This window comes from Glandiceps talaboti, chromosome 8, assembly GCF_964340395.1.
Source record: "Glandiceps talaboti chromosome 8, keGlaTala1.1, whole genome shotgun sequence".
Classification (NCBI taxonomy): domain Eukaryota; kingdom Metazoa; phylum Hemichordata; class Enteropneusta; family Spengelidae; genus Glandiceps; species Glandiceps talaboti.
This window is the reverse complement of record NC_135556.1, coordinates 8849291-9130000: the sequence shown is the minus strand read 5'-3', so window position 1 is coordinate 9130000 and position 280710 is coordinate 8849291. Positions and strand designations below refer to the sequence as shown.

General features: G+C 35.9%; 7 protein-coding genes across 11 annotated transcripts in view; 4 read left to right on the top strand and 3 right to left on the bottom strand.

Annotated features, from left to right (window-relative positions):
- Nucleotides 1–21544, top strand: part of LOC144438626 (uncharacterized) — a 32443-nt gene extending 10899 nt beyond the window's left edge. For 2 of the 3 annotated variants that reach the window (XM_078127734.1, XM_078127735.1), the window contains exons 3-22: nucleotides 2041–2165; nucleotides 6535–6591; nucleotides 7494–7564; nucleotides 8149–8272; nucleotides 8609–8677; nucleotides 9729–9891; nucleotides 10815–10897; nucleotides 11598–11681; nucleotides 11932–11984; nucleotides 12195–12272; nucleotides 12696–12756; nucleotides 13016–13133; nucleotides 13824–13888; nucleotides 15103–15177; nucleotides 15823–15904; nucleotides 16885–16967; nucleotides 17758–18012; nucleotides 18129–18182; nucleotides 18326–18415; nucleotides 18972–21544. In XM_078127734.1, coding sequence (XP_077983860.1) covers nucleotides 2041–2165; nucleotides 6535–6591; nucleotides 7494–7564; nucleotides 8149–8272; nucleotides 8609–8677; nucleotides 9729–9891; nucleotides 10815–10897; nucleotides 11598–11681; nucleotides 11932–11984; nucleotides 12195–12272; nucleotides 12696–12756; nucleotides 13016–13133; nucleotides 13824–13888; nucleotides 15103–15177; nucleotides 15823–15904; nucleotides 16885–16967; nucleotides 17758–18012; nucleotides 18129–18182; nucleotides 18326–18415; nucleotides 18972–19115 — 1934 coding nt within the window. In that variant the 3' untranslated portion in view covers nucleotides 19116–21544. The remainder of the gene's footprint in view (nucleotides 1–2040; nucleotides 2166–6534; nucleotides 6592–7493; nucleotides 7565–8148; nucleotides 8273–8608; nucleotides 8678–9728; nucleotides 9892–10814; nucleotides 10898–11597; nucleotides 11682–11931; nucleotides 11985–12194; nucleotides 12273–12695; nucleotides 12757–13015; nucleotides 13134–13823; nucleotides 13889–15102; nucleotides 15178–15822; nucleotides 15905–16884; nucleotides 16968–17757; nucleotides 18013–18128; nucleotides 18183–18325; nucleotides 18416–18971) is intronic. The other variant, XM_078127736.1, reaches the window with a different exon arrangement.
- Nucleotides 21545–34022: 12478 nt separating this feature from the next.
- LOC144439121 (uncharacterized) lies at nucleotides 34023–49929 on the top strand. 2 transcript variants are annotated; one of them, XM_078128385.1, is made up of 17 exons: nucleotides 34023–34140; nucleotides 38599–38669; nucleotides 39170–39287; nucleotides 40339–40413; nucleotides 41946–42034; nucleotides 42810–42972; nucleotides 43235–43318; nucleotides 43692–43834; nucleotides 44184–44244; nucleotides 44744–44876; nucleotides 45449–45597; nucleotides 45895–45963; nucleotides 47008–47137; nucleotides 47947–48029; nucleotides 48175–48258; nucleotides 48969–49094; nucleotides 49568–49929. In XM_078128385.1, exons 1-17 carry the CDS (start codon nucleotides 34042–34044, stop codon nucleotides 49691–49693), a joined length of 1803 nt encoding a protein of 600 aa, XP_077984511.1. In that variant the 5' UTR covers nucleotides 34023–34041; the 3' UTR covers nucleotides 49694–49929. The 2 variants fall into 2 exon arrangements, with proteins under 2 accessions (XP_077984511.1, XP_077984512.1); XM_078128386.1 differs by lacking the exon at nucleotides 45895–45963.
- A 1017-nt stretch (nucleotides 49930–50946) lies between these two features.
- LOC144438411 (SWI/SNF-related matrix-associated actin-dependent regulator of chromatin subfamily A member 5-like) lies at nucleotides 50947–74757 on the bottom strand. Of its 2 annotated transcripts, none has more exons than XM_078127427.1 (20): nucleotides 74591–74757; nucleotides 72982–73074; nucleotides 71832–72001; nucleotides 70927–71152; nucleotides 69768–69947; nucleotides 68881–69036; nucleotides 66016–66216; nucleotides 64925–65261; nucleotides 63354–63475; nucleotides 62681–62833; nucleotides 61736–61868; nucleotides 60867–61012; nucleotides 60435–60668; nucleotides 57233–57346; nucleotides 56793–56915; nucleotides 56169–56285; nucleotides 55397–55531; nucleotides 54170–54382; nucleotides 53481–53600; nucleotides 50947–52650 (listed from the first exon to the last, which is right to left on the bottom strand). In XM_078127427.1, exons 1-20 carry the CDS (start codon nucleotides 74639–74641, stop codon nucleotides 52573–52575), a joined length of 3102 nt encoding a protein of 1033 aa, XP_077983553.1. In that variant the 5' UTR covers nucleotides 74642–74757; the 3' UTR covers nucleotides 50947–52572. The 2 variants fall into 2 exon arrangements, with proteins under 2 accessions (XP_077983553.1, XP_077983554.1); XM_078127428.1 differs by having other exon boundaries at nucleotides 70927–71128.
- A 1265-nt stretch (nucleotides 74758–76022) lies between these two features.
- On the top strand, nucleotides 76023–79632 carry LOC144439138 (GPN-loop GTPase 2-like). The gene is made up of 5 exons (XM_078128407.1): nucleotides 76023–76427; nucleotides 77045–77201; nucleotides 77600–77760; nucleotides 78096–78245; nucleotides 79486–79632. Exons 1-5 carry the CDS (start codon nucleotides 76035–76037, stop codon nucleotides 79630–79632), a joined length of 1008 nt encoding a protein of 335 aa, XP_077984533.1. The 5' UTR covers nucleotides 76023–76034.
- A 1694-nt stretch (nucleotides 79633–81326) lies between these two features.
- Nucleotides 81327–88880, bottom strand: LOC144439492 (tetratricopeptide repeat protein 19, mitochondrial-like). The gene is made up of 7 exons (XM_078128788.1): nucleotides 88612–88880; nucleotides 86817–86908; nucleotides 85525–85635; nucleotides 84347–84504; nucleotides 83110–83350; nucleotides 82568–82730; nucleotides 81327–81565 (listed from the first exon to the last, which is right to left on the bottom strand). Exons 1-7 carry the CDS (start codon nucleotides 88871–88873, stop codon nucleotides 81423–81425), a joined length of 1170 nt encoding a protein of 389 aa, XP_077984914.1. The 5' UTR covers nucleotides 88874–88880; the 3' UTR covers nucleotides 81327–81422.
- Nucleotides 88881–89929: 1049 nt separating this feature from the next.
- On the top strand, nucleotides 89930–102424 carry LOC144439137 (lysosome membrane protein 2-like). Its single transcript, XM_078128406.1, has 12 exons — nucleotides 89930–90046; nucleotides 92158–92315; nucleotides 93130–93271; nucleotides 93620–93826; nucleotides 94915–95056; nucleotides 95604–95673; nucleotides 96395–96576; nucleotides 96931–97046; nucleotides 97879–97952; nucleotides 98805–98856; nucleotides 101756–101917; nucleotides 102192–102424. Exons 1-12 carry the CDS (start codon nucleotides 89930–89932, stop codon nucleotides 102339–102341), a joined length of 1572 nt encoding a protein of 523 aa, XP_077984532.1. The 3' UTR covers nucleotides 102342–102424.
- A 7662-nt stretch (nucleotides 102425–110086) lies between these two features.
- On the bottom strand, nucleotides 110087–187932 carry LOC144439136 (teneurin-3-like). The gene is made up of 26 exons (XM_078128405.1): nucleotides 187689–187932; nucleotides 184590–184765; nucleotides 181833–181950; nucleotides 160570–160990; nucleotides 156306–156526; nucleotides 139298–139417; nucleotides 135713–136276; nucleotides 133624–133740; nucleotides 130795–130989; nucleotides 129327–129629; nucleotides 128648–128842; nucleotides 127893–128241; nucleotides 127477–127602; nucleotides 126357–126609; nucleotides 125807–126074; nucleotides 125411–125551; nucleotides 124775–125027; nucleotides 119707–119939; nucleotides 119076–119233; nucleotides 117154–118085; nucleotides 116471–116646; nucleotides 115518–115762; nucleotides 115035–115346; nucleotides 112490–114086; nucleotides 111814–111944; nucleotides 110087–110887 (listed from the first exon to the last, which is right to left on the bottom strand). Exons 1-26 carry the CDS (start codon nucleotides 187930–187932, stop codon nucleotides 110087–110089), a joined length of 8649 nt encoding a protein of 2882 aa, XP_077984531.1.
- Nucleotides 187933–280710: the final 92778 nt, after the last annotated feature.

The following is a 280710-nucleotide window of genomic DNA, read 5'->3' as shown; positions in this document are numbered from 1 at the left end:
TTTTGACCTTAAACACTCGTATCAAAAGCTGATTCATTTTAATCACTCCCGTACAAATGATAATCATTGCCATATCTCAGTTGATTTAAAGATAAGGTTTAATTATCACAATTCTAAAACCCGCAGAAAGAGTTTTATGAAAGGGCAGTCTTCAAGAATATCACCCACTACTCACCTCCTTGTAGTGGGTTTAGCTGTCACAAGACCCTGGCCTGGGGAGAGATTTAAGACAAACCCTAACCCCACCCCAACCCCGTATAAAAAATAAGGAACTGTATTCTTACTAGTTTTCAATTATCGCGAGTTTTAAAAACTTATATCTGAATTTTACTTTGCTGTATATAGACAACAAATGTATGTCCCGAGCACTTGTCGAGACCAGACATTCCATTGGGGGCGTTTGTTATCGCAGCGACGCTGTTTAACTCTTTGGGCGGTTTTGCATTTAACCCCCTGACCCAGAAACAATAAATCAGTCCAAATTGTGGGGTACATTGTAACGCGATCGATAAATCTCAGACCTGACCCCGATTTTTATTCTATGGAATTTAATGCGTTGTTCGGTGCTACTTAGCTATTAGTTATTACGTTGAGCTCGGCCATTTGCCAAACAGGTGCCGAAATGAAAAAAATCTCAATCTGATATTTCCACTGCGACTGGTGGACGCCGCTTTGCAACGACATTTATCGGTTTCCATGCGTGTATGTTTGGTGACTAGATACGTTGTGTGGATGTTATATCTCGTCTATTGTTTTATTAAGGGTGGCACATATATATTCCGCGATATATATAATACTACCCTATCACCCGTGCACGAGTTTGTCTTGGTTACGACCTGTGTCATACATGTGTACACTGACAAGTTCTAAAGGTGACTAGAAGCGGATCACTCGCGATCGAATACGTCGAGTTATCACGTTTCAGGTGACTTTTGTTCGTTTAGCAGAGACCGTCAGAACGGATCGATAGATGTGTGATAAAATGTAGGATCGATTGACTCGCACCAGCTCAAACCAACGACACAATACCATTCACCTGCAGTTGGTGGCATCACGGTTCAGTGCCTGTCTATGCCACGCTCGGTCGGTGTTTGCTGACTACGTATCAACAGCGATTTTCAAGATTCTAGACGAACATTCTTTGGAGACTATGATTTCCACTGACCAAAATAATAACTAATTATGTAGTTTGGTGGATAAGTACTCTCACGTGTCAACAAAAGTATATTTGCTGTGTTTTCACCGCGTTTTGATTTCAACATTGTTCCGAGTCGCTGATAACCATACACCAGGTACGAAGTATGCAACAGGATTCGGAAGATCCGGTTGCGGTGAGTCGATCTGAGGACACAGAAGGACGATTTTCCAAGGAAACTTGGTATCCCTCTGACGACACACCGTCCCATCGTCAAAGTCGAGAGAATAGCGCAATTGTCGAGTCCAAACCTACTTCAGAACCCCCAGATACATGGAAAGGTGTGCCCGTGACAGAGAGACATGTAGAGGCGGTTGTGACAGAGACTACCCCGAACTCGGTTGGGTCAGAAAACACTGATCAAGATAAAGTTGCAGCTTCAGAAACAAACCAAGAAATCCAGACTGCTGATAATGAGGAGGAAAGTCCAGACACTGATCGACTGTCACAACAGGAAACAGAAGATACCACTGACAGCAAGGAAATTAGTGCCGAGGAAGAAAGTGAAGATGTTCCCGTAGATGTGAGCGACAACCTCGACGATGAAAATAAAAGTAGCAAGAGTGGGGACTCCGTAGGCAGTGATGAGAACGAAGACGAGGAGGAAAACTCTGAGAATGACTATGAATCTGACAAACAAGACGAACAACCTGAATTGAGCGAGTCTAAAGTCGACCCTGAACAAGGCAAAAAACAGTGTGAAGACTCGGAGCAAGTATTTGACCCTGATAAAGTACAAAAATACGAGCCTCCGTCACATATTAAACGAATTGTTTCCGAAACTGACGATTTCATGAATCAACAGTTCACAGCTCGAAGACATAATCTTTCTATTCCTATTCCAGAGGAAGATGCCATGACAACCATCCAACGACGACTGGATGAAATCAGTGACATGGTGACACCGAGACAGGAGAAAGGTGCAACTCTAATAGATGAACTTGACGAACCTCTCAGAACATACGTCTTGGTAGGTGTTTCTTTTTTTTATTCCGGCATTACAAAGTCGTTCTCACATGACCATTACAAATTCGATGATTGGTTCAACCATAGACGATGCAGTCATGGTCATAAGAGATATTATAGAAACCAGTTGATTAGCACCAACTTGTCGTCTGGCCCAACAAAAATCTTACTAACATTGCTACATTTTTTCGTCTGGCTCAAACATTTTACTAACATTGCTACATTTATGGGCTAGCTTAACAAAATCTTTACTAAAATTGCTACATATTTTGGTCTGGCTCAACAATAGCCTTACTAACATTGCTACAGTTTATCGTCTTGCTTAACAAAAACCTTACTGACATTGCTACATTTTATCGACATGACAAAAAATCTAACTAAGTAACATAGCTATATATACAACTAATGATCAGCAAATATGTGTAGTAGAAAATAAAGTGAAGGGACGATGTTTGGAATAAAACTGGAGCGTAGACTTTCTTCGTGTAGAGCCCTGAGTTCAACTTCACTGCCTCACTCAAAGCCGGAGCCAGGTGAGTCAGATGCTCACAGCTCTGAGGTCCAAAACCGAGTGCCAAATTCTCGTTTGATACTGTAACAACATTACATTATGCATAGTAAATCAGCATCCTAAGATAACAAAAGGGCATGCATAATTATAAGCGTCCTGGAACATGACACGAAGGACTTGACAACTTGAATAATGTCTCTAAACAGATGAGATTTTGTTTACACCCATGTGGACTATTGAAATAAAAGATATTAATTTCTTTAATTATTTGTCTGTTGACATGTATAAACATAACCCAAACACAATAATTAGAAGACACTGTTATTTCTCCTCCAAGGCTTGTCCCACGCCGTATGAATCAATACACGGACAGCTCTAGCTACATCTTATCGTCTGGCACAACAAACATGTGTACAATTGTTACATTTTAATCCATCCAAGAGTTTATAGGTTGTTACAATGTATATAATTTAATGACGATCTGATAGGACCACTCAAAGAAAATGTAGCAACGTTTGTAAGATTTTTGTTACTCCAGGTGATTCAGAAGAAAATAAGCAGTGCTAACTAGTAAGATTGTTGTCGAGCCATACGTTACAGTGTAGCAATGACATGTTGTATCTAAGATTCTTGTTAATCCAGACGACGACTTGTTTATATTTAATTAATATCAATTGTTACAGTAGTGGTTATATGAGAAATTCTCCGAACTCCATGGTCCAACCATTCCTGGACCAAGTGTAATGGTCTCGTGAAAAACGGCTGTATTCTGGTTTGGTTGGCGTTTGTCTCCATTTTACAAGCTGTAGTGGTAATGAACTCACCGTCCTTCAGATATCATGATATTAACCTCTAACACAATTAATATTCAAAGTGAAATTACTATAATTTTTAGGGAAAATTATATATATATATATATATATATATATATATATATATATATATATATATATATATATATATATATATATATATATATATATATATATATATATATATATATATATAAAATTTAAATTTTGAAAATGGGTGTATATTTAAGATTTACATATACATAGTCACCGTTTTTACTTAATTAATATTAATTAATTTATAGCAATACCCAATTTCAAACATCCATTGTTTAAAGATATTTCGTTGTAAGTTCATACCGGAAATACTGTAACTGCATTTCTCTGAAAAGCCATACCATTCTAAAATAAATAGTAAGCCGCGGGTAACTGATCATGGTTGAGGAAACGTACAGAAATGTTACACAATTCTAGTATATAGTGATGTTGTTATTTTCATTATATTATATATCAAAATGATTTCTTTTAAAGCCTTAATAGTTGGAAAGCTGTTAGTGACCATGTATACATAGATATATGTCTGGGTATGTTATTTGTTTGTCCAACCCGAATCAGCAGCCGTGGAAACGTCACGTTGACACCGAGAGTACGCCGTATATAATCCACAAATTTATGCACGTATTGCCACTCCTCGCTTCCACACAATCCATGCATTGTAACTAAAAGTGACTCGAAAAATAACACCAATACCGTAGGGACATTGACATGGCTGAGTTTTCTGTACACAGTACTGGCTGTATAATGTGTTGGTCTTCAACAGGGTGGATGCAATCAATGCCAGACATCATGGGTATATCTTTACATACCCTATACTTTCTCCTCTCCTTATTTTCCATAAATCGAATGATGGTACTAAATAATCACTTATCAGACAGCAAAATATACTTACAACGGAAGCCAGTTGACTTGAAACAAAACGTCGCAAGAATCTTACTAACATTCGTTTTATTTGTCGAGCTAAACGACGATAGCTTCAACTGTCTTCCGTTGTATTGCATTGAAATGTTATAGAACTAACATAAGGTTTTATATGTTACCCACATCTCATCAGTTTTTTGTCTGTCTGTCTGTCTGTCTGTCTGTCTGTCTGTCTGTCTGTCTGTCTGTCTGTATGTATGTGTGTGTATGTATGTATGTATGTATGTATGTATGTATGTATGAAAGTATGTATGTATGTATGTATGTATGTATGTATGTATGTATGTATGTATGTATGTATGTATGTGTGTGTGTATGTATGTATGTTTGTATGTATGTATGTATGTATGTATGTATGTATGTATGTATGTATGTATGTATGTATGTGTGTGTGTGTATGCATCTATGAATGTATGTATATCTGTCTGTCTGTTTGTTTGTTTGTCTATATCTCTGCCTGTTTGTTAGTCTGTTTTACTGTCGGTCGGTCTGTCCGTCTGTCTTCTGGCCTTTCTGATTTGTTTGCCCATCACATGTTTTGAGGACCCGTTCGACGGTGCTTTTTTTCATCAAGGATTCAATGTATATAGTGATTAGTGTTGTTATATTGATAGTTCTATCTATCAGCCGGTAACTTTGTACTCAGAGATTCTACAAAAGTTCTACTACCCCAACCTGATATCTGACAACACAACAGTGTTGTACCAGTACTATCAGTGATCAACTGTAGCTTTAGATATGTTATCGGGTTCCGTAACGTAAATAGGTTTCTGGGGCTAACCTTTTCACGTCGTCAAATCCAAGTTATCTGTGTTCAAGTTATCCATAGTAGTTGTATTATAGTGACATGTGGTAATTATAAACTTCCTCCCCCCAGCTCATCGGGTTAACTTGTCGTCTCCCTTCAACATAAATCGATACGGGTTGGTAGTATAGAGAGAAAAATATATAATAAAGCAAATGTAAATTTAGTAGAGAGAAAATACAAAAGATTGACTTCAATACACATTTTTCTTTTAGTCGCCTTACATTTGTAAAAACGCTACCTCAACGAATTCCGTTGTTGTACTTCTAAGCAGACCCTCACTATTTACAAAAATGCATGACTTTCTGTTAAGAGGTGAACATTTTCCCCCAAGATTAGTTTGCTGCAATACTGTGTATGTAAACAGAATTCGGCCAACACGAAGGTTCAAATTCTGCTCTTTAAGAAAACGATACAGAGCTATGCAAAGTCTGCTATTCTGTGGGATCTGTTCCTTGGTGTTCGTGTCCTTTTTTGTGGTACGTACACATGACTTTCATTGTTTCACCAAACAAAGTACAAACTCGATCTAACAACAAACATTAACCCTACACTGTTGTCCGTTGCTATGACAACATGGTGTGCGCAAACGCATTGAACGTTTTGCGTCTTTACTTGGGAAAAGGGTTAATCAACCGGTCAACCTTCGCACAATAGCAATTGTTGTACAACATACTAGGGAGTCAACATGAATGAATACTTTTTGCCAAGGGCGATACATTTAATGACGATTTACCAGCAGGAAATCACCCAAGGCAGTAACACCGAACTTTAACACCCGCCTCTAAAGAAACTTTGTAAGCGTCTTTCTGTGACTGGTCTTTACCTACTTGAAAGTAATAGACTCGCTAAAAGAAGAACTCCCCTACTTTGCATGATGACTAGAAAATAGCCCCATTTCAGTTAAAGACGGGGCGTGATCGGAATTGTTAAATGTAGTAAATAGATGTACTCATTACTGTACCAAGGTATATCTGTCACCTGCGACATTCTTTTCAAAGTCAGAAAAGCCCTCTTGTCAATCATTATCATACTTTCACACTGGTGATAATTCTTTCTAAACAATAGAGAGGATCATTTGGCAAGAAAATGGGAAGATTCGAGGCCAACTTCCTTTTATTGGCTCATGTAGTGGCATTGCGCTTTCTCTTTTAATTAATTTAATGTTTGTTTTCGGTCTGGTCAATTCCTTGAAGCCAAGAACACGAAAAAGGAATTAAGGAATACTTTCCGACCGGTATTTGTAACACTTTACTAAATTTCACGTAATAACTTTTATTTTCTCCAGGAACTGACTGCACAATCTCCGTCAACTTTTACCAAAACTCGTCGGAAAGGATGGAAGGTGAGTCCATGTGTTCAAATTCTACATGTAGTCTTCAAGTCTGCTTTGTGTGTGTGATTCTATACTGATTTTTTTGAGAAGACATTTGCTGTAGCCGACTACAAATGCTGGTTTTAATCCCAGACTCTACCTATATCTTATTACACCTGCTGTTTTTCTTTCTCTTTCTCTTTCTTTCTCATGACCTGATATACCCAAATGTTGGCCCCGACACAATTCAAACACACCATTAGAATATTATAAATTATATAGTTTGTGCCCTACTTACTATGTTGTTCTAACTCATACGAACACTAAGTAAACGCAATCCAGTGCTGTAAAAATGAAGTTGGTGAATTCAAACAATTAAACTGTCAAAAAGGACATTGTTACATTTTGTGGCGACAGAAATCGTACTGACATTGCTACATTTTACCTAGTCTGTAAAATACAACATTTATGCCATGAATGATGATGATGATGATGATGATGATGATGATGATGATGATGATGATGATGATGATACAGACTATCACTCGGTGGTTTACAATTCTGATAGGGCTGAACAACACAATATCTTTATGTAGTCTACATTTTGTCGTCAGACGCGACAAATATTTGAAGTGCAATTGTTACAATTGAATCTTTTTAAGCACGTGGACCACCCAAAGGTATGTCATACAAACAAAAATGTAGCAATGTTATGTCGCGCCAAAAGATGTGGTGTTTTTAAAAGTCAGGCGATCTTCTATTTCGGATTAACCGGTTTGAATTGTAACAACGCTGACAGAAAAAGATTTACAGAACAACAACATGATTCACACCGACGTGTACTTTATTACACAAGACTTGATTTATCAAGGTTGTATAATCTTTAATTGCCCTTTTACTCTATTCAATTTTTATTCCGTCCTTTACACCAGACGCGACAAAAATTCAAGTACGCAATTCGAATGTCGTTATTTGCCGTAAGATTTATGGATGCCGCAAAAAGGTGAGCAATAATTAAGTTACATGATACGTTAACCGTGCAAAGAGTCTATAAATAACTCAAGATCCTGTCCAATATCATAAATATAACATAATGTCATGTAAATTAAAATGTCCCTTGAGAAACATTCTTGTGATAGTGCATCTAACAAGAGATTCATAAAGTTGACAAACTCGCACGTTTATACAAATCACGTGACTGAATAGATGCACGTACAGGGGTCAGTGCCCCCTTGTTGTCGCAGACATAAAGGTTGTACACTGATATTTAACGCTTTTTATCAACACTGTTGTCATGTACATGATAATGTGATCATGTCTACACATACGTTATTGTAATTCACTCTGTATGCCCCATTGTGTGTTCGGAGAGCAACTTGTTATTTACAGGTATCGTATACAGACATGCGCATTGTCAAAGCTATTCTAGAGTAGAGGTTCTCTCAAATTTACATTCGCATATCTGGGCGTTTATGTGTTGGTTACTTGTGTTTTGTTTTGTTTGTTTGTTCGTTCGTTTGTTTGCTTGCTTGCTTATTTGTTTGTTTGTTTTATTTGTTTGTCAAGAAGTCTTTTTCTAACCCACAGGTATATTCAGACAAAGAAAAAACCAGGAAAGAATGATGCCCCGATTAAATCGGACGAAATTGAAGACGAAACCGGTATGGGAATCAATGCCGCCCTCAACAAAAACAACACCAGCAAAAGTAGTGTGAGTTACATTAAAGTAATTGGATTTGTATTTGTCCTATACAGAGGTCACAGTTATAACCCCACCCCACCCCACCCTACCCACCCCTTCCCCATTCAACAATGCAAAACATGGCCAGATATATCACCAATATTACAAGCTATGATTGAAATTTGGAAAATATATACTTTTTTCAATGTTTTGCAGTAAATGTGTGGCGGCAATACAAACTTCAAAACTTCATTTCGATTAAACATAATTTAGAAAAAATCTGCCTTGAAACACAATTTACATAATTTTGCATAATTTTACATAATTTAAAATAATGATTACATTAAATGTATTATTTTTCTTCAGATTAATGTAGATCTACAGATCTATCTAACAACACGACCTGAATTTAGAGAACCGGAAGTCCTGAAAAGGGTAAGTCAAAGTCCGACAATGACATTCGGTTATGATTATCAGGTTTCAAAAAGTCTCCTAAACAGGAGTAATTGTGCAAACTGATTTTGCTGCCCCCCCCCCCCCCCCACACACACACATCTTTTTCGTTACAATAGTTGTGGAAAAACTCTAGAGGAGCATATAAAGCTGCGTGTGTGTTTTTAGCTTTTTATTAAAATGGACTTCCTGTATTCTACTTACTGAACATACTGGAACATCACTTGTTAATGGCAGAACTCAAAACTCGTATTCAGGCATAGTCTGTCATCCATGTAGCTTCCAGTGATTGGCTTAGGTCATGTCACGTGGTATTGACTAATACCCGATGATGACCTGAATTTACAAAGAGCGAGACACTAGTCGTGTTCTATTTTTCTATGCCAATAGTCATCTCTTCAGTAATTAGCTTTGGCTATGGCTATGGAAAGAATACGTGTAAGGTAGCTCGGATTTCAGCCCCGAGGAAATAGTTGCTACATAACAGCAGACGTCTACTAGTAAGTACCCTCATAGCCAGACAATGAGTGTCTGATAGGCCCTCCGATGACGTAATGTAGTATCGTACACTAAAATGTTAATAAACCCCCTATTATGCCACAGACTGTGCTAACCATGCCAACGAATGATAGTTGATGTCGGTAAAGACATACATATCATAATAACCCAATCATATTAAGTATTGTTTCGTAATCCATACAAGTAAAACAGTTTGTAAACTCAGCTTGTGCCACTCTAATGTCACCGAAGGCCTGCATCGACATTCCAGAGTGGTTTAGTTTAAATTCTTGTTTTTATAAACCATCCAAGTAAACAAAGTTGTAAATTCAGCTTGTGTTCACTCATCATAGACCCTCCACCCACATGCACAGGTGGAGGGTCTCTGGTTTACTGTATTGTGTTTGTGACTAATGACGACAGTGATAACGACGACATGCCTCCATTTGTCGCAATGGTCAATACATTCTCTAATGACAATCTGTATTATTCCATCCATCTGTCTGTCTGTCTGTCTGTCTGTTTGTCTGTTTAGATCATTTGGGTTTTACGAACCACCAAAGCGTTCACTATGTTCTCAACGGAAATGGAAGAGGAAATGGCGAGACGTGTTGGATATGAACGTTACGACGGTGGTCGAGTGATCGCATATCAGGGGAAAACAGCCGATAGGTTTTATTACATTCTATCCGGACGAGGTTAGTGGAGTATTTTGCGACTAAAATATAATCGATGCTATTAGGCAAGCTCTGTCTAACATACAGAAGCACAGACAATTTGAGATAAACATTCGAGAAGTAAATAATTTATTACTTGTGTCTCGTTTACGATTCTTAATTGACGGTTACTTTGAATGATTCGGTATAAAACATTGCACTACCATTGCATTGATATTTTTTTATCGTCTCGACAAAATCGATTTACAGATGAATACCCTCACGTGCTACTGTGATACCTATACTAAGTTATCCATACACTCCTGAGATTACCTGTGCATGTGTCTACATACTGACCATTTCACGTTACCGTTCACGGGCCCAGTTTGATATAACCACTCATAAATCAATAAGAAACTGTACATGTTACACTTAAATATAGCAAGATTGAAGGAATGCAGTTTCTTGCGACATATTGTCTACATCAAGTGAACTAAGTGTGCCTCTATGCAGACATCAAATGCAGACATTAAAACATTGACGCCTGCATGTCTGCATCTAGTTGAAGCACCCTTAAATTGTTTCATTCAGACTACATTTAGCAAAACGTTGTCACCTTGCTTTTGAAGTGCAGAATGTGTAGTAGTGGTTTCTGTCTGGTCGTATCATACGGTGACATGAAACTGGCAGTAGTAGTACGATACGGCTAGCCCAGAGACTTGGCTATCTGGAACGGCATTATCAAGTCAGATAGCCGTGTCTCTGGACTATGGCTTGGTGTGTATTTTGATGTCTTCTGATTAAATATACATGCAATTTGGTTTTAAGTTCCAATCCATATATAAAAATTAATGTATTTCGCGAGGGTCTGTGAGTTATATCAAGAAGCCATATTATACTGCAAACCTGTCTTTCTTGCAAGACTCGCTGTCACAAAAGTATCCATCATTGATGTTCTTTTGCAGTGAATATGTTGCGACAGTACAAACTTCAAACTGGAGAAGTTACGAAATCAATGGGTGTGCTGTCAAAAGGAAAGATAAGTGACGTAAGAGAGATATTGTATTTGTCTGTGAATACTATATGAAGATGTAAATATTTAGTGTTGTTTTTCTGGAGTAATCATTTACTATTTTCCGATTTTGAATGATGTGAGATGAGACAGTCGTACAAGAAACTTAATGACAATACCACGTTGCAATCAGTCGATATTTTATTTAGTCTAATTTGTTGGCAAAAATAATGTGTCACACAATTACTTGTAAGGGATAAGCTCCTACTCTAGGCTCTCTCAGAGTCATCGGAGCATCGCATCGCTAAAAGGACTGTTTTACATGTACCGATATCTACTGCATAATTTTACTCGAAAATCCTTGTACTGTGGGCGCGCCTTCAGGTTCCGACATTCACGTTGGATTTTGATTTTATTTGCATGATGTCTGATTTGACCTTTCATAAATCATGTACATTTCTGCTCAGGGCGAGTTTTGTTTGAACGCCCATATTCATAGTTACCGGTTATGTTTTCGCAGGCAGCGTGGAAGAGATATGGCGTATGTGAATCGATGACTGCTAATTAGTGTAACAAAAGCAAACTAGTACATGTATAACACAAAACGTTATGCCGTCACGGTATCCCTAGGCCCTGGGGCCTGTAACTGATGAATTTGTGTTGTTGACTATTCATGACGTCATGAAATGTTTGATGACTATTTTACATAAAAATCGAATTTGATTTTCGTACACAGACAGAAGAAATGGAGAAACAATGGAAGCGAGAATCAAATTTGGTCTGTAAAGGACCTGTTGAAGTTTTACTTATCGACAAAAAGGTGAATATCCTAACACTGTGGATTTAAAACTATCTTTTCTCCTTCCATGATAATACGCACTTTTTTTTAAACTTTCCGTTCCCCTTTTCCCCTTACTTATTATTCTTATTTTGTCGTCACCTTTGTAATTTAAAACGTGATACAACATCATTTGGTGTTTTGTACAATGTTCGAAACGTCTGTTAACGTTATGACTGCATTATTTCTTAAGATAGGCTAAGTGTAATACGTATGTATGGTTCTCTTGTAGGACTATTTTTTCCTTCAAAACACTGATGCTGGCCCTCCAATCGAGTTTTTACGGTAAGTATAATCTGTCCTTATTCTCTACATCTGATATTGAAATTTTCCATCCAAGTTTAACAAACATTTTCATTTGGGTTTACACTTGATGGTTTATTTCTGTGCCTCAAGGTCAAAGCCAGGGGTCAAAGTTAAGGATTCGTCTTAATTCCATCCGTTGACTCTATCAGACGTGAGTAACTGACTCGAATGGTGTACTTCTTATTTCAGAACGATAGATCTATTTCGAGAATTTCCATGTGAAGAGTTCCTCAATCACCCGGAAGCAATAGAATTCAAGTACTATGGGTAAGTGGGATGTCAAGTTTAATGTCAATGAATACTTAAGTCTGTTATTTCAAGCCGTAGTTACTTGGTTACGCAGTAGCTCTCTATCTTGCGTCCACCGTTGTCGATGTAGTGCGATCTTGGTGGCATAAGGCAGGTGAGAGAACTACGCCCTCAACGACCAGTCATACCACTGCCCGATCAAATTTCGGGTTGATTTCATAACATGAAAGTCATGTTTTACTTTTAGCACCAGTATTTCAATGTATCAGATTGCATAGCCTGTCTACTTCAACGTCGTAAACTACACACCTTTTTGCGGCAACGGTACGCCGTTGCATCATGAGAATGAATGATCTATTTTGGACCCTTGCCTATATTGTTCGAATGGAGACAACTTTTAAAAAAATCTTTAAGTTATTGTTTTGTTGTTATATTTTTCAGACCTAATAAACAGGTGGTAAAGGATACAAACACAAGAAACTGGATATATATCGTCAAGTCGGTAAGTTGTCAGTGAAAAAATCTGCTAAAATTGTATTTAATTACAATTCAACCCAACATTTTTGTTTCTTTGATCATGAGGTATACAAGCTTTCGCTTTATCCATCATTGATTCAATTGGTGGTGGTGGTGGTGGTGGTGGTGGTGGTGGTGTCCAAGTTGTTGTTGTTGTTGTTGTTGTTGTTGTTGTTGTTGTCGTTGTTGTTGTTGTTGTTGTTGTTGTTGTTGTTTTCATTCATCTGTTGTCGCTACCCCTCTAGGGTCGTTGTAAATGTGTCAGGAGGCAAGACGTCGTTGACGTCACGCAAGATAAAAGACTAAGTAGTAAACAGCGTTTGGAGAAGTTAGGCTGTGCTAAGGGGTACAGTCATGCAGATGGTGAGTACCCTTAACTTAACATGGAAAAAGTCTAGGCATGCAATTAGTTTCCACACCCTCATGACAACTGATTAGCTATAAGGTATTTTTAGACTTGAGATATCGAGCTAGACAGAGTGTGATATTTGTATTATTGTCAATGTCCTACATGGTGGCATTCTCATCTTACTGACCCCAACAAGATTGATTTTAATAAATGGTCATATGGATGACAAAATGGGTATTTATTTTGGATTTTTTTTTAAATTCATAAAACAACTTTATCATGTTTTCCTACTTGAAAAAAAAATATGAAAAAGCTTCAACAATATCCATGTTTGTAATTCAATAGATTGCAAAAGACTAAAATAGTGTGGAAAAATGTTGATATTGTACGTACAATAACAAATATTTTATACGCTATTTAATTGTTTACAATTTATTTAGTTATAAACAAGAGCTTGGTACATATTGTTTCACATAGTTTTTTTTCAAGTAGAAAAACATATTAAAGTAAGTGTTTTTTTTATAAATTAAAACTCCAAAATAAATACCAAATTTTCATCCACACTAGTGAAATATACAAACCGAAGAAGAAAAACTCACGAATTTTAGGTAGAATGCGCCTTGGTGTTTCTGAGGGGAGTCGTTGAGGGCGTACAAGTTGAACGTTAGAAGTATAAATTCTACGTTGATTTCATTTAATTTCAGCCATGTTAGAAACCAAGATGAAGAGAATCATCGAAAGAGGGAAGAAGAATTTTACATTACCAGAGGTTTGTACACAACGTCACAGGACTATTTTATTACGCGGAGCAATCGCAGATGTTACTTAATGACATTAGCAAACAGTGATAGCGACCTAAAGAAACGGTGAACTTTAGACAATAGAGTTTTGAAATAAGATTCGGGTTTATGACATAGAAGGTTATTTAATATCAAATGCTTATCTTGAACTGAAAGTGTAAATTCATCAGCACAGTCTGAATCAGGTAAAACAAAGTATCCGACCTGTGAAGCATTATTTTTTTTTCAACAATGGATACTACTTTAAATTGTCCAATTTGCCTGCTAATCAAAGTAAAGTAAAACTATCCAAACTTTGACATTAAAAAGCTTGCTCCAGGTCCTGTTGATAATAAAGGAAATTCTCGGGGTATATCGACAATAGATTATTTTCCCATAGAGTTAACACAGTATTCGGCGGCCATATTGGATTCTAAAATAGCTTCATTTTTTATATATAAAGTATTTTGACCTTTATTTCAAACATTTGTACGGTAACCATGAAAAGGGAGACGTCCATAATGTTCTGTTATATATACCCCTTAGATGTTTGTCATGACTCCGATGACTTGTTTCATTATATATAGTATATTCATTTGTTCAATAAATCATAAAACATGTTAAAATATAGAAAGAAACAATGCCATGTTTAAAAGGTAGTTTTTGAAGGAACTGTCAACATGCGGGATAGCGTTAGTTTTTATTTGACCGTAACACGGTATGATCACACTCACCATCATCAGTACAGTGCACATTATTTTGATCGATTGAACTCGCACTAGTTTTTCCCACATGTATTAATCACAGTTCACAGTTTCCACTAAATCAGATCATTACACATCACACCGAGACAATTTAAGCAGCCAAATACGTACTTGGTTGATCGTCGTAAATTTAAAACTACTGTCCCCTTTACGGCAATGCTACGTGCGTCCGTACGCTCCTATATAGTTACTTTTCTTTGCGTCAATGGAAATGACTTGCGGAAATTAACTTAAATGAAAAACATGTCTACATTTCTCCACTTCTATAAATCATGTTTTTGTCGTCGTATTCTTACTCTCAGTAGACTGAAAAATTCGTCGTTGTGGACATTCCTGTGGAGCGCCACCAACGACGGATCTAACAGTCTATACTCTTTGCTGAATTAATAACAACTTCATAATTATCATTATTAAACCGTGTGTGTGTCTCATTTTTGCAGATTGACAAGGTACCTGAACATCTTTGTATAAGCAATCCTCACTCACAATCGTTAGGCATACATGATAGTGGGATGGTAAGTGGTGGCGCACTCGCTAATATTACAAAATTAATGTCCTTCAGGTGTAAATCTTGGATGTGTTTTCTTGGGTTCAGGTTTCTTCATCGGCAAATTTCACATTTTCTGAATCATGTTTCATGCAATGTAGTCATTTTTTTCTGTGCTTTACACCTCTGCTACAACAGACCTGTGGTTTTATTCCTGCTCAATAGTTTTTCTTTTCGAATAATTATATAGTAGTTTTATCTCCGAGCAATTAAGAAATCAGTACTCTGTAGCCTCTCAATAAGTTTATCTCCGAAAAATTGCGAAACCCGTACCCTGTATAGCTGCTGAATGGTTTATGTATTTCCGAAGAATTACGAAGCCAGTATGCTGTAGCCGGGTCTTACCTTTCATCCTGCAAATATGATGTAAAATTACCTAGCCCAATCAGAATAATGTTCGTAGAGTTTCAGTACTCTACACAGTAACAGTCAATGCCACCACCACCACAGGCTTTGAGTAGCGGGGTGTATACAGCCCAAATTAGGCTCATGGACAAAATAATTAAAAACTTGTCGACTGTCATAAACATATCAGATTATTTTCTTCTCTATAATTCGCATAAACAGCTAGTATGTATCTGTATGCTGTCTTATAAAATATAATTTCTGACAGGTTCAATCATCTAGTCGAAGAACAAGTATGGTATCGCAGAGTCAAGAAGCATCGTCTACCATCATGAACTCAATGACATCAGGTATGCATACTTCCTCAGTTGTCATCCACCATGTTTCATGTTCCAGTTCACTGGCTGTTTGATACAACCACGCATAAACCAATAACTGCACATGCTACACTCGAGATTGAATGAATACATTTTGTTGCGACATTTTGTTTAAAAATGAAATGAACCAACTATTGACATGCAGACATCAAATGCAGACATTAAAACATTGGCGCCTGTATGTCTGTGTCCAGTTACAATACGTTCACATGGTTTATTTCATTTTGTCAAAATGTAGCAAGAAATTGCAACCATGCTATCTTAAAGGATGGATGGAATGAGTAATTTCTTATTGATTTCGGCGTGGTAGTATCAAACAGAACCAATGGGTTGTATTTTTACACACTACAAATTCTGCTATTATCATTTTATGCAACTAAGCTTAACTATCCAACGTTAGCATAAATAAAGTGTCGAGGAAACGCTGTATAACTAAACTTTCGATATAGTCATGGTTATTTAATAGCAAGCGGATTAAAATCTGACGTCGGAACACGGCTCTATTTCTTTATTTACCTCTATTTCATTCGTCAATTGTCGTTTCTTAACGATTTTGTTGTTTCGGGAATGAGCGCCTTTCACACTCACTCCCGGAACAACAAAAATCGAAAACAAATGACAATATAGAAGGAATAGTGGTAAATAAAACTATCGAGTCTTATTCCGACGTCAGATTTTAATATCGACAAGTCGGCATGCCCTGGTCCCTATACCCGAGTCAGATTTTACATATATTCATAATTATTGTTTTATCATATGGCTTCCTAAGGCCTTATAGCATGTAGAAATCATATTGATGCCTCCTTCAGAGCCCATGTCTCTTTCTCCAACTTAACATCGAACACATAACAAGTAAGAAACTGGAACTTTCAAAATCTCATGACATTTAAAATACAAATGTAAATGGATACTATGAATAAATCCATGACTTTGCGCTGTCATTTGAATTTCAGAAACTTCCAGCATTCACGAAAGTACACATAAAGACAGTGAACTAGGAGAAGAAGAAGAAATTGACCAGGTGGATGCAATGAAAGTAAGTTATTATTGATTGATTGGCTGGCTACCATGAATACAGAACTCCCAGAATATTCATGGAAACTACTGAACGAATCTGATGTTTAGTACACGGTGTGTGGTGTCAATGATTCGATTTTGAAAAGGATGCGATGAACGGGTGTGTACATCTGAATACAAGTAAATTCACGAAACCTAAAACAAAAGGTCGTATGGCGCCATAAAAATCTTACCGAAATGCTACATTTATTGTTATGTCTAGCTCAACCAAATGTTTACTCACATTGCTACATTTCATCGTCTGGCTCATCAAATTCTTTCCAACAGTGGCTACATTTTGTCGTCTGGTTCAACAAAAATCTTACCAACAGTGCTACCTTTTATCGTCTGGCTCAGCAAATCTCTTACCAACAGTGCTATGTTTTATTTTCTTGCTCTACGAAAATCTTACCAACAGTAATTTGACGATACAGACAATAAAATACAGCATTGTCTTATTGGGTCAGAAGATAAAATATAACAATGTTAGTAAAGGTTTTTGTTGCACCAGACAGTTTGGTGATTTTCATTGTAAAATCTGATTCAGTGCGGGTTAGTTCATTTGTATTGCTCTTATTCCATGCCTACTGAGTTAATTACGTTCTCGTCTGCATATATACCAGATATTGAGCAGGAGGTGTCAGATTAATCACATACGAGTAATTTAGACACCTACGTAGACAACTGCGTTGAAGTAAAAAAAATTCTGAAAATGATATACACAAATTTCCCCAAGTGAACCTTAACGAATGAACACTGTTGTTTTACAGGGTCCCAACACAAAGAAATATCAGAGGACATCAATCTCGATCGAACTTCCTCCCCTAGCAGCGGCTGGATCTAAAGAGAGGCACATGCTCGTAGCTGCTGCTAGGCAACGACGAGGTATGTTCATGACACAGAGAGCAAGAACCGAACCACACATCATGAGAAGACGACGACCCCTATTGGATGATGACGACGAGGAAACCCCACTACGTAGAGCTTATCTGCAATTGGACCTACTCAAGTCAGGTGACATGATTGTAAGTACATTTACATTTACATATTTGACGGACGACATTGTACTTCACACGGACCTACTTCATTTCCTTTCGTGCTTTCCCGTTCCTAATCGTATCACAATTTCTTGTTTTTACAGGGTTTGAATGATTTGTCTGGTTTAACGAGAGCAAGACGATCCGGAGTCAGTGTGGTAAGTTCTTTTCTTCATCTTCGTTCAACCCAAAGAATGCACACATTTAATAATTCTTTTCTGTTTCTGAAATTTAACCGTATATCAGTCAATAGGGTGTACCGTTCTATAACCGACCATTGTCTGGTTGTTTGTGTTTACAGTGGAGTGATGGAGCTGAGATCATCAAAGTCAATAAACGTTTCTTTAGACAACATGCTGGAACTGTAACGATGCTGAAGTTAGAAACAATGGTGAGTCTCATAGATCCATAGTTCACTTTAGTATTAAACCCCTTTCAAAGAAATATGAACGCTTTGGGGTTCAACATTCTTCTGTCTTTCTGGCTCTAGGTCTATCTATCTCACTTTTTCCTTATTTTTTTCAATCAACATCTCTTATTGTCTCTGAGACCTCCCCCCTCTCTCTCTCTCTCTCTCTCTCTCTCTCTCTCTCTCTCTCTCTCTCTCTCTCTCTCTCTCTCTCTCTCTCTCTCTCTCTCTCTCTCTCTCTCTCTCTCTCTCTCTCTCTCTCTCTGTGTCTGTCTGGCTCTGTCTCTGCCTGTCTCTCTCTCTCTGGCTCTCTCTCTCTCTCTCTCTCTTTCTTTCTTTGCGTGTCTCTCTCTCCCTACGTCTCTCTCTCATACAGATTAAATTATAATACAGATATGAAAATGTGCTATTCAAGATTTTACATTCATTGAATCACTACCATATAGACAGCCGATAGCCATACTTAAAGACTGTAGGAATCTAAATGGTACACTTAAACAAATCTGTTTAATGTAATGCATCTGTTTATGAACCACAGAACAAGGAATACGTTACGGAAGAAGACGCAATGCAAAATTTAGAAGAACAAGAAACGTGGGACCAATATAAGACAATACTTATGAAGAAACTTTCACAGTACAGTCGTCTTGGAAAGAACCACAAGGCTGCAGTGTCAATATAATCTCAAACTGACAATATTGACCACGTGTCCACAAATGACAGTACTTTTATAAGTATCATGAGAAGCACTCATACAGCCGTCCAGAAAATTTTCAAATTTGGAACACTGAAATATCACCAGGACTACAGTAAAAGACAGAGGAACGGAGGTATATAAATCCACTCAACAAGAGACAGACACATGCAACAATTGTATTACAATGTATATAAATCCACTCAACAAGAGACAGACACATACAACAATTGTATGTATATAAATCCACTCAACAATTGTATTACAATGTATATTTATTAAATCCACACTTCAAAGTGACAGACAAATGCAACAATTGTATTGCAATTTATTAAATCCACTCTGCAAGAGACAGTAACATGTAACAATTATATGTATGTATGGTAGTTCCATGGTTCAGCTGTACCCAGTTCCTAGAACAGCATTATTTGTATGCAGCACTTGCTGCATTGCTTTAAATTTCCATCCATTCCATTTCCAATTATTGATTTAAGAACAGTGTTTTGTTTAACGAGATATAATTATTAGCGGTCACTAGCATCGTTGAAGACATTTACAATGTATTTCATTTCTTTAAGATGCACAAGCCTTATGGTAGAAAACACAGCATTATTTTCCGAAAGGGAATACGGTAAAATTTTAACGCCATTTTTGGGGGTTGCGAGAAATATTTGCTTTATATACAATATGTCTATGTAAGAAACCCATAGACATATTTTTAAGGGGTGGACATTATAAATCAAGTTTGGGTTATTAAAAAAGTGTCCTCCTTTCACTAGAATGGTCCAAGACATGCTGTGTCATGTCTAAGGCGTCATGTGCATGGATTCACAAGTTTTCTTCTTTGATACGTTTGCAATCAGCATTTTCCCATAGGGATGCAAATTGAAGACTTGTTGACAAGCATTGAACGGCAATAGAGTGTATTAGTCTAAGAGTACATGAAGACTACCAATCACCCGAATACAGCATATAACACTTTAGACACGTTAGCTGGCAGGAGGGCGAGGCATAGGGTATACACAGGATCATAGACACTGGCAGCTTGAAGGTGATTGGCTGGCTTGGTCTGAAAGTAGTAAATATGCAACAAGTTATTTATTTGACGTTGGTATGTTCAAAGGAATGAATCATGGCTCGATTTTTTTCACTTTCCGTCCATGTCATTTTCTTTACTGTTATAAAGATTTTTTCTTTTTCACATTGTTATGGTAGGCCTATGTTTTTGATATTCATAGTTGTATGGCATCATCGGGTGCTAACAATTAGCTAGCAGCACTTAACTCCGTCCAGTAAATAAAACTGTCCCGTTCTCTCAGCTGCAATGAATCTCGTCGCTACGATAGATTTACAAAAAAATAATGTGTTTGTGATTTACATAATAATGTTCAATATGCAGAAAAAATTTCCCATAACATAGAGACTCGACAGAAATACGTTTTATTTTAGAATTTATAGTACAAGGCAACGATATTGCAGTAAGTCTCAAACTTATCTGACTTATTCCAATTTAGGACAATCCGTCAATATTTTTCAGTTGTTGCAAAAGCGTTGTAAGTTTTTTTAAATAATGAGACATTTCTTTTATTTTGTTTGGTATTACAATCACCGTCCCCAGTATCATAAAATTATGAAAGCAGTCAATTTCTGAGTGTTCGCCTGCAATTTCAAAGACACAACAATATTTTTGATGAACAAAACTTTTGAATGGAGAAAATATTGTACTGTAAGAAAAAATATTGAAGAATCTGCAAAACTCCTCTATGTATCCATTGGTTCTTCCAGAGATGTTTGTTGAGTATAGTTCACAATTTATCTGGTCAGTAAAAGCAATGCAATCACATTTCCTTAATGCTTCTACTTGTAGGATTTCTTTTAGGTATGACCGTGTTTGTTCTAGACATGAAATATAGTGTTTACAATATGTGGAAGCAAGTAGGCTTGAAAAGAAGACGTTTTCTGGTTCAACAAAAACCTTACATTCCTATACATTTTATAGTCTGGTTCAACAAATAAAATTACATTGCTACATTTTATCATCTGGTTCAACAAAAATTTTACATTGCTACATTTTATCGTCTGGTTCAAGAAAAATCTTACATTGCTACATTTAATTGTCTGGCTCCACAACAATCTTACTAACATTGCTACATTTTATCCACCATTTGCTACATTTCGTTTGACATGTGAGCTAGTAAGACATTTGTGGAGCTGGACAATAAAATGTAGCAATGTAATAGTGAGAGTTTTGTGGCGACAGACGATGATTTCTTTCAACTTACTTGGTTTCCATCGTAAATCGAATATTAGGTTGTACCTTGTAATGTAACCATTTGAAAAGACATACTCCCAATTCCAAGAAAATAATCTCAAATATTTGCAAAGTTTACGTCATTTTATTTTGTATTTTTCGTACACAGTGCTGTTGAATTGCTATGGCAACTCGATGTTCAGATTGTTCGAGTAAAATATTTTCATTAAACATTTGTCTTTCGATTTCACTGAATTTTTGTTTTGAATATTTATGTAATTATTTGTCATGACAACGGACCACGCCTTGTTTGATTGTATTTGACTGCGTGTATATTAATGCAAATGATACGATGGATGACTGTGTGTGTGTGTATCCTACGTGTCACGTGTATAGGAGTGTGAAATAAAAGTGTTGAGTCTGTGGAGCCCCTTAGCTTTCTCTTATTTTGTATGGTATGCAGTCCCAACCATAGGTGAATCTTAGCCTGTTGTGTACTCGATCGTTGGATCTCTAATGCCGCTAAACCATGACAGATATAGAATGAGTGTAGCAGAGTTATAGATGTAGCGACTAAACGAGCTAACCCAATCTAGATATAAAAAAGAATGAAAAAGAGACGTCTAGCATAAATGTGATTAAAATGTGATGTGGTGAATGTGGCAATATTTCTTTATTTACCTCTATTCCCTTCGCGCGTATAGTGTTGTTTGTTTTCGATTTTGTTATTCTGGGTTGAAAAGAAGGCGTTCAATGCGGGAACAACACAACAACAAGCTTTGGCTAGCGAGAATGTCGAAAATTGCACACCAATTTACATATAAAGGACGTCCCGGGGGGCAACTCCCATAGACGGCAATACGGGGAGGGTCCGCGCGAAAGGGGTTGGTTTTTTATGCTGATTGGTATCAGAAAGGGTATACTTTTCATGAGATGGTGGTATGAGAAAGGGTTGGGTGAATCAAAACTGGCGTTAATTAACAGAGACTATGCAGTCAACACTAGGAGCGTTTCAACCTGGTGTATCTACCTTCAAATCTTCCGCACTCTCGTCACTCATGCCACCCTAGATCTAGGGCTAGTTTCCCCTGGGAGCCCTGTTTTTTACTAATAAAATGAAACTTGGTATCAGAAAGGGTATACTTTTTGCATAAATTTTGGTATCATAACATGTCGGGTTTCAATGTTTATGAGGAGCCTCTCCGTAATGTTACCCATGGAGTTATCCCCCGGGAAGGACGTCTACCCCTAACTAATGGCAGAGGTCACAAATTCTGTCTATGAGAACCGTCAATCGTTTAGCATCCAAATTTTCCTCAAAAGTATCACCCGAGGATACTGACCGATCGAAACTCTAATTAAAACATCAACTTAGTCAACCCTAAAGCAAATAATATATCCATTGCCTCGTGTAGAGACATGTTTTGTGTCAAATGTCATCTAAATGCCATCGGCTAGAAACCAGACTGTTGTTCTTTACGGACATCTGGTCTACAAAGGCGGAGATAAACCAATGGTAATATTAACCTCTAGTCCTTTCACGTTAGTATCCTTGCCTCTAGGTGGTCTACCGATAAGGTGATTACAAGAGAAAATGGCGAGATTTTGGCTCCTGGATATAGTAATTTTAACTAAACAACGCAGACGATAAACGCCGACGGGACTCAACAAAGACATCACACAATGAGAAAATAACTAATATTAAACAACAATGTTCTGGGATTACTTCAAATTTTAAACTACATGTATACTATTCTCACTTTTGAGGGTTTTTTTATTTGTCCAATCTAATGAGCCTGAGTGTGGATAATACATTTTAGGTCTATACCATAAAACTCATTGTTCAACTTATTTATAAGATAAAGATAAGATAAAGTAAAAATTTCTATAGCGCTAATATCCAACAAAAAGCAAAAGTGAATAAATATGAGTGAGAAAGGTATACCATTTAACGTTCTCTTTTCAAATTATTAAGTATGAACAACAACGCTACAATCTTATATCACCTGTCCGTATAGCTTCTTATAGCATAGGAAACCGTCGGTTCAGGAAGTGCGTCAGTTGTCCGATTCACACGCGCGCCTAGGCTATAGCTAAGGTCCCATACTACGAAAACTTAAGGCCGCTCAAAATGGAAATGGAAATGGAAAATTAATTTATATGATTTAAGAAAGATTTTTCCTCAGGTGAACTCAGACGTCGTACAAATAAGGCAAGTTCAACATGGTGGCTTGAACGTGGAGTGGATAAGCGCTTACAAAGGGATGATCGCCAGGAGAATGAATCTTTTTTGTCAAAACCAATTCATACATCTGGACATGTGCACCAGACAACCACAGAACTTAAAACTACTAACTGTAATTGTGTCAATAAGTTCTAATAGTCCACATGCATGAAAAAAATCCATAATCCATAGTAATTTTGCACGTGTAGCTTCTGTTGTGGCTTTTCAATAAAAAAAAAACATTATCGTGGGACATGGTCGTAAAAGGGTGTCTAGTTTGGAAACTGAACACCATCTTTATACGGTATAACTAAATGAAGTAAATAATATTGTAGCAAGAATTGTTGTCAACCTTGGTTTTTTCGCCGTGCCCATTTTATGTCTTCCTTTTACCTTTACTAGTTGGTCTTTCATCGTTCCGCTGTGAGTGTCATCCCGGAAACACCGTGACTATATTATCCTGTTTATTTAAAACACGGCCTTGTACGGTGTAACACCGCTGATAATGTTATCCAAAAAAGTACAATGAACGGTTAAAGGCCCATGTTGGATTAGATAAAAAAAATAAATTAGGGTGAGAAAAACCGCTGTGTGACAGAGATATAGAACAAATTGGATATAAACAAAGAAATCAGTCTGTCTTACTGTAGTCCTTAGTATGACTCCACTGATATTAAAGTTAGCACGAATTTGCTGACCCCGGGATTGAAGCATAGGTCTTTATTGCTAAAGTTCGAATCTCACTCGGTGGTCAATTTTTACTCAGTTGTGTCAATGACCAAGTTGATAGAACATGGCAATAATTGTTAGTGTGGAAGTTAACAATTGATCGGTTCTATCTCATTTACGATGGACAAGATATTGTACTTTTTTAGTTGGCATAATAAAATGTGGGGGTCAGTGGCGGTTTTTAGGACACCGTTGATTTTACGACAGGTTGTGTCATCTTTTATCACTCACTCACTCTCTATATTAAATTACCTCTTCTGTATAGTGGGCTGAAATATCACCGACGAGTAATTTTTCACTGTCTTAACTTTGTTGTTAAAACGGAATTGACTTACTATATCCGTAGGTCCAATAATGCCTGTGGGTATTTTGTTGGTAAGTCAGACAATTTGTATAGGAATCATTTATTTGCACGTAAAGTATTACTGAACGACCGCGTATACACAACACAAAGGTATTTACGAACTAATACAATGTAAATCGCTGGAAGATTGACTCACGCCCACAAATCGACGTATCCTGCGTTCATGCATTCAGTCATTACTTCGTTAGGCGTGATTGATTTGTAGGTAGGTGCTCTTTACGCACAGTGTGGTATCAGGTACATTGACGGTTGAGATGTCTGTCCGCAGTAATCTTCACCATGAACACAGCAAGCGATTTCTCAATGTTGTTGGAGATGGGGCACGTCCTGATAGTGTTAACAGGAGATACTCTCCGGGGCTGTTATCACGGCAACGGTCAAGTCCATCCATACCTGTATCTCCACGCATCGCTTTTCGATCACCCAGGTTATCTAACGTCGGAACTGTGGACGCATCGGAAATACATCCGAAGAGACACCGACATTTGAGCAGACATAAACGTGGCTTGTCCAACTATATACAAGTAAGTTTTGATGTTTAATAATAACAAAATTTGTGTTTCAAGAGGTTTGTAGTCAAACCTGTCGCAGTTGAGTTATGTAGTGATTCCCAAGGTCTTAAATTATTAACCCTCTTGACACAAAATTGTAATTAGAGTGGATTTTGAGTCTATAAATTAAAACCATAAAACTATAAAATAAAAAAGTTCAAAGTGTACATTTAGGAAATCATACTCCCTTACTTGTTGCCACCATCAGTCAGCAACCACTGATGATCTTAAGTTTCAAACGAAGTACATGTATATTTGTCCGAGTCAGAAATTGACTCGGTGTTTATGGTTTGACGCGAGTAAACATCTATACAAGGGCAAATACCGGCAGTATCAGTCAACGCAAAATATATATCTCATACTCTGTTATCGTTACACCAACATTGTAATCAGCGTCGTATAAAAGTATGTGTAATTCGGGAAGATTACGACATCACCTCGCTATTGTAGAGCAGAATAGCCACAAAGTCAAAGGTGGTCCGTGTGTCCATACGCACTCACACAGCAGGGATAGCAAGAGTAGTTGAAACTCGCACAATGTTCGTGAACAGGGCTTGGCACGAATCTCTATATCTGCATACGTTAACTGGTGTGAGATACAGTGATGGTGGCTGGAAAGGACGAGTAAGTTCCTCTGTATATGTACTGACCTCGCAAATCATGTGTAATATTTACATTTAGCAGAAAATGAATGTGACCAAGCGTGGAAGACATGTCGATCAAATGGCGCACTGCCAGAACAGAGTCAAGAAGTTCACCGTAATTGTTTTTGTTACTTAACGGCCGGGATAATGGACTCTATTCTTTGAAAAGCAGATGACAAAATATCCTAATAATGTATACTTGATTGTGAAAAAAACTTATAAATCAAGAATTTCTTGTCGAGATTGTAAATTTTTACAGGTGTTTCAAATGTTTTACAGCTTGGCAACGCAGGGCTATGCTTAGCTTAAGCTCTACCCCAGTATCAACAACTTAGACGTTGATGCTGCAATTAGTCGTACTATTGAGATTTAGATTATAATGAGGTGCCACTATATTATTAGGGCACACCGCTAGCCATGGATACTAGCCTTTCAGCAGTTGGTTTTTTTTGTTTTTTTTACTCAAACACATATTTTACATCAACAATAGAGGTTTCGATCACCTGAACAAGTCTATGCGGTAACATAGATTTTCCACAAGATCGACTTTTTAAAAAAAAATTCCCTTTCATTCTATTGCTGACGCTTGTGTATTTAGCATTCTTTTATTTCCCCTACATCTCTTTCAGAGTACAGAAACACCGAAGCGGAAAGAAGAACGCGTAAGTTTACCTTCAATATTTATATGAATTTTTGTTCGATCGTAATACATGTACTATGATTTCGGTTAATGGACAAGGGGTATTCATTTAGTGTATTTTACACGCATTGATCGGAGCAGTCCAAAAATTTCCCTTCAACAAATGCTGGATTACGCAGACGCATTTTTCCTTCATTTGAATAAATATTCGACTTGTTTCGATTACCAGAACTTTGATAAAATAGTGATGCTGGGTTTCAGGCGTTTGTACCGCTTTTATTCCAAATACATTTCGAGAGAACTAAATTCACGACTCATTCTCTTCCTTTCCACCCTTTGTTTAAGAACAGTGTAATCATTAGTCTTAAATACAATGTAGTTTGGTATCCTATTTGGGAAGACTACAGACAAAAGAAAGAAAGAGATTTCTCTCCTTCTATTGTCTCTGAAAAAGACGTTTCCCACTTGAATTATTCAATATGCGGAATGCTATTTAGAGACTTTCAAGTTGTTATTCCGGAATTCATTCGTCCTGTGCCTGTATATCGCATTGTCGTTAAACAACCAGTCTTCTTTTCGGCAAATGCCGTAAAAGTATCACGCTTTTTTTTGCGTCAACTTTTGTCGTAAAACTGCAAGACCTCTACGCAAAGCAAAACTCATCGTCAAACTACCAGGCCTCTTTACGGCAACACTAGCATACTAATTCTCGAAAGCAAAGAAATTACTCTTGCTCGTTGCGTGAGAATAGTATACTCAGACACCTGTTGATGTTGCACAGAGGATTGTGACGTCACTGCATATTCTGATATGATCCATAGTCTATCTGGTACAATAGTTGTTTTCCCACACTGCTGCCTCTCACTGTTCAAGACTTGCGTACATACACGTAAAAAAAACAGCAGTGCCCGGGGATAGAGTAAATTCAATACGAGACAACCTGTTGCAACATGTCAATATGATCACATTTGACCTAACCTCTTCGAGATAATGTACGCTTTACAAGATCACCTTACTGAATAAAATCGTTATGGTCTGTGTATTTGGGTTTTATTCGTCGTTGCTGGTGGCAAAATTCTCCCGTGGTGTATGTTTTAAACACTCTCTAGTGGAATGTTGTTGCTTTTTTATACATTCCCCTGGGACAAATAACCTATGTTAAGTCGAACGAAAGCATATTTAACAAAAGCATAGCAATCCGCAAATACTTTTTTTTTCTTCAAAAACATCAAATATTTTCAGCAGGTTGTTGTATGCTTGTTGTATATATGCTGGCTATGTAGTTGAGTTGTTCATAAGTTTGTTCATCTGGTAAAATTGTTTACACAAGTCGTGTCAAGTTGTTTGATTTGATAGATGTTGAGAGATATACGAACTTGTTTGCACAGAATGTCTGTTCAACCCCCACATACAATATTCTTCTCCGTTCAATTTAACAATCACGCAGGTATTTCAGTCGTCTATATTCCATTAATGATGTTTTTGCAACAATTCTTTGCTTGTTGTGATTTTCAGTCTTTTAAACTAAGAAGTGGTTCATATTGCACGTCTAAGTTCTATCGATTAGACTAGCTTGAAGTGTTTGTTATCTAAATATGTATATTTCCTATCTCTAGACTGGTATAGCAACCTCTGGTTGTTTCTATTCACCTTCTTGATTCAACAGTCCAGGGAAGTTAGATGCTTTCGACTGGATATGTTCATATTTCGGAACGCAATAGTTGAAACACATGAAATTCAAGATTGTTATAATCCTGCACACCCCCCACTCCCCCCCCCCCGCCTTACTCACATCCCGACAATCTCCATACAAATTAAATCGCTTTGGGGGGGGGGGGTCGATTGCATGTTTCTTATGGAGTAGCTGCCTCTGCATAAGCAAAGTCTTTCGTTTTAATCACTGCCCTTTTCAACTAAAGAGATCTCCCACAGTACCTCTCGACCTCCGACGACATGGACATAACTGAGTTACATATCTACCTAGTAGGTGGAATTTGTTTTTGCTACTCCAATGTAAGACATGGTCAGATCTGAACTTTTTTTGTGTGTGTTATATTTGTACCATATCAAGAATAACATATTGTCGTATTAATTTAATGATCACTAGCAATTTGAGTTCAGTAGCATCACACTTAAGACAAATCGTTTCGATAATGTAATGTTTGAATGCACCCAAATATTGCAGATTTGATCTGGCCAAGAGGACGAGCGAAAAAAGGTCAAAAATGGCAGTTAGGATACTATCAGCTAAAATTGTGTGTAGTAGTCCTTCAGAACTACGGATAGACTAGGTTCGATCGAATTTATAGGGAAAATACACATGCATTCAACCTTGTGGACACAACTTACAATGTACGTAGATTGTATACTCATTTCCAGACACAAATAAATGACTATGATAACAGATAAGTTATTAAGTATGTGCAAACTATGTATTTCGATAAACACACGCTGACACCTGGTTCCTATAACCTTGAATTATTGTTTTCACCGCTGCATACTTGAATAGGATGGGCATCTACTCATCAGATGTACGGGGTGACGTGCCTGAGTGCATGTATGTGCGCGTGTACCACATGTTCAATAATTTGCATGAGTTTGTCCTTAATATATAGGTTATCTGAAAAGGGCAATTGTTTTATTTTTGACTTCGTGTGTGGCTTAAAAAAAATACATTTTCGCTTTTGATAATTCTTGTCACGTTCCGGTGAGTACATTCTGCATCAAAAGTTGTCATGTATCCGAACGTAGACGAAGGCAATTAATGAAGAAATTGTCATGGCATGCTCACAGAGGGCGGGCTTGCATATTACTTATACTATACATACAGCGCCGAATAAAAGCCATTGATGTTGTTCATCACGTCGTTGTCATAATGTATAACGGATTTGTGTGAACAACTAAATTGACTCACTTAGCACTTCGCACATCTAAGAAACACAAAGAAAATCCGTAGACAATGGACGTAAAACAAACGTGTATGCATTGTAATCCGTAGCACAAGTATGAGTGCTTTTAAATTTACATTCAGGACAGGTATTACCATGATAAGCAGTCTATACAGAGTTTAATACGAGAACATATCAGCTTATCTGAAGACACTTCGTCATCTAGCTGAAAACTACGAACAAAATAACAAGCTGTAACCTAGACTGTCATACTAGTATTACGCAACCCGGTTGTCGATGAACTAAAATAGACTACCGCCATACTCCAGGTTATAATAATGTATTTTTCCGTCGACAACTTGATGAACACGGGGGAAATTTCATGACAATATAATTACTCGGTGAAGTGGCACTTTGAGTGCTCCTGGCGTCCTTCGCTAACCTACTGCGAAAAAATGCGACAGACGTAAATCACTTTTCCAAACTAATAATTTATGTTATAACTGTTACTAATCACTATACTGCAATACCCCGCTGCGAATTCCATCAATCATATTGTATTGGTGAAGTGTGAAGCGTTTTCCATTCAATGGCTATACACCATATTTCCTCATGAATATTTATGCTATCAATTAACCGCACATATAGAATTATTGACATAGTTACTAGCTGTATAAATATAATCGTACATCAAAAAACTCTAATGCATGACCTTTCATCAACATGTGACTTGCAGTAGCGCTCGTTACCGTAGCAACTGGACGCCATGTTAACGCTATCGGCAAATATTAACATCTACTGTTATACGTTACTAGTTACATCGCGGAGCACACAAAATCGATGAAGTCTTCGATGTAGGAAGCTGTCGGAGTTGCTGATATTTTTTTCTCCCTGAATTCAGCTTGCCTCATGTCTTCCTTTCAAAGCCATCGTCCATTTTACTCGCAACGTCCCACCTTACTACCCCAAGCGGCCAGGACTCCTTCCCAGTCGGAATATTTAGCATGGCGAAAACGAAAGTGTGGGGTTCAGGAGAGCAGGGAGAAGGTAAGACAAGAACTGTCAGAAGTGAACGAAAGGTGTCGAAATCATCTATCAATGACATCCATACAGATACTGAGGAGATAGATACGGGAAAAGATATGACATAGCTACAAGTGTTTCTAGCATGTTATACAAATAACACATATAATTATCAAAACGTTATTATAATAGTGGCAACAAGTATAAGTAAATTCTATATATCATATGTTTTTGCTTTTTCAAGCATTTCACATAGCTGTTGTTTCAAGGTTTTTCGCGAAACTATGTAATACATCATGTGCAATAGACATACAGTATGCTGTTTATGTATAGGTAGCTAGGTAGATGGGTAGACAGTTATAGGTCTATGTATGTATGTATGTATGTATATATGTATGTATGTATGTATGTATGTATGTATGTATGTATGTATGTATGTATGTATATATGTATGTATGTATGTATGTATGTATGTATGTATGTGTGTATGTATGTATGTATGTGTGTGTGTATGTATGTATGTATGTATGTATGTATGTATGTATGTATGTATGTATGTATGTATGTGTTTGTATGTATGTATGTATGTATGTGTGTATGTATGTATGTATGTATGTATGTATGTATGTATGTATGATGTGTGTGTGTGTGTATGTATGTATGTATGTATGTATGTATGTATGTATGTATGTATGCATGTATGTATGTATGTATGTATGTATGATGTGGGTATGTATGATGTGTGTATGTATGTATGTATGTATGTATGTATGTATGTATGTATGTATGTATGTATGTATGTATGCATGTATGCTTGCATGCATGCATGCATGTATGGTAGGGTGGTAGGTAGGGAGGTATGTTTGCTAAGTTGTGTTTTCGTATGTTCTTCTATTTATTTTTTAACAAAATCCACAGCCCCGTAGTTCTAGCCAAGAAGCAAGATAATGAAAGCTGCGATGCACATCTGAGTTACCAACAACAGATTATACCGATATCTCTATGTTTATCGTTTATCTTTTACATTAAAATACCAACTATTGTACTGAGGTATAGACGTCTAGACTATTGTATACCTTTACTCTTAAAAAAACTATGGCCGTGGTCGTGCTCCACTGGTACAGCAAACAACATATGATGAAGTCAATATATTATTTATTGAGTATATTAAAATATGTTACGGCCATGAAAATCGAGTGGCAAATTCGTTATTGTAATCTTTATTTCATGATGTAGAAACAATCTGTTTTTAAAACAGATTCCCTCTGGTTGTGGCAGCAATTTCTCGTCATTAAACATTTATCATTCACTCGCAAAACCATGATTTTACAATAAATATTCACATATACCCTCAGACCACCACGATAATATGTAAATGAAGCTGAGGTAGGGGATTTTGTTTTTAATTTACTTTTTCGGTTGTATTGTAATTCGAAACCAATTATAATGTATTCTTCGATTTTCCATGAATGTAATAAATCGTTAGGCGTTGCTTAGTAACACAGATGTTTATTTCAATGAAATGGATTACTATGTAAATTATACAATACAGGGAAATCGAAGTGTTGAAATGTACGCTACTTTAAGGCAATTGAATCAAAGCAAAGTGGCTGTTGTATACGTAAAGCTTGAGTAAGCATTCAATTTTCTCCTTGAAAATAATGAAATGGGCTGTATTAGGATTTTAACAAAAATATTTATTTTTTTCAGATTTAAAATATTTTCAGTTTATATCGATTGAACGAGGCAAAATATTGTTTGTGTTTTTGTCAAAATATTTTAAATTTAGAACATGGCAGTATGCCACTGTTCATACGTAGAATGAGTTGAGTTATAAAACATGCAACGAAACTAACTGTATGTACTGTTGTGTTGTATTTTTGACATTTGTTGGCTTAGCAGAGTAATTGATGTGAATCAAGAAAAGTAATAAGGAGAAAATTTCCTACCTGTCAAAGGTATGAATTGCATCAGGCGTGATAGGTAGTTGACGATTGTCCTTTAATGTACGACAGGTATAGAACTTCTGTAGTAAATCACTCAATCTCTCTCCCTCTCTCTCTCTCTCTCTCTCTCTCTCTCTCTCTCTCTCTCTCTCTCTCTCTCTCTCTCTCTCTCTCTCTCTCTCTCTCTCTCTCTCTCTCTCTCTCAACATTGTGCTATGACTCCTCATTATTTCACTATATGTATTATTCCCACTCCCACCCTCTATAACACACACACATACACATATATATATCTATGTATGTATGTGTATGTATGTATGTATGTATGTAATGTATACTTTTCCTTGTCTTGCATCTGTGTAATTTAATACACGGAATGCAAGTATACTCCGTAGATTCTGACGTAGTTACCTCGTTTACGTAGAAATTACTTCTATTTTTGAAATAATAGCTGGATGAAAGGAAGTAGTTCCGTGTAAATATGCAAATTTCTGAGCACGAAAACATCTTATGAGAATCGGGACGGCGTAAGGGCGAATTTTATATGAATCATGATTTATCCTAATAACCGAAAACAGTGACGTTGACATTATTCTGCCTTGTTGCCATGGTACCGATCGTAATCTAAAATGTCATGTCTCAGTTTCTGCTTAGTGAATTTATACCGATGTTAAACCAACTCAAGGCTTCTCGTTCGTTTCAATACGCGAACATCCAATCAGTATAAGCCACGACTATGATAACAATTTATATGTACCATAAACCACAAACCTATAAAAACAAACTCTCTACGTTGTTTGTTAATGATGTCTAGGATAAATAAATTTCTGGCACAATGGGCTAAATTAATCACGATTACTTGATCATATATGACATCTTTTTTGTGAGTCTTACGTTGGCATCAATACATTATTTTTAATACTTTTTTTTAATTCTAGAGGTGCCACAGACTCACCTTCAGCCGACTATATTCTTATTTCTAAACTAACCTAATCTAATCTAATCTAATTTTCTTATAAAGCGCATTCCATGAAATTATCACAATGCGCTTTACAAAGCACAGAAACACGAGTAAAAAAACAGAATCAAGCAAAAGTCTTGTTGAAGAAATAGGTCTTAAGACCTGATTTAAATGCCCGGAATGTAGTGACACTCTGCAGATATGATGGCAGAGCATTTCACAAGTGTGGGGCACAAATTGAGAATGCTCTGTCACCATAATAAGCAGTATTACTGAGTGGTTTTGGTGTGAGTAAATTTCGTTCCGTGAGTTACTGCGTAAAGCACGGCTGAAGCTACGTCGGGTTATACAACTGATTAAGTTGCTAACCCGATCTATATCAACTTTAATCAGTTAGCTGTATAGCTATTAGTTCTTCAGATGTATCTCTTATGCATCTTTTGTGTGGGGTTTTTTGAAAAATTAATCATAAGCCTTATAAACTAGTTCATCTTTGTATGTTACTTTGCTCCTTTACTCTTGCATCTACTCATTTATCTTGTTAATTGGCTGTCAATTGTTAATCTACAATGTTATTGATTTCGAGCACGAGTAACATGACGTATTACCCAGAGTTCTTTGTAATATTTGTAGTTTCGTCTACAGAACGTTCGCTTTGCCCAGATATCACAAAATCGCACGTTTTGTTCCTTAATGTTGTCCAGTTTAATGTCAATGAACGACTGTGTCTCGACCGGGGTAAATCTACAGCATAAGCCGAGGCTAATTAGTGTCGAGTTATGTAAATTAAATGTAAGTATATTCTAGTATGCAAATTGTAATGGTTACCACCTTTTGTCGTCACAGAATATCAATAGTCTTTAATACTCTGTATACATCACTAGATATTGTCAGGTATATATTGTACTCATAGACAGTCTATTGCCTATGATATACACTCTGTACCGAGAGTTGAAACAAATACACTTTACAACTCGCGAAAAAAACACCGGTGTGTTTACTGGAATGAAGTGAGCTAAGGAAAGACTTCAGGCAATGACAATATAGGAGAAAAGTCTTATCTTGATTACCAAGCGCAAGCAAACGCACCGATGTTTTTTCGCTGGTTGTCTTTTCATTTACCGCTATTTTGCTGTTGTCTGTATTTCTGTTATGGTGTCTAGCATAACATTTTTTTTTCAATTTCAGCATTTGAATACTATATGCACTATATATTAACGTAGGTCTTGATGACCTCAAGACCCTTGGCCTTGTCAAAATATTTTCGTCAATTTTTTTAACATATATAATAGTACTTTCAGTGGGATGTTTCAATTTCGGTATTCAATACTATTAACTATCAGCTAAGAATTTGATACGCAATAGATATCAACAGAGACTTTAAAGTGTTTCACGAAGTGACAGCTATAATTAGTAGTAGGGAAGGCCCATAAGCCCATTATAATAATGGTCTTTCCCATGAAAGCTCTTCTTTCCATGACTTTCTATGTGTCTTTTCTAAAATTCAGTACATTGGGGGAAGTGAAATCCATACACGTTTTCTAGTAAAAATGTGATCCTGACAGTAATTTTCAGTAGGCAGTAAAATTTTGTATTTGTTGATTCGGTCTAAGATGTACGTCCTGCAGACGAAAGTCGTCAATCTCCGAGTTCACCTCAGGTGCTGCGTGGCGTGGCAGTATGATTCTAAAAAGCGGCCTTCGGAGGGGAAAAACAAAAACAAATAAAAAACACGCGGCAAACTTTTAGTTCACGATACAATTGCCCTTGCAGTTGCTGGTCATTTAACGTGAAAAGGGCGGTAAATAGTTCTAAACGGTGTGTGACTGCATCTATAGTCTGCAGTACATCACGTAATAAAACTGTACATAAAAAATACAAAGGTTAGTATCACGGAGTTAGGACACTCGACGTTCTAAACAATACCCTAACAAACAAAGACACGGTATTATTAGCTACCATTCAGAGTCGATCGATACGTTTGATGTAGAATGTATGAGACTTGTGACACGGCAAAGTAGCTGCAGGGTTAAAGATTGCACTCTTATGCTATAGTTAGAGCACAGTCAGAAATTCAAGCAGACCACTGACGAGGAGGAAGAACTGGTCAGTTGAAATGGCCAGACCTCGGATTGTACCGCGGGATTACCGAAAAAGATTAAACAGAGATGATGTATTAAGGGATTATCTGGATTATCTGATGAAGAGACCACGATATCTTGAGGTAGGAATTGTAATTCGGTTTAGGTTTACAATGATACGAAATGGCTTCGGTAGTTACAGCTTTGTGTTTTAGGCAATTAGTGCATGTTTTGGAGTCTGAATTCGTCGTGCTTTTACAATGAACAGTCTAACTCATTATACGCGTATCTATCAATCTAATCTCTGGACTACCACGATGAGCTTTTAATGCTCACAAACATAAAAACTATGATAGAATACATCGCCGCTAAATTGGCAAACCAAAAATGCGGAAAACTTTACATATTGTTTCCGTCAACTGTTCCTCCTTTTGGTTCGTTTACGTCATTTCTGTATATATATGACAGTGATTTACCATGCAAACGCCGAGTTGTTAGGTGCTGATTGTCAGTAGTGAGAATGTGGCGTGTTGTTGCACCGCAATTATCGGACATGATTTTTATAGTGTTGACCAAAGTCTAGGGAAACAGACAGAACTACTATGTAAAAAAAAGATAGTTACACCCACTGTATGAAATACTGAGCTGTAACATTACGCTCTATGTACACATAGTTTTAGAAGGCCCTTCGTTTCCATAGCACGCCGCGTCCAAATTCTGTCGTACAATATATGTATTTATATTTTTTTATTCGTGACGTGGCTGGTGATTTGTTATCTATATCTCAAATCTCCGGCTATGAGTCAATACATTGAGTATACAATGGAAGCCAGTTGACTTGAAAAATAATATCGTCTGGCTCGACAAAATTCCTACTCACATTGCTACATTTTGTCGCCTGACGCCACAAAAATATTAATCTGCTACATTTTGTCGTCTGATTCGACAAAAATCTTAATCTGCTACATTTTATCGTCTGACTCGACAAAAATATAGTCTTAGTAACACATACATTTTATCGCCTTGTTCGACAAAAATCTGACTAAACACTGCTTCTTTTCATCATGATGTAACTTGATAAAACTAGTACTTATATTTTGTTTGGGAGAGCTGCTGTTGCCTCTACAGGTCATTGCTGAATCAAAAGTATTGTTATAGAATCTATGTATACTTTTTGTTCAAGCATGCCAATATATAAAATGTAACAATTGTACTTACATTTTTATCACGCCATACATTAAGATGTAACAGTTTTATCAGATTTTAGACAATAGGATGTAGCAAAGTTATTAGTAAGATGTTTGTGAGCCAGGCAATAAAATGTAGCAATGTCAGTTTTATCAAGTCAGATAACGATTTTTTCAACACAATTTGGTTTCCATGGTAATATACTAGTACGACTAGCCGCTAGAAAATATGAAGATACATTATGTCAACACAGTAAGTTTAACATATCACTAGAGTAGTCCTAGAAAATACAAACGTATATGAGTGCAATGGTCATCAATTCAACACAAGGGGACTTATTAGGATAAATGAAACGAACCTAGATTGCCTATGATAGAACAAGGCAAGGAATACTCAAATTAGTTCAGAAATTTACAGGTTACGTGAGAAGCATATGAAGTTCTTATGGCTGAGGAAGAGTTGTTGAAGAAACATTTTATTGTGTGTGTTTTACTAGCGTCTTTCCTAACCAGAATACATTTAGTGACATGATCCGGCTTAACCCAACACACTATTTTTTTTATCAAAGTAAATATTTAAATGGAACTCGCTAGTATCGTATAAATGTCGATTTATGCTTTGAAGTGTGCAAAATCATAGCGTTGACAGTTTTACACACCTGCAGCTTCTCTACGCATGGTCCTGATTTCTGGGTACGTCCAAAAATTATGTCAGTTTGTTCATAATTTGCATAAAGTATAACGCTACAGTACAGATGAACTGGTTACAAACGATGAGGTACCAGTAACTAGAATACTGTGTGGGCAGTCATATGAAACTGACATAAACCAGATGAACGGACTGTGGCCCTTTAACCCTTAATGAGTTGACGTAAACATGGAAAAATGGCGTCCGTATTTTTAAGTTTATGCAAATAGAATCACTTCAAGAACTCATTTTTAGTTGAATTGATAAATCTGGATGGTTTTCTATTATTCGTGTCTAAAAATAAGTTGAAAATCTGTCAAAAATATCGAAAAACAAATATTTTGTCCGTCTATTTTTGGTGGGAAAAGTACTCGCTATTGAAGCTGAAGACATTTAATGTTTTTATTACAAGTATTGTCACCAACAACTTTTGACCGACATGTAATCAATCTCCTGTTTGACAGACATTATTGCCTTTATTGACCAAGACGGTTTTTCCTTCAATTGTGTGATAGAAAACGGTTTGAAATGTTGAATGGAGTGGAACACAGGTTTTTAATTTGTGATGCCACCGTCACATCGTCATGCAAGACTAACCTCATTTTAGATTGCCATGGCGTGACGGAAACGTGAGCGCTCTGATGAATCGATCCGTTTTAAAGCTCAAATGTAGTGTTTAATGTTTGACAAGCTCGTTACAACACGTAAAATGTGGACGTGTTTTTCTACGATCATCATAAAGAAACGAGAAAGGACTAAAAATAACCACCACTTATCCATCCTTTTAAAAAAATCTCCTAACCGTATCTTTCCACTCACAATCTGAATATGGTACACACATGTCGTTTTAGGCTTTTATGTGTACTTTTTCTTCGATTATTGGTTGTTTCTTTGGCAAGGAGAACCGAAATTCCGACTTCGATGTATGGGAGCCATTGATGCTCTATACGATTATTTGAAACTAGACTCAACTCAACATGTTGTTATCGTCGTATCATTGTTTTTGTTGGCGGCACACCGTCGTTATGTCGTCGTCGCTGTCGTCGTCGTCGTCGTCGTCGTCATCGTTATTGTTGTTGTTGCTGCTGCTGCTGCTGTTGTTGTTGTTGTTGTTGTTGTTGTTGTTGTTGTTGTTAACTTAATGCACGAGTTTGGAAAGCAGCCAAACGATTGAACAACACGTAACCCTGGTAACACATGTAATGTAGAAAACAGCAGTACTTGTATCGCTGTCTCGAAGCGTTATAACACTGCGATTTTGACTTAGTGCTTATTTTGTTTTTTTCTCTTTCAGCCGATTGAAAAGTTGCAGAGGGTATCACGAACTGTTCGTGTTGTGGCGGGAATATGTTTGGCGCTAAAAAGGTAAACTATATTTTAGATTGACCTACGACCTTTTGGTCACCTTTAATTGTAATTTCTTCAGGATTACTAAAAAAATTGTTCATATTTTTATTTCCCAATTAGTTGGTATAATTGATAAAATTTGCTCTGATTAAAATAATTTTTATGGATGTAACTGACATCTTGATCTACCTGTAACAACTGAAGGAAAACACTACTATATTTTGAAGAATCTCAAATTCCATGTGACTGATGGCGTCATCATAATCTTGACGTCCCCTGCATTTGGCCCTCTAAAGGAGGAAATTTCACTGTGGGCATAATATGACCAATATACACATTTTTTTACAGACCTTAAATTTTTTTAGTGACGTCATTGTCTAATCTGAGATTTACCAAATTCACAAGATAGCATTAATGCGAAAACTCGGTCTTTACAGACTTGTTGGCTGTTATCGGTGCGCAGTTTTATATAACGAGTTATTTATTGATACTTTATAAAATATCATTTATGTTTGTAGCTATGTGAAAGAGGGAGAGACGAAGCAATGGTCGTTGGTGGAAATGCAACTCAACCTGCAAGCAGACCTGAAAGACAGCCTCGCTTTCGACATCAATCTATTCAAGAAATTTAGAGTGGTAGGTTTTGAAGGACTAATACCTTTTGTGATTGTGAGCATGTCATATTAACACGTCTGTTGATTAATGTGGCTATCGATACAAAATTACCTACTCTATCACCACATGTGGCTCATAGATTCAACAAAGATGGCTTTATTTCGTTTCTGCATATCATTATATTCGTGCAGATAGCCATCCTCATAAGCCGGAGTACAGTTTTTCTGCTGACGCAACGAAAAACGATACACGTACGGCGTACCAAATTCACACGATAGCATTAATGCTAAATGCTAAGCTAAAAACGATACACGTACGGTGCCGTAAAAGAGGCTGTGGTTTACGACGATAGGCACTGATAGTGGTTGTGTGTTTAAAAGTCTTTCATTTTTTGCTTAATAGTTAGTCATTTTGCTTTTGTAATTAATTTCATGTCTTACTTATAGCCGATACCTGAGCAATGAAGCCACGTGACTAATGGATGAGCATACTAATATTGAAATACTTTATTTCCCAGAAACAAAACATAACCATCAGTTACAAAATATATCATATGCAAATTATGTTATAAATATCAAAATAATATGTAAATTATATTATAAATGATATGCAAATTGTGTTATAAATAATATGCAAATTATGTTATAAGCAATATGCAAATGTTACAAATGATAGAAAATGGAGAGAAACGGGAAACAGTTGTTGAAACAGTCCGTTCCCGCTTGTTTACAAGTGTCTAATAAAAATTGGAAAATATCTCTGGCCAAACAGTTCGCTCTCAGAAATAACTGTACGATAAATTGCTTTCTAGTCTGTAGTGCAATGTTTGCAAGCCTTCTTTCAATAACTCCACAAAATGCAAACATTAATCCACTAAACTACTAGAAAATTGCACTAAATCAGCATGAGGCAGTGTAAATGAAGGAAATTAATGTGTTAGTTGTCAAAAAAAATGGATTGGTTCAACTGATCCTGCATGACGGTACGTGGTGATGAAGGAAAAATTATGGCAAAATTATTGATTTTAGCATAATTTGTACATTCTTTTTGTATTTCCCACCTTTAATTGTAGACACGTGGAAGTGAAAAGCTTAAGAATATATTGTTAACGAAACCGGCTGATAGAACGAATGAAGAAATCCAGGTTGTAAGTATTCAACACTTGTCATCTTTGTAAGAATTGTTCAAAAGGATGACCCTACATGTGTACGGTCTACGAACACGGGGCTGAACCACTTCTGAACTGCGTCGATGGGGGGGGGGGGGGTGAGGAATTACAGTCGTGGAGTTTTGATATAGTATACGCCTTACAAACTTAAAAAACTTAAACTTTTGCGGTTACTTTGGTCAAGAAAACCCGGCCAGTGCTGTGTTAAAATCAAGAAATAAGTCGGGGGGGGGGGGGGGAGGTTCATCTAGACTGTCAGCAGTCGTCTTGACTTTGTCGTATTTTATCTGTAATACTATGTTTGTTGATAAAATGGAATTTAAAACATGGTGTGCGATGTATGTTCGATGAAGTCAAGACGACGTCGGATTATATTAATGTTCGAATGCCCAGTGAGTAGCATGTGTTCTGTATAGAATGTGCACTGTACATGCTGATTATTATATCGCATGTTATAGGTAATTATATATTATGTGCACACAATTACTATTTCCATTAAAAAAATATTTCAGAAGTTTTTTTTAGAAATACGACAAAATGTGATCCTCGTCTGAATACAGGTCATCGTAAAATTTGATTAGAGAGAGGTCAAAATTATATTGAAATCAACCCATTCTTTACTAGAATCCAATATGGTTCCCTATTGTGTTAACTGTATGGTAATAAAGTGAAATTGAAATTGAAATTTATTCCACCAGAAAAGAAAAAATATAGACACGAACTTTGAAAGCAAGTACAGGCAGAACATTTCTGGTGAGGGCCATGGAAATAGTTCGTAGGAACTAATCAATGTCCACGGACCGTACATACAGATGATAAACACAAATTTGGGCTGGTACGAGTTTCACAATAACAACAAAAATACATTTCTTAGTAAATAAAGAGATATGTTGGTGGCAAAAGTAAACGATTATCGTTTCCTTGAAAACAAGTCTCAGAATTCTTATATTATTTCAAAATCGAACAAAAACAAGCTTTCATTTGGCAAAGTTTGAAGAGATCTTAAATAATTTGAATTTTAACGGAAATTGGTCCCCGAGGTACATTCTATATTCAGTGTATACGCACTCCACCCGACTCATTTCCCATGTGTCAGGAAATAAATAAATATATATACACATTCCCACCCGTCCCATTTCAACTGTGTCTGTATGCAATGGATTTTATTCTCCCCAGGAAGATGAGTTGAGGAAGTATAAAAGAGTCATTGTGCCTTAATAGGTCCGTACTGTGGGTACCAAACGTAAAGCGCTTTGAGTATAGTGTGGAAAAGCGCTATGTATAAAAAAAATAGCAAAATTCCCTTAAATTGTTTGGCCTTGGATAAGTCTAAAATTCATTCCGATGTCTTTGTTTTAAAAAAAAAAAATTTTGTTGAAGTATAAATTTTGAAATTGGAACTGAACTGATATGAACTGATCTGATTGTCATATCAACTGTATGTTGTATAGGTGTACACACTATGCTGTTAAGCTCGTATGGTACAAAACGTGTCAATATTAAACTTACAGGTCATGGCACTTTTACGAAAAAACAAAACTTTCCAAGAATATCCCACTGACGTTCAACTAGAATTGATTAAAGGTATGGTGTATCAGAGGTGAGTATGTATCGTCTACCTGTTTGTTAGACTGTAAATACGTCGCTGGGGGTGTCCTTATCACCCCTTCCCCTAACATTGTATTGCAGAACAGCAATCACGCAGTCCGCCTTCAATCGTTTGTGGAAAGGGATGTGAAGAGCGCCCACAACGGTTGATCTTTCAGTCTATCTGTTTGTATGAACATTTGATCATTGTATATTACTCAGATCGGCCATTTTGTCAGGTTGTCGAGACAAGTATGTTACAGTGTTATAAACACTTTTAATCATAGTAAGGTGACACTTTTATATACAGACAAATATTGTTAAAGTGACGCAAGCGCAGGTTATAAGATTTTTTCTCATGTGAGAATCTTTACATACAACAATTGATTAAATTATTCTTGATGTTTATGAATTACCTTCTATGACATTACAATTGTCTTCTGGCAGCGTTAGAAAAGTAGATTGCTTTGTAGAAATTTCCTTTACATTTTTATACGTATGATAAATTACGTCGTCGGATCGTTGATGGGTTATATCTCAATACCAGGTTTGAGTTCAGTTAATTGCAAGTGGTGCATATGTATGTTTCAGCAAGTAGAACATTGTGAGTACGATTTGAACATGCAGCAAAATGTCGCCCAAAGAATGTTTAAACTCAGCTTGTGCCCCTTTAAAGTGTAAGTTTTGTACGATTCCATTTTCAATAAAAATGAACACGGAGTGCATATTTTACCTAAGCACTAACCACCAACTGTTTGTAATCCATGGCACATATGCATTCATTTCAGATACGAAGCCAGAAGAATCATCTTAAAGCAAGGCCACCGTCCATTTGCATTTTACATTATATTATCAGGGACTTGTTTGATCAATGTACAAGAAATAGATTCAGAAACAAGGAAGAAAATGGTTCGCACCGTTCGTGAAATAACAACTGGGGATCATTTTGGAGTAAGTGTATTGCTTTGATGTAGATTAAACCCTTTTGGGGAGTACAAGACATAGTTCTACTACACTTGACCTTGATAAATGATTGTTGAAGTGTTTTTGAAGGTTTGCATCGTGTTCCTGGTCGACCTGCAATTATGTAGATTGACCGTTGGGGGCGCTCTTCTCATTACTTTCAATGGGGGCGGATGATAAGTTAAGAACGCCCAATGCAATGCATTTTACTGTAATTGATACAATTAATTTTTCCATTGCGCCTCTACAGGAAGTAGCCTTTATGAATAAATGTGATAGGACGGCATCTGTCGTTTGTAAAGATGACGTCGAACTTCTTGTTATACTCGCCGAGGTAAGTGTATTAACGTTACTTTGGTAGCAAAATTATATAATATTTGTACGCATACTTAGGAATTTAGATGACTAACTTAGTGTAAATTGAGCAAAAGGGGATTGTCATCGAACGGTAATATACGAAATGAAACTGTTTCGAAACCCGAATATAGACAAGCAAATGCACTCACTTATATGTGGTTTGAGAATCCTTCTATGGTGACTGTCTACTAACTACACCATCACTGAAAATATCATCCAAAACTGTTAAATGAAGTAAATATAGTAAAGTCGGATGTTAAAGTCTACAACAGATTTTGGGTTGGATGACACGCTGTGATAAATTGTTCCAGAGAGTAACAGCTATGCATACGTCTTTCCTAAAATGACAGGATTTCAACAGAATAATCAGAGAACCCTTGGAGAAGAAACGTGAAGATCACATAGAATTCTGCAAAACGTTAGACATATTCCGAAGCTGGCCTGTTGATAAACTCAGAGAGAACAGCCAAGCATTTACATATCAGTATTTTATGTAAGTAGTAAATTTGCACATCATTTGCATACAGGTATTCAATAGCGTTTTCATCCAGCAGCGCATATGCCACTAATATGCGTGAGCACTTGTGCAAACATCCACGTACACTGCAGGTGCATATGTATTACCAAAATAAATTGACAGTAGTTGATAAATCATATACGCAGTAATCTTTGCAGTTTTCTGGGATTTCATTTAACAATAATTAGTGCTATGCTGAAAAAAGTAACATGTAAGCTTAAAGTTGTGTGTTATTTACGAAACCGTTGCCAATGGTATCCAGATGTAGTATCGGCAGATTTCCCGAACAACAACGTAATGTGAAAATGTTATATTTTATTACTAGTAAAGACGCAGTGATGGTGAAGAATGCCAAGGAATCCAATAATATTATCATCATTAAATCGGTGAGTAGTGAATGAAATTTAGGTACTAGCAATTTGAGAGTAACAGGAGCCATGCATGATGATAGTTGAATAGTCAGAGTGGCCGGGGCTCAAAATCTGCAAGTTGCCGGTTCAAGCCTCGCCGCTGTCATTTGTTTCTGAATGATTTAAGTCTCTTGGCAAGATGTGAACCACAATTGGGCTTCACTCAACCCAGGTTGCAATGTGAATACTTTAACCATATACGCTTACCGAGGTTGTAATATATTGTATATTCCCCAGGAAGCTGAGGAAGTATAAAGGGCCATAATGTCGTTATAGGCTTGTACCATGGACAATAATGAATTGTAAACTACCCTTGAGCAGAGTGTTGGACAGTGCTACTGTAATATGTTTTTTTCCTTGTGTACCTGTGTCTATTATCCCTGTGTGCGTCTGCTTTTACTAGTCTGTCGCCCTCATAAGTTGATGTCACTTACTTAATATGCGTACTTCTTTTTTGTATATCACGTGGCATTAGGGTTCCTGTAAAGTTGTTGCACAGATTCATGAACTGAAGTCAAGAAGAAGACCCCGGTCTGGTGGACACACCCAGTCACAATTTCCACTCATTGAAATACAGAAACGAAGAGAAGCCATGATGCCAAGAAGTTGTAAGTACAGTCACGTTTTATTTCTAATAAAGGTTAAACTTCCTTAAGTATATTACTGTTAAAGGTTTTTCAACTTGCCGAGAAACGTGATAAAAGTCATAATCTGTCTTTTATGACGACCGATATTTGTGGTAGATAAATATAACTTAATCATGGAACTTGAAGTTATTTGTACATTGAGTGTATACATAACTCCATTAACGCTGAGGGCGCCCAGGCAGGCAGGCAGGCAGTCAGGCAGGCAGGCGGGCAGGCAGGCAGACAGACAGACAGACAGACAGACAGACAGACAGACAGACAGACAGACAGACAGACAGACAGACAGACAGACAGACAGACTGACTGGAGTGAAAACAACCTCGAGCTCCTTCCTACCTCGAAGAATGAAACTCATCACGCCGTTATGAAAACTATAGTTGCCCCCAACAAGACGTTATAACAAACATGATTTCTTCAATTAAAATGATTTTCATAGAATGGTAAGTCAGAATATATATGTGTGTATATTGTCCGTTTGCAAAGGTGTTCTCTGCTTGGTCTTTACTCTGTTGTTGATTTTCTCTGTTCAACAGTATCTGTAGTAGCTCCGCGTGAACTAAATCATTATGCAGCGAGTGACTACAAGGCGGCACGTTCAACAACACCACAACAGTCGAAGTCTAAACCTATCAGAAGTCGGCTTTATGATTCCAGGCCCTTACAAAGACCAACAGTACCTAAGGTAGGATGATTTAGGAAATTTAACATAAATACGATAGTCTACATTTATCAATTCTTGGACCAAAACAGTGAGACCGTTTACATTATCTGGGAGTTTTCATACATCGAAAAAGTCGAAAAGAAACTTATGAAATTACATTGTACACGAGAATAGTGGGCTGACACCTACACTATTAGAGCGCCACCAACGACGATGTTTTATAGTTTAACTCAACTCTTGTTTTTAATGATTTGAGGTATATTGGACACATGATACTAACTGTCTGTTACTTCTTTTTCAAAACCACACGCTGCTCAGGAGGAAAAATCATCATTTGTAAATCCACTATTGAATGAGTTTGAACTGCGACGGCGAAGGACAATTCTTGTATGCATATACACATAAATCTATCATGAGTGGTGACGTCATAATTGTATCCCCTGTTTGGGGAATTTGTGAGGGCGTCACTACTCGTTCGACGATTTCTTCATTCACATCTTTTTTTCGTTACTGTTTTAACATAATTTTATAGCCGTAGGCGAAATGTTAAATTCACTAGTATTTCGCATTTTCCAAAGTCACGTGATCAGTAGGCATAATAATAAATTTTCAGATTTTTTTTAGCTTGCCTTATACTATTTTCGAGTCTAAATCTTATTTTCGTTTATTGTATGAATCCGTGTTTTCTTAATTTTTATTCGAGTGTCGTACTTAAACTGTTTGCTTCTGCTGCTCCTTCGTCTAGCCAATATTCCATGGATGATATTTTGGAGGGGGTGAGATGGGGAGGGGGGGGGGAAATAAATTTATCTTTACTCCTCTCCAAATTTCGCTTATTTAGACAGCTCTTATACTTTTGGTTATGTGTCATGTCAATGGGACGTTAAAGGTACATCACGTATTTGTCTCGTCAAAATTTCCAAAGTTCACAAATAAACAAATGATAAGTAAATAAGTCTATTATACTTTGAAAGTTACTGGACATAGAAACTGTGCAAACTTCCATAACTTCGATGTAGGTAGACTGTGATATACGTCGCCGAGGGCGTCCTTATCATCTCTTCCGAAAGGGATGAAAAGAGCGCCCGCAACGGCCGGTGTTTTGGTTTACAAAGTAGGTTTTTGTTAATATTTGTCAGATTCTCTTGGAATGAGATTATAGACTATCCATGTAAGTTTCTTCTTCGATCCGTTTACTCGGATATTTCAAAGGATTTTGAAAATCCCTTCAATTTGTTTTGTTTCCGCTCCTTAATTTGAATATATGACGTCACACCATAGCGTAGTGAACACGTGCACATCACTTCTTCTTTTTTTCGTATTCAGCACATGGCCTTGAATTATTAATGTATATGACTGTACTTTTCCAAGTTTGGGTTTACTCTTCTCTCCAAAAAACTAACGACTTCAACTTTGGGTTGTCTTTTTCAGAGTACTTTGGAAGTGATGACTGGAAAGAAATTGACCCAGTCAGTTCCAAGTTTATCAATTCCAAAGTCTGACAAATCAGATCAAGAGTCTTCTTCAACTGAAGAATCAGGTCCCTCCGCAGAAAAGAAAGGTATTTTTTACTGATCTTACGCTATATTTCGTTTAGACTGTCACTTAGGCCTAATAAAAAAAATTGTGTGGTTCTGATTACGCTCAATTTTAGAATAGGTGAGGTAGGTAGATTTTTTATTTAATTTTATTTTTTTCTGTGTGAGTATCTAGTTCAGGTTTTCCATTGTTTTCCAAATGGTCTCTGTGTTGTTTATTTCTTCCTATCAGATGTACAGCCATTACAGATTGGAAGAACAATTTTATTTTGTCTTTTTAAGTTGATGTCAGTTTCGTGTCCATTATTTTATCTTGAAAGTTCAAAATTTTTGCGATCTAATTATTTTTTTTCCACGAATACGTGAAAAAACATTTAGGGTCGGCAGTGAAAAGCTACGTGGGGTCGGGTAACCGGAACCAAACAATTATTTTTTAGGCCTAACTTAAGGTTTCATCGTGTTGTTCCGTTCCCAACGGCCTGCTCTTTCCGTCAAAAGGGCAAGGGTAGATCGATGTATAAGAGCGCCCCTGCAAAAGTGAATTACATGTTGAAAAATAACTCTATCATCGTACGTCAACAAATTTAAACTGCAAAAGAACAATTTCAGAGACTACATTTACTATGAAAACTTGGTAAGATAAACTATGGCCTGGGTACAAAGAAGTTAGTAAATAGTTAACATTTCGGGATAACCCTTCATTCAGCCTGGATTTACATTTTTCTGAATATTAAGAGTATCAAAATGTTTATTTTCAAACTAGACTTTCTCATAATGACATCACTTCGCCTTGACATTATGATTAAAATGAAATGATTAATTTTCATTTCAGTCAAGTTCCCGCATGAGGGCGTCAAACGTACGTGGAAACGATTACAGATAGCTACGAAAACCTTACAGCTGAGAGATGGGCAGGTACGTAGGCTGACGTCACAATTTGGTTCTATAACAATAATATTGACAGGTTGGACGGGATTGATGCATGTACTAATTTTAAGTATATGAGACGTGGTGATATAATGATTTTTTATGTCATGCAATCTTTGATTTTTTTTCTCAGAAACAAAAGCCGTTACTGGTGCACCCCAGTCGAGTCCGTATAATTTATGCACAGATAGCTACTATGTCACGTGGTGCAGTCTTCGTAAGTTAACCATGTTCACCATAGACATTATTTTGATATTTTACACTGACAACGATTATATATAAAGAAGCATGCCCACTATAGTGTCGTTTTGAAAAATACATTTGAATGATCATACAAGTTGTTTCCCATAGAAGACAAAATTGATCAGCAATTATTTTACACTTGTTTTAGACTTCTATATCAAAGTTTGTTCATGATAATATAAATGTTGTGACATGTGAATAAAACCGAAAGCATGACCTTGTACTTTTATAAGGGGAAATTTTACTCCCACAAAGAAAAAGTTGACTTGTATTGATTGATAAGATGCTTGACTATTCATTTGTATACCTTTAACTAAATTATATATATGTACTGCCATATTGCCCAGTTTGACCCGCCTTCTAGTGGTCACTCAGAATACGTGACGTCATACCCTCCTCTCCGTAGCGTCATGACTTAATCGTTTTAGTACAAAGCTTGTGTGTGTGTGTGTGTGTGGAGAGAGAGAGAGAGATAGAGAGAGAGAGATAGAGAGAGAGAGAGAGAGAGAGAGAGAGAGAGAGAGAGAGAGAGAGAGAGAGAGAGAGAGAGAGAGAGAGAGAGAGAGAGGGGGGGGGAGAGGGAGAGGGAGAGGTAGAGGTAGAGGTGCCAGGTCGATCATCCAGCCTACGACGGACGCTATAATGCATACAGGTTTGTGAAATGTGTTTTTCTATGAATTACAGGGTCTTGAACAGAGTAACTGTACCAACCTGAGCCTCATCAGTGAAGGATGTGAATGTCTTTTACTTTCTAAAAAACTCTTCATCACAGAAGCCAATTCCCAAGTCATGCAATCCCTCAGTATATTGGTCAGTAATTTCTTTTAGTGTCTTTGTTTGCGTTCTTGCTTGGTTCATGTCACATTTTTTTCATCAAGTGGCATTGAAAGACAGACTGTTATAAATATACACAGAAAACCAATTGTACATTGGAACCTAAGATATAGAAAAAGGAGATAGATAAGAGCGCCCACTACGGCTGATCTAGTCTGTTAAAGTTCTACTATTAAAAGTTAGAGAAGTGCTTGTAGCCATGGTAATGTTATGTAAGCTACAGGGCTTATATGTAAACGTGAATAAATCTTGTGTATAACTCTTTAATTATTAGTATTGCGATCGTGTGATTGATTGATTGATTGATTGATTGATTGATTGATTGATTGATTGATTGATTGATTGATTGACTGACTGATGTCAGGTTAAATGACAGTAAATTCAATGATTGGTCATTCACTTGTTTGATTGATTGATTGATAAATCTTTCTCGTTTTGCATATTTACAGACAAATGTCTTTCCAACACCAGAAGATACTTTACAAGAAATCAAACGAGCAAGAGAATGGAAAAAATACAAGGGTAGTGTGGTCAAAGACGTGGTCTCTCGGACACCAAGGAACTTCACATATTGAGAACATGGTTTTCTTTAGTTCAGAACCCTTCACTGTGGTTATGATAATTTTGGTGTCATTTCACCTCATGTACTGTTATTAGAGTCAAGATCATCTAACAACCATTTAGATTCAAAGCTAGGTGTCCTGGGTATTAGCCTCCGTAGAAGGGTAGATAGTCGACCTGGCAAGTGGTCTGCCACATATGACACTTGCCAGATCCACTGTACATTCCTCTACTGAGATTTACTTGGGCACCAATGAACTTGGCACATTGCGAATGCCTCATCAAAATAGGGTCTCCCCCCCCCCCCCCCCCCAAGTACAAAATTGACATTGACAGCGCCAGTAAAACATGATCCTTCAGACATCATAGAAATATACTTTCCTGTACAGCTCGGTTAATATGTACTTTGATACACCATGATGGTCAAAGATGTACAAGGTGCAGTATCACCCAACAAAAACACACATGTTCTCAGAGATACCACGGAATTGAACTTGGCACATTTTTCAGGACACTATAAAGACTTGCAGGCTCATGTCTTGTTCTCCCATTTACCAAATAGTTCCATATAGATCTGTGTGACCTTATAATATTATGACCTAGAAAATACTGTAGAAAACCAATAGGTTGAACACACAGAGCATGAATGCTGTCGACATTGTGAGGACATTTTATAGCTTTTTTTTAAGACAGGGAAATACATGTATCAGTTACTTTGCAGGCGTAAGGTACTGTATTATTTTACATTAATGACAGGATCTTTTGTAAATTTTATGAAAGCTGATTTTGCAATTATATGTACTTATATTAAAGTAATGTCAAATATTTTCTAAAAGATGTCTTATTTTGCAAATCATTCTAAAAGAGTTGTATTTCTATTTATATTTGTAAAATTTAGCATTTTCTACTGAAGCAAATAAATGAACTTTGAAACAGATTTGTAAGACAGGAAAGTTATTTGCACGCACAAGCATACATACATACACACACACACACATACATACATAAATACACAGACATACATACATATGTACCTATGTACGTATGCACGTAGGTACGTACGTACGTACGTACGTACATACATACGTACGTATATACATGTGTGCATGCATACAGCATTCATTACATACATACACACATACATATACACACATCTAACTACCTACCTACTTCCCTACCTACATACATACATACACACACACACACACATACGCATGCACGCACACATACATCCATACATACATATAGAAACAATCCCCACCAATCATAAAATACAAAACATTTATTGACAAAGCAAGAAAATATTTACTTTTTTAGGTCTACATGAATGTTATATAACTCTAATCGTACAATAAATATGACATGATGAGGGGGAAATATGAAATATTGACGGGACAGGTGTAACAGCTGAAGAGTTATGATTGAAACACAGGCAGGAAAACATCAGGATTTGTGGATGGCATTTCTTAAAACATGTCAATTTTTGTCATGAGCACATTCCTATGTATTGTGAGGCAGCAAAAATTAGATAGATATATGTATTTGGAATACAGCAAAGCATCATGGTCAAAATATATAATCTCTTAATATCCCATTCTTTGTTTCCAGATTCAATGAAAGCCTATCTGTGAAATATTACGAGCCCACATATATAGATTTATTAAAATCAAAAAGCTAATCGGTGCTGAAGCAGAATTTCTCCTCATAACTTTTGTCAGTCTGTATGGTATGCTGTGATGGGGTGCCCTCACGCAACGGTAATCTGAAAGGTACACTGTGATGGGGTGCCCTCATGCAACAGTAGTCTGAAAGGTAAGCTGTTATGAGGCACCAACAGGCAACGGTAGTCTGTAAGGTACACTGTGATGGGGGACCCTCACACAACATTAGTCTGTAAGGTACGCTGTGATGGGGTGCCCTCATGCAACGATAGTCTGTAAGGTACGCTGTGATGGGGTGCCCTCATGCAAAGGTCAACCCCTTTGTGAGTGCTAGCTGATAAGCATGGCATGACAGGTTTTATCTTGCATATTAAACCTTTGTACCACTAGCCAGAAATCATCATTGTTGAGTCTCAATGTCACAAGTATCTCTAACTATATTCAAAATTTACCATTCAAGGGTCAAGACATTTTCTACCACCTTGGACAGAGATGTTGATGTGATATGAGAAACATGACTTGACAACACTGAAACTGATTTGCTGTTGCCATGGTTGCATCACTGATGGTACATTCTACAGGGATGTGTACTATGACAATTTCCATAGATAAACCAATGCAATTGATGTAATATAGCTGCTTCATAAATCAGCCAATGAGAACAGGTGTAATATAACTGATTCACAAATCAGCACAACAGGTGTAGTATAACCACTCCACAAATCAGCCAATTAGACATGGTGTAATAAGACCACTCCACAAATCAGCCAATTGGAATGCGTGTGTTATAACAACCTAGCCAATTAAGTGCAAGATATCATTTTTACAGCTGATTAGAAGAATCTAGTCTTACCAATACTCCATATGAATGATTAAACCTGGTGGACAAAAAAAAAAAATCTCCGAACACTTCCATAAAGAAACAAAAGTACATTTTCTGACAAAACCAGATTCTGAATGCCTTTCAACTTGATTCTGCCCTTACAACTTGTGGACCTTAATACAACAAGTGTCTGTGTGATAATGCAGTAAGTGTTGTTGACAGTAATTTGGTCAGGTTTGGATGTAGAATTTACAAAACAGAGAGAGAGAGAGACCTATATAGTACTAGCTACACAGACAAACCATATACAAAATGTTTGTGTATTTAAAAACATCCAGTCATACATTAACAATGAATGACAGTGCAGACAGACAGACAGACGAGATGACTTTATTCTCCGTCAGTCAATTCATGTCTTCTTTTTCTTTGGTCTTCCTCTTCCGTCTGGTGTACCATCAGCTTTTCTTTTATCTGCTTTCTTTTCAGTCTGCAAAAAATAAATACAATAAACATGTGAAATTATGACCTTGGAGATAAAAATTGCCAAATTGACAACTTTCGAGTATGTCATTCATTCTTCCTACATGACAGGATTTCACCATCAAGGCCTGTTAATTTATGAAAACACGATTCATTCAATATTGAGGTCAAAACCACTACACATGTACATGTATTTCTATAGAGACACATGAGATGTTCAGTTTCCATTTTGACCACTCTAACTATTACGTATAACACAACCGCAGGTACCAAGAATTCACAAATATACCTATACATCATCCATCCACAACATCTGACACATGACAAAGCTAGAACATATGACCTAACTGGAGAACTATTTAAGACTGACGGGACTGGAAATTTTTCAAGCAAAACTATCGGTAGACATCAATGTTGTTGTTAAAGGGGAACAGACATGAATATTTATTAGATGCACATTGAATATTCATGAGTTTATCTATAGGTAATAATATTTAGCATGCATCTAAATAAAATATTTATGTCTGCTAAGACAGTTTGAATTTCATGTTTCTTGGCAACCTAGTTATAAATCGAAGATACATGAAATCATACAATAATGCTCCATAACCCAAATTTGATGAAATTAGTTTTATTTCCTGGCATGGTATTCCTCCTTAAGCAAGTAAATATACTATAAGTTCAACAGATATTTCACCAGGGTTCTCTATTAACCCAAAATCTTTTGGTACAAGGCATGAAAATCTATGCACTCTGTAAGTATTACCAGATCACCTCTCTGTTACCAGGGTTCCTATACTTTGCTGGACAGTGTAGGTAACTATTGACAATACTAACCTTGACTTTGGGCGTTCCTCTTCCTCCCCTCTTCTTCTTATCAGCCTTCTCTCTTTCTTCCAGTTCTTGGTTTTCTCTCTCAATCAAGGTGATCAGAGTGTTGCAACGACGTTGTAATTCCTACAAAAAGATAAGAGATACTTAGAGCATGGTATGAATGCTTTCAACTCTAAAAACCTGCCTTACAGTGAAAATCACTCCACTCAGGGCATGAAAGCAGTTATCTTGTAAGTGACGTGATAAACAAAACCTTCAGTGATATTTAGACGAAAGACCAAGTTTTGAACCAACAATGTTCAAGCAGACTACAGTGAAAGAATTACAAATAAATTGGTCTAAATTTTCCTATCTTGGATATGTTTTAGTGTACGACATACTTATGTTAGCAAATTAACAAAATATGAACCTAGTACTTATGTATTTTCACCTTCATTCAATTTTTGGGTTTTATTTTGCAATTCTCTGAATATACAGTCTGCAACGATGAATATATTTATTCCTGCTGACTCCCATGATGCAATAGCCGACATGATGTTCCTATGAAATCGCAAGTAATTCTAGATGATGTGAAATCATGAAATGACTCTCCAGCACCCATAGTTTATGAAAATACCTCTATTTCCTGGAGTGGCTTTCCCCTTTAAAACAGAACTACCACTATGCACACTTCAGTGAGGTTATACACTTACCATGGCAGTCCTTGATTTCAGAAACCAATCAAATCTGAACTGTGGTGCTTGTCTGCAGGCAGTACGTAGCTCATCGTAAACATTCTCCTTGTCAAAACCCAGTTTATGCAGCATACAAACCAGGAATCGGTCTTCTTCTTCTGTCCAGTTCTTACCTTTATTAGTTCCATAGGCTATACGTAGTTGATGGAATGGGGCACGATAACGAGCCATCTGAAAATAAAAACAGTAACACCTCAATACTGTTGTTCCTGTAAATCTGTATCCTAGTTTCACTTTATAAGCCTGTCTATCACATGATGGCATCATTTTGCTGTATACATAATAAGTATCAAAGCCTTGTGAGAAAATGCCTCTTACCATCAATTATTTACCTGTGATAAATTTGTCTGTGACTGGTGTGACCACACTGGTGGGTATCAAATGTGTAACATGGTCAGTACATGTATACAAAGATTGATAACAAGAATGTCACATGAACAGTCAAGGGGGTGGGGAGGGGAAGGGGAGGGTGGTACTGTTATCCTCAATACTAATTTTGAGCACTTCCTAAATTTGTACTATTATTCTGAAAAAACTATCACTTGGAGGTCACCTGACCAAACAGTATAACACCATGATGCTGATGACATCTGAGTAATTCAGATGAAAGCTAGGTAGTTACTTCAAAACTAGATTCTGAAAAAGGTAACTTTATCACAATTATGACAAGACAAGTTCATCAATATCAATCTTTGAGCAACTGTTACTCTTGTAGTTGAGCCTTCAGTTTTCCAAGACAGCCGCAAAACTATTGTCGCAACATGTTGATACAAGTGATAAGCTATTGAATGGATGCTGGTTTAATTATAGTCTCAGAAGGGAGGTGTCTCTGCAAACTAGTTTATTTAGAGTTACAATGTACTGTTTTGGGACTTCCAATGTTTAATACCATGTTGATCACAGGGTGATTAGAATCATGGAACAGAGGACCCACTATCAACCACTTGAGTACTCTACCACACTGAACAATATATTTAATTTGCGTCTATCTTAGTAAACCAAAGGCTGGGTTACCAGTGTCGGATCAACTGGACACTGCATTTTTTATTCATATTTTGATTGCCTCATTCCAGGTTTTTGTAACTACACTACACCATATGCTGTGTCTTCTTACTGTGACTTTTCCAAGTCTAGCTGCAATAACTTAATACTGCTGTGAAGTTTTCAGAAGTCATAAAAGCATACCTTAGCATCCAAAGCCTTCTTGATACTGATCTTACGTTGAATCTTAGCTTCTCCTCTCTCAATCTGAGCCATGATACGTTCTATGTCCTGCAGTTCATTGCAGCGTTCCCAGAACACTGTTGAGTACTCTATGACCTGAACAGAATAAACACAACAAAACATCAGCATTTGTATCAAATTCTCTATTCTAGATTCCTTCCCACATCATCATCATCATCATCATCATCATTCTTACATGTACAAATAATGTGTGACAATATTTTAACAGATTTCTACATGATTTTTAAAACCTTGGCAGACACATTGGTCATATGGTTAACCTCAAATTATACATGTTAAGGTGGCCATATGGATGAGGATTGGGTATTTATTTTGGATTTTTAATTCATAAAACAACTTTATCATGTCTTTCTACTTGACAAATCAATGTGAAACAACATTGACCAAGTCTGTGTTTGTAACTCAATACACTGCAAAAAGCGTAAAAAAGTGTAAAAAAAGTTTGTTATTGTATGTATAATAACAAACATATTACACAAACATTACGCTTTTACAACTTGAGTTACAAAAAAAGGACTTGGAATATGTTGTTTCACATTAACTTTTCAAGTAGGAAGCCATAATAAAGTTGTTTTAAAAAATTAAAAATCCAAAATAAATACCCAATCCCCATCCATATGGCCACTTTAATGAAGTTATTGTATATATTAGCTATGATCAAAGGGAGTATTTTGTGGACGCATGTAATTAAAACTCATGTTTGTGTACTTACTTCATCAGGACATTTCCCTTCCACTTCTCTGGCAATACTTTCTATATCATCACGACCATATTTTTCATTTGCTTTCACAAACTGGTTAAAGTCACGCTTGCTCCAGTTGGTGAATCCCTGGAATGAATTACAAAGTGACATTAGATTAACGCTTCATAAATTCTTGACTTTTCCTAAACTGAACTAAATGTTGACATTGTGTAATTCATACTCAACAGTTAATTCTTGTGTAAAAATAGCGTAAATGACGCGAGCAGCATACTTTTTCAAAGGACGCCTCCAGGTCTTCACGTCCATGTTATTGAATGGCACCCCTAGTGTCCATATTGTATGATCTTTTGTTTTTTCATAACCACACTATGGCATACTGCAGTCTGGTATGCGATGAGAGAAGCATATAAATTTATCAAAGGAGGCAATACAGTACTCTACTTTTGTGGTCCTCACTTCCTTGCTACTAAATGGCAACCCTAGTGTCAAAACTGTTTAATCTTTTGTTTTTTTTCATAACCAGAATATTGCATATTGTGGTTCTGATTGTTTTAGTTCCACTGATAAGTACTTGATAGCCTGTAGATTATCAACATAGATATCATAAAATCAACAGTTGTAAAGTAAACAAACCTGTTGTAGCAATTTCTCCTTTTCTTCAATTTCTTCTTCTGGCAATGCTTCAGCTTCATCTATCCTCTTCTGTTCTTCTTTCCTTGCTTGTTGTGCATTGGGCAGTTCAGGATTCATTGGTGCCTGAAAAAAAAACATGAAACATATCAATCACAGTATAACACTACGCTAAGTCTGCATGACGGTGACCAAGTGTCAACCCAGCTGTATGTATACTGCTCCCTGGGTCTCAGTGCCAATTTAGGACTCTACCCTACAGATTGTTTGGTTCAAGTCAAATAAATGTTATAACACTGAAGAACTGCGACAACAAAATCTCCCAACTGGAAGGAAGCAGCAACAGATATATGCCAATTACTGTGTAAACTACCTAAATACACAATTGTAAACCTATGTAACACTGAGTTAGATATTTTCAGTATATCAATCATACACCATACCTTATAGCCAATACTCTTCCTGTAGTACAGAATCTCTTTGTCCAAAAGTTCAAACAGCCTTGGAGGAAAGAACTGGAAGTCTTGAACATTGGGTTGCTTTGGAGGTCTTGGAGCCTGTAAGTGAATAGTACAGGATTAAGGAAATGATTCAGAACAGGTAGTATGGTTTCATGGAAAAGTTTGGGAATAGGTAGCATGTTTTCATGGAAATGCTTGGGAATAGGTAGGGAATTTCATGGAAAAGCTTGGGAATAGAGTAGCATGTTTTTTATGGAAATGATTGGGATTAGGTAGCATGTCTTCATGGTAATATTTGGGAATAGGTAGCATGTCTTCATGGAAATGTTTTGGAATAGGTAGCATGTTTTGCCCTGGAAAAGTTTGGAAATAAGTAACATGTCTTCATGGAAATGTTTGAGAATAGCTAGCATGTCTTCATGGAAATGTTTGGGAATAGCTAGCATGTTTTCATGGAAATGTTTGGGAATAGGTAGTAAATTTTCATGGAAATGTTTGGGAATAGATAACATATTTTCATGGAAATGTTTGGGAATAGATAACATATTTTCATGGAAATGTTTGGGAATAGCTAGCATATTTTCATGGAAATGTTTGGGAATAGATAACATATTTTCATGGAAATGTTTGGGAATAGGTAGCATATTTTCATGGAAATGTTTGGGAATAGATAACATATTTTCATGGAAATGTTTGGGAATAGATAACATATTTTCATGGAAATGTTTGGGAATAGATAACATATTTTCATGGAAATGTTTGGGAATAGATAACATATTTTCATGGAAATGTTTGGGAATAGCTAGCATATTTTCATGGAAATGTTTGGGAATAGGTAGCATATTTTCATGGAAATGTTTGGGAATAGATAACATATTTTCATGGAAATGTTTGGGAATAGATAACATATTTTCATGGAAATGTTTGGGAATAGCTAGCATATTTTCATGGAAATGTTTGGGAATAGATAACATATTTTCATGGAAATGTTTGGGAATAGCTAGCATGTTTTCATGGAAATGTTTGGGAATAGCTAGCATGTTTTCATGGAAATGCTTGGGAATAGGTAGCATGTTTTCATGGAAATGTTTGGGAATAGGTAGCATGTTTTCATGGAAATGTTTGGGAATAGGTAGCATGTTTTCATGGAAATGTTTGGGAATAGGTGGCATGTTTTCATGGAAATGCTTGGGAATAGGTAGCATGTTTTCATGGAAGTGTTTGGGAATAGGTAGCATGTTTTCATGGAAATGTTTGGGAATAGGTGGCATGTTTACATGGAAATGCTTGGGAATAGGTAGCATGTTTTCATGGAAGTGTTTGGGAATAGGTAGCATGTTTTCATGGAAATGTTTGGGAATAGGTAGCATATTTTCATGGAAATGCTTGGGAATAGGTAGGGTATTTCATGGAAAAGTTTGGGAAAAAGTTTGGGAATAGGTAGCATGTTTTGTCCTGGAAAAGTTTGGAATAATTAGCATGTCTTCATGGAAAGAAAGTGTTTGTACATTGTTAAGGTCACTCCATTATATCAATATGTCATTAAAAGGATCAAAAACATCACATATCAATTGTTTTAACCCATACCAGGAGTCATCGAAGGCAAGCATCAACATTAACATTACATGAAATAGTTTGATCAAGGTTTCATGTAAGTACATTTGACCTGAGTAATGTTTATAAACTCAGGGTGTCACTTGACTAAATCACAGACTTACATAACTCTACCATGTCTAAAACTCAGAGTGTGTCACTTGACTAAACAAGTCATTGAGAATGACATAGTCCCCGCTATAATTGGGTTTTAAGGAATTATTACTACTCTGATCACGCAACAACATTTTTGAACCTAACACAAACAGACTTAGATGTGTTGTGTGTGCTTGTTGGACATGGAATATGCCTCCAACAATAAAGGATTGGTTGGGTATGGGGGATCATATCACGATGAAAATGGAGTCTGAGTTATGGCTTTGGACATGCAAAATTCACAAAACAAAATGGCTGCCAGGCAGCCATATTGGATCGTATCACGACGAAAATGGATATGCACATGTATGTCATAGAACACTGTCCTAATACCAACTTTGAATGAGATCTGTTCAAGCATGTCTGAGTTATGGCTTTGGACATGGAAAATTCACAAACAAAATGGCTGCCAGGCAGCCATATTGGATCGTATCACAATGAAAATGGATATGCACATGTATGTCATAGAACACTGTCCTAATACCAACTTTGAATGAGATCTGTTAAAGCATGTCTGAGTTATGGCTTTAGACAGGGAAAATTCGCAAACAAAATGGTTGCTAGGCGGCCATATTGGATCGTATCATAAAACAAATTGACGTGCATATGTATGCCATAGCATGTTGCCCCTGTACCAAGTTTGAAAAAAATCGGTCCAGGCATCTCCAAGAAACGGCTGCGGACGGACGGACGGACGGACAGACGGAACCCAATCCATAAGTCCCCGTTCCGGACTTCGTCCGCGGGGACTAATCACAGACTTACATAACTTTATCACGTCTTAAACTCAGGGTGTGTCACTTGACTAAATCACAGATCTACATAACTCTATCATGTCTTAAACTCAGAGTGTGTCACTTGACTAAATCATAGACTTACATAACTCTATCATGTCTTAAACTCAGAGTGTGTCACTTGACTAAATCACAGACCTACATAATTCTATCATGTCTTAAACTCAGAGTGTGTCACTTGACTAAATCATAGACTTACATAACTCTATCATGTCTTAAACTCAGGGTGTGTCACTTGACTAAATCACAGACCTACATAACTTTATCACGTCTTAAACTCAGGGTGTGTCACTTGACTAAATCACAGACTTACATAACTCTATCATGTCTTAAACTCAGGGTGTGTCACTTGACTAAATCACAGACCTACATAACTCTATCATGTCTGAAACTCAGAGTGTGTCACTTGACTAAATCACAGACCTACATAACTCTATCATGTCTTAAAGTCAGGGTGTGTCACTTGACTAAATCACAGACCTACATAATTCTATCATGTCTTAAACTCAGGGTGTGTCACTTGACTAAATCACAGACCTACATAACTCTATCATGTCTAAAACTCAGGGTGTGTCACTTGACTAAATCGCAGACCTACATAACTCTACCATGTCTATGTCCATCAAATACATGACACTTACCTTTGGTGCCTTGGGTTCACTGACACGGAGAGCTTCACGGAAATAAGCATCTACAGCATAGTTAGCTTTCCGTTCTCTCTTTGGGGGTTCAATCCAATGTCCAATACCACCTGTCTTCTGTTTCTCTTTGTAATCTTCTCCTTCAAAGTGGAATATACTCTCTGGCTGCTCAATACTGAAATTTCTCAGCTGACTTTCACCGAGTTCTTCGTACTTCTTTTCAATTTCCTTTGTCTGTAAAAAATAAACAATTTACTCCTGATTATACCTTGCACGAGCCATTTAGAACGAAGAATATGAAATATACACGTCGCGACAACACGCATCTATGTCATGACAATGCATGTCTACATCACAGGTAGAAATATAATACTCTGTTCAAAATTGAAAGTGAAAATTAAAAATTATAATGATCTGGTAATGATCAATTACCTTCCTCTCTGAATTCTGCAAAATGGCATCAATATCTTCCTCTGTGATTGAACTATCCTTGGACGCAAATACGTAATCAGCTCCATGACGAATCATATTCAACATTTCATCTTTGCTCACTTTGGCATTAGAATCAACCAGACGACCTAGCGGGGCAATGATATTTAGATATTTAATTCATGTCATCCCAATAATTACTGTGGAGCATTTTATGGTTTCCCAGTTTGTTTCAAAGGTTACTTCACTTTTTATGTGTACAGAAAATGAGATGAACTTTTTACAATCTTTCTCAGTGAGATACTGATATTAATCTAACTGTGACCAACCATTCATTTCCCTGCAGGAAGAGAGAGCGAGTTTTTTTTCTTTGCTTTTCCTTGACTTGGTTGCTTTTCCAAGACACATGCATATCTATTATGCGTTTTGAACATATTCGTATAAATATCTGCATTCGTATAAATATCTTTCAAATAATTTGACAGAGTAAACATCTGTTGAAAGAAGAATTTTCACACAACTGTTGCAGCCATATGATTCCAGACAACAGCTACTACGTGTGTGCACCCTGGTGTTTATTCCTGATATTATCTCTATGTTTTAGCTTCAACAATGTCTGTCACTGTTATATAGTAAATATGGTGACAACCTTGGAAACCACACATACGCAGTCACACTGAGTCAGACACCCTAATATACACAGAACATATACATGTAACAATAATTGTTTTCCATAAATCATCATTTCAGTACAATAGAGTCCTATATACAATTGTATAGCAGATACGACCTTAATGCACCGACACAACAAAATATCATTTAGCAATCTATCAAATGACAGAAAGCAGGAGACAACACTCCACACCACTTACCTTGTTGAATGACAATGTTGTCTAGCCTTAGTTTCAACTCAGCTCTCTCAACTATACGTTCTTCTACAGTGTTTTCAGTAATGAAACGGAACACTTGAACTTGTTTCTTCTGACCAATACGATGAGCTCGATCCTGAGATAAACAACAAACTTTTCTTAGTGATCAAAGAAATTCATGTCAATGTTGTAGGCCGTATTCTTTGGCATTCCTCGCCACTTGATGTACGTGACGACTCACTAACGGTGGCGGTGCTGGTAAATTTAAAACAGCTTATGGCCATCATTGGAAGCACTTGTAACTGTACACTACTATGTACTTGTATATATTTTTATGTAATTTTACTATCGCTTGCTTAGTGGTGTAACTTTTTTTACATCTTCATTACATCTCTCCTACATTTCTGGCATGATTTTTGATGTTGTACATTTTATTTTCAAATAACTGGAAGATTGGCCATCTTGGCTAAAACTGTTTTCGAATCAAATAAAGTGATTAAACAAATTAATAAATCAATTTGCTCTCCATATGTAGATCTTTTATATTTCAATTTTTGTTTGCTTGTTTTTCAACAAGCCTGTTCTAACTGACATGTAAACTAAAGCAATTTCACCATTTTATTTTTGGTCACAATTTTGTTTTAATAAACCATGTATTACCATTATCTTGACTAATCAATATCAAATTATACCTTGTACAATATAGTATTGAAAAATCAAAGCGAGAAATATACATATTCAAAGTTTGATTTCGGAATATGTATTACAACAAAAAAAACAAAAAAATTCTTCGTAAAAAAAAAAGCTCAGATGTGAGGCTATGGCTAGACAGCCCCTCTGAATGAGTTGAAGCTTGATTTGAATAGACTTTTAATTAACAGCTGTAACTACATACCACCAGAACAAATCAAATGTCTTTGAGACAACACAGAGAGATGATAAACTCACCATAGCTTGTAGATCTACTTGTGGATTCCAGTCACTATCATACAGTATAACAATATCAGCTGTAGCCAAGTTGATACCCAAACCACCAGCACGGGTACTCAACATAAATATAAACTTTTCACTGTTAGGGGCATTGTAGGCATCTATGCTAGACTGTATAGAGAAAGAAGCAACAACAACAAAAACATACAACTGTCAATAAGGTTAAGACTTCAACAGGCCTGTCTTGCTCTCAAAATGTAAATGGTATACAGTCACTGCAGGGTGATATAAGTGGTACCCTGTAAGGAATGTATATCGGCAAATCAGGTTGACAGTTGAAAACCAGGATTGAGGAACATCGCAAAGCTGTGGGGTGGGGGTGGAGGTCCTGACACAATTATGACAGTAGTCATGTCTCTAACCTGTCTGTCACCATGGGGGTCTTCCTGACATAAATATGACACTATTTGTCACATTAACATGTCTGTCTTTATAAGGGGTGGAGTGGGGGGGGGGGGGGGGGGGGGGGGGGTTCTGACATAAATATGACAGTAGTCATGTCACTAACCTGTCTGTCACCATGGGGGTCTTCCTGACATAATGACACTATTTGTCACATTAACATGTCTGTCTTTATAAGGGGTGGAGTGGGGGGTTCTGACATAAATATGACAATAGTCATGTTACTTACCTGTCTGTCTTCATGGGGCGTCTGACCATCAATACGACAGTAATTGAAACCACGCCACATACAATAATCTTCCAATATATCCAACACCCTTGTCATCTGACTGAAGACCAATACTCGAGAATCTACACAAAAAATATACATATAAGCATCAGTCAAAACACACATCGTGTGTTCATTTAATGTTAAGTGAAGAGATGGTAGAACAAAGTCTGGAGGGAGTCACAGGTGTACAACTGTGAAAAAGTAGCAGAAAAAGTAGATACAGGACCAAAAGAGGCCATAAAACTTATCAAATGATGAAAGTACCATAATACACTGTCGCTGTACTTCCAATATGCTGTGTCCAATGTCATTTGTTTACTGTAGAATCATCTTCATCTGATCTTCACTCATGTAACATGACATTTACAGCTAAAATGATGTCGGCTTGGTGTTTCACTTATGTGACATGACATTTACAGCTAAAATGATGTAGGCTTGGTGTTTCACTCATGTAACATGACATTTACTGCTAAGATGATGTAGGCTTGGTGTTTCACTCATGTGACATACATTTACAGCTAAAATGATGTAGGCTTGGTGTTTCACTCATGCGACATGACATTTACAGCTAAAATGATGGAGGCTTGGTGTTTCACTCATGTGACATGACATTTACAGCTAAAATGATGTAGGCTTACTGGTTCACTCATGTGACATGACATTTACAGCTAAAATGATGTAGGCTTGGTGTTTCACTCATGTGACATGACATTTACAGCTAAAATGATGTAGGCTTGGTGTTTCACTCATGCGACATGACATTTACAGCTAAAATGATGCAGGCTTGCTTGGTGTTTCACTCATGTGTCATGATACTTGCAGCTAAAATGATGTAGGCTTGGTGTTTCACTCATGTGACATGACATTTACAGCTAAAATGATGTAGGCTTGGTGTTTCACTCATGTGACATGACATTTACAGCTAAAATGATGTAGGCTTACTGGTTCACTCGTGACATGACATTTACAGCTAAAATGATGTAGGCTTGGTGTTTCACTCATGTGACATGACATTTACAGCTAAAATGATGTAGGCTTGGTGTTTCACTCATGTGATATGACATTTACAGCTAAAATGATGTAGGCTTGGTGTTTCACTCATTTGACATGACATTCAATACACACCCACAGACAACTTCTAATCCAAAAGAAACAATTACATAGGTGCCGTAGTCAAGTTGAAATATTGATTATCAGTTAGAAAATAAACAATTGCAGCCATTAAAAACATCAAGTACATGTGTAATGTTTTAATTACAAGCCTGTTTTTACTGCAGTGTGAAAGAATAGCAATGCTTATCACTGTTCAATGTGATTGGGCAAAGGATCCTGCTGTGTTTATTGTGTCTCTGTCATTGTTAGTCTAGAGTTGAAATATGTCTAGCTCTGTGTCAAAAACGGTAAAGTCCCATGAGTGAAACACCAAACCTACATCGTTTTAGCTGTATCACATACATATTTGTTAAAGTAGTGAAGACAGAACATGAACCGTTTAGATTTTGTCACCATGTGATGTCAACACATCGTACCTTGTTCTTTCAGTCTGGGTAAGAGACGGTCCAAAACCAGCAATTTTCCACTATTCTCTGCTAAATGAAAATCTGTAGTGTACGGAGGTCCTGGCTCGGCTCCATCAAATAAGTATGGATGATTGGTACACTTTCTAAGCTGCATCAGGATGTTCAATAATCTCATTTTGTCTGTTTTACCAGCTCCATTCACTACATCTATGTCTTTCATTAAAATCTTGGTGTACCATTCTCTCTGCATCTTACTCAGTCCTAGATAGATCTTGGTCTCTTTCTTCGGTAGAAGTTTTTTCTCCACATCAGCTTTCAGACGACGAAGCAAGAATGGTCGTAAGACCTGTGTTTACAAAACAAACATTTACGTTACAAAGCAAGCCACCAGCAAGACTGTGATACAATCACAGACAGGCTAGCATGAATGTGTGGAACTTGTTACAAACAGGGAAAGTATTACTTTCCCTGTTTGTAATAAGTTTTTATATGCATCGGATTCTCTCTCTGTGTGTGTATGTCGGCAAAGGTTTTGACTGTCACTTTTTCAAGACAAGAAAAACAGCATTGCCTCGTTTGATTCCATTTTAGTAAGAATTAAAAATCCTTGTAGCAATTTTGACACAGGCAAAACGAAATGAACTCTTACCCCTCCCCCCTAAAGGAAGGAATTATGCTTGTCATGCGTCAGTTTTAAAATGAAACAGCCCCTAAACTGAACTGGATTTAACAGCACTTGACACAACATGTTGGCAGTAAAGAGATGTGTGTTACATTCCATTGTTTGATTAGAACACTTTTAAGTATGTCAACTTTTCACAAGTTCAGAGTTCCCCTTGGCATTTCATGTACACATAAAGAGATTATTAAACAGTCCTCATCAAACCAAGAAATGTCATGATGTAATGTCCTGTCTCTCAGTTCCAACATGTTGTGCCAATGGTTATATAACCCAATTCATTTGTTTACTTTCCCTGTTTTTAACAAAGTTCTGCTTGGTCATGCTAGGTCACTGCTTGTACCATGCAATAACATCTTGCTATACAGAATTCATTTTACCATTCAGGAATAAATGGTGCTCACTGTAAATCACTACTTACCCTATGTAATCGTTGTACCAGATCTTGATTGTCAAGACAGTTGTTAGTATCAAACCAGGCATCGAAGTCAGATGATGAGTTGAAGACATCAGGCAAGAGAAAGTTCAACAAAGCCCATAACTCGTGGAGATTATTTTGAAGAGGGGTACCAGTCAGTAACAATCGATTCGTGGATCGGAATTCCCTTACAATCTCTGATAACTGCAAAATATTGGTGAGAGGTGTCAAATTGGATGAACCAAAAAACAGCACCTATGGCACTGTAGCACAATTATTCACTTTGTGTTCATTCTTCAGAATGTTTACCCACATACCTAGCAATTCCTGTTGTTATCTCTACCATATACACCATCACTGGGCTGCTCAGTGTTTTTGTTACGGGCACTAAGTAGGTAAAATCTAACCGAGTTCCCTTGTAATTATACCGATGTTCTCCACCAAAATTATGGTATCGATACAATGTATGGGAAACTATGTCAGTTTTACCAAATATCCCCCTTCCTGTTACCCAGGTTCCAAGCCCTTTCCAAAGACACTGGATGCTGCTATGGGCATGGTCTTGTTGCTAGGCATACATATATACGCTTAGACTGTCGACAGTCGCTCGCGCCTTTTTCCCTACGTTTTATCTAAACTCCGGTTCGGCGCAACACTAGTAATAGTATAATCGCAAACTGATATCGAGGGCCGTATTGCGAAGGCCCAAGCGACTGTTGTCCCTTGCCGCGCCCTCATGCGATAACAATAGGAACATTCAGTTTGTAGACTATTGACATTTAGGTCATAGTTCACAAAGCTTGTCAATCAAAATGAACATGGCATAGTCACCAAGCGAGTCAACACATCGAGACGCATTGGAAAAACTTTGATACTCGCACTTGAAAGACTTTCAGAGAAGAATTATAGATACCTATGTCTCTGGGAAAGATGTTTTCATTAGTGTACTGACAGGAAGTGACAAGTCCATAGCCTATGAAGCCCGGGCTATGAAGTCGCAGGCCTGTGGGTTATACTTCCATGCTCCGATCGTTCTCGCGATACAGCTAACAACATCTAGTCTGCAATTGTCCCAGTAGTATCCTCATTGATACAATGATAGCTCTAATATAATCCCGTATATAAACGGCGAAGGCCCTTTTATTTGTGGTAATTTTGCTAAACAATAGGGAAGTGGTAACAACCTAGCGGCCGATCCAAAGGTTCACCCCCCCCCCCCCACATCAACAACAAAAATCACATAAAAAGAAAACATCAAGGAAAAGACACAACAAACTGTCATATCATATAGCATCGTCATATAGATTACGTAAATTGACTCCTCAATCGGTATCTGAAATAATGGGGTACAATAGCGTTAGGTATATATAGACTCAGTACTCTGTGGAGGCACTAGTTGAAGACGTGTCGGATCGGAGCACGATCTCCGTGCCGTGGTAAATATGGAGGCACTTTTCTGTTTCAGGTAGAACGTCTACCATTTGCACATTATCTGCGCCTCACTATCAAACATTTTATACATGAATATTATTACTATATAATATGCTAGCTGCAGTCGAGGGAAGGTAAAAAAGGTGTCCAAAACATCTGTTGCTTGACTGGAGTGTCGGTCGGAGTTGGTACAATAAGTCGACTTCCGTAGCACTCTCTCGCTCCAGTACCACTGTAACAGCTAGCTGCATGCTAAACAAGGCAATAGACTAGTGAGCATGACAATGTATCGGGCGTCGAGTTTGTCAACGACGTCATTTACGAATGTTATAAAAACGCGCGGTTTCAAGCTTTAACAAAGAAAGATAGGAAAGGAAAAAGTACTTGATTATGACCATCAAAATGCATTTACGAGGTCAAATTTGCGCTGCAGTTTACGTGTGTTGCACGTTAAGTAACCTTACATTGAACTGTATGCAAATTATACGATAGAGTACCGCCCCATTAAATGACGTCACATCATGAATAAGTAATAGCAAGGGAGATGCGGCAAGGGACAACAGTCGCTCGGGCCTTCGGCCCTCAACCTCGGGCCTTCGGCCCTCAATTTGCGATTAGACTAGTGTTGCACGGGATCGGAGTTTAGATAAAACTTTGGCCAAAAAAGGCGCGAGCGACTGTCGACAGTCTAATATACGCTCACTTTTTGGATGGTTCTCCACTTGCCTAACCACCCCTGTATTTATATTTGCAATATATACCACCATTTGGCTGTCACTATGGACATGGTCCTGTTGCTAAGCATGCCTTCATTTTAAGAATGTTTATCTATTTGTATAAAATACTGCCAATGGCAATATGCTTAACTGAAATCCAATATCTGACATGCACATGCAGTGAGAGAAACAAACTTTAAACAGGAAAACACCCGTACAGAGTAATGGAACGTCCCATGAACTTTGGTCAAGTGACTATGTAACATTATATAACCACACCTCATGGACTTCCACTGTCTAAAGGACCCACTGTTTTGATGGAAAATCATTTTTGGACGTAACTTCAAATCCACTGATTGGATCGCTTTCATTTGAACAATTTTTCATCTAGACACTCGAAGTCATGTCTTCACCAAATCTAAAGGCAATCGGTCAGCCAGATTTTGACAAAGTTGTTTACACACACACACAAATACACTTTGTGAAGCCTATAGCCCTACCGAACTACTTAGTTTTTAGTTGTGCTAGCAACGTATACAGTTCATACCATCATACACCGTTGCAAATGAAGCAATGACCTGATCTTATATACCTACAACATTTAGGGCAGCAGGAAAATGTGCAAATTCACAGAACAGTTACAATACCTGAGTGCCGTTACCTTTGACCAGCCCAACATCATGGATGGGTTGTTGCTATAACAACGACATGGCATACTTACTTTAGATTTCTCATTTTTGATTCTGTGAGCTTCATCTATGGTAAGGTATCTCCAATTGAACTTTTTAAATACCGGTTTCTCTCGAATTGCCATTTCATATGATGTGACACAAACATCCCATTCTCCTGGTAACATGACATCTCGGATAAAAGCAGCCTACAAAATATGGTAACATAAATTTTAGAACACACTTCAGCAAATTGTCTATACAACAGACATCATGTCCTAAATGAGGTAAATACACCATTTCCCTGTCTTGTATCCTAAATGTTTGTTTTGCAGTGTTCTCCTAGACAGGTGGGGCTTAGCCCCCTGTTGTCAATAATTTGCAACGGCTTTGATATTTTACACAATGCTATCTATTGGTTATGCACCCTGCTTTATTTTCACTGTTCCCATTGAGTTCTCTTTATTCATGTTCCTTTCCTCTCACAGCTTATTTACCTCAGTGCTTATTCTGTTTACCTCGCAATAACTAATAGTACAGTAGTTCATATGCATCTTGTTTCATTATTGTTTCCCTTGGCTTTGACTAAGGTGGCTACTTACTACACTTGCTTTGTCATCACGTTTTCACCCCTCCTGTAATGTTTTGTGCGATGTTTCAGAGCACCACTTTATGACATACATACATGTCATCTAAATTATATAGTTTTCATGTGTTTTACCCTCATAAAAGCATGGTGTCATATGCAAAGTTAAGCCATATTTTGACATTTGACCTTAACAGTTTTTGACTTTAACCTATGAAGTCAAGGTCAATTGCTTATGAAAAACATGTTTTACCCATCTGTAATGTATCTTGTATCTTTTCATAATGACAACAGTATGAATATATATAATTAAGATGTATATCTCTGAGCAGATCCAACATTTGGTATACATACTCTGGTTTCTTGGTCTCCAATAAGACACACGGCTCTCATACAAGGACACCATTTTTTGAATTCAGCCATCCAGTTGGCCAGTGTTGACTTGGGAACAATCACAAGATGAGGACTTGGGATGTTTCTGTACACTTTCATGTATCCCATCAGAGCTATGGTTTGAAGTGTCTTGCCTAAACCCTACAAAGGCAAACATAGAAGGTCACAAGATAATACACCTTTTTGGTATAACATGTCAAAGAAGTTTACTGACGCTTTTTTACATTATTACTATCATTATGTGTAAAGATCAAGATCAAGGGCTACCTTTCACACAGAATGAAAACCCCTACAACATATTTAGTAAATAAATTACACTTTTAACCCATCACCCCTGCATGTTACACACTTCTACATACAAGTATCAACTTTCCAAAGAGTACACATATAATGTGAAATAAAGACATTTTGTAAACTTTGGGTTCTGGAGAGTCATTTCATGAATTCACATCACATGCAACATATGTGATTGCTGAGTAAAGGCAATTTGAAACTTGTTCCTCATTTGTTGTTCATGAGTTACATGAGTCACAAATTGCCTTATGGGAGTCAGTAGACATGCATATCCAATAGCTGAAGTTGAACATATAATATTCATGATTCTAAATTTTTTGTGTTTATTACCTTAAATTAAGAGTCCCGTTAATGTTTATGTTATTAGATATGGTGTTCCTCTTTAAATAAGAATCACTCTGGTAATCGTGGGTTCAGTTTATTAAGATAGACACAAACTAAAACTATTGTAGCTGGATGTGGTAGATTACACATGTGGGAGTGATAGCAGTTCCTCTGTTGTGCAAATTTAATCACCCTGTGATCAAGACAGTATAAACATTGGAAGTCCCAAAACAGTACAGTGCAAATTTATGCAACTAGCTTACAGAGAGCTTCCCTACTGAGACTATAATTAAACCAACATCCATTCAATAGCTTATCACTGTTATATCAACATGTTGCGACAATGGTTAGTTTGTGTCTATCTTAGTAAACAAAAAGCCTTGAGTTGTATAAATTTGATGATAGATAAAACTCAGAGACACTAGTTTTAGTTTGTGTCTATCTTAGTAAAACCAAAGCCTCAAGCTGAACGAAACTGTTTCTAGATGAAACTCAGACATACCATTTCATCAGCCAGAATACCGTTGATACCATGTTCGTACAGTGATATCATCCAATTGAGGCCACGTACTTGGTAATCTCTCATCTCACCGTTCTTGATGTATGATGGCGACTCTTCAAATCTGGTCACGACCTGGGTAGATTTCCGTTGCTCTGACAACAACTCCTCGTCCTCTTCTTGTTCTGTCATTCGATGTCGATGGCTATTGTTGACAGACAAATTTTTACTGTGAAATATTTTTTATCAAATGATTTAATTTTCATTGAATATGATGCAGTTTTCACACAGGCGTTCTCTTTAACTACAGATAAATTACATGATTGCATGCAAGTTATAATAACACACGTGACTGTCTCTTTCTTGATACACATTTATCAACACAAAGACATGTGTCCAGTTTTGTTGTTTTTAATCAAACTGTTGTGATTTTACGATGTGATGTGCTTAACAATTCCCCCCCCCCCCCCCATATTTTGCTTTTTTCTCTGAATCATATTTTAACGCTTACATTACACTTTGTGAAGCACAGACTGTTGAGACATGTATTGTGTAATGGTCTTTAAACAATCACATGAAGTTATTCCATACACCCTTGAAGGAAACAATGGCTTGAACACATGAGCTTCTTTACAAGATTTCAAAGTTGAGTAGGCAGCCATGGGTGATATTTTCATACTTTTACCATCCAACATAATTTTTAAGTCAATAGCAGTAATCAATACAAGTGTACTAATGACATAAATAAGCCTGACTTGACTTTTCCTTTCACCAAAATTAATCATTTCTTTCCCTGAATCCAATCACCGATCATATCTTTATTTACTCCCCTTAATTCCTTATACCACATCATTTTGTCGACCACGATGTAAACCCAAATCATGGAATCTTTAAATCTATATACTTACTCTCCTACTGCTGATAGCTTTGCTCTTTCATCTTTTTTGATCTTAGGTCTGCCTGGTTTCATCTTCAGAGGACTGGTTGGTGTTTTACCACTACTTGTACTACTCACAAAATGGGTAAAAATCTCTGTCTGTTGCAACAGGTAATCAAACCTGTTGGCACGATCCCGACTCTGTTATGAGTTGAAAAGTGAGATCAAGTAAGTCTTTTATAGCAAGGGTGAAACGCATACAATATTTACTCAATCACACCTTTACATAAACTATATTCAAATTACCATGTTATTCTCAATAATGATGATACAGTGTGCCCTCTAAGCCAATTTGATGTGCCACTGACGCACAAAATTTCTAGTGACGCACCAATATTTGGTGTTCCCCCATCTCTTACTATGTGGTGACTCACAAGAAATGCTAGTTTTTTATCATACTGACCCACAACAACAAAATTTGGCTATCATTTGACTTAGAGGACACACTGAATGTGATGTTGCATACATGTAAGTGACATATGTCTATAATCAATTATGTACACATATATTCTAAATTTACATTTTTACAAAGCAAGGTTACATGTACATGATAGTGGAATGACAGAAGAAATTATTGAAGAGAGAGAGAGAGAACGCTAAACCTGCCCCAACCAGTACCTTCTACATGAACTTGACCTGTAGAAAAGGAGTGTTTGTTTTAACATAATAACATAACTTGTAACAAACGAACCAGGGTTACTATGTTATAATGTAGCCAAAACATAAGTGTTCCTCCATATACTTTGTACCAGGATTTCAATCAAAAACACTGGAAAATGCTTGGGTAATACATAAAGTATATATCTAAAATTGTGTAATTTTTGTTTTCATTTTCAATACCAATGTTACATATTACCCTAAAGGACAGCTCCACTGCATAGCGTAATCAAACTGTGACAACAAAGATAAAGCTCACCAAGGAGTTGACAAAGTAATAAAGGGTAATTGTGTCGTTATAAGTCCTTACATCATTGCCAAAAATTTTGAACACATTCTGGGAAGCACTATATAAAAATTGACATCATTACATTCAACCTCCAAGATCTATATCTATTTCAGGATTCACACAAATATTCTTTTTATATTCAATATAATAATAAATATCTATGTGAAATGCTCACCAGCCTTTGTTCATAGTCTTCACCATCCTGGGCTTGGTTGCCTTTTGGAGGATTCTTCAGTCTTATTGGTGCTGGTCCTGGTAACTGCATAACCTGAATACAACATACACAGACATACAATGCATGTAGTTCCACAATATAATATCTAATGTCTATACTAGCAATGATGATTGTCACGCCACACTTTGACCTTTGTGCACCATCATTGACAATGACTAATAATAACATTATAATTTATAGGTTACTACTAGTTTTTGAAAAAGTTTGAAAGTTCAAGTTTATGTCAAAATTTAGAAAGAACTGTCAAATTAAATTCACCTTTGTTTGGAACATTCATTGTCATACATAAGCCTCATTATCATGAGATACAAAACAAAATGTCGATCAACAAAACATCAAGCCAAGGCCAAAGTAAAATATTCAAAGTCCGGCATCATGTGTTTACTTTTTTGGACATTTTCTTCATTTAATTTCTTTATCAAAATTTGTAAATGTGAGGAATTCCATGAATACATGGGTGTAGTCATCGTGATGCTTCAAGTATATGGAGGCAGTCATGATTACATGTAGCTGCAATAATTGTAGCTTCTCTTTTATTTGTAATACTTTTTTTCATTTCTTTTCGCATATTTTAACATTCCCTTTTCTCTTCTTGTTATCTGTCACTGGTTTGCAAACAAAAAATCTAGCGTAGGATCGACAAAGAACGAAAAATCACTAAAAATTATTGGTTATTCACATATGAAAGGGCAGCTAAGTGAGCCTATATAAGATGATCTAGCATCTATTGCAGGAACAATACTTGTCAAATGTTCATGGATGCGCATATACAGCACATATCTACAAAAAGTATAACTCATATATGAGTGTACTACTAATAGGTACAGCTCTAAGCAACCACATTATTGTAAAGTTTTCAGAAGATTCCAAAGACTACATTTCCATAGAATTGAAAATTAGATGCGAAGGGCAAAATATTCAATTGGTTTACAAGCCGTAGTCTACACTGATATTCTTAATATGAATGGCACTGCACTTTTTTGTAGTATCAATCATTGATATGGTATGTCTTCCAATATTATTAGTAATTAATAATATAATAAACGTCTCTCTTTGCTTAAAATGTTGACTTAGAAACCATGGTATTAGAAACAGTACTTTATTAATACTTCACCAAACTCGATAACCACTGCGAAGGGCACCGTGTGACCACCACGTACATGTATCTTCAGCCTTGTCAAAATTGCAGTGTAAGGTTTTTTATTTGCTGTCTACACATTCACTGCTTATTATATATGCGACACACGGACCGGAAGTAGAATTGCTAGTCATAACATTTCCGTTATTTCGTGGTGTACACTATATTAATTTTGACGAACACTGAAGAAGGTATTTTGCATTGATAAAATTTACGATTCCGTCAGAAATGACGACATTTTAGACCTCGATCCTTTAGTTGAGACCATGTTGTAGAGCATGGGCTCCCATTCATTGACTACTACCTTTACTTTATGGCGTGTGGCTGACACATGAAATCGTGAATGTTATGATGAACGAAAGGGTAACTGACGAGTTACCAAAATCAAAATAAATAATAAGGTGTGCTTACCAGTGGTTTAGGGGGCTCAAAGGAGCTGTCACTACTCCCAGGACTTGACATTTTTGTCGTTTTTTTCTCTGAGTAAGACACTTCTTAGCACGAAACTTCCCTTTGTCCGTTTCGAGAAAATGCCGGTCCACTGAACGCGCGCTCAGATGTGGTACACGGAAATTACCGAACTCTGCCGAGTGTCGTCAATGTTCGTACAGATTTCGATAGGGCGCCCTCTACACCACTCATCAATGAATAAATGGCAGACGAATACGAGCTCGAGCTTCCATTTCCACATGCATGTACATCATGAGCCCGGGATCAGGAGATCACTTACGTATCCCAATGTCTGCACAGTTGTGTTAGTGTATATCCCGATTTAATTGGTAGGTTCACAATCAGAAGCATTTTATTCTGCAGTGACGTTCTGCATATTAATAAAATTATGTGTAAGGGGACAGACCCCAGAATAGCTGTACACTGTACTGTACAGTGTAACTGTAACTAGTGTAAGCAATTTCCTGACACCCGATTAGCCACTGCTAATATTTAGTGTTATTCAACTTAATGTTACATGTAATAGTTTTAATAATCTGACTGATTATTATATGTGAAAATTAAACAGATGTCTATAGTTTGATAGCAGTGGAAAAGTAATAACGAAAAACTTGAACATATGACAGAAAAGACATTTAATGATTTCATACTGATAGCTTCTCAAGTCGAGTCACATCAGATGTCTTATTTCAAATGAATGGCTTGCACCCCACTCCCTCTTTAGTAATTCTTCTAGGAATTTTAATACCGTGTTCAAATAAATACATAATATTATATCCACACAGATGATGAATTTGAAGAAATTACACATGTCAAGTTTGAGTTTATAGCTGGGTCATGTGAATGTCTAAATTATGTGAATGTAAACACATTTATAAAACACTTTCCACAATAGATGTCATGATTACCCTCAGTGACACAGACATATATTGCTACAATCGCCCAATATATATTTTTACTTCCTCAATTCTCTGAGGAGCATACACTCCATTGCAGTCTCTGTAAGCCCATAGCACACACATAGCAACTGCACCGTCCTGCCAGGTCTCAATTGTTTACAGTTGGATTGATTGAACCGCAATCATGGTTCAAATCTTGCTCAATGATTTCCGCCATTCAGAAACAGCTTGGCTCAAACCTGCAACCTCCAGAGTCAAAGCCTGAGGCAGCCAATCAATGCCATTCAGCCACAATGACCCCATATCATCACACTCATAATTTGCATATTGTAATTTTGAATTTGACCTTCTGATCAGTCACACAGCATATTGCAGTAAATTATTCTGATTGTTTTTCAGAAGTTTCATAATGATCTAAAATAGAGGATCACAAAAGCAAACACCAAAGACAACAACAGTCAATTGAATGTCAGACACAAAGTAACTACAATAACCCGCTGTCAATCATGCCATTCGGACAGTTTGTTATTGGTCCACCCGGTGCTGGTAAGACGACATACTGTGCTGCTATGAAACAGTTCATGGAGGGACTCGGTCGGAAGGTAGCCATCATAAACCTTGATCCAGCCAATGATAATATACCATATGAGGTTGCCATAGACTTGTCATCACTTGTGACTCTTAGTGATGTAATGGATACACTCAAACTAGGACCCAATGGTGGTCTTATATACTGTATGGAATACCTGGAGAAAAACTCTGACTGGTTGAACAAACAACTTCAAGAGCACACAAAAGATAAATATTTGTTGTTTGACTGTCCTGGTCAGGTTGAACTATATACCCACCATTCCTCAATGAAAGTGATTGCAGGTTTACTACAGAAGTGGAATTACAGGGTAGGTTGACAGTATTTACCCCTTGTTGTACTGTTAGTCTCTTTGGCATTAAATGATAGGATACCACTAGATCAAGGTAAAGTAATGTCACAGTACATCAAAGTTGACAGCATGACCCTTCAGGTATGATTTTGGTGTAAAAAAAGTTACATCATAACTCTTAGTCTTATGGTATGATTGTGTGGGTTGTTGGTGGCCAAGTGGTTAGCTTGTACGCCTCTTACCACTGTAGTCTGGGTTCAAACTCATCCAATGTCGACTGGGTTTGATTAAAAATTAACCAGGTAAGAAGGGTGATGCTCAGATTGACCCAGCCAAACAACACAGGTTTTCCCCGGATACTCAGTCCAATTTCCTCCTGCTTTTGGACACTAAAGCACTAGGTTGCTGCAAAGTGGCAACCATTCCACAAATTTCTGAATTTATTTGATAAGTAAAGATTATTATTTAATATTATGTCAGTATTTTCAGAGTAAGTTCGAGATTCTCACTTTGTCATTGGTTGTTTTCTAGTTGACAGCAGTACACCTGGTAGATTCTCACTTTGTCATTGGTTGTTTTCTATTTGACAGCAGTACACCTGGTAGATTCTCACTTTGTCATTGGTTGTTTTCTAGTTGACAGCAGTACACCTGGTAGATTCTCACTACTGTAGTGATGCTGCTAAATTCATATCTGTTCTACTAACATCATTGTCCACAATGTTACAAATGGAAATGCCTCACATCAATGTACTTTCTAAAATGGACTTGGTGGAGAAGTTTGGAAAGCTAGGTAAGTACAGTACTTAGTTACCCTGACAGGGAACATGTTAGTTAGTTACCTTCTCTGAATATCATCTGTTTGAACACCTGGGCAGTGATCCATTTACCAAGAAGTTTCACATCATTGAATATCTGTAACTTTATTCTCCATTGTAGCTTTCAATCTAGATTACTGCACAGATGTGTTACATTTGCATATTAATCTGTAAGAACACCTGGACAGTAATCCAATCACCAAGAAGTGTAACATCAATGAATCTTTGCATCTTTATTCTTTGTTACATCTTTCAACCTAGATTACTCCACTGATGTGTTAGATTTGCATAATAATTTTTGAGAACACCTTGACAATGATCCATGAAATATCAGATATCACATGAATATTTCTATCTATGTTCTTCATTTCAGCCTTCAACTTAGACTACTACACAGATGTGTTAGATTTACATTATCTGTTAGAACACCTGGACAGTGATCCATTCACCAAGAAGTATTGCAAGTTAAATAAAACTCTGGTTGATGTTATTCAAGATTACAGCCTGGTTTCATTTACAACTCTCAATGTTCAGGTCAGTTAGTTTGCATTTATTAGATGAACGTTATGCATATTCATGACTATTTATCTGAAGGAAATAAGCACTTAGGATTCATGAATATTCATTGTTCATCTAATACATATCCATGTATGGTAATCTCCATGCTGCAATAGTGTAAGACTGAAAAAACGATATAGGTAAAATAAGAGTTTCAATTTGGTGTTCTTCAGCAATAAAGCGAAATTTATGTGATGTGAAATCATGAAATGACTCTCCAGAACTCAAAGTTTATGAATTACCTTTATTTCCTGACATTTCCCTTTAAAATATCATGACTCATTCACTTAATTTTTTTTTGTGCATTACAGGATAAAGAGAGAATGTTACAAGTATTAAGACTGGCAGATAAAGCCAATGGCTATGTCTTTGGTGATCTAGAGGAAAGGAACCTACAAGCTCTCATGTCATCAGCTATTGGCACTGATTTTCAATATTTCCAATATCCTTTTAAAATCATGGTGATAAGTGTTGAATATCATTGATCTTTTCTCATTATCTGAAATAGAATTTTACCTCCTAGTAGATGTGTCATAAAAATAACAATCATTTCTTGGTCAACACAGTGACTTTCGCTCTGTGCTTTACTATTAGAGAGTTGCGACAGACGCATGTGAGAATAAGTTAACCTTCTTGTTCTATTTTGACCCCCTAGCAGGAGGTAAAATGTTAATGCAGGTACCGAGAATTAATTAAGAAGCCAATTTTATTTTCACATGTCTTTTTGCCATCCTCTGAAATCATGTCTCTGCTTTCATATTGAATTGAATTGAATTAAATTGAATTAAATTGAATTGAATTGAATTGATTATGATGCTAAACAGAAGAAATTTTTTTTTTATGTTGTAGTGAAGTTTACCAAGGCAAACACATGAATGAGCAAAGTTGAATATTGTCCACAAAGAATACAAAGTCATCATAGAAAATGGTTATTTGAAAAGATTTTCAGTCTATCACTATTTGCCACAATATAGCAGTATTGAAGGTTTTAAAACACAAGTGACAGGGAAGTGAATTTTATATTGATGCCTATACACATAGCAGGGATGTAGATAAGCATGAAGAGGGCCAGTAGCTGGGAAACACAAGCCACTGTATGTGAATTGTTGAACACGTTCACGGGTCTTCCACATAGATATTACTGCCTACTTCTCCAATTTTACATGCTACTTTTAAAATTATTTACATCCCCATCATATACATAAATATTAAATAATAATAAACTTTATTTAGACTCGTAAAAAACTTTCGTGAGGGTTGAGCACATTTATGGCAGACATAAAAATGAACAATAACAATAAAATTATAGCAGAAAATGAAACTAGTACAAATGATTATAAGCACATGGTTTGGTCTGAAAATCACTAAAATGATTGTGAAACTTGAGTAGACTTGAACTAGTTTCCACTTTCACGATAGCAATATGGGTTGTGATTTGATATTAGAGGTGTCAGCCATCTTTCCACAAACAGCAATGTTCTCCTTAACCACCAAGCACAGCGCCCTCAGTGCAAGAGAAGTACATGAAAGATGATGATATGGCAGATGATGATCTAGATAAACCTATCACTCAACTATTCTGATGTCCCTGGACACTTTTTGTGGATGATCATTATTTTCAGAGCTATGCAATACAGTTGACTGAAAGAGGTCTCAGCAATATTAGAGATTTCTGTCAGAAATTGTGCCATGTGTGTACAGCTGAGAAGTAGAAAATGGGACATCTATGGGCAGGCTTCAAATGCAGAAGTAGAAAATGGAACATGGGCAGGCTTCTGTACCTCTGAGAAGTTGGAAATAGGACATCTGCCAGCATCAAGAAGAGAATTTGCTGTTCCTGTCATATAAAGATTCTCAAAGGCCCATGAGTCAATCCCAGATTTTCAGTGTTACTATCACAACAATATTCATGAATTATGTTAAAAGTTGTTGTCCTGTGCTTACATCTGAGAAGTCAAAAATGGGATATCGGTGGATTTCAAGTGGAGAATTTTTTGCTCCGCTGTCATATAAGGAGGGTTTCTTTATACCAACCTTGATGTCCTACTACTAATGAATGTGGTCTGTACACATATGTAAAATATGTATGCTAAAACCACAAAATTTATGGGATGGTTTTTTGAAATCCAGTTTGTATGTATATGCATATTGTCAGTAGTTGTCCAACTATTGAAATAATGACGCCATCTTATATATCATACATATGTCATATATAACAAAAACAGTCCATGTAGGGTTTTTATTCAGTTACTACATCTGATAATTAAACTCCATAGTGCAAACAGACCTGTATCATTTAGACACATACCTGTAAATGCACATCTATACAGTGTCTTGCCCTAGAGTGAAAGACTCATTGTGGACACTTCTGATCACTCACCAACACACCAACACATGTGTAAGCAAGTAATACACACCCACAACAACAAATCCCTTAGTCTAACTCTGCCCCCCCCCCCCACCCTCCCTAAAACTGGTAAAAGTCCTCAAATTATTCATTCTGTACATATACAGTAACTATGTACATGTATCAGTTCAAAAATTAAAGTCAGAAGATAGACATCTTGTCAGTCACAATTGCTTGTTAGATTGGTAGGATACAGAAGTGGTTTTATGTAGTTCATACAGACAATCTCAGATTGCAGCAGAAGCTGAGAAAGTTAAATACTTTATATTTCTATCTGAAATATACAACATTTGTGCCACACTATCAGCTACCACTCACGTCTATACTACACCATGGATCAGCACCACCTACTAGATCAAAAGATTTAGGCCCATCTTTAAGTTGTGATTAGAAGTTCAAGCAGAGGTCATTATGTAGATTGAAATGGCAGAATAGTTTCTGCTTCTGGTGATAAGAACGATTGTTGTAATGTTGCTTGTCCAATTGCTGTACTTTTTTTGACTCGGCGAGTTGAAATTTTTGTTAGTAACATTTGAAGAATTGTTATGATAGTAATGGTCTTACCTAATTCTAAGGTAGGAAAGCGTATAATGAATGACACTTGTAAACTCTTAAGTTGGAAAGAAGAGTTGTAAACCTTTTATTTTTGTATTCCTTTCCACTGATGTATCTTCTCCATGGAAATAAAATGTCATTAAAAATATCTTAATATCAATTAATCACGACTTCAGTGTGTTTCACATTTCTTAGAATTAGCAAGATGTAAAAGTCCTTTATTTATCTGTTACCATAGAAATTTGCAGCACAAGTGTCTTGCTTTGACATCAGAGGTCGAGGAAGTCTCGCCCAAAGTGGATCTTGCTATGATGCCAGGGGAAGCCACACCTAATATAATGCCAGCCTTTTTTTTATAAGTTACCAAATTGAATGCATACATAGCAAACTTGCAGCTCAGATATGATGTCGGGGGAGCCACACCTAAAATGATGCCAGCTTTTTTTAAAAGTTACCATCCATAACAAACTTGCAGCTCAGATGTCTTGATATGATGTCAGGGGGAGCCACACCTGACTGGATCCAACTTTTCATGCATAAATGTTTCTGAGTACCTTAGTCCTGACAGGCCACATCTGTGATAGTCTGTTCCTTTGATTTTGAGACCTTGGCAAGTTTGATGAAACCAATATTGTTGCAGCAATTGTATTCAATCAGCAAGGAAACTAAGTGTCTCTCATTTCTGTGCTGCTACTTTAAGTTTTTCTGAATTCATCAGCACTAAACTGTCCTTAATATAGTTCATAGTTTCCTTATCTTGTTTCTTCTCAGCTATCTTCTGAGCTTTAGTGAAATACACCTCTGCATCAGAGTAGTTTTCTGAAAACAGGAATAACATAATTCTGTTAGGCAACGAGACTCTTATGGACATACACATATACAACATGTAGTATATTGATAAAATCAAGCATCGTGTGTTTATGAATGGTTCAAGTCACCAGGCTAAATTTGAACCACTGGCAAATGCATTGGGAGTCTGGTAGCATAGACATTACTATGTGATGAATTGACTCCTATGTGCTAACTAAGGCTGCATTGACTTCTTTACTCCCAAAGCATTTGAGTAAGTTATGTGTATTTCTATATAAGCATATATCTGTTCCAGGGGTAATAATTATACACTGCTATGATCATGACATTCATTCTGGTGCTTTAGATCATCAGTATATATACCCAGGTACAACCAGTGACAGGCAAGCCTTTACAAGTGGAACTAATTACAACCAGTGACAGGCAAGCATTTACTAGTGGAACTAATTACAACCAGTGACAGGCAAGCATTTACAAGTGGAACTAATTACAACCAGTGACAGGCAAGCATTTACAAGTGGGACTAATTACAACCAGTGACAGGCAAGCATATACAAGTGGAACTAATTACAACCAGTGACAGGCAAGCATTTACAAGTGGAACTAATTACAACCAGTGACAGGCAAGCATTTACAAATGGAACTAATTACAACCAGTGACAGGCAAGCATTTACAAGTGGAACTAATTACAACCAGGGAAAACAAAGACATGAATTGGATTAATAATAATGTGCATTATGTTTGATAACAGTTTTATGGCCTCTATACATTCCCAAATAAATTTCAAGTTCTGCTGACATTTCATGTAACGTAAAGAGGCCATAAAACTATTCTTATCAAACCACGAAATGTATAGCTATGGATATCTCTCTAGTTCCAATATGCTGTGCCAAGGGTTATTAATCCAATTCATTTATTTATTTTCTCTGTTTGTAACAAGTTCCACTGTCAGTCACTGGCAGTAATATTCACTAATCATAGCCAATAGTAAAAATCAACTGTAGACTAACTTCTATTCATTTCTATTGACCCAACATTGCAAAGTAATCTAGGAATATCCGTCTTAGAGACTTGTTGGGCTAGGTCCAATGCTTTCTTGACATACTCGTAGGCATCATCAAATCGGTTCTGTTGGTCATACACTGTGCCTAGGTCATTCAGTATCGTCACTGTCTGTAGAGAAGACAAAATGAAATATATATAACAAGCTACAATTTGAAAGAAAGGGCAAGCTGTGAGATAGGTCAAAGGTCAAACCGTAGTCAAAGAAAAATTTGCCAATGAGTAGTTCTAATATTACCCTCCTGGCTTCTGTACTAAAGAGAAAATAGTTGCACTTTGGGGACTGCATTCATGAAAATGTTGACTTGATATATATTGGAAATGTGGCGATACTAACCCGGGATTGAAAATTAGTCCTTTAAAGGTTAGCTTTAGTAAGTGTGTAGAAATGTTACCATGTACTAATGTGAGCTGTAAGTACAGGGTGAGGTTTAAGGAATGCTCTTGGAATATCTGCCAAAAATGACTTCTTGATTGAGCAATACAATACCTGTGGATGTTTCATTCCATCAACTGTCAACTGTTTTTCACACAGATAGAGTGCTTTGAGGAAGGCCTTCTCTGATTCCACTAGTCTTTTCTGTGATAGTAGATAACTTGCATAGGCATTCCAGCATAGTCCTAACAGTGACAAAGTATTCATGTCTGCCTCTTCATTCTCTATTGCTGCAGCTATCTTGTTATCTGTTGTTTCAATACACCAGACGAAGCCAGCACTAGCCTCAACATGTCTGAAACGTGGACAGACTTGTTAAGTTTTTTTGTTCCATGAAATGATCAAGATTAGATATCTATTGAATAATATGACACTAGATTTGTGTTTTGTTGAAAATAGGCATCAGCCGTGTTCATTGATTTCTAGAAAGTCCTTAGAAGTCTTGTCTGGATACCAACGTGGGGAACTGAATCATCTTGAGATTCCATGAAGGATAGCAATAGCTGGACTATTGGAAGTCATGATATTTAAAACCACTCCTGGAAAGTCTAGGATGAATGTCAGTCACTCCTGTAGCTGCAATAATTGTAGCGTTTGATGTGATTTTGAGGGCTTTTTCGTCTGTTTTTGTGCCTTTTTTCGTTCCGACGTTTAACCCAAATCAAACGCTACAATTCATCTAATGCAAATGCAAATAGACGGAAGCGATTCAGATCTGAATCGCAAAGTTGGGCGGACTTTTCTGCTAAATAACGCCTCACATGGCAAAATATCGGACATTTACTAACGCCAACATTAATTACGGAGCCTTCAAGACCAAAGAAGTGTTCAGAGGTACCCCAATTCCGTCAAAATCGGCAAATGTAGCAAGGCATGCAGCAGTTTGAAATGGGTAGTACGCTGACCCCTCGCTCACGTTTTTAATGTGGTCTCGTCTATTTGCATTTGCATTAGAGGAATTGTAGCATTTGATTCGGGTTAAACGTCGGAACGAAAAGAGGCACAAAAACAGACGAAAAAGCCCTCAAAATCACATCAAATGCTACAATTATTGCAGCTATCACTCCTGGAGTTCAAATATACAAAATGGCCACTTCTAACATGTTGAAAATCTACATAGCTGTACAAACATTTTCATTCAATCTAGTGCTGTAGTGATATACAAAGGACAATATGGACTATAGATAGAGAAACCGAGAGACAAACAAACAAACACAGCAACTCAATAATGGATCATTCAAAGTCAGACAATTACTGATAATCCTATAACTGAATCTCAGGTGAAACTCACCGATGTCTTTTTGCATAGATTTCTGCCAGTTTTAAAGACATCTCAATAACAGCGTTATCATCTTTAGAAAAGCCAGCACCTAACAATCCTCGTAGAGATTCTTTGAATAATTCTTCAGCTTTGTGGTAATGTCCTCTCTTCATTGCTAAGTTGGCCATCTGATATGAAATCAAAATAGATTCATATCAAATTGATTGTTAAATGAAAATTCATCATCTGTGTTGGTAATCCAATGTATACGTTTTCCTTGGGCCACAAACCCAGCTAGTTTGAACAAACTATTTTTGTGGTCCAGCCTGGAGTTTAAAGTTATTTTTTTTTACTCTTCATTGCCGATGTATTTATTTAATTAAGTCCTTTTCCTCATTTGATATGCCAATTTTATTTTGTTTTTGATTTCTGGCAAATAAATATGTACTAATGTATTTACATTAAACTTTTGTTCCAAACACAACCTTGGAAATTGTTATATTTCAGGCTTTGGACATGTCACATGTGAGCTTAATAAGGAGTCATCAGTGCCTGGAAGTTGTATCGCACTCCATCTCTGTTTAGTGATGTTTGGCATGGCCAGATATAAATGGCTTCCTTCACTCCTCATTCAAAATGTTTGGTTTCTCTATCAAGGATTTAAACACAAAGTCCTGGCGATTCTATGTTTCTACCCATAAGGTCACATGTTCTGAATAATGGGTCAATCTGTTGACAAAGACTGAAGTGTGCAGTCAAAAAATTTCAGGTAACAATTTTCAACTTTGAAACGAAACAAAAGTTTAATTAAGTAATTACAAAGGAAACTTTGAACCAAGGGTTTCATTAGAGTTCCCAAATTTCAGCAATAAATAATGAGTTTTGCTAAAATACATACTTGTGGAGGTCATCATAGTACAATCAGTGATCTGATACTTCTAATCCAGTCATGTCAATTTTGTTTATGATTTCACCAGATCGAAGAAGTATAGGGTTGGTCGGGTCATGAGAAACATAGCCGCCCTTTACAGGAAAACTACCATCGAATTCATTGCAGAGGTACTATAGAGGCAATAGTCAAATACTGAGACAAACTAGAAATCGAGTAAGGAAAACTCTCAAACCTGACAGGAACTTTCTCAGAGTCACTGTGTGAGGGAGGGGTGTAGTAGCAAAAGAATTACATAAGTTCTGGACATGATACTCACCTGATCATAGATGTAAATAATACCTTCTGTAAAGTCATTTTGTTGTGCCTTTACTAAAGCTCTGTGATAAATACGTTCTGCATCAACAGGTCTTCCTTCCTTATCAGCTATCTGTGTCAAAAAAAAAAATCACAATTATATGTAAAATGCTTCGAGAATCCTTCATTACTAAGCATGCTTGAAGGGATTTTTTTAACGAGAGGGTCCAAGGACCTGCTGTGTGATGACAGACTGGTGAGTAACTGTACAGCTGGAATAGTATACATATGTGCTCTATGTTACAAACCCTCAGTAATGTCTCATCATGCAGATCCATACCTTGGCATTTACACAAAAGACTAATTTTCAGCACAGAGGTTTCTTCTATCCTAAAGCCTTGTTGTTTCTGCTTATGTAAGCTGCTCCAATGCCATGGGGTAGCAAGTGGTTATGTAAGCAGATCAACGATTGGATCTTTGAGACTAAGGTTTGTTCATTCACACAGAATATGACTAGACACAAACAGTAAATAAGGAGATGGGCATTCTATTTTCATTAAAGGGGAACAAGCTGAGTTCATGTTTTTTTGGGATGAATTTTTTTTGCATATTAAAAGGTCCTCACAGTATTCTACTTACTGATGTATACTTAACTATCACTTGCAACTGACTGAATTCAAACCTGGTATTGGGATATAACTTATAAACGATCCAATGACGTAATTTATCATATGTATAAAAAAATGTACAGGAACCACCCTACTATGCAATCAACTGTTCCAACAATACCAGAACACAAATTGTAATGTCATAGAAAGCAAGCATCAACATTAACATTATAGTTATACTAGAATAGTTTAAATTAAGTTTTTTGTTAGTTATTTTCAGATAAGGCCTAAAAAAAATAATTGTTTGGTTCCGGTTACCTGACCCCACCTAGCTTTTCACTGCCGACCCTAAACTTTTTTTAAGCAATCGAGGAAAAAAAATAAAATCGCAAAAATCATGAAGTTTCACGAGAAATAGTGGACTTAAAAAGAAATTACAAAACTGTTCCAATCTGTAATGGCTGTACATCTGATAGGAAGAAATACACAACACAGACACCATATGGAAAACAATGGAAAACCTGAACTAGACACTCACACATGAAAAAAAAAATATAATAAAATAAAATAAAAACTATTCTAAAATTGAACGTACTCGGAACCAGACAGTTTTTTTTATTAGGTCTAAGTAACGAGTTTATAAATGTAGCTTGCACCACTTTAAAATCTTCAAATCTGATCATTATATATCTTGTTGAATACTTACCATTGCCTGTACAACAATACTTTCTACTGTGTCAACATTTGGTTGTTTGAGAACATATTCATAGATAAGATATGCCAGAAAAAAAACAAAACCTGAAAACAAACATCAAGAAGATATTATTACATATATCTATATATTTGACTACATAATCATATTATTACATGAGATTCATTTGAACCACAAAGTTATGAGTATTACATATTGTAGTGGCCATATTGAATCATGAGGATTGGGTGTTGGTGTTGGATTTTTAATTTACACAAAACATTTTCATTATGGCTTCCTAGTTGAAAAATCATTGTGAAACAACATTTACAATTTTAAGTCTGTGTTTGTAACTCAATACATTGCAAAAAGCTAGAGAATGTGTAAAAAGTTTGTTATTATACATACACACTTATACCATCTAGTCAAGCCCTAGACTCTCACACAGAATTCTGTGATTCCACCTACAGCGTTCATATAAACATGATGACGTCATCAAGTCCCCCACATGATTTTAGTTTGAAGAAACTGGAGGTGGAGTCCTGGGTGGACATTGGACATAGTCAAAACAGCTGTATCAAATGAATATAGCGATCACGACAGCCTGTCAAAACAATGGATTACTACTGACCAACATGTGCTGTTCGCACTTCGCTCACCATCAAGTGGTTGATCCACAATTAACGCCTTGAGTCACAGGCTTGACTAGACAGTATAAATGTATATGGTCTGTCAGACACTAGACTAATTCATGACATGATGAGCAACCTCCTTCATGTGTGGTAATGACATTTATATGAAGGGACAAATTGGATATAGACATTGGGACAAGTTGATGAGTTAATATAGTGGGATGAGTTAATTGTTCATAGTATTGGGACGAGTTGGTGTTGGAACATACAGTGACTGCATCCTACAAGAATCACACTGTTTATCAGCACAATCCAGGGCCTTTAGTTGAATGTGATAAGAAATTTGTGTTTACCTATGGTTTACCATACTTTAGTATATCCATGTAAAATTACCAGGATCTGTCTTGAGTGAATTAGAACAAGAGACTGATACAGTTACAATTGTAACAAGTATTCTGGCTAGCTAGTGAGGTAACGGTTTAGGTTAGAGCCAGGTTTTTTCCTTGTCTGTGGTTAGATATTAGGAAAAGGGTAGAGCCCCCCCAAAAACAAAAAAAACAACAACAACAAAACAAACCAACAACAACAACAACAACAACAACAACAACAAACGCAGACCTGACTAAAGTTGTTCATATATAAAATTATATTGCCTATTAAAGTTAATGTCAATCACCCGGATCGATATGTAGTAAATACTACAATACAACAAGTAACACTGAAGTAAAGCACTTTCTGTATGTGCTACACTCATTTATACTAGCATTCATACCAAGTGTTAGTCCTGCTTCCATGACGGTGCACGAGTCTGTATTACTGACTTGAGGGGGAGGGACAATTGTCAGAATCGAGTCCCGAATTCCTCCGTATGCAAGCAGGACTAACCAAGTGTAAAAGTATATACTGTTTCAATTGGTTTATTTACAAGTCTAGCATGTAGCCTTTCTAATGTGATCAATTAGCAAATGAAAAAGTATACTTTTACACCTGGTATGGATGCTTTAAGCGATTGTGGTACATACAGAAAACGCTTTACTTTGGTGTTATGGGTTGTAAGGAGACAGCTGATTTTATTTTGTTTGTTTGTTTGTCTTCTTCACACATGGAGGTATAAGGGGAGGTACCCCCATGCAGATATCAAGTGTGTTTGTTGGTGACATGTCAAATTAGAAGCCTACCTGTAGTGCCTATAAGTAGTGCCCTCTGCGCACCTCTTTCACGCTGTTTATATTGCTCAAGTATCCGTCTCGTACTTTCTTCGTCTGTCTGTCGACTGCTCTTTGAACGAACGAAGTGTCTTCGAGTACAGAGATTTTGATAGTGATGAATTGCGTTGACAATGACAGGGTAGCTTTGGCGATCGATTAAGTTCTTAAAGTGAAAGCATCTGCTGGACACCAATACATGTCGACATGACAGAGAAGCATTGCATCTCAGCATATTTAATACTAAATATTGAGTAGACCATGTCTTTCTAATGGACGCCGCCATCTTTTTTTTTTCATAAACACTCTGATATGATGTGCGCCCTCAAACAATGATCAGATGCTCGATTCGGTTTTTTGTTTTCACTAGCTGTCGTCATAGCTAAAACGTACAGTGGAGACTTGGAGCTGCAAACGGTGGGTAGTGTAACCACGTATCATATCAATACAAAACTGAAGTGGCATAAATACTTCAATTATCGACGCAACGTCCAATCGGATCAGCAAACTATGGGTTATTCGTACACTTTAGAAATGTGAAGTAGAAGGACGTTGATATTCCAATCTGATTAAAATCCGATGTAGATGTCGGCTAATCGCTCATTGCTATTTTACCTTCGTTATTTTGCCTGAATTGACATTCGTAGTACGTGTTTACGTGTTTATCCTGATCGCCTCCTCTAGAGGAAGGTAAAATAGCAATGAACGATTAGCCGACATCTCCATCGGATTTTAATCAGATTGCTGATATTCTTGTTTTTGTGGATATGAAGCTGTCAGTAGCTGTACTAACTGACAGTGGTCTCGTTACCTAGGTAACGTTCATCCCCAAGCGTTCTTCTCATCTTTTCCGAAGATAGTTTTCCAATTTTCTTTTCCTCCCAACAGACAATTTAGTTCTAATTAGCCATTGAATCTTGGTCAATTGCATCATTTTGCAAATGAAAGCTTTAGCAGACCATGACGTATATTAAGGAATCATCACTGTTGGGCTTGCTAATAAGGCTTAGATAGGAAGTAAGGGTTGTGAAATCCAGTCATATGAGTCAGGGTACTCAGGTAACATAGAAGTAGCTACTAAGTTACGTATTAAAAAGACTTTATGACCTCGATAGTACCGTGACAGGATCAGGACCGCCGAGGCGTAACCGGTCCACCATTAAAACTTTGTACTTTCAACAATTGCAAGACAAAGCACGATGGTACAGGTTGTAGCACCGTAGCCGACTGTACATGTAGCCGTCACGGAAGTGTTTTTTTTTCTTCTGGGACACGCACTCTTTCGGTCAAAATGGTATCATATGCAGTGAAATTTGGCATTGCGACGTTTATTGGCATACTTCTGTGTTTACTTGGAATTGCGTTGTTTCCAACATTTACCAAAATTATACACGACAGTGTCAGTAAGGTCAGTTTTCGTTTAAAAGTTGATTGGATTTCTAATTCGTTTTGGGTGTCTATATTATTTATTGGGAGAGTGAATCTCCAAGCAATGCATAAGACACTGTTTGTATTAATATAGATATATCTATATACTCAATCACTCGAGGTCGAGGAGTCTACAAACAAACAAATTGGGTTTGTTGCAACAATTATTTTAAGTTTATAGTATATTTTTCATTTTGAGCGTTTTCAAGAGGTTCGTCGAATGCCGATGTACAGAGGGTGTGTTAATAGTTCAGTGTATGGTACAGAGGTCAAAAACAGGACTTTGACATAAATGTTTAAAAATTACTTCACCGACGACCCATTATACAAATTTGCTGTTTGTTTATTGGTGTGTGTGTGTGTGTGTGTGTGTGTGTGTGTGTGTGTGTGTGTGTGTGTGTGTGTGTGTGCGTGCGTGTGTGTGTGTGTTTGCTTGTTTGTTTGTTTGCTTGTCAGACAAGACATAACTCTAAATCTTGAGACAATTTGAGACAATCTCATAAAGTTCTACTTCACATATAGCAAAAGTAAGTTGATCCATAGACAGTGTCTATGGTTTAACCTATACGGAAACAAATTGTGATAAATTGTGAAATCAGTCATCGTCACCACTTTATAGCTTTAAAATTTGTGATTAGTGTGCGGGTATCTTGATCACAATATACCAAAATATTGAAACGAAATCAAGTGACCATATATGATATATTTGTATGATAAGGAACTGATACAAAAAAATATGAATATAAGCTTGTAGGTTGTAGACATGAAGAATTTTATACGCACAGGAAATGACAGTTGCAGATTATGTCATACTGTATTTGTACTAAAAGTTACAACTAGTCACAATATACTAGTATTTTGGTTTTATCCCCTATACCGTAGATTGTGAAGTTTTGGGAAGGGTCGAAGTTCATACATACTGCGCACGCACCCACTCCTTCACATTCTATATTCTGCTCTGAATATATTACACCATAAATGATACTACAATATGTGTATGATAAATCAAGGTTGCCTAGCCACTCTACTGCATTTATCGATCAAAAAGCTTTAAGAGTTGTTTGTTTTTGCTGTATTTACTCAATTTATAAGGAGCGAGATCAATAGTTCAATGTAGGTTTTAAAAAAAAATCTTTTTACGGGGAGGGGGGGGGGGGGTGAGCCATGCCAGTTCAAATCCTACAAAAACGATTTTTACTTTTTAAGAATCTGTTTGTACAAAAGACAAGTCGTCAAATTGAGAAATAGAAAAATTGTCACTATAGTAAATGCATGACACTAAAATAAAGTAGCACTACATATGACTAAATAGTGACTTGAAATTGATTGTGTTGTCTGAAACATTTCCAATTTTGGCCAATTTAGTTAGAAGGGGGGGGGGTCTGAGGCTTAAGTAAGTGACTTTAGTGGGGTTTTTTTAAATCCTACATCAAACTATTGATCTCGCCCCTAAGATGATGTATGTTTGATGAATACTCGTTAAAAGAATATCAGATTCTGTAATTGAGACTAATTCAATGTAACCTGGAGACTTGACTATCTGGTAGGAAAATGTCGATCGTATGTACTGTGTCAAACCGATATGTCGAGTCAGATAGCAAAGACTCTGTTCCATCCATCCATCCAGTCAGTCAGTCAGTCAGTCAGTCAGTTAGTTAGTCAACCAACCAACCAACCAACCAACCATCCATCCATCCATCCACCCAACCAACCAACCAACCAACCATCCATCCAACCAACGCAACCAACCAACCAACCAACTAATCAATCAATCGGCAAACAAGTCCATCTACTGAATGCGAACAAACATAAACAGGATTAGACAAATTCTTTCAATCAAAAATGCACATGACTGTATACTAGAAATGTGCCTAAATATCTAACCAGGTTTCACGTATACTTGCAGTGATGAACTTATGACTAGCTCATCTGTCTTCTCAGTGATTTTTCAACTGTACAGTATATGTTTGTTACGTAACAATTGCTTTCCGTATATCCTTTAATTTTTGCAAGTTTGAAAGGCCGTCAACCCATAAATCTTCACCCCTTCCTTGCAACGAAATTTTTTGTAACTATAAATTACTTTTACAGGAGCTTGTATTAGAGAAGTCGTCGTATATCTATGATACCTGGCAACATCCCACCGACCCCGTCCACATGCAGTTCTGGTTTTGGGATCTACGCAATCAGCATGAGGTATTGAATGGCGAACAACCGATAGTTGTACAGAAAGGACCTTATACATACAGGTATATTCTGCAGAATGATATCCAGTATAGACATTCAATTTCAATGATAAACAAAAGATATCCTATGTGAGTGTTATTGACACTGGTCGTCGCAAACCACAGCCTCTTTTTACGCACGTCACGTTCGCAATGTCTCGAAAGAATTATCAGCTCTGATTTGCGAGAATGACACTGGTTGTCACGATGTTTACAAAACTTTCCCGTTTCGTATCACCAACCCGTACTGTATTCGCGACACTTCTTTTTTAAAAATCTTTTATACATTTTTGTTATTGTGATGAAAACTGAACATTGAAAAAAATTAATATACATACAATTTCTCATAAATCCTACTTATTAACCTCGAAGTGGTTTACTACTTGATAAAATTATAGTTTCATTTAAGTGGTACTGACACTCCTGGAAATAAATGTGTTTTCGAAAACGTTGGGTTCTGGAAAGTCATTTGATAATTTTATTCACAGAACTTTCGTTCGGCGATTGGCAAGAAACACCTCTATTGTCACAGTTCTTTCAATGAATGGGTCTCAGCAGGCATTAATATGGATTAGATGAACAATGAATATTCATGACCCCCAGGTGCTCATAAACAGTCGTGAGTATGCGTTGCTCATCTAATGAACATGAACGTCTGCTAAGATCCGTGATGCAACAGTGTGCACTGAAAGAACAATAATGGAGGTGAAATAACAGTTTCAAATTTCGACTGGTGTTTCTTGGGAGCCGAGCGAAATTTACGTGATGTTATAAAACCTGAAATGACTCTCCGGAACTCAAAATTCGCCATCTTGACATAATTCATTTTTTTCGGTAGAGAACATTTAGAGAAAGTTGATATTAAATGGAATGGCAACGATACAGTCTCATTCCGACAAATCTATAGCTATGTATTCCAACCCAATATGTCGAGTGGACCAGAAAGTGACGTCATAACTACCATGAATATACCCCTGGTGGTAAGTGCTATTATGTAGATAGGTATCAAGGTGGTATTGGTATTATTCTGACTGTGATAGGATTGGTATCTTTAGCCTGTCTATATTCGTTGGATCTGAGACTCCGCTACACTCGTGTGTACGTATACATACATACATACATACATACATACATACATACATACATACATACATACATACATACATACATACATACATACATACACACACACACACACACACACACACATACACACACACACACACACACACATACATACATACATACATACATACATACATACATACATACATACATACATACATACATACATACTCAATGATATACATAATTTGCTTTCCTTGTAGACAATCGTTAACATGTTGAAATCACAGATTGGCCCTATTCAAGACATTGCTGACATTCTGGTTGAAATCCTCGGAGATGCAAAGCTTTTCAAGCCACTGTCAGTGAAAGACATTGTATGGGGATATCGAGATCCAATATTTAACCTTATCTACAATTTAACTGGAACATCAATCGTGCCAAGCCCGGATTTTGGACTCTTCCTCGGGGTAAGTCATAAGTGCCAAAAGACTCTGAAATGAATGATACAAACAAACGTTTAGAGACGTCTTGTACTGTCGATACTAGACTTAGAATAGAATCTAGTCGGCATTCAAAGCTAGCGATCATTAAAAGAAATACTACCCAACCAGAGTGACTATAGAGTTTTAATTAGGCAGCAAAATCCGTGACAAATTGCGTCCACCCCCTTCTGAAACCCCGAGCACTACATGAGACGTAATTGCTTTTCAACAGTCGATATGAAATAAGAGGGGCGCCCTCTCTGGTGAAGTATGAAAAACAAGCGTTTTCAAAAGGGGGTGGACGCAAGTTGTCACGGATTCAGCAAGATGTGTTTATGCCTCACACAATGTTTTTTTTGTTATAAATTCCAGAAAAAAATACCACAGACACTAAATAGCACGCAAACACAGAAAATGATACAACACTCTACATTTTATCTCACTAGTACTGTGAACACAAATCAACATCACTATCGGATAAGACAAGTAAGATTCAAACACAAAACTGTCTATTTTTGTGTTCACAATTCGATAAAATGAAAACATTTCAGGTGTGTGCGAGCTATCACAGCCTGTGATTTGTTTAATCGTTGTGTTATATGTAAAAACAAAACAAAACCAATTGAAACTGTACAGTCTTTCTAGTTTGGTAGTACTATAGTGTTCAAAGTCAACAGATAGCCTCAAGATTGTCAGTCTTCTACCACATCCCCTTATATGGTATCTTATGGTAATGAGGAAAATAGTCGATATCAATATTCATGAGCAATGCCTTATTAGGGGATGTGGTGGACTGATTGTGTAGAGAGTCGCTCATGAAAAGAAAGAAAGTTACGATCTCACTACGTTTTTCTCCTAGGAGGTTCAATTTACAAAAAAAAACCCGAATACATAGCTGCATCATCTTATGAGTATATAGTATGGAACACCAAGTCTTCAATTTATACAGAGTAGACATTAAATTCTAAATCCCAATGCTCTTACAAGGTCTTGGAGTTGCTGTATCATAGAGATCTATGCGTGTGAGTCCATAAGGCTGAATGTACGTTTTGTTTAAATTTCATTCTGTTCAGAAAAACAACAGCGATGATGGAGAATACACTGTATTTACTGGTAAGAAAGATATCAATAAACTGAATATCATAGATCGTTGGAACGGCGATATGAATTTACATTGGTGGTCCGATATATATGCAAATATGATCAACGGTACAGGTTAGTCACGTATATCATTGTATGTTATATTGATATTTATTTGCAACACACAAAATGGTGTCTCGATTATAGTGGTACTTTTTTCACTTTTTTAAAGAGAGAGGTAGAATAGATCCAGTCATCTATACTACATGTGTATGTGGAATGTAACAAGTAATACAGTCTTTTATCAATAATTATAATCCTCGAGGTTTCGAATAACTGTTACAATTCTTTGTCAAAAGGCACAGGCAATATTAATTGTGGGCTCTCTACCCGACGAATGTAATATCGAATGATTCACTGTAAAAGTTCAAATAAACGGTAAAGTACACATTAATATATGTGTGTGTGTGTGTGTGTGTGTGTATGTATGTGTGTGTGTGTGTGTGTGTGTGTGTGTGTGTGTGAGTTAGGGTAAAGTTACACTTTATTTATTTATTTATTTATTTATTTATTTATTTATTTATTTATTTATTTATTTATTTATTTATTTATTTATTTATTTATTTATTTATGTATTTATTCATTCATTCATTTATGCATAATTTATTTGATATTTCACCAGATGCATCTCTTAACCCTCCATTTACTAGTCCTCATGATCTACACTACGTGTTTCCTTCCATTGCCTGCAGGTAAGTAAGTACAACTAGGAATTACTGTAACATTAGTGTATATATATATATATATATATATATATATATATATATATATATATATATATATATATATATATATATATATATATATATATATATATATATATATATATATCAATTAATACAAGTTTTCACAACCAGCATAACGTGGGGGGGGGTATTGAAATCAGACTTAAATAAATAAAACCCCAGAATTCTTTAAGGGGTCTGAGATAAAACATTGCAATCTTCAATAAATTATTCTGAAAAAAAATACGCAACTAATATGTCTTGTGGTGTATAATATACATATATGTACGGAATTGCACACGTTTCTGATGATATTCATGTACTTTCCGTATTTATCGTTATGGGTATTTTAAAAAATAATTGAATGGTACCTACCATTGGTCTGTCCCGATCGCGATAAATAGATGAAATTATTTCAGATACCTGGACAACCCATGTCCGGACCCCCCCCCCCCCCATTTTTTCAGGTCTTTGAGTAGAAAGCATACATAATTATATGTTTTAACATACGCCATGTTTAATATTGTATGTGCGTCAAAGCATTCAAAGTCATTTGTCCTGTTTTGGGATACAAACACTTTATCACGATTTGGAAAATTACTCCGATTGGAGGATATTCCTATATTAGTAACTCACTGAAAGAAACTCTGAACCTATTTCAAATTTTGATATGTATTTTATATCGTAGGTCGTTACCAGGAGAATTTCTTGAGACAACATCAGTCAGGGGTATTGCCGTGGATCGCTTTGCAGGACCAAGTTATGTGTTTGATAATGCGACAGATTATCCTCCAAATTCTGGATTCTGCATTCCTGATGTAAACCACTGTCTGCCTTCAGGTTTTCTTGATGTTAGCAAATGTCAACAAGGTAGGAGTTCAATAAATCACGGTACTAGTATCTCGGTATTCTCAAAGTCTACTGAGGGTTCTAATAGTATGCTCAACGTACACATTGCAGTGCACCATTTATTTTGTTTGCAATGGTAGACCGAAAAAAAGACACCAAGTATCTTGACAATGATTTTCACCTACAGGATAAAATGTTGAACCGAAGTTTATGAACCCGAATACAAGCATGGAAGAGGATCTTTTTCGGAAAATAAATCACAATGACCTCAGTACGTTGTAAAGCTTTACACTAAGATGTATGGTTCTTCCAGACAACATCCTCATTTATGATCATATATTTAGCTTATAAATAACTGTACATATCTCCAAACAGGTGCACCTATTGTCCTATCCTTGCCACACTATTTATTCGTCAAAGACCAATCACACGTGTTGCCTTTCATGAATCCATCGATGGAAGAACATCAGACGTATGTCGAAGCTCACCGGGTAGGTCTGCTGACACTTGTAATCCGAGAGATGATTCAAAATGTAACAAATTATTGACAATGTTATATGGAAAGCCACAGCTGACTTAAGTGTGCAATTACTATTATTGTATGTGCAAATACTATGTTATTATGTGCATTCAATAGTTTATTATGTGCTTACCTTAAGTTATTATGTGCATACTGTATTATTCTATGTACAGTTACTATTATTGTATGTGCAAACACTATGTTATTATGTGCATTAAATAGTTTATTATGTACAGTTACTATTATTGTATGTGCAAACACTATGTTAGTATGTGCATTTAATAGTTTATTATGTACAGTTATTATTATTGTATGTGCAAACACTATGTTATTATGTGCATTCATATCAACTTGAAGTATTTTTTTTTATATATATATATATATTCAGGGAATTCGAGGGAAATTTTCTCACCCTGTATTTTATCATACACGAGCCAAGTTGAACAAAAACATTGGAATATATACTCTGGTCGTTCTACATCACGACAACGCCTGTCTACGTCACTGGTTCTGCTGTTTTAGAAATATGAGTCAAAACGTTCAAAATTGTCGTCACTTTCACCGGCCCCGATTTTCTTTGCTATTACTGGCACTGGTATAAATATGTTATTCTCCAATATTTTTCTTCATTAATTCAGCTGGATGATACTCGTGACCTAAGGTCACTCGTCTAGCGACTCGTAGTGACAAAGGCCCCTTAGGTCACTCGTATTTTCCTTGACAGAGCAAAGAAAAATATTGGAGGATACCATCTAATTAATACTAATTATTCTGGGTATACCTGGGTGATTCCTTTTTTCCAGCTAACTGGTGTTACATTAAGAGCAGCTAAACGCATGCAGATCAATGTCCATTTACAGTCCAATCCACACTACGAGTAAGTTAACTATATATTTGCTACTGAGTTAGACATGGTTGAATTTACTGTATACCATGCACAAGCCGCGTTCTTGTCTTTGCACAGAAAACACGGGTTATATACCCTGGTCATTTTACGTCATGGCAACCCGTGTCTATGTCACTGAATTTGTGGTTTCGATTTTTTAAAATTATGGTTGAGGATGTAGAATTATAATTATTCACTAATATTTGTTTCTTCATTCAGCCGGAAAATACTCATGACCTAAGGATTTGTCACTACGAGTCTCGCGATTCGTAGTGACAAGGCCCCTTCGGTCGCTTGTGTTTTCCTTGGCTGACTGAAGAAAATATTTTGGAATACTATCTAATTAGTATTCATATATACATCTTTCATCATCATTTCCTTTTTTTTTGAATTCACAATTTCAGACAAATTTAAGCATATGTTTATTGTATGTCTACGGGCACTTACATGTAATCGGCTATACCTTGCAGGCTTATATCTATCGCCCAGATTCATCGGCTAAATACGTTAAAGAACGAATGATTAAGACAAATTGCAAACTACTGACCGAATTATTTACAAAGAATTTGCGTACACGATGAAAGGATTGACGATTGCAAGAATGAGTGAGTGAATGAATGAATGAATGAATGAATGAATGAATGAATGAATGAATGAACGAACGAACGAACGAATGAATATCAATGTGAATATGAATATGAATATGAATATAGATATGAATATGACAACAATACATAGTTGGTGAGATCATTATTCTGTTACTTGGTTTTCGTCATTCTCATACACAAGTTGAGATTCTTCTTAATTCTACACGGATACTGATCATATTTGCTTCCATTGCAGAGAATTCGTTAAAGTGAGGGAAGTGTTCTACCCCATACTTTGGTTGAATGAGGTAAAGTATGTATGTATGTATACAAGTAATAAATGCCGTCCGGGTAAATACACGCCGACGTAGGAGGCGTGTATTGCCAGGATGGCATTTATCTTGTACCCCGGCTAATAATTCAATGGTGTCATATTCTTACCAGGAAAAAGTTCATACACCCATTGTTTATGTTTTGATTTTCGATGAGACACCCTGACGCCAACGTGACTTCCAATCGAAGCTGACACGTGTCAACAAACTGGATACACGCCTGTGTCAACATTCAATGTCACACACGTATATCGCTATGTTGCACGACGAAAATAGCAATTTACATCCCGATGTACAGTTTATTTCATACCACTATGTATTTGCTCGATATTATTATGTAGGACATTCATACTACAAACTACTCAATACAATCACATCCATCATGTGTATGCAACTAGTGATATGAAATTTAATCGCCACTGATAAAACGTAAACCTGGCTACTGACATCAAAAATACAACTTTCAGCGAAATTGTTTATCTGTGTCTAGTGTAAAGAAACAGCATATTAATTACATGCAAATGAAATACATCATTCAAACTTTTGAAATGCAGTCGTGTATTACGAAGCAATAGTAGTACCGTCTACCTCTCGCAAGTTGTAGTAAAATACACCATTCAAACTACAATGCAATACCGTCCACAATTATTGTGACTTTTTGTCCATTCCGTCTTCATCCCTATCTTCGGCCCAACTATTCCAAACTTGCATGATGAGCTAGTATTTTTTCAGTGTATTTCTGTGTGTTTTTCAGTACACTTCCCTTCAGTTTCTGATCTATGTCCTCAGCTGTCATAACAGCAAACCGTCGCTTTCCCCCTGCCATTATACCGTCTACCTTGTAGTATGTGTATTTTATTCACCTTCTAAATACACTCTGAGGTAATGTTTATTATTACGAAAATAGTGTTCAACATGTGAACGGAAGTCTTATCTGTTCAGTCACAGTCTGGGGTCATGTTTTTGTTATGATTGTCTGCGTCTAATCACTCTTCCCTGGATGCCATTAATTGGATCTCATACACAGAAAATACACTCCCGCCACTAACATTTGATAAATTTGCTACTCTGCTCATACACCTGTCTTCACGCTTTTCCCTGATTGGTTAATAGCCCTCATTTGTAACTGTCAGTCGAAATTTAACGCCCAGCCGGAGTACATGTATGTATGTATGTATGTATGTATGTATGTATGTATGTATGTATGTATGTATGTATGTATGTGTGTGTGTGTGTGTGTGTGTGTGTGTGTGTGTGTGTGTGTGTGTGTGTGTGTGTGTGTGTGTATGTATGTATGTATGTATGTATGTATGTAATAAATGCCGTCCGGGTAAATACACGCCGACGTAGGAGGCGTGTATTGCCAGGATGGCATTTATCTTGTACCCCGGCTAATAATTCAATGGTGTCATATTCTTACCAGGAAAAAGTTCATACACCCATTGTTTATGTTTTGATTTTCGATGAGACACCCTGACGCCAACGTGACTTCCAATCGAAGCTGACACGTGTCAACAAACTGGATACACGCCTGTGTCAACATTCAATGTCACACACGTATATCGCTATGTTGCACGACGAAAATAGCAATTACATCCCAATGGACAGAGTATTTCATACCACTATGTATTTGCTCGATATTATTATGTAGGACATTCATACTACAAACTACTCAATACAATCACATCCATCATGTGTATGCAACTAGTGATATGAAATTTAATCGCCACTGATAAAACGTAAACCTGGCTACTGACATCAAAAATACAACTTTCAGCGAAATTGTTTATCTGTGTCTAGTGTAAAGAAACAGCATATTAATTACATGCAAATGAAATACATCATTCAAACTTTTGAAATGTCGTGTATTACGAAGCAATAGTAGTACCGTCTACCTCTCGCAAGTTGTAGTAAAATACACCATTCAAACTACAATGCAATACCGTCCACAATTATTGTGACTTTTTGTCCATTCCGTCTTCATCCCTATCTTCGGCCCAACTATTCCAAACTTGCATGATGAACTAGTATTTTTTTCAGTGTATTTCTGTGTGTTTTTCAGTACACTTGCCTTCAGTTTCTGATCTATATCCTCAGCTGTCATAACAGCAAACCGTCGCTTTCCCCCTGCCATTATACCGTCTACCTTGTAGTATGTGTATTTTATTCACCTTCTAAATACACTCTGAGGTAATGTTTATTATTACGAAAATAGTGTTCAACGTGTGAACGAAAGTCTTATCTGTTCAGTCACAGTCTGGGGTCATGTTTTTGTTATGATTGTCTGCGTCTAATCACTCTTCCCTGGATGCCATTAATTGGATCTTATACACAGAAAATACACTCCCGCCACTAACATTTGATAAATTTGCTACTCTGCTCATACACCTGTCTTCACGCTTTTCCCTGATTGGTCAATAGCCCTCATTTGTAACTGTCAGTCGAAATGTAACGCCCAGCCGGAGTACATGTATGTATGTATGTAACATATGGAATATATTCTCTGGTCGCTCTACGTCACGACAACGCGTGTATACGTCACTTGTTCCGCTGTTTACGATATATGAGTCAAACATTCAATTGTCATTACTTTCCGCGATTTTTCTTTTTCTTCATTCAGTCGGAAATTCAGCCGGAAAATACTCTTGACAACTCTAGCGACTCGTAATGACAAAGTTCCCTTAGGTCACTCATATTTTCCTCAGCTGAAGGAAGAAAATATTGGGGAATAACATCTGAGCGCCCCCAAATGACTCCATACACCAGTATTCAACTACAGACACAGTATTGTCTGGTGTACCCCCACCCCCGGCCCCATCCATTGGACACACCTTTACCAACTTGGGACCTGAGTAACAGTTACATATTTTTTCAGAGTTACATGATGGGTGAATCAAATGCCGAAGAATTTAAGACCAAAGTAGTACTTCCTGTGACCGTGACATTTATCGTACAGTGGGCTGTCCTTGCCCTTGGCCTCTTCATCCTTATTGTTGCATTTATAACTCTGCTTCATAGGATACGAAGAGGACGTATGGTGAGTCAGTTTGCTTACATTTGGCAATTACATGTAAATACCAATCAGGTACTAGGTAAGTTTTATGCAAATCAGGAATTAGATGAAATTTATGCAATTCATACAAATGTGTCGTAAGACCAATCAGACGCAAGGTAAATCTTATGCAAATCATCTGCTGTCCACGTGGACATTCACCTCTGCATGGTCCTTTGGGAGAATATGAGAAAATAGGCGTAACACTAGTATCAAATGCTTCATTATTTATGCATTTACGACTTTATTATTTCCTCAGAAGAATTATGGAAAGATGAATGACGATGCACCATCCGATAATGATAGCGGCGAAGAAAGCGAACCAGATTCACAGAATGAAGAACACAACGACGAACTGAATCGATCTGAGGAAAGAGACGAAGAACAAACAGATGGAAAAATAAATTGATAATCCATGATGGAGCTGTTTACGTCACATAATTCTGATGACGTCACAGATTCTCGTGTATGTCAATCTTAATATCGAACACATGCACCTCGTTGTCTATCCTTTGCATGGCCCAATGCATCCACGATCATGACTCCAATGCAAATTTTCATTTTGAGCAGTTTCTTTCTATTTTGATCCTTAGCATGACATACTCATGCTTTCATTCTACGGTTACTCAGAGTTTGTATTATAAGTATACCTGCTTTATTCCATCCTTTGAAAACTGAAATGTAAATGTTTTATAAAGGAAACTAAAAAAGGTGTTAAAAAATAGCCCCAATGGCATTGCAGCGCAACTGTACAGTTTTTAAAAAATGTTTACCCACATGCTGACCCATGCTAGTTATAGGTGTTCATTTGCTGCATGATTATCCAGTTTCCTATCCAACCCTGTTGTTATCTTTGCAATATGCACGATCACTTGGCTATTGCTATGGGCGTGGTCATGTTGCTATACATATTTGCATACATTTTGTGAATGTTTGTTCACTTATCTATAAATCCCTGATGTTATCTTTGCAATATCAAGATCATATGACTGTTGCTATGGGCGTGGTCTTGTTGCCGGGCACATGTGCATACATTATTTGAATGTTTATTCATTTGTCTGTTAATCTGTTATCTTTGTAATATACATGATCATTTGGCTGTTGCTATGGGTGTGGTCTTGTTGCTAGGCAGTTACATACATTTCTTGAATGTTTATTCAATTGTCTATTAATCCCTGTTATCTTTGCAATATCTGATCATTTGGCTTTTGCCATGGGCGTGGTCTTGTTGCTAGACATATTTGCATACACTTTTTGAATGTTGGTTCACTTGTCTACGGATCCCGGATTGTTATCTTAGTGAAATACAACACCGTTTGACTGTTGCTATGGGCGTGGTCATGGTTGCTAGGGATATTTGCATACATTGTTTGAATGTTTACTCACTTGCCTATTAGATGATTTCATTTAATCAAAATATACTGCCATTTGGTTGTTACTAAGGGTGTGGTCATGGTTGCTAGGGCCAATTGTGTCATTGTTGTGATGAAAATCTGCAGAATAACACTTCAAGAAACATCTTACCAAGTTTTAGTCTCATTGACAAAGTACTTTTTGAGATACAAGTTTTTGACCAAAATTCACATTTTACACCTAATTTGCATGTCACTGATGAGACCATAATATGCTTAATATTTCTTCATCTATACACCTCCAGATGCATCAACATTAAATTTCAGCCCAATCTGCTTGGTAGTTTTGGAATTAAAGATTTTAGACCAAAAAGACATATTTTTAGCCCTAATTTGCATATCACTGATGGGATCATCATGTCATGAACAATTCTTAATCTAAACACCCTTAAGAATGTTCCCACCATATTTCAGACCGATCTGCCCAGTAGTTTTTGAGTTTAAGGTTTTTGACCAAAAATCACATTTTTTACCCAAATCACACATCGGTGGTAAGATCATTTTGATTTGAACAATTTCCCAACTAGACACCCAAGGTAATACACCCACCAAATATCATTTTGTATGTATTTTGACTTTAAGTTGTTTACACACACACACACACACACACACAGACAGACAGACAGACAGACAGACAGATAGACAGACACACTTTGCCATGCCTATAGCACTACTGAACCTTATCAGTTCAGTGCTAAAAAATGAATAGGCGACTGTATATTGTGAAGTTTTATATATCACGTTTTTTCTAGCTGGGTATGTGAACTCATGTCTTATGTGTTCGTCTGCATATTCATTTAAATGTATTCATAATCTGCATATACTTCATGTGCATATGTGTCATCTACATAATCACCTCATTTGAATGGCCCATGGTGATGAACAAGCTGATTGGGTGGATATTTTCAAATTGTATTAACAGCTTTTTGCAATTCTAGTTACAAGCGTAAGGTATGAGAGATTGAATGGAATATATCATATGCACTGCACTGTAAACATGCTATAATTATCAACAACCAAGAATATAATACATTTGTGGTAGACATTTTTTTTTGGGGGGGAGGTTAAGTGATATTGGCAGTAGATTCAAAATGGAGAAAGGAAATGCCTCAGTTATCACATTTTTGAAAAGGGTTATCAGAATTTTTCAGATCTGGTGCTGAAACTGATGCTAGCATCAGAATCAGTTCACAGGGTGATTTTAATCTGATTCTGATACCAACAATTAAATGTACTTTCTAATAAAGAGACAAAATGAATTATAGTTGTATAGTAAAACTTGTTTATTATTACTGGTTCTTGTCTGATTATGAACAAATACAATATACATAATAGGATACACACAACAAGAGTTGTTGGATGAATAAATGTGTAGAAAGCTGACTAAAAGTCACATGAACTGTCCCTATGCAAAGCTAACTTGTCAAGCCACATGTACTGTCCACATGAAAGCCACATGTACTGTTCACATGGAAGCCACATGGACTCTCTTTTTGCAAAGCTAACTTGAGTCAAGCCACATGAAATGTCCCTATGCATTTACCACAGAAAGCTTACAAAGTCAAGCCACATGAACTGCCCCTATACGATATGCATATCACCAAAAGCTAACTCGAAGTTGAGCTACATGAACTGTCTATATGCATTTACCATAGAAAGTTAAACTTGAAGTCAAGTCACATGAACTATCCCTTATGCAAAGCTAACTTGAAGTCATGCCACAGGAAACGTTTACATGTTTTACCATAGAAAGCTAACTGTCCCTATGCATTTACTCAAGAAAGAACTAGTTGTCTTCACATGAACTGTCCCTAGATATTCATAGAAAGCTAACTAGACGTCAAATCAGATAAAATCTTTTTGATGCATTTACCATCAGACTTTGGGAAAAAAGTCCTTTAATTTCCACAGCAATGCAGTTTGTGAACTCTATCTCACAAACAGTAAAAATATCAAACTCTATCAAAAATAATCACAACAGAAGCATCGGCCAATCAATCTGAAAATACAAAAACGGACAAAAGCTGGCCAAAGCTATCTATTAAAATCACAAACAGTAAATAACTTGTGTTATTGACACGAGTAGATGAACCCCCCCAGAGGAGTGTTTCTATATAGTTTGTATTCTTTCACAGTGGCAGTGTTACATAAACGGGTTAACACTAAATCCTCTGCAGGGAAATATATTCATTGCACAATAAAGAACTCCCAAATCTGAAAAGTTACAAAAGATATATATACTTGAAAAATGTTTGTTTTGCCTAGTTTCTATAAAATCATTGTTGAAATAAACAGCTCTGCAGGTTCAATATTGATTTATTATCACAGGAGTTCACATTATTTTTTACCACACATTTTATCAAAGTTTTTTTTATTAATGGTAGTAATGTCAAGGTGGGAAACGGAAATACTTTTCAATGAATCTTATCTAAATCTTCACTTTTTTGAACAAGTCGGCAGACCATATTTTTTGACCAGTTTTGTAGCACTTTTATAAGTTATGCAAATATGACATTGGCACAACTAAACTGGATCCTAATATTGGAATAAAAATGGTGTCCATTACTAATGTTGATATTTGAATAATCGAAGTATGACACAGGGAAGTACAGAATTTCTCATCTCAGTGACAATCGACTAATAGATGTGCTGATGATGAAAATACCAAGGTGCAGGAAGTAGAATGACTTATATTTGTATGGATTACATTTTAAAATATAAATGTATTCTTATGCAACTGGAACCAATCATCACTTGTCTTCTATGTTCAAGGATTCTATCTATGCACTCCAAGTTACCATCAATTAAAATTTTTGCAAGTTTTCCAATGGGAAAAACACATTATACTGATACTGTTACTCGCAGTGTTGTACATTTGCTCTACAATTAGCAGTAACTTCAACACACGATGTGACATTATCTAACAAACTGTAGACTATTTTCATGCAATGTGTTTCAAACTGTACTACTTATCACCTTCAATTTTATATGTATATCTGCCAAAAAATTTATATTAAAATACGTAAATATTAAAACATCTTGGAGAAATCTTAAAACGATTGTCTTGATGGTCTGGGAAATGACACATCTATTAAACTAAAAGCTAAACTATGCCTTACAAATATTTTCAGTTTTCTGTGGTTTTGATAGTGAGCATCTAAAAATACATAATTTTTCATCAAACTGGTTGCCGTGGTGAATACACATTAGGTGCTGATTTGAAAGTTAGTGAAGTAATCTGCAGTAATATGATACATATTAATGAGTCAATTTTCAAACCAAAGTGATTGTCTGGAAATTTTTAATATAAAGTGAATATTTCCCACTCTTCATTTACAATTATATGGCATTTGTATCTAAATTTTGTATCATTTTTGGATAACACTTAAGTTAAACAACTCATTAGCTAACTGTTAAAGCAACCAATTTGTAGTTAAAATGTTCAAATGAACACTCATTTTTACTCATATACAGAATGATTGTTACTTAGCTTGCTTGCATTAAAGATAACTGGTCCTGACATAGAACACTGTTACACATTATGACGAATCCACAGAAACCTTGGGGTTACTAATAGAATTACAACTTAAATGACACAGTAATAAATGATATACAGTAATTAGAATTTGGAAGGCCTGCTTCAGATTTTTAAAAACTTTCTTTATGAAGGAACAGTCACACAGTGAAACCTGGATGACATATTTAACATATACCATGGTACTGATGCAAAATATAGTGAAGTAGCCACAGTCTCTTTGATCCATATTTCTTAATTATTATCATTTTGTTCAGTTTCAGCATTAATATTTGAATATTAAAATAATCCACTATTCAAGAAAAAATATCAAATTTAAATTCTGGAGACAAATTCATAATCTTTGCTCTAGTCTGCTGGACAGGATGTCTCCATACACCTATGTCCTACACTAGTTGCAGAACTGTCAGCTGGACAGGATGTTGTCATACACCTATGTCCTACACTAGTTGCAGAACTGTCAGCTGGACAGGATGTTGCCATACACCTATGTCCTACACTAGTTGCAGAACTGTCAGCTGGACAGGATGTTGCCATACACCTATGTACTACACTAGTTGCAGAACTGTCAGCTGGACAGGATGTTGCCATACACCTATGTACTACACTAGTTGCAGAACTTTCAGCTGGACAGGATGTTGCCATACACCTATGTCCTATACTAGTTGCAGAACTGTCAGCTGGACAGGATGTCGCCATACACCAATAGTGAATGTACACATGAAATTTCTCAGGGCAAGAACAGAAATTTTGTTTGCCTATAACTAATTTTTTCAAAACAGCTAGAGATATTATGCAAAAGTTACAGTGGAAGCCACATTAGTTGAAAGCTGCTAGAGATAGTTTTACTAGGTTATGGAAGATTATTTTACACATTTTTGTTGTTGTCGGCAGCTAGTTTACATCTCATGCACATGAATTTTGACACCACATTAAAGTTCTAAAACAAGAGTTTTACCCATCAAAATCACTGATTACAAACTAATATACCAGATACATACTATCTGTAGAGATATAGCTTTTACATGTAATAGATATAATATATATATATATGTATATGGACTTCTTCTTGTACTTCGGTTTTGAAAGGCAGCTAAAGTCCATGTGACTTAATATTTTACAATTTTCTAAAATTTTGTTTTGTAATAATTGAGCACATCTTGCCTAAACTCATGTGAATGAAAGCTATGAAAAACACATGCTTTAAGAGGAACACTTCATGAAATTTTCTTAAACTGTGGGTTCTGGAAAGTCATATCATGTTTCCACAAATTTTACATGATTGTCAAGAAATGCTGAATCTACTTCACATCTCTTGTTCTCACATTAGTCAACCATTACATCATGGGACTTAGCAGACATCCATATATATTAGCTGCACATTGAATATTCATGACTCCTGAGTGCTTACTGCCTTTGGATAAAGTCATGAATGTTAAGTGTTCATCTAATACATATGTATGTCTGCTAACTCCCATGAGGCAACAGTTGACTATTATTAGACCAATGAATGTGAAACATTTCAATTTTGGTACTCGGGCAAGATTTATATTATGCGAAATTGTGAAATGACTCCAGAACCCAAAGTTTATGAAAACATACATATTTCCTGGAGTCTTGTTTCCCTTTACGAAAAATAGTTTGCTTGACACATGTGAATAAACCTAAAATCTATCATTTATACATAATTCAAAAGTGAGAATTAAAAGCATGTAAAGGGATTCTACAAATTACCCAAATCTGCAATACAAAAGTTTGGCACGACAGGAATACTTGGTTCACCTACTTTATACAATTCTTTTCTACAATAAAAGTTGCAAAGGAAGGAAAAAATGCCTCCAAAAATACAATCAAAAACTGACTGAACATGAATTTGAGCTAGGCTCGTTGTACGGAAATACCCAAATTGATAAGTAAAGTTACATTTACGAAATAGAAATTGGAAATTATTTAAAAGGAAGGTAATTATTCGCCTTCAAGACAAACAACGAATAGCTTTATTTTTTTATAGCACCACACTCAAAAAATAAAATTCAGCCTCTAACTAGTGACAAATCAGCCTGCATAGTAGAATTAGTAGTGTATATTAGATGTACTTTGTGAAACGTGAAATATGTCAGCTATATACGTATTATCTTGAAGTACACATGCATAGAAAATCTTTTTACAAACGTTGGATTAGAAGTCATTACATTTCACTTTCAAATCCGTGCCGATTATCCAAACAAAAATTTTGACAACTCCTGCCTTGATATCGTTCAAAACATCAGGTGTTTTTTGTTCAAATCCCCTTCACAGAACTACTTGACCAACCATGTTATTTCTATAAAAGTGCACAGTTCATCAGTTCTAAAAATCATGCATTTATTTTCAAGTTGCTTGAAACCAGTATATATATATATTGGATTAATTGGTCTAAAACAGTAAACATCCAGTTGGTTCAAATTGGAATGATGTCAAATGGAATGACTTTCATTGTGAAAGTGTCATGATGTCACTTATGATTTGAACAGCCAGAAGCTTACACCTAGTTACCATGGCAACGAGCAGAACTGAAAGCGAATAACTGGTAATATGCATTTATTTATTTATATGTCCTATAATTCTATGAACTGACAGTTTGCCATAAGATAGCTTGTAGTTAGTTGTAACAGCACATTTAATATAGCTATACCATGGAGAGATAATGTTCCAAAAACTTTCGAAAGATTGATAATGACTATACAACTTGATGATTTGATAACTAAAGAATGAAAATCTTATAACTGTATATATTTGTACCACTGTTTGCACCAAAGCGCTCTTTTTTTTTTTATCTATATTAAATAGTCTTTACAATAGTGTCCACAATTGTGGCTCTGTATTGTATAATAGTTGCTCACAGAGCACAGCTAGTGACAGCTGTCTTGTGACCATTTACGACAAGTCAACATAGCGTTTTGAAAGTACATATGACACTGTCATTGTCACTGGTCGGACAGCTAAAAGTTTTGAAAAATAAGTAGTCTTTCTATGACAACACAAATGTCTCAGTTTAATAGCACAACCAGTCTTCTAGTTCTTCAGTTTTTAGACGATGCGGGTTTTCAAAATGTATGTGTAAAACTAAAGAATGCATTTGTTGTCACGGTTACTTTGATGTATGATACAGTAGTGTTGAAATGTTTCACAACGTATACAATATGTTCACGTTGCATCACTTTTATTTTACTTTTGGCCCATCATTTGCTGTGAAGCAAGCTGGGCACCTTCATCATACGTCAATAACTGAATACAGTTACTGTCATCGGCTAATTCTGGATAGCTGTCCACATCGTGAAAGAAATATCCATCATATTCATTGACATGCGTATTTTCTATCAAAGATGCTCTCTCCTCATCTGTCCATTGCCGCGATCCCGGTCTTCCATCCAAAATCACACTCCTTTCGTCATTCCAGGCTTGCGTTATAGCCGTCAGTTTTTTATGCCGTATCACACGCATTCTTTCATCCAACACGCTCGATCCGTATCGGATATTGAGTACACTGTATTTGCTATGTATTTTGATATCAATGGTGGCAAGCTGATTCATATGTCCAGGATAAATCGTATGAATAGTAACACTCAGCTCCTCATTCAGAACTATCTCTTCTTTTAGTTGTAAACCCCCCGACGAGCCAACCAGACTCAGATCACCGCTCATTGCCTTGCGTTCTTTCACAAAATAATGAGTGTCTTTTCCGTTATGTGTATAGTGTAATCTGTCAAGGATTTCTGATCCATTCAAGACTTTGGCAATTTTGGCAACTTGATTATTATATGGGTTGAGTAACTGAGTGACAACTTGTTTATTTATCACGTACAAGACGGCGCTGTCTCCAAAGATGGTAGAGCCAATGTTGGTGGGTAGAAGCGAAGACTGACTCATCAACGAGCTCTTTAATATTTGCTTCGTCGGCAACGTGAAGAATTGGCTGTTAAAGGAGTCTGCTAAGTTGGTAACCTCACTTTGTACAGTACTTAGCACCTGTAATGCAAGCAAATATTAAAATAATATAAAACATTTGTATGAGGATGTCATTCGGAAGTTGTACTAGCTGCTGCTGGAACGTTTGCGGAAACTATTTTGTGCAATATAATGACTATACTCAAATTATTCTAAACCTGAACAGTACTGAATCACCTGTGGGTAAACATGTTTGTGTAGCAGTACATGCAGTATGGTACAATAAATCCAATCAAAATTGATATTTGTATTCACACCCTAAAATCAGTGACTCCAAAGTGATCACAATTTCGGCTTGTTACACTGTAGTACTTTTGGCTGATCAACATGTACAATGTCTAATTATTGGTACTAACATTTTTAGTCAATAATATTGTTGGTCATCTACTTGAAAACATTATTCTCCAGTTTCAGATAGTGCAGCTTTACAAGCAACAACAACATGAAAAACATGTATTGATGTATAAATCACTGTTATGCAACTACAGTGCCAGGCTGAACAGCGCTGAACAGCACAGCACAGCACAGCACAGCACAGCACAGTACAGCACAGCATATAATTTGACATAATACCCAAATATTTTTCTTTGTTTATCTGAGGAAAATAAGAGTGACATAAGGGCCTTGTCACTATGAGTCAAAGACTAGGCTGTGATGAAACCCTTATGTCATGAGTATTTTCCCGCTAAATGAAGAAAAATACTGGCGAATTATACTATACCTACCACCCAAGGTTGGGCAGGGGGAGTAACGATGAATTCTTAACATTTGGACTAATATTTAAAGAACTGAAGAAATAATGAAGTAGACACAATGGATTGTTGAGATCCATGTTGTAGGAAAAACGGGGCTACAAATTCTATATTTTCTGTTCTTATGCATATATCTTGGCTTGTGCATGGAAAATCGGTTTCACTATCAATATCATGATCATTTCTTAGGCTTACCTCATTACTCAGACAATTATCAGAATATCTGTACGATTTCAAGTCTTCACGTACAATTCCTCCATCACAGTTGAGATTTGGAACCATTGTCTTGATGTCGTATCTTAACACAGGTAACCAGTCAGTCACTTCTACATGTCAAAGTTCACATTGGGAGAGAAAGCAAGGAAACGAGTGAGTGTAATTTGTAATCATGGGAAATACATGATAGTCATCTCCCATCAAAGGGGAACACCAGTCCAGGAAAATAAAAGGTATTTTCGTAAACTTTCGGTTCTGAAGAGTCAGTTCATGATTTCAAGATTACAAGGAAACACCAAATTAATTGAAACGCCATTTCACCTTCATTGTTCTACAGTCATCCTCGTGGAACCTAGCAGACATGCATATGTGTTAGATGAGCAATGGATACTCATGACTACCAACTCCTTACTATTAGTGCATTCAGTTAACTAGTCATGAATATTTTATTGTTCATCTGATACATATACACAACAGATAAGTCCCACAAGGCAAAGTAAACCACTGGCAGAACAATAGAATGTTTGAAAGGAACATGACTAACATCAAATTATTGTCTTTTGCTTATCAAGCAAAACCAACTGTTTTATAGGACACTGCTGACAAATAACAGATTAATGAGCATGCACTGATATATATCTAGAGAAAAACTTACCCATCATATAATTGAACTGTCCAATTTGTTCGTTGACAGGATTGTTTCCATTGAAAGCATACATATTTAAGATAGGATGTCTATTTGTCTGTGCAGCAAACACCCACATATCAAGTTGAGGTGTTATCCATTGTCCGATGGCTGGATCGTAGTCGCCTTGCTTGAAGTGGACCAATTTTGTTAAATGGTCATAAATACCCCCTCTGAATCCAATATGGAGTTTGAAATTTGGTTCCCCATCATGAACAATGTCGCCGTGTGGACTGTAGACGATTTGTTTGACAAGCGCCCTTCTTGAGTTAAAGACGGCGACGGGACTTCCGACCTGGTCTGTTGTGATGTAGAACTGCCTACTACCAATGGTAATGGCCATGAGAAAGCCTTCCAGGTCGTACGTAAGGGACCAAATTTCTTGACTTTCTTTATCATAGATGTGAGTAACCCGCCATGGGTGTTCTGTATGTCCATAGAAGTACTGTATTTGACTGCCTTCACTGTTGCCTTGAACAATACGTCTTCCTTTTCCGTCATAATGGTACCATGTCTCGTAGCTCCCTCTTTTGACGACACGAGTCAGCTGTCCATTAGAACCATAGTCGAAGATTTCCATTCCTCTTTGCAGTAAAAATCCATCATCCCCTATTTTATAGACATGCTGATCGTATTGTTTGATACGATCGCCACCATCGTGTCTCACAATATAGTCTTTCCCGTTGTACTTTACTGTTGCTAGGTTACCATTATTGTCATAGTAATATTTCCATGACAACCAATTGACTGCTACAGCTTCTATAATCTGTCCATTGCTGTCATAGTCAAACTTGATGGTGACTTCGTTATCTAGTGTCCTCATTTCTCGCTCTGATACCAGACTGACATTATTGTACTTGAGATTCATCTTGAAAACAACGATGTTATCGATGTCTAACTGGTAGATGATAAGTCGCCCGTACGGATCAAACTGCTTGGTCAGTTTCAGATCACCTTTAGTCATGACAACGGCATACCATTCCATCTGGATGACTGTGTAGTTGCAATATTGTAGTGGGTACAACATCTCTTCGTGGTAAGTATAGTTACAAAGTGGCAAACTATGACCGTCAAAGTCTGCCTGTATTGACGCCACATGAAAATTGTTGTTATGCGTGTACCGATACTCAACTCCTATGTAGCCATCCTCATTGATTCTCATGGTCTGTTCTTTCACTAACGGTCCGTGGTACTTATATCGCAACGCACTCTTCAGACTACCGTCTTTCACTTCGATACTTTTCAACTGTCCTTCAATTCTATAGAAATCGTACTTGATACTTGTCTTATCAAAGAAAACTTCGGACAGTCGCCCTTGGTTGTCGGCAATGCGTGTTACCCGTTTCCTGCTGGCCGGATAAAACGTTGACAATGCTACACCGTTGCTTAGGTAATCCTGAATCAGCCACTGTGTACCGTTGATGAAGTATATGTTTCTATAGTAACCAATGGAGCCAAGTCTTTCCATATTGTATGTTGTTTTGGTTGGTGTTGTGATCGTTGATAAATGGCCAGATTCGTAACCAAGGTGATATTCTTGACCCGCTGGAAAAATGACTGTCGTAGGCTGTAAGGGTAAACAAACAAACAGGTATGTTATAAAACAATTACAAAAACGAGCAGTTCAACAGACAATTAAATACTCACGAAATAATCTGAAACTTTGAAATGTATTTCAAAGTGAAAGCATGATTTAATTATGAAAATGATGCTATAATGATTTAAGGGGAAAGCCATTCCAGGAAATAATGATATTATGTTCATCCACAACAGCAAATTTTGTAAAGCAATATACCACCAAGTTACTAATGAAAATTTCTACTCCAGCAGTCAAAATATTAATTGGAAGCAAATCCCTAATGTTTGCTGATCGTGTCTCGTCATCATCTCGTCATCATCAGCACCAGGAATTTGCTACTTTGGGCTGTTGTCACATGTCTAGGCTACTACTCTGTGATAGTGATTTTGTGTGCGTGAACTCATTACTCATTGTGCATTCGTTTAATTTACATACAGGTATGCAATCATGTTTTTGTATTGGAGTCATGATGGGTGAATGGTTAGCGTGACCGGCTTGGAATCTACAGGTTGCAGGTTCGAGTCCTGTCGCTGCCTGCTGTTTGTTTCTGAGTGGCTTAAGTCCTCGGGAAAGATTTGAACCATGACTGTGCCTCAGTCAACCCAACTGTATAATTGGGGACCTGGTAGGATGTAGGTTGCAATGTGAAGGCTTTGCGCTGAAATGGCTGCAATGGATTGTATGCTCCCCGGGGAGTTGAGGAAGACTAAAGGGCCATTGTGCCATTCTGATCCGAGCCAGGGGTAATAATCGTAAAACGCTTTGAGCACGGCGTGGGAAAGCGCTATATAAGAAACCAACATTATTATTATTATTGCACCGCATTGCAAATAACCACTTGTATTATTAAGCAATAACTGGTACATATGTCAATCATGCTTAATGTGTGACATTTCACTTTATTTCAAATTAAAATATTTCGAAATCATATTTTACCTGTCTGTGATTAGTATATGAAAACCTCCATACACTGCCATCGCTAAAGTGTTTACTGACGACTCTACCCTGGTTATCATACTCAGTGTTCTCAAATAGGCTGCCTCGTTTCCATGACAACACTCTGCCTTCATAATTATAGTCAACGTGTACAGATTTCATCAGTTGGTTTTCGTGTAACGGTACCCACTCTGTGGGCAATCCATTACTGTTGTGCTCTATAAACAGTTGTGGAGAGTTGTCTGCATTCTGAAAAGTCTCTAGTCTTGTGAAGCGGTTGTATTCCAGTGTTAACACGTTCACACCATTGATCTGTTGAAAAAATAGAGATATGAAGTTATCCAACAACTGCTTTCTTCCATGTACTAATTCTGTCGTTCATGAAGACATACCGCAAGGAGCAGAAGTCTTGGTGACATGATATCTTTTTTGAAAGTACACAATGAACATAGGATCTCAGCTCAAACTTTCATTTTTACTCACCCTCAGTCTTCTTCCAACCACCTGTATTGTCCTCTGCTGTTTTGTACCCCCTCTCCTGACATAAAATCTCCATTCATATCGGTGTACATTTCCTGACGGTAGGCTAATCTTTCTCTTTGTTAACACTTTGCTACTTTCCTTCATGGTAGGGAAAACGCCTGACTCCAATTCCAATTCTACTGCGTTGGCAAACTTAATCAGTACAGTGTTGTCTTTGGCTACTGTGATGTTCATTCTCTTCTCCGCTATAGATAAAGACAATCAAATGCAGTACACTTATTACTGGTAACAATTGGAAATCATGGAATACACTGTGTGACGGTGTGTTAATCTGTGTATGAATGTGTGCAGGTGAATATGTGCATGAATGTGTCCATTTGAATAAATTTATGTGTGTAAATGTATATATGTGCATGTGAATGTATGTGCATGAGTGTGTGCATGAATGTGTATGTACGTATGTACATACATACGTACGTACGTATGTATGTATGTATGTATGTATGTATGTATGTATGTATGTATGTATGTATGTATGTATGTATGTATGTATGTATGTATGTATGTATGTATGTATGTATGTATGTATGTATGTATGTATGTCTGTCTATATGTATGTATGTATATATGTATACATGTATATATACATGTGCATGTGAATGTATGTGTATGAGTGTGTGCATATGAGTGTGTTGTAAATACTGTGTGTGTGTATGTGTGTGTGTCAATTATTGGACAACATCCATGAGTGAGACACCAACTGGCCTTACAACTTTATGCATAATTCACAGTGTGTGCATATTTAAGGAGATCAATTGTATGTTCATTTATGACGCTAAGTTCTCGTCTACAATTCTAAGTCTCACAGATATATGTGCTCAGCATGAAAAGGATCAATATCCATACTTTGCATCCATGAAACTCTTAAAAAGTTTCTTTTTCTGGTAACTTACCCAATATTTCTTGCATCTGTGTAATTTCTGAGTTGACCTCTGACACAACTAAGACTTTAGCTTGATTATTGGGCAATAGTTTGGTAGTTGCAGCGAAGATATCCACTTTAGATTTAAGAGTCAACTGATCGGCGTTTGGTTTGGCGATGGAAATGACACGTCCATATGCATCATACCTACAAGTATATAAAATACATTTAAAAATGTTGATCATATACCCAGTATCACTTCTTATGTAATTCAAGGGAGATAACATACATCAAACCCATACAATAATTTTCTGTATCAAGCTCTGGCACACTTTCTTTAAAGATGTCAAGTGGCGATATCATTAATATCAGTTTGCTCAGTGATCTGGCTTTGGTTTTTCTCTCACTATCTTTGCGGGGTTTTTTTTGCGAGTAAAATAATATAATTGCACTATCAATTTATAGTGAAATTTATCCTAGGTCTAAAAAAATAGTTGCTTAGCAGAGCTAATAAAATGTTGGTACACGATAAAAGAACAACCCCATTTAATTCTTATAAAGATAACACTAATGTGATGACCCAGGATTGAAACATGGGCCTTTAAACTTGTGCATTCATTCAACATACTTTAATGGAGTAAAAATTATAGAGAAAGCTTTAAATTTGTGGTTTTAAGTTGAACTGGCAATACAGATGAACCATAAGACACTTACCAGTACACTGCTGTAAGAATGCCCTCATCTGCCCTGGTTGCTAGGAGAGCACTGTTACCATGGTAAGTGAAGCTGGCAATGATATTTCCACTGGCAGACCTAACAGACTGGAGTAGACCATTAGAGTTGATGATGACATCATATTCTTCGTTGTTTGGAGTCATGATCGTTGTTCGATAACCGTCAGCATCTCTGTTTATTTTCAAAATGCGGCTGCTACTGTCAATGACTTGCTTCACTTCATTGTCATCAGTGTAAATAAAGCTAAAGACAGTTTCGTTGGTGACTGCCTCATTCGTCATAATATGTTTGCCTCTGTAGTTGAAGACATAGACCTCATGCTGTACGGCAGACTCAATGAAGTATTGCTTGCCGTGATTCCTTGATTCTGGTGTGCTAGCTTTGATAGCGCGTATCCGGATATTGCCTTGATCGGCTACATACACTGTGTCGTCAGGTCCAACTGTGACTGATATAGGTAGTGACAACATGGCATCCTCGGCCAGCATATCATCTCCGTTATAACAACTACAGTCATCTTCGTTACAGTCACAGTCGGATGTCTGTCCAGCAACATGCACTAATCTACCATCCACGGTTACTTTTCTTACTTGATGTATCCCATCGCTGGTTTTCGATTCAGTTATGTACAGTTCACCGCTAGACGAGAAGGCTATGGACCGTGCATTGATCAAGTTGGTGTCTCTGGCGGGAAAGTCAGTGGATTCACGGAAAATAGACTTAGCCTCGGCAGAGTCGTCAGTGCTCACTGTTGATTCCTTAGAAGGTGTTGATATACAGTGAACAGGTTGACCTGCTACTATGGTAACGTGTTTGTCAGGCGTCAATTTCAGAACTATGTTGTTGTCCAATACATAGAGAGACTGGTCAATAGGATTGATAGCAATATCTACAGGCCATTCCAGTTTCACCTGAGTAAATCAAGAACACATATTTCCATACATATAAACAAATTGAGTAGTTTTGTGTTTGATGATAAACATGTCCCATGTTCCATTTTTCTTGGAAGTTAGGTAATTTCTGTTACCACGATCTAAGGTTAGTAACCGTAAAATAGTGGATCAACCTTCAAAGCATTTAATAGGGAATACCACTCCAGGAAATAAAGGTATGTAATTTCCATAAACTTTACGTTCTGGATAGTCATTTATTTTATGTTATTTCAGAGAAACATCAAGTTGAAGTTGTGCTCTGTTTAGGAAATTTTTGCTGAATATTCGTGGTGTTTTCACTGAAGGTAATAAGCACTTAGGAGTCATGAATATTCATTGTTCACCTATTACATAGGTATTTGTGTGGCCTCCCATGAGCCAATGTTGCCCACATCAAAAATCTGCAAATGGAGCACATGACTTCAACTTGTTGTCAACATCCTTAACCTTGTAGAAAATGTCATTAACTGAACTGTAGAAGAAACAAGCCTTCATTGAATACATAGCCCCCCCCCCCCCCTACATTTCAACTTATTGCATTTTAACTTACTAATTCATAATCTGAATTTAATGACAAACATGGCGGCCATTCAGTTAAGCTATCACGAAAGTCATGCAATTAAAAGTGGTGTATCAATCAATCAATCAATCAAATTTTTATAGTGTCGCTATCCAGAGCAATGTTCTGTATGTGTACATACTGAACTACAGTTCCTGACATTTGTACCATGTTTGGTTAATATTGGCTCATGCATCTCAGAGATACAGGGCCATGGGCACGGACGCACAGAGGATGGACAGACCCCAACCATAGTACTCCCCCTCAGGTTTCACCCATTGGGGACTAACTAAATGTAAGTGAATCATGCATGTTGGGAAAGAAATAATATTACATGTTTTTTATTTGCTGGACACATTAATTGTATATTCATACATGAGAACATAACAGAGTTGCTGGGTAATACTTACGTCATCGAAAGTCATTGTTTCATCACACTTTAATGGTATCTGTCTATCAATTATACCATGATCCCCTAGATATGTAGAGATAATGCCATCAACAGTAATTTGTCTGATGACAAATCCATCAACAAAATAGATTGTGCCATCTTGGCTCACCGTCAGCCCTGATAAACAAACAAAAAAAAGTATGTGATATTAGGTCAGGTGATGTGAATGTTATCTTTGGTCAGGTGGCATGCATGTGGTCTCAGGTCAGGTGATGTGCATGTGATTTTTAAAAGACATTACAGAATTGAATGCGAAAGTGATGTTGCATCTTCCACAAGCAGGTGAATATGGAACAAAGCTGAGATTGATTTTATCTTAGCGATATTTCTGCTTTAATAAGGGACTAAGAAAAATTGCTTTCAAGAATCCTACTTCCCACGTTCTCTTTCAAAAGAGTTTTAAAAGTGTCAAATCTGGTTTTGAAGAAGTGTGCTGTACATTAGGTGAAGCATGATGGGAAACAAACATAAGTTAGAAGCTTCATATTGCTTAAAACAATAGCCTCAATATAAACTCTATGATGGAAATGAATATAAACATGAAAAAAGAAAATATTCTCCACTATTTATTTAACCACTTGATGGCTTACCTTTAGGACCTAATAATTTGGCTTCTCTGGCTTGACCGCCATCACCACAGTTGTTGCTGTCTAGTGGTAAACACTGACTTCCTGTACCCGCTACCAGTTGTTTGTTGTTGGTGATGTCAGAGGGTGACAACGTATAGGGTAGCTTAAGGATCTGACGAGTCTGACTATCTGACATGTATACAGAGCCATCCAGGGGACTAACTGCTAAGTAGTATTTCACATTTGGCAGATAACTGAAAATGAAAGAACAAAATGTAGAAAATGATAACATATTGTACAGTGTTACAGTTTGCCTGGACAGCTGTGACATTAGATTGTGAGATATGTCATTTTGTTCAGCCATATCAGGCTTCTTAAGCGAGTGCTGCCTGATAGCGTGTCACGAATGTCTGCATCTTACAGACTACTGTGACATAAATTATTTGACTGTAACAGTATGCAGTCTGTATTGTTTAGAAGCCGGATAGCGCTGGCCAACACAACATATCTTGCAATCTAAACCAGTACAGTGACATGGTTCTCATTACTCTGTAAGATACGAAGTGTCGTGCCACTGTATCAGTCAACACACTCACCTGTTGAGTGTTGACTGGTACAGAAACAGGACACATGGTATCTTGCAGGCTAGATTCTAGCCTACAATGCTAGTTTCTAGTTATAGCAACCTAGCTATCAATAAGAATTTGAGTATATACTGATAACAGTGGTACAAATAAATATATGCCGACACACTGTACTGACACATAATTAAATACAGCAGCTGCAAGACATATGTTATAATTTGGTGATTAATTATGATTTCAGAGACCCATACTTGGCAGATTTGACAAAACCAAAAGTACATATCACCAGTCTGTGTTGCTGAATCCAAACATAATTTGATGATCCACAGGTCAGTTTGGATTTCACACCCTGTCTCAGTGTTTTAATGTATTGCTTTGATTGTCCCCACCTATTTGGAGGTTTGTAATATAAGTAGTAATAATTGAACAAACATTTTTCGTCATCAGTTATTTTTGTGTGTAAATTTTTCTTTTATTTTCATGAATATCAAATGGAAATGCATTTCTTGCAATTGCTGTATCAGTTCATACATTTTACTGGTCACTGGATATAAAACGGACACATTTCTTTCCACTGCTGTACCAGGATACATACAATTTACTAGCCACCAGACATAAAACGGACACATTTCTTTCCACTGCTGTGCCAGGATACATACAATTTACTAGCAACTCAACATAAAACAGACACATTTCTTTCCAACGCTGTACCAGGATACATACAATTTACTAGCAACTCGACATAAAACAGACACATTTCTTTCCACTGCTGTACCAGTATACATACAATTTACTAGCAACTGGACAGCAAATGGAAACTCAATTCTTGAAATTGCTGTACTGGACACACGATTTATGGGCAACTGAACAGGACATCCACGAGACATATTACATACACTATTGTAATTATTCATAGATATACAATATTCATGCCACTGACAATCGCATAGCCCCTATCAGTACCAGACATAATATCTTCACTATCAAGCATTGATGTTTTGATGGACAGTAATAGGTAACACACTGGGAATGAACTGGACATTAAAGGTAAACACTGAGAACTTCATAATGTTTGGCACTGAGGGGCTCTCCATACAGTTGATATCATGAACTCCAAATAAATGATCCAGATTACAAGATATTGTGACATTACAGACAATAACCATCACTTGATCATTCAACTCTACTTGTTCTTGTTACGAGAAAGACAATAAATACATCTAATAAGACTTGTGTGATTCAGACAACAGGCATTGTAAAACAATAGTAGGTAGGTGGGCAGGATATATTTTCACTTCTTGATTTTGACATAGACGTCTCCAAAGTCTATGTGCAGACAGCACAATATTTATTTGTTATTTTGCATTTCATCTCAAATATTTTTATCAAAAATGAGGATCAGGGAAATCAGGCCAGCACATGTTATCTGAAGCACACATTTTTTCTTCCTTTTACATCTAGTACAATAAAATCACAAAACTAAACTTTTCTAAAATTCTAAGATTCTAAATAAACATTTTGTGACTTTATTATAGATTAGAACTCAGTCATCAGGTACAATGGTAGTGCCTTTTCATTTGACCCTTTCTACATGTGTATATACTTTGTGACTACAGTGCAGTGTTGTGATACACACACATTTACTAGTCATATTTGTACGGTGTTTTAAGACACAGCTAGAAACCACCAAAGTAGTTTGAAATATGTGTGTGTGGTACATTATAGTTGTGGGCAGGGACTGACTTGGTGAGTTATTAATTAACTAGCCAGGCAGGTAGTGAGTGAGTGAGTGAGTGAGTGAGTGAGTGAGTGAGTGAGTGAGTGAGTGTGTAAGTGAACTGAGAGATGGCAAAGCCAGTGGGTTATCAGGCACAAATCCGATGGGTTTAAGGCAATTCAACCAATCTGATCAATATTACGATGGAGGAAGTTCAATTTCCTGTCTTTGTCTGTTATGTATTTGCCTCTCTTTCAATCTTCAGCAGTGTCTGTTATATTTTGAGAAATGACCAGTAAGACGCAATTAGGGATCGGTGTTCTCGCTAAGGCTTATTTGCACAAAGTTTCCATCTGCTCTAGCAGTCAAATTTCATGTTTTGCGCAACTGTACATCCCAATAGGGATACTACAAATGGCTTTTGAATAAATAAAAGAAATCACCCCCTTTAATTGCATGCGTAATACTTCATACTATGCTGTAAGGTCTGATACTTGCTGACTTTAATGAAATCTGTGTTTTCCTCTAAGATTCTCCAAATTGCTTCTATTGTTGGCTATGGCCAGAACGTGAATGTCATAGACTAGAGAGAGAGAGGTAGTCACAGCAAGATTTGTGTAGGCAATTACAAACAGACAAAAACAGTATTGGGAGCACGAAATAAATCAAACCTCTTCCATCAATACATTATTATCAGATTCTAAGTGGCAGGTAGAGTTATTCATAGGCTAGAAGAAGACACACCATCAGTGCGTTGTCAGTGAATCATATATACATGCATTACATAGCTTTCTATAAGTTCTATGTATACTCTTACCAGGTTTTCATCTTTTGTTTTACATCTAAACAGATACAAATAATATCTACCATGCAATGATGCTGTTAACGCATAATAACATCCATGCAAACCTGTTCCCGTCAATATGTAGATGTCCTCTACCGCATGCTGTTATTCCGACTGAAAGTTTCGTCATTGTGGGGGTGCTTATGACAGCAGATATCTTGTGGAGAGCCCACAATGACGAATCGTTCATTCTGATGCTGTTATTCGTTCCCAACATTTACAATTTTGCAGTTTTTCAGCTAAAGTGTTATTAACATGCATCAAGCTATCGATATGAATAGATGCTATTATTCTTATTTTTTTTGGTTTACTGACATCAGAACGACGACACAAAACAAAAAAAAAGTTCCATATAAGAAATCCTGGTACAGGGTATCGAGAGAACCTTTGTGTTCGGTGAGTAATCACAGCACATTTACATATTAAGAGTATTTAGCACCTGGCAATGGATTGATATTGGTCAATGATTGACTCACCTCAATCTGTGGAATGGAGGCAGCGAAGGTCAAAGGTCAAAAGGGGAAAGCAAACAATTGAAAAAATGTAGTGTCATATTGATTGCAGTCTATAATCAAGAGTTGTGGATAGACCTAGACCTATACTGTGATATAACATTAACACCAAACACGCATACAATGTGGCAGTTTTCTGTCAGAATTTCAAACACATGGTGAAGGGAAATTTTTGCATTCTATACACATACATGAAATCTCATATTTTGTTCATAAGACTGTCTGCTTCATCAACCAGCCACCTTCGCCATAGTTAACATTACTCATTTTCCAACGGTACATTGTACTTAGTGGTATAAGAAATGATTTTAGTATGGTTAAAAAGTTCACAGTTCAGTTGTTTTTTTAAACCAGATTTGAATTTGAAAAGATATGTTCGTCAAGTAATGAAATGTAGGATATAAATATGTGACATGTGCGGGGTTTTAATTTTAGATCGAAGAACTGACACAAAGAATTGAAACTAAACCAGAACGTTACTCATGTCTGAAATGATGAATTCTGTGACTTTCTGTGTTAAGAAGAAGAACAATGTGTTTGTTTGTCATTAAAGTTTTTGCGACATCATGACAAATATCTCTGTAACTCCAGCACCACAACAAACCTCTTTCATCGCTAACAAATCTATCCTTTATTCAAAGGAGATTTATACCTTCTACAATATAGTCACACTAATGTCTGCAATACTTAAATTGCCACACAGTCCTACACAGTGCACTCTGTTAATTAATGGTATCACCTGTGTCATACATCTTTATGCATGCTGCCCATGCTACAGGCTTCATTGTCATGACAAGGTGGAATAATATGCAAATGATATGCAAATGACAGCCAATTTGTGTAACCAAATTATTGTGCTGTTGTTGTGATTAATATTAGTATTCATAAACAATTTGAATAACTGAATCCCAATTTACTGTTTCATTTGCTGTAATAAAGATATTTCATTAAAAAAAAGTCTAAACTTCATATGCAGAATTCTTGTTAATTTGACAACTCAAATGCTGAATATTTCTTCTTGTATAAACCTTGAGACTAACTGTTACCTTTGCTTCTTTTACTCTTACACACGTAATCATATTTAAGATCAAAATGATGAGCCATACATCGAAGTCATACCTTGGTCTCGATTGTGACCTTCTCCCATTCTTTCAGACACATGTACACATACAACTATACCCTACAGCAGGACTGATGTAAAAATATGAACACACTGCATAAAAAACCTTATCAAAATGAAAAAAAGTACATCTAAGTCCGATCTTGGCAATTTTCCCAAATATGTGGCGATTTTGACCCTTTCCATTATACCTACTACATAACCGACATAAAATATGAACACACTAGAAAAACCTACTCAAAATGTCGAACATTACATTTGCCATAACCCTGGTCTCCAATTTTGGCTTCCCACTCCACACACAATACTTACTGTAGATGTAAAATACTGCTAACATTGCCGTCGGGTTGTATTTTCCTGATAAAGTTGTAATCACCTACAAAGACACTACCATCTGGTGAACTAGCCACAGCTACAGGTGCTAGTAGTTTACTACTTCTAGCTTTGCCATCACACTGTGGACAGTCCATATTTCTTCTTTTACCATTACCTAATACAGTATTGATGATCGGTGGTATCTCTTCGGGAACTCTGATATCGGTGCCATCACCTTTGTGCACTGTGCCTGAGGGTACATGGAATAGAAATATGGGCCGTTACTTGTGTTACATGCCTCAATAAAAACATCAGAGAAACTTGCTGGGAAAGTGAAGTTTATATTACATATATAAACATTCACATCTGCCCGATAGATGTCTGCTGATTTGGATCACAGACACCATATGGAGCGAGGGTTTGGATGTACAGGATGTAACTGTCAGTAAAAGGAAATGAAGTGATCTGATTGGATGCAACAACACTTTGTTGCACAACAGCAATCACACAGATCCAGACATGAGAAGAGTGCCCTCAATGGCTGACACCTTTCAGTCTGTTCAGTATTTGAAGGTGATGATTTTATTTCACCAATGACGGGTAAAGGTCAAAAATACAAACAGTTGCACTTACCTTGTTTAACATTGTAGCCATGATGTACGTTGATTCTCCAACCAGCTAAGTCTGTAGTGGTCATATCATGTCCCCTTAACTTGGCGGTTTTTCTATCCCATACAATAGTGTTACAGTCTTTGTATTCATACCCAACAGACACTGAACAAGAAGTTGATAAAGAGAGAAAACATGTCAGACTGATTGGGTGTTGTGTTCATGTTGAAGAGTATAGCCACTCGTCGCACTTTGTAAATTCTTGAATAGTCACAAGAGTATAGCAGTGCAACAGAAATAACAACAACTTTAAGTTATTATCAATGTATAACCCTGAAGAACATATAATTTTCCAGAAATATACTTTTAAACTTTTGAATCTGAAAGCTAGTGCTACCGTCCACATGTAATATAACTAACCTGTTGCTAGAGCAGTACCGTACACTTTTTCTCCATACGCATTCAGTTTATCCCATGCATAGATGTACTGTAGGTCTGGTCCTGCTTCCAAACTCTCTGTGAATATTTGTCCTTTCACTGTTACTTTTATGTGAACTTTTTTCAAGTTCTCTATCTGTTGTGGTGGTGTAAGTTGAAGATGAAGCAGAGATTTGTACCCGGCAACCTTGTTGCTATAGTAGACAAAACTGATGCTGGTTCCTGGGATGGGCACCTCTTCGTGGACAGCCTTGCAAAGAAAGATATAATTGTTTAAACACAGAAGAAGAGGGTATACAAGAAATTCACGAGTTCGTAAAATTTAAGCAATTGAGAACAGAAGAAATTGAACTATTTCAATTAACCAAGAACATTATCAAAATGTACCTTGAAACATTTCAAAAGGTGGTTTTCATAGTACATGACAGAACGGAATGATTTTGGTCCATAATGTCAGCTGTCAAATAGCGCCCCCAGTGGCCAAACTACAAGATCTTTTGTCTTTATAACTGGATTTATGATGATGAATTACCTGTGTATCAGCCAGTATACAGTCGCCACAAGAACCCTTATCTCCAGATGGCATAGTTAGGAATACCACAGCAGGTCTTGGGAAGAGTTGCACATCACAGTACGACTCTCTAACTTCATGTGTTACCATGGTTATATCATCCATGACGACAAATTCATTCCAAGGTACAAAAATACTCTTTGTGACAGGTTGAAATGGACCTCTGCTGAACTGAAGACTAACGGAACCTCCACCCTTTACCAGTATATCGAACCTAGTAAAACAAATTATTTGTAGTTGATTTGCATGTGACTTTGTATACAGTATCTAATTTGTAACATGTTGTGTACTTTGGTTGCTTATGTATAAGTTAGTGTTTTTTTGTGTAGTTATTATGTTTTGAAACACACTTGAAAGATTAAAATATTGACACTTTCTGTTCTCACCAAGTCATATCTGGTATGAATTCATGGTCATTATACTTTGTACCAAATAAATGTCATCAATCAATCAATTGATGCACTGGTGTAATTAGATGTTAATCCCCAATATTCATTTGGCCAAGGAAAATATGAGTGACCTAAGGGGCCTTTGTCACTGCGATTTGCTAGACGAGTAGTGTCACCCCTTAGGTCACAAGTATTTTACAGCTAAATGAAGAAAATTATTGGGGAATAACATAATTATACCAGTGCCAGTAATATCAGAGAAAAATCAGAGAAAATAATGGCAATTTTGAATGTTTTGACTGATATTTTGAATACAGTAGACCCAGTGATGTAGACACGCATTGTCGTGACATAGAAGTACCAGAGGATATATTACATATTTTTTGGTCAACTTGGCTCGTGCATGGTATAATATGTCATGAAATGTCATTTTTATGTTTAATATATAGTTTCTTGGTGACATTGCTATCAGTTGCTGGACTTGTTTTACCATGTTTTGGTAGATGGAAAAAATATACATGTCAAATGTTTCACATTGTGTGTCATTTTTGAGAAAATGATGACACAGACAGACAGACAGACAGACAATATAACCATAACTACCCCCACCTAATGGGAGATAAATGAAACAAAACTTAACAAACTAAAACATAAAGTTACAGACAATCTATTTAAACTAGTAGTTTACTTACATGCCGTCTCTCCTGGTCAGCGTAGATCCAAACAATGGAAGGTATTGTATTCTGACTGCAACTCCAATGAGTGGACTTCCATCATGTGTCATTACTTTACCCCTAACCACAGATATCTTATGTAGACTGTAGATATAATAACAAAAATTAATATCAAACCATCCTTTTTTTAACTACCTTGTTTTTCTACAAAATTATTCTAGTTTTACTTTTTGGGAAATCTATAGTTAAACGTGACACTCACTGCATAACATAACAACACACTGTATATTTGGTGAAAGAAGTTACATGAATGTGTATACATACTATCAAACTACCTCAGTCTATTATTAAAATTCTATAAATCTCAAAAAAAGAGCTAAATTTTTCATAATACTTTAAGCACATCATAGCACTTTTATTACGACAACACTTACCCATCGGCAAAGACTATAGGCATTGGATTCAGTTGTACTTCGTCAGTCAGGAATCTGACGTGTTCAAAGAACGGTGCCATAGGAGACACTGCTCCACGCTGCTGAATAAGGTAAACTGGAGAAGTAACACTTCTACACAAACCACCTGATATACATTGTATTGAGGTACAACAATCGGGATCCTCGCAATCGGTCAGTCCGTCTTGGTCATTGTCTCGGCGGTCATTACAGCGGTCCTCCACTCCAACTTGGCAGCCCTCTCCTCTCCACAAGTGCCGACAGAAACATCCCCATTTATTGTCAATCCAACTACACTCACCATGGCCATTGCAGGCATTGGGACAAGCCTCTGTAATACACAAATTCACATTGCAGGCAGACAGGAAATGACAGATAAATGTGATTTAATTTCCTGCCAGATTTTACCACCATCCCCCCCTTGCTGGATATCCCAAAATGCAAGGTTTTCCCACCATCCCTTGCAGGAAATCCAAAAAATGTAAAAATGCAAGGTTTTCCTACCATCCCTTGCAGGAAATCCTCAAAAATGTAAAGTTTTCCCACAAACCCTTGCAGGAAATCCAAAAAAATGGCAGAAAATATGTTAAGTAGGGTTCTTCACAAGCTTTCAAAGTTGAATATGTTACCAAGGTGCTATTTCATATTTAAGTTGATCAATACAAGTATACTGCAGGCACAAATAAGCCTGACTGGACATTTCCTTTGAAACACTTATCAACTCTACAAATACTTACCAATAGTACACTGTTTTCCGTTCCATCCAGGCTGACATTTACATTCACCTTCGACACATGCTCCATGGTCTGGATCACATGATGGTTGACAATACGGTGTCATACAGTCGTCTCCTGTCCAGCCTTCCTGACAGACACAGCGATTCATCCTGCATTCCTCATGATGTACACAGTCACTGTCACTGTAACACACAGCTGATGGAATAATACAACACAATACTTATGTACACATTCAGGTAGTCATGAATATTAAGTGTGCATCTAATACATATGTATGTCTGCCAAGTCCAATGATGCAATGGTGGACCACTATGAGAACAATGGAGGTGAAGAAGGGATTAAATTACTGTTTCTTGGTACCATGTGATATTTATGTGATGTGAAATCATGAAATGACTCCCTGGGCCCAATGTTTATGAAAATACCTTCGTTTCCTGGAGTGACATTCCCCCTTAATTAACATTCACTTGCCTGTAGTCTGTGTCACCCCGGTTGCCATGCCAACAGTGACACTATTTACATATAGTGAGTTAAGACTCACTTTGATTAGTCTTTCCCACCCCAGTCACCATTGCAACATTATGTAAATGTAGCAAGCTATAAAGACTCACATTGACTGCAGTCTTTAATACCGTCACCATGGCAACTATATGAAGTAAACACAGTGAATAAGCCTCACCTTGGCTGCAGTCTTTGCCACCCCAGTCTCCATGGCAAACACACACAGCAGCAATAGTGTCATAGTAACCATGGCCACTACATCTTTGAACTGTTGGTTGTTCAGGTCTCTCTTCTCCATCTTCCCTTCCATCAGTCTCTTCAGCGGTTGGCATGGCAACAGAAGGGCAGATGATGCCGTTGTTTTCTGGTGATGGTGCAGGTATATCTTGACTACAGGTCTCCCCTCGCCATCCTTGGTTGCAATGGCAGACTCCGTCTACACAGATACCATGGCTACTACATGATGGTTCCATGCAGTCAACTGGAATTAGGGCAATGTAAGAAGGAATGATGGTTAGAATGGCAAGGAATCTACAAATTACTGGTTCAAGCCTCACTGTTGTTGTTTGTTTCTGAATGGTTCAAGTTCTTGGGGCAAGATTTGAACCACACTTGTGCCCTAGTCAACCCAGCTGTATTAAACTGGGTACCTGGTGGGATATAGGTTGCAATGTGGATGGTTTAATCCTATGCAGTCAAAGAGGCTGCCATGGATTGTATTCTCCCCAGGGGAGTTGAGGAAGTATAAAGGGGCTGTTGTACTGCTATAGATCCCTGCCAGGGGTAATAATTGTGGATTCAAATCACCATTATGACCTAGTCAACCCAGCTGTATAATTGGGTACCTGGCAGGATAGAGGTAACATGTGGATACTTTAATCCCATGTACCTACAGAAACTGTAATGGATTATTTGTTCCCCAGGGAGTTGAGGGAGTAGAAAGGGTTCTTGTGTTGATATGGAAACGAGAATAATCCTTATATATAATCCTTATGGCTCCACTGATAAGAAAAATGTGAGAACCTTGGATTGAAACCCTGGCCTTTAAAACAAAAGACTGAACCCCTCAACCTTTAAAGTGGCACAAGCTGTGTTTATAAGCCTTTCCCCCAAGTGAAAATATTCACATAATAACCTACATTAAACTATTTTACAATGATTTTGATGTCGATGCATCCTTTCTATAACATTACAATTGTCTTCTGGTGTTGGTAAAACAGTGGATTGCATGGTAGGGATTTCTTGAACTTTTTTTGATTTGTATGATAAATTACGTCATCAAATCGTGTATGTGTTACATCTTAATACCAGGTTTGAGTTCAGTCAATTGCACATGATGGTTAAGTGTGCTTCAGTATTAAGTACAATACTGTGAGTACCTTATAAACAGTGTTTTATTTAAGGGCGGTAAGTAGGTAAAATCTACCTGGGTTCCCACATCATTTTACCGGGGTTCCCCACCTAAACTATGATACATTGCATGGGAAGCACTACCAGTTTTACCTCTTTCCCCCTTTCTGTTACCGGGGTTCCCAAACCTTAGCAAAAACACTGATAAATATACAGCATAAACTACGCCCAAATACGTATAAACTCGATGTGACCAGCTTGTGCACCTTTAAAAACATTCAAAGACTATAACTTACCTAATTCACAGGACTCTCCTTGAAATCCTCGCTGACACATACACTTTCCATCATAGCATGTCCCATGGTTACTACAGTTTGCTGAGATGCACTCATTGTCTGGTGTGTCACATTCAAATCCTTTCCAGCCATTATCGCATTGACAAGAACCACTTTCATAGAAACCATGACCACTGCATATCACTGGACACACAGCTACAACAAAATAAAAAAAACAAAGGTTATTAGTGTAAAAAATGAATTTGAAGTTTGATCAAGGACATTTTACAATTGCTATAAGTCAGCACAATGTACAATAAATGATGTCAAGTTAGAATAGGTTGAAAGGAAAACCAGGTACATCTTTTGGCAAGTTATCAAATTTGATGTACTTTGATAGCAACTCATGGATGTCACAACTTTTCGTTTCACTCTTGAAAAAGCCCTTTCATAGTCAAGTCTCTCAGTTACACTGTCATGCCAGTATGTCAAGTCAGATAGCCAAGTCTCTGGGCTATACTGTCAAGCCAGTATGTCAAGTCAGATAGCCAAGTCTCTGGGCTTTACTGTCAAGCCAGTATGTCAAGTCAGATAGCCAAGTCTCTGGGCTATACTGTCAAACCAGTATGTCAAGTCAGATAGTAAAGTCTGTGGGCTAAACTGTCAAACCAGTATGTCAAGTCAGATAGCCAAGTCTTTTGGCTATACTGTCAAGCCAGTATGTCATGTCAGATAGCCAAGTCTCTGGGCTATACTGTCAAACCAGTATGTCAAGTCAGATAGCCAAGTCTCTGGGCTATACTGTCAAACCAGTATGTCAAGTCAGATAGCCAAGTCTCTGGGCTATACTGTCAAACCAGTATGTCAAGTCAGATAGCCAAGTCTCTGGGCTATACTGTCAAGCCAATATGTCATGTCAGATAGCCAAGTCTGTGGGCTATACTGTCAAGCCAGTATGTCAAGTCAGAGAGCCAAGTCTCTGGGCTATACTGTCAAGTCAGTATATCAATTCAGATAGTCAAGTCTGTGGGCTATACTGTCAAGTCAGATAGCCATAGCCAGTATCTCAATTCAGATACAAATGTAGCCAAGTCTCTGGGCTATACTGTCAAGTCAGTATGTCAAGTCAGATAGCCAAGTCTGTGGGCTATACTGTCAAGTCAGTATATCAATTCAGATAGTCAAGTCTGTGGGCTATACTGTCAAGTCAGATAGCCATAGCCAGTATCTCAATTCAGATACAAATGTAGCCAAGTCTGTGGGCTATACTGTCAAGTCAGTATGTCAGGTCAGGTCAGATAGCCAAGTCTCTGGGCTATACTGTCAAGTCAGTATGTCAAGTCAGATAACCAAGTCTCTGGCTTATACTGTCAAGCAAGTGTGTCAAGTCAGATAACCAAGTCTATGGACTATACTGTCAAACCAGTATGTCAAGTGACATACCTATAACTAACTCAGATACTAGTTGCCAAGTCCCCGGGCTGTACTGTCAAGTCAGACAAGCAAGTCTCTGGGCCCTTACTAATAAGTATCTCTCTATTAAAGTTAAATGACATTTCATCTAAATATCATTCTAGTATCAATGAATAAATAAATGCTTTGAGTGTAGATTGCAAACATTTGGATCAAATATTTAGCACTAAAGGTTATCTTCAACTGTCTAGCAATCATAAGAGATGAAACAACAGCAATAACAGACATAGAGGGCGCTGTCTACAAGAAACAGCAATAGACCAGACATGTAACTTTTTTTGATTATCTTTAATGGTGTGCAATCATGCATAAATTTCAAAAGCTATTAGTGTTGCTGGACATAGAATTTACATAAAGTAATGGCACATCAGAATAGTTGATTATCCAATTCAAAGGGGAACAAAGTTGAGACTGATTCCACAGAGAAGTCACTGCTGCAAAATACTGCATTGTGGGCCTCTCTAAAACATAGCTATGAAATTGGCTAATAAATTGGCTTAGGAGAAGACCTGCTGCATGCTGGGGTGGGGCAAGGGACTGTGGGAATTAAACAAAGTTTTTATTTCAGTTCATATTTCAAATGTTAGACTTGTTAGGGACTGAAAATCAAATCTTAAGAATGATCTGTCTACCTTTGATTAAGGAAATGGTCATTTTTTTTTTAAAATTTGAAATACATTACCAAGGTCTGCAGCTATCTGCTCTTCTATTTTGTGTTTTGTATAAAATTAAGTTCTTCAACAGATCAAAGGAAGTAAACAAAGTCAGGAGTTTTACTCCTCTTCTATGTTTGCCCTGACAATACTGATGATGAAAATACTCCTTTGACCTAATTTCACATTTTGTCTTCTCCTCTTGTCGAATGTGCAATTGCTAAAACTTTTCTGTCAAATTTTAAACTGTGTAATCACCCTATCTGTCTGTGGCTGGAAGACATTTATAGTATTCCACTCAAAGAACAAGAATATCAATTAAAAACATGTTATCAAATAGTGATATGGTGGTGATAGTGCAAGGTACTGTAGCCACAAGATATAAACTGGTCTCATATGAGCAATCTGCAAGTGCGCCACCAATAATTTCTGACAAAATTCTTTTGTTTTTCACTCACTGCGCTTTGACGAATACAATAAGAAATACATCAGATCCTAAACTATCATTATATTACTTAACAAATGAGTTCTTTATAAAGGTACAATATGACTCCTAAGTGACTATTCCCTACTATGTAAAGCATTCCTCATGAATATTCATTGTTCAACCATGAATATATAATTTCTGCTAATTACCATATGATACACTGGCCCATACACACTGACACATTTTACCGTTGCATGGATACAAGGATTATACATCACTAGGTGATTATAGACTTACTTATAGAGCAATCATCACCAGTATAGGCTGGGTAACAGACACATGACCCATTGATACATCTTCCATGATTCTTACTACAGTCTTTGTTGCCACAGTTCGTGTCGGGTTCATCTGGACCTAGAAACCAAAGGATAATAAATAATATTGATCACTGATTTGTCACTGTCACAACCATTGATAGTTTAGTTTGTGTCACCGTCACATATCACTAGTAGTGACTGTCACATATTTTATAGTTTATGTCGCTATGCACCACTGTTGTTATTGTCACTCATGTCACAATAAGTTAGTTATGGTCACAATACGTCACTGCCACAGTAACAGTTAGTTACTATCACAATAAGTTAGTTACTGTAACAATAACTGTCAGTCACAATACATTAGATACTGTCACAATAAGAGTCACAATAAGTTAGTTATTGTCATGACAACAACCAGTCGCTGTCACAATAAGTTGCTGTCACAATAAGTCAGTCACAATAACAGTTACTATCACGATAAGTTACTGTCACAATAACAGTTACTATCACAATAACAGTCACTGTCACAATAAGTCACTGGTACAGAAATGCTACTGTTATTGATGTCACTGTCACAGAAATGTTGTTGCCACACACAAAATGTCATTGTTGATGCCAGTGTAACTGTGTTCTCAATTTCAGTAAATCCTATGACTGCCATGTTTTACCATAAACACATCAATGTAAAACTAGACAGAAACTCAAGTTTGTATGTTTTTTTTCAGACCTTACACTAAAACGCAATGTGTTGGGGATTTTTTGCATGATTCAGGTACTACAAGTCTCTACGGAATAAACTTCAACAAATTACCTTCTAGCCGAGTACATCACATACAGCTATCTCACACTTTCCATTACAGGCAGTAAATAAGTAAAATCTATCTACATTTCCAGGGCATGTTACATGACGGTCATCTCCACACAATATCATTAAATCGACGTGAGACTATGAAACCGTTGCATGAACTCCCCTCTCAGTTTTGAGACCTTGGGTAAAAGTACTAAGTCTACTAATTATGAACCGCATACAAATCTAGGGATTAGAGGCAGGCAATGTCAGATTGGTTCAGCCATTGCTGAATGCTCTAGTTAACTGATTCAATGTACTGTAGTTCAAATCCTGGCTGATATTTTCAGAGTCTGGTGACCTATAAATGACATGTTCTAATGACTTGAACAATTTTTGGATATATGTAAGACCCTGTACTAATGATACAAAATATCTATTCAAGTGAAAAATACAGTCTTCCAAAAAATAGTCTATTTTGCAAATACTATATTTTTTTCACTCTCTCTCTGTTTTTCAAATATTTGCCATGGTGAGAAAATTGTAATTTACCATGATAAATAAATAAGTGTTTTGGCAATGTCCTTCATGGCATTAGAGCTACATCTGAATGACGTGGCAAACTTTGGGAAATTTGAACGATTAAAAATGACCTAATATATGTGAAATTATTTGGAAACACTGTATGGTACTATGGTTGTGAAGAGTCAATATTATGCTTATGAACTGGCATACATGTAGGGCCAATATTACATTTATATTGACTGGTAACACAAGTGAATATTATGTTAGACATTGTAATACTGACTGGTAACCGAAGTCAATATTGTATTTATTAACTGATGTATCTGAAGGGTAAAAATAACATATTAACTGGTAACCGAGTCAATATTTGTTTTTATTAACTCATGCATCTGAAGGGTCAATATAACACAAACTGGTACCTGAAGTCAATATTGTTTATTAACTGGTCTATCCAAAGGATTAATATATTATATATTGACTGTTCACTGAAGTCAATATTGTATTTATCAACTGGTGTATCTGGAGAGTTAATATTACATATTGACTGGTAACTGAAGTCAATATTATGTTTATTAACTGGTATATCCAAAGGGTTAATATTACATATTCACTGTTCACTGAAGTCAATATTATGTCTATCAACTGGTGTCTCTGTAGGGTCAACAGGGGGTTATTACAACAACTATATTTGGTATAAATGCAGTTCAAACACATCAGTATTCTATACAATGTTCCGTAAAAATCACGACTCAATTACCTTGATGCGTCGTCGTCGTCATAGAAATCTTCTCAGGAAAGAGTCCATCATTGTAAATCCCGATATGCCACTGTCCAGCCAGCATGTACTCTACAAACGTTTCATACTTTGTTGCCATCACAGATCTCCTCTCTCTCGTCTCTTCCTTTCCTTGCATATCCATATCGGAATGTGACTTGTCACTGCTGTACCTTAAGTCCCTCTTGTACACTCCTTGCAATTCATTTGTATCAACCTGGACCGGTAGTCTGTCAGGGTGGGCACTATAGCTAAGTCCCTGACTTCTTGTTCTACGTCCATGGTCTACGTCACTGTCTGTTTGTTCAGTGCTATCATCGTTACGGAACACCTGTATGTAGTCAAAGTTTGAGTGGCTGGGTGCACTGTCTTTCCTTGCATACAACACCAGGTGAGAGTCTTTTGGCACAGAAATGTTAAATTCTACAAATTTAGCTGCTAGGACATATAAAAGTGTTCTTGAAAATTCCTTAGGAGGAATAGTAGTTTTCACAGTCTGTCCGATTACAAAACTGGGTGGTCTTGTAGGCGACTTTGTTGGGAAAACTGTGAAAAGGAAGGAGAAATATGACTGTTATGTGTGGTATGGTATATTTTACACCTATAGCGTATCAAGTCAAATTGTTCTTTCATCTCAACAAGAAGGTAACAACAATAGTTGTAGTGCGGACCAGACAAAAAGCTGAAACAATAGTTACACAAGAATGAATGGTTCTGGTCTCTGAGTTTGAGCTAAAGTGGCCATATGGATGAGCAGTGGGTATTTATTTTGAATTTTTACAATTTTATCATGGCTTCATACTTGGAAAATCAATGTGAAACAACATATACCAAGTCTTTGTTTGTAACACAATAAATTGCAAAAGATTAATAAATGCGTAAAATCTTTGTTATTCTACGTACAACAGCAAATGTTTTATGCATTTTATTTTAGCTTTTTTACAACGTACTGACTCTGAGTTACAAACACAGACTTGGTCAATGTTGTTTCACACTGATTTTTCAAGTTGAGGAAGCTACAATTAATAAAATTATTTTATAAAAAAAAAAATCCACAATAAATACCCAATCTTCATCCATATGGTCACTTTTGACATAAAATATTGCTGCATGCTCACAGTCAGAAAAGTCATGGAAAAGAATCACAAATATTTAACCAACTTTTGGTTTTGGATGATTTTCAATATTTTCAGACTTTCAATAACACTATTTTTTGTTTAACAATGTCATAATGACTCAATGATGAATTCTAATTAATAAATCTAACACATATTTACAACACATTTTGTGTTAACTACATGTTTGATAGGCACAGTCAAACCAGAAATTTTACATGGGCTTGCGCTAATATGTCAATATAATTATTTGGGTAAAATTCATTTGCTATGCAAAATAACAGTATAGTACGTGGGACTTTGAATCAATCAGCATATTCATGTGCTAAATATGAAGACTAACAACGCTAGGTTCTACTGGAATAAATTAACTAAAATGCCACTATAGGTTCATACAATATCAGTTGTACAACATTTGAGACCTGTAGTGTTTTCAAAGTTGAAAGCCAAGTAGATGACTGTATGTCAAATTTAAGGTCCATAGTTTTCAGTATATTAAACCCTTTATTGAAACTTCATAGATGTATTAAAGCCACATTGTTTTTTTGTGTGTGGGTGGACAGGGTATATATGTGTGTGTATGTGTGTGTGTGTGTGTGTGTGTGTGTGTGTGTGTGTGTGTGTGTGTGTGTGTACATGCACACGTATGTGTGCACGTGGATGGATAAATTTATGTGTGTGTATGTATGTATGTATGTATGTATGTATGTATGTATGTATGTATGTATGTATGTATGTATGTATGTATGTATGTATGTATGTATGTATGTATGTATGTGTGTGTGTATGTGTGTGTGTGTATGTGTGTATGTATGTATGTATGTATGTATGCATGCATGCATGCATGCATGCATGCATGCATGCATGCATGCATGTATGTATGTATGTATGTATGTATGTATGTATGTATGTATGGATGTATGTATGTATGTATGTATGTATGTATGTATAAATTATGATATGGATGAACAATTACATAAATAATGTACATACGAAGTAAAAATAATTGAAAGAGCAAAATTATCATAGAAGACTCTGAAGAGTTATAGAAAAGATGAAACTTTGAACTCATTCATATTCTACCTATTAATAGTGTGCTTACTACCATATACATGGTGTATTGTCTGATGGAGCATACCTGGTGCTAGAGTACCAACCGGTTACCATGGTGATATTTGATATAATACACAGTGATGTCAAAGTGGAGAATCTCGCTCTAAATAACTATCAACATCCATTATGGCTTCTAAATTCAATTATTGCACATATCTGAGTAAATATTGATAAACGAACATCATCCTTCTTATCTGATATTGTGTTATTGACAGTGATATATGTGTGAGTCATCTTCTACTGGTATCAAGTTGTAGTAGTAGGGGGTCTTATCTTAAACCACAGTTAGGAGGGCCTTGCCTCAAACCACTCTACTAAGGGGCCTTAGCTAACCTTTTCAGCCAGCTAATATAAAGACTAACAAGAATATGAAGCACATCAAGCCCCCTCCTTCGTCAAGCAGCTGATCTCTCTATGAGTTTTTATATGATCAAATTGTTTCTTTTTTTCTTTGAATTTGAGTTGAGATCTCTTCAAACATTTTCTTTCTGTATTTTATGCGTGAGACTACAAATTTTAGTCTGCTACACATATTGAGATATTTGAAGATGGAGAGAAGTCACAACACATACTACAGTGACTGAATCTTGCATTTATCTCCAAAGTTTAACATGCTAATTTTGACATCTATATGCAATTCAGCTGAACATCCACCTACAAAAGTTACGCTGCAACTCAAAAAACGTGGAAATGTGTATTGATATAGGATATAAACATAAAAACCTTCAAAAGATGCATTTCAAGTGTTGCTGCAAGAAGATGTATACTGAAAGTTTACAGAGAGCGTACGACAGGTGACAAAATCCATGAAAGACTGTTTGTATCATTTACAGTCCTATCCTAAACTATTTCCAGTCAGAAAATTCAAAGATACCTGAACTTATTTTAGTAACCCCCAGTTTTGTTATGACCCCAAATGTTTTAAACCTTGGGTCCCAAGGATCCTAAAAAATCCAAATTGATATAAAATCCAGAAAGTTGTACAGTTCTATGCCAACACAAACAAAAATTCAAGCAAAAATGATGAAGGTCAACATGCTAACAATATGACAGAGATTATTTCTAGATTTGCATTTCAATAATGACCCCAGAATTTCAAGCCCCTGGGTCCCAAGGACCCTCAAAAATCCACACTAATAACCCTGAAAGTCGTACAATTCCATGGCAACAACTATAACAACCATTCAGGCAAAAAAAATGAAAATGGTCAACATGCTAACAATATGACAGAGATGTTCTGTTGGAAATACAGTAAGAAGTGATGACAAAATTCATAAAATGATCCAGAGATAGTCTGGGCTTGTAAAATATTATGTATGTGATTTAGGATGGAACCCACCTGTATGTAATGGGTTTTTTGTGTCTAAACTGTTTGATGTGGAATCTGGCCGACCACTGTCACTTTCTAATTGACCAGGTTGGTCCTTCATTCTCCAATTCACGTCTAATGCTCTCATAGCTAAAAAACAAAACAAAAATGTCCTTGTCAGACGGGAACTAATCGTCCCCATGGGGACAGAGTGTGTTTATGTAGAGCGGTATTTGCCTGTCAGGGTGGCTGTGTATTTATATTGGGAAAGCTGTGTGTGTTTAGACTAAGATGTAAGAAAGCCATGTGGTATGTTGTTCACCCAGCCGTACATCCTAACACAATACATGGACATCAAAAGTCTGCGGTGAAAAAGTAACACTACGAAAAGAGAAACTTGTCCAGAAAAAAAACTACTACTACTACTAGTGAAAACTACCACCACCACCACCACCACCACCACTACCATTGCAAAAACTACCATGACATTGAAAAATGATTACATGCGAATGATGATTTGTTAATATGAATTAGTAATATTAATAATAATCAATATGATATTGGAAGTGCAGCTGAATATGTAGTAAGTATTGATATGGCGATAGCTAAGCATTCGGTCACCTTGTTTCAGTTTTGATCTATTTTGTGTGTTTATCTTCTAGGCATTGTTTGCTGTTGTCAAGTTTCATCAATTTCATATCTTTTATCTTCTAGGTAAGTTTGCTGTTGTCAAAGTTCGATCTGCGTTTGATCTTTTATAGGAATAATATTCAAGTTTGGTATGAATTTAATAGTCCAGATAGGGTTTCACAATTTATTCTGTGTTTGTTCAGGTGGGTTGTCAACTATCAAGTTTGACCAGTGTTTGGCTTTAATAGTCCTAGTTTTAATAGTCAAGTTTGACCAGTATTCGGTCTATGCTGGTTTTAATGATCAAGTTTGACCCATAACAGTCAGTTTGACCTGTGCTTGGTTTACACTGGTTTTAATAATCAAGTTTGACCTGTCTCTGGTTTATGTTGGTTTTAATAATCAAGTTTGACCTGTGTTTGGTTTATGTTGGTTTTAATAGTACAGTCTGACCAGTGTTTGGTTTTTGTTGGTTTTAATAATAAAGTTTGACCCATGTCAGGTTAACACTGGTTTTAATAATCACATTTTCACAGTGTAATCACCTGCACTTGGCCGGTGGGCTTGAAATGCAATAAATTGAACCTTGAACCTTAATAATCAAGTTTGACCTGTGTTTGGTTTACACTGGTTTTAATAATCAAATTTGATCTGTGTTTGGTTAACACTGGTTTTAATAATCAAGTTTGACCTGTATTTGGTTTAGGCTAGTTTCAAATATCAAGTTTAGCTGGTTTTGATCATAACATTTGACAAAAGGTTTGGTGTAATCTAGCTGAGAATGAAAAAGTCTGACAAAGTAATTACTTAGTATGGATGAGACTGGTCAAGTTTAATACACACATTGATTACACATAAAAGACCAATTTAAGCTGTACTTGTATTTGAAAGGACTACACTCTGCTCTAATACTATACAACGGTCTCTATAATTGGATACAATACATTAATATAGCTAACAATAGTCCAATAGAAAGGCAGCTAATATAAGGCATTGTGTATAGTCATACAGCTGTTACTTGGGGTATTGCATACATACATACATTCAATAATTGATACAGTGTAGCAATGGCGCTGTCACTCAAACTATACAAATTAGATACAATGTAAAAATTTAACTCAATAATATTACATTGAAAGATATATTTAATATTAGCTAACAATGGCATTAATCACTTGTATTGTGTTTGAAATATTCATTGTTGAAGTAATGTAGCAATATAATTTGTCACTATCAGTACTACAGCTTGGCAGTGAAATACCAGACACAATGTAGCAATATTGATGTAAAATGTTTTTCACTGGTACTCTGCTGTATTTACTAGTTGAAACAATGTAGCAATGTAATTTCCACTAGTACAATTACCTAGATATTGAATATTAGTTACAATGTAGCAATAAAGCTATACACTATCCAGATTCTTATCAGAGATACCGATTGTCATGGTTATCAGTAGAAACAATGTAGAAATGTAATTCTCACTAGTACTCTTACATAGATATATTGACTATTGGTTACAATGTAGCAAAAAAGCTACACAATATCTAGATTGTTCTCATAAGTAGGCACATTTACAACTTATAGAAACAATGTAGCAATAAATGCTTGAACTTGTTCATTGTGTATTGTAGGTTTGTCTTTTTTCGGTTCTATTGTTTTATAATGCTGTGTTTGTGTGTATTTAAAAAAAATTATGTTGTTTTAGCTAATATGGGATGTTTTGAGCGCTGTTGCATTCTTTCTTTTTCCCAACATAAAGTTTACTACTACTACTAATAATACAACTATACAATATCTAGAATTGGATCACTACTACTATGCAATATATTTACTCATATATATAATACAGCACACCAATATATCTGTATAATATCCAGATTATTGTCATTGGTACTATGCAATATATTTACTCATATATATACAACATAGCCATATATCTGTATAATATTCAGATATTTGTCATTAGTACTATGCAATATTTACTGGTTATAAAAATGTAGCAATACAGCTGCAAGATTCAAGATTTGTGTACATGGCACTGTCATAATATTTACACGATACAATGTAGCAAACATAGCTATGAAATGTCCAAATAATTGTTATTACTAAAGTACTATGCCTTTATATTTTACTTGTAGAAACTATGTAGCAATATGGCTGTACAATATTTAGATTTTGTCACAACTACTATGCCTTGATATTTGCTAGTAGAAACAATGTAGCAATTTAGCTACGAAATATCAAGATATTTGTCATTAGTACTATGCCTTGATATTTCACTTGTGGCAACAATGTAGCAATATAGCAGTGCAATTCTAGACTTTGTTACAAATATTATGCAATGATATTTTAATTCACAGGAACAATCACCTGAACTACAAATTTTTTTAATGTGCCAAAATTAGTGAAAATTTTCAGGGTTATGATATTAAGCCTACTTAAAACCTGTTATCAGTAATGATAAGTTGTCTTTTTCTCTAAACTACTGAGAAGCTACTGCAAAGTGACTTAGTTATCAAAACATATTGGCTTTCCCCTGGACTTCACTGCACATTAAGGGGTAGAAAATTGCTGACATTCCAATACACATTAGAGGATGGATAGGTGTGTCTGCGATGCTTTTACCGCACAAATGTATATATTTAGTGTGTCTTTTGTGAAAGGAATACACTCTTAACAGAGCAGTTGCCATCATCAGGCATGTTTCTGTCAACCTCCTGGGATTTCCCAAATGTACCATTCCTTCAGTCATCTTGAAATGTTTTCGAGAAAATTCACAAATGTAAGGGGCTAAACGAAGGGCAATGCATGTATACCTCACATAGATACACAACTGTAGCAAAACAAAATACTGAAACTTTCTGTTCGGGCTATAGAAAGAAATAATGATTGTCGGTGAAAGAACAATCATCTTCCCCCATGAGGTATTACAAACATGAATCATAATACCTTGGGCTTAAAATTGAAATTTCATTTTTTTAAAAAACCAAATCTGTTTGGCTGTATTGAGTAGTTATATTGGGGCATGGCAAAGCAATTATTCTTTCGATTTAGAACATCAAAATGTAAATTATACAATGGAAAGGAGTGCATGTCGGCCCTGTCAGTGTGTTAGGCTAATCACTTTGTAAGAACTAACAGTTGCTGCATGACTGAACAATGCACTTACACAAACTTACTATTAACCGCAAATGTAAAGCCAACATACGCTCAAACAAGCAGTCTAACAAACAACATGCCCATTTACATTTAGATGTTGTTTTTTGTGGAGACCAAGGACCATCGCAATCAAGTTTCACACAAAAGAAAAAAAAGTGAATTAGGAACTGTCAGGTCAGAGATGATGACGATGTTGAATAGTTTGCATACTGACTACTTTGGTCTTTTTTTTTTACTTTGTAAGCCGATTACGGTGACTCATAGCGATCACATGAAAAGCCCTGTATAATACACAGCTATTTTAAGATCAGAAAGTTTTACAATTAAAAACCAATAAGTGATTAATTTCACGACTACGAATTTCTCATTTGCGATAGACGTAATACATCAAACTGTAGTACCAAATAAAACTTTGGTTCAAACACAAACTTGAACTTTTAAATTTTTTTTTAATTTTCAATTTTACATCAAAACTGTCATAAAGTCCTTTTTTTAAATAAAGTCATAATTAGCATTTAAACTTTTTTTGATGGGCTCATTACTCCAGTTAGGAAATTGAATGATGTGACTAGACGTTCATTAAAATGGCTGCTTTTTGGGTGAGGGAGTGGTTTAAACATGCTAACAAGAAAATGGTACAATTTATTTATTGAGTTAACATCAAATCAAAGTGAAATTTTTCCCATCATAATTCTTTATCATTCTAAGTTAGAGCTGCAAATACATCGATTTCTATATCAGAACTTATTAAGTTTTTCATCAAATGATAACGAATTAAACAGTGGGAAAAAACTGGAAATAATCTTGAAAATCATGAGTATGCTTTCCTTATGACATCATCAGGCAGGTTATTACATCAATTTCTACATCAAGAATTTATGAAGTTTTTGTTATCAAATGATAAAATTAAAACGATATTTATTAAAAATCTCTCATAAATTATACAGCACTTTTCCAGCTCGTGTACCAGGCTCATGTTAGTTCACCTTTTTCAGCCACCCCTTTTTCCCACATCCTAGCGTAACAAAAAGCCCTCAATACACAACACCTGGGGTCTCCGTGTCCTGCGACAACACACACTCAATCAGATTAATCACCGTATTCTGAAAACGTCATCCTACGCTTCAGATTATTTCAACCAGAAAATATAGTTCCACGTAGCAAATTTAACAAAATGCATTTTCATGTAACGGTTTGAGTTATTTATTGCTGAAGGCAATTTACAAGACAAAATATCAATTCCTAACATACTTGTGATCAGATAACACGGATATGAGACGTACATTAAAGATGGCTGCTGTCCATTGGTATTCAGTGCTAGAGACGCTCTAAATATTGATATCCCAGCATGGATATGAACTCAGATGATAGCCACGATAAGTACATAGCTAATGGCTTCGATCATAAATAAAACACAATAAAATCTCATCATGACATGACCCTACTTTTGACTTGTTCAAATTTATACCAATTTGTACATTAATGTATCTCTTGCATTCCCTTGTCTTCGCTCTCTTTCGCTCTCTCTCTCTTTTTCTCGCTCGTATTTTTATTATTGCTCACATTTGGCTGAAAAGCGATTACCACGTTATGGGCCATCTGTGCTTATAAATATGAAAATAATATTTGCATTAAAATATCGACAGCAATTTCGTTTCTACTTGTCCGTTCTTTACATCATTATCTCTTGAATAGTTTGTGGCTGTTCTCCTATTATGTCCGGAATTGAAAAACGTTAATTTCATTTTTATATGTTTACTGATAGTGTTATCATATCTCAAACAGACATGCTGTAGTAACTTGGGATCTATTCATGAATTTCTGTTTTTCCCCAGGAAATCCCCCGAGGATTGTCAACTTAGAATATGAAGGAAAATGTTGACGTCAAAATTGCTGTTTAATGTTTAGAGTGCCGAGGAGATAAAATCTTCCCGCGTTCCAAATGTATTTTTTTTACTGTGGTTTCTCTTTTGTAAACCTATCAAGTGGGTCTAAATGTTACCAGATTTCTGGATCAAGTTCCATAATGTGGGCAAAAATTACTAACTGTGTTGGAAACTGTAAGTTTTACCAGATATCTGCCTGCTCTAAAATTCTATCATTCAGGTAAAAAGTATTAACCCATGTAAGAAAACTCAATTTTACCAGATTTCCACTTTTTTCTTGACATATTTCTTCAATTTGAGTGAAAATGCTTTTTGCACATTTAGCAAGCTTTCCACATTTCTCTCCTAAAGTTTGACCAAAAATACTGACTATGTAAGAAAACTGGAAATTTCACTATATTTCCATGTTCCTGTTACCATAAATCTACAATCTGAAGAAAAAAATATCCTTGTAAAATTAAGCAAACCATAAATTTTACTAGTTATCCACTTTTTAGACAATTCTATAATCTTGGCAAAAAATACAGATACTCTGATACAAATTAACCCACTGCATAATCACATCAAGTTCTTCTTTGGGGTCACAACCCTGACTAGTTCTTATGAGGCTGTTCTGCAAAGCCTGAGTAAAACATCCAGAAACATTTTACTCTATTTTATTCTATATGTTCAAATGAAACTGCTTACCGTATGTTAGTGCATGCACGCACGTGTGTGTGTGTGTGTGTGTGTGTGTGTGTGTGTGTGTGTGTGTGTGTGTGTGTGTGTGTGTGTGTATGTATGTATGTATGTATGTATGTATGTATGTATGTATGTATGTATGTATGCATGTATTCATGCATACAGGCATGTATATAAGAACTTCATGGCCCTAGCCAGAAATTTGCTTTGTAGTTCTCTACATTATCTATTTTTGACTCATTTTACTTTTTTATTTGATATTTTGTACATTTGTAGATAAGTTTAGAATATTTTGTAAGCCCTATAATTTCTGGCAATAAAGTCATTATTATAAGTTATTATTACTGATACGTACGGAAAGGGCAGATTTCTTCCCTCTGTAAAAAAGGGTTCAAGCCCCCCCCCCCCCCCCCCATGACTGACAAAACCACACTGTAGTAAAGGACACTTTCACAATAAAACTGTTCATTGTACAGTAACTAAGTGTCTTCATTGTCACCTCCTTATTTATTATTCATACTTTATTTTAGCAAAGTTTTGGCTGAGTTTAGTCTCTCTGTATTCATATTTTGAAAGCCAAAATTCCCAACTACTCAAACGCATATGATTTCTTTTATCAAACTGTCTATTAGAGCCTCTATAACTCAAGGAAAAAGATCAAACGTCTCAGGTGAAAGTACATGACTGTACTATAAGTCATTTGAGTTGCCATCAATGATTTAACATCAAGGAGCAACTGTGGTCGTAAAATGTGTTGGTTTATAATCTGTACATAGAACAATTATCCGGTAGATGTAAAGAGTTAACCTGCATAGGATCTGGATATGTTGTCAACAAACATCACATTGTACTTGTTGCATGCACGACATTGCATGTACACATGCAGAGTGCACGGTTTCATCACACGAATTGCCATACTCAGTGTTTGTATGGTTTGTAACAGTGTAGTCACTGAGTTGTACGGTTTGTAACAGTGTGATACACTGATTTGTACGATTTGTAACAGTGTAGTCACTGAATTGTATGGTTTGTAACAGTTTAGTCGCTGATTTCTATGAATTGTAACAGCATAGTCACTGAATTGTATGATTTGTAACAGTGTAGTCACTGAATTGCTGGTTTGTAACAGTGTAGTCACTGAATTGTACGGTTTGTAACAGTGTAGTCACTGAATTCTACGAATTGTAACAGTGTAGTCACTGAATTGTATGGTTTGTAACAGTGTAGTCACTGAATTGTCTGGTTTGTAACAGTGTAGTCACTGAATTGTATGGTTTGTAACAGTGTAGTCACTGAATTGTATGGTTTGTAACAGTGTAGTCACTGAATTGTATGGTTTGTAACACGTAACATGCTGAATTGTACGGTTTGTAACAGTGTAGTACACTAAATTGTCCATGTTATCATCATTTAAGTTGGCCACATATTATTCCATATACAAGCAAGTTTATTCTCAAACACAGTTCGATATTACCAAATTTTGAAATGGTAATGTGACAGGAAATGTTTTCAAAGCGTCACTGCTGAGATATTATGACTAACATAATATCACTACATTTGACAGTGTGTAAAAACACAGCATATAACACAAAAGAACAGTGTATCATCAAGGGAAACCATTACATCTTCACGTCACCATGGAAACACTATAGAATGTCACAGTTATTTTGCACTAACTGGGCACCCCTGGTAATCTGAGAGAATGCTAAATGACATTGCAATAAACATGAAAGGACAATAAACTACACTTGTATGATGACAGAAAATCACAAATATACATTACTATGGTAACACAAAAAAAATACCATGGCAACAGCTCAGAGCACCATGGCAAAATGATCAACTACAATGTAATATACTACAAAAGGCAATGTAATCATAAACATGAAAGGACAATATGATATATACTTGTATGACGAGATCAAGTCAAAACTACATATTACCATGGTAACACACAAAAATGCCATGGCAACAGGACTGAATATCTTGGCAAAAATGCTACACGACACAGACAATATGACAAGGATGAAAGAACAGCATGGTACATTTTGTTTGCGCTAGAATACATAAACTAAGTAGAACCATGGAAAAATGTCATATTCAGTTCCCTGGACACATGATAAAGCACCATGGCGACAGAGTAAAACATCAATATTCTACAACTAAACAGGAAACGACAGATTGCTACAAAATATGATAACATGTCGCAACTTTGTGATAGTTCACTGAATGACAGAATACCATGCCGACGTGATGTGACACTATACAAAGATGATTAACTAGCACAGTACGACAAGATAAGAACACAACCCATCATTCTAACTTTTAAATAGACATTGAAACATCCTTTTGCTCGTCCTTTGTTCTCAAAAACCAGATTAGGGAACGGTTGGATACTTAATATTTTGTCTGTCTACACTTGATTTGTATGGGATCGCCAACTGTTAATTCATTGTTAATTCCACTGTCACTGAAAGTTAATACAATTAATGAAGCAGAAATCTGTTTAGAAACTTGAAAGGATGTGTTAGTTTTGCTGATAGCTGCCATACAGACCTGTACTAACCCAATTATTTCAATGTTTTTTATTGTCCCTGGTGACCCATTTGTTTCAGACTATTGAAATAGGTAAATTGCAGTATTCTGGATTAATCTTAGTAATCCTCTCAAGACAGGCCATAGTGATGTGACGACACAACTGTCGAAAGTTACCATTTTATGACGGATATACAGCGCCTGAAATATTGTGATTGTTGATTGATAACTGAATAACAATTTATTTTCAATCCATGAGATGAGTAATTCTGAACAAAAATCGCAGCCGACGAATCGTTATTGTGAAGCCGCAACGGTCAAATGTTACCATTTTATTGTGAAAATATACACTGACAAAGTGCCTCAAATATTTAAATTGGTGTTATTTAGCACCTTAGAGAATTGTAGTTTGATTTCACACACAATGGTATCGTGAGGACAAAACTGTCAAACGTTACAATTTTCATCATGAATACGTACAGAGTGCACACTAACACAATACTGTATTGTTGATGCTTAGTGAAATACAAAATTACTTTGAATTCACAAGGTGAGTAATTCTAAGAAAAAGATTCGCCAAAAAAAAAAAAATCACAATTGTGAAGACGTAACTGTCAAATGTTACAATTTTAGTATGAATTATGTACAGCGTCAAGCACTGACACAATACTGGAAGTGTTGTTGTTAAGCTCAATGGAAAATTGCTTTGAATTCATGAGGCGAGTATAAATTGTGAGAAAAAAGGAAAGTCCCCCAAAAAAGCAGTATTGAGGACACAATTATCAAATTATATAATTTCTTCATGGATACGTACGATGACAAAGTACCCCAAATATTGTAAGTGTGGTTGTTAAGATATATAGAAAATTGCTTTGAATTCATGAGGCATGTAATTCTGCAAAAAAAAAAAACACACCAAAAGCTGTAGCCGTGCTTTGAAAGCACAATACCACTAATCAGTCTTCTGGGCTTGCCTCGGGTTCATCTTTCAAACAAAATCCTACATTGATTGGTTATTTCCTTTTCAGTTCAACCTAACCTTTTCTATACTGCAACAAATATGACATATATATATGCAGCTCCCAGATATAAAGTGATAAACTTTTAATTTTAGAATATTATTAGCTTTAAAATTATGGACAATACTCTGCAACTTTATCTGGTAAATATTTAATATATTCTACTATATCTATGGAGCTGTGAGCAATCAAAGACAGTGATGTGTGAGGTCGGGAGGTCTAACTCTACTGTGTTTCAATCCTCTCAGCCCCAGGACCTGCGATATGGGTGTGAGCTACTTATATGTATTCATCACGCGTGCTAACAATGAACGCATAATTGGTTTTGGCAGCACTATCACATTGCATGTTATCATTTTCACAAATTCCATTATTAGGAGAAGGCATGAGTATTGTAGTATTCCCATTAGGTCAGACCTTTTTTTTTTTTTGCACATTGCTTGTTTGGATGATACTGTGGGTAGTTAGACGATGAAGTGTAAATTATCTGGTTTTTTAGTATTCATATTTTGGGTGTGAGATGAGCTCTCTGTAAACACCCTGCTCACTTGTGGTAGCCCTGTTAGCTCCTTTTTTTTTGGAGGGGGGGGGGGGTTGTTTTGAGTACGGATAATAGCATGGCTGCTAGACAAATGAAGTATAAATTGTCTACTTTTTTAATATTCATACTTTGGGTGTGAGATGAACTCCCTGTAAACATTCATTGCCTCTCCACTTTGCTCACTCGTGAGATCCATTCTTTGTGATTTTTTCCCCCTTCAAATTTCAGTCATTTATATTTGATATTTTGGGTGCTAGATAATGTCCCCATAAATACTCATTCCCCAACCTTTGCTCACTTGTGGTAGTATCTCTGCTATAATATTCAAATTCCAGGTATACAGATATCTATTTTGGGAATCCGCTTTTCAATGAAAAAACACATGCAATGATAAAGATAATGCTCTCCTTTTCTGTTCGGGTTGTCTAATTTACAGCTTGCCACTGCCACGATTCAAAACATCAAAACATTTCACAGAACAGTCTGCCAAACAGCTCAGTACAAAAAGAGCATTGTGTATGCATGAATGTATTCACAGCTCAGTTTGCATGCTTCTTTTTTTATGATCAAAGCATTATGAATGAGATGTTAGATAAATTTACACATCAAAATGGGTGATTTTGTCCGTCAATGTCATCAAAAGCATACAATAGACTTGCAGATGAATAGATAGGAATTTCATAAAACTGCAGTCAAGCAAGACGTACGGAATAGTGATGAATTTTCAGCTTAAATAAATAGCTTTACAAAATGAGAACAGAATAGAATATGCCATTTGAAAAGTGTCTCCTACAAACTAATTAAGCCAGAATATCTCTGTGACATGACACACGAGATAAAAACTGCCATTTTGGAAAACTGAAAGCGATTACAACCTGGGACAATTCTAAACGTTACCGTAGCGACAAAATGCATATCTTTTACTGGTGGTTATTGTATATCAATGGCAAGAAAAATACATGGGGTCATAGTTATTCATATATTTGAAATATAGTGAACCCTTATTACTAAAGTCAAACCTGGGTAAATAACAATTTTGGCAAATCTAGTTGTAGGAAACACTGTAGTGGCTGGACCATTTGAATATCATGGTGAAACAGACACTGCTAGTCATTTCAGGACAAAATAGTGAGACATTGCTGCTAGTCATTTGATGACAAAATAGTAAAACAGACACTGCTAGTCATTTCATGACAAAATGGTGAAATAGACACTGCTAGTCATTTCATGACAAAATAGTGAAACAGACACTGCTTGTCATTTCATGACAAAATAGTGAAAAAGACACTGCTAGTCATTTCAGGACAAAATAGTGAAACAGACACTGCTAGTCATTTCAGGACAAAATAGTGAAACAGACACTGCTTGTCATTTCATGACAAAATAGTGAAATAGACACTGCTAGTCATTTTATGACAAAATGGTGAAACAGACACTGCTAGTCATTTCATGACAAAATGGTGAAACAGACACTGCTAGTTATTTCATGACAAAATGGTGAAACAGACACTGCTAGTCATTTCATGACAAAATAGTGAAACAGACACTGCTAGTTATTTCATGACAAAATGGTGAAATAGACACTGCTAGTTATTTCATGACAAAATGGTGAAACAGACACTGCTAGTCATTTCATGACAAAATAGTGAAACAGACACTGCTAGTTATTTCACGACAAAATGGTGAAATAGACACTGCTAGTTATTTCATGACAAAATGGTGAAACAGACACTGCTAGTCATTTCATGACAAAATAGTGAAACAGACACTGCTAGTTATTTCATGACAAAATGGTGAAACAGACACTGCTCGTCATTTCATGACAAAATAGTGAAACAGACACTGCTAGTTATTTCATGACAAAATAGTGAAATAGACACTGCTCGTAATTTCATGACAAAATGGTGAAATAGACACTGCTCGTTTTTTCATGACAAAATGGTGAAACAGACACTTCTAGTTATTGCATGACAAAATGGTGAAATAGACACTTCTAGTTATTGCATGACAAAATGGTGAAATAGACACTGCTAGTTATTTCATGACAAAATAGTGAATAGGCACTGCTAGTTATTGCATGACAAAATGGTGAAATAGACACTGCTAGTCATTTCATGACAAAATAGTGAATAGACACTGCTAGTTATTTCATGACAAAATAGTGAGACAGACACTGCTAGTCATTTCATAACAAAATGGTGAAACAGACACTGCTAGTCATTTCATAACAAAATGGTGAAACAGACACTGCTAGTTATTTCAGGACAAAATGGTGAAATAGACACTGCTAGTTATTTCATGACAAAATAGTGAAACAAACTGCTAGTCATTTCATTACAAAATGGTGAAACAGACACTGCTAGTTATTTCATGACAAATAGTGAAACAAACTGCTAGTCATTTCATGACAAAATGGTGAAACAGACACTGCTAGTTATTTCATTACAAAATGGTGAAATAGACACTGCTAGTTATTTCATGACAAAATAGTGAAACAAACTGCTAGCCATTTCAGGACAAAATGCTAGTCATTTCAGTAGTGATGAAATTTGCACTTCCAATTTCCAATTTTAGAAACATAGCAACATACAAAACCGTCGACTTGTGAGTACCGAGGCAAGAGACACATAAAATCCCTAAGACTTAAAAAGAACGGTTTATTTTCTTTACGGCAATGATTGCATTTCTATTTATACCCCGTTTGTCTGTGTTTTCTCCAAGTCTGAATTGAACCTTGGGATAAGCAAAGATAGAAAGTAAACCCATTTAATACGAAAGTGATGGAGATAGATTAACTTTTAGAATTTTCTATTCCAGTCTAGTAAACCTCCATATACATTGATTTACTCTTTGATATCTTTAAAACATTGCATTGGGGGAAAATCAACGTTTTCCAAGATAATCGGCATTTCATGACAAAAATTTGAGTATTTTCAGTGCTGATCGCACTAAGCTTCATCTCCTTTTGTTTGCCACATTCAAGAACAATTTCTTATTCTAGCCGTCATTTCTGGCTATTAAGGGATTCTTTTCCTGTATACGTGAACTCATTGCAGAATTCGGGCTATTATGTACTAGAATGAGGAGTTCAAATAAGTTGAAGGAGACTGTAAAACCGACAGCATAATGAAAGGGTAGACAATTTTATCACCCCTTTTTTTCCTTGGTTATTTTCTACTTTAATTAGTGAATAACATATTTTAATTATTCTACTGAATAAAAGGTAACCATTACATATTCGCACAGACAGAAAACCAACATGTGTTTTATGAAATATTGACAATTTTTAAAACTCAATTTAAATTTTAAAAAAAAATCTTATTTAATGAACAATTAGTTTTATAATTTGCCTATCTAACAAAAGGTTGCATAGACTGAAACCAACAAGTGTAATGACAGGAAGATTCTGTGATTTTTTTGGTTGTTTCTAAATTTGATTGGAAAAACAACTTGCCTATTAGCCTACCAAATAACAGGTACATAGGTAACCATTATGTATTTGCATAGACTGGAACCTGCAAGTGTAATGATAGGAAGATTCCGTGATTTTTTCTTTGGTTGTTTCTAAATTTTATTGGGAAAATGCAACTTGTGTATTAGCTTACCAAATAACAGGTGCATACGTAACCATTATGTATGAGACACAAATGATTTACATGCAATAAAAGTTTTTTTTTAAAAGTCACAATTCTCAGAAAGTAAAGTATGAGGTCCAAGTGTTATAACATAGTATATAATATCTCAAATAATCATGAATATGCATGAGGCAGTCAAACATTTCTAACTGTATTAAAATTGATGTACCTGTCCATAGACCCTCGTGGGGGGATCTATGACCTGTCTATGGATTTTACCATATAACAGTTCTAGCCTATGCCTGTACATTACAACAGTAACATATGTTATCATGTTTTTTTTTTATGAAATACTAAATTGTATTTTTACAATAATTCTTTACCAAATATATAATACAGTTGAATTTTGAATTCTAAATTTACAACGATAGTTTCACATTTCTGTCTCACATAGATTGTGTGTATATTTTCTTCATATTAGTGGAGTTTTCTTGGACCAGAACATACAGTGCAGGGGTCATGCACTGTGCCTCTTCCGTTGTGTATGTGTGTTGGGGTACTTTTTGCAATTAAAAGTTTGATACTAAAAATCAATAGTTTTTGATACTAAAATTCAAAAGTTTTTTATACTAAAATTCAAAAGTTTTTGTGTTTTTTTTCCAAGCATCATGTGCCATCAACACATATATATTGGTTTGATGTGTTCTCTTGTACCGAATTGCTTCTCTTTCTGTGTTGTTGCTTAGTAACCATTCCGTTGTAGGGGACCCTCTTACTTGCACAAGTGATGACTACTGTATTTTATCATGGCTTTAGTGAGCAGCAATGGACAGAAAGTGAAGCGAATTGGTACAAGAGAACAGATCAAGCCAAGACGTACCTTGAGATTATACAAGCAAGCTTGACAAAAACACACATTTTTGAATTTTAGTGTTGAATTATTGTTTGTAAAAAGTGCCCCAACACATATATACGCAACCGAAGAAGTGCAGCGCATGACCACTGCACTGTACCTTGTGATGTCTGAACTTTACGTAATTGTTCACGCGTTTTCTGCAAAAAGCTATCCTATTAGATCTGTGCTCTGGTCATTTCTGTCTCATAAAAAATAGAGGTAACATTTTCATCACTTCCATCGACATTTCTGCAGACAAAACGAGAATAACACTGCAAGAATCATGAGAGAATGACACTGCTAATGTCCGTCTGTCTACCTCCCCCTGAATACCCGTGAAAGGTCATATAAAAGGTCGTGTACGTTCCAAGTCAGAACACTTTGGTTCTATCCTCCCACTCTTTATCTGATTTTCCATCATTGCCTGACTGCTTCCAGCTAACTTACAGGTTTTTAGGTCAAGGGACTTGGGGGAATTGGCAAATTACAATAGAAGGTGAAGAGTTATGTTACAAAGATAAGGGTCTTATGGAAAAATTAGGGAATTAGTCAGAGGCAGTGACTGATTGTGAGGCATTAACATCCATCATCATGAATTCAACATAGGCCAATGCACTGAGGAGTCTCACACAATAAAAGCTCATTACGGGTCTCAGATCTTCTTTTTCCCCGATTCTTTTGTCTCTGCCTTATCCTATTTTCTGTTTTTTCCTTCTGGTGCTAATCTTGCTTCTTTAGTGAATTCTGTTTGCTTTCCATGATATAAATTTTTGATATTTTTGTCCTTTTCACAATTTAACGTTTGATTCATAAAAATTATCCTGACGTGAAATAATCAATGATCTGATTGAAAAAAAAACCCTACAACTAGGATTAACATGAGTCTAACTCTCTAAATTAGTATGCACCCTGGGGGGGGGGGGGGGGGGGGGGGAGAGAAGAAATCTCTAAATTAGAAATCTTACAATTCTGTTGTTACTTTGTTCAAGAAGACTTAAACCCATTCTAAATCAAAATCAAGAAAAAAAATGAAGGGTCACCATGCAAATTTTTGAGCAAGAGGTCAAAATGACGTCCAAATCAAGAATCCAATATGGCCGCCAAATGTTGTGTTAACTCTATGGGAAAGTACAAAATTCATTTGAAAACAAGATTGTGAACCCTCAGATTTATTTTACTATATCAAAAGGACCAGGAACAAGCTTTTATATATCAAAGATTAGTGAGACTTGGAAAAGTTTAATTTTCAGCGAAATTGGTCCCGGAGGCGCACTCTACCTTGAAAGCTACCGATTTTTCTCTAAGCTTTACAATTCAATACAATCAATTGTAAGACTGATTCAGTTACAGAGTGTGTGTGTTTTTGATTAAAATGGAGGTGGAATCCAATGTAATTTATCTGACAAGTATGTTGTTGTATGGTGTTTCCGATTTCTGGCGCATAGCACAAGTAAACTGATTGCAAATGTTGCCAATGGTGAACTTGATTAGTGATAGTGAGGCTCTCTACTCATTTCATCTATTTTGTTAGTATCAGATTAATATGTTAAAGGGGAACAGTCCAGAATTTTAACAGATTGTCTTGGTAATTGATGAGCTTTTTATTTGTAAAATTCAGTAATTTGCACTAGTTGCTACAGCACTCTTAATCAGGAAAAACTGACTGTCGTAACTAAGAACTGTCATTTAGACAAAATGTAAACTTGTTAGACATGTAATTTTTTTCCTCTCAGGAATTACATCATTGATGTAATGTTCATCTTTGATGTAATTTTGTTCCTCTAAAATATAACATCATTGATGTTATTTTTTTTACTCTAAAATATTACATCATTGATGTAATTTTGCTACTATAAAATATTACATCTTTGATGTAATTTTGCTACTCTAAAATATTACATCTTTGGTGTAATTTTTTTACTCTAAAATATTACATCATCAAATTATTTCTACATATTGACGACAGTTCAGAACTATATTAGTGGCTCTGATTTCAGAATCACTTATTTATAGATTCCAGTCACTAGCTATCACAATTATGCAGAAATTACCAAGAAAACCTTCAAAATTCCAGACTGGGTACCTTTAAAGCAATATTTCATATAGAACGGACTCACCTATAAAGTACGCCACTGCCGTTGCCAGTATGAGGGTGACAAACATAAACAGCACAGCTAGACATTTCCAATGACATACTTTCCCCAGTGTTGTTTCTTTCTTCTTCTGTTGCTTGGCCAACTGTACTTTGGCACTGGGTCTGAAATCGTTGTGGAGTGCTCTGGTAAATGGTGGAAGTTGCACAGTTGTGGCCATTGCATTGGGATAGTCAAAGTGATGTCTGTGAAGAGAAGTGAGAGGCAGATGGCAGAGGATGAGAGTTAAGCCATGGAGGTTAACAGCAATGGAAAATTAGCACACAGTGTGAAGTGAAAGGCTTATCTACGACAGTACTTGTCTTCATTGTCAATGATTAATTTTCTACAATTATTATAGTTAGTCAAACCCCTCTACTAAGCTTTGACAGCCCATTATTTGAAACAATAGAAATTAGTGAGTAATGCCCGCTTGCCAAATTTATGAGATGGAAGAGAAAAGTGACAGCCTTTTGTTACATTGCCCAAAGTTCTCTAATTTGAGATAGAAGAGAATTGTCAGTGTTTTGTTCTTTAAAGTTCCCTTAATTGATCGAAGAGATTTCTCAGTGTTTCTCTGTATAACCCAAAGTTCTCTAAGTTTAGATAGACAAGAATTCTTAGAGTTTTGTTATATGGCCTAAAGTTTTCTAAATTTGAGATAATAGATTTCTGACGGCATTTTGTTATATGGCCTCAAATTTTCTCACTTGTGATTGATGAGAAATTACGAGTATCTTGTTATATGGCCCAAATTCCTCTCATATGCATGATGCAATGCAAGTTGTGGTATGAACTGGAAGGAGGGGTAGAGTATGGGGTGCTTCTTGTGAAAGCTGACGAAGAAATCACAGCATGTACACAAATGAAATCTGTATGCGGTGTGTAGTAGAAACTTGAGAGAGAAACAAATAGCACTCCCTTAGAAGTATGCTTTTATACCTTTGTGAAATGTTTTGTCTACATTCCAAATTGCATTGTTCTCAGTTGCCATGTTTTGTTTGCTTGCCATGGTACAGTTGATCTTTTAAACAACGAATTGAGCTTAAAATGCCGACTTCTCAATAATGTTACAATTTCCCTTCCATAAATCCATTAATACTAGGCTGAATAGCTGCCAGCAGTGTAGATAAGAAGTACTAGGTGTCAAAAACAGGTAGGAACCTGCCATGTTTTACCTTATTTTCATAATGTGACACACAGGAATGTCCTGCCGACTGATTGGAAAATTTCCACCTGGCACGAAACTTATCTACATCACTGCTTCAACAAATTTTAACAAAAAGTAGCGGTGCATCAAAACCTCATACAGCTATGCAAATCAGGTATTTGTGTGTTTCAAGGCCTGATACACGAGACAACGCAGCAATGCAAAGCTAGAGTTGAAATAACTTTGTTATAATATCAAGCTGCAGAGCAAAGGAGATGTTAAATTAGATATTTGTAAAAAAAAAATTCTGCACAGAACACAGGATAAATGGCCACATTTGGTTAAAGAGAGATGGTGTGTAATTTTGACTAAAAGCCTCCAATTACCAGAGTACCATGATGATTCCTTAATGTATCATGCCAACACATAAGATGAGAAAGATAAATCACAACCTAGCTTACATCTGACTTTTTGACAATATTTATGGGTATACTTCCAAATTTGATTTTGGCAGACCTCAGCATTGTAAAAAATACACTACAGTACATGACATGATTTTCAAACCTAAGGACATCCATATTTGATTTTAGATAACTTTACTGAAGTCAATTTATTTTTATAGGTTGAAAATCTAAAGTAGATTGAAGGTAGTCTTTTCCTGTGGTGAAATTTAGAGTCAAAAGTTGTTTTGGTATATATACACCCACATCACATTTTAGCAGAACTTGAATAGTGTGGTACTGCTACAGGGTACAATTCTCAAAACCTACGGACATCCAAATTTGATGGCGTTACCAGACTTTAGTGTTGCAGGGTATTATTCTCAAATGTAAGGATACTTAAATTTGATTTTAGCAGACATTACTGTGGGCACAATTTTGAAACGTAAGGACATCCAAATTTGATGTTAGCAGACTTTAGTCTGGTATTGCTACAGGGTACAATTCTCAAACATTAGGGCATCCAAATTTGATTTTTAGCAAACCCTACTTTGGTATAGGCACATGGTGTGAATTTTAAACTTATTTGATTTTAGCTACCATAGTGTTGGCACACTTTTTTGAACTGATGATTAAAGTTCAAATTTTCATTGGTGAACAAATTTCAAACTTAATTTTAGCAGACCTCACTGATTCAAAAACTGAAAGTTAGATAAAGTCACTATAGGTAGGAAATCTAAATTTGATTTAGCAGAATTTTCTGAACTCAATGTAAAAGTGATAATTTTTATGGGTATGTCAAAACTCAATTTCCGCACTGTATAGTGAATTCTAAATAAAAGTGACAATTTTCATAGATGGGCGATCTAAATTTGACATACACAGTCTTTCCTGAACTGAAAGTGACAATTTTTATGTCTCAGCCATCAAAACTCGATTTCCGCGGACTTGAGTGCACTTGTATAAATTTTATGACTAAGGACAGTGATTTGATTATACCTTGTGGGTGTCCTCGTCAGTAGACACACATCACAACATATTGTTGTGCCAACAACACAGCAAGGACAGATGCAGATCAAATCGTGAAAAGTCACTCTAAAACTGGGAATCAATATCTCCTCCTATAATCTGCTATGGAAATCAACTTTCTTTATTTCCCTCTACTAAGCTTTGTCAGTCAGTTGTTTTTATTGGATCGTCTGTCTACAGCGGGTTGTAAGGCCAGCCAAAGAGTCAAAACAGCTTAATTAAGGTTTTCCCTGAGTGGTCTTCCATCTCTGTACGCTTCATACACTTTCACAAATAATGGGGAGCCGGCCTTATTGACGTTGATTTGGTCGGCGCTCCTAAGCCCCCACCCATTCATACAATACATGTGACCGCTCTTGTGGAAAACTTCAAAAAAATAACTCTAAAGAAATCCGCAATTGTATTGACCGCTACAAACACAAAGACAACATTGTGGGGCTGACTGTATTTAACACAATTGGAACAGCCACTGCTTCACCTTAAAGTCAAATTAGGTTTATTCTCCGTTAATTGCTTTTTAACATGTTAGCCCTTCAGGCTTGACACATTTAATTATGTTAAATTGACACGAGTTAATGAAAACGACAGAAACATTAAACTGTAAAACTCCAGGGATGAACCTTTAAGGTAATAATTAAGTTATATCATACTCAACAATAAATACTGAACATCAGAGTGAATTCAGTGCGGTTGAACCTTATTTCTACGGCAACCATAATAGCATGGATATAGTCTGTTAAAAATGTCCAGTTATCTACTTCAATATCGCATCTAACCATGGAACATAATTCATTTTTTTTTTTGCATGCAAAGTTGACGTGCATCAAATTTGTCAAAAATCTTGTCATGATGATCCAAAGTCCTATTAGAGTAATGCTAGTAATCCAATAATAACAGATGATGGCTGTAACAACAGTTCTCCTAAGACGAACATTTACAGACGTAAACTTGTATATCTTGAATTTATCAGACAAATCTTAAATAAACAAGGTACATACCTCAACATTTTTTCTCTCTCCTCTAAACTATTAACTTAAAGATTATTTAATTTAATGTTCTCACTTAGTATTTCCCACTTTTAAATTACAAAACACTCTTTTTAAAATGAACAGACAGAGTTTCTGTTTCATAGGTAAAATTAAATTGTGGTCAAAATAAACTTCAAAAAGTTTTCAAGATTTTCCATTTGCTGTTACAAGAGTTCTACAACCTGTGCAAAAAAAAAAAAACTAAAAGAAAATTTCTTTTCCAAACTTTAATAAAACATTTCAAAATTAGCTTGGTCGCTACAATATTTTCATTTTACGTGTAGGCTGAAGTTTTCATATCTACACTTATATTAAATGTACGGGATCTGTGAGCAAACTACAGAAAATTATGGCAGTACCCTTTTTTGTTCATTTTAATATTTCTCAACTATAATATCAACTCAGTAGTAACTCATATGTTGTGTATCAACTTTTATGAACTTGAGCTTCTGTATTAGTCATCAGTTTATATCATCAAATTCAGCCATTCATTTCTTCTGATGTCATAATTTATACAAAGTGACTACATTAATTGACACAATCATAATTGACAGCGATATAAAGGACTACATTTGTTGCGTGTGAAATTCATGAAAACATACCTGTCTTCTTTCTGCATACTGCTACGTCCTCCTTGTAACGATTGAATGCTTTGGTAGGGTCTCTGCTCTGTTTGGGGCAAACCCATTGTATCAGTAGGGGTGTCAGGTAACGCCTGTGGTGTTGGTGGTGTTGGTGGTGATGGTGCAGACGCTCCCAGAACTGGTGCTGGAGGTGGTAAAATTGGCGGAAGCGATGCCGCAGCCTGTTCAACCTCTGAGATTACTGATGTGTTATAAAGTGATGGGTTCCTCTCGGGTAGTGGTGGAGGTGGTGGATCAAACCGAGGCAAAGAACTGGTGCCGGCTGATGAACGACTAGACACTGTCGCTGGTCGGATTGGTATCGAGCAATTCAACGTTTTACTTGTACTTGGTAATGTACTTGTATTGCTTAGTGCACTGCCATTGACAGGTGTGGTAGCTGAAAAACAACATAAAAAAAAATGAAAAAATTACTGTAAAATACGACTATTTTGACATATAAAAGTCACTTTCACAGTCTAGTAGTAACAAAATGAACACAAACCTCATGTTGGCATGTATATATATATAAAACAGGAGACTGAGACCACCTCAACAGAAATGCAATTTCCAGTGTCCATTTGTACTCGTACACGACACAGTACTATATACCTGATACATCCAGAACTGATTCAATCAAAGATATACACGTACTGAATACCAATACATGATATATATACCTCAATACAAACTGACAAAATCCACTACAAGCTTTTGTCAATCTGATTTTCTTATTCAAAAGTGGGCAATGCTAACAAAAGGGAAATACAAAATGGATTTGATCAACCTTAAACTGTATAAATCTCTCTAAATAGTGGTGCAGACATGTGTTAATACAAAGAAATGGGGTCAGCATACTACACCACACAAAATAATTACAAAATGGTCATGTAACCATGGCAACTTCGCCGAAGTGAAAATCCGCAGATGTGTCAAATGATGCAATTTGACAAAATACACAACACCACACGGGTTAGCACCTGCCATTCTGTTAATTACCAATATCATTACGGTGATGAAATTAGAGATTTTACGAATTCCTGCCTTGGTAGGCTTTATTACCATGGTGGTAGTTACATGGGGTGAATCTTGACATTTTGATTTATATAATCTTTAGTCCAGAGGCTGAGAATCAATCTACTTACATATTGGCTAATTTGATAGGTCTGTGTTTGCATAGAATTAGTGTTTCTCAAATGTGACACCTTCCAGTGATATATGGCTTATAAGGGGTATTATTTAGATCAGCCTGTGTACAATGCACTGATTCAGTAACTTGAACGACACGGATTTCACTAATCCCATGGATATCGTATCGTTGTCTGTTGCTGGAATGAAATCATCTCACTGCTGCTGGTACCTCGTACACCTCTCATTGATCAAACGGCGGTACACACTGTCTACGCTTTGGTCAATGTTCTGTAAGTTGAACGATGTTGGATTTCGCTAATCCCAGGGATATAATTCAGCACAGTTGTCTGTTGCCGGAATGAAATCATCTCATTGCTGGTACGTTGTACATCTCTCATTGATCAAAGCGGCGGTATATATATACATGACTGTCTGCGTTTGGTCAAAGGCAGAGTCTCGTCAATCATGTTATTACAAAAGTCTGGAAACTAATTGACCTGCCTGGTGTACCATTCACTAAATTTGAATCAATTGATTGAAGTGGGATGAAGCTCTGTGTGTGTGTGTACACAATAATGAAACTATGTTACGGAAAGGTTTAGGTAATTTATTAGGGTGGTATAAAAAGTACACAGATTTGATGTACTTGACCTCAACCATGTCAAATCAATAGACAAATTTATCTCAATTATTTTGTAATGTTTGGCATCGTGTTAATTTGCATCTCAGCTGGTTTCTCATTCCTTGGCTAATTCAAAATAATAGAGAACTCGGCCATCAAATTTAGATCCCGATACAATCACATTTTTTTTTCTCACCTTGTTGTATATAGGGATTTCAGTTTATACAACGTTCACTCATTTGTTGTATTTTAACCTAAATTGGGATGCAAACATCTAGATCCCAGCTGTATCACTTGAACATGTTTAACGTGTCTCAACGAGATGTACGAGTGACGTCAGACGTGTGTACTATACCCCTGATGATGTTCATGAGACATCAGTGAAAAAATTTACGATTTGCTTCCAAAAATGTTATTTGTACACACTAATATGAGTTGCACACCTTACTATGTGTTTTATTTTTTGCTTTTTTAAAAAATTTAATTCTGTGAATTGTAAAAGGACAATATACTCTGGTTGAATCTGTCCTATTTAAAAACACAAAAGGCCATCTCATGTTGGCAGCGAAGATTTATTCAGCCCTTGGTATTACAAACACGTGGGTTGTCAAATTTTTAATCATGATATGTGCTCAGCACTGTTGTATGATTTAACTCCCTAGCACTTGGTAAGTTCAACTCATCATGATTTCACCCCCTAGCGCTTGATAAATTTGTATGTCAGGTAGTTTGCACTCCTAGACCAAGGTAAAGTTTCTCTACAGGAGATTTAACCCTCTAATGCTTGGTACTGTTCTAGTTCAAGTGTAGTTGATTGGATCACCTAGCACCCGATATTGGGTGTCTGTTTGCTGAAATTATCAGACATTCAGTGTCTGCTACAATTTTACTGAGATTATCAGACATTCAGTGTCTGTTACCAGTTTCTCTCCGAGATTATCAGACATTCAGTGTGTGAGTAGTTTCTCTCTGAGATTATCAGACATTCAGTGTTTGTTACCATGAGATTATCAGACATTGTGTGTTAGGGACGACATCGAAATCAAAAGCATCGTAATTACGCGTCGCTACAAGTAAAGACTAGTAACTACTAGTAGTTACGATGTACTACGGTGAATATTCATAAGTCTCAACGCATATTCATGTACTTTAGGTTGTAGACAATAAAAAGTAAACACCTATTGTCCGTTATTCATGAGCCCAAACTACGACCATTTACGCGTAGTCTTCATCGTGAAAAAAATAACGAAACAAAAAGATTTTCTTTCCTGTGCGCAAATCAGTTTCACACTTACTTTTTTCAATGTTATTCATTCGATGCCTTCTAAGTTCTATGGCATTCGTACAGTCGGCTAGTAAGTCAACTAAGTGTTTCAGATATATTCAGATGTTTACCTAATATGTCTTGCCTAAAAATACCTTGAAGAAGAATTTTTATTCGAAACGTCGGATTTTACATCTATTTATTCGGACTGCCTCACAAGTTCCTTATGCACTTCTCGGCTGGTCAACAAACATGTCGACCATTTTCGTCTGGCTGCTGAACGGTGCATTGATCGTGTTAGATTCTAGTCGCAGGATTCGTCAGTCGAAATCGAACATTGTCCACAAAAACAAATTAAAAACTAAAGCTTGTCTCGCATTAATATATCGTTTGATTTGATTGATTTAGAAGTCACCTAAAAACGTTTTGTTTCTTCAAAATTTTGAGGAAAAACGTCATTTATATAACGAAATTTCGGGCTACGAATAATTGAATACGTTCATCACTTGCGTCTCTATGTTTATATATCTACTGACATCATGCATCACGCCACGTGTTGCCGAACATTGCGATTTCTCAACTCAACCCCATCATTTAGGAATGTTACTGTACTGAGAAACATAAAAAATTAGTTGTTGTTTTAGAATATATAAAACAAATCCCGTTATTCGATGATATAAAAGTCAAAACTGCACTTCCGCAACCCGGAAATTCAACAGCATTTCTTGGCCCTACCATGGCGCGCCAAGCGTGAGCTTGTAAGTTGTACTGTTAGTTTGTACTGAATATTGAAACTTTGATTTCGTGCATATCTTATTGGTTTTTTTTAATGAATATCGCCCATGAACTTGCACTCATAAAAACATGTGCAGTACTAGTTTCATCAGCACATTACTGGCTGAGTACGTGGTTTTCTTTGACGATCGAAAATTATGACAAACTACGATCAACTACGATAGAAGACGATGTCATCATTGGAAACATGGAAGGTGAGAATCACTATCTATTGTGTGTTGGCGATAAAAAATTACGTGTATCTACGCGTAAAGACGACATCGTTAAGGGAAACAAAGAAATGTAAACTTATTATCTATTGTCAGTTATTCATGAACCTGAACACCTCATTATTTCCCGTTTCTCGTAGTACATCGTAGCTACTAGTAGTTACTAGTCTTTACTCGTAGCGACGCGTAATTACGATGCTTTTGATTTCGATGACGCCCCTTAGTAGTTTCATTCTGAGATTATCAGACATTCAATGTCTGTTAGTAGTTTCTCTCTGAGATAATCAGACATTCAGTGTGTTAGTAGTTTCTCTGAGATAATCATTCAGTGTGTTCGTAGTTTCTCTCTGAGATTATCAGACAGTGTGTGTTAGTAGTTTCTCTGAGATTATCAGACATTCAGTGTGTGTTAGTAGTTTCTCTGAGATTATCAGACATTCAGTGTGTTAGCAGTTTCGCTCTGAGATTATCAGACATTCAATGTTAGTAGTTTCTCTGGGATTATCAGATATTCAGTGTGTAGGTAATTTCATTCTGAGATTATAACACATTCAGTGTCTGTTAGCAGTTTCTCTCCGAGATTATCAGACAGTGTGTGTTAGTAGTTTGTCTCTAACATTATCAGACATTCAATGTCTGTTACCAGTTTTTTGAGCTTGAAATTAACAGACATTCTGAGTCTGTTCACAGTACACTCTAAGAGTATAAACCATTCTGAGTCTATTAGCAGTTCTTTGAGATTATCAGGCACTCAGCATCTATTCAACATTTTCACTCTTAGATTATCAGACACTGCATCGGTTAACAGGTTCTCTCCATGAGTGCCTGACCTTCCATGTTTATTAACAATTCATATTTGATATTTGTCAGACCCCAACATGTCCGTAGGCAATTGGCACGAAAAGAAGAAAAAACCAAACATCGCTTAGACCCTGCCGGGTATTTAGTTGTTAAGTGTAATAAACTATAGATACGTCGTTGTGACTGTATCCATGGCTGATGAATAAAACACAAAGTTGGTGACTTTGCATAGAATAAAGATTACAAAACATCCCTCATTGAGTGGTATGGTTGATTTATTTATTAATAGTATACGGATCAAATTTTGGGGTATAATGCATCCTCTGGGATCCAACCCTCGCCATGCATCCTAGCCAGACTGTGTTCAAAAAGACAGACAGGCCTTCATGTATAAATGACAGGAATAAAATGAAATGAGAACCAAGATTATGGATGAAAGATAGTATCGTAAAAGCTTTGTATTGCTGTTACATTATGTGGATATAGCATGTGGTGTTTGTTGATGCTGACAGTGGGGATGTGTGTGTGTGTGTGTGTGTGTGTGTGTGTGTGTGTGTGTGTGTGTGTGTGTGTGTGTGTGTGTATGTATGTATGTATGTATGTCTGTCTGTCTATATGTATGTATGTATGTATGTATGTCTGTCTGTCTGTCTGTCTGTCTGTCTGTCTGTGTATGTATGTATGTATGTATGTATGTATGTATGTATGTATGTATGTATGTAGGTACGTACGTACGTGTGTATGTATGTATGTATGTATGTATGTATGTATGTATGTACGTACGTACGTACGTACGTATGTATGTACATACGTATATACCCATATGCACTGTAGCTAAATAAATATTTGCTATGTTTTATCAATCTCTTTCAAATTGTACAGGGGTCTAATTTCATGACTTTAATTAGGATGCAATGAAACATATACAAATGACTAGGTCTAGTATTACAAGTTTGTTAAACTATGGACTATTAAAGTAACATTAAAATCCAATCATGGATTAATAACTTTCTAGTTAAACCAACTATTTGTCCAAAATATGATGTTTTCAATCACAAGAAGTAATTCTCAGTGTATAGACTATTTCAACTGCACAGTGAGGTTTTTATCACAGACCACTTGAACGGTGCACGCCAAATGTCACTGATAGTACAGCCATGAATATAACTGCTGGGATTCTTCTGTTGACCTTTAGAGGCCATTACTGACCACTGGAAATACACTTAGAATATCAAAACGTTCACACATCATTTGGACTCTGTGATCGTTCCTGGGATAAACACTTTACAGCTTAACGATTGTTCTAGGATAACCTGTTAATAGCTCTCTTGGGGTCACTACTAATTGCCTTATTGGGGCATAAAATGACCTTATGGTTGGCCTGGCAGCTCTGCAGGGCTTGGCACCATCACTTGGACTTTCTGATCATTGTTGGATAAACTGTTTTATAGCTCTCTACGGGTTATTCTAAATCACCTTACTGGGACAAGAGATGATCTGATTGTTGACTTGTCTACACAGTCTAGAATTTTTATCATTTAGACTGTCTGATTCTACTGGATAAACAGTCAATAACTCTCTAGAAGTCATACTAAATTGCTTCCCTGGGACGTAAAATGACCCGATGGTTGACCCAGCTCTAAAGTATAAAATTATGAACATTCACACCCTTTGATTGTTTCAGAATAAACTGTTTACAGCTCTCTATGGTTTACTTCTGGGATATAAAAATGACCCGATGGTTGACCCAGCGATTTGCTAAAGAATCTTGTGGGAAATCTAACGTTTTTTTGGAGATGAAGCTGAAAAAAAATCAATACTGACCTGATGTGAACCCTAAAGAATAGAAAACAGCAATTTGTAAAATTGCCACGAAATTAAAAAAAAAAAAATCAATCACTACAGAAAAAGGTGAAACTATGTAAGACTTTACAGCTGCCTTTTGTACTCAATTTACGACAAAAAATCTAAATGTATGCACCTTCAGCCAGGTACCTTGCTTACTCTTTATCAATGAAATCAAATTGATTCCCTTCTCAGAATCAAAATGTCAATTTTATCTCCAAATTAATCAGAAAATAAAATTTTGCAGATGTAACCGAAAGATGAACTCTCCTAGTGGTCAATTCTCAGAGAATATCTCAAAATATTGATGCAATTAGACAGATTTCCTTGAAGTAAAAAAAAAAATTAAATTGACCAAAAAAACGAATATATAATGATCTATTTACCTGCAGAACTGTATATTTAATAATTAGGAAACATTAAAGCAATCAAATGGGGGTGGTTTTGAGAAAATGTCTAAATTACTAGTATTTGCTTTGACCCAAATACATAAACAGAAAATTGCTCCAAAAAATGTCAAAGTCGTTATCAGAATGAACACATCTGAATTCACTTTAAACAATGTCATAGCATAGTAACTAATTCAAATCACAGCTCTCAAAGAAATTACCAAATTTACAGTGAATGGACCGAACACGATGATTTACAATTCTAATTTGGAGTGCCAATTGTTATTGTAACCATATACTTGTACCTGTGTGGTTTTTTTTACCTGCAGTGAAGCCTACTGAATTCAAATGCCCTGATATTTATCTGCATCATTCTTCAACTATTCTCTCCAAAGTGACACTTTGTATGGAACGTTGAAGCTATCAATAACTATGCCTAATCATTGATTGTGACAATTCTGCCTCTGACTGGTTTTTCATTAATGACATTGTCTCCCATATGTTGTGCTGCCCACGTTGCTATCATTTAATGCAGTTGCATCACGACCCGAGTGGAAAAAAAAGAAGAAAAAAAAGAGTTCATGCACTTTTCTGGGCTTCATATCCAATCACCCACGACATTTTCTACATTAGAATTCTGCATCCACACTGCTTATTGCTATCAACGCTTTATAGTTCTATCATGTTAACCCTTGGTACATGTATTAACATACTTTTTACACTGACCATATCTTTATTTCACGGTTCATAGCATTTACTGGCAGGACAGATTGTCAGAATGCATATATGCATTATGTATAGGTACTAATTTCATCACCAAAATTCCTACTTAATTTCATAGTTACAGATGAACATTTCTACTCACAGAGTCAAAAATTTTTTTCAGAAATAAATCCTGAATTTGACTGCTATGAATAGAAATGTACGTATCTAACTTTGAACCAAACAGTTCATGAACATTCATTCTTATAGAAATGTCACATGAGTGCAAAAGCGTTAAAAAATTTCACATTTTCTGATAATTGTACCAAGCTGTGTAGTAGTACTACTACAGCTTATGGCAGACTTCAGCTGGTAAAACTATCTGATAACGCTGTAAAGAGAGATTTTATACAGGATAAGTGAACCTATGTTAATCTTAGAGAGCAAGCCACAAAACCATTTCCAATGGTCAATTACAGTCAGATGATATCCGTTAACAAGAATCATATCTAGTACGAAATGAGATATTACAATAAAATACATATTATGGGTACGAAATGAGATATTACAATAAAATACATATTATGGGTATGGAATGAGATATTACAATGAAATACATATTATCTCAAGTATAATACAGGATATTTCAAATACTATTAGGACAATTTTATTTTCAAATTGGAAACAAAACTGTTAAATAAAACACAAGGGATTTGCTATGAAAATGTATAAATAGTATCTGAAGTGCAATATAAATGGTGATTTCAGATGAAATGCAAGACATATCCAATGTAATATGGCCATTTAAAATGAAATATAAGGTATTTCCAATGCAATATGGCCATTCAAATGAAATACAAGAGGCATTTTCCAATGCAATATGGCCATTTCAAATGTAATACAAGAGGTATTTTCAATGTAATATGGCCATTTCAAATGTAATACAAGAGGTATTTTCAATGTAATATGGCCATTTCAAATGTAATACAAGAGGTATTTCCAATGCAATATGGCCATTTCAAATGTAATACAAGAGGTATTTTCAATGCAATATGGCCATTTAAAATGAAATGAGGTATTTCCAATGCATTATGGCCATTCCAATGAAATACAAGTGGTATTTCCAATGTAATATGGCCATTTCAAATGTAATACAAGAGGTATTTCCAATGCAATATGGCCATTTCAAATGTAATACAAGAGGTATTTTCAATGCAATATGGCCATTTAAAATGAAATGAGGTATTTCCAATGCATTATGGCCATTCCAATGAAATACAAGTGGTATTTCCAATGCAATATGGCCATTTCAAATGTAATACAAGAGGTATTTTCAATGTAATATGGCCATTTCAAATGAAATACAAGAGGCATTTTCCAATGCAATATGGCCATTTCAAATGTAATACAAGAGGTATTTTCAATGTAATATGGCCATTTCAAATGTAATACAAGAGGTATTTTCAATGTAATATGGCCATTTCAAATGTAATACAAGAGGTATTTCCAATGCAATATGGCCATTTCAAATGTAATACAAGAGGTATTTTCAATGCAATATGGCCATTTCAAATGAAATGAGGTATTTCCAATGCATTATGGCCATTCCAATGAAATACAAGTGGTATTTCCAATGTAATATGGCCATTTCAAATGAAATGCGAGAGGTATTTCCAATGTAATATGGCCATTTAAAATGAAATACAAGTGGTATTTCCAATGTAATATGGCCATTTCAAATGAAATGCGAGAGGTATTTCCAATGTAATATGGCCATTTAAAATGAAATACAAGTGGTATTTCCAATGTAATATGGCCATTTCAAATGAAATGCGAGAGGTATTTCCAATGAATTATGGCATTTCAAATGAAAGATAAGGTATTTCCAATGTATTATTTTCAAATATAATAATACAAGGCAATTCGAATGCAATATGGTCATTTACAACAAAATACATGGCAATTCCTGTGCAATGCAATGCAATGCAATGCAAGGCATTTCAAATGAAATACAATGGCCAATGTATCACAGGGGCATTTTTCTCTGATGAATCGAATAACACAATTCGGTATATATTTCGACAGATTCAAGTCTGATAAGTGTAGTTACAATTATACCTGTAGTAAATAGACATTGATTAAGAAGTCGCCGGGTTAGAGACTTAAGTCTTTCCAATAACGATGTATTAGTAATCCCATTTCTGAGAAAAAATTGCAAAGTTCGTCATGCGTACAAGAATCTAATTCCAAATGTTTAATACATTTACGTTCTTCAATAGAATAATAGCAAAAAGCACCATTATACAGACTGCACAAGAACAGTAACTTGTACATTAATTGCTAAGCAGTGGAAGAGTGAAGTAAATGAAATGTGAAGTCACCATGGTAACAAGACTGCAAACCTTGACCTGTCTGCCAATGACCTTTGAACTTGTAGGTCATAAGATTTGACTAATATCAGGTAGCCTTGAGCGGAATTAACACGTTTTGAGTATTAATCTTCTGATGAATTCTCATGTGTTGTCATTAACTGAGATAACACTGACGAGAATTTGCAATTTCCAATTAATCACTACAAATTGACAAAAAGTGAATGAATTTTCCTAAATATGCAGTGTGGTCTAAAAATCCATTTTTTTTTGGCTGATGGGATCCCCAAAGATGAATACTCCTGAGTAAATATACATTCCAGCTGCTTTAGTACAGAACCGCTATAAGTACAGTCTAAAAATTGATGTAAAGAGGGATGGAGAAGAAAACTTGAATGTACCCTCTTTCAAAAAAAATCAAAAACAAATTCAAGAATTATCAGCATGCAAACAAATAGAAAAGAAACTAAAAGTCAAGGATTTGTCCCAAATTTATCAATATTTTCATGACCATCAAACTGTTCATAAAACAACATAGAAGACTGGTGATTTTCTTGAAGTCAAAATGGTATACATCCTTCTTTATACATATACATCTCAGAAACATGTGATTTGCCAAACATATACGACGTTGCGATACAGAATATCACATCTAGTGACTGCCTCGCACTATCCTTCACTAAAATCTGAATAATTTACCAAAGAATCCACTGCCACGTTACTCTTTCTTGAGGAACAGCTGTGTGCAACTTTGTTCTCTCTTACCTGATGTTGAACTTGGCACATAGAAATTTCCGGAAGTGGTTTGGACTAAAAAGTTGGGCTCGAAATCATCTTCACTTTGTTGTGAGATGCGACATTTGCCGCGACATGCACCTTTCGGTAGCAGTCGTCTCTCACTTCCATTTAAGCTCGGACCTGCCGTAGAATTAAGTATATTGTATAGACTCCAGTGAAATTTAACTCACACACAAAAGAATTTTGTCACTTTGATTTCCATATCATGCTGTATTGAACACATGCAAAGCTCTCCAGGAGACGGAGAAATCATTATCACATTAACTGCGGAACGTGTTATATTTTAGAGTAGTTTAGAAATATAAGAAGTGATTTTTTTAGAATACAATGCAACGTGCCACGACAAGTCATATTTAGGTTAACCTATAGTCAAATCCATTTACACTGCTAAGGAATCTAAGTTGGGGGTGAGATGGGAGAAGTGAAAATCTGTCTTTGTGCTTGTAGAAAATTATTCTACTAGTCACTTATTACATTGAAAGAAATGGGATGGCTTTTAAGCTTGGTAATAGAATGATGGTAAATGACATGACAGAATCCGATACCTTAGATGAGATGGAGTGATTTTTGATGTAACTTAGTAATGCTGTATATATGGAGGGGGCAAGACTACTTACAAGGAGTTTGATTTTCTACAATGGTTAGCCTACGGAGGATTCTGACTGTTGCCATTTCTCACTCTTTATGGATGATGAAAGATTGACATAGTAGATTTCATGTTCTTTCACGCTAACATTATTTTCTCATCATTTTCGTACGCTAACATAGTTTTCTCATTTTTTTCGTAAACCACAAACATATCCACCATAAAAGCTTGGCTATGATGAGCCTTAATTGAGAATCATACTCCATCAGCCTGTTCTTACAAGATCTTGGAACACTTCTAGTTGAAAGCAGGAAGAAGTGGATACTCCATTATTCCATTATCAGAAGGTCTTTCGCAGATGGGGTTACTTTTTTCTCTCTTTTGACAAAAAATTTATACAAATCCATAAACTGATATCACTTTTAGAATTTGGATCTAAAATAAAACCGAGATGCACTAAAAATATTTTTTAAATGTCAAGTTGTTTTTTTTTGCTGAACAACAATTTTGCAGGAAAGTATTCACAAAGTATAAAATACGACGAATTGATTACAAAAAGATCCATTTGAGGATGAGTAACTTTTTAGATCAAAATGTTGACTAGAATTTGTAGCATGGATTATTTTTAAAAGAGCTGAGTCTGTAACTTATGACCTTTGACATAAATGTCCTCGCTGTGCACCCTCGGAGCAATGTGACCTTTTATCACCTTTGTTTCATAATGAACTACACTAATTGTGTTTCAACTTCTAAAACATGACAAATCAGGTAAAAAACTGGTGGTGCCCTCAAAAGTGACATTGCAACATAATATTTTAGTTACCAATAAATTTGAAAAGAATAATGTACTGTTGCTGCTTTTTTCTGGAATGTTTAAAAATCTTTAGCATATACCGATGACTCAAAGTTTTTTAAATTAAAGTGTACACTACACTGTTGGTTTTGTATATTGACTTTCGTCAAAAATGGGAGGTTAGTTACAGACCGTGTCACTTTAATCATAGCTAGCGTTAAGATGAACAAAAAAGTTACAGAAAATCAAGTAACTTTGGTCAAATTAATTTGAAGGGATGCTATTTTGAAATAAGTTTGGCAGACAGGGTCATTTTAGACAAAATTTAAGTCATTCATCAATGACCTTTTTTTCTAAATTAAACAGTCACCATTTTGAAATAAGTTTGGCCGATTTAATTCATTGATCCATGATTTTTTTTTCTAAATTAAGATCTTAAATAAAGTACACCCAAAATGAAAGACAATTTTGTCTCTCTTCTGTACTTTGTCGGTTTGTCCAAATAGGAGAGCTGAAGCTGGCTGAATGTTTTTGGTTGTGATGCACCAAATAAGGGAACAAAATCAAGACTTTTTGTCGTAATATTAATACTATGAAAGTGTTGCTAATGAAAAATGGAAGCAGAGTCTGACTACAAGATGTATTTTGTGATGCACCAAAAAGTTTTAACAAAATCAATATTCAGTATTGAATTTAACTTTTGTTCCAGACAAATATTTGAAAATTTTACCTCAAATCTGTGGAAAATTTCAGGTAAAATTTTTCAAAATTGAGTTTGGAACAAAAAATAAATTCAGTACTATGTTTTACCAAAACAGATTGAATTGACTTGAATTTTTTCCACCAGAGAAGAAAAATATATACACAAACTTTGAATGGTACAGAAAGAACATTTCTGGTGAGGACCATGGAAATAGTTCTCAAGGAATAAATCAAGGTCCATGGACCAGACATGCAAATAAATCGGACAAATTTGGGTTGGTACAAGTTTCACAATATGAATTTCCATTCGAAAAAAATCACTATTTTTTGTTAAAGAATGTTGTGAGGAAATGATTGCTCTGCAATGATGAACCTTAGCTTCATGATGCCTCTGTTTTTTCTCACAATAAACAGTACAGCTGAAATGACGAGTGAATTGTTATTATCTAAACTAAACCAATATTGTAAAAAAAAAGTTATCCCCTTTATCATTTCACTACACTGGTAGTGAGCATGGTACAATCCAGTTAGCAGATGTCTTATATCTGTTACACTTCCTGAGAGTGCTCTGTAGCCATGGCAACAACAGTATTGAATATCCCTAATCAGGTTGATTTGTAGGTTCGTAGCAGTCGGTAATGTAGCATTCTTTGTGTTGCTATGCTTTCTGCCGACATGCACGTACAATATGTGACGCATACAGTCAATCTATGCTTTGACTCCATCTCAATTAAATTGTAGTTCTTTCCTGTTTGGCACAATTGCACCCGTTTCTTTTGACAGCGACAGACACCGATATAGATTCTACTTTCGCTTAGAACCTATTCACCATGACGATAACAATTACACTTAACGCCACAAAAAGGCACACATCATTTTAGTTCAAATTGCAAAATATGGATAACAACATAACTTTGATATTCACAATAGCTATGCTGTCAGCATGGGACACAATTCATTGCAACAATGTAGCCAAAATAATAGCCATAATAGCCACTGTCAATGCCAACCCCCCTTTATTATTACAACAATAATTAATGTATCCAAAATAACACTGACATTGTCAATGTAAGATGTACTATTGCAACAATGTATTCAAAATAATAGCCATAACATCCACACTGTCAATGCCCATCCTATCTATTACTACAACAAAAGAACTCCTACATTGTCAATATAGGATGTATTATTGCAACAATGTATCCAAAATAACAACTACATTCTCAATGTAAGGGTATTATTGCAACAGTGTATTCAAAATAATGATTACATTGTCAATGTAAGATGTATTATTACAACAGTGTATTCAAAATAATAGCTACAGTGCTAATATAGGATGTATTATTGCAACAATGTATCCAAACTAAATGATGCAGTGTCATGTGATGGTGGTAACCAATCAGAGCATACTTTCAAATATCCACTAAGTTCATACACATTTAAATCACACAGGCATGTAAGTGGATATTATTTAACCACATTATGTTCTACTGCTTGCTAAATAAATAATTCAGGGCATCTACTCTTCCTATATCTTGTTCTAATAGAACAATAGTGGCAATACAGAGAGCTTGATACATCAGGATTTGCAAGTGACTTTGACATTTTGAAAGACCAGGAAGGTGTAAGTCTCATGGGAGCATCTTCCCTTGAGACAAAGTGTGCACAGTGTGTTATACATGTTTAAAGGGAAATCTCTCCCAAAGTAAATGAATATGATGCACACAGCGAAGTCACCGACATCTACTAATGGAAACCCAGGTTATGATATATGGCGGAATACTTTCAGGGGAATTTTTTTTTTCATAGAACTTTATACTCTTGTTTTCATCTAGATTTCATTTGTCAATATTTGACATCGACAGATACAAGGACACAACAGTTCAATGTATGTATACTACAGTTTCATTTCAGATTTATCCTCACATCTCTTATTTCAGAAACATCAGCAAGAAAAATAATGGAAAATTGCCATTCAATCAAACTTAAAAGTACATTCTCCTGATTTGTGTGTGTGTGTGTGTGTGTGTGTGTGTGTGTGGATACAGTCACTCTGTTTAACAATTTTAAGGTCAAGAATGTCTTTATCTTAAAAGTATTCAGTTTTACTAAATGTTGAGGTCTCGCATTGTGCCATCAGTTTTATCAATTTTTGTCTTCATTTCAAAACAAATACAGTCATTCTCCAGGCTTTTTCTTTACAGAACAGCATTGGCATTTAAAACAAACAAACAAACAAACAAACAAACAAACAAACAAACAAACAAACAAACAAACGCAGTTACACAGTTCTATCAATGTCAAGGTCTACTAAGTCTTAATTTCAAAATTGATTCAGTCATTCTCCATGCCTGTTCTTTTTACAGTACAGCCTTGTCTTGTCTTGTCTTGTACAGCACTTTAAAAAACCTTGTCATGTGTAAACACAGTCTGTCTACAGGCATGATAATTTAGAGACTCCATCTTTTAACACCGTCTTACCAAATGTACTGGCACTTTCAAAATCAAATTATCATGCCCAGAAAACTTTAGACATGTACAGAAATACTCCTGAAAAGTCCTGTGTATAAGAATACGTTTAACACTTGTACTTGCCTTTATAATTCAGTACACTATAAATCAAAATACATGTACATGAGTTTAATATGAACAGTATGCCCTCTATATTGGCAACTTGATGTGATGCCACAGACACAAGACAATTTCTCGTAACTCACCAAAATTTATTGTTTCAATGACCCCTAATACTTAAGGCAGCAACGCATAAGAAAACCCACTTTTTATCATTTTATCCAACATTAACAATTTTTGGTCTTCCATAGTGAGCTACGGGCGAAAACTGTATGATGATGTAGGGTTTGGTCTTGAGATTTTATACTGCTAGACTAGGTTTGATAATCTTTTTTATATTTGGTTTCTGATAGTATCAACGGTACAAAATCACAAATATTGTTTTTTTTCTTGTGTTTTATCATTTTCCAAATAAATTATGACAGAAGTCTACAAGAAGTACATATTGCATAGACCCTACATGATATTGTTACCTTATGAAAAGCTGTCGGCAACTTTCAATCGGCTGGTTTCTCAACCCATATATATTGTCTTACTTACTGATCGAACATGAGATCATATTGGCCTGGGGACTTTTCCATCCTCATTTGAATCATATCTTTATTAATTTCAGTATGAATATAATATAAAGTACGTCAGCCATTGGCATTCTGCTAATCAAATAAAACCGCCTCAAAGAGTTTTCACAATACATTGCCAAATTTGCTAATCAGGTTTGCTTGATTAAAAATGTCACCTTCAAACTACAATGAGCGAATGACTGAATGACCGCAAATTTATACGGCTCCGTAGTCTAGTAATTATTTTCAATATTCTGTTCAAAACTGTCTTCAAGATTCCATACTCTGATTCTTGTTTTCAATATTCTTTTCACATCTATCAATGAATTACTTGAAAATGTTTCTTTTATAGTTACATAAGTATCGGTCGACAGACTTTTTATAGTAATTCAGCACCACGTTCATACATTTTGTAGTTTTCAAAATCATGTAAAAGTATACCTTTGTTTTCAATATATGTGGTACGAGACCTGCAAGGGTATACTGTAAACCTGCATATTTTCACGACTAGAAAATTTTGCGATTTTACAGTCTTCATGTAGTTCACAAAGATTAATTTTCACTTATAACCATACTGGTACATTGCATTATGCAGAAATATATATTTTTTTAAATCTTACGTGAACATTTCCAGGTTTACAGTATATAGCCTGTTATAGCCTATTCAATATTCATTAATTAATACAATTTGTAGTTGTCTTCACATAATTCTCTGTCTGTCTGTCTGTCGCTCTCTCTCTCTGTCTGTCTGCCTGTCTCTTTCTCTCTGTGTCTTTGTGTCTGTGTCTCTCTCTCTGTCCGTCTCTCACTCTGCCTCTCTCTCCCTTGTGAAGCCTGATATGTATTTTTTATCAAATGAATTGCTCATCTCTACATAATGCCCAGTTCAAGCTATTACATTTTGCAGTAAACTTTTGAAACAATTCTCACATTTTCTGCTTGAAAATCGAAAGGTTATCAAAAATGTCCAGGAGTTTGATGCATATGATCGTAATATATGAACTACCTTGCCATATTCTTGCTTACATATTTCAATACATTACTAAATTTTTCAAAGCCAGGGTAAAAGGTAAAAGTACTCCCAGTGCCCAAGGTTTGTGATTGGTGCATTCTTTAATTAGCATATTAATGATTTAAGATTTGTGTGACCACTTCAAATGAAACACTGCCTCAGGACATTATCCCGTTAATACAACAAATTCTGATGCCTTGCGGTCATTCTCAAAACTTATTTGTGAAGAGAACACCTATTTACTTATTAACATGATTGCATCTGACTTCCTTCCAGCAACTCATTTACTATGCTTTACAAATCTCAGACAGAAATCTTCCCTTATGTGTATACTTCGAATAATAGTTCATTTGTTCCAGTAAACCAACTACCAGTCTACCTGTCTCCAAAAATGGAGGGGCATCTCTCACAGTTTCCTCTAAGTTCTACACCTAATACTCAACAAATATGACACTTATACATAAAGGACACTGAACAGATGAATTGCATTTTCATTACGACATCAAGGTAGTTAAATATTAATTTTTAATAACTTTCAACACACGACGCAGGAAATTTCAAAACTCTATGCCTTTTGATTCAGATGTTTTGAGTGTTATGCATATTTAATTAAGTAATTTGCATATTTTATTAATTTGCATACTCATTTGCTAATTTGCATGAAGGTTGGATGAAATCTCTCTACAATTACATTGAACTTCACAATAAATTCTGACAAGTCATGTCCATGTACAATACATGTGTACAATTTAAAACTCAATATCCAAATCTCATTGACCATCATTTTCCTTTAAAGAAAATTACCTTTTTACGACAACAAATAACATCCTTTAAAGACTCAAAATCTGAAGATATGTCTATAGATTGACTTCACAGAGTCTAATGGCAGCTAATATTATGTATCCTAATGTGTCCGTTATCAGATGTTCAGCCCATCTCCTGTTTTCAGTATTCAACATGAAAGGAAAACGAGAAAATTCCTAATAGGAAAACTATCTATGCAAGATATTAATGTTAATATTCCTTATGATGATTCATATTAAAGATGGAGCCATTTATCAGCTCTGCTGTGCTATAGTCAAACTGTTCATGATTGCTAAAATAACTAATATTCACCAGTGCTGCTGTGTAACATTTTAACTGTTAAATATTGCTAAAATATGTAATATTCTTTGCGATGTTTTAGTTTAAGTTTGAAAGATTGTTAATAAATATAATATTCACCAGCTCTGCTAGGTTTTAGAGTAACTATTAAATATTGCTAACAAATGTAATATTCACCAGCTCTGCTATGTTTTAGTTTAAGTATTAAATATTGCTAATATACGTAATATTCACCAGCTCTGCTATGTATTAGTTTAACTATTAAATATTGTTAATAAATGTAATTAATATTCACCAGCTCTGCTGTGTTTTAGTTAACCCATTAAAGATTGCTAACAAATGTAATATTCACCAGCTCTGCTGTGTTTTAGTTTACCCATTAAAGATTGTTAATATACGTAATATTCACCAGCTCTCCTGTGTTACGGTCAAGGTTCCTAGCCTTGTCAATTACAGTGTGTGTCCGTTGTGTTTAAATTAACTACATAACCTGCTGGATTCAGTTAGTGGCTTCTTGAAACATAACGATGTCAACTGTTATTGACCTTGTGGAAGATAAACCGGCCAACTGTTATAGATGTAGTGCAATATAAAATGTTGTTGACTTTTAATACTGTAATATAAACAGTTCTTGGCTTATTGGAATATAAATTGTTATTGACTTACTGAAATATAACCTGTTAATGATTTATTGGAATATAACCTGTTAACGATTTATTGGAATATAAACTGTTAACGATTTATTGGAATATAAACTGTTATTGACTTATTGAAATATAACCTGTTATTGACTTACTGAAATATAATCTGTTCATGATTTATTGGAATATAAACTGTTATTGATTTATTGGAATATAACCTGTTAATGATTTATTGGAATATAAACTGTTATTGACTTATTGGAATATAAACTGTTATTGACTTATTGAAATGTAATCTGTTCATGATTTATTGGAATATAAACTGTTATTGATTTATTGGAATATAACCTGTTAATGATTTATTGGAATATAAACTGTTATTGACTTATTGGAATATAAACTGTTATTGACTTATTGGAATATAAACTGTTATTGACTTATTAGAATGTAAACTGTTATTGACTTATTGGAATATAACCTGTTAATGATTTATTGGAATATAAAATGTTATTGACTTATTGGAATATAACCTGTTATTGACTTATTGGAATATAAACTTTTATTGACTTATTGGAATATAACCTGTAACTGATTTATTGGAATATAAAATGTTATTGACGTATTGGAATATAAACTGTTATTGACTTATTGGAATATAAACTGTTATTGACTTATTGGAATATAAACTGTTATTGACTTATTGGAATATAAACTGTTATTGACTTATTGGAATATAAACTGTTATTGACTTATTGGAATATAAACTGTTATTGACTTATTGGAATATAAAATGTTATTGACGTATTGGAATATATGAACTGTTATTGATTTAATGGAATATATGAACTTTTATTGACGTATTGGAATATAACCTGTTATTGACTTATTAGAATATAAACTGTTATTGCTTAGTGGAAGACAACCTGTTACTGATTTATTGGAACATAAACTGTTATTGCCTCATTGGAATATAAAGTGTCATTAACTGTTATTGACCTATTGAAATATCTGTTATTGACTACTAGTATTAGATTATAAACTGTTATTGACTTATTGGAATATAAACTGGCCTTATTGATTTATTTGAATATAAACTGTTATTGACTTATTTGAACATAAACTGTCGTTATTGTTATTGACTTATTGGAATATGAACTGTTATTGACTTATTGGAATATAAACTGGCCTTATTGACTTATTTCAACTAAAACTGTTATTGACTCATTTGAATATAAACTGTTATTAACTTATTTGAACATAAACTGTTATTATTGTTATTGACTTATTGGAATATGAACTGTTATTGACTTATGGAATGTATTATTGGAAACAGTTGACTGATTTCATGGAATATATCAATAAAAGAGTGGCATTGATATGTAAAAGTGTTATTGATCTATTTGAATATATAAATAAATGAAAGTGTTATTGACATAATAATAGAATATATCAATGAAGGAGGATAATAGACTTATTGACTAATGTAAGGGTGTTATTGACTTGCTTGACTATATGGCTGGAAACTGTTATTGACTTATTGGAATACATTGACCTGGCTTCATTTGTACTCATATTCGGTTATTGTAATATTAAAGTGACATTATGTTGTGTGATTTGCCAACGTCCATACTAAACAGTCTAAGATGCTGCCATGCATACAGTACGTGTACACTGATGTACATTAGACAACCTGATAGGAGACTTCTGAGAATGCCAAATGCTAAAACAGGCCATTTCAAGCTATTTGAATAAAACAATGGCAGATTCACTTCCCCTGTATATCGCTAAAATTACACATTTCCTTGCAATTAATACATCCCAAATCTCTTAACAGAAACTTAAAATTCCTCCCGTTGTTATCAAAAAGCAAGATTAGTTTGCATGCATCATTCACTTGATGATAGAGAGAGATTAAGGAATTAATACATACGGCTATCGTTGTGGCCCCACATAAAATACGACATTCTGCATCGCGTTTCCTTAGCTCTTCCTTCGCACTACCTCTACGAAGCACTGAATGTGTTAGGGCAATTAACTGATAATACACGCATGACAAGTGGAGTACCAGAAAAATCAATTATATTGAAGAGTATACTTTACACTTGTTTTTAATTACACTGCACGATTTTCTTTTTTTTTGACATTTACAGAATACTTTCAAAGTCATTCAAGTTCAGTTCTTGATTTTAATAATGTAATTGCTATTCTGAAAAGAGACAGTGATGTGGAAAATTTTCGCCAGTCAACCAAAGAGTGAGAAATTGTGAACATTCAGGAATGGATGTTTGTTATTTTGACAACAAGAAGACATACACACACACGATAGACAAACTGCGACATATATTTACCCGTTTCTTGCTGATCACTTGAGTCTCTTCCTTCGTGTTCTGTTTCTGTTAACGTCAGACTGCTTCGACTGCTCAGACTATGCACAGTGCTGTTGGAGTGAGTGTCCCAGGGTTTATTCTGCAAAAGCAAATCAGGCAACCATAGAAGTTAACATTACTGGGTAATGTTAGCAGCAGCCGATCAGCTTAATGGATTATTTTACTTGTAACTCCTGCGTCATCCCAGTGAATGTCCTAAATGAGCTCGAATTCATAAGCTGAATAAGTTGATTTTTCCATTGTGTTAAGTGGTCTATCTGATTACCGACAACTATCACACCCTAGCTTACATCAAAAATAAAGTAGACAGTATTTTGTATTGTACACTCTACTAATGAAATATTTATGAAATTATCGTGGTATGATTGACATTCAACTTTCACATGCAAACGAAACGTCCATGACATTGATGTGGCCTTTTTTCAGACTATGTTAGAAACTGCATGATAGAGTTTCCCAGGGGACATGCAAAGGTCGACTTGGGTGAAATAAAAGTGACGTTTTGACAAAATATCTAATATTCGAACTAACGTTACAAATATTTGACGTCTAAATTTGATGGACTGAACTGAGAAAACCTTCATTGCTGTAATTTTAATTCTATCAATACATCAAACCAATATAGATTTGATCTTACTGACGTATACTAAACCCACTCAAAATATTTGAATAGGAAACTCACCCCGTTTTCACAGAATTTTATAAAAACACACACTATACTCTAAATATCACAGCGCTGACATTTAAAATCTCAATTAGGATTACGGTGCACCGTTTTCCCTTATCATTTTATCACAAAAAAGGAACACATAAAATGTTTCCTGCCGAAAGAAAAATAAATTAACGTTCCTAAACCCCCAGCGGTAGACTTTCTTTTTTTTCATATTCCCGGAGGTGTCAGCTGCAGAGAGCTTTAATGCAGGCATACATATTTGTTTGAATTATAATGAAAGTTCCACCCTAAACAATATCCAATGATTAGAATTCAATCAGACGGTCGTGTCATTACCAATTATCTTGAAAAAATCACATAGAATAAGGGTCTGAACGCAAGATTGTTTCTTTTGTTGACAACCAAAGTCTGAATATGTAACATAGATCATGTGAGCAATCAGTTGGGTACAAAGAGACCATTAGTGATTTTCTGTCGTTGTGTTGTGGGTTTGATTAGGACTGTTTGGTTATTGACTGGAAACGAATCAATAGGCGGAACGACAGGCAAGGCGGCAAATCAACGCTAATCCCCTCCACCAATAGCTTTACTTGTAATCCCTACTTGATCAATCATTTCATTTGGAAATTGCTAAACCAGAATTGAGGTGAATACAAATCTACTGACATGTGGATGAATATTTATGCTTGTCGTTTTTATAGCTGGTACAGAAAAAACAATGGCTGGTGAACTCTCAAAAAATAAGTGCATCAATTCTGTCATAATTTGACTAGAGATTTCATCACTTTTGTGTAACAGTAAGAGGAGTCCTTTTCTTTCTTTTTTCTTCTTCTGGTGAACTGGGATCATGAGCTTTACATGCATAATTTAGAAACACATGATATCTGATATCTTATACTTGGAAAGATGGCACTTCTCAGAAAAAGGATAGTGCGAGGTGTTTTATTTACATATACGTAGGGGACTATCAAATAACCTGTGTAGATTTTCAGAAATAGGTGCATGGGCAAAGAATTTTTATTCAAAATTTCAACGATTTTACTAATTCTTAGGGACTGTTTTTATCTGCAACTTTTGCACACTGGGTAGATAAATAGTGGGTAGATAGAGGGAGGAAGATAGGTGGGTAGGTAGGAAGGTAGGTATTAGGAAGGTTGGTGGGTGAGTAGGTAGGTCGGTTTTTAGGTAGGGAGGGTGGAAGGAGGGTAGGTAGGTAGGTGGCTGGGTAGATATGCAGGTACAAAGGTAGGTAAGTAGGTGGGTACATTGCAGGCAAGATGGAAGGTTGGTTGGTAGGTAGGTAGGTAGGTAGGTTTTTAGGTAGGAAGGATGTAAAGCAGGCTGGATGAGTAGGTAGGTAGGCCTACGCAGGCAGGTAGGTTGGTGGAGGGAAGAGTTAGGTGGGTGGATGGGTAGGTAAATACATTGCAGGCAGGTTGGTAGTAAGGAAGGCAGGTAGGTTGGTAAGGTTTGTAGATGGGTTTTTCTGTTTGGCTTTTGCTTATATACGTTCAACTGTTTTCAATACTCCTTATACAACCAACTGCAGTCATCCTTAGTACTCTGGTACAGTACACACTTAGTCACCGTATCAAATTACTACGCAACTATTTTTGTATGATTTATTGCTCAATCTTCCATTGCTACACATTATTTTTCACACATCTACCTGGGTGCTATACAATGGGAACACAGGATGTTCACATCCATACACACTTTTTTTTTTAGCTTGACCTTATTCTAGTAAAACAAGTCCGATCTTCACTGATGGAGAGGTGACATCCAGTATATGTGCATGCACAATTAATTTCCAAGTTGATAAGATATTGGATGACATTCACATTTTTTGTGAATTAACAACGTCTGATGACAATTTATGATTAATATTCATGATAAGAAATGATTCAGATGATTTCTGGTGATATGATGAATCAGAACAAAACTTATCTTTAGGTGGGATTCCTTTCTTTAGACATAGATGCAGACTTTTGACAATTCTAAAATTTGGAATTTTTGCACGGAGTACTTCAGATTAATTATCTTACCTTGAGGTAATTGTCCACCACTTTGAGGAGCTGCTCTGAACTTATGCCTTCACCTTCACTTTCTACATCCCCTTCAGACGCATAGCTAAAATAACTACCTCTGTTGTCATGGTAACCATACCCATTATCTCGATCTGTATCTTCTGCGGGAGTCACATCTGTTAAGCAATCCGTTGCTATGTAAGAAACAGAGTGCCGGAGAATTCCGGAGCAAAGGAGTCCAATAAACTGAAAGCTTTGGGATAAGGTTTTGGGAAAGGCATATACATATATACATACATACATACATGCATGCATGCATGCATACACACATACATACATACATACATACATACACACACACACACACACACACACACACACACACACACACACACACACACACACACACACGCACGCACGCACGCACGCACGCACGAACACACACTCACACATACATACATACACATACACACATACATACATACATACATACACATACATAAACATACACACATACATACATACATACATACATACACACATATACACACAAGACATACATACATACATACATACATACATACATACATACATACATATATGCAGTGCTTGCCTAGCAGACAGGGGTAAGCTATATATCAGTGTCACCGAGTCATGCACTAATTGAATTAAACAAGAAAGCAATAAAACTGACAAAATGAGTAATTTTGCCATTATGTCATTTCTCTAATGTTTCCTATAACATGCTACAATGTAGGAAACACCTACACGATTCAGGAAACAGCGGCAAGCAAAATCTCACATCAAATACGCGAAATTAAAAACAGCATGGCAGCTTTGAGAGGGGAGGATTAGGTAAGAAGGAAGCACAAAGATTACAGAGACAACAAAAATATGATAATGACACACAAATTCGGCACCTGAGATTGCCAGAGTCTAAACAGATTACATTTTGTACTATTATCAATTGATGGCTCTAATATCCAAAAACCTAGTCAGGCATGGCGCATAGTGATATCATTAAATATTTACCAAAGGGACCATCCATCATAAACGTCACAAACTCCTTTCAGATTTGACTCCCTCTTTGTTTTCAGCGTTATGATCTTATCAAAACAAGCTGTCAATCAAACTTCTGTCGCCAGAAAGCCACTCAATTACGATGTCAGGCTGGCTGGTTCCCCTACATCAAAACCACCAGAAAGCCACTCAACTACGAAGTCTGAGAGGCAATGGTTTCTCCTTTATCACTCTTCCAACAATACTGCTTCAAGCGATGTCTGAACTGAATTGACTGATTTTTAACAGTATTTCTGTACCAAAATCCTAGTAAATTCCACAAGATAAAGTACGATCTTTCAAAGAGTCAGACAGACAAGAAATGAAGCTGTACGATTCTATGAATATATCAACATCAGTCGAAGTCTAACTGGAATTCTCTGCAACACTGCGACTGCTAGTCGTGATACAAACCCTCTGTAGGTCACTGACTTTGCCTCTCCCTCAAACATCACATGCATAATATCTTCCGGCTACAACAGTCACCATAGTACCCCTACAGCAGTCCATCAAAACAAAGTATCAGACTATATCTGGCAAAAAACTTGTACCAGACAAATCTGAACTGTATACTGCTACAAGGCCGACTGATTTATATAGCCGAACACACTGATGCACAGCGAACGACTACAGTATTAATAGCCCTAAATACAGCTTAATATGAAAGCTGACCCAAACCACCGGGGACAGCACCAACTGTCCCTGTGCCATTTGCCAGCATGCATTATAATCACTGAAATATAGTCTGTGAATTTGGACATGAATTTTAATGTCTACACTCAAAGGGTACTGCTGGCAAAGTGTCAAAACTTGCTGACTTGGGGGATTTTGGTAAACTTGCAGTTCATGTCATTGTCAGTCCAAACAACATGTGCAAAGTACCTGGTCACGCTGTGTGAGTTTTGACCATCACAATATTCATTTAGAATACCAGGTAAGTTAAAATTCACCAAAGTTTTCCACTTTTGGTGATTTATATACAAACATTTTGGCATCTAAATGGACTACTTCCCTACCACTTATTCGTAGCAACATACTGTGTACGAAGTTGCTTCATCATCAACTTGTTCACAGAGAGAACAAGGGTAAAGTATTCCATTTTAGTGAAGCATATGTACTAAATTGTAATCACATATTGTTATTCATTCCTAGCAACATATTACATCTCTTCATTAATTATGAAGTTGTTCAAAGGAAGAACAAAGTTGAAGAATTTCATTTCGTGAAGGCATGCACTAAATTATAACAACATATTGCTATTCATTTGTAGCAACATGCTATGGATTAATTAAATCTCTTCATTACGAACGAAGTTAAAGTATTCCATTTTAATAGTGCAAAGCAGTCACTAAATGACAACTCTATATTGTTAGGTAGTCAGAGAGTCTCAATGCTGGCCTCAATTGCAGACTGTCTGAGCAAAAAGCACAGCTGATGGCATTTGCAATACCTTTAGAGGTGCCACAGGCAATGTCCTGAAATCAAGTTACAGCATAGTACAACTGCCAACATTAGAGCATGGACGAACAGAACCTGGTACAAACAGGGAAAGTAAACAATTCAATTGGATTAATAATACTTGGGCTCAGCATGTTGGAAGTACAGAGACTTGTATTATATTCCATTATTTGATGAGAAGAGTTGTATGACCACTTCACATAATAGTTCACGTTTACAAAACAATTTCCAGTTCCCCTGGAAATTCATGTACATGTAAAAGAGGCCATAAAACTGTCCCTATCAAATCATGGTTTGTAATACAAGCCTCTGCTGTTCCAACATGCTGAGTCAAGTGTTACTAATCCAATTCATTTGTTTACTTTCCCTGTTTGTAACAGGATCCGCTGTCCATGCTCTGGTGTTGGCAGGTGTAGCTGTTAGTAGAGCAGTTGAGGCTTCACTGTATTTCAAAGGTGTGTAGAAGAATGAGTGATTTACGTGAGTGTTCTCTTGAACGGTATTAGTTGTAGGAAGGCAATACTGTTGTGATGGGGATAAAACTGATGACGTGAACGTTTCGTTATATTGTTGTTGTACGACAACAAATACCTCACTCACCTGTGGATAAAGTATCCTCCTCGGGATGAGCTCTACCATTCTTGAGAGCACTTTTAACTTCGCATTCATAGGCTTTCAAAGTTTCATCTGAGCTGTACGATGATCCTGGTGCTGCGGTGGGTGTCGCTAGACTTTCAATCTGATCTTCATCAGCTGACGAGGCGCTACAACGTGCTTGAGCTTGACGTTCACGACGTGTTCGCATCGCTGATGTCTTGCTCTTCCCTCGTCCCCTGGTATCCATCTTCCTTCTTGTGTATATTTACTCTCTCATTTAGATGGATGATGACTTACAACATTTAATAATCTGCAGAATGAAAGAGACACGTAGTATGCTATTAGCCGGGCAAATCCAGTCATGACAAAGTGGGAATAACTATGCAAACAAAATACACGATTTTATCTGTCATGTTTACAATAGGTGAATTATAAGTAATACCTCCAAAGGAATTCTCAACCTGAGCAGAAAAATGACGAGCTGAAGTTGAATATTTTCAATTCATACATTTATTTCATACCTCTCTGTAAATCTTACTTTGTCGGAGAATTCATTCAGACAGCTCTCTAAATCTATAATATAGATATCTTCTATCTTTATTTCACCCAGCAGTCAACAATATCATTAGCATGTTTTCAATTTACACATTTTTTTACCACTCTACAAAATCTCGCTTTTTTATTGTTGAAAGTAATCTACTGACAGGCTTTTTTTAATCCAATATATCGATTTTACAATAAGTTAGCTGTTATTATTTCATCCAGCATCAACACTGCTATTATCATTAACATGTTTCCCCAAATCACTCCCAAATGTCTAATTGCCAAACATCATTCGTCATCCAAACTTCCAATCAAACCAAAACTCTCATATACAGATATGGTTGTTAAGATGTCTTTGGAGAATAAAGATGTCTCTGTGTCATTATTAGATATTGAGAAAAATAGAATTTCAAACTAAAATTGATTTTTGGGCTAAGTATGTAAATTTACATATTTCATTACCCATGACTAATCCCACTTCAGATATGAACTGAAAATCTTCCCTTGGATTATAATAAAGCTTTGGTTTAGTAAGCTCATACAAATTAAGTCTCCTCCACATCAGGACAGAAAAATGAGAATTTTACATATAGTAGTTGTAAACTATGGTGTATGCTATTTAGTTTGGTCATTTACATGTGGTATAAAATTGTATTCTTTTCATGAATAATGAACTAAATCAGCAGGCTATGTTATTTGGATATACAAACATTTGGATATGATAGAATTCCACTCAAATTTAACAAACGTGTTTGAGAACAAGGATGCAAATGGCATAAATAGCTGAAAATATGCAAATAAGATGATCACAATGCATAAACTAATTTACTATGCATAAAATTAGATTAAACATATGCAAACAAGCTAATCAAAATGCATAAACTTAGGTAGCTTGCGTAAACAATTTAAAAATGAACAGAATAGTACATTGCACTGTCTGAATACAACTTGTAGTATTCCTATCCACTTTCATTTAATTTCTGGCTAATATTTGTCATATAGTGTGTGAAATCCAATATTTAATAATTACTATCGAAATATTGATATGCCTCAGCGTCCTCTTCCCAACTAGAATGCCTCATATCAATTTATACTTCATTCATCAAAATTATGGTTACAATTCAGCAAGAAAATTGATAAGTAAACAAAAATCCTATTAAATATTCTGACGTTAATGTTGTCTAATTGGTAAACCTATGTACAAGTTTTGTTCCACTCTTTGAATAGTTATTTGTTCTATCAACTTTCTTTTGAGGCATTATTTTATTGGTGGTTCATTATATTTTTTGTGTGTGCGTAGCTCTTAGAAAATATATATCTATGGCGGTATCTGTCTCTACATCAGTCAGGGTAATTGTCAACATATCACAATACCGTAGTTGTTGCCATTTGTGAGAGTAATTGTCTATATCTGTCCGGGTAATTGTCGCTACATCTATCAGGGTAGTTGTCTCTACATCTATCAGGGTAGTTGTCCGCATATCAGAATAGTTGTCTATCTGTGAGAGTAATTATCTCTACATCTGTCAGGGTAGTTGTCTATATCTGTCAGGGTAATTGTCTCTACATCTGTCAGGGTAATTGTCTCTACATCTGTCAGGGTAATTGTCTATATCTGTCAGGGTAATTGTCTCTATATCTGTCAGGGTAATTGTCTATATCTGTCAGGGTAATTGTCTATATCTGTCAGGGTAATTGTCTATATCTGTCAGGGTAATTGTCTCTACATCTGTCAGGGTAATTGTCTCTACATCTGTCAGGGTAATTGTCTCTACATCTGTCAGGGTAATTGTCTATATCTGTCAGGGTAATTCTCTACATCTGTCAGGGTAATTGTCTATATCTGTCAGGGTAATTGTCTCTACATCTGTCAGGGTAGTTCTCTATATCTGTCAGGGTAATTCTCTATATCTGTCAGGGTAATTGTCTATATCTGTCAGGGTAATTGTCTATATCTGTCAGGGTAATTGTCTCTACATCTGTCAGGGTAGTTCTCTATATCTGTCAGGGTAATTGTCTCTACATCTGTCAGGGTAGTTCTCTATATCTGTCAGGGTAATTATCTCTATATCTGTCAGGGTAATTGTCTCTACATCTGTCAGGGTAATTGTCTCTACATCTGTCAGGGTAGTTCTCTATATCTGTCAGGGTAATTGTCTCTACATCTGTCAGGGTAGTTGTCTGCATATCAGAATAGTTGTCCATCTGTGAGAATAGTTGTCTCTACATCTGCTATAGCATTTGTCATTACATGTCAGGGTAGTCGTCTGCATCTGTGAAGGTAATTGCCTCTACATCTGTCTGCAGAAGTATAAACTGTCTCTACAAGTGACAACAGAATCCTACATTTCATACCATAGTCTATCCAGAGATAGTACACTGTCTCTATATTCTATAGAGTAGCTTTGATTTCTTTTACATATCAAGAATATATAGGAAGGGAATTTTAAAGCTGCCAATTATCATGAAAGTTTAATAACATCCCTGATATTACAAAAAATCGATGGATCTTACTCTTAGGCAATTTAGTAACTAGACTAGAGGGAATATTCATTCATCACTGACAACCCTGTTCCTCTATACTCTCTCATATATGTAAGTCACTAGTTCAAGCAATATCCTGTAATCGCTACACAACATGAACAGTCGTTGTCGTACAGTGACCTTAACTTAGATGTAGACATCCCAAAATATCACAGATATAACGCCGCCGAATTGTATCATTTCTTGTACAATATTGTAAAACTCAGAGCATATGATTTGGAATCCCTGGGGAGGAATTTATTGTTTTATTAACGCTATCACACTGTAATCATCCAGCCATTACCAAAAACAAATATGACTATGAGCAAATAAATCTTTAATTAAAAACTCTCCATTTAGCAATCTAAATTCGCCATCAATGATAATTCATACCAATCCATCTAGCACTTTACGATTTGGTTTCCAGTGCAAATGGACAATATTAACCACTAAATCATTAATTAACAGACCAAAATTACCTGTGTTATAATCTAAATAAAGGGAACTTGGATTGTCATTAGGAATTCTTTAATATCCTGTAGTGATATTATTTATGAATTGCAGCTCCATTACTCGCCAGCTCCCGACTACAAACATAGTGTTTACACGACTGGCTTTATTGAAATGGAGTGAATGTGTGCCTTGAGGGTAGGATTACTATAGCTATGCCAGTGACTTTCTGACTGGTCACATACCAACACTGCCCCAAACAGAGGCGGTAATCTTACTAAGTATTTCAATCTTTCTATTCTATACAAACATGCCGGTTTTATATTTCCGACCAGCCTATCTGTTCCAGTTTATATAGTTTTGCAGTCAGGCTCCCATCACAGGTTTTCGTAAAAGTTCTCTACCCGGGTAGGACAGAGACTTTTGGCTATCTGGCTTGGCGATGTTGAGTCAGGCTGTTGAGCCAGATACTGGGCTACTATTCTCAGAAAACAAGAAAAAGACCATAGTACCAAATCTGAGTCAACACATGCATGTAACCCTTGGCTTGTACGAAAAATAATGAAACTCTACAAAAATAACTATCGTTATATTCAATATACACAGTCCTCGTTCAAGTTGCTATGAAGTAGACTCAACACCCACAGAACATGCCCACACAGTGATAATTAAATTATTTACAAAGACAAAACCAACCTTGTATAAAAGAACACCAGTGCTTGAAGTGCTATTTTTTGCCTGCAGAATACCACAAAATCAGGTTTTCAAGACAAAGCATGTAACTTCCGCCTGACTGCTCAAAACATAAATTGTGTAACTTCTCTTGCACATTTGTTACGCTTTACTAGATATACAAAAACATTAACTTCTACTTTCATAGACAACGTTATACAATAATTATGCACTGTGGCAGACTCAGTTGTACAGTAGGGCATAATTTATATAATCTGGATCTGTATACTTTTTATTATACATCAATCTACACGTTGTTTTTTTTTCTAGTACTTGAAAAAAAACCCCATCTCAGTCAATAAGTGATCCATTTTCCAAAAAAAAAAAAATTAAAAAGAAATTAATCCAACAAAATACAATTTTCTATAGTATATAAATTTCAGTTTGTGTATGTCTGTGAAAACTCTCGACTCACAGCTGTGCTCTACAGTAAGTGAATCAGTAATCTATTAAAATCTATGACGACGTCTTACACTATAATTATCTCATACTTCCAGAATTGCTTCCAACTTAAAAACTCGTTCATCGTTCATTTTTTCATGTTTCTTTGTGTTGAGGATTGGCATACATTGTCTGTGTACATGTCATATCCTCAATAAAGAAATTTTGTCCAGTAATATAAACTTATTGCGGATGTCAAATCTCAGTAATGTTTCATATCAAATTTCCTGTCAACTGCTGGTATTTTTAGTACGATGACATAATCAGTGTATACACTAACTCTTGTAAGATATTATCTGCCAAAGTAATTTTTTCTTAATTCCCTCAACTGGATATTTTTTTTATAAAGATTATTAAAAGAACATTTCATTGTTTTTTATGAATTTCAAACATGTGACAAAAAGGCCCCCTAACTGGATGTCAAAAAATGTTTAGCACCACTAGTTACTGTTTTCTGTCCAAATACATGGGCATATCATTTTAGGTCATGGCTTCATTCCGAGATGGCAGTCGGTTGTCAAAATATTGGGAAGTTTTGGATATTTTACTGCACTGTTGGTTGATAATATTAACTTCTGTTGAGAACCTTAACTCAGTAAATGGAATCAACTGTGCAATGCAATCATATATTAAAAACGTACTATTTTCCTTCCCAATGTTTTTTGTCTAAAATGATCCTTACATCTTCGTTAAAGCTATTCTTTTAATACTGAAGTAAATTTGTTAGAAGAATGAAAATTTAATATACTTTCCAAATGGTTTTATTTGCAACTGCTAACCAATGGCAGCACAAAACCATGGCATTTAGTATACATGTTTATTGAGACAGTGAAGTTAAATCACAGACCGCCATGTAGACAGGCTCCCTATTAAAGCTAACATAAACTAGATTAGATGTAGTGTGTGTTACAATATACTAGTTGTATCAGTATGTGATATTTGTAGTTATACATATTTTAGTATATCCTTGACCATAGATTATGTTGTGTAAAACTTAACTTTGAGTTGAATAAACTATACTATACTATTTGTGTATGTGTGTGTATATATGGTGTGCTTATGTATCATCTGTCTGTCTGTCTCTATGTATGTATGTATGTATGTATGTATGTATGTATGTATGTATGTATGTCTGTCTGTCTGTCTGTCTCAATGTATGTCTGTATGTCTGTATGTATGTATGTATGTATGTATGTATGTATGTATGTATGTATGTATGTATGTATGTATGTATGTCTGTCTGTCTGTCTGTATGTATGTATGTATGTATGTATGTATGTATATCTTTCTGTCTGTGTGCGCAAGCGCGTGTGTGCGTGCGTATGTATGTATGTATGTATGTATGTATGTATGTATGTATGTATGTATGTATGTATGTATGTATGTATATATGTATGTATGTATGCATGCATGTATGTATGTCTGGTGTGTGTGTATGTATGTATGTATGTATGTATGTATGTATGTATGTATGTATGTATGTATGGATGTGTGTGTCTGTCTGTCTGTCTGTCTGTCTGTCTGTCTGTCTGTCTGTATGCATGCATGCATGTATATATGTCTGTGTATGTATGTGTATGCATGCATGTTGTGTGTGTGCAATTAATTTTCAGATTGTAATAAGTTTCTCCATTTCTGAGTGACACTTGTAATAAAGTGAAACGATTTTCCAAATTGTCATTGATCTAAATCAAATATGTTAACAAGGGGGGAGTCCATTCATACACATATTAATACAATTACATATCTGAATAGTTTGGTGAAAACTACCAACAAGATGTTTGTACATACATAGTTTGTACACGCAGCTGTACTCTAGCACCCTACAACCTGCAGCTGCGTGGAAACTTAAAAGGCGGTTTGAAACTCTATCTGCTTTATCAAATAATTGCTAGTATTTGAATCATTAAATTGAAACAGATATGGAAGACAGCGGCTGGCCACTGCTCTACATAACATACACAATCATTTCCTCTGTTGACTGCAAGTATTCAATTTATGTGAACATGGGTTTACAGTTTCTCACTTAACTACTACACATACCCTATATCATTTTCAGATGATAACTTTCAACACTCCGATTCAAGCTATAGATGACAACAATATCCCATTCCGTTATCGTCAGAATGTCTGACTGACTTTCGGACCAGGAATTTTGAAAAGTTGAGATCGCTAATTGTAATTCTTGGATATTTGCCCACCACCACAAACGATAGAAAGTCTATACTGTAGTTTGAAATCGGTTTTTTTTTTCTTCTTTTTTTTCGATTTATACAAACATATCTGTTGTAGTTTTGTAAAATGGGGACTGCTTTTCGCAGATGCACATTGGATAATGTATTGCGTAGACTGCAGTTTTTAGAATTTTGAAACTGCAAACTGACTACACAGACTATTAGTAAAGTTTACATAGAAACCATACTTACATAAAACTCCCCATACAACAACTTGAGATGCACAAAAACTCTGGTAAACTTTCACTTTCATTAATAAAAAATACAGTAAAATCCTACATAATCACATGTATTAGTGTACCCAGTTTAGTAGTGTCTGAAAACAAGTTCTATGCATGCTATGCAGACATTCCCACCCACTTTGAATTTCCATGCAAATACTTTGTAGAACATAAAAGTCTGTGTGTGCCAGTAACAATGTGTCTAATGACAAAACCATTACAATAAATTATCATAATTAAACCATCACAAAGTAATTAGCACAAAATTTAAAACTAATTACCGTCCAGTAATTAGCATGTTACAGTACCTCTATAGTGGAGTTTACACTTTAAAGGCCAGTGATTTAGTCCCGGGATTTTGCATTAGTGTTATCGTATCAGTGGAGCTATAAGTATAAGGATTACATTGGAGCATTCTATTGTTCTCAACCAAATTTTTGTACACGTATAGCTCTGTCAATCAACTGTTTTCCACACCTTCATTTTTGACACAACTTGAAACAGGGCCTTTTATAAGTGATGCATGTAAACATTAATGTATGTATAAAATATACACACATACCTACCCACCTACATATGAATAGACCTACATACTTGGCATATTGCACACTTTTTATTCAATCATTCCGGTTTAGATGACAAAAAATAAGTTATGTAATTTACAGAGAAAATACATGTACCATTGACTAAGAACACCAACTACTAAACAAACACCGATAAATACAGTACTGTGCAGTTCCTTTGTCTTTCTGTAGATGGAATGCAGCCACAAATGTATAGTTATTAATGTTAGCATAACGCCTAAAAAAATTGTTTGGTTCCGATTATGCTCAATTTTAGAATAGGTGGAGTAGATGAAACTTTTTTTTTTCCATGTGTGAATCTCTAGGTCAGGTAGTTACGTTTTCCATCTGTGTTATTGTTTTCTTCTCATCAGATGTACAGCCATTGCAAATTGGAAGAACAGTTTCATACTGTCTTTTTAAGTTGATGTCAGTTTCTGCATCCACTACTCCTCGCAAGACTTCATAATTTTCGCTATTTTATCTAATTTTTTTCTTGAATATATACATAAGAAAAGTTTAGGGTCAGCAGTGAAAAAACTAGGTGGGGTCGGGTAACTGGAACCAAATAATTTTTTTTGTAGGCCTAATATGGATTTGAGAAAAAAAACATTGATTGAGAATGCTTGATATTTAAACAAACACTGAATCAGATCTAAATATGGTACCATGCAGTTCCTGTGTCTTTCAGTAGATGTAATACAGCTAGATGTAATACAGCTACAAATGTATAGTTTAAAGTTAGTATATATATGGATTGAGAAAACAGCATTGACTGAGAATGTTTTACAAATATTAAATAAACACTTGGGTAGCTATGCTACAGTGTAATTTCCATTGTCTATATTGATGGATAACAATTTCAATATATACATAATCTGAAGTTAGTATATATGGATTGAGATAATAGCATTGACGTAGTAAAGTGTTTCACAAATAATAAAGCAAACACTGATATTGAAGTACACACTACTATGCAGTTTCTTGAATTGTTTTCCATTGATGGGATCCAGCTTCGTATAGAATTCAAAAGGTAACGTGTGGATTGGGAAGAATGTTGCGATGGATTTTGTTTAATGTTAGTAAGCTGTTGATACCTAACGCTAAACAATGGCTACTCCAAACAGCAAATAAAAGCTTGAAAGATGTTGATCTTGTAATCACGGTTCTATGTAAATAATGACTCTTGTGCCATTTCATCAATCTTCTGTCATGTGACACCAAATTTGGACGCTATATTTCATATGAATATTTTTTTTACAAACTCTTATTCTACATAATGTTTTACGGATGGCCATTGTGCCAACGGAATCACAGATTCCCTGTAGCTACATGTATGAGAACAAAATATTTAGAAATTATTGTATGTATGCATGCACATACACATGTTTACACACAAACATCCCCCACCCCCCACCCCCTGGGGGGGGGTCACACATACACACATGTATACATCACATGTGCGTGCATACATACATACATACATACATACATACATACATACATACATGCACTGATGGTGCATACATACATACATACATACAATGTACATGCATGCATACACACAGACAGACAGACAGACACTTACATACATACATACATACATATACATATACACACACATACACACACACACACACACACACACACACACACACACACACACACAGGTGTGCCCTTTTCATGTTTATATCTAAAAATCTCCATAATATACATTGACATTTACATCATGTACAAATACATTAGTCTGCATCCAAGTCTAATTTGACATGACAAAGGGATATTGGATAGCAGAAATCATAGGAAGAACAATAGAATCCATTGTTTTTCTAATCATAAATCATTTACCTACTCCACTTCACATCTCAAGACTAAGTGGCATCACATAAATCAAATTTGGTTCTATCTAAAAATGACACATTGAATTTCTGATGAAGTATACACAGAGTTCACTTATATTTGTTCTACACAGTAACAATGGGAAAACATGGATTTTTTTTGTTTTAGATTTAGATTTTCTATTTCAACATATTTCAAATTGAATGTAGTAAATAGGATTTTGGAACACACAGTTTTTGTTTTTGTTTTTTTTTTTTTTTAACTCTACTGACCCAAACAAAACTACTTTGTCAGTCATTGATTAAATACAGACTGACAACTCAACTATGATACAGAATTGTAATACCTTTATGCTGGTACCGTTCTGTACTTGCTTAAACACTGTATGTCTACCATGCTTTAATAGATATCGGTCTACACAAAGTAAAGTTTACATAGCCTGTGGACCATGACAATTCATCAGCTATTTTCTTTCACACCTTTATCCAAAGACCTTGTTGACTAAACTGCCATTGAAATTCTTTCAACACTAACACCTAAAATACATTCATGAGCAAAGATTAGAATTCGGTAAACAAAAAAGTTTGTGAAGCAAATAAAACTTCCCCCTGGGCCATTGGCTATGATATTGGAAATAGTTGTGATCAAGCTAGGCATGTACTATGTAGGTGGCACTGGCTTTCACTACTGACAACTTTGCTGGCAAAATCTTACTTTCCCGCCAAGAATTCTTCCTACAATACTTTGTCCAAATTTGTGGATTCCATTAAAAACAAAGTTTCAAGAAAATTCTCATCAAAATTATTTGAACAAATTTCCAAATTGTGTTTCAACAAAATTCAAATTTTCCAGTAATTCTTTGGTATATCTTTGTTTTGGCCAAATTTGAAGAAACTAGTCCGGCGGTTTGGCTATCTTATAAGTATAAAATTGAATTATGAGGAAATTTTGTCAACCACTCCTACCATCCATAATGGATGACGAAAAATTAAAACAAAGACTTGAGACATATCATTGTTGCATTAACCAATCGCTAGCAAATATGGAGTCACATGATTCATAATTTATGACCATAATTGGACAACTCTAGAATATTACAGAGAATTTTGTTCATATTTTTCAATTTTAGTTCTAAAATCTAACAAAATACACATTTTCTACAAGGGTCTGTAGGAACAGAAAACATACACGTAGGAGATATGAAGTTGCAAAAAGAAAGTGAACTGTATTAAAATTACATCATATCATAGTCACATGTGAAAAGGAGAAATCAAGAAAGTAAAACTTGCTATAATTTCCCGCCAAAATGTTCAGCCTTAATCCACAATTCTGCAAAATGCTATCAGGGTTGCAAGCTGAGAACATCATTTTAACACATTTATAGAATCTTTAACTTAAAAATGTTCCGGAAATCAATTAAAAAATGAGGAAACAGCAATATCGGATATTAAAAGACAGTGTCCAATTTTACAGACAAACATATGTACGATGCATCAAACAGACACTTATGGTTGTAAAAACAGAGAGGTCCTCAGGTGTATAGCAGACTGGGTTTCCAAATACTAATGAGCACTAGAATACTAGTTTCACCTAGCTATCAATGTACTATAACCCATCACTATCATCAGCACTTACAAAATATGCGTAATAACCCCGTAATACTCTTACTAAACCACCTGCTTCAAAATCTCAACACACAAGCCATACAGGATTTTCTTAATGATCTTCATAATCGAAAGACTTTGTTCTTAGTTTACCGTCATTATTCTTCACCTGAGTGATTGATCTCTTAACTTAAGCGCTTTCTTTGGTTCCCCCGATGATCATTTTTGATAAATATTGAAGACAAAATTAGAGAATGTTTTACATTAGTCATGAATAATTAGCCGTTAATGAGCGTTACGGTATGTAAAATTAATCAACATGCCTTGTTCATAATGAAAACTTGGGGAATTTAAATGAAACTATTTACTAATCATAACATCATTAGGAGAAAACAAAAAGGCAAAATTGAAGTATTATGGGATTTTGTGTTTCTTAATTCATTATCTTTCTGATATTCAGTCTATCCCCATTTCTCATTTGAATAATCATGAGAAGTGTTTTTAATTATGGGTTTCAAATAAGTCCAATCTACCTAAGTTCCTCAGGTTTTTTAAAAAAAGTTTTAAACAAAACTTGGTACAAGCTATTGAAATCTATGCAAATTTACCCCCTCCTCCCAATCCTTAGTGTAAAATGTAAAATAAATATATACCACCGTCTGGAAATAAAGACTTATTTTTGCTAATTTCGCTGGAAAACAACGACACAAAAATAGGAAGTGACTAAAATGCCTTCAACATCAATGTATACCCAACTGGTAATTTGTAAAAATTAGTCTTTGAAAACTAGCTGAAGACTGTAAAAATCACAAAATTTCGAAGTAGTGAAAATATCTAGGTTTACAGTATTATTGATATGCCTATCCATTATAATCAACTTGTAGACAGTGCGCTAGGTGAGTCCTGAGGGCCTATACCCTTCAGTGTGACACATCTCTCATGAATATTCGTGGGACTTTATATATTTCTGTTGACTCCCATGATGCAATGTCCCACAGCAAAGATTCCCTATAAAGGTAAAATTTCAACTTAATGTTTGAAATTGCAAGTAATTGAAGGTGATGTAAAATCATGAAATGACTTTCCAGAACACATAGTTTATAAAAAATAACGGCATTTCCTTGAGTTGCGGTCCCCTTTAACACCAAAGTTTTCACACTTTTCAACATATTATATATATTCCTCATTAGCATATCAGTTATCAAATCATTGAGAAGACATAAATCACTGCTGTCAACTTATCTATGTTCCCAGGTGTACCTATGTTCCCAGGTGTACATGTCTATATTCCCAGGTGTACTTATCCAGAAGTCCTGCAGTCATCACCTCTGAAGCTGTAAAATTCTTACAACTGTGTGTCCTTACTATGTAATCTTCATGTATGTATCACATCATACCACATACGGTAGTATACCAGTATTAAACAGGCTAAGCAGGTTCTTTTAATGTTTTACTTTTGTCAGTCACAAAAACACACACACTGACAGACGAAACATAGAAAGACAGATAGGTAGAGGATGCAATGTACCTAAAGTAAATGAAACCGCAAATGCAGCTATGTGGAAAAAACTGTAAACTGCAGCTATGTGCGAAAACAACTGTAAACTACAGCTATGTGAATTTAAGTTGAATGGAATAAGAGATGTAGCTCTGTGGAAAACAAATGTAAACTGCAGCTATGTGGAAACAAATGTAAACTGCAGCTTATTTGGCAACAAATGCCAAATGCAGCTATGTAAATTTACCTTAAGAATGGGAGGAGAGATGTAAGCTACAATAAATGTGGAAAACAAATGTAAACTGCAGCTATGTGGAAAACAAATATAACTGCAGCTATGTGGAAAACATGTAAACTGCAGCTATGTGGAAAACAAATATAACTGCAGCTATGTGGAAAACATGTAAACTGCAGCTATGTGGAAAACAAATATAACTGCAGCTATGTGGAAAACATGTAAACTGCAGCTATGTGGAAAACAAATATAACTGCAGCTATGTGGAAAACAAATATAACTGCAGCTATGTGGAAAACAAATGTAAACTGCATCTATGAGAATTTAAGCTGATGAGAATTGAGAGACAGATGTAGATAATAGAATATGATTAATGATGGGCCATTAAAGTATTCCGGCATGATGACATGACAGCAATTAAGCAGTACTCCCAAGACTGTCTCTAATAGATGATACATTGCTAATCTCAACATCACAAGCATCCTATGTAAACTCATTATCACAATTTGGAATACAATAAAATCATTTCCTCTCTCATTTGTTACAGTGGAACTTTTTACTTAAAATGTCACCATCTTGTATCTGTATTGGTTTTACGTCCAAATGTCATGGGGTATCACTCCTATGCAGTTCTATTATTCATTTGTTATGCACACAACAGCATGTTGTGAGTATTCTAAAAGTGTATAATGATATTAATGGCCTGTGTTTCATAGTTTACTTAAGTCTAGGCCTGTTCTATTTTAGACCACTGGCCTACTTGAAATGTTTGGAAAGGTATTTTTGGAAAGTTATCGATGTTCGCTTCGCATGTGACAGTATCGGTCTTATCTAATTCTACTATTCATCTGCTATGTATTACTTCTACTAAAAGGACAGCATTCCAAACAAAAGTAAACCAACTGCCTGGTCACAGTAGTGTTTATGACTTGCCTCATCTAAACCTGTACTATTTTACACCACTGGACTAATAGAAAAGTTATGAAATTTACTGATTTATACCCAAACATCACAGCATTGTCACAATCCAAGTCTATTGCTAATTTGCTTTGCACAGCTGTCACAACTTGTTACATGTCTACCATCACTAAAAGGCCAGCATTTCAAACAAAAGTACACCAACTGGTGTTCAAGACTGCCTGATCTATAAAGCCAGTACTATTTTAGACCACTGGCTGAGTTGAAAAGTCACATACACATCAACCACAAGCATAAATCCAAGGTCTTCACAAACGCCCTAGTTTCCATGGCTTGCATGCACCATACACAAAGAACATCAGCATGAAATGCTTGGATATATGTATAGCTGTAAAATTGGCTTATTTTTATGTAAATTTAAGCAAGTCAGTATACTCCTTGGAGTTCACAAGAGTCTGCAGTGACACTCATCACTAGAGAGTAGATCAATTTGACAGGCATTGTTTTTATTTGAAGAGTACAAACCATGAAGACTCCATTGGCTCCAAAAAAATCATCTGGCCAAAAACCTTGAAGACAATTATACCCCAGTGCCTATACATGGCCAGACAAAGTATATGTCTACACTCAATGTATACACTGTCTTCCCTTGGGAAGGGTGCCCTTTGTATAATTCTAAATTAAATGTCTTCATCAAACTCATTTTCCATAGAATAGTTTAATTAAATTCCTTGTTTTTCCCCCATAATTTTGACACATTGGAATGTTGCATTTAGTTTCATAAAACAGAACGAAACTGTGTCACTGACCCTTTGTCAAAATTTTAGCATAGACTTAAGAACTTGGCCAAAATTTGTGACAAAAACATTATCTTCACATGTTTGTGAAAAAACACCCCCAGCAAAATAGAGTCACGGTGTAGGTGAGGATGTTCTGTATGTAATACATTTTATACCAAAATTGTGAACATGCATGTGTACTATATACTACAATGCATTTTAGTACACAATCATGAGCTCGACCAAAATTTATGGAAATAATTTTTGTGTCGATCAATTGTTGATGAAATGATAACATAAAAATATGAGGGAGTGTGATGAAGAAATATACTAACACTATATACAAAGTCACAAATATCTTCCTCATGTGTCAGAATGACCAACGAACAACACTGAGCCATACCTTTGTTTCCTCCATCTATAACCCTGTCACTATGTTCATCTACAACACGGAACATGCTTCCATGGATCCAAATCTGAAAGCCAGGACTCACGACAAAACCTGAACATTCAAGTGAAATGCACAAGTACTTGTACAAAAGCGTACTCTCAAGATTCAATGGGTACTACGAGAGGGTACTCAAACATAGCAGATAATGTACGATAATGTAACAACAATTTCTACTACACACCAGGCATATCTATATCACTGTTGACACCAACGGTTCCACGTAACCGATATCCCTGGCATATATTTAATTATCTCCATGCTGACTTCGTCATGGCATGGACAATACTGGAATTCAATGCTCTTGTACAGGGTCAACGACGAAAGCATTCGACACAGACTTAGAATTAGCCATAGATATAAACACATACCTTAACAACCATAGCATTCACACTGTTACTGGTACAACTTTTTTTCCCTCTGCATCAGAGGTACACTGCTGACAATAAACTGAGTGGGTTTTACTGGTAATCTCCACATACCCTCTGTGTGAGTTTTAGTGTGACATCATCACGGAAACCCAACAGACTGACGTATCTTATAAATTCCACCCTATAAACAAGACTGACCAATGGCCAGAGCCATTACTTCATTCTCTGCTCGCTTGGAGGTCAGAGAAAGTGACATCAAGTTCAACTCTTCAAAGTGACGCATATTTCCTATGCACCCGATATTAAACCAATGACTGTTCGAGTTCTACCACACAGTCATTTCAAAATAGAAAGTTTGAAAGTGATCATACCAGGACATTTTTAGTACACTTTTACATCACAATATTGATATTTAAATAATACATCATTTTCAGGGTGAGATCAATTATTGCTGACACAATTTTGAAAGAACAGTACACAAATTTCTATCACTATCACTCCCAAATTGTCCTTCATCCCCAAATTTCAACATACCAGTACAATCACTTCCAGACTTGTCAGCTTATTTACAAACAACCCAAATGTCAACAATAATGTCACTTTCAAAACAGCCAATCTTGAGTGACGCAGCAAATCTTGCAGTGGCCGTCACTCAAATTTCAACAAAACGGTACCCCACCTAAGGAACTACAGGAAAGACCAAAATATCAACATACTGTCACCTTCAAAATAACTCATCTTGGGGTGTTGTTGGTACTTAACTTCAACATACAATAGCTTTCAAATCTTAGAATGACAAATTGCGCCAAATTTTAGCAGACTATCACTTTTCAATGTATGGACTTCATGTCACAATGTTTTGATTGTTATCTTTATTTATCTTTCCTCCTAAATTTAGTTTTGGTGATTCTAGGACAGAAGTATAATTCCACTTATATGCATAATTTAAAAGTGCTGGTACTTGCATCGTATCTTTTGATCCTATCTATGGATATGGTACCAGGATATGAAATAGTGTTGTCCTGTAAACTATCGATTACACAAATCATGCATGCCGGGCTACAAGTTGCAATTTCGAAATGGATTTTTTTGGAGGGGGGAGGGAGGGAGGGGGGGGGGGGGGGGGCGCTCAGTAGACAGCCAGTCCCATCTGTCAACTACAATTAATATTCACTTCTAGTTTTAAAGGTTTGAATTAAACTCCAGACATTGTTGATAAAATATTTATCCAACTCTTCTTTTTCTGTATTTTTTTATATATCCAACTGTCAAACTAATAACCATGGGAAATTGTGGAAATAATTAAAATTTATTATCAGTATAACGGTTTATCAAACCTCCACTAGCTGCAAATGAAACATTTTTTGAAACTTTCGGTTAAAAATAATGACATAGTCATAATATTGTACACTCTGTAGAGTATGTGGGGACATTTTTGTGTCGTTGTATACACAACATGGAATAATAAACCCAACCCAATTGATTTTTGGGTCCACACCCTAAAATCAGCACCCACAAAATGATCACATTTCAACTTGTTACTATACAACTTGTGGATAAAATTAATCTCCGATCAACATGTATAATGTCTCATTATTGATATTTTAATATTTTCAGTAAAGATATTGTCGGTTCTTTGATAAAAAAATTTACCATAGTTACAGCTAGTGTAGCTTTAATGTTTCATACTATTTCAGTATCCCATATTCTAGTTATCGAAGATATGATAAATGACTTCATGGTTTGGCAACTAGGAGTGCTATTCAGAGACACTTTGGGGGCCAGAATAATTGAGTGTTGTAGCATAAAGACAGCAACACATGAAGTTACCACAAATAATCTGTGTTGTTCAAAATTGTACTATTTTTGTAGTGACTACCAGTAATCAAAACATGCTAAAACATTACAGTAATGCTTCTGGATGTAATACATCCTTAAGTAATTTTGTGCATATTGCCGTATGAATTAGTTTCCATGAAGAAAATTGAAGCTCCCACGTTGCCAAATCTGGGGTGTCTGTCCTCTTGCAATACTTGACAGCAAAATGGCCGAAACTTTCGTAACCCCAATATGGCATAATAAAATTTAATCTCAATCTCTTTACTTCCATATTTAGGAAGTCTTTACCTCATTAGCAATTTATCATTTTATATCTAGTTCTGTTATCATTAATTTGATTTGAGAAATACATGATTGATTGGGATCGTAATTTCTTTTGTTCAAAAATGAGATGAAACTATATGATAATATTTATAAGAATCATATTTCTAAGGATATCATTAAGAATCCATTTACTTCCTTCACAGCCACCTTAAATATAATAACACAGGGTTATTTTTCTTGCCTATTTTCATGAATTGAAGTTAACAATTCATTCAGGTAATCATGCTGAAAGAACAATGCTATCGTGCCAATGGCTGTTTTTAGTGTATACATTCATACCATAGCTTGGAAGACATGCTGTCCTGGTCTGTACTATTCACGGCACGAAATTAAATATCCTGACAAAGAAATGACAAATACAAAGAGTTTCCACATAAAGAGATTGTAGCATAATGGACTGATGTCATCACTAGAGGTTTTTTCCTATAAACCGTCGCAAAAATTCCCAAAATTGGCTGACCACATGTCAAGTGCAATAGGGTTTCTATACAACTTACAAGAATTCAAAGTTGAATAAGTTATCGAGATGTTATGTCATCACCCAAAATAACAAGTAAGTTGATAGCAGTAATGAATACGAGAATACTAAAGCAGAAGTAATCCTGACTGGACTTTTCCTTTTTAAGTATAAATTTTGAAATTGAGTGAAGTTACGGAAGTGATATTTCATCATCCAAATCATATGTAAGTTGATAGTAGTAAATGAATACAAGTGTACTCAAGGCAGACATTATGGCCTGTGTGGACTTTCCTTTCTTTTATATGACACCACTATTTTGAAGAATTTTGATTAAGCTTGAATTGTCTTCCCCCTGTATAACATACTGGAAATTTATCTACATTGGTACAACAGGATTCTAACGGAGAGAGAATTTTTCACATTTTGGCCTCACTTGATTTTGGAAGAAAAAAAAACACATTTTGATGACTGTAGTTATATCCACATCACTTTCTTTTTGAGCAAACGTATTGATTTAAAAGAAATTTGCTTTTATTGCCGGCGATGGAAAAGTCCACTTTTACCAATAACTGTAATTCCATTCCACATTACAAACACTGTCCAACTAAATAAGCTAAGATAAATTTAGCATCAAAATTCACACGTACACAGAACATCCATAAAGGAAAATGAGAAATGATACCCTGATTGCATTTATCAGAAAGATGAAAAGAATTGTGAAAAAATCAAAGTATTTCAGTTTTAATATAGTAAACTGGTAAGAAAATTATTACTTAATAACTAACACATATAACTGATCGTGCCTAATACATACATGCATACATCAAAGGCGGTGAATATTTTGAAGCCTGGTTTTCTAGTTTATCAAAAAGTGGTATGTTTTAATCACTGCGGGTTTTTTTTTCTGTTGCCTAGTAGTGAAATGACTAATTCATAACAAATAGCTCATCCATGGTAGCCATCCTTTATCACAAACTACAACAAACTACCCACACAGTCTTACCTCCACTATGTATGTATTACAGATAACCAATGAGAGATAGATGCAGGTTAGGTTCATAAAACTGATTTTATGGTAGTTTTGGTTTTAACTGATACTGATAGGTGCTATTTACTCATTAACGACTTAACGACCAAGTGTAATCAATTTATCTATCTCTTTACAATCCTACAAAGACCAATAATGGAATTAGGGGATACTCATAATATATTGTTATGGTTGCACTGCTTTTACGCCCAATATAAATAGTAAGCAAATAGGAGTGAATTACTGGTAGGGAAGGGGTGCCACAGTTACATTGTCTAGATCCAATATTGGTGGTGATTTGAGTCAGCCCTTACTACTACTGGTTCACATCAGACCAGCATATTTGTACAGTGCACTGCTGCAAGCTCTAAAAGTTGTCAACAAATAGGTGAGAATTACATATACATTGTCAACAAATAGGTGAGAATTACATATACATTATCAACAAATAGGTGAGAATTACATATACATTATCAACAAATAGGTGAGAATTACATATACATTGTCAACACAAATAGGTGAGAATTACATATACATTATCAACAAATAGGTGAGAATTACATATACATTATCAACAAATAGGTGAGAATTACATATACATTATCAACAAATAGGTGAGAATTACATATACATTATATCAACAAATAGGTGTGAGGTACTTATAGTTGCACTGTCCATACCAAATATTGTGTGTAACTTGGTGATTTTAATCAACATATACTATATCAGGCAAGGTTTGCCCATGCATATGCAAACCTGGTACATGTATATTTGGACACTAGGCCAATTACTGAACATTTAAAAACACAGCAGTTGTCCCATTCGCCCTCAGGGGGTCCCACACTATGAAAACAAAGACAGAAACTAGGTATGTCCAAACAAAACTCTGTTTCTGAGCGGAAATTTACACGGTTTAGATTTTTTTTACCAAGTAAACACTGTTGGCATGCAAATACACCATATTCAAAACTGTCAGTGGTTGTAACTTGGGAGCTTTATTTTAATAGTGATTATGATGTAGCCCATCATGGTAATCAAAACAAAACGCATTTCATCCGAATGTGTGTATCAGTGGACCAATTATATGTATGTATATAGCATGCAAACATATATGCATGCTACAAGACTTGAATTTAAATTCTCTGCTTAAAAGTCAGATTAGCCAAGTGAACTACAATTTCCTATTGATTTCCATCAGTCTAACAGACTACCACCTGATGAATTTTCAAATGAAATGTTTGGTAGTCTATGTATCCTGGACTACTGCTAATTTGGTAGTCTAGATACAATGTTTAGTAGTCTGTGTCCTGGGGACTACTGCTAATTTGGTAGTCTAGATACAATGTTTAGTAGTCTGTGTCCTGGGGACTACTGCTAATTTGGTAGTGTAGATACAATGTTTGATAGTCTATGTGTCCTGGACTACTGCTAATATGGTAGTCTAGATACAATGTTTAGTAATCAATGTGTCCTGGACTACTGCTAATTTGGTAGTCTAGATACAATGTTTAGTAGTCTATGTGTCCTGGACTACTGCTAATTTGGTAGTCTAGATACAATGTTTAGTAGTCTATGTGTCCTGGACTACTGCTAACTTGGTAGTCTAGATACAATGTTTGGTAGTCTATGTGTCCTGGACTACTGCTAATTTGGTAGTCTAGATACAATGTTTAGTAGCCTATGTGTCCTGGACTACTGCTAATTTGGTAGTCTAGATACAATGTTTAGTAGTCTATGTGTCCTGGACTACTGCTAATTTGGTAGTCTAGATACAATGTTTAGTAGCCTATGTGTCCTGGACTACTGCTAATTTGGTAGTCTAGATACAATGTTTAGTAGTCTGTGTCCTGGACTACTGCTAATTTGGTAGTCTAAATACAATGTTTAGTAATCTGTGCCCTGGACTACTACTAATTTGGTCGTCTAGATACAATGTTTAGTAATCGATGTGTCCAGGACTACTGCTAATTTGGTAGTCTAGATACAATGTTTAGTAATCGATGTGTCCTGGACTACTGCTAATTTGGTAGTCTAGATACAATGTTTAGTAGTCTATTTATTATGAGCTCTGTGCTAGAATTTAGCCATGAAGAGTTTTTTTCCACTGCTCCCCTCAATATGATGCTTCAGAGAACCATTAAGTATGCCTAACAAACAAAAAATTTGGTATTCTATAAGTACGATGAATTAAAGAGTTGGTGAATGATGTCGCTGATAGCGAAGATAAATACAACAAGGAGACCAGAAGGAAAACTTGCATCACTCAACAATTTAACATGTACATAGATATAGACTCAAATTTCTAGGGAACCCAAGTAAGGCTGCCGGCATTGCATAAATAATTAGACTTGAATTTCATGAATTTTAATTTGCAGGAAGCTTTTTACTCTTCTGAAAAAAAGACTTGTGATCGAATCAAATAACAGGTACTTAAAAAAATACAGCGATACCATGTGACATTTGCACTTATACCATGCACGAGAACCAGGTTCAACAAAAAATATGGAATATATACCCTGGTCATTCTGTGTCACGACAATGTCTGTCCATGTGTCATTGGTTCTGCTGTGTTTGAAATATAAGTCAAAATGCTAAATATTGCAATTACTTTCCCCGATTTGTTTTTTATATTACTGATGCTGGATTTGTTTTTTATATTACTGACGCTGGTATAATTATGTTATTCTCCAATATTTTTCTCCATTCAGCCAGAAAATATTCTTGACTTAAGGTTTGTCATTGCAACTAAGTCGCTACTAGGGCTCCCGTAGGTCACTCATATTTCCCTTGACTGAATGAAGAAAAATACAGGGTAATAATACCTAATTATTCCCTTCCCCAATCTGTCTCCCATTGATACACAAGATCTGTTCCATTCCTATTTAATCTCCCCATCCAAAATGTAATCTTGAAGCTGTTTCTTTCTTTGAAGTAAAGAATACCATGTACTGTATGGCTTTAGGGCCCCGTAGGCCGATATGTTGCTACCTAAAGAGCCATGGGGCCTACACTCTCAAAAACAATCCACTGGCACTGCAACAATTGTATGAGAAAGAGCATAGTAAATCAAACAGCATTTTTCGGATATACGTATTATGAATGCTATTTCAAACAGCAAACTGTTGCTACGAAATATCCAAAAGTGGTCAAGAAAGATGATTTCAACAGTATGTTGTGATAGGGACATTTGCATAGTACAAGTTCTGTAAGTGCTATAGTGTGTGTGTGTGCGTGTGTGTGTGCAATGCATGTGATGCACGCACTCACCATGTACATATGTACGCATGCACATATGCACACACATGCACACCCACACACACATTCGAGTGGACATTTTCATAGTTACTTTGTAGGTCTTGACAGACTAGAAATTAGAATCAATGGCTTTTCTGCAGAGTATCTCATATCCTTTCATCTAGCTATTTGACAGATATGCACTGAAATTCCAGGCTTGACCATGACATGACAATGAATTTCATTTCCGATACAAAAAATTGAAAAAAAACCCCAAAACAACCATAGCATCAACATCTAAGTATGTATACCTACAAAATGATGCTGTTTATAATTGAACCTATCATTTTCAGTTAAAAGTGATTACTATCATACCGACTGTATTGCTGGGACAGTTATCCATCCAAAGTGAGAAACAGACAGCCTGTAATCCCCAAACAAACTGTCAGTTATCTTGTCAAAACTGTACAGCGGAATAAAACCTGGAAATCCACTGCTCCTCGCCATACAATTCCATGGAATACTGCTGCCTTTGTTACTCCTCACTAACTGTAATCTAGCTGTCATACTCTTAAAAAATAAAATCTACAATATGTGAAAGACCGGAAGAAAGCAGACATTATTCAGCTGTGGTACAATGCACACTACTTTTTCTTTGTTGTGGCTAATATCTGTTAGCTGTCATATAGTAAAATAGAGTATAAGAGAGAGAGAGAGAGAGACTGGGATTGAATTGACTTTATTCAGCTGTAGTGAAGTGGTTTGGTGAGCCTGTCAATTTGACACCTGTCCGTTTTTTTTACCCGAGAATATTTAAAAGCTTATTGTTAAATACAGTCATTTATTGTTACCCCCAAACAGCCCTCCAACACAATAGAGATCTAATCCTGTTACTAACCATTCAACTACTTTGTGGAATTAGTCTGTTAAAAATGATTTCTAGACGTGTCCGGTGGGGTTTTCCATTGTTTTATAGATAGTCAAAGAGAGTGATGTGACCAACCCACACAATAGTCTGCAGTTTCCCCATCATTAAGTCTGTTAACAATAGGCTATACCAAATTCTGAGACAAGATAATTTGGTTCTGTGAGGGCTGATTTTTTATTTTGGACAGAAGTACAACTGAAATGTCACCTTTCACTTCCAGACAAATATAGACTCAATCAAAATGTAAATATTAGCGAATATGATCACCTCAAAAATGGAAATAGCAGTTATTTGTACTATTCTAGTCAATGGTTAAACTAATACCAATAGGCCACATAATACGAATTTGTTGAAATATTTGCCGTTGAAATTTGTGGAATCAAAGAGATGAAAATTTACGTGTACATCACCATTTATATTTAACGTTAGGCCAAGATAAACATTTTTTTTTTAAAAATCCCATGAATTTCTTAAAGTAATTTTGCCATTAAAGTATACTCTAAACCTAGATATTTTCACAACTACAAAATTTTGCTGTTTTTACAGTCTTCAGCTGGTTCTCAAAGACTAATTTTCTCTAATTACCAGACTGGTACATTGTGTTCATGTGCAAGAAGGCATTTTAGTTACTACTTATTTTTGTGGGTTTTTTCCCAGTGAAATTAGCGAAAACAAGTCTTTAGCGAAAATTTCCAGGGTTAAAGTATAATACCAAGGGTACATCAATTCTAAAATGGCAGCAATTGCCATGGTTTCCTAGCATAAAAGTGAAGCTGACATGGGGTAAAAATTCTTGAAAAATATCTTTTAAATATATATTATCACACAAATAAGTGGTACGTAGAATGTGAAAATTTACATACACATCAATTCACAAATAACACTTATTGCCTTGGTTTAAAAGGCCAATGTTTCAATCCCGGGTCATCGCATTTGTGTTATCTTAGTATGGATTACATGGGACCATTCTTTACTTCTGGACAAAAGATTTTTTCTACACCACGGCACAACAATTGTTTTCACAATGACTTGTAAACACCAAGATGGGCTATTGAAAACAAGTCTCCAAAAAACCAGAAATTTGTTGAAACAATTTTGCAACAAAAAAAATTGCTTTCGTACTGGAAAGTTTCAATTTACAAAGGATTTGTGTTCAAATTTGATCTAGAAGCCACAAGCATATAGTTCAGCACATTTACCTGTTTCATGTCAATGTATACAGTTCTTATTAAAAATCAAAGTGTTTGTACAGTGGACGTCACAATCCTATACATATACACTTCACTACAACTTGACAATACCTAAAGGACCTGCATAATGCAAAAGCAGTCGAGCAGAAGCCTTGTAACGTATAATCTTTCACATCGCATCCATCAACTTACCATGTTACTGAGATTTCTCTATGCCCTGTGTATGTACTCCAGGGTGCAAAAACTTGTAATACTGTTAGCAGTTGCCTTTACTGTGATATCTCCAGTTGTGATTACATGTACATACAGACATGTCTATCAAATGTCAACAAAAACCAGATCTTTGACAATGTTGTAAATGTGAAAGTCTTTGCCCTCTCTTTGTCAGCTTCCCTGACCCTTACAAAATAATTTCCATTTGATTTCTTCATCCTGTTTTGATCAGTTTGTAACTGTTTGTGTAGATCATTTCTTTTCTTCATCAACACTACCTATGGTAACCAAGTTCAGACTAGAGAAAGTAATATTCCTTTGATGTTTTATGTTTGCAACAGAATCCTTCTGACAATGTTACCGATGTTAAAGTACAAAAATTATTATTACCGGTACATCCTACTAGGGAAAGTCTTCCTCCATCCAAATCATTGTCAAAAAAAATACGGCTATAAAACTTCACTTATTCCTCAGACACTCTGAGAGTAAGACCTACTACTTACCGGTACTATCCTTTCAGAAAGCAAAGACGTTAGCCTTCTCCAGTGCTGATATCAATGATGGCGCCTTTAAAGGCCAGGGTTTCAATCCCAGATTCCCAAGGTTTATCTTATCAGTGGAGCCATAAGGATTATTCTTTTGTTTTGGACCAACTTTTTCGATAGGTCTGCCAGACAACTGTTTTTTCACACCTACATTTTATAAATCCTAACCTGAACTCAAAGGTTGCTGCCAGCGCTACGCTTGCATGGTGAGACTCCTTGTTGGGTGTTTACACAGTACAGAAGTAGCAGAACCTGAGTAGCAACTACAAGGATAGACAAGTCTTTATTTAATGAAACCTGACAGCAAACAGCCGTACTGTTCACTGTAATAATTCAGCTTCCTTGATTTTCAATTTTCTTTTTACTCTAATGATATCCTGGGCCCCCTTGTTACAGAAGCCAACGTTTTTCAGTTCACCAAGTCCACAAAACTTGAATCTCAGAACTACATCATGTATAGGGAGTGACGACGATAATAAGCCAATTTTTTTACGGATAGCTAGCTTTTAATTAAAATCAACAACTTTTTAGTGGAAGGGAAATTTTTGGTGCGTTAATGTCATCACATTTGTTCTTTAAATAGACTAAACAATAAAACGCCTGTTGAAGCCATATTTGGAGTCATCATAAAATGAGTAACACGCTGTGAGTTTCCTTTACCCTTGACAACAGGTACAATTCAAACGATTGAACACAGCACACCAAGATAATGTTGCATACGTTCAATATGCAGCCAAGTGATGACAGATAGTAAACAGAGCCAAGGACAACGCAAAGAACACACACACCTACAATTTGGCTTCTTACTGTTTTGGAATTTAGTCAACATGGCATTCCTTTACTAAGTCGTAAAGGAGAAAAGAGCGACACAAAAGGAAGTTTAGTATCTCCCTTCAGGCCATGATGTTTAGGGGCATTCTTTTGGTTGAAGTAGTCAGGATTAGGACCAACCAGGTTTACATGAGTGAGTCATTGCATAAATACAAGGATTTGTTTCATGTCGGAACCAATCACATTTTGGTTTATGCCTTTCAACAATCATAACATTCTGAAACTTCAGAAATATAATAGTGTGACACAGAATGACGTAAAGAGTACATGATTCTGGAGTCGTTTCAAGCATACCAGTTACATTTTGGTGTACGCCCCACAGCAATGATAAAATTTTCTAACTTACAAGTATGTACATGTACAACAGATGATTCAAGAATAATTTCTTGACGGACCCTGGCCAGTCACATTTTGGTGTACACCTCAAAACTTTTTTTTAGTGTGGAATGATGTAAAAAGTCAACGGCTCTAGAGTCATTTCATGCAGGAACCTGGCACATTCTGGTTAGCCAAGAGATCTGATTTGAAAATGTTCAAACCAGTAAATGTCAAGTCAGATCACCAAGTCTCTGGGCTATATTCTGGTGTATGCCTTGCACTAATCATAAAATACTCAAAATCATAACCTAGTATAACACAGAATGACGTAAAAGTCCAAGATTCTAGAGACGTCATGGCAAGAAAAGCTTCAGCAAACACTGAGTATGACCAGAAGGTATTTTTTGTGTAAATCAATCTCTATGGAAAACAGTTCAATTTTCAATATAACCGTGTTCTTTTACTTGTCAATAAATGGAGAAAAACATGACCCTCATGGCAACATATGGACACACAAATGATAGTCCATAGCTTTCATTTCCTGTAAATAGCTACAAGCATCATTTCCAGTTCTGAACCCAACTACCCACTTAGAACAAATTTGACAAGAAAATATCATCCATGATTGTCAGCTACTGTCAAATTCTTATCATTGACTTGATTCTCTTTTCTATATACTACTAGAAAGGTGAACATACTCTCAGCGAAGGCTTAGAATCTACCATATGTACAGCTTGACTTGACTATGTCTCCTCAATACAGACTTACAAAACATGCATTCATTATTTATTTTAATGGCGTACTGGCCTGAAAATGAGAAAAAATACTAACTGGATATTAAATCAAGCCACTGTGATAGATGTAAATGGCCCCCCACACATGTGAAGAGGGATATATTTTCTAATACAACATGATGGTACCTGTTGTGGGTTGAGTTGCTTCTACTTGAAGTAGTAACCGAATCTTAGGTTTGAAAATACTGTACTACTGATCGTTTTGCTGCGCACGCATTGAGAGAACGTAGTCAAGATCCATTCAGCAAAGTTCTAAGCTAACTTTATCATCTAAATGGCATATGATCGTATGTAAAGATTAAATACTATGAAAATAGGATAAACAAAACAAAAAATGTTCACCATTGCAAAAAAAAATTTGAACTGCTTATGTGCTATAACTTGTACAAGTCAGGATAAGCCAGAATAAGACATGTCTCATGGTAATTTGCATATTTTGCAATAGTATCTTACCTTTGTACCAGGTTTGAATGGATTCACTACTTCATGGTAGAAACCAGCTGTGGACGGACTGACATACCTACATACAGACAGAGGCTATAACAGTGGCACCTCTCTGAGCTATCTGATGAGGATTAATATCACTTCAAAATTTATAATAACCGTAATTTGAAAAGCTCACACAAAGCCAATACACACCTGAAATCCTTCAATGCCCAGTATGCAGGCAAAATATCCGCCTAGAAAAGAAATCGCTGATTCACCAACATTCTTCCAATGTATGTAACAAATCTACAGTACACGGCTATTTCTAGCTATACACTCAAATTTGATGAGAATTGGGAAAAAAACCCTTACGTATGGGCATTGAAAGTACGTATTTCAATGCAAAGAATAAAATACTTCACCGCACCCCTACATCTGCATTTTCATAAGTTTCACATTTGAACTTTCAATCTTAAAATAGTAATAAATGGCATAGTTAGAAGAGTAGAAAAAAGACTTGTATTTCATATATTGTCCCTTTAACCTAGCATGTCAAATCAATTTCTGTATTAAAAAAAGAACTCCCCTACTTCATTTGCTATTCATTTTAACATTGCATTCAAATTCAATCAGTTATAACTGTCACAGTCCGTCTCGTATATATACATACATACATGTTTACAATCTTTTCCAATATTTATTATCATCATTTACAATCATAAAATGATTTTTCTATTAGTATATCATGTTAATCTGGGAGCTAATATTTTCATCGTCCCTAGTGAGTTTCTGACCTGGAACATTCCATCACAGGTATTGACATTGTAGCAGCTACGAATTTGATGTACTGTGTGTGAATGAACTCATTTCAGTGCATAAAATATTTTAGTAGAATAACAATATTTCAAATTTCAATTTCAGTTTATTTTCGTCTGACAATTTTTTTTACTATAATCGAAGTAATATTACATACTTAAAATGTGTATAAGCACATCACTTAAGTCAGTTAATGTATTGATTCACACACACAAATAAATCTGCCTTTTATTACATGTAGTAGTAATACCCGTGAAAATGATTCCATTTTTACGCCGATGTATTATTTTAAATGAGCTATCAAAATGAATTTAGAACCAAATTACATACACATTCTTACACAGTATAAGTTTATGAGTTATATGAAGAAAATCACTGAAAAAAAGTTTGTAGTGATAAATTTGAAAAAAAATAATCATCAGTTTTTTATGATACATGTAATAACACCTCCATGTAAAACATTAGTGAAGATTTTATTGTTTTGTTCATCCACAAATTGATACTCAAAAACTGTTCTTGTAAACATCTATACTTAAGACTACCTATAGGCAATGGTATGTCATCATACATACATCAATAGTGTATATTTTATTGTTGTAATAGGAGTTTTTCTGATGATTTTAAAGGCCAAGGTTTCAATCCTAGGTTCGCCTATTATTGCTATCTTAGAGGTATACATAGGATGACTCTTTTGTTCTGGTATGACAATTTCTACATTTCTGCCAGACAGCTGTTTTTCACACCTACATTTTAATTCTAATCCCAACTGGGCCTTTAAGCTCATATGGGATAAAATTCTTCCTGCTCCCTACGTCTTTTTAATACTAAGGTAACATTCCACCTATGCTATGCCATACATTTAAGGTAGAATGCGCTTTAGGGACCAAATTCCTTGAAAATCAAAGTTCTTCATGCAAATTTCTCTAAACTTTGCTGTGTGAAAGCTTGTTCATGGTTCTCGGTTCTTTTTGAATCATAAAACAAATTTGGGGTTCACCGTCTTGTTGTCAGGAAATTGACAATCTTTTTGTTATTCCATGGAGTTAACACAGAATTGTGGCCATATTGGATTCTAAAATGACTATAATAATACAATTTTGATATCATTTCACCTGTATTCAAAATTTGTGCAGTAAAACCTATAATTTTTTTTCTTTGAATACTATAAGTGGTTTGAATTAAGAATTGGTTTGGAACAACGGAACAGGAAAAGATAAAAACAGTGTATTTTTCTGAAGTGAACGCCACGTTAAACACATTCTTTGTGGAGAATTCTACCTTACACCACACCACACCACATCACACCATACAACATTCCATAATACAGAAAATACTCATATTGATCAATCTGGTGCAAAGTTGAGATCTGCCTCTCCTTGTTAGGACTTTAGTATTCCTAGGCTGATTGCAGAAATAAATGATCAGCAGAATTCTTTGTGGAGAAATTGTAACTCACATCACATCACATCACATCTCATAACTTTTCATATAAAGAAAATACTTAGATAAACATAATGGTACAATGATGAAAATTTCCTCTCTTGCTAAGACTTTCAGAAAGCCTTGGTTGACTTCAGGAATACATGATCAGCAGATTCTTTGTGGAGAGTTCTACAAAATGTACCTCTCACATCACAATGCACGACACCATGATGCAGAAAATTGTAAAGATAACCGTTTTGGTGACTTCGGAGAACCTAACGCTGATTACAGAAATGCATGATCAATGCTACTGCAACATATACACAATACAAGATGATATAGAGTTGATGAATAACACATAGCTGTCAGTGTGATCAACAATATCAAGATAAATGGGTGTTGGGAATTGGTAAAAGCGTAATACACCCCAAATACTATTTTCTTAACACCTTTATCTTATTAGGTTTTGACAAATTACTCCATCACCATCTGTATATGAAATGATATATTTGGTTTAAAGTAACAAGTTAGTCGGCGTGTCAAAACGTATTTTGTTAGAATAACAGTGAATTCTGTCTCAAATATAGGTATTCATTTTTTTTTTTTGCGTTTTAAAATTAATTAAGTCACCCACACTCATTTCTAGTCATCACCAATCATGCATTACTGTATATTATATTATATTATATGAATAGCCTTTGAGGTCGTCAGCCTTACACAGAATCATCTGTGGAGGTGTCACAAGTAATTTTCCATATGTACCCTGGATACCACTCAATGTGTGTGTGTGCAGCGATACAGCTGTCCCTCGGGTTGAAAATGAAACCATGTGATCAAGGTCACAATGGAATATGAAGCGGCAACTCTACACCACTATGGTTTCTTTCTTGTGGTGTAGTTGAGTTTAGTAGGGGTATGTCGGTCTCCAGGGGCCATTCTCAAAAAAAAAAAAAAAATGTTTTTTATGATGTAAATCAATAATTTTAAACCACAAAATATGTTACTTTGACTCAGAGTTCTATCCGGTTACTTTCTCTGTTATGCTGTGTCTAATATTCAATTTACATTCACTTCACCGTGTTGTTAAAAAAAAAGACATTTATTTCAACGCGGAACAAAAACATTTATTTCAATCAAAGAAAATAACAGTAAAATAGCAGAGAATTTATGTGTACATCTGACTTCGGTTTTCACCAAATAACATGAGTAAATGCTAGTACATACAATGTACTGTACTGTAAGTGTAATAACCCTTGCCATTTGCAGAATTTCTTTTTTTTTTGTTCTCGATTATTAAAGATCATGACGGCGTGACAACCTGTAGGAAAGGGTAGAACCTGAATGATTAACCTTTGGCGTAGATGTGATCTGAAATCCCACAAAACAGATATCTATAATGGTTTTATCCATTAGAGTCAGATAAGAAATGATCCAAACGTCCACTACTCTAATCTACAAGACACTGATAGTGTTATGTTATTGAAGGCCGCAATTTGCAGCGTGGAAATGTTCACTCCAAAAGATCATAATGCTTCCCATGCACCCTAATCTTAAAGATAGTCAATTTATGTTGGTGTGTGGTATTATTGAAGACGGCATTGCTGTCTTGAGATGTTCACTAATGTCCACCATCTGTAATCTTAGATATCATGTTATGTTGATGCGTGGAGATGTACAGGCTAAGATGAAATTGTTGGAAGTCGCATGATCAGCATGTCGTTATATAACTGGCCAAGCAGCAACCAGATTATCTACAAATGTGTGTTTATCTGTGTCTGCCTGTATGTATGTGTACAATGGTGGGTGGATGGGTGGGTTGGTAGGTAGGAAGGTAGGTAGGTAGGTAAGTAGGTAGGTATTTTCATTCATGGGAGAGAGGGTTAATAATGGGGTCATTAGAGAGCCCCTTGTACGTACAGTATTTCAAGTTTAGGAAACTTTTCTTAGTAAAAGTTAAAACTGCATAAAAATATACATTTAATGATTTATTAAGTATGCACATACATGTATACATGTGTGAGTGCGTATGTCTTATGTGGGTGTAGGTCTGAGTATGAGTCTACTTGTGAACATAGGTATGTATGATGTGGGACAAACCTCCCTGTCTGTGTTGTTGGATCTGTGAAGCCGTTACACTTAGGACAGTGAATAAGTTTAGTGGAGTAAAGATCTAACGAGTATACAGGCTATAGAAAATGAGGATAGCAGTACGTGTCACAGATTTAGTCATCAGACAGGCTAGGTATATATATGATGTTCACCTCCATCATATACAAGGATTGCTTCAGTGCAGTTTCAAAACATGTCACTGACTTTCTATTAAAGCCAGGCTCTAACAAACAACCATACCCATCAACTCAGGTCATTTGACCAATTCTTGACAATTTAGAAACAAACTTAGTGAGTGTACATAGGAAACGTGTCATAATATTCGCTGATCTCTGCTCTACGGTCTGTGTACTCTACCCATACATGTATATGTAACAAGCCATCCATTAGATGGCTGTAGGCTTATTTTAGGCTCATTTCCTCATTTGCATTCTCCATCAGTATCACTTCAGGTATTTCTGGTGTCTGCTAAATATTTGTCCTAAGGGGCCTGGAATAAAGTGATCTACTAAGTACTACACAGGAAATACAGTCAGTTGACTCAGGCTACATGCTGATTGAGATTCACCTAGACTGTGTGTGATGATAGAATGGCAACCGTACTGTCATTGTAAGGCAAACGTTGTCAATGTACAGTAAACATTGTCAATGTACCACACAATAAGTTGAATAAGCATACACACCATCAGTGTACGACACCATGATGGCATTACTGATTTCATAGAAATTACTTTAACATAGGACTATAAACTGTTATATTACCATTATATCTGGCAAACATTGTTTTGTGTGAAGTGTTCATACTGTAACCCAAGATATTTTCTCGTCACTAGAAAATTTTAACGATTTTACAGTCTTCAGCTATTTCTCAAAGACTAATTTCATTTTCACTAATTACCAGACTGGCACATTGTTCATGTACACAAGAAGGTATTAGTCACTACTTATTTTTGCAATGAAAAGAAAATGTCTTTCATGAAAACTTCTAGGTTTTAATACACTAACTAATTTCAGCTAGCCTATTTAGTATTTGTGTATGTATATTTGCGTGCCTGCGTGTGCATGTCTGTCCGTGTCTGTGAAACATTGCTCAAGCATATGTGCATGTATATGTGTGTATGTAATTGTTTGCATACATGTGCAGAAATATTGTGTACACTTGAATGTATATGTTTATGATGAGCATATGTGACGTGGTGTTTTGTATAGAAGGGTACAATGGTTGGAGGACAAGAACGTATTTTTTTCTTCTGTCATTTGATAAATGTCTTCGACAGGGTCAGAAACCATGCCATAATGGGGTACATTCACATCGAGCACTTTCAGACACAGAAAATCTACATCAGCAAACACATAAGCAAACTTTAGCACCATTTTTTTTGGAAAAGATATCAAAAACAACCGAAACCTAGTCAGATTCAATTCAATACACATCCCCTGTTTTATGACAAGACAAATTCATCACCTGGTGAATTTATGGATGCAATTATCTTAGCAAGACTGTCTGTGCCGCATCAGAATTTATAAACGACACCAATGACAACTAAATTCCCAATGCATTACGTCATTATGTTTCACTGTCCCACCCATACCATCTGGAGTCAATCATCCTGACCTCTTGACCTTTGACCCGCAAAGGTTAAACTCTAAGTCCCACTGGTACAAATGATGATTTAACATTCAACCCCAATAATATGATTGTTTACATTACACAAAATTTAGTAACATCACAAAATTCAGCCAAGTTCAATAATAAGCAAAAAACAAAAAGTCTGCGACTGAAAAAGTTTAATTTTTTTCTGCAGAGTGTTTGTCGACTTCACATTTTTGGAGGTTTGCATGTATTTCTTCATATATATTTTTTGGTAAGAAAAGGTCGACAGATGGTAACCACGATGGGCATTGACAAAGTATGCAATAATCATCACACATTGCATACATCACTTAGAACGTATAGCTTTGTCCAAAGAGCTCCACTTACTTGTCATTAGCATATTCATTACCCAATTTGTGATCTAACATCGGGGTAAAATATGACAGGACGAGTTATGGACAGATGGATGATGTATGGTGGGCGATTACCTAGGGACTCATTATATTACTGATAAGATTGCAAATTTTACATATTGACAGAGGGTGTAATAGAACACTGCCATAACACCTTGATCTTCCAATTTCTAGAGTGGGCCATAAATTGGAGGTAATAGAAAATAATATTCCTTCACTGTTGCCGCCATTTCCCCGTACACTGTCTGTCCATATTGGTATCATTCCCACTATTGGGAAAGCTTTATGTATTCCTGCCTCTGTTCTGAAAATTTCGTTCTTGACAGAGGTTAATAATGACAGATCCAGATCAGTCACCCCCCACCTTTCTTATCAATGTATGTTTTTTGAAAGACTGATTAAATCTAATTCCTCCCTCCCCTCCACCTCTTCAGTAAAAAATACAATTAAAATCAGTGGCTGGACAATGTATCCAATCTTATTGCTTATGGCTGTCTTCTCATGGAATTGATTGGTAGAAATTATAAACAAAGACTGCATGTATTTATGACCGTTGGATCTTATATCTCCTAGATGAGAATTGGTATCTATATTGGGTTTTTAAAACTATGAAATGGCCTCACTGCTTTTCTATTTGAAAAACCAAATGTATCTCTGTTATCCAATAAATCGCAAAAAAAAAGTGAGTAAGATATTGTAGACGAAGTAATTTGTAAACAAATTGGATGAAATAAAGTATGTGTGTACACTTTGTGTGGAGTAAAACTACCTATTAAGGTTTGAATTATGGAAATATACCGGTACTATTTACTACTCTGGCAAGCGAGGTCTCATTTTACAAAGATAGAGACAAACTAAAGCTATTGTTGTGACATGTGGATATACTACTCTGGCAACTGAGGTCTTGGTTTACTAAGATAGACACAAACTAAAACTATTGTTGTGACATGTGGATATACTACTCTGGCAACTGAGGTCTCATTTTACAAAGATCGAGACAAACTAAAGCTATTGTTGTGACATGTGGATATACTGCTCTGGCAACTGAGGTCTTGGTTTACTAAGATAGACACAAACTAAAACTATTGTTGTGACATGTGGATATACTACTCTGGCAACTGAGGTCTCATTTTACAAAGATTGAGACAAACTAAAGCTATTGTTGTGACATGTGGATATACTACTCTGGCAACTGAGGTCTTGGTTTACTAAGATAGACACAAATTGTTGTGACATGTGGATATAGTACTCTGGCAACTGAGGTCTCATTTTACAAAGATGGACATAAACTCGATATAAAGCTATTGTTGCAACATGTTGATAAAAGCTACATTGGCTCACAGTAGGGGTGGCATTTTTTATGACTTCCATGTACATTTTAGGGGTCCGACTTTCAATATTTACACTATCTTGATTACAGGGTGGTTAGGTTCACACAACAGAGGAAACCCTATCACCAACTTGTCAAGCGTGTAATCTGCCATATCAAACAACAACTGTTTTAGTTTGAGGCTATCGAAGTAAACTGAGACCTCGATTGCCAGAGTAGTAGCATTCCTAAAGTACATACATACAACAAAGAGTACATTGCCAATCACAGTAAATAGTTCAGATATGATTACTTCATCTTGTATTCAAACACAGTTGTCCAGGTTGACCTAATAATAACTCTGTCAATGCCGCAATCCCCTGTGGTCAGAATTTATGTTCTTCCTTATCCTCAGTTTGCCATAATCCTTTGAAATGAGTTAAGGATTACTCCTGCCAAATGCTGAGGAATTCCAGATGGATATCAGGAAAAGAAACGCTAACTTTATATGATGTGTGCAAGATGGTATGTTGAAATGTCGGCGTTCAGTGATAAACAACATCAGATTCATCAGCTGGTTGGTTTCATTTCATTAACGTCATCATTTGGTTTTTCGGTTTGAAAAAAAAATGTGACCACGATTTCAAAATAACTCATCTACATACACTTTTTAAATTTTTTAATGTTCATTTCATAGATGTGTTCTGTTTTTGAACTTGAGATGTAATCAAGACTCTGTGAAAGACATCACTTAGTGTTTTAGGGTATAGTTGACTTCAAGCCTGCCTACTGGCTGGATCAGTGAATCCACTACACTTGTTCACTTTCATAGGTCTGCTGTATTCGTTCACTCTATTAAACAGTGATAGTTCACTATTGTAGTGATAGTTCGCTACCATAGTCATAGTGAATGAGTTTCACAAAATCACAGATTTAGCCAGTAGGCAGGCTACATTTGGGTTAGATAAATCCTGAGTTCTCTAATAACGGTCCACGGCTCCTGAAACAATGTTTATTACCATATGAGTTAATATACCAGATTTTCTTCCTCGATTATCAGGGGACTAAATTTTTACACTGACGTGATGCATGATTGAATATTTGCCATGATAACATGGCATATACTACCTAATTCTTTATCATGTTTCCAGGACATGTAGGTAATTTCATGAATTGAACACAATGTGTAACTATAACTATAATGACTAGAACAGTTTGAGGACAGGATTAGGAAAGCCGTAATTTGACTGATTGCTGCTAAGTTTTACAGAGAGAACCGAGTCATCAATCTGTGACATGTAGATAACAGGAAGTTAAACTGAGAAGGCGTTGTTGGGTGTATCTACTCACTACATTGGCTGTGATGGCGTGTAAGTTGAGGACATTACCACAGCAGTTACACTAGCATGTGTTTAGTACCATCCACAAAACATACAGTATTATAGGGTGGTGATATTTAACCAAATTCCCTCCTCATTCTAACAAGGTTTTCTTACCAGCATTTTTGTTGAGGACACTTGAAAGTAGTTAAAAGCCAAGTCCACCACAGTTCCCTTATAGGTAAAGAAGGCAAAAGTAGATAAAAGCAGGTAAAATCTACTTCTACTACACCAAGGTAAAAATAATACTACACACTTGAAAAGCATTTCCACAATGGTTGTCGCTATCATAGCCATGAACAATTGTTACCCTTACATAGACCAATATGGCATAAGGTCCCTATAGTATATAGTTATAGTCACTTCCTCAACTCCCTGGGGACCATTAACATCGATTGCAGCCTTAAGCACATAGGATTAAAGCCTTCACATTGCAACCTCTATCCTACCAGGTCCCCTTTATACAGCTGGGTTGACTGAGGCACAATCATGGTTCAAATCTTGTTCAAGAATTTTAGTCATTCAGAAACTACAGGCAATGGTGAGGCTCAAATCTAAAACCTGTAGATTCCAAGCCGTCCACTCTAACCATATAACCATCGTGACCCCACTACATTGGCTTCCACAATATTTTCCATATTTATGAGATTTTCCATATCCTCAAACATCCCCCCCCCCCCCCCCCCCCCCCCCCATCTCTGTACACGAATGAAACTACATGTCTATTCTAGGCTGTTATTGCTTATGGTATTTTGGGGAAAAGCAAGCACGCATATGAAAACTTAAAGGAGAACCCTGCACTACGAAACAAACACACTTTTGTAAACTTCGGGTTCAGTAGTCTATTGTTCTGTAGTCTATTTCATGATTTCACATCATCACATAACTTATGCATGATTGGCACAAATCACTGACTTGAAACTTGCTCCACATTCATTGTTAAGCGGAAGTTCTTGCCACGGACATGCACTGTCTCATCACTTACAAATACAATGTCACAAAATTATTTGCTAAGGCCTGTAAGTAAGTAAAATCTACCAGGGTTCCCAAACAAAATGATGGTAAATTCAATGAGGAGCTTTATATCCAAGTTATGCCCCTTTCTGTTACTGGCATTCCCCAACCTTAAAGGCCCATTGCTATTAAAATCTAGGTATGAAAACCGGTAGTTTGGCAGAGCTATAGAAATTATTGGTCCACAACAAAGCAGTGATCCTATGATACACTTATTAGGCTAACACTAATGTGGCAACCCAGGAGTGAAATATGGCCCTTTAACAAAAAACAGTGTACAAATACTACATTAAGTTTGATGAAGTACCTGTCCCCGCTGGTAGCTGACAAAACATGGGTACCACACCTTCCATGGTGTGAAGCCACTCAAATCTGTGAACGGCTTCACAACAGGGTTGCCCGCTATGATGAATGTGCATGGAGCTTGAACCCCCCCCCCCCCCTCCCACACACACACACACACATTTTAATGACATATCCGAGTCACCTCTTATTGGCATTAAATGAACAGACAAAATAGTGGGAAGGATGGAAATAAAAGATTTCAACAATTTTGCCATTTCTGTAACTATATAAGTACTGAAGTCTTTGAAGTATTCCGATCCCAAAGTTACTGCTTACAGCTACTATGTATAATCACAGAGGTTTAGAAATGATGCTAGGTCTCTGCTACAGACAGTATGTCTACAGGTTACTCCGATTTGCCACTGAGCCGTTCATAAGATCAACAACATTGGTATTAAACATCCAAATCTGATCAAATGCTATGCAATTGAAAATTTATCACTTAAAATCTAGATTTCAACATAAATAAGCAGATCTGTAGTTTCATGCAACAGCTGGGCTTGGACGACAAGTAACGTATTAAAAAGCAGATTATTATACACCGAGGCAGGTGTCACAGCTGATGAAAATCAGATTTCAATCTAGAGTACTAAGAGTGTATGATTCTCTTTGTGCATATCTAAGGTATTCGTTGAGGGACGATTGCACAATGTCATACACGCTCAATAAACAAACTTTGTTTCTTTTTAATAGGGGGAAGGGGGTCTGCTGGCGATGCGTTTGCTGAACTTCATTTTCACACTTCTAACCAAATTTCGGAAACTTAAACACCTTCAATGATAACAGGTTCTGTATTTACTACTGAGATGTTGATAAGTAGAATAAAATTTACTGCTAATGTGATATACAGTGCTGGATTTCTGGTTAGTATTTTAATGTGTTTATTGTCATGTTTTTACATTGCATCGATCGTAGTGGTGTGACTGCTAGTTTTCATTATGGTTTACATCATATATAAACATGTCGGTGTTGCACTTGTGAATGTTAGTTTAGGGGGAGAGGGTTTATAAATGAGTTTGTGCAACATTCTGCGATTTTCCCTAAAGTGTTCTACAAATTAGGACCGGGCTCAGACGTGAAATCTTGAAATTATCTCAGTCAGCCAATGTTATTTCCCACTCTGAGAGAGAAGTGACTTAGCTTTGCCATCTAGAGGTTTGTGGTTTGGAATGACATCTTGTGTTCTCCTACAAATGGACTTCCTCTTTGTTGAGTATAATTAGATAACATATATGCACACATGTTATCGCCCAGAGTACAACTTCCAGGTAGAGAATCCAGATTTACAAATGTCGCAGAGAGACTAACAAATGACAGTTGGCTGACAACCGTATTCTGTCTGCATTATGGGTGAGATTTCGATCCTAATCCCAACTAGATTTAAAGTAGCCAGGGTCATCTAACACAAGGATTACGACGTACGCCCGATCATCAAAATTCTGATCTTACTTCTGATCCACAAATATCACATCTGTGTATATATTTTGAACAACTTTATACATTATTAAAAGTAGTGTGCAGATTTCACTTGCGGAGTCTCGGGTTTGTGATTAAGATGACCCAATGCACGACAAAAAGTTACTTTTATGTAATCAGTAAGTCTATAATTTCATCCATTTATTGCAGTTACAGAACACATAGTTGAAACTTTTTTTTCATTGTATTAATACATGAGGTGTCTTTAGCCAAAGCTACAGTTACTCCAACAATGAAGATATGCACAAGTTGAAACTTTTTCCATTATCAAGCCAAAGTCAGAAGAATAATACACTGTAATCTGGGAGTAACATCTTTACTACGACATCGGAGATACACATCAATTAAACTTTTTTTTCATTAATTTATATACAGTGACACACACAAGAAGCAATGCCAGAAGGACATTCGTTGTCCCTTGGGGAGCCTCATTTTAACTGATCATTGCCTACACCTGGATATTCATAGCCTTTACAGAATTATCCAAGGTTTTCAAAGTCAACATCATTTGATTGAGTTCATGTCATCTTGTCTGCGGTATATAGAGGTTCAAACTTGTAGTCTTAGTTTGATTGAACCTGCGGTATGCCAACAAACCTATATCTATGTTAACAGTAACATCAATGCTTGGTGAAAAGGTGACTCCCAGGTAACAATGCACATCTGTGTGGCTGATAGTCTGAACAAAAATTAAACTGTTTATATTTTCTCTGTACCCCATACTGAAATATTCCAGTACCCAGTTTCCATTTCATTCAGTGTTTTCTAAAGGTTGAAAGTATGTATATCAACTGAGATGATCCATTGATATTTTTTACGCCGACTTTGTTTTATCTGGGGGTCCCTTTTCTTTGTTACTACCTACAGTTATGTCCTTTTACCAAGGCAATCTTCCTGGGGTCCCTTTCTAAATTATAACAACATTTCTTGGGAACCAAGCTAATATGTTACTTGTCCCTTTCACTACAATTCAAGAACCTTGCGGATAAATTGTTACATCTGACAGTACATGAAAACCACTGAGGACAGTGAGTGAGTCATCAATTAGTTAGGCCCTCTAACTTCTAATCTAGAAACTATTCACTGAGAAATTGACCAAACCGTTTGGGTGAAAATGTATTTCCAAGGTGATTGATTTGTGAAAAACAAAACATCCCGCCATCTGGGAAATGACTGTGAAAAGAGGTATTTCCAAAGAACCGAATAGAAGATGAATCAGCTGTCTTGTCAGAGCACCTGGTGTTTTCAAGACACAATGTCGGCCCATCAATAGAAACACACTAAGTTTATAAATATTCAATTCGAATTTAAGATAGCACTGGCTTTGCTATGGTTGAGAAAACCGGGTAACAGAAACGAGAAAATCTGGTAAAAACTGGCATAGTTTTCCAATATGTGCATTTAGTTGTATGATTTTGGTGGGGAACCCCCGAGTACAACGACTGAGGAACACAGGTCATATTTACCTGCTTACCAAAAAACTGGATATCTCTCGCAAAAAATGCCAACAAGAAGATACACCAAACTACACATTTACCTTATCACCTCCCAGACTTACGGTTTTCTTCACTGTATTATAGGTAGATCCTTCATATAACACCTAGTACCGATACGATGACCACACAGCCGCAATACACACGACGTCTAGGTGATAAGATCTGGTGAATTCGTAGTAATTACCAGCATTGTCCTCAGACATGTCTAATTACTTGTCTCTCACTATCTTGTTATTCATGCTTGTGTGAGGCTTTTCATTACCACAAAGCTTATACCATGTACACTTAATTGACTTCTTTCTTAATCTTCATTTGCATACATGTTTTTTTTTTCCACTTTCAAACAACCACTTGAAAACATTACTGAACCATAACTTCTAAGCAATACCTTTGCCAATTGTTATTTCAGCTACTAAAATCTTAGCTCAGATAACGATTGGTATGAAGTGGTTGTAGAGAGTGATACTACACACAAGTTCAATATTTGAATAAGTTTAATGATTTTTTTTTTCAGAAGACAAAAACACAAGTATCCACAATCCCTGACTTTATTGTGGAACACTGCGTCTTAACTGTTTTCTATTATAAAAGTCAGAAAGGTTTGTATAATGTATAGTGGGTTTTTTTACGTAAGAACTAAACACTAATTGGATCCATACAAATTACAGTATTAGATTCTTTCCATTGTTTGTCTATTCATGTAAAACAAACTGCATTGTATTGTAAGGGGTGTTAAACAGTTTTGTAAGTAGACCAAAGTTGGGAAGAAACAGTTGAGAAGATATCCTTAAAAAAAAAGGGAGACAATAATTAGCATGTCTATGGGTGGTATGTATAATACATGTAGTCTGTAACAAATAGTTGGTACGGATTACCTACAAGAATGTATTACTTAACAACATTGTTCAACACCACCAATATCATATACCTTAGTACATGTGTTTGGATGATCATGGTGGTATGACAATAAGGGAAACATGATCTCACGAATAATGGCAAGTAAATTGCACCCTCCCAACTGATAGAAGGCACACATATGATGCTAATTTATACAGAAAATCAGCAACTTACTTTTATGATGCTATAAACTTTTACAGTTAATTCAGTCTTGCCACTCTTTGTTCTTGTTTTGTCTATATTTAGTGACCCTTACAGCCCAACTTGAGAAGAAACTTAGTGACGAGATGCAGAAAAGCCGACATGTTGGATTCCTTGCGACGCACCTAGCGACGGTGGAAGCTCCTGCGGTTACGTTCGTACACGACGCAATTCGTCGCATGCTACAAATTGCTTAGTGCGTTGCTCATCGAGTTGCCTCTTGTAATCTAGAAATTTCAATCTTAAGTTATAAGATCTTCAACCACACACACCTTTATACATTCAATTTAATCTCAAAATATGAGCTATTCTATCCCTGAATTTCTCAGTAAGATCTTCAACCGCACTCTCTCAATTACGTTCAATCTAATATTTAAATTGCAGTTATGCCTGAATTCCTTAAAGATGGTAAATAAGGTCATGTCTTCAAATACTGTATCATAGTGTTCCTTGATAAAGTCTAAACAGCAAAGTTATTATTTTGAAGGTCATTGGCAGATATATTCACTATAATCCAATTTTGATATTGAGGAACTTGGATGATGAATTCTTAATATCTTAATAGTTTTACTAGGTCTTTTTCTTAGGCCTTGGCCATAAAGTTGATATGACCTCCCCCATTTGTGAAGTTCCAGTAGTACAAAACTCATATCCGGGACAGTCATTTTAATAATTGTACAGGTGTCTCTGTGGAACGGTTCTGCCTCTTGACTATCAATGTGGTGATTAAAACGAAATCAAATGACACCAATACCAACGAAGCACAACTGATGAGGTTTTCATATCATTTATGATAACGGCAGGTCATTTACCATAGACAATGTGACGACATTTATTCACAACTATGCACTTATAAAACTTCAATGATTCGCAATGAGAAAACCATGTTTGTATTTTCATAATTTGTGTATCAAATGAACGATCTCTCTCATACTCGTTCATTTCCATAACACTTAAAATGCTGCCATCTTGTACTACCGTACGCCAACAAGTTTGTGCTTATTTTTTTTTTTCAAAAAAGAGGAAAATTCCGTTGCGAATGCATTTCTGGTTGAACTTAAAGTGGACATGTGGATGAGAATTGGGTATTTATTTTGGATTTTTAATTTATAAAACAACTTTATTATGTTTTTGTACTTGAAAAATCAATGTGAATCAACATATGCCAAGTCCTGGTATGTAACCTAATAAATCGCAAAACATTAAAAAAATGTGTAAAATGTTTGTTATTGTACGTACGATAACAAAGTTTTTACACTTTTTACCGAATTTTTCAATTTATTGACTTACAAACAAGGACTTGGCATATGTTGATTCACATTGATTTTTCAAGTACGATAACAAAGTTTTTACACTTTTTACCGAATTTTTCAATTTATTGACTTACAAACAAGGACTTGGCATATGTTGATTCACATTGATTTTTCAAGTACAAAAACATAATAAAGTTGTTTTATAAATTAAAAATCCAAAATAAATACCCAATTCTCATCCATATGGCTACTTTAATGCACATATAACTTGTAATACAATTTTACATTGAATCATCCCATCAAAGTTTTAATGTCTACACACTGTTTGTGCTAATTGTGCAACCCTGGTCCTAAGCAGAACTGTGCAAAATTTTAATAGATTTCCATGCATTTAACCATGAACTTGGGTTAGTAATCCTGATAAAATGACTGGGGAACTGAGGTAGATTGTACCTACTTGCCACCCTTAACAAAAACACTAGTAGAGGACCCTCAGCCTAGATTTTACCTAATTACCACTCTTAATAAAAATATTTAATTGCTATTGTAATAGTTCTTTAGTTTATGTTTCATTTATTTTTCATGTTAGTCAATATTATTTTTAGATAATTTCTCAATAATTTGTCATTAATATCTATTGATATAATCGATGCTATGAGACTACACTCACATACAAATATATTTGTGCAATAACATCATGTCATATTGGCTTTATGGCAACTGACAGCTATAGTTCTACACAAAATATTCCACAAACAAATTTTTAAAAAACAATTTCTTATATTTTTGCTACAGCTAATCTGATCAATTTAATCTATCTAACTCATTGCAGACTTTTTGCATTACAAAATTTAAATTTTTTTTTAAAAATTTTAAAAATTTTGTTTTACTTCGATTCGATTTCGAACCGATTCAAAATTCCAAGTGGGGACAGTGCTATAGCCTGTGATCGATAACTCTCATCATCATTTTTTTGCATACAAACAAGAAACAATCGAGAGAAAACCCCTTGAACAAGCAAATGCACAATCCCACCCCTGTGCATCGGTATTTGAATTAAAAACAGTGCAAGTAGTTAAATCATTTCCTGGGTTGTCAAAGCTTCAATCAGAAACACCGTCGACGTTTACTCATCAAAATGATGCAGGAAACGGTAACAATGTTAATAAAATCTTCCTTCTCCTGACAAAGATTCCAAGACCTCATCATTACACTAAGTCTGTAGAAAATACATTCATTTATACATAGTGAAGACATCATAGAATGATGGAATGTAATTGGGATCTAAAAATCACTGAACTTCTCAACTTCCAACGTCTACATAAAAAAACAAAAAACAAAAAACATTGCGCGCTACACCTTAACATGTCTTAAGTGAGCCTTCTAATGATGTGAGTGAAACCCCAGTAAATGCCCCAATTTGAATAGATAACAGAAACAGAGTGCAAACTGTGATCACCTGGTTGAGTTGCTCTCCCACTAGAGCGGCAACAATTCAATAGCTAGCCACTTTATATAATAGAAACTAACACAATGGCTTGATGAAGCCATATATGCAATATCGCAAACTCAGGGCAATTATAATAATTGATTTTTTGGGGGATGTATCCCCTATGGAATTGCTCACACAAGATTTCCCCCTAATGAACAAATTACCCTCTCTCTTGGACACCAAAATGTACCCTTTTATAATTACATGTGAAAGTATGTATCATAACCCAAGTGTATTAATGACTATATGTGCCCGAAGCATTCACAGTGAGTCATTTCAATACGCTCCAAATATGAAATCTTTTTTTCAATATGATCATATTTCCTGATATTTCTTTCATGTAAGCATTTTACTAATAAAGTATCAGACAAGCATCTCGTGGATGTTGAAATTATTTCAATGGTTGGTTGCCATGGTAACCTTTACGGTAGACAAGTTGATCCGCCAGTATTGCTATGACAATGGAAAGTTTTGACGGAAATTACATCAATTTTAAAAAACAGTTGTGTGTAATAGTCATGTGTAAAGCTTAGCAAAGGAAGTTGACGGTATTAACCCTAATTGTTATTGAATCCAGGGACCAATTTGTGATCAGCGGAAAGTAGAAGATCATTTAGTGTTTTCTTACTTTATAAGCATTTTAGTTTATCCAATGAAATAGCTGTGTAAATGCTCCTAGTGGTAAAGACAAGTCTCTCCCTGGAGACCACCATCGCAGGACAAGGAAGGCTAAAAAACAGATTAAGTATTGTCTCTGTTGCTTAACAAAAGACATTTACAGGTAAATAAACATTTCCATTCACCGATTTCCTCCCAAGGTACGACAAAACTCCTCCTTGTGGGGTGTGGGGATCAGAGCGGTCTGTCCATGGAGACAGCCAAAGTACGACAAGTAATGGTTCTGTTGATTAACAAAACCCATTTCTATTTTAATACCTGAGTTCCTCCCTAGATATGACAAAAACTCCTCTCCCTGTAGGGTGGGAGATCAGAAGGGTCTGTCCATGGAGACAGACAAAGAGGAATTGGTGACTGATGGTAAAGACATGTGTCTTCCTGGAGACTGCTGGAATATGACAAGGATGGCTTCAGACAGATAGTAATGGCTCTGTTGCTTAACAAAACTCCTTTCTCAGTAGGGTGGGGGATCATACTGTCCTAGTAGGGTGGGAATCACAGAGGTGTGTTCATGGAGACAGCCCAAATACAAGAAGAATGGAATGTACAGTACAGTACAGCGTCTGTCAATGTTTTTCATTACCAATTATTAGTTGTGTAAAGAAAATGAAGCCATTAAGTAATCTTGTACATCTAACCGAGTTCCTTCCATTATTACATACATACCAGTGATTACTTACACCTGTGTGCACCCATACTGGTGGTATTTACACTGCAGTGCAATACCAAAAACAGTATTGCATACCTGTATGCAAATGATATGCAAATGAGTGTATCATCATTGCATGTACACAAAATTGTCAGTTCGCACAGTGTGAATTTTATGGAATTTTGCATGTTTGAAATAAACAGATGTAAACAGTAACAGAACCCCATGATGCATGAGTTTCAGTGTGGTTATTGGGGGGGGGGGGAGAGGAGGAATTTGCACTCATGCTTATAGCGTTTTCTGCTTATATTTTAATGAGTGTAGCAGTGAAAGTACGGTCACAGAGAACACTGCAAGCACTTGTGCAAATATCCCAAGTATGCCACTCGTGCACTATGGGATTCCGTCATACTATTTGGGACATGATATAATAAACTCCTATCATCACGTGGACAAGGGGAAGGAAGAGCTTCATATTAAAAATAACACAGGTATTCTTACCTTCAAATTGATTTGAGTTGATACGTTGTTGATGCCCACTTAAATTAGTCTGTATGAACACCTGGAACAGAAAAGAGACATAATCAAGTTTTAAAAAGGATGAAAACACAACTAATTGGTGGAAGCGGTACAAAATGACATAAAAGTTGAGAAAACATGAATTTATTTTCCAGGTCAGCAAATGTATAAACAGCAGTTAGTGTGGTATGAAAGTACATTTCATTTCATGTAATTTTTTTTTTTTCAATTCATATTTGAATTCAGAAAAAAAATTTGACGTGACGACAGGCATTTTATTTTCATTTCAACATAGCTGTTCAAATTAATAGAAGTCACCTGCTATCCTTGTATTGTGTATGTTTCCTGATTAAAGAGAGAGAAAGAGAGATGTATGGAAAGACGAGATAAAGAAACACAGCAGCAGCTTGTCAGGTTTTCAAATTACTGGGGAGGAGTAAACCAGTGAAGTACAAATTTGTTGATTAAAGATAACACAAGCCTATCAATAATTAATTGTCTTTTAAAATTACCAGGGAGGAGCTACCTAGTGAAAGAAAGTGTTAATTGAAGATAACACGTATGAACTCAATTTTTCATTTCCCTTTTTAAATTAGCAGGGAGGGACCATCAGTGAACGAAATTGGTAATTGCTGACAACACTTCGAACTACATTTTTAATTTCCCTTTAAAAAATTAGCAAGGAGAAGCTACTGACGACAACAAATTGTATGCTACTTTTTAATTACATGCGTGGAAAAAGATATTGTTTATTACATTTTAAAATTAGGCGAGAAATTCTACAAGATTATGTCATTAAAATTACAAGGGATAAGCTAGTAGTGAAAAAATAGTGACTAGGAAATTACAAATCCTACAAAAAATTTTAATTTCATTTTTAAAAATTGGTCAGACGTCTGTCTGTCTGTGCCAGTAATGAACAAAATATTCATTAAAGATAACAACATATAGAAAATTGTTAATTAAGTTTTAAAATTAGCATGGTAATTCGACACAATTATTACATTTTTATTTTATTTTTTAAATTAGCAGGGAAAAGCCATTACTGATATGCTAATATAAGATAACACATCGTATGAACAAAATTGTTAATTATTAAATTAGCATGTGAAATAGATCACCTAACCTTGACCTTAACACTAGAGTGTAACAATTAACACTGTGAAGTGTACATGTAGCATGTACAAAACGCAATGACTACACATTGACATGTTTGGGTCTGCTGGCTGTAGTGGAAGTCAGCGGCCTGTCTCTGTCTATCTCTCACTATACTGTCAAGTTAAACACTAAAAGCCCTGCTGAACACTTCATGCACCATTTGTCACGTGAAAGCCTCTCATTTACTGCATACAAAATATCCACAAAAAGAGTTTTTAAAGTATTTCACATTGATTGAATGAGATGTTATCTTACACACACAGCAGTTAGCACGGGGGAATATCTGCCGCTGCATCTACTATGCAGCACACAGCAGTTAGCACGGGGAATATCTGTCCATTGCATCTACTACTCTATGCTATGGCTGCCTGTGTTTTAATGCTCTTAAAACATTATCTATAGCATCTCTCACTGACTACATATTTTGTAAAGACTCAATTACACTTTCACGAAAAATACCTTCACTTTTCTATTTACTTTTAATGAAAGATGAATTTGCAAATAAATACACTAAAAGGAAGACACAATTTCATATAAAGGTTAATACGATGATATATCATATTTTAGTGACATTAATTTGTCATGAAAAAAAAATTATTTGCTAATGTGTTTCTTTTTTTTAAAAATTTACTACAGAAAGTGCATTCGACATTATGCGAAAGCTGTTCATTGGTTGGTGAAGGTTCACTTGGAGTTCACGTGAAGATAAGGATATAAGATCTCTGCATGCTAATGGTACACCAGAACCAGGGATCGGACTGAAAGGCTACTAATTTTTTGTCAGTCGGATTTAGCCTAATGAATTGTTTTAGCTACAATTTTCTATTGATTTCATTTCTTCTATCAGACTACCACCTTGTTAATTTGGTAGTCTTGATACAATGTTTAATAGTCGATGTGTCCTGGACTACTACTAATTTGGTAGTCAAGATACAATGTTTAGCAGTCTGTGTGTCCAAGACTACTGCTAATTTGGTAGTCTAGATACAATGTTTAGTAGTCTGTGTCCTAGACTACAGCTAATTTGGTAGTCTAGATACAATGTTTAGTAGTCTATGTGTTCTGGACTACTGCTAATTTGGTAGTCTAGATACAATGTTTAGTAGTCTATGTGTTCTGGACTACTGCTAATTTGGTAGTCTAGATACAATGTGTAGTAGTCTGTGTCCTAGACTACAGCTAATTTGGTAGTCTTGATACAATGTGTAGTAGTCGATGTGTCCTTGACTACTGCTAATTTGGTAGTCTAGATACAATGTTTAGTAGTCTATGTGTTCTGGACTACTGCTAATTTGGTAGTCTAGATACAATGTTTAGTTGTCAATGTGTCCTGGACTGCTACTAATTTGGTAGTCAAGATACAATGTGTAGTAGTCGATGTGTCCTGGACTACTACTAATTTGGTAGTCTAGATACAATGTTTAGTAGTCTATGTGTCCTGGACTACTGTTAATTTGGTAGTCTAGATACAATATTTAGTAGTCTATGTGTCCTGGACTACTGCTAATTTGGTAGTCTAGATACAATGTTTAGTAGTCTATGTGTTCTGGACTACTGCTAATTTGGTAGTCTAGATACAATGTTTAGTTGTCAATGTGTCCTGGACTGCTACTAATTTGGTAGTCAAGATACAATGTTTAGTAGTCTGTGTGTCCTAGACTACTACTAATTTGGTAGTCTAGATACAATGTTTAGTAGTCTATGTGTCCTAGACTACTGCTAATTTGGTAGTCTAGATACAATGTTTAGTAGGCTATGTGTCCTGTACTACTGCTAATTTGGTAGTCTAGATACAATGTTTAGTAGTCTATGTGTCCTAGACTACTGCTAATTTGGTAGTCTAGATACAATGTTTAGTAGTCTGTGTGTCCTGTACTACTGCTAATTTGGTAGTCTAGATACAATGTTTAGTAGTCTATGTACCCTGGATACATTTTTTGAATGTTCATCCACACACCTATCCATCAAAGTTTTGATATTCACTTCCAAAATATTTTTTTTAACCTGTGAAGTTTTCATTTCAGATGGTGATATGAAAATTTGGAATTTGCTTCCAAAATTTTCTTGGAAATAAACATTTTATTTGTAACGTTTTCGTCTGTTCTCAGTTTATATCATTGAATAATACAAGAATTTCCCTTTACTTTTTCATGTAGATTTTCATTTGTAAGTTCAGATCGCTAATTTGAATACTTCCCCTTTTTTTATGTACATGATCATAAATTACCACAGCAGATTTTAACATTTGTAACTCTCTTCCAATTTTCATTGATTTGAACATCTTCCTTTTTTTCATGTGCATTATCACCAACTCCCCAAGGAGTCAGCAAGAATGGTATACGTGCCATGCAGCCAGCACTCACTGGTTTAGAGGCCTAATTTCAAACAACATGACACACCTTACAGGCTACTCCCCAAGCAGAAAATTTTCATTTTGTACCTTTTCTGAGTTTCCAGATCAACTCGTTGATTTTTCATTCCCTTTTTTTTCACATCCATGATTCATCAACTTATTAAGCCAACAAGACTTTTTTTTTATTTGTAACTTTGTAACATTTTTCAGTTCAGATCACCGATTTGAATACTTTTCCTTTTTTCATGTGCATGATCATCAACTCCCCCTACGTCGTACTTAAGCATTTTATCAGTTCATTTGTGTACGCATCTCTTTGGGCATGTACGGCAGAAGACCAGAGAGAAAAGAACACAGCTGGTATGCAGATTGCCATCCGTTCAACAACAAAACTCAATGAAACTGATCATTAAATAGATTTCCCCTAGAGGTTGGTTATTCACACAAGTCCACCTCGCTAGTTGTTTAGATCAGAAAATGAAGAATTTGTTGTGACAGCTACTTAACAGACAACTTTATTCACGGCGACCTGTTTTACATGGGCATACAAGAAACACGGAAGGCTGGCCATTAGCGAAAATATCCTGCTTTCAAAGATGCCATGTAATAATTACGGCAGAATCGCTTCTTAAGTCCGTCTATTTTCTGATTTGTTTACATGTTTATTAAATTAATTTCAGTATATACTGCATCAAATGCGATATTGAAAAGCTTGAAGTTGAACAGAGCATTGACAGTTAACATCATTACAGAATACATAACAGTAATATTATAAAGGGTTTGATATATGCCGACAAGAAAATGAAAGGATAATAAATTCTTACAGATTACTAGCATTGAATTTCAAAGTATAAAACTGTCTTGATATCACAAAAAAAAAATTCTCAATAAAAAATGCCGACTGCATATATTTCCTTTATAATTGTCATACAATTATTCGGACACATTTTTTTGTATTTAATAACGGTTTTGTAGGCTTTTTACAAAAACACAACTCTTTTCATGAATGGAATTTTTTACATTTTGAATTTGGAAACTTTTCTTATAAGTTATCAATTTCAAAAACTGCCCCATTTCTTAATATTTGCATTTTAATTATGTTTTCAAACTGTAATATGAATATTTTGCAAGTATTTTTTGTATGCCACCTTTAATATTACCACCTTTATCTATTTCATCAATTAATACCAATTATACAAATCTGAAGAAAAATGTAATATTACATTTTACACAACAACTCAAAATGACAGTTATCATACAATGAAATAAATCAGCGTTTACTGAACTTGCAATCGTTACTACTTTAATCTAGACATTGTCAAACTAGATAATAGCCATAGTATTAGATGAACACTGCATATCTCTAACTATTTATCTGAAGGTAATAAGCACTCAGGAGTCATGAATATTCAGTGTTCATCTAATACATACTCATGTGTACTAAGATCCATAATTCGACAGTGTACGGGTATCCCTGAAAGAACAATGGAGGTGAAAAGATAATTTCCATTTGGTGTTTCTTGATAATCAAGCGAATCACGTTTACGTGATCTAAAATCATAAAATGACTCCAGAACCCCCAGTTTATCAAAATACCTTTATTTCCTGGAGTGGTATTCCCCTTTATTCAAAGTTTGATGTAAACATTTTTATTATTTTTTAAGGTCAGTGCAATAGTTACCTCACATGTTGACAAAAATACTGTACAACAGACAGACGCAGACTACACATCCTAATCCTTCAAGATTGCTAATGTTACGTGGAAACGTTCATCAGAAACTGATAGAAGTAACAGTTTGTAAAAACACAAAATGAAGCCATACATTCCATCACATTCTTAATGCCAAATAATCTGCCAATAAAATTGAAGAGGTCATGGCAGCCCTAACTCATCAAAATGAGATTAGAGATGTGATTGGCTTCAATAACTATCTACAAATTCTTTATATAATGCTACTATATAACGTAATAAGTGGAAGTTTAGGATCTGAACAGCGTGGCTTGTACGATAAATGATTACAAACAACACTTTGCCAGAGCGTTCATTCCCCTTCAATAACATACATGCTATATTTCATATAGGGTTCAAATGAAACTGTCTCTCAGTGTTCGTTCTCTTCAATAACATGCAACTATATTTCATTGTACATGTAGGGTTCAAAATGATGCTGTCGCTGAACGTTCATTCCCTTAATAACGAACACTGCTACATTGAATATTTCATATAAGGTTCAAACAAAACTGTCTCTAATTGTTCATTTTCCTATAAAGCATACGTGTACATGTAGCTACATATACATAGCATATTTCATTGCAGGGTTCAAAATGATACTGCTTCACAATGTTCATTCCCTCAATACCATACCACTGCTATATTTCATATATAGTGGTTCACTCCAGTTTGTGTCCTAAAGCATTTCTCAAGTTTATGATTTCATGTCATGGCTATGCTGCCACTGTCAATTACCTAACATATCCATCAAATAAATGAGATTCCTTGGGCGACCAATCTACCCAAAGCTACACCAATTTGAAGAGTAATAGTACTATACCTGGAGCCATGCAGTCTTTAATCAATAAACCTCCGATTTCTCTGATAGTTTTAAATTCGCTTAGTCGAGTTTTTATTGGAAAAAATGGATGGAAATTACTCAATTCGATCATATTTACTTATTGCTTAGTGGAATACAATTTAGATGTTTCAACTTTTTGATAGTCAGACGGGCATTTACAACTTAGAAATCTGATTATTTTTATGGAATTTTATTAAATGTTCATGCTGTTTAGAGATTGTGATTACAGATAATCCTGATGTATCAATAGTTCATACTCATAATTTAGAATTCTAAATTTGTAATAAATAAAAAATGTGCCAGACTAATATGCTTCATTTTATTTTGATAAGGTTGTCTACAAGAATAGCTAATTCAATCTATATATATTCCTCACAACTGAGACATCGCGTATCAGGATACACACACACACTAAATGTCCTTTTTCTTCAAATGTTTACTTTTGTTTTAATAAAATCTTCTGCAGTTTTTCTACAGCATGTGGTTGTCTGAAAAGTTCACTAAAATTTGAGGGGGTGAAAAAAAAAGTTGAAGTGCTACTTGTTGTCTGATAAAAGTTACTCCAGAACAAAAGAAAAATTGGCAGATACTTATTTTAATTAAGAATACAAGAAAAGAAAAAAATATGAAGATACAATATGGCCGCTATTTGTTCAAATTTGAAAGGTTGCAAAACCATTTAACAACAAAATGTGCATACCGTAATCACCTTTGCACCAAGTTTCCATGAATCCAGCTGGTGCATGTACATGTAAGAGATACAGGTGCAAGTGGGCAGACAAGGGCAGAACCTAATTTAGTAATCCCGTTTGGGGTTTTCGCATATTCGGGCTACAGGAGAAGAATGTTCTGGACTGCATTCCTTTAATGTCTTCACTACATTAATTTCATGATATTTCATTCACACAACAAGAAGCTACACTATACACTTTAGGTGAAACCTGCAAAACCTTTTGCAATATCAGTGTGTGATGATTACTATCAAACTATGAAAAATTCAAAGTAAGATTTCTTGCTTGGTGACTCTGTAGAGAAAGAGATGAACTTTGTACAAAGGCTAAATGATTTTTACTGGCAGTATTCACAGATAAGAGTGTGTGCATGCCTGATTACACTTTTGACTAAATTATGTATTGTTGATAAGTACACAAACACTAATGACGTGTGTCACTACAAATCAACACAGAATATTAATGCCAGGAAAAACCGCTCCTTCTTAAAAGCGTAGTCGTATTAATAAACAACAGACTGGGGAAATTAACCAACTCTGGGAGTTTAGCGGGGCAAAGGTTCAATAAAGTGTCTGATCATCACTTTCCCTGTCTCTGGCTGTCACTACATTTATTGGGCCAGAACAAACAAGCCTTCATGTCAGGCAAATTTGTGTCAGCCTCTAATATTCAAATCTTATACATATTTGAAAAGTAAATGGCAAATTGATGAAAGTTTGTCTCCAATGACACACTCACACATTGAAGCTGAAAAGATTACCACAGTATATAGAGTCATGATGGCGGCAGCTCGGCAGCTTTATAATACCGACCACTAACTGTTCTTAGATGAAACAAACACAGATGAAGCGAAAGTACCTTAATTTTCCAATCATGTCTCTATCAAGATTCTCAATTATACTAAAAGAGATCACCATAAATGTGAGGTGCCATGGCATCCTCATGAGAGGTTTTACATTAAAGATCATCTCTCAATAACCTTTCAAGCAGTGCTATTTATTTCATTGAATTCTTAGCGCTGCAAAATTAAGAAAGAAATTCCAATCTTGATATCTCTCAACGTCACTGAAACCCAAAACATTTAGATGTTCTGCAGCACAAGAATGGATAGAGTTGGGTTTCACTTAAAACTCAATGTGTGAAATTTAAATAAAATTCTATCACTAAATCCATTCTGACTCGGTATTCTTCCCCCAAGGGGTTTTGCATGGCACTCCTGACTCTCTTTCTGTTTCGCCGCCCTACTTTTCAGTTTGCCATCCTGCGTTACTTGTCGACCTCAACACATTATTGTTTGTCGTATGTGTAAAATGTTTTCACAAATCTGGTTATTTGTTCTTTTTGGTGTTCTATTCACATGTAGGCAGATCCATCAAATTTCTCTTATTGTTTAAACAATGACTTTTGCCTCTAAAGAAAACAAATGTCCTAAAACAAATGATTGTTAACACCTTTTTCCAAAGTAAAGTGACACAGTTGTATTACGTGATAACATGTCTCCCCTCCACTGTCTACGATTACATGAATTACACGGCAAACATGATGCTGTAGACTTTCAATTTGTATTCTTCAACATCATCAAAAAAAGTATGAGACTTGTTTATCTCTTGATAAAGTGGTCATGTTTTGGCCGATCATTAGTTTTATGTTCAATTTTATTCTGGAAACACGTTTAGTCAATATTCATACATCGTATAGTGCGATCAGGGCAACTGCAAAATCCCAATATTGCGGCTAATGAGTTTTCTTGCTAGTTTTTGGAGTATTCAATAGTAAAGCATAGTAGATCTCATGTATCACAAGATTTTGGCCAGACACACTGCCATGTTAATATAGGTGTACTCAAACTGTTAATGTTTTCTAACTCTCCAAGTCTCTGGACATTTATTTAGTTTGAAATCATTTTAGGTTTCCTGACAAAACTAATCATTGTTATGCAAATCATATGAATAAATTATGCAATCAAAACTATCATGGGAAAACAGTTACCACAATGTATTTAGTTCTTTGATAACTGGAGTTCATACCTCTTGAAAAAAATAACCAAACAATGTGGAGACCACCTGTAAGAACAAGAAGAAGCTCCTAAAATTGATTATTTCCCATAATGCCTGCCTAAACCATTGTAATTTTTATTGTGTTGTGCAGCCCTATCAGACAATGGAAGCTGATAGTATGGCATGAATTTATTTCGTATCTTACAGACTACTTCCTAGCCAGATTTGCAGATTTTAAAACTCTAAGAGAAAGCATGATATCGAATTGGTGAAAATAACGTTCTGTTTCCCTTAAGAATAAAGAAATATAGTTAAGATAAAATCAACATCCCCTTTGTTCCCCTTGAAGTCTTAACATGTAATGAAAATTTGATGAAAACAGAGTAAGAGGCATAAGAAGCAAAAATTCCATTACATTTGCTCTATCAAGTACGGTTTATATTTATAAAGCTCTCCTGGTATGCAGGATTATCTCGCATGCTTAGATCCACGAGAAAGACAGATGCAGTCAGGCAAGGGATCTACAGTCACCGCTTGATTTCCACTCAAGCCAAATTTAGTTCCAGTCTGCTAAAATTACGACTGGAAAGCAATTATCTACCTTTGATGATTTGTCTGGTTATGGAGTCTAATAGAATGACTGACAGCAAAGGTAGGAAATTCACAGGTGGTTTTTTACTGTAAAGTTGAAATTGATGTATGTAATCAAAATCATAGTTTATGAAACAATCATAAATAATGATTATAATGACAACTTTTTTATACATCACATTATGACCAGCAAAGTATTTATTATCTACAGTAATTCCATATATGTCGCACAACCTCTAAATTAGAGCTATACAAATTGGCAAATCTGGCTACGGACAGAGCTACTGTGTAAAGGACTAGAAAGCTCAGGTCTACAAAGTATTTAAGATTGTGCATGTATGCCGGTATGAATGTTCACTTCTAAATCATGTGTTTGGGGAAGTATGGACAGTTGCATCAACTTGTTCAAGGTATGAATGAACTTTCACAAGTCATCTCTACCTGGTATTCATTTATTTCAATAGGCCTTGTCCCAATCTGAATTGATTCAAAACTGATTGAAACTGAATCAATTCAGTTATATATCTATTGGTTCTAAACTGATTTGTGCACCCATGAGAAAACTGACCGAGGGATTGGTCAATTTACTTTTGCTTTTGCGCCGGTTTAAATTGGTTCAAAATCTCCAATCTCCCCACCACCACCCCAAGGTAGTTTAGAATCATTCAACTAACTCAAGTTCAAATCGGTTTTAGTCCATTAAAGACAAGCGATCTGAGAACTGACGTTGAATCGATTTTGAACCAATTCAACATTCAACATGTGGGGACAGGATTCTTGTGGTTCCTCGCTAGGCGTTGGTTCTATAGGTCATTCCAGACTGCAAACAGGAAATTGAGAATACAGTGCCCTCATTCAAATTGGGGGTATCATCACCTCATAGTACCGTTTCTTAAGAGCTTTGTCCCTTGGTATTCTGTATAAGTGTAAATCAGGGATGTTTTTTTTTGTATTGTTCAGACATCGAGGAAAGCAGCAGTGCTCTATGATTAATAGAGTAACCTACAGTTACTCTATTAATCATAGGGTTGGCGGTGGCTGAGCAGTTAGCGCGTATGTCTCGTATCTCTGCAGCCTGGGTTTGAACCCACCAGGTGCTGGCTGGGTTTGATTAAATTTACCACGCTGTAAGTAAGAAGAGTGTTGTTCTGCTTGATTCTACCGAACAACACAGGTTTTCCCTGGGTACTCCGGTTTCCTCCTGCATTAACACTGAACCAAAGGAGCCTATAACTGGGACTAGCTCCCGTTGGTCATCCGATAAATAAATAAATAAATATACCATGTTGGTCATCCGAAAAATAAATAAATCAATAAATATATATACCATGTATACCCCAAGTTACACACCAACAGGAAATATAGCGCCACCATGGCAAATTATGACTAAGCGAGCTTTACAAGTTAGCAGGGTACTAATTATACATTCAGATTTTGATCAATATTGAAAGTCTTCAAGTAAAATCGAACCTGACATCTATTCACTGTAACAATTGACAAGTTGATAATTGACAGATGTCTCTACTTTGTTGCCCTTACAGCGCTGTGTCATATTGGCACACTTTAATACAAAAGCAATTATGTATGAAAACACTTACTTTAAAAGGAATTAAAGAGGTAGAACTGAACTGATATGCATACACATACAGTAATAGATAAAATGACAAAATTGTCTTTTCTTCCATCACAGGTACAACCTTAACTTGGACCAAATATAAGAAACAACAGAAATGATGGGAGCCAAAATGTGACTCGTGACTTAGTCGAAATCGCAATTTAGCGAAGCATGACTTAGTGAGGGTCTCCTTACTTCATTCCCATACATTATGTCATTGATTGAGTGTCTGTCTCCCAAAATGTCAATCACAAATTGTGAGGTTATTTATGACTAGACAAAACAGCAGTATAAACATAGTGTTCTCTCAAAACAAAAATGATATAAGGTAAGTTCACATTATCAACTCTGACGGAGACAAATGACCAATCACGTTCAAACATTTGAGCTGGTACTGGACTTAGTCCCACTATGAACTCCTCCATAATAATAGGGGTTTTGCATACAGAAAATCTACCAAAGTTTCCAGCCATGTTTAAATGGGTTCCTTACCAGTGTTTTTTTTTATTTTTTTTTTTTATAAAAGTAGGTGAAATCTACCTGAATTTCCTAATCATGTTACCAGGGGTTTCCCAAAAAAACTATAGTACATGTACACAGTATGAGAAACTATGTAAGTTTTAGAGGAAGAATGTATGAATGTCTTACAATCAAGCTTAAACGCCCAGCTAAGATAGGTCTGGAAAATGGTTGTCTGGCACAGCTATAGAAATATTTGTCCAAGATTAAGAAAAAAGAAAGAAAAAAGAATTGTTTCTGGTAAGGACAGTTTGTCTAAAATGGTGCAATGACACAGATTTTTTTTTGAAACCTGTCACTCAATCCACTATTTATGGTAGTTACTGTTCTTTTTATTTGCTACTTTAGGGCAACTGTGTATGTGGGGCAGATGTCATTTGCTTGTTCATGATTGGCTCTGCAGTTGTCTTCACTGAAGTATGGAGGGTTATTTTTCTGTTTCCCCACAGATCTGCAGACTGCATGGGCTGGACAAACACACAAAAAAAAAGACTGATGTGAGGGTACTTCAGTGATGCGTGCACCGACCAGAAACAATTCTTTTTTTTCCTTGGGCCTAAAATGATATCCTAAGTAATCCTTAAGACTCCACTGCGCATCAATGCAAGAACCTGGGATTGAAATGTTAGCCTTTAAGTTCTCAACAAGGAATGTGGCTCACTCGTGTATTACATTCTACTTTATGAATGTTCACTTCAGTTCGGTTCAAGAACTTTTCACAGGTTAATGACACATCTTCATTCCATTTACATGTTTAGGTCTTTCCTGTCAACCTGTTTTATGCTACATGGAGTGCATGATATACCGATCAACCGAACTACAGGATTTATGTCAGCTTCTGGTACAAACCCCCACTAAAGGACAAATTAAAGCTTTTAATCTTGAAGGCCATATTCTATTCACACATCAGTAATTACAGTAACGTTTACAGCTGATTTGTCAGAGCCCATGTACTTAGTTTGTAGGATCTCACAATCAGGTTTCAATTGAAGCAGCGGTCCAACCTGGATTATAACATGTGTCACGATGATGCAGTACGCACCGGGTGATAGATTTCACACTCGCTGGCAATTCCACTAACTTTGAATTCACAAGTTGAAATTGACGCCATCGAGTCTTCAGGGTTGCTCGACCTTATGCTAGAGGACTAGCGCGCAAAGACTGATGAAAGCATACCGAAGTAGCAAACACAGTGAATTCGTGAATATCAAATGTTGTCAAGAGTGCAGAGTGGTCAAATACCTGCAGATCTGTTACAATTTGATATGCAACCTCTGCAGAGAATCTAAATTAATGATAGACCCAGGGCAAGGAGACAGGTGACATGTAGAGTAACACCGAGTTCATTTCTTTGCTAATATATTGTGACAACACCTGTCACCATTCAGGGAACCAAGATCAAGCGTTATGGATTGCTGTGTTTTTCATACCTACTACATTCAGGTGTTCAATCCTCTAGATGACTGTCTAATTAGAATACCAATTATGGTACATGTATGTGCAAGACGACATTGTCTTGTGTGGCTTTCCTTGTTGTGTCTTATAAAGTGTTTTCGTTAAATTCGTAAGTAGTTAAATTCTACCCAACTTCCCCAGGCTTTTTGCCAGGGATTCATACTAAAATTATGGTGTATTAAAGATATGGTTGATCTATGAATAGAATAGAATAGAATAGAATAGAATAGAATAGAATAGAATAGACTAGACTAGACAAGAAACTTCCTTGCATCCATTTAGAAAACTACCTATCTTTATTGGATTTTCTGCAATAAGTGTTTGGTAGTTAGTTTGTCTGATTTTATCAATTGTTATACAAATTTGCCTCTATCTTCTGTGTCCTGTTAACCCTTTCACCACCGATTCCCTCAATTGAGGGAACGCGCTAGGGCGCCCACCGATTCCCTCAATTGAGGGAACGCCAGAGTTCATTCACCTACCTCGCCGTTATGCCGTTAAACGGCAGCTATTGCTGCAAAAATTGCTGCCATAACTAGTTCCACACATGCGTATTAGCCTTGTTTATCTACACTGCCATTTTGAAAGCATGACAGTGAACGATATCAGGAGTACGATCCAAATGACGAGCGATCGTAATTTTATGTGCGTTTTTCGCTCACAAAATCGAATTTCAACATGGCGGAAGTAATTAACGGCTCTCATAACATGGTGTACGATATAAATTATGTCACTATCTTTGGATATTTCGACAGAATTTGACTCGAAATACATCGTTGAATACAAGTATTTAGCTATGGGAACACATTGTACTTGTATGTAAGCATCAAATTCCCGCTAAGGCCGTGTGAGTTTATGGTTGAATTTTTGAATGTCGTTCAAATTTACGCAATCTTGTGACCGTGCCGACGCCCATGCTAACGTTCTAGGGGTAATTTTTGGCAATATCATGGATTATTTTGGTTTTATTTCTTTTTGTTACGGCTCAATAATGACTTGTATTTGTATTAGCTCACTGTGTAGAGGTCAGTGGAGGGAAACTTACTCTTGATGTTGGCGATTTTCCGATCGGATTTTTTACGTGCGTTTTTCAATGTAAAATTCAAATTTCAACATCGGCGAAGCAAAATCTGTCTCCCCTAACATCGTTTGCAATGTAAATAAAGGTGCTGTTCGTAGAAATTTCCACTCAATTTTACTATGAATACGATGTTTTATACAAGGAGATGGCTGAGTGAACTCGATGCAGTATATGGAAGGATCAGATTATCGCAACGTAACTTCAAAGTCCCGACTGCATATTTGCTTTTGTGGGTAAGCATGTCGGCAAAAAGCGTCACGTTGGCGTCCCGATTCGGACTCGTATACTACCAACTTGTGGGCATTTTTTTTACTGATTTTGAGGATAAATTTGGTGATAATTTTTTGTTGTTCTGTCAAAAAATGATATATAATTACACAAACTGATTTTTCTGAAGGTATTGGGGCGACGACTTCAGATATTTTTTACCCTTCATTGCCGGTGCGGGGGCCGACTATTGCGTCGTAATCGGATTAGTAGGCCGTTAATTATTTTCGTTCAAATTTAATACGACTGAAAATAACATTTTCTGACAAATTTTCGCCGATTTTGACCATTTAGTCAGTATACAGAAGTTTTGTAAGAACTTGAATGTTGGTATTTTGAATTTTGTTTGTAATATAAATATTTTGTTTATTTGTGATATGTCAATAAATAAACAACCTATGTTTGTTTTATTAATATTTTGTTACTTTAATCCATATTTCGGTTATGTGTGTGATATTTGAATACATGTATTTGCAACTATGATGTAGAAAATTTATTTTCCATTCAAATGATACCTTATTTTTCAAAAATAAGCAACTCTAAGTATTTTTATATCAGTTTGATTACACCACACTCACTCTCACATTATGTCAGTGAGGGGGCTGGTGGACAACACACAATCCCATGAGGCAAGTGGTGGTGAAAGGGTTAAGAGCACCGTATGCAGTGTTCTCCCCAGGATTTGTTGATAGGATATCGGCTCATTAGCATAAATTAGCATCAATTTACATAACAAAATAATTACATTCCCGAATAACTTAATGAATTTTATAAAATCAAAGTACATCATAATATCAAACAAGTAGTACATGTACATGTGGCCAAAGGAAAGTTGAAGGCCATTTTATTACTTCAAAATATTAGCACCAATAAGAAACTCATAAAGCAGTGTTATTGATTATTATTCTTAGGAAAGCTGAAATTATTTCAATATAAATGTCCACAGACATTTTAGACTTTCGAAACACAAAAAGTTTGTGTACAGCTACTGGCAGACATCGTGTTAGTCCGAAATTTCGAGACTTACTATACTTCCCTATGGAGGACTTCAAAAACTCACGATAGTTTGTGATGTCATGGCCGCCATATTGGAAAATCCATGCTTTCATCCGAGTAGTACGATGTATCAGTCTACAATGTCAAACTACAAACTAAACGTGTTTTCAGGGTAAAATTGAACATGAAATTGATAATCACAGATAACATCGCCACTTTATCGAAAGGTACATAAGTCTGTTCAACTCTTTTCACGACATTGAAGAATGCACATGCTTTTGGGTTGAGACATACTCTGTGTTATCACTGTTACGCTGTCACTCATAGAAAATTAACTAGGCACTGAATGCCAACTTCATGAGTTTGTTGAACTTTTATACTTTATAGCAAAATGACAAGGCATCGTTTGATTTTATAGTTGTCAAAATCTGGCAGTTCCGACATGCTTCTACGGTTGAACCGACGTTACGGATGCGCTGGTTTTGCCTTTGATTTACCGAAAGCTGTTGTACCGTAGTGTGAATCACACTGCCATTAGCGGGTTTACGCATTTTATTCCTATCGAAAACAATACTGACGGCAAACTTTAATGAAATCTGTCTGGTAATGGTAGAGGGTTGAATAGTCATTTGAACTAATTAGACACTCTTTAGTTTTACTTGCTGCTTATGTGTGAAGGATCAATACAAACGTTGCGAAAACAACAAAGGCATCAGCTGACCGATTGACAGATGAACAATATTTACCGAACCCTATACAATCTGATAGCGTATCGGTGAAAATTTAAGGGATATCGGGCCTGATACGCTAGAACCCTCTGTGGAGAACACTGTGCATGATATACAAAATTTCATATGCAGATGATATTGATATCCATACCCACAGAGAATTAAGTAAATGTTTGCAAAGCCTGTCTTTTTTATAGTATAAAGTGTTTATATTGATAGATGTAAAGTTTCATGATCAATATTAATTACTCCTAATATAGTCTTTTAAGTTTGAGTCAATTGGATTATTTACCGTAGGGTAGAGAAATACTCAGCTGTAATTATGGACATATGCATATAGAATACATATCAATACATATGTACGTACGTACGTACATACATACATACATACATACATACATACATGCATACACATACATACATACATACATACATACATACATACATACATGCATACACATACATACATACTTACATACATACATACACATACATGCATACATACACACACATACATACACACATACATACATACATACATACATACATACATACATACATACATACAATTACACACACACATACACACACATACATACATACATACATACAATTACACACATACACACACACACACATACACTGCTTTTAAAAATTAAATCAGCCGATAGTGTACAACACTGGGATGCTAATTATTTTCAACCTGAATGTGGTTTCAGGAGTGTTTTTTAGCAATCATTTGACAAGTTTTCATTGTTGAATCTTATACAGTAACAGCTAGCTGAAGAAGGCCAAGTGATTTAGCTAAAATATACTACTATAAATAAACCTGGAAATTTAAGACATATTTTCACTTATTTCGCTAGCACAAAATTGCAAAAATAAATATTGACTAAAATGTCTTCTCGTACATGAACACACTGTACCAGTCTGGTAATTAGTACAAAATTAGTCTTTGAGAACTAGCGGAAGACTGCTAAATCGCAAACATTTTTAGTAGTGAAAAAAACATCTTGGTTTACAGTATTTATGCTCTGAGTGAGTAACTACAAATACGGTAAGATGAGCAAGGAAACGACATTTTTGATTATGTTCATGTCATGAGAGTTGTTTATCCACTCATAGAATAAAATGATGTTACATGCTCGGCATTCACACTAGAAATGTTCATATTAGTGAAGTGCACTCCCGACAATACTGACGAGATGTTGGAGATAATTAAGTATTGTTCTCGATCACTTCCTGACTTTGCAAGTAGCAATATTTTAAGTTTAATATGCACCCAGAGTCTAAAAACATTCATTCTCATATTATGATGACCTCATCTAGTACAGGAAAACAAACCATGTGACAATCCCTTGACGACTGGAAACACCGCGCAGTGTGTCATTTCACGAACAAAGTCACCTTCACCTACAAACATTCCCTAATTGTTAGTTTGTTTGTTTGCATAAATAAAGGAAGAATAGTACTACATGTACAAACACCCAAACAAACCATCTCCAAGGATGGCATATCAATCGTAACAACCTTTACCTGTGTGTGGTTTACGTTTGGTATTCAGTCCACAGACTACCACAATATTATCACAAATTGTTTACACTACAGGGTCTAATTACAAGACTGTTTTAATATATTGTTCTAATCCATGGCCAGGATTAAGGAGATTCAATCAATGACCTCACTCACTTATGCTCTAGAATAAGTAAGTTATTTGCTGATCATTATGGCTATGATCGTGATGGCTATATTTCTAAATATAGAATTCCGTATTTCTAACGACTTTGACTGCGACTGCTAGATCTCTAAATCTAGAATACGTTATTTCTTATGACTGATGGTGACATGACGGCTAGATTTCTAAATCTAGAATTTCTTATATCTAAATCTAGAATTCCTTATTTCTAATGACTTCGTGACTACCAGATTTTCACATTTACTGGCTCTTTGACATTGTATATTCTGAATAGCTGATTTTCAAATTTTTCTTGAAACTTTTTACTCATATATACAGGCAGAATGGAAACATTTAACCCCCTAGTCACTGGAAAATATAGACAGTTAATCTCTAGTTTTCTAATCTGAATCCACCCTGTACCAAGTCAAGTAACAATCCCCCCCACCCCAACCAACCAATTCCTGAATTCCTGATGTTATCTTTACAATACATGTGATGATTTGGCTGTTGCTATGGACATGGTCTTGTTGCTAGGTATATTTGCACACACTTTTTGAATGTTTGTTCACTTAACTAAGAATCCCTGTTATCTTTGTGAAATATACTGTCGTTTGGCTGTTGTTATGGGCATGGTCATGGTTGCTAGGGATATTTGCATACCTTTTTATGATTACTCACTTGCCTACCAAATGATATTTGACCAAAATATAGTGCTAATTGGTTGTTGCTATGGGCGTGGTCATGGTTGCTAGGGCTAATTGTGTCAAAATCTTTTGAAGAAAATCTGCAGAATAACACTTCTAGAAACTTCTAACAAAATTTTAGTCTTACTGACCAAGTACTTTTTGAGAAAAGTTTTTGACCAAAATTCACATTTTTACATCTAATTTGCATATCACTGATGAGATCATTATATTTCTTCATCTATACACCCCCAGATGCATCCCCATTAAATTTCAGCCCAATCTGCTGAGTAATTTTGGAATTAAAGATTTTTGACAAAAAATTTTTTTAGCCCTAATGGAATCATGCCATGAACACATCTTAATTTACAAACTCCTAAGAACATGCCCACCAAATGTCAGACCAATTTTTAAAACCAAAAATGACATTTTTTGACCCAAATCACATACCTGTGATGCGATCATTTTGCTTTGAATAATTTCTAACTAGAAACTAAAAGTAATCTCCCCATCAAATACAAAGGCAATCGGCCTGGCAGTTTTTGAGTTAAAATCGTTAACACACACACACACACAGACAGACACCGCACCATGCCTATAGCACTACTGAACCTTATCAGTCCAGTTGTGCTAAAAATTAAGATTCACTTTTATGACTATCACACTTTGTGACTTCATGGAAACAAAAAGAACAAAATGTGAATATAGAAAGGATGTTTTTGTCTTAATTCCGTTTTTTTTTAAAATGTAAATTTCGTAAGATGCTTCTGAGTTTACCGGAGATGACAGTGTAAGTGCATTTGCTAAATTGTAAGCACTTTAATCCAATACAGAGAACACAGTCGGCATGAAAACCTGGATGGAATAGTTATGTACATATGTGCCATTAGAAGATTAACGAAATTAAAAGACAAAGGTCATGACCTGCGTCCACGGTGTTTGGCAGGTGAATGTGATAAAAAGTGAGATATGAAATTCACCGTAATATTTTTGTTAATAAATAGTAAGTAGGTAAAATCTATTCACGGTTCTCCATCCTGTTTTTTATGAATCCTAGATCCAAATTTCCTGTCATTTGTGAAGGAAAGTGAGCCGATTTGATCAGATTTCTTCGTCTTGATTACCAGGGTTCTAAGTTCTTAGAATACGCAACAAAAAAAAGCTGCATTCTGCTCGAGGCCTGGAAACATAGTAATCAATAGCTACAGTAGGAATGAATGACACCTGATAAGGAAAGCCTACACTGTTACTGCGACTATGGCCAAGTATTAGCAATAAATGCAGTGAAATCATTGATTCTTAGGCAGCGATATCCATCTGTGTTTTCTTGACTATCAGGAAAACAGTTCGTTCTATTCTATCTGTTCGTTTTTTCGATCAAAATACGGTGTGAAAGACTACGCGAGTACGTAATTTCTACGATAGTCAAGTATTAGCAACGAAACAGACCAAACTTATTGATTCTTAGGTAGCGATATCTATCGCAGTGTTTTCTTGGCTATATCAGTGATACAGTTCGTTCTGTTCTACCTGTCTGTGTTTTATGTCAGAACACAGTGTGAAAGACTAAACCATCATTTCTACTACAACCAAATTGTAAGCAATGAAATGGAACAAAATCATTGATTCTTAGAAACCGATATATATCTGGACATTTTCTTAACTATCAGCGAAACGTTTTCTTTCATTCTATTCTACCAGTTCGTTTTCTCGATCAAAATACGATTTCTTTTGAATTGAAATGTAGCATCTAGGACAGGGTTTGCATAGCAGTACAGTTGCAGAGATAACTATGGTGCGATATCTCACTTTTAGCTGGCGCATCATTAGAGCTTGCATGATGTCCCTAGGAGAACCATTAACACATTAAATGGCATTATTTCCACTTTGCACCACCAACTGTTCCATTTATTCTATTTGAATAATTAGACTGTGACACATGCCACTTACTCTTACATACCATACCTGTTACCAATGACAACCAGGAAATCAACCGGTTAACCTTTCTCCAGAGCAATTTTTCCTATACATGCTTTAACAACAGAGAAAAATATTTTCTCCTTGGGTGTTCACGAAAACAAGACGTAAGGAGTCTTTGGCGTGGCTAAATACACGGAAATTGAATATAGTTTGCAGACGTCTTGGTAACATATTATATTTGCAGTATTTTCACATGCAACATTTGGAGAATGGAAATGGCCAATCATAGGCAAATAGTTTTCAATCTGTACACTTCCAGGTACATAAATGTGTATACATGCTGTGTTACAATTTACAATATTACGACACGCACTTTTTCTATTGCACTGCACAATGACTGTGAATACAGCTATACAGAAATTCAATTCCCCTTTCTGACATCGCAGCTCCGCGTTAGTCTGTTCTGTTTGATAGAAATTGGGTATCGGAGTAATTGAAATTTGATTCAGGCTTTGATAAAAAACCAAGGAATACTTGATTTGGTGGGATTAAATTTTCCATGAAAATTTAGTGGTTAACTCCTTTTGGCCGTACGGTTTACTTGATACCATATAACAAAACTCTCTCAATTGAAGTTTTTCCGACAATATTTGTCTTCGTCTACGGAACATGGTTAAATATTTCTTTAATATCCTTTTTCTTATTTCTATTTTTTAGGAAACAAAGACCACAGAATTACAGAATAAATCACAACTCCTTTCTTTTCATAATAACTATTTCAGCAATATTTGTTTGGTAAATTCTACTGAGGTAGGATAAGAATGCGACAATCAATGCATAGCCTTCAGCAAAGTACACCGCACTACATGCCCACCTGATTGTACCCAGTTACTACAAAGCATACACAATTGACAATATTTTCATGCTATCAGCCTCAAAAACTGGGCTATTTGATACAAAATTCACAAAATGTTATTGCTATCTTTTGACATGAACAAAAGCAGCCATATTATTGAAAATAAAATTCTAGCTACAGTGTACCTTCTAAGTGCAAAGGAAATACAATACATGTACCATGTTTTTACTAAGGTTTTTAAAACCCCGGCAATAGAGCAGCAAAATGAGGTAAAATTTTCAACAATTATAATAGATTTTTACTATTTTACTGATCATACTCTGTCACTGATTTTACATCTTGAAGATGTTCTGAAATCCCAGCAATGAAACTTGTCAAAATCTTTCCCGCCATAATTTTGGTAGATTTTACCAGCTTACCGTTTATACTGCACTTACACACCGCTTGTCTTGCACCTCACAGCTCACTCTAAAACATGACTAAATTGGCATGGTTTATCTAATTCACTTGAGTAATCTCTGGAGTTATCAAAATTATGACTATTACAATGTCTTTAAAATCATTCAGGTATATTAGCATGGTCAATTTACACAAATCTATTTAAATTTGTATTTGATGAAAGTGCAGGCACATAATCAATATCTGCAATACTTTTAACACCTTAATATTACCAAGATAAAAAAAAAAGTACCGGACTTCATTTTTAATTTATTACTGTTATTTCAATAGAATGAACGATATGTCTATATTTGAAACCTTTATTTGCAAAAAAACAGAATAAATATGTACACAGCTCTGTTTTATTAGAGTTCTTACTGTTTTTATGTTTAACTTTCATTTCCTAAAACAGAACGATTCATGTCCTACATGCTGGTAATGTTTACAAGCCTAAATGGAACCATCAAAGTCATTAATATAAACCATACCTTAGGATATCACTAAACTAAGCTATATTGTTGACATCTCTTGTTGCTTGACTTTGACCTCATCACAAATATTATTCCAGTGATGTGTACACAAATATCTACTTCATATCAATATTTGCCACAATGGTTGCCATGGCGATGTTTAAACTCTAAGGAATACCGCAATCTAAATCTGATTAGCAGTGCACATGTGGCCACAAGAATTGTGGGTAATATCACGACTGTGCCCTATTAGTGGTAGCACTGCAAATAGATAAAGACAGTAGCTCCTTGTGATAATTTAGTTGCAGACATCTCTTGACTTCTTACACAACATTGACATCAGGAAACATAAACTGGCTGAAAGTTCATTAATTTTTGTTATAATTTCAACCTAAATCATTCTTAAATTGAAAATTTAGATTGATATTTTTCCATCAAAGGTACTGTTCTTCCCATAGTGCAAGTTACATGATTGCTTTTAAGCTTTACTTGAAAATTTGACAATATATTATTTTTCAGCAAAGTTTTTTTTTTTTTTTTTTTTTTTTTTGGCCCGAACAGGACCTACAACATTTGCTTTTATATTGCAAATTGGTTATATACACCAAATGAAGGCACAGTGAATATTTGTCCTAACTTTGAACTGTAGTGAATTATATGATTTGGAATTCTGAATTGTTTTGACAATATATTATTTTCCAACAAAGTTACTATTTTTCCTCATTTTTCATATATATATATATATATATATATATATATATATATATATATATATATATATATATATATATATATATATATATATATATATATATATATATATACACACACACACACACACATACGAGAAAGCACACACACATACATATACACACACACACACACACACACACAACAATAATATAATATAATTCCTTTTCCTTAAAAATATTGACAACATATGTTATAGCAAAGTTCAATTGTTTTCTACCAACAGTGAAAGTTATACAAGTTCTTTAAGTTGAAAATTTTCACAATATATCATTTTTCAGCAAAGTTAATATTTTTATTCAGTTGCATTACATCGAGTAACATAATTCCAAAAAAAAAATTGACAAAAAACATCTCTCAGCAAGGTTAATTTGTTTTCTCCCCACAGTGCAAGTGATTTGCGACAAACATTTACCAGACAGTGGGAATAATGAGTGATTTTAAAAGAGAGCTGTGAATTGAAGTAAACGGATTAGTGAAGGAATTCCATACTGCTGATTAGACGGGGATACAGCAGCTGGGAAAGTCAACCACTAAGCTTTACTTCCTACATCTCCTTTTTTTCTACAGCTAACATTTCCTGTCGCTTGGACAACACTCATAAACACATCTATTGGAATGTCATACTATTGCCCAGTTTACTAATCCCACACCACATTAAAAAAAAATAAAGATTTTCTCATCAAAAGACGGGCAAGTGTAACATCTGGGGAGTACAGCGACAGCAATCTATAACACAGTAGAGGCAGACTTTGATAAGCTGCAAATCACAGTGCTTTAGTACGAACTAAGTAATACTATCTTTGACCCACCTAATTTAGCAAAGTGCTTGGGTGTGCATCTACACCAGAGTTGATGTGTTACTTGTAGTTCAGAGAGCTCCACAAAATGATGGCCGAACTGCTTGTTTTCCTGTGTGGTCTTGCAACAAACCGAAAATCAAAATAAAATATGACAAGAATCTGAAAGCGGAATCCCTATACAAGCAAATATAGTAATGTATACAGGTTGCTTTAAGTAAGGCAACTCAACCATGAGGAGGTATACAGGATAGATATTTTTTTTCTCAATTCATGCTCAACTGGACTGGCACATTCCATTCCATTTGTAGGGAGTGTCGGCACCTTTTCACTAATGAAGTTATCACGCTCAGCAGTCTTATTTGAACTTTGATACTTCAGCTGACATTACAAACTTTTCAGCTCAATTGCGAATCAATTGAAGGACTGCAAATCTATTTTTAATGTCACTTTGTCTCATTTTTTTCTTGTCGGCCAACAATCGTAGAAATCAATAAATTATTGACTGACATGAATTTGAGTGACATCACAACCAGAACTGTAATCTCAAGAAAGAGTTTCCCAAATGCGTTCTGTGTCTTGTACAAAGAAATCTATTTTCACTTAAAGGTAAAGAAGGAATAAAATACTCCTAAATAAAACCATTACAGCACAATAAAATCAATTTAAATACGTAAATAAACGTATCGGATTTTCACGATCACTTATTTCTGATCAATAATACTATAATATCCTTCTTCTCAATCTAACGAGAAAGAGCTTTCCTCAAGCTTTCAAACATCGGTGTCATAATTGTGGTTTTTTTCCCCTCTCACCAGGAATCCATGCTCTCCGGTTCTACAGTCATTCAATAGTCTGAAAGTTATCGGTTTCAGGCTAATATCCCGTCTAGTTCATCCAATCATATTCATATTTCCATGTAAAAGGAAATTGTGTCAATTCTACTACATATAACCTGTCTTTCTGTTACCGAGAGTTTTCAAATCTTTGTATCAAAGCGTTGTCCTGTCTGCGAGTAGTCTAACAAATTTTTTTTACATTTCCTTTAGAACTTTAATTGCATCAATCACAGCAAACTAACTAAAGCCCAAACAGAAATTATGGAAATTCTACTACATCTGTCATATTGCAGGATTCTGAAATTTTCATATCAATCTCTGTCCAGTCTGCAAGTAGTTGGACAACTCCTTTACATTTCCTTTAATACTATACCAGCTATAACGGGAGCACAATTTTTTTTCTCGACAAGACAACAATCATTATACCATGCACGACCCAAGTTTAACAAAAAATATGGAATATATACTCTGGTTGTTCTACGTCACAACAACGCATGTCTATGTCACAACAACACATGTCTACATCACTGGTTCTGCTGTGTTCAAAACATGAGTCAAAACCTTCCAAATTGCCATTACTTTCCCTAATTTTTCTACAAAATTATGGACACTGGTATAATTATGTTATTCATTCAGCTGGAAAATACTCATGACCTATGGGTGTCACTACTCATATTTTCCTTTGCTGAACGTAGAAAAAATATTAGGGTAACATCAAATTATAATCATCGAATATTATGAAAATACCGATAATCATACATTGTACATCTCTCAATTTTATCCGCAATTAGTACTGTAACAGGTTGAAACTGTTTTTCATGTTGGGGTGCTGATTATTAGGGTGCTGACCCAAAATCTAATTTCAATTTGATTGGAATTATACTATGTTTATGTGTACAGCTACACAAATATGTGAATAGACCCACAGGTTATTCAATACTTTGAAGGATGTAAAATATTACAAGTAAGTCATAATGTCGAACAAAATAGTTTTACAAATGGTCCAGTTGTACCTTTAATCATATAATTCACAACAAAATTAATGACAGCAAAACAGAAATTATGTAAATTCTACTACATAATACCTGTATATCTCTGTTTGAGGGATGCTGACATTTTTGTATCAAATCTCTGTTCTGTTTGCGTGTAGTCTGACAAACCTTCAGAACTTTAATTACATTGATAATAGCAAAGTTAAAGTACAGCTGAACAGAAATTATGTAAAATGTTACAAGACATTAACCCCCCCCCCCCCCCCTCTCTCTCTCTCTCTGTCATCCTGGTCCTAAAATCTTTGCATCAAACGCCTGTCCTGTCTGCAAGGAGTCTGACAACCCTTCAGAACTTTAATTACATCGATCATAGCCAAATTAACTGCAGCCAAACTGACAACACAACAAAACATTTCTCATAAGCCGATATCACCACAGGCCACACTGACGACATAACAAAATGTTTCAACAAAACATTGAATCACCTGAGGTCAGAATTACAAATATAAGATGCCAATTCCTTCTCAATTTACATGGAATATTGATAACCATATAGAAACTAATTTGAGGACATTGAATTTTTCACATCACTTGCTTTCATTATTTTAACCATTCCAATTTAATTGGTCGTCACAAAATGAAAATTGGAACATGAGAATTGATTGAGTTCAAAGGGATAGTGATGATTGGTTCTTGTTATTTTTTTTCTATTGATTTTCTAATTCTGACAGCTCATAAATTCCATTTTTTATATTATCATAACATTACTGTCTTTTAATTACCTTGCGATGACAGTAATGGTACTCTAATGCAACCTTCCAGAAAGATGAAAAATCCACTTTTTGCGGTCTTGATTTCGTTCCCTTCATTATTGTTGAAAGACATGGTATATATGCCTGCATTAGCATTAGGCTTCATGCTGTGGGCTCGGTGCTTCAAAGGAGTCAAGTTTTACTATAATATTTGCAGGATACACTATATGCAACACAGCTTGGCTTGATGTCAAAAATCTTTTTAGTTTTTTTTTACTCAGGGCAGTTGACAGACACGGTAAATACATATGCAAACAATAGCATTTGAGGTCATCCTGCATACTGTTACATGTACGTAATATTTGTACGACATTTTTTGTAATACATGTTAACTTGACATCAAAAGTCTTGTTTTTCATTGTTTTACTCAGTGCAGTTGAAAGACATGGTAAATACTATTATAGGCAAACAATAGCATAAGGGTAAAGTTGCAGACAGGCTAGCTTCTAGAAATGTTGTAGGTTTTGCTGTGCATATTATACGTAATATTCAGTGGTACAACTTACAACAAGGCAATTCAATGGTAATTCTCACTTTACATGCGTGAAGTCCATACATATATTCCATCATTAACCTGGAAGAGTGAAATCAAAGTTCCAAATAACGTTATTCCTATAGTATGGCCTTCACAATCACAGAGTGAGATTTACAATAAACGTATAGATGCTAATCCTGATATTTTTTTTTACATTTTTTTAATGTATTTATGTTTATAGACATACTTTAAGCAAGTAAATATTAATATTTGGCATCATGTTGCAGAGCTCTGAGTGTTATAAACAAAAATTATTATATACTGTACATATGCGAAGTAGTAAGGTACAAAATAAACAAATTGCATCAAAAAACAAGTTGTTACAGGGAGGGAAGGAAGGGAGGGAGGGAGGGAAGGAAGGGGAGGTGTTCCTCCATTGAGACAATTGATATGATAAGGCAGAAAAAAAAAGAATTGTTTATGATCAGAACAGTTTGTCTAAAATGGTGTGACAACATGTTTTTTTTTTTTTTTAGTTTTGATTTTTAATACTCAAACATGTCACTCAATCTACTATTTATGGCAGTTACTGTTCTTTTTATTTAGTACTTTACAGCAAGTGTGTATGTGGGGGCAGATGTCATTTGCTTGTTCATGATTGGCTCTACAGTTGTCTTCACTCAACTTGAAGGAAAGAGCATTATTTTGGTGTTTCTCCACAGATCTGCAGACTGCATGGGGTGGGCAACACACACACACACACACACACACACACAAAACCCCCCGAAGTGAGGGAATTTACGTGATACATGCGCTGACCAGAAAAAATTCTCTCTTTTTTTTGACCTAATATATTATTCACATTTGAAGTCATCCATAGGCTCAATACCATAATCACTGGTTTTCTTTATATGTATGCAAAAGTAGGTAAGACATGTTGACTTGACATCAACAATCCTATTCTAAGCTTTTTACCCCCATTCATTTAAATAAAATGTTAATATTAGCTGGGAAATGTTACAATTCAGAATAAAGCTGCAGCCTCAGTGGTACATGTACAAATACCAAATGTTACTGCAGGCAATATTACTTATAATATACATTTCATAAACGATGTAAGTAATATATGTAGAATTGACATCAAAAATGACGTTTCTAGGTCTTTCTTAGCTCATGTCAGTTCAAAGACAGGGTAAAATATGCAGGCGTCAGCATTTCGAGTCCCGCTGTAGGCTCAATGCCACAAACACTTAGCATCAATTTAAACGGTATTGGCAGTTGGCTAAATTGTACTAGAAGGCAAGGTCTGTACCATGAATACCTGCAATGTTGGGTCATTTCACTGACGTGTGGGTCAACAGTGAGTCTTTATTTGCCAATATCACAGACACACTGTCTCATCTTTCCTCCGAATCCATCAACCTGTCTTATGAAATTACAATCTGACAGAGTTATAATGGATTTATGTTACGATATGTCTTCATCTGCCATTCACATATTACAGTTTTTGGTTCATTCCCTGTATCTATATCGTTGTATAAAAGGATTCTGAAAGGTCGGCTTGAAAATTCCCCTTCCTTGACCTTTCATCTGTATTCACTAGTTTGTGCATTCATTGTATGTATATCAGCCTGCAAAATGGATTAGCGGGACTGAGTTCAATTTCCCCTTACAGACCTTCTGGTTTTATTCAACAGTTTTTAATTTCGTTGTATCTGTTATATAGCATAATTAACATGTTAAAAGACACTACAGGTTAAGCTTGTTAAAATGATATCGCTGCAACACTGTTGCAGTACCGATGCAGCAACTTGTAGTAGCTCATGAATGCAATGAAACAGAAAAGTGATAGGTTTGCTAGCTATACAGTTCAAACATATATTTTAAAATATGCTGACACACAACCGTGTATGTGGTAATTTCACACAACAACCATCCCAGAAACTTTACGAGACAAGTTCGTTCCCATGTGCCGCATCAGTCGTCACTGTACTGCCACGACTGTACAAGAGGTAATTTCAATTTCTTGCGACAACTTTGCATGCGAGAAACTTCCCAAGACAAGCACATCATGCAGTCCCATGTGCCACATCAGTCAACATGCCTTGAAATACAGAAATAATGAAATATATATCGATTTTTACATGTTTGCCGACTCTTCATCAATCACCTAGTCAATCAGAGAAATGGATGAAATTAAAATCCAGTTAATATGAAATACATAATTAGCAGCTGACATGGAAATAATATAGTTAATTCCACATAGATTACATATTGCTTCCTGTTTTCAAATTACCTTTTTTTTTTACGTTTTATTTATTCCTTTCAGGTCAAAATAAACTTTTTTTTTGCAAATTTACAAAGCTGCCTCTTAACCTTTGTTTTTGACCTTACCTAATACTAGTATAGATCGGTTTGTAACTATGGAAACAATACAAATGCGATAAAAGGATATAGCTTCCCTGCTGACTACCCAGCACGATTCGTGGACAACGTAGATTTCAACATAGTATAATGAATTTGTGGGAAATATCTATGGCTTAATCTATGGCATACTGAGGTATGCCGAAATAGCGCTTTGTGATAGTTTGAGGTTATTACGTTATATATCTCACATCTTTGCTTGATCATATCAACGCAAGTACCATGCTAGCCACATAACACTTTAAGTTATGACTTGTGCTCTTGAAATAACATGAATGTCGATATGATCAAACAGAGATGCAATAGCTACACATTTTTTTATGAGTCCACAAATTTCTTAGAAATTTGCAATTGCTTACTAATTCAAGCCCAAGTTTATTTATCAGTGTAGAGGTATGAGCAAGGCTACCACTCTTCCACAATTTATTGAACAAGTCAAGCAATTGTATAAGATTGAAAAAAACAAATTGCCTTTTCAAATAACAAACAAGCTAAATGTCAAAAGATATGGTCACTTTTGAAGAATTACAGCTAACTATTTTGACTGGGTTGTAACAGTTTTCATTACATTTTCTTTTTTCCACTCTGTATGGTCAGCGTTTTCTTTTGCTTCATTGTCGCCCTGCTATTGCTTTGTCTCTGTACTGTTAAATAAGTGTTAATATAAAATTTAATTTTTTTTTTTTAAAAATCGACTCCGGCGTACTGAAATTATGTATCGATGTACTGCCGTAACTATGACACAAAAGGTAGATTTATGTAACAAGTACATGTACATGTATGCAAGAAACTTCACACGACAAACACAGACCCATGCACAACCTGTCAATTTTATTTACTTTGAAATAAACAATGAAATATACATCCATTTTTGCATATGCCTGACTTTTCATGTTATTACCCACACCAAAAGCATTCACAGATATTGACAGCAGTGTTCTCTCTCTCCCATAATAGACACAGCATATGGTGCAAACACCATCCTTACCACCCAGGCTGCCATGCTTGGCAGGTTTTGGGCAGTACTTCAAAAATGTTCTATCATCCTTTGAGTTTTAAAGTAATCTTTGAATGACACTATTGTAATTATACTAGAATCAGAAATGGTTTATCCCAATCTCCATGTGTGTATGTGTTCACTATAACCATGTCAGAGTAATCGTTTCAATTTGAAGACATGCATATCATAGGTCAGTCATTATGCAAATTATGTAACTGATATGTAAATTATCATGCAAATTAACCAATGTCCTTACAATTAATCCTGGGGAGAACACTATACAGAATTACATCAAGAATGCCACAATTACATTTTTTCGCAGGATTATATGATTTTGTAGCATATCGACGGCCTGTAAAATATTTAATAACTTCAGCTTAATTCCATGGTGTGTGTGACAACGGTGTACAAAGACAACCTACAGTCACAGTACACATATGTTTTCTTTACATTTCAAAGGTTAAAATGCTAAGCCTTCTACATTATATTCACTGCTAATTCTTCACCATTCTATTAAAAACATATGGTACATATACATAGAAATGATACGTACAGCAGTTATTTTGCTAATTCCTTTGAAAAATGATGCTGTAGTTTTTAAATGAAACTAGCTGATACATGTTAATCATTTCAAATGAAAACTTCTATTCATGGAATCGAAAAATTTCCTGAAAGTGAATCCCAAATTTTTGTCTGACATTTTCTGGACTATGTAATTAAATCGTTGTCTTGTGGCATATATTTTTTTTATTTTATCAAATAGATGTAATATATACACTTGCATTTGAAACTTTGTTTGCCAAATAGAACTGACATCCAATTGCATAATTTTGGGGTATGAAAGTTTCACAACTGAGTACTACCACCATCACGATGTATGTAACTCTATAATATAGACTGAAAACCTGGGTACTAGCACCAATATGTACTTAACTTTGTAATATGGACTGACAACCTGGGTACTACCATCATCACAACGTATGTAACTCTGTAATATGGACTGACAACGTAGGTACTAGCAATATGTATTTAACTCTGTAATATGGACTGACAACCTGGGTACTAGCCCCACTATGCATTTAACTTTGTAATATGGACTGGCAACCTAGCTACTAGCAACTATGTATTTAACTCTGTAATATGGACGGAAAACCTGGGTACTAGCACCACTATGCATTTATCTTTGTAATGCAGACTGACATTACCTGAGTACTGACACCACTATGGTTTTCAACTCTATAGATATAGATTGTGGTACTAGCTCCCACTATGTTTTGTTATTCTGCAATATAGCCTGGCATGACGTGGGTACTATCATCACTATGCATGTAATTTTGTAATATGAACTAGCTTCATGCAGGTAATAGTACCCCTTTGTATGTACATGTATGTCACTCTGTAATACAGACTGGCAAACAATCTGGGTATTGGCACCATTACATGTATCACCCTGTAATATGGACTGGTATAACCAGGGTACTACCACCATGTTTGCAACTCTATAATATGGACTGACATAACCAGGATACTACCACCACTATGTTTGCTCCTCTGTAATATGGACTGATATAACCAGGGTACTACCAGTCCACTATATATGCTACTCTGTAATATAGACTACTGGCATAACAAGGGTACTACCAGTCCACTATATATGCCACTCTGTAATATGGACAGTACTGACATAACAACAGTACTAGCATCACTGCATTTATACCGCTGTAATACAGATTGACATAACATGATAATAGCATCACTATGTATACAACTTTGTAATATGGACTGGCATGACCAGGGTACTACTAGCACAACTATTTAATTTGAACAAACCTGCATCATAAAGCATAAACTCTGTATTGTAAACATAACGTAGGAAACCGCCAATGAATTCAATTTATAGACGCAAGACATCAAACCATTACTAGACAAATAAATCAAGCGGGTCACAGCTGATGCAACAGACACAAACTAAATTGTGTTTCTTTCTGTGTTACTTATTTCCTAGCAAACAGAACACTGACCATAAATCATTTGCATAATCTTGTCAGTTTATCACTACATACAAGTGATCATAATCTCATTGGCTTAAAGTTAGTATATGAATTACGACAAGTATTTTTTTGACTTCAAATCGGATTTCATATATGATGCTTTGATAGGACCATGTATCTTGATCCGATGGTACTAGCAAATTCTGGTTTCATTATTATTCAATTATTAATTTAAAAAAATTTAAAAAAAGAAAAAAAGAAAAAAAGAAAAAAGTTCTGGTTTCATAAGCTATAAAATACAGTCGTTTACAGTAATGACTGAATATCTATCATTATAAATATTGCAAAGAACAAGACATGCACCTTGGTGGTAAGTACACAAGAACTGTATAAATAAGTATAAATTTTAACACTGCATAGTTCACTAGTTTTTATTTCCAGGGATTTGTTTATCAGTGGAATACGAGAATATCTACATTTCCATGAAAACCACTGTTATATAAGTACTCATGTAGTCCTCTCCACTGCATCTATGTGCAGTTCTCCCAATACAAGACCTCCAGGGGTCGGTCATTTTTAATTGGCTGGGAGGGGGGGGGGTGAAATTGAACATGGTTTTCTCAAACTGACCACCCCTCTTCTCAGTTCCAATGGCAAAAGTTACCCCTCCCAGTAATGACCCATTTTTCTAAAATAACCCCTCCACCTGCATATTTTTGACACACCACTTAATATTAACAATATACCAGGTCTTGCTTTAATACTCTTACTACGACACCACTCGAATTTAATTGCATATTGTTATAATATAGAGCAATTGATTCCCCTCTAGAATTCTTTAAACGCAAATAGCCATATAAATAAAAACACATTCAATTTTATGAACAAATTTTCATAATTTTATCAGTATTTTCTTACAATCCCATGGGCTGACACTAACACATCTAACAGCGAAAATTCCATTAACAGCCAATTCAACCTTCTAGTTCTATAAATTGTAATTTTTTATACTAAATATGACTTGCAGTTAACTCTACAATATTAACGATATACTATATAGAAATGCAAAATGCATCTGAATATAAATGATATCATCAAAGTCGTAATGTTATTAGTATTACCTGAAAGGCACTTGAACTCTTGATGCAATGTACACATGTACATAGTATCAAACGACAATACACTCCCGGGACAAGGGTAATGCACATATATATACACACACACATACACATACACACTGCCCTCATTATTATAAACCATGCACGAGGACACAAGCACAAATAATTGCTAATGGGCAAGTGATTGTAATACTGAATTGAGTGCAGAGAAACCATACCAATAGCTTGTATGCAAGGAGGATGCCATACATTTGCCACGACTGCATATTCATTATACACAGAAGCGTAGTATAGCGAAGTAAGATTTTGTACGCAATTTCACCTTGCTTCGCTATTTCAACAAGATGACTGGGTATTAAACTTACCATGCACTGTGCTCAGACAAGGTCCATTACTGCGCCTCGTACTCGTAGTAGATAGGTAGAGAATCTGCAGGCAGGGCAAGTTTCATTATTAAATGACGTGTGCAAATCCCCCACACTAAATGTATCAACTAGGAACGTGATAATGATGGCATGCTTCTATACGAATGAGATCAGTGGCGGAGAATAGGCAAGTATCAAGCTTGAATAGAAACCCTGTGTAAAGCTTAGACAAACTTTCAAACAGGTCCAACAAAGCATCAGTCTTAAGTACAGGTCCCATTCAGGATCAACAGTGCATGACAAAATCTACAGCTTAATGATCATGAAACCGACTGCCGCCTTTAAAGAGTGGGACGAAATAGATCTAAATGAGAAATCATGCAGAACTATTGTGTAGCTATTAGTGGAAAGTGAAGCTTTATTTGGTTTAGGATGATTGTAACTGAACATAGTGCCTCACGCGGGAACAAAGAACTCGGGTCACACTACCCTCCGAGCTGAGTTCAAATGTTAGCGCACAGACTATCAACTCTTCACAAAGACTGCTACACATTACTTTGGAATAGGTATGTGTTTGAATAGGAAAGATGAACACACTTTCTTGTAATCAACTGTGTATACAATAAGTGTCCCTACTTGGGTTTCTGAAAATTGAGTAAATTAGGGAAATGGTAATACGCAGTGGTCCAATGACTATGAATCACGCATAGGTAGGTGTACGTCAAGAAGGCAATAATACTGATGTGCTTAATCAGGGCTTGAAATTAGTAGCAGTATCCAATGGTATCTAGTCTAGTTCCTATACAGTATCGTTACCATTTATACCTCCACTTACAGTTAGAAACCACGCTGGCATCCAGACTAATGGTATCTAGACTAGCAAATTTTTACGGTGGTAGTCTGCCAATAAACAAACGGAAATGACTAGAAAATTGTAGCTGAAAAAGTTGACTAAATCATGTGAGTACAGACGGCAGAGGTACAATTTTGGCCATGGCGTTTCATTGAAGTTCGATCATTGTTCCCAGTTAATTGGTACCGCAAATATAGAGTTCAAATTCAAACTTACAAAAGTAGTTCCATATTTATAGTAACTTCATATCTAGAGGTCTGCTTGGAAGTTGTCATTCTGTTGTGGCGCGCCTACGGTACCAAGACAGATTGAAAGCTTACTGCTAAAAAAAGTTGAACTCATGGTGTGTTCTACTAGCCTTTGTAAATTCATTTGATCTACCAGGCTGATGAATATTTGGTTATCAATATTTGACAAGTATGACACATTACTATCAAAAGAGCACGACATTTAATTTTCCGCAAATATTACTAGAATATTGCTTGTAACAAAAGAAAATTGTTCAAATGTTTGAACACACCTTAGGGGCATCCAAACAACTTTCAATTCAAAGATTATCAGAACACCTCTCAACTTAAGTCCACTAGGGCAAAAATTTGAAACAAATAAAATTCACTGTGAGTTTTTACAAATCCTGATCTTCATCAAATCTGTCATTTTGTGTCAAATGTATGTAAAATGAATGAATTTTACCAAAAACACAATTTCCAACTGAAGTCCAATTAAACAACCTACAATTTAACATTACCTAAGAGACCTTTATTAGTCAAGTCTGTCACTTTCAAATGTGCGTAAAATTATGAAATCATTTTATAAAATACAATTTTCCTGACATGAATGTATAACTGCCAGAAGCATATATCATAATAGAATCCTGAAAAGAAAAAGAAAATGCTCCACATTGTGCCATCACTGTCTAGAAATTCGCCGCCAGTCTTGTACTGACTGTTAGATAACCTATGAGGGCAGCCTTCAAAGTCGACATGTACACCTAGGCTACAGATCGGTAGGTAGCATTATGGCTGACTTCATCAACAGCTGGCGTCTAAATTTGATACTCACAATCTCACACATCAGGTGTGTTAGACGTGTCAGTGTTTTGCCGAGGGCGGTATGTTAGTAAAAACCACCTGAAAAGTCAAGACTTCTGTACACCTACAAATTTTAACAATGAAGAAGTACACTAAGTTCGATAATATGCAACTATTAGTCTTTGGAAAGGACTAGTTAAACACCTTGAAATTGCAAAATAACTGCAAAATTTTCTAAAAAGAAAAAAAAATATTTAGGTTTTACAATTTCTCTGAAAAGTTGGGGATTCTGTACACAGATTATATAACTTTTACAAGCTTCACATCTGTGTTCTAAATCTGGTCTTAGCATGGTCTGTAAATATAGTAAACACTGTCTAGAGTAACACCAGTCATAACAAATTCTATTTGTTTAAAGTTAGGTAAATTACTTTCGCTCCCTTTAAAGTGAATTGTTTGTATCATGATTTCCAAAATATAACTTAGTCTAGTCTAGGAGTTTACAAGTTCCAACTCTGTGAATAAATTAACATTTTCATAAGGATGAATATGTGAATATGTGCATCTTATTATCATATATATGTGTATACTGGTACAATATACAATGAAATGTGCATTGATATTGCATGCTTTGAAAAGTTTACAAAAACAGCAATAACACAGAGTGTGGAGGACTCCTAACACGATGAGATTGGTGCGCTATCAGAGAACTTACTTTATGACCAGAAGTTTTCTCCATTTTAATTATCCGCACAAATAATGCGTTTAACACGACCTCTGTATCAACGTACTCAATGTATCAATCTAATTTTTTCTTAATGGTGAAAGTTTGAAAACCATATATTTGACAAATCTGAAGAGCTAAATACTAGCTGCTTTGTGACTATATGACGTACTTCAAGGACAGGGACATAGCTACAATGGTAAAGTATAAACTTCGGAAGATTTTTGTTTAAACAACAAAATACTTTTTCTACATGCAAAAGAAACTTTTTAAAGGCCAGGGTTTCAATCCCAGATTTTTTGCATTAATGTTATCTTATCAGTGGAGTCATGAGGATTACATAGGAAAAGTCTTTTGTTCTGGGCAAAACTTTTTCTATAGCTTTGTCAGACAACTGTTTTTCACACCTAATGTTTCATTCTCTTTCAAAGTGGTCCTTTAAAGGGGAATGCTTCAATCCTGGGTCATCACATTAGTATTATCTTCTAAAGATTACATGGGATTATTTTTTGTTTTGGAACAACTTTTTCTATAACTCTGCCAGAAAACTGATTCTCACATCTAGATTTTAATCCTAATCCTAATCCAAAGTGGGCCTTTAAAGCCCAATGTCTGAATTGCACAGTTAGGGATTAGTACTATCTTATCAGTGGAGCCATACGGATTAGCTACGATCAATCTTTTCATCTGGACTAAGTTCATCTATCACACTGCCAGACATCTGGGGGTTTTTTCACATGTAAATTTCATTCTGACACTGGCCTTCAAACTTTTTTCTTTTTCAAAAACTGATTACAAATTCACCAAGGACGACTTTCAGTAATGAAAAGTTTCATTTATATAACAGGTAGAGATCAAAAGAATAACTTAAACTGACATACATGAATTATAATCAGGCAATATTACTTTTGAAGAAAGTAATTTTCTCTTTCAATTTGGAAACCACTTCAGAGTTTTGACTTTTAATTTAATGGTTCGTTATCCATGTCAAGTACTGCTAATTTACCAAGTATTTAAACGCTGCTAGAATTTCAACATGGCAGGTTGAAATTAGCTAGATAATCACCGCATATACAACTTGTTTATGTTGATAAACTCACTTTTTTGTCAAATTACAAATTGTTATGTTTCTGTCATCAAAGTATGACATGCTTTTTCACCTGTTAGTCTTTGAAATTTAATTAATTTTTTCAAAATACAAATTACGGATTTGAACTCTTACCCTAGCATAGTTTGTTTATATATGAACATGTTTGATATATACAAGGTTCAGATTTTCACTCTTGACTTCACTTTTTCATCATTTTGAACATAGAAAATAATTGAAAAGGTGTCTGTAACAAGTTGACTTAGGCTTGAAAGACACTTTCAACGTTTAGCAAGCCACTCACATGCTTTTTTTCATTGTGTCTTAAATTGCCACCCCGACTTTCACAAATCACAATTACAGTCACTAAAAGAACATGAATAACTGAAAAGATAATTTGACTTATTTTTACTGATTTAGGAATTCATGCATGGTATTAAAATATCAATAAAGAGTATTTTCAAGGAATTTTATTTTAGCAGAAACCTAAACCAGTGAAAGAGGTGATCCCAAGTGAATTTAAGCATTTCACAGTACGATAAACTTTTCAATTAGCTTTGAACCTTTGGTGGGTTCACTCAACTACACATGTTGAGAGGCCACAGTCAAAAGCAACCATGTGAAGGTTGTAAATGACAAGTTCAAAAGACAACTGATGAAAGGCACTTTGAAATATGAGAAAGTATGTTATTTTCGCAGGTAATAACAACCCATATTACGATACTATCCGATTCTAGTCTTGAACCATAATACCTTATTTAGATTTCAGTTGTACATGAGAAGTTGACCAGCTTACAGCTTACGTGGTAAATGTACCCTGAAACTAAAACTGTACAAGCTAAGTAAATAACTGAAGGCACAACTATACTCAGTTACACTTGTAATTCTTGTGGGTCAGAGGTCATTCTCTTTCCACAGGCTAAAAACTCTGATGACATTCCTTTTGTGGAACAAGGTACTGAGTTTTTGGTTTCGTTGAATTGAATTGAATGCTACACCGCCAAAGTGTGATTGTTGCCAGTCACTTGGCATTAGCCTGGGATCCATGTGGTGATTCCAGCCTGGAATCTATGTGGATGGATTCCAGGCCAAGAACTAAGAAGGTTACACAAATATATTGTTCCTTAGGTGCTCTGTCATTAAAAATTCCATGAAAATTTGTAAAAATTAAATCTAAAAAATAAAATTTGCAGAAACAATCGCTGACAGTTTTATACCAAAGTCACAAACACACATCTCATATACACAAGCACTGGTAGCATAGTTTGCCAACTGGAGGTGCTTTGCCTTTGATAGTCTTTCTACACTTGCAGTCTTTTCTGACAAGTACAGGAAGACACAAATCCATGCCACGGCCAGTAGACAGACCAAAAACACATGAAATTTTGGCAGTCAAATATTTTGAACTTTCAATCATTTGACCAAAATTTCGAGTGAGAATAACATAACTGAAGTCCCACCTACCTTGTGTATGTTGCTTCTGGTGAGTTTGTTCAAAGCATCAATAAACTGTGTCCTTTTTTCCAGACTTTTGTAAACTCAATATACTACACAACAGTCACTTGAGTGGTAGTCAAAACCATACAAAGTCAATAAAAATTTACTATTCCTGGCCTCCTACACACTGCTACTACTTCAACCAGCTGACAACTGCTTTCATAAATAACTCAAACGTCTACAACTATCCTGCAAAAATATCAAAAGTAAAAGTTACAGCATAAAACTCATGACTTTGATTACACAGATTTCTAGTTCTGATAAATTTTTACTTACTTTAAAAGTTCAATCACAGTTCAGTGGCAACCAAACTAGTTTGTTTTTCCATGGTTTGAAATCAATAGTTTATCAATGTACAAGTCATTATCTATCAAACTGACAAATTACGGTGTTCATATCTCCACTTGTTAAACTTTCCCCACTAAAGACTGGGTCATTCCCAAGACTCTGGCACAGAGATTACAAAAGTTGATGATAATTACAAAAAACAGCTGCTACAGGCTTCTTCTACTGTGGATTTATCCATTATGCATAAAGAGGTGCATTCGCCCATCACAACTATTCTCTCTAAACGTCAGTTGTATTTCTCCATAATGACTGCAGAAATGTTACCTCTGACCTAAAAAAAGGATCGTACCTTCTGAAAAAGTAACATATTGATTTTAGCAAAGTAACATTCCTTACTTTTTGAGGATCATCTCTCCCTTTTTTTGCAAAATGGTATCTACCACAAGTTAATCTGCAAGGGTCAGGAAGTGGAGTAGTGTGGGCATATTGGCAAGTAAACATGTCTAACAGATATCATGGTCAAGTCTGAACATTACTGGATTAGTATTTGCTAAAGACTCTCTGTCAACCTATAAAATAGTTTTACTGCTGTTCTCAAACTCTGTGTCAATAAAACCCATAAAATAGTTTTATTGCTGTTCTCAAACTCTGTGTCAATAAAAGAAACAGTCACCAAATAGATATCCTATGTACAATGTATATCACCCACGTAATGTAAACATGAAATTTTGCTGTATTTCTGAATCACTGTTTCTATGTCAACGTTGTGTGTCACACTCATACTCAGCCATGTGGAAGGGAGTCATGGGAGCTGTATCCATGGCAACAAATGACTGACAGTAAATATTCCATACTGACTACACCCTGCTATCACCACCACCGCCACCATCCCTACTTTTACTGACTTACAAACTCTATCTCAAAATACAGCAGCCTCAGTCTACGCTACCTGCTGACTTCACTCATTCACTATTAAAATGAAACAGTGATGACCCAGTGCCGTGGGGTTTGTGCACCAAATTGATGCAAACAGGCCAATCATTCACGTATGTATTGTATGTATCTAAAATTTTCAAAGAGAAGTCCGCGTGGTTAGCATTCTCACAAACCAAAAAGCAATTTTCTTAACTCTCACTCACAGCACTGCCAAACAAGTTGACTATAGTTTTGTCTAGAGTACATAGAGTGACCAGTCAGCTATATCACTCCTACTGACCCATATCTTTCCTACTTTGCATGTATAATGTTACTTTCTCCTTTATCTTATCTTTCAGTTGAAATAATAAACCAAGTATGGTAATCAAAATTTCTTTCCTACTCGTCATTTTTTCTCAAAGTTGTAGTGTATTTGAAAAAGTGCAAGTTTGAATCTATAATGTATTGGCTAGTCTAGATGCTACTGTGGTATGAATCAGAAAGATCTTGAGATTTGATGCCAAAGGTATCAAGTAATGTATTTTTTTTTACATAACTAGTGATAATAGACTCTCTCTCACCAGTCCTCAGGACCATCACTATTAGCTGTTTTGTATGTACTGATATCTACCACATAATTGTACAAGAATATCCTGTGGGCCCTCATCATTTTTGATGTGTTACTGCAATGCTGTGTTATTGCGATGCCCCTGAGCATTGCAGTAACACGTCAACGAATGATTAGCCCTATGTAGTGGACAAGGGCCCACAGTACATCCTTAGGTCTTAGGATATTCAAGGACAATTATGCAGCAGATAACAGTACATAAAACAACCCTTTTAACGATGTGATGCTCCGAGACTGTGAGAATGTCTAAACTATTGAGTAATATGACAAATACCTCACTATGCCAAACAGAGAGAAAACTGGACATGGCCTAACAGCTAGAACAGACAGAAGTGCATACCTAGTCTAGTTCCTATACAGTATCATTACAATTTACACCTCCACTCAAGTTAGAGACCACATTGGCATCCAGACTAGCGCACACCCACCATGGAGATACTATTAGGCACTTGATACAAGAGAACAGATCATTGTTTGTACAGTTTACAAGATCACTTCAATCTGCTTTGAACCATACAATACATACAGGTAGATACCTAAAAAGACATGTGTTATATCCCTTCTGAAAACAACACCATACAATACATACAGTGTAGACACCTAAAATGACATGCCTTTATCCCTTCTCAAAACAACTTTATTATAGTATGCAAGCATTGTTCCTAATTCAACACTCAAACACAAAAGAGAAACCAATATTTATCCTTCTTCCTACAGACATTCCAGTCAGGATTTCCACATCTCTTTGACAAAAACCACACATCATACATCATAGTATCATTGTCATATCTATACAACTTTTCCTAATTTGTCAAAATTTTCATTTATGTTTTCTCTCTCTCCAGGAGTACACCGCAAATTGGCTAAGGAATGAAAATAATGCCTAGCCTATGACATTCTGTAGCTATCTTGTGTCAGTTTCCAGCTGGGATGGTGTGTGAAATGTACACAGGAAATAGACAAGTACTGATTAGAACAGTCAAAACAATCAATTAAGGTGTGAATTGGGTGTTATTCAGTAGTTCTAGTCTAGTTCCTATACAGTAACATCACTTCCACTCACAAACCAAGTTGGCATCCAGACTACAGTCGTTCACAATATCAAATCCAAAAACCATCAAACAGAATGGAAAAGCGTCTCATCTAAAATTCAGACAATATTTGCAACATGAACTTTTAAGTTTAATTTTCATACAAGTATGTATTATCTTTTCCAGACAATGTATAAATTGGAATTTCACTAAAATGGCAGATGAAAAAAAAAGCAATTTAAGGATTACACAGGATTATTCTCTTGTTTTGATGAGTCAATGTTTTCCAAAGCAATGCCAGACAACTAGTTATTTCACACCTGAATTTTAATCCGAAATCCAAAACTTGGAACCACAGACCCTCCATCAACATTGCAACCAACATCTCAGGTACAATGTTGTCTGTCTGTCTCTCTTCTTTTTTTTTTGAATAGTTGTCAAAATGAACTAATAACATTTTTGTAGATATGGATGGCATCTATACATGTAATACATAAAACTTGATATCACCATACTATTCATGTGAACAAAACACTGTTGAGAACCCATAACTTTGGCTTATATGTAAATGGGGTAGAGGGCAGCCTAACCTGTCCACAGGTAATGGACACAGATGTCACATATCCATTTCTATGTCAACCACTCCCTTTTTTTTATTTTCAAAGGAACAAATTGGTGCATAGAGAATCACTCTAGCTTTTGTGTGTCTTTCATTTCAACCTACATAGAGGTCGTGTTAAAGTTTACTAGGAACTATGTAATACTGCTTTGATAAACTAATTCATCAATTAATTGAAGACATTCAACCTCATTACCAACAGGGTGTCCTCAGTAGCTGAAGAAAAATCTAATATGAGACTTGGGTGTAAATTCAACATTGTGTTGTCCTGGGAATGATAGAAATTTACCAGCACTGTCCCCCTAGCAGTTAGAAATTTACCAGTCGTGTGCCTCTAGCCAGTGGAAATTTACTAGCCCTGTGCTTCTAGCAGTTGGGAATTTACCAGCCCTGTGCCTCTAGCAGGTGGAAATTTACTAGCCTAGTGCCCAATAACAGTTGGGAATATACCAGCATTGTCCCTCTAGCAGGTGGAAATTTAACAGCCTGTGCCTCTAGCAGGTGGAAATTTACTAACCTTGTGCTTCTATAGCAGTTGGGAATATATACCAGCACTGTCCCTCTAGCAGTTAGAAATTTATCAGTCATATACCTCTACCAGGTGGAAATTTACAAGCCCTATGTCCCTAACAGTTACCAGGTGGAAATTTATCAGCTTTGTGTCCCAGTAACACTAACAGGTGGAAATTCAACAGTCCATGCCACTGTATCCTGTAGTATAGGTGAAATTAAATAGCCCTATGTTCTTATCACTCAGTTCAATACATTTCTATGTCTATGTAATCAGGTGGAAATTTAACAAAGTGTGTCAGCAACAGAATCAATATACAGTACATTATATTTATATGAGACTGACACGTTTTGTACATCATAATCAATTGTTTGCCTGGAGAAAGAAAAGGAAAGAGAAACAGAAAGCGTGAGAAACCTGGTCTATCATCTAAACCTCCATACTAAAAACACATAGAAACAACTTTTATACACGTGTTAGCCTTAATGACAATTATAGTGTATTGATAATGATGTGTACAAACATGTTTGAAGGTGAAACTCTGACAAACCATCTGTTTCAGGTCAGTCTCCTACTCCATTCAATGTCAGTGTGCACATGTATCTCTGTTTCATTTCACACTTCAGACGATAGGGTTGAGTGAAATAGCAGAACTGGCTCTACACACTAGCTAAAGGATCAAATTTCTAATCCTTGATTCCGACATAAACCTGGTGCCGAATTGGCTTAAATCTAAAGCCGTTTAAAGTCTACCTTGTATCGAGTTTCCAACTATAAATGTTTGGGATTTAAATTCCACTTACTATTTTCTCAGTGTGGTTTGATGTTTTCCGAACAATGACCAATTATTCTTAGAAGTAGACTACACATTATGGTATGTTGCTAACTGTCTGGCTGTATTTCTATTACTGTTATTTATTTTTCTGACGACTTGATTTGAAGTTGTCAAGGAATGGACTACGGCTGTTTTTTATGCCTTCAGAGTACTACAAACTTACTTTTCATTCTGTTTCATGTTTGACTTTATAGAGGGGGGGGGGGGGTCTTACCATTTTCAAACATCCATGGCAACATGTAGACTAGATACTTGGCATGATTGAGACTCTTTCTGTTGATGAGTCTTTTTCGATCCGATGTTTGACTGGGAAACGAACCAGTTCGGAACCAGTCCTGCTTGCAAACGGTGTACGCGTTTCGCTCAAGGGACGACTTAATCCGTATGCAAGCAGGACTAGTTCGGAACGAAAAAACTAATATAAATTATAATAAACAGAAAGGGGAAAAAAACACTCTAAAACCACAACGAACTCTACAATTTGCAGCAAACCACATGCGGTAAAAATAACGACATTTCTGCCCTTTTACGCGTTGTTTACCAAAGACAGCTGGAATGGTGTTAATCCCGAGCTAACTTGTTTGTTTACTTCTGCAGAATGATGTCAACATATGGAGTGCAATGGATCAAGATTTGGGATCAAGACCACCATAAAAATAACGTGCGGATTGCTCATTTATGCATCATATCAATATTTCATCTGCCTCTTCTGCGTGCTTTTATATCCATTTCCTTGGGGAATGTCATGATTTAAATAATACCAATGAATAACTCGGCTTCCAGGCAAGCTATATTACCCCAACCATGGAATATTGGAAGTATTATCCATGCCCCAACCATTTTAACGACTGTACTTGCCTGGAATCCCCCATACCACCAGCCAGTCATCCTAACTACGAACATGTGTAGTTTTCCAACGTTACTCAGACACCTAGGTATGCACGTTTAATAATAAATTACGGTTCAAACCATTGTCTACCGCTTCACTAAGATGTTTATATTAATAATCTGTGCTTGCCTGATTCGCGACGCGTCGGCCGCTTTGACACTTTACTTCCTGTGGGAATGAGTTCAAAACCTCAACTTTGGGACCATCAAACAGCACCTTTTTACCGTATATTATCTTGCGCAAGGATGGAAATAAAGTAAAAACCAATCATAAACAAAGTACCTACCTTATAAGTGGGGTTGATCTCTCACGTACTGCGATTATTCCTGATTCAAACTTCCCCGACTAGATAAATTACCAATCACAATAAACTGAGTGTGAAGTAACCATCAAATCAAATGGACATGTGTGACAAAGCTTGTATATTGGACGATGTTATTTTTTATAGGGGTGTCCGCAGTGTTGAAGCTGAGTCCTGTGGGGGCTTTCTGGCTAGGGAACAAAGAGTGTTAGCATGCTTATCTACCCACGATCTATCATAAATGTGAAAAATATACAAACCATAGCGTGGGAAACCTAGGTAAGTATAATATATGGGCATTTGTTTCCATAGACCGTGCATCTTTCATTTACTACTTTGGACATTGTCTATTTCGGCAAAGGGGTGTCGGTAATAGATGAAAGAACATATCACACTAGAGGGCGTTGTAGCTCTACTCAACGGTACAGAAAAAACTGTGCGTAAGGTGTGTCAACATACTAGTAGTAGTACTAATAGTACTATATGTCAGTAGGCGGCAAATAAAATGACAACTTTGTTTGGAAAATGACGTAACAGTGAAAAGATTAGAAGAATGGGCATCGAAATCGGCATATACACAAACTGAAGATCACTCACGTATTTTTACTTTGTTTTTAGACCTCTCCCCCCCCCCTCCCGACGTACACAATCGTCAGGACGCATTGTTGTTGTGCAAGTACACTCGACTAGATTAGTTTTGACAGGGACGTTTATACGTCCCTGGTTTTGAGTGCAAACCCCGCAACCATAAAAAGATAATTAATAAATAAATTGATTTTTGATTTAATTTAATTTAAAAAAAACCCTCAAACTCGAAAACTAACTCTACAATTATTCCAGGTATGGTAAGACAAATTAACAAAGCCATGGTGATGTTGGGCTGCGATTGGGTTTACTTTTTACCTAGCTTCCGAGCCGTCATGGAGAATGGTGGGTAGAAAAAATATTGTTCTGGTTAATAATGCCAACAAAATCCTCAGCTTAAAAATCTGCGTAAATTTTTTGCCGTGTTATCGTTGGAAAGTTGTTGATGTGATGACCCTGGAAATATGTCGGAAAATGCCTTGTTCTTATATACTTTGAAATTGAATAAATGTACTTCACTTTGTAATACAAATTGGACTGTTAAAATTACAATGTAGAACGATACTGTGTGTGTGTGTGTATCTTTGCAAGTGCGTCGGAGAGAGAGAGAGAGAGAGAGAGAGAGAGAGAGAGAGAGAGAGAGAGAGAGAGAGAGAGAGCGAGTACAAAACGAAAACTACTGAGACGTTACTTACAACACACAAATAAACAACAGAAAGGAGACAGCTGACAAAGAGGGCGCTAACAACACCAAGGAGTGAAGAAGTGGCGGACGTATATTTGTCATTTCCGGAAAGCCTATTTACTGCACGTCCTACATAGCCTGTTGATGTAGTCTTTTAATTTAAATGAGTCATTTGCATAATGTTCCACTTGCAGGTTATGTTTGTCAAAACTGTCAATTTGCCAATCTCAAATGTGACCATATACACATGTATGTATATATCATCCCAGACACAATAAATG

Excerpts from the sequence above, each read along its gene's own strand:
- LOC144439121 (XM_078128385.1), top strand. The coding sequence starts at position 34,042 with ATGTTGTCCAGTTTAATGTCAATGAACGACTGTGTCTCGACCGGGGTA. Across the intron at positions 42,035-42,809 it reads AAAGGTATGGTGTATCAGAG|ATACGAAGCCAGAAGAATCA; the intron begins GTGAGTATGTAT and ends CATTCATTTCAG. Across the intron at positions 44,245-44,743 it reads ATATTATCATCATTAAATCG|GGTTCCTGTAAAGTTGTTGC; the intron begins GTGAGTAGTGAA and ends ACGTGGCATTAG.
- LOC144438411 (XM_078127427.1), bottom strand. The coding sequence starts at position 74,641 with ATGTCAAGTCCTGGGAGTAGTGACAGCTCCTTTGAGCCCCCTAAACCA. Across the intron at positions 62,834-63,353 it reads CGCCCCATGAAGACAGACAG|TCTAGCATAGATGCCTACAA; the intron begins GTAAGTAACATG and ends TTCTCTATACAG. Across the intron at positions 61,869-62,680 it reads AAGTAGATCTACAAGCTATG|GATCGAGCTCATCGTATTGG; the intron begins GTGAGTTTATCA and ends TGTTTATCTCAG.
- LOC144439138 (XM_078128407.1), top strand. The coding sequence starts at position 76,035 with ATGCCATTCGGACAGTTTGTTATTGGTCCACCCGGTGCTGGTAAGACG. Across the intron at positions 76,428-77,044 it reads TACAGAAGTGGAATTACAGG|TTGACAGCAGTACACCTGGT; the intron begins GTAGGTTGACAG and ends GTTGTTTTCTAG. Across the intron at positions 77,761-78,095 it reads TTACAACTCTCAATGTTCAG|GATAAAGAGAGAATGTTACA; the intron begins GTCAGTTAGTTT and ends TGTGCATTACAG.
- LOC144439492 (XM_078128788.1), bottom strand. The coding sequence starts at position 88,873 with ATGCTGAGATGCAATGCTTCTCTGTCATGTCGACATGTATTGGTGTCC. Across the intron at positions 82,731-83,109 it reads ATGGAATGAAACATCCACAG|ACAGTGACGATACTGAATGA; the intron begins GTATTGTATTGC and ends TCTTCTCTACAG. Across the intron at positions 81,566-82,567 it reads GTCAATAGAAATGAATAGAA|AAAACTACTCTGATGCAGAG; the intron begins GTTAGTCTACAG and ends TCCTGTTTTCAG.
- LOC144439137 (XM_078128406.1), top strand. The coding sequence starts at position 89,930 with ATGGTATCATATGCAGTGAAATTTGGCATTGCGACGTTTATTGGCATA. Across the intron at positions 90,047-92,157 it reads TACACGACAGTGTCAGTAAG|GAGCTTGTATTAGAGAAGTC; the intron begins GTCAGTTTTCGT and ends TTACTTTTACAG. Across the intron at positions 95,057-95,603 it reads AAATATGATCAACGGTACAG|ATGCATCTCTTAACCCTCCA; the intron begins GTTAGTCACGTA and ends ATATTTCACCAG.
- LOC144439136 (XM_078128405.1), bottom strand. The coding sequence starts at position 187,932 with ATGGATACCAGGGGACGAGGGAAGAGCAAGACATCAGCGATGCGAACA. Across the intron at positions 181,951-184,589 it reads TGGTGGACAATTACCTCAAG|AATAAACCCTGGGACACTCA; the intron begins GTAAGATAATTA and ends TTGCTTTTGCAG. Across the intron at positions 119,234-119,706 it reads CAAATTATTAGGTCCTAAAG|GGCTGACGGTGAGCCAAGAT; the intron begins GTAAGCCATCAA and ends TTTGTTTATCAG.